The sequence below is a fragment of the Myiozetetes cayanensis genome, unplaced genomic scaffold, assembly GCF_022539395.1.
Source record: "Myiozetetes cayanensis isolate MyiCay16 unplaced genomic scaffold, myiCay2020 scf24, whole genome shotgun sequence".
NCBI lineage: Eukaryota > Metazoa > Chordata > Aves > Passeriformes > Tyrannidae > Myiozetetes > Myiozetetes cayanensis.
In genome coordinates, this window is record NW_026087456.1 from 7,912,933 (window position 1) to 8,201,290 (window position 288,358).

Sequence of the window (288,358 nt, forward strand, 5' to 3'; positions counted from 1 at the left end):
ATCCCATCACACTGCAGAGGTTTGTGTTTCTCTGCAGATTGCAAGATCCTACTTTGCTTTCTTAGAGGAAAACTAGGACCCAGAACTGCTGTTTCTAAATTGCTTTGAAAACATCAAATTTCAAGATGAGCTTTGGTCATGACTTAAAATATAACCCATAAAAGCCAGTGATATCATACAATCACACATTGGGGAATATTATCAACATTTTTTCTGGATTATACCATGACTCCATTGTAGAGATGTCCATAGAAAGACATAGGATACATTATTCCTAAATAAGGAAATAAACCCACTTATAACTATATTCAGCACTGTTGCCAGTGGTAGGTGGATCAGGAATACCTCAAGAGTATGGATGGGGAGAGAGCTGGGACATGGTATATAGACACACTTTTTATTCTATTTTTTTTTAAATTAAGAAATGGTCCCACTGTCTTTAACAGTATTGATTCTGAATTAAGTAGATTTAATAATTATTAGGTAAATTTAGTTCAGAAAATAGTCAGTGCCAGAGGAGAAATAAACCCTCAATAAACCCTCACAAAGATTCTAGTTTTAGAGTAATGAGAGGCTCTAAGATGATTTCCAGGAGTCTAATAGTTTTCCAGAGACAGTGGCATGGATATGACAGATCTGCCATGGTTCCTCTGTTCATCCATCTTAGTGAAAGGTAAAGGTTCCTAAAGTGATAGATGCTAAATTAGGTTGTTCTGCATTTTTCTGAACCTTTTAAGAAGGGATTTGATGCTGTGGTTGAGTAATTTTTAAGACCATATGGAATCACTCAATTTACACCTGCCACAAACCTTGACACCTAAACTGTTTTCCCTAACAAGCAAATATTTGTGAGCCATTGAAATCCCATCATTCTTCTGAAGATAATGAAAATAGAATAGCAGAAAAACCCTTTAAAAAGGTTATGCTCAACTGTTTCTTATGAGCTTGAAAAACTGTAAAACAAAATTATCGCTCGAGTACAAGTTTAGTACAAGAAATAGTAAATAAACTCCATTCCTGTCTTGATGTTGCTCCAGGCTTGTTTAATATCAGGTGGATAACTATAGAAATGGACTGGGTGTACTTCAGTAAGAGGGTTTATAGGTGTCTTACAAGGGCACAAATATTGTCACATCTTCTTCCAAGATAGAATTTTGTGTTTCTTCATAACGTATGTGATATGTATTTTCTCCAGTCTTAACTAAAATCATATGTTGTATTTCCCAGAGTTCATGTGGTAATGCATTTTAGAGGATTTTTGCATATTTAAAATGAATAAAAGATGTGAAGGCAAATTAATGTCATATCTCACCAAAACAACGAAAAAAACAAAACTATAAAGTGAACAGCGGGAACTCTGCTGTAAATGGATAACGATAAATCATATTTTAAAAAAAAAGAAAAAAAAGAAGTGCAAATTGCTGAGAAAACATGTTGAATACTTCCTGGAGATCTTAGCAGGCAAAAACCAGAAGTCAAACACAAAATTAATTTTCCTGGCACCTTCCCCAACATCCTCAGGTCCCTTTAACCCTTGCCCTCCCCTCAGTGCTGCTTTGTGCTGCATCCCCCCCTGCAGTGGTGGTGGCCGGTGATGGATGGGAAAGATCTGAACGAGTCTCACAGGGTGACAGAGCTGACAAAATGACAGAATGCTGGATGCACTGAATCTTTTTTCCAGTTCAGAAGAGAGAGAAGCTCATGGCTGTAGCCTCGGCAGCATCATTAGCCTTTCACGTGTCTCCCTCTTGATGCCGCACGTTCGCTAAGAGTGACTCAAAATGAGCCAAGATGGTGGGCGTGAGAAACATTTTAAAATTATATTTTAATTAATTCTTCAAAAGTTTATTGATTGAAACCCAGATTTGGGGTTAAATAAGTGGTTTCTTCTGGAAAACAACTGGAAAAAATGCTCACTCAGTTTGTATTTTCCAAATGTCTTGGCCTTTATAAAGACAGAAGCCTAAAATTTAAAGCCTCAAATCTGAGATAATTTCCTGAGTAAAAAAACCTCAGGTCAGTAGGAAGTGCTGGGTTCTCATGGCCCTCTCCAAGCTAAAACTGAATGTTTAGGAAATGCTGATACATGGACAGAGAAACAAAATTTTGGAGTTTTAAATCTGGCAATTAAGTCAAACATCTAATTTTGTTTGTTTGTTTGTTTTGATTTTTCTTTATCAGAGTAATGAATCTTTGGGGCATCTGCTGATTTATGAAATAATTAGACGGCTTTATAGATATATATTTATGGTTTTTAAAGCAGTGGGTCCATCTCTGGTTATTTCTGGTCTGCAGAAAGATCATATTACTGATGTGATGATTCCCTCTTTTCCTCTCTGTTACAGACACACAAATGACTGGATTGATCAGAAAGATGCTACACTTTCATGTAAAGTTGGGAAGAGCCTAAGTGTCCCTCTGACAGACAACAGCCCTTATGGAAAACCCAGGCAAACAAACTGGGCCCAAACAGTGCATATGAAATATTTCACCTAGAAACCTGCCACTAGTGAGCAGCAATTTTGTCTGTCTTGGAAGAAAGAAGAATAAAAAAAAATCAGTCTGGATATAATCTGATTTTTTTTCTCTCATGTTAATATTGAAAGTACTTAGAACAATACACTGGACACAGTTATGCTGCTGATACATGTATTCTGTCATCAATGGCAGAGTTTAATGTATGGAAATCTCAATATTATGGCGAGTTTTTTTTTTTGAAAGGCAGTGAAGAAAAGGAAAGGAAAAAAAAATAAGAAGAGGAGGAGATTACTAATTCTTCATAAACATTTGAAAGTGTGTCCTGCCCAGACCATCAATCATTTGAGTTTTGCAGTGTGGTATATTGCTAATGAAATGCTAATAGTTTGCTACTTTGCCCTGTGCACTGGGACTAATCTCGCATTGATCTGAGGAGGCAGCAAAGCAATTGGCTGCACAGATTTCCTCTGAAAGTCATTTCTGGGAAGTCCAACAATTATAAGCAATTCTTGTGCAATTATAGTAATTACTTAGGGGTCCTATTACCTCAAGGACATTTGTAAACATTCCTTACTCCTAATTGTAACAGGAACAGTGCTAATCACTACAGCACATCTATGTACTCCTAATTGAATTACTGGCATGGCCGATACACAGAAGGGTGGAAATAAACCTTCTGGGTTCTGACTTGTCTTCAGACTCAGCTAGAGGAAAGTCATGAGCCATCCTGCTAATCATGGTTTATGATGGTTTATGATTATTTTCATCAAGTACCCAAAAAGGGTTTCTCCACACACCCCACCTCTAACGTGATCAGTCGTACCCATCTCTCCAAGGGTGACAGGTCAGAGTCTCCAGAGCAAACAGCCAGGAACATGGAAATAGGCTCTTTTTAAAACATTGTCTGAAACACCACTGTCACAAATCTGGGATTTGGGAGGGGTGGGGGGGCTGAGAGTAACTTTCATGAAACATGACGGATGTGCCGAGTAGTTGCATCTCCCACCCAAGATCGTACAATTGCTACCGACCTCTTCCCAGGGAATGAGTGCAGATCCAGAGGCACAGCTGCACTTTAGTGGGGTACCTTTTCAGAAGTGCATCTTTGTGGATGCTGTCTCTCAGGCACATGAAGTTCCATGGCTGTGATAAGGCTGGCTTGCTTACAGCAGTGTTAGTGTTATTCAAATGACTCCCCTCTCTGTTCCACGTAAGTGCACAGTAATGAGATCTCCTGCAGCACAGCGCTCTGGAATTGGGAGTTTCCACGGGTCATAAGTCTTGTTTTGCATCTCTGTCAGCTGGCATTTGTCACCTGTTTCCATTCTGCACGTTGATCAGCCTGCTTTCACCACTGAGCCAAGGAAACATGAAACCAGCAGGTTTCAGGAGTAAAATTGCAGTGCTGGGATATTTCTATTCTGTCTTTCAGCCTCAGCTTTGGAGCAATCAGAAATCTTTTGACTCTGAAGCCCAGTTTCAGAAGCAAAATAGAATTTTACACAAGGATATTCTCGTGGAAGATGCCAGTGCTGGGCTGAGATGATTGGTGGTGGTTGGCTCATCTAAACCAAAGCATTCAGCACCAAGTGCCTCTCGTGACTACATCTGACCCCGTGGCTCAACTTGACAGTATCTCACTCTTCCTGTGCATTAGGGGGGAAAGCTACTTAGTAAGGAAATGTGTTTCCTAAATATGATCATAAATAAGATTTAAAACAAAAAAATAAGCTCACTCTTAAAAATAAATTAACATAAACTATTAATGAGCCTAGATGAGGAGTGCTGACAAAAGCAAGATCAGAAGAAGAGCTCTTTGGACTCTACATCTGTGAGCAGGCAACTGAAATACAGAGGTTTTAGGCTGCAACAATCCAATGGCAAAGCCACTGGATCATTTTTGCTGTTGAGGCAGTGGATAACAACTGTCAGGCTACAGCCCCTTAGCAGAATACGTCTGACTTATGACTTTGATACAAAAATAGGCTATGGAATATAGGGAGGACTAAACTAAAACAGAGTTGCTATCAGCCTCAGATACGTCTCCTCAGACAATATCACACCTATCTTATCAGTATTGTTCATTCCAGTTAGGTGAGGTGCTGCAGCATTTCCTGAAGCACTTCTATAGTGCTGCTGAAGCCAACGATACTCCTGTATTTCAAATCAAGCACATGCTGAAGCACCTTGATGATGGGTCTAAAAGACACTCAGAAACATAAAAAGTACCTCGCTAAGAGGAAGAATTTGGCACTTTTAACCGTTTCTAGCAGACCACTCTCCTTTCCAAGAGATTAAATATGCCTGGAGCTGGGGTTTTTTGTAATGATATAAAACTGCAGTTGTCCTTACTTCTCTCTACACTTTGCTTTATAGCAACTACAATATCTACTTGCATTAAAAGGTGACTCTTGCCTTGTTTTTATGTTTGAAGGATACTAAAACTACTACAGCATGATATTTTGTGGCAAGGAGTAGCGTTGTGCATATGAAAAAAGAATATTATCTGCAGATACAGTGCACTAGTTAAGATTAAATTATAAGGTCTGTCAAATCTCATGGCCAAGGGCACTGACTGCTGTTATTATGCATTTATGTAGATCCAAAAATGTTCCCTATGCTTCGAGGCACAAGCAGATATTCATGCCTGGGAAAGGTTACCCTGCTAAAAGAATCAACACCATCAGAGTTAAGATGCATTTCCTGCATGCTGCACAAACTTCCTTCGCCTTCCTGAGGAGCACTGGGCTTGAAATCCTGTTGGGGTAAGGGTGTAACTTCAGATGGCCTGCTGATCTTTACTGGAACTGTAATAATGTAATTTATTCAATGGGAAAAAATGGTAGAGAGGAGGGAATGCAGCGTGTGTGTATGTTTGTTTTATTGGCTGAGTTAGTCTAGGGCTGTTAATCACACCCTGAACCCCTCACATCCAACTGGGACTCCAGCACCACACAGCAGGTCTGAATTTATGGTATTTTCAAGCCTTACAAGTCCAGAGAGTACTGGTACTCCAGCTGCACCAAGATCCAAAATTTTGATTTTCAGCCTTAACCTGAATTTATCTCTTTCTGTCCACCAAGGAGGCTGGAAGTGCTAGGAGAATGTTAACTCATACATTTGGAAACACTAGGACCTAGTGCTTTGCACCCTGATCTCTGAGGCATTAATGATGGCTTGTAATTCAACTGATCTCTGGAACTGGCTTTTTAGATTGGAGGGCATTATGCACTGTTTTGGCCATGTAATGTGTTTTTTTAAATAATTAAAATATTTACAGTTTAAAAAAAAACATGGAAAAAAGGTGTCGTTTAGCCTGGCCAGATCAAACACAAACATCGGTCTTATGTGAAATGCACTTTAAACTCAGGTACTTCAGACTCAGCAGTCCCCATATGGGAGTCCTGCTAAATGTGCCTTTTATATGCCAGATGCCCCAAAGATTTTTTTTTTTCCACCTGACCCTTGCCAAAAGCTTTTTAACCCCAAGAAAATGTAGTGCCTAAACTTTTAGGTTATTCAAAGCCAGTTCTAAGCCTAGACAATAACGAAGAACAAAACCAACACAGAAAAACCACAACCACGCAAAATTCACTGCAACAATAATTTGCACAGGTTCACAAAGCTTATAGTCAGCTGTAAGGATCCTGCTTTAATTGCTTCAGCATCTCAGGGTTTGTAAAACTCGATAGTTGCCTTATCCAACCAGCTGGCACTGGGCAAGTCTTAGAGCTGCATTTTCCTTGCTGTGCCTCTTTCAAGAAGATGACTCAGATTGCCAAGAACAGTTGCTTTGGGCAACCTGTCTCTGCCCTACCCAGGAAGGTGAAAGGATCCAAAACAGTCCAACCCCACCACACAGGCACTTGTAATGAACAACATGTACAGGCAATTACATTCTCTTCTCCCCTGCTCCTGTCAAAGCTGCTTAATTTCTAAGAAGCTTTATGGAGTTTGACCTCCACAATCCTCCCCTCACTTCACAAGACATAAAAGTCACCTTTTTTTTGGTCATATTGTAGATGTTAATTGTAGTTGTGTTATATTCATAACTACTTTCTGCCTTGGGCATCATAGAAAGAGGAAGCACAGCACACAAGATGGTGTTGTTCAGAATGGACTGTCTATGCTAAGAAATTCTCCTGATATGAACTGCTTGTTTCAAGAAGAGGAATTTTTGGAAACCTTTCCATCCCTAGGCAACCTTTTCTCCCTTGTTCCCTCTATTCTACCACATCAGCTCATCTAAACAGAGTTGGTGGAGTTTACAACAGCGTGAAGTTGGCATGGTGTGATGAGGATTCACATCCTCATTATTTTCCAATAAGGGGAAAAGGTTGAAAACCCCTTTCAAAACCTAATTAGTGCAGCCACTTATTGCCAGGCAAATTCTCACTTGCACAAGTGAATGTTTTATGGGATTCTGGCTGCTGGCCACTCTGAAGTTTTAGATCAGTGGAGGCATCTCACATGTATTATTCTTTAATAAACTTGGGTAATTCTTAGAATGAATGCTTATGCAGGATGCTCCACTTGATTTATTCTCCAGCTGCCAACTCAACAGAGGAGAATCAAGTTACTCCTCTTCCTGCTCCTTCATTTCTCACCCAAAAATGTTATGGGATGTAGCTGCCTCACCTGGGAATACCAACACTGCCCAAGACAGTGCTGTGTCACCCACCTATGTCCTGATCCTGAAAACTCTGAGCAAAGTGCAACTTTCCTGGCAACTCTACGCTCACTGACAACTTTCAGCAACTAGAGGAATTTCCATCTCAAATTTCCTCTTTTGTAGGCGTTGCTCCCAGTGTGCTGTTGCAGATGTTTGAAGAGATTCATCAGAATCCTGGGTCAAAAGCCAAACTTCTCTTGAAAAGTTTCCAGTTGGCTCCAAATAGCAAGTTATGGGAGCCCTCCTTCAAAGCTCCTGAGAATCAAAACAGAGCCCAAAACAAGCTTAATTAAACTGTTAAGCTTCTATTCACATGACTGGGTGCAACTGCAGGATAAAGCTCTTGGCTTGCTTATTTTTCACCCCCCTCCATATTCTTGTTTTTATAAACACAGTGCCATGGGGTTGTTTCTTATTTTGTTTAGAGATGCACTGATGTGAAGCAAGGGCTCAGCCTGATCAAAAATTGCTTCTAGTTATCCAGAGCTCAGTGGTACACACTTCACTGCTTGTCTTCTTCCCCTGGCTGATGATTCCCTTATGATAAGCAAAGGAATGGCTGTGGTTATGTCACTGATTTTTTTTCATTTACTTTTGGCTGTCTCTTGTCATTGTTATATAATTTAAGGGGAAAAAAAAAAAGACAATGGCAACAACCAAAAAACCTTGACCTCAAAACCTGAAAACTTGGGAATGTCTAATGTCTGACAAGTAGGAAAAACTTGGTATGGTGTTTTTTTAGATAATACTTAAATGATGAATTCCTCAAATGATTCCTGGTGAGTCCTCAAAACTGGAGATCCTATCATAATAGGAAACCACAGAAACTTCTATTACTAATGTTCAAGGGAAAAATTTCCTTCATGACAAGCATTGCTCCAGAACTTGAGAACATGGGCTGTAAATGCAGCTTATTTTCCTATGGGAGACACAGCAGGAGATCCAGTTGTGAGTTACTTGCCCTCAGGTCACCTGTCATTGAAGTCAGTGATATAAAGTATTTATATAACTACACTTGTCATACACAAGACACTGTAAGAAGGAGTGAAACTCAGCCATGTAATAAATTCATTTGATACCTAAAAAACTCTCCATCCAAGCTTCAGGGCTGTTTAAAACCTTGAGAATGACATTTATTCTTTTAAGACGTGATGGATTATTTCTACTTCTTTCTTGATTTGTCACTCTGCTGTAGCAGCAGGCAGCAACTATGGCATTCTGAATTGGTACAAAACAACCAGCACTGTTGATGTACTATTAAAAGGCCAATAAACAATGAAGTAATTATGGCAAAGATCCTCTGCCTCCAGGAATTAATTCTATCTCCCCTTCAATCTGTGCTGACCTCAGAGCTCAGTGTCAAAAAGCTTTTTCCAAAGAGCCTCCCAAGCACAGAATAATCAGCCTAGCAAAAGTTCAGATCGTATAATTTTGTGGCTCTTTGGAGCCAGAACTAAATTTATTTTCTTCCCAAGTCTCTGCAAACACCTACACAGAATTTCACAGCTTGCAAATGTCTCGATGCAAGAAGTCAACTGACAGAAAGCTTAAACCAGAGTTTCTGGTTTGCACCAGATCCCAGGACTATGCCCCCACCAAAGGCAAGGTCCCAGGTCCCTGCCTGATAGGCAGGAGCTGACCTGAAGGATTAGAAAGCCTTTAAGGAATGCTGCGAGCTCCAGCAGGGAGGCTGAGCTGCCAAGACCTAATTCTAAACTACATCTTTGTTCCTTATGCTCCATGGGTATCCAAATTACCAACTTCATGCTGCTAAGCTCGGGGCTGGGGTGAGAACTGAGAATGCATAATGAAATGATAATGAAAAATAGGAGCAGAGCAGAAACCTACAGGGAAAACCACGTGAGTTTTGATTCCAGGGTTTCCTAGAGCTCCAAGAAGCTGATGTGTTAAGTCACAGCATTCAACAAGAAAGGCAGCATCTATGCATGAAGAAGCCTGAATTTCCTGACAGATTAATGTAGTATTTCCATCTGAATAAGGGTGTATATCCTCAAAAGCCCCAATCCACTTGCCACCAGATTGTAATCACTTACGCCACAATGCAATCTCCCCCTGCTTTTGAACGCAGAGCTCTCACTATATCTTTTTCCTGGCAGAGAAAATCAGAATGTGCTTCTTCATTACTGAGACAAAGAGCAGCCTTAGGTGTTGGTGAAGCAGCACTAGACCTGTAAGTACCAAGCAGTAAAGACAAAATGAGTATTTCACTGGATTTAAAACCCTGCCGAATCCTTCACCCTCATCCTGACACGCAGAGTTTAGTGAAAGCAAGAGTGTTTTAAAATGGCAAACCCCCTGTTTCTACAAACCTGTAGGGATAGTACACAAATGTAATTTCTTTCATGTATTATTAAAAAAGTTTAACTCGAGTAAGAATTTAGGTCTGCGACCTTCAAACTTTCTTTCCTGACACGAAAGTTCAGTAGCACACGGCATGGGGAGATTTGGCATGAAATGAAAATGGCCACAGATTTAATTAAAATGTAAGTTATTGTTAGCAAGAAAGGTCATGCTAAGAAAATGCAATTTCAGGAGTATATTAGCAACAACACTCCAGTGTTATTTGCATGTGAAACATAGATTTTGTACTTGACATTTAAAAAGGAAATTGGAACTGTTTATAATGGATGCTTGAACACTTTTGTGTTCTTGTGCTGCTTTTGTTCACATTTTTGTATAATTGGTTGGATCTCCCATACAACAGTAGTTACATTTTATTCTCTGTGCCTGAGTGCCTAACTGATCTGGGAATTAGCTCACAAAGGCTGATATAAGTTGGAATAGAAAGCAAACTGCAGCATAATCCTTACATGGCTACAGCTTCCAACAAGCACGGATCTCCATAAGAATTCCTCAGTTTGGGATAGTTAATCATCCACCTTATGTAGGAATGGGGTTTTTTTTAACATTCTTCAGGCAGAGTAATTTTAATGGTGGCCAAGCCCCCGGCTCTGTTTTGTTTATAGGGCACTCGAGTGCCTGTGGAAAGGGAGGCACAGCTTTTGCTTGGAGTGAGTGCATGGTTTATGATCTGCTAATAAAAGCAACGGTGTGTCACACAAATCAGTCTGACTTCAGGGGAAGTGGGAGGTGAAGGAAAAATGCATTGACTTAATTGAAAGCATTTGTTTAAAATATATCAATACAGTGGGTTGTAACTCGAAAGAACACTCTAAATATAACGACACTCTGTTGTTGACTACAAAGAGGCGTCTGCTCACTCAGAAGAGGTTTTTACTGATTTCTGTACTCTTAGTCCTGCAAAAGCAACATCACTGTGAATGATTTTACAGAGATGCACCTTCTGCTTTACCCACAGAGGTCACTGCCCTCCAGTGCACTACAGGTGTGACCAGGTGTTGCTGAGAACACAGGGAGAAGAGCTGCTGTCCTCAAGAACTTGTAATCAAAGTGTCCTGCAGCATCCAAAGGAAAGGGCCAGCTGACCAGGAAAAATGGACACACAGATTCCCTGGCATCACCAGGTCAGCTGGTACATTCAAATGCTAAAAGAAGCTTGTCTAAAGCCAGGTAAGTAGTTTTGTAGGAAGAGGAATCTTATGTATTAGTCCATTCTAAGTAGCTATCCAAATTAGGAGTTGAAACTCAGAAAAGAAAGGAGTTCTCAAAAGCCACAGAAACCAAGGTGTCACCCAGTCAGGTGTCTTCCAAGCCAGTCACAAATACAACAAACTCGGGCAGGACACCCTGGATAGGTCTCTTCCAAACTGCAGAAAAATTCCCCACCCCTGACGAAATGACACTGTAATTAGTGATATTACAGGGAGATTAGGGATATTTTTTAAACTTGCTTTTAGACAACTTGGCTTCATCCTACTTCAAAAGAGCTCATGATAATAGAAAGTCAAAGACTGGACAGCCACCTAAACACATTGCCATTGGGTTACCAGCTACATCTGGGATGTCCAAAACATCAAGTTCCTCTGACAAACTGCAAGTCCTACAATGTCAAGTTATTAATTCCCCAGTTATGCTGCCTGTAAAATCTTTAGCAGCTGATTCATGCAATAATTTTTCCACGATCAATCTGCATGAATCCAGCTATCCTGCCAGCACCCATTTTTTTTTCCTAATAGTGAATGAAGTTCCACTCATCACCGTTCACTTAAACTTCTTCTCTCACAGGCACAGAGAGAAGCATGGTGGGGTTTTTCCAAATAAGTTGTTCTGGGCTAACATAAATAATCTCCTTTCCTAAAGACACTTAATCTTGGGCAAAAGGGGTAAAAGAAAAAGCTGGGATGTGCTAATTCCAGCTACAGCCAGGCTTGAATGTCAGATCAAGCCTGCTTTCAAAGCATCTAAGAATATTACACAGATAAGAAGAAAAGAAGATAAATACAGGGTAAAAGTATGTATTTCTGGGGATCATGAGGGGAAAATAGAACCTTCTATATTCAATTTTATAAAGCAGCAAAGTACTCAATATCACAATAACTATTATAAAAATTAAAGTAAGTAACTGTCAGTGGAAAAATCACCATTAATAGAATATTCTTATGTGGTTTTTTGGGGGAAAACAAGCCGTATGCATTAAATACTCATTTTGAGGTGAGTGCTTCCCGCTTACTATAAAAAGCAAATGTCCTGAGGACAAAATAATATTGGCCGTGCACAACGTGGAATTAGGGGAAAACACCACAGCAGTATTTCATTTATTATTAATCACTAAATTAGTAGTGAAATATAAGGTTCTGTACGAAGGGAAAGTCAGACCTTTGGGTGTTGTCAGCAGCCCTAAATGTGTATCGATGCCGGAGTGATTGATGCCAGGCAACACCGGAGCACGTCACAGATTAATCCTCAGCCAAAGGCAGAGGTGTGTGGGAATCGTGCCAACCACTGAACATGGATATTATTCCCTGCTTTGGCATACACAGGCAAATAAAGCATTTCGACTTCCTTTAAAGGAAAGGCAAGGCTCAATACACATGCTGGAGTCTATTTATGCTGCTTGTTAACAGGGTCCATGCTGCAGGTGCATAATTGCCTAAAGCAATCACTTCCAAATGAAACAAGGCAGTTTTACTATTTGCTCCCTTTCTTCCTTTACCTCAGCAGAAACCTCACATTTACTTTTGTCCCAATGGGAGGGGAAACTGCTGCCAGCAACTCCGATGGGACTGAGCTGATTAACTGATTAGCATCCTAAAGTAGAAGGTTAGAAAGTGAATTTTCTATTATGGAGCAATTGCCATTGGAAAGTAATCTTGTTTATTAACTGCCTTTTTATCTTCTCTGGAGGGTTCCTTGACACAAGATAATGGAATTTGCTCACTCTTTAGTGTTTAAAACCATAATCATATACAGAAAAGCAAGCATTTACTGTGTCATTAAACCGAGGTAGGGAGGACTGACTCGAAGAGTTCTTGGTGTCTTACAAACCTTTTTATCATTTCAATTAACATTGCCAAATGTTCTGGTTTATATGGCAGACATAAATGAAGTTTTACAGGCTTTCTAGGTGTGTTTATACCCTAATTAATTTTAGCAACTGAGATTAGTTGCAAGAGCAAGACTGCACGCAGGAAGCTGAGGAAAAGGGCAGGGCCGTGAAAAGCAATTCAGTTGCCATCTACCCAGGGAAAGGTGCTCAGAGGTATTTGCAATATAAGACCTTCAAAACCTGCCTGCATGCTAAGTCTATCATTTCCAAATGACAGTTTAACAGTTTTGCTGCTCCTTCTCGCTGTCCTTTGACAAAGAACCGTTACAAAGCTGTGTGTTTGTCTCCTGATTCTCTGCGAGAAGTGAACGGCGCTGTATCAAAGATGCCTCTTCCTAACACCGCATTCATCCACTTTCCCCACGTGGCAGAATCACTCTGACCAGGATTTAGGGTGCTTGCTTGTTTGTTCATCCTTCTGCCTCTGCACGGGGAGATTTAGCACTGAGGTCCATCAACCAGAGCAGGTTCAGAGCACTTGCAACTTCCTTACGAGGAGAACAATTGCCTCACTCAGATGTTTCCGACCTCTAGTCCAGGTTTCCTCCCTCCTTTTGCCTTCCTACATCCTTAGGAGATCCAGCAAAATGCCATCCTCCCGCCCCTGCCCTCGTGCATCACCTGCAAACAGCACCACGTTCTGCAGCCGGTACATTTACAGATGGGGAGATTTGGATGAGGGCTCCACGTGAGGGGAAGATTGATGGATCTGAACATGTCGGCAAGCCCCACTGCCAGGCTGCGAATCAAAACAATATTCCTCAAGTCGTGCGTTATTACTTTTCGTTTGGGGCTTATCGATTAACTGCCAAGGGTAAGATCTTGCTTTTTAAAACAAGGCAGCCGTGGTGGCCTTTTGAAGAAAAAAAAAAAGAAAAAAAAGTTTATAAGGGAAAATATCCAACAGCAAAGGCCCAGATTTTTAAGATATTCTTCCCTTACAATGTTTAATAGCAGAAAGAAAAAAAAAAAAAAATTTAAAATTTAACTGAAAGTTTAAAATTCCAAATTCTTTTCGGCTAAGACAGTAAAAACCTTTTCATTCCTTACAATCTAAACTTCTATGTTACAATTAGATTTTTAATCACATAAAATCAGGTTTAAAACACCTTTGGATAAATTCTGAGCATTTCAAAAATATTAAAATACCCATTTTCAACTATATTGAGAAGTTAATATTAAATTTTCCTTCACATAAATAACAGTTTGCCGCTCTTGGAATTAACATTTCCTTTTAATGAAGCCTCATTCAGACATTAATAGTTCACACAACCAGCTGAAGATTAAATAGCTTGACCTCAGCAGTTGCTGTTTCAGAGCAGTGAGTGTCTCTCCACACCTTTCACTGAGGGACACCGCAACAAAAGCTACACAAAGCAGATTATGTCAAATGCTCTGCACTCCCTGTTTGCTTTGTTGTAATTAAAATAACTTAGCAAATTCCCAGTACAGAGCAAATATTTTGAGAAGGTCTGAAGTTCCCTGTGTTGTATGTACAGAGGGAATTACAGCACCCTAATTCCCCAGGCTTTTCAGGCAAATACTGTAATTACAAAAGAGCTGTTTTCTCTCCCTGCCTCCCCAAGCTATGAAATGAGTCCCGTGGCTCGAATGTGGGGAGCAATAAGTCATAAATGTTACAGACTGTTCTTTCTTCCTGAAATAAATCTCCCTCCTTTCAACTAAAAACCAGCAGCTTGGATGTTCTGTTTCAAAGAACTGGAACTCGCTTTCCAGAATAGTCAATTTTATATCTCCCCAAATTTGTTGATAATTAAGAGCGTATTTACCAATCGATGCCCCTAAACGTTCATCCAGTAAGAGATCTAGGTCAACCCTGAGCAAGAAGGATATTTTGTTGTACTGAGAAAGGTGTTTTCTCTCCCTCCTTCCAATATGTACAACAGCAATAAATATCAGCATTGATTAACCAGAGGCTATTTGAAATATGAGAATGGAATGTGGCTGTGCAGCTGTGTAATGCAGGAGTTAGTAAAGGTAATAAAAGAGTGATTCTTCTCTATTTCTTGTGGTAACATGAAAGAACATAAAGATCTGTCAAGGAATAATCAGAATAAGCCACTCTGGCTAGGAGAGCCAATTGTTTTTCAGTTACAAGCTTCTGTAAGTTACTGGTTTTATAGGGACATCAGATATAAAATGTCAGAATTAGATTTATGGAGGTAAAATGATAAGTCAGTGTTCATTTCTGCGGAATTTAATCAAGAAATTTGAGTATAAATCAACATGGAAAACATTATCTTAATTACTAAAGCCACCTTGCCTATAAATATTCTGTTTCTGAAATGTTACTTTTCATCTCCTTCAGCTCTGCAAATCAATAAACGGGTTGAGAAGCAGCCGTGGGCTGTGGAAGAGGCTCCCTCTTACACACCTGGAAGGATTTATTTGGGGCAAAGAAAAAGAAGATGCTGGCCCTGGGCCTAACTTATGGATGAACTGTAGCAGGGAAGACACTGATATTTGCTGTCTTAACCTTTTTGTGAGCTTTTCCTTTAAAGATAAATAAAGGTTTCTCTCCCAGGGTTTCTCTGACAGATCCTGTGATGATATTAAGGAAGATGTGGGCAGGTTGATTGGTTTCCTCATTGTTAAAGGCAGTGACCATCACCTACTGGTTTTTTCTCTTAACTCTAAAATAAATGTTGGAAACCCAGCGAGAACTGGGGTTGATTTGAAGAATTATTCCCAGCACAACAAAGCTAGGAGAGGAGAGATTTCTTGGAATTTATTTATACAGCAAATGTGGGTTTGAAGTAACCACAGGCTGCCTCTAATAACTTTGCAGGAACCAGGCAAAACCCTAATCATGTATGTTTAGCTCTGCCATACCATGAAGGGGGGAAAACCATTAGTTTACCCATATTTTTAAACATTAGTATTATACCCAGTGCAAATTACAGTCCAAGAAGAGATTTCCTTCTACTAAGTTGCTTTAGGATCTGGAAGATGATGGAGCACACACTCAGGGAAGGCAGATATCAGCAATACTGTTTTGTTCACAATCAGGTTTGAAAAAATGCTCAGACACCCACAAAAATCTAACAAGGCCAAAAAAAAAAGGTAAATTAAGCTGAAAGGAAATGCGAGAGATTCAGAAATATTAGAATGATAACAATGAACTCAACAGTGTTCCATGCTCCAACTGCCTTGGGAAAAATTTCAGTTGAACGTCTCCTGGTTTTTAATCACTATTTCACTTCTGAAAACGTCCTGACCTCTCCATGGTTCTTGGAATTTTCTTTTCCCTGCTAAGCTACAGGTCCTTCATTTTACTTTGCAAATTCAACCCTGTCTCCCTCTGAGTAAAATAAAAGGCTCTATTCTACTTGCAAAAGACAGTGCTCTTCATACATACAAAACATTTGCAGGTGCTACAGTATGATTTAAGATTTTAATGGACAATGAATGATGGATTCGTAATACTCACTACACCCTTTCTTAGAGATATTTTCCAGGTTTTACTCTTAACTGTGGTGTTTCAAACACATATAAAGGGGATGTTTTCTTTCTCTGCATGTACAAGAATCAACAGTTAAACTACCTGAGGCTTTTTTCCCAGGTTAGAATGTTTTAATGTTCTTTTCTTCAATGTGTACTTAGGGTTTTCTTTTTTTTTTTTTAATAATGGTAATGTGATGGCACTTGATCAAAAACAAACAAAACTGATCAGCCAACAGCTCCTCTGTAATCCCAAATGCAATTCTCGCCAGTTTGCTTTCCTGAGAGCAAGACTGGCTCTTGGTATCTGCCATCTGCTTCCAGAAAAAAAACCTGCCCTGGTAATTTCCCCATACATGGCATTTTTATTGTTCGTGCTTTCCTCATAAGGGAAAGCCAAAATATTTAAAAGTTTCTAAATGAATTAGAAATTTGTTTTTAAGAGTTATGAGGTTTGTTCCTGCCTACCCAGCAACAGCTTTGACAGCTCAGTTTTAAGGTCTGCCAGGGGTTGCAAGGGTGGCCACTCTGCATAACAACACAAATCAACAGCTAGTGTCTAATACTTATTTCTGCCAGTCAAAGAAAGCCAAGCTTTATTGCCATGAACTCAAGAAATTTCCTAAAGGTCAACATTACTCTTTGTGTAATGAGGTCATCTGTTATGTTCGATTGACTCCAGTTGCTCCGGGAATAATTCACTTATCTCCCTTCTCTATCTGAGTAGAGCAGTTAAATTAGAAAGTATGACCTGTTCACTGAAAAAGAACCAGTGAGAAGGATAGTGCTCCTCACCTTCCCACTGAACAGGCTCTTCCCACTTTTACTGGAGTGGAGATGGGTGTTACCCATCCTTTTGTATTTCAGGTCCCCCCAACAGGTGGGATGACACAGTGACCAGCAGTTACAGGTACAGCCTTGTCACTTGGCAAGCGTAGGAAGAGCCTTTACAAATGAACTTCAACACGTTCTGCAGACTGGGGGCAAAAGTTTAGTTCACTTTTCTGACTCTCAGCAGCCAGAGTGAAGAGAAGGGTGCTTTTACAGGCAAGGAAAGAAATCAGAACCAGCAATCACTCACATGAAGCTGCTGCCAGGTGTTCAGTGCTGGGAGGAAGGCGGATCCACACAAGACACACAACTGAACTAACGCTTTGGACCTGCTTCATCTTACAAGCTGAATGTTCATATTCTCCCTCTCCCCACCTCTTGCAAACGAAACTGTTCAATTCACTGCAGAGGGAGGACACAAATTAATTGATCTCTCCCAAGAGTTCATTTCTATCAATAACAAGCTGTTAGCCAAGCCCTTGCCAGCCAGTGAAAGGAGGCACACATTAGTGCTGCACCATTAATGTGTCCCTAAACACAGGGGAAACGTCATCAGGGTCTGGAAAAGCAGCAGCAAAGACAGATGAGTGACGTTTCTGACCAAAGGAAACAAACAAACAAACAAAGTCAAAAACTTTTCAGGTAAACTCAGGTTTAGATATAGAGAGGCAAAGGGCAAAAACCAGAGTGGCAAATGCCAGCTATGCCACTCTTCTACCAGCCTTGATTGAATGTCTCACTCAGGATGATACAGTAAAATTCCTGTTGGAAATTGATTGTTCCAATTACTATTGTAATAACTTAGTCTGCCTAACTGAACAGTAGATGCGTATCCTCTAGGAATAAATATTTAAGCAAAATGTAAATCATACACCAAAATGAACTTCTGAATCAAATATCTAGGACAAAATTCTACTCAGTTGAAATCCATTAGGCATTGACATTTGTCTTGATTAACTGCCTGCAAACACATCGAATCCTGCAGCCAGGATTCTTATTTCTTGTGGAAATGTTTAAGTTCTGTATCTGTACCTGTGACCCAGAGCATAAAACCTGTTCAATTTTCCTCTGATTTGTTGCAGTTCACAGTGTGACAGCTGGATTTCATTATAGGCCTGATTGTCAAAAGACAACCTTATTTCCCTTTCCCCTTGCTCTCGTATGACTGATGAAGCACAATGAGGAAGACAAGATAAAACACCAGCCAACACTTTGAGAAGGAAAATGTTCAGCTCAGATGCCTGGTTTGTCAATCACAGTTACAAGCTTGTCCATTTTTCTTATTCTTTGCAAACATTATATCAAATAAAAGTTTTTAAAGCTTGCCAGTTCCTAGATACTCTTCATGCAGCGACTGCCAGTTTTGCTTCTAAGCATAGACTGGTAAACTGTGAAGGTATATGAAGCCAGACTCAGGAAAACATATTTCTTGGGAAGCACTTTCCTTTAATAATTTATAACTGAATTTTTTTCTTATCCCTTCCAAGCCTTACACTATCTCCCTGTACTGTTGCTTCTGGTGAATTCTGCAGCACTAATCTATGTGCAAGCAGAAAGGTTTGTCTCAAAATTGTTCCGTGGTGGCACCACAGTCTCTACAGAGGGTTTGACACAGAGTCTTGTATACAGCTTCGAGTCTGAGAGACGTGGATTTTGGAATTCTGCTGAGTGAAGAATTTAACTTGAAACAAAGCTCTTTAATTGGCTTTTCTGTTTAGCTGTATTTCTTGGAAAGTGGCTGTTTCTTTGCACCAGAGGATGGGTGCCAGGTAGCTGTTTTCCACAGCTCAGCACTTTGGAATGCTCCCCTGAGCCATTCCCCCAAAGTGCTGGAGCTGAGACTGTACCATCATGGCACTTCATCATTTCTCTCATGCTGCCGCTTTCAGCCACCAGCTTCTTCCTAACCTGTTATCTCAGTTTGGAAAACGCTACTGAATTTATTTGCATTTACACACGCTTATTAATTCATTTGATCTAAAATCAAATATTACCTTGTTTTCTTACCCAAGTACTAAAACCTGAAATATGCCTCTACCATCATAAAGCTGCTTGTGAACAACGAGGAGCTTTCTCCCAACCACCACAATCTGGCATCCCGTCATCTCCGCAAGTTGCACATTTAATTAGTCTGAGAAACTCATTAAGGTATCTGGAATATTAAGATGATAGCACTGTTCTAAGTAGCACTGTGCACAGTCTAATCTGGCAGATGGCACAGGCTGCTGACACCTGCGCTGCTTTGCCATCTTGCTGACAGATACAAACAGTCAGCGGTATAATTGTAAGATACATAATCATAAAAGAGGGCCTGAAAATAAAATACCCATCAAATCTTCTGTCTTCTGGACGCCTGTTTGTTCATAAAGAAGCATTTTGTATTCAGTCACTGGGTTTGAAACAAGAGATGCACAGGTTGAGGTTTTGTTGTTATTTCTATAAACGGCACTTAAGATTTTATGCCCCGCTCTGCTGAGGAGCCAAGCACGTCTCCCTTCTGTGGGAGTGACAACCCAGGGCTGTTGGGGTCAGGAGAAACTTTATTCCTCCTCACCTGAATGCTCAGATGACATATTCACTTTTGCTCCTCATTAGTCCAGACTCAGAGAGTACTTTCAGCGCTCCGGGGGATCTGATTAAAAATGGACGAGCTTTACGACGCCGCAGCTTGCAACTACTTTGCCTCTCCTGATAACACTGATGTGATGGCAACTCTTTTTCCTCTCTAGCAAATTGCAAGGTATTTTTAGGTTTTTAAAGAGAGAGGCATAACCCAGGCCACCCCAAGTTAATTACCAAAGCTTGAGGCACACGGTGTGCCTGAAATCATATTGAGTGTCGAGAAAAAACGTCATTTAAAGTGTAAGGTTTCTTGTATGGTTTTGGGAAAACGGCGTTTTGCTTGCACACCTCAGTAACTGGTAGACAACAGCACAGTATCAATGCACAGAAAAGGAGAGAGTAACGTATTTGTTTTAGAACAAGCTTCTAAAAATAAGCTCTACCAATAAACATTTCTCAAACATCTAATCTTCTGTAAAGTCAAAAAATCCCCAAACAACTTATCAAATCTCCTCAGCATTTCCAAAATACACAACTTCCTTTTGATTTGCTGGTAATAAAGTAATACAAAACTACTAGTTGGCAAAATGCCTTCTGAAAAAGACTCGGTGAGATTCAGGACCGCTTTGGTTGCCAGAACCATGTCAGATCTCACACCCTGATGGGCTCTTTGTCGCAGAACCTGATGAACTGCCATTCCCAAGAGTGAGGCAAAACTTGCCTCTGATTCCTGGGATTTATTTCCTATCATCCAGTTTATTATTGCAGGGATGAAATAGAGCACTGTTCTCGTGGAGAACTACGTGTAGTAAATGTTTCTCCCCTGCACCACTGGTCTTATCTAGTGAAATTACAACCTGCGGTTGACCTTTTAAAACCCACTCACATACTTTTACACAAAGTTGCTCCAGAAGCTTGGATTGCTGCAGGTAGCTTTTGTCAGAAAGTCAACTGCAAGCTTTTAGTGCTGTAATGTTTGGGGCTCCTTTTTCATTACTGAAATAAACCTGGATACCTTCCACCGATCAATGCTGGAAATTAATTTCTTGTATTTCCTGGCATAAATATGCCTCATCAGCTCTGGCTCTTCGCACCATAACCCCGAAATGGCAAAGCATGCCAACCCATGCATGGTGACAGTTATTGGCAGCCAATGTAATGCCATCATGTTTTGGTAAATCCTGCACATTTTCACAGAACCACTGTTGTGTGAGTGTGTGTATATATACACATATTTATCTCTGCCAGCCATTACCTCTCGTGCTGTTAATGCCACCATTTTCCATTTCCTCAGCTGCATCTTTCATCCTCGGGCCAGAGGTTGGGCCTTACCAGACTACACCTTTTCTATTATTAAGTATTCTTCCCTGCCAAGACAGACACCTTCCCTGCCCTGTGTGTCACAGCCACTGCCCTGCAGTGAAGGATGCTCTTGCAGAGCACATGGTGACGTATTTCTCGGAAAACCAACGGTGTGTTTTCCTTCCCTGAGAAGAAATTGGACAGCTCCCGGCGCAGCACAACAGTTCCTAAGCTTAAAAACCCAAAATGCTATAAAAGTATCCCATTACTCTTCTGATACTGGTTTTTAATTTCCTGTTACTGCAACACTTATTTATTAAGAGCCCATAGAGCTTGTCCGCTCAGTTGACTTATATAGGCAATGCTAACCTTGTGTGATATTCTCTTAGTGAAACCTAAGGATCCATACCCTACTGGAAGATGTTTTAAATGCATAAAAATTACGCAGATTTTTTTAACACAGCCATATAAAGAAAATTAGTATACAGCATGGCACGCTTTATCAGTTCCGAGCAGATCCTTACAAATACAATAAAACAATTAAACGACTTTGAGCCTTGGTCTCTTGCAATAAAACCCTTAATTAAGCTAAACAAAAACAACTGGTCAGATGCTTGAAAAATGTCGTGTCTCTTGTATCACACTTCTGAGGCTGGCCCACAATATTTTTTTAGCCCTTCCAGGACAAGTCTTATTACACTTGGACACAACAAGCTTTTCTCATGAACTCCCTCCACCACAAAGCATTATTTATTTTGATCAGATGTACAAAGGGAAGTGGAGAGAGGGCAGTTGCCAAGAAACTAAGTGAAACCAGAAAAACCTAAGCTCTCCCCAGACATAGGTTCATATTAATCTTTGTGCCCGGGGGGGGAAAGGAGAGAGCCTGAAAGACTGCGGAAGAGCAAAGTGTCTGAAGAAAAGAAACAGCCTGTTTCCTCTTCAGAACCAAAATAAAAGAACTCACAATTATCAATGCTCTTTTGCAAACAGTTTCAATACATATGCTCCAGTCAGATTAGGCTGTTTCTTAGCAGGAATTTGTGCTGCTTTATTTGATACAACCGAACACAGATGAGATTTGTTTCCTGCGAGGGTGGATTTGCCAGTTCTAATGCAAAATATGTATCTCCTAAGAAAGCTGTGTCTTTCCAACTTACAGGGTTTCAATTTGTGATAAACATCAAAAGGAAATGAAGCCATGGAAGGACCACAGATTTCACCCTAGTCCTAGCTATGAATTTTCCACCCATAACCTGTGCAGTTATTTTCTTTTACACATATAGATTCCATACTGCATCAGGTTTGTTCTGTAAGGCTTCAGTTTAAAAGCTTCATATCCTTTTATGAGGAATTTCAAGAATGAGAATTTTTAATTTAAAAGTATTTCATTTTGGGGTACCATTTGCTCTGTAAAGGTTTAAGTCATCCAGTTTGTAAAAATAATAAATTAGAAGGGGCTACCATACTAATGTGGATTTTTTTCCTTGTGAGAGCTGCTGTAATTATTAGCTGTCCTTCCAACAGAGCTGACTGCAGAAGATGATGTTAGACACATGCTCGAGGTGAGGGCAAAAACCAGCAGTATGCTATTAGCTCCCTACCCTGTCACATTACTTTTATGTATATATTTCCCTTTAAACCCACATTTTAATTCCAAGCCGGTACAGTGGACAATCAATCCCCAGGCATTTGGAAAGGATCTCAATTTGACAGCAGGATGTACATTCTTATTAGTTTTTGGAATGTGAAAGCTCTCTGGATAGCCAATTCCATTCTCAGCACTTCACCGGGAGATTTAGGAAAAGAAGATTATATTTGAACCTAGCCTAGCAGGAAGCTTCCAGCACTGTATTTTGGGCTTTTCCTCTGGTCTTCCCAATCTCTTGCCACTTGTACAGGTGACACAACTCTGATGAGTATTGGAATCTTCTGGTAACAGTCACGAGTGTCACCAGTTTTATACAAGGCTCTGTGCACCTTAAGGACAGAGAACTCTGACAAACATATTTTCCATTTCCAAGGAATTATGGTTATGTGGGCACACTGTCTTTTAAAGCCCATACTTTTAAAACTACCAGAGCCTGAAGGAGAACTTTTCAGTTCCTGTACTTGCAAGGTTACCTAGAGCAGTGCTCAAGGCATCATCTATGTTCATCACTTGGTGCTTTGATTTTCTGATTAGGAAAGCATTGACATGGGAATAAAATAGCTAAATACCAGGGAAATCATTAATCAAGGATCTCAAGTATTGTCAGATCTGGCTTCTCCCTTAGATCATTGCATTCCTGCCCTATTCCTTTCCCACATCCCCTGTCCCTGAACAGGTATCACCTACCAGTGCTGGAACCACACAACCCATGCAGCTGAGGAGGGTATATCTTTTTTGAGGCAGTACATTTGAGCCAAAGGAAATTACACAGTTCATTTACCATCTATTTACTTGTTAAGTGACTCAGCCCAATCCTTTCCCATTTTAATGTTCATCAGTGATGCAGTGGCTGGCTATTCTCTGCGTTCAGAGAGGTTTTATATTGAGTCATAGAACTAAGTGATGAGCAATGCTGAGCTCCCAGATCTGGTTTTCCTGTATGATTCACACTCATCCTGACACCATTGACACATCTGGATTGTCCCTGGTAAATCAACAAGTGTTTACAAGATGATGTGTTTACTCCCAGGAAAGCAAGGGGGAAGACTGAAAAAATACATAATTCCTTTTCCAGTTTGTTCAGATTTAAGGACTTAGTTATTATATCAACATATTTATTTCTGCTTTATTCTTAGATGCAGAATATTAATAGCTCATTAACAAGCTGTTAACATCCATTGTGACAAAATACAAGTAATTCATATATGGATAGAGCATAAAGTGGGTTGTAACCAGATTTTGGGGAGGTGTGGGGAGGTGGGTGAGAGAAGCTTTACCCAACCTGTAAGGAACAGATGAGTGCACGTTGTATATGATGTCAAATTGCAAATCTTAGTGGGGTTTATTATTAGCAAAAGGACTTGGTTTATTTTCTGACAAAGCGTGGTGGGGAAAAAAAGCAAGAGAACTAAAGGAATCCAGCCTGAGAGTCAGACACTGGTGTGTATTTCATTGAAGAACTCTGTGAATCTGAAAGCCAGACCAGGGCAAGCACTTTAATCTTTCCCTGCCAGTCAAAGATAAACCTGCTAGAGCCTAAAACCAGGATGTCTTCTAGTGGCTACTTCAGCCACTTCAGCTTTTCATCCACCTGCCTTAAAAATCCGGGCCTGTCTCTGATGTACCACAGAAATACACTACAGTTCCCAAAAAAGGATTCAGACTTGCATGACATGGAAGAGAATAGACAAGGAAGTACAGCATCACTGGCTAGAGACAAAATAGAGCCTTCTCTGCAGTCAAAGCCCATTTGTAAGAGGCTGTTGAGGGAACGGGAGACATGAGCAGTGGGGGAAAATTACTCCTATCTCACTATTCCTTTGGAAAAGCAACTTAAAACTCTACCTTGTTTGATTTCTTAATTGTTCAGTGTCACCCTTTCCCTTTCAAAATAAAAAGAAAAGAAAGAAAAAGACAAAACACCTGCTGGTTAAGGGCAAATCCAGCAGAACTCACTTGTAATCAAAGATACAGTGGTGATGTTCGAATCTGTGACCATTCACTGATGTGCTTCACTAGCAAAACACACACCAAAGGAGAAGTTCCTTCATGTAACAAAACCCACCATACACCCTCTATAAGCATTTTATTGCATCCCCCCATCCATCAGGAACATCTGATTTGAAATCAAGACGTCGTACCCACTACGGCCCCTGTACCCTGTAAATACAGTTGGAATAAAAAAATTTTCAATGTATTGCAGTTGTAGTAAATGCAATGCATTAAAAATGAATGATTTCAAGAGGGAACTCATGTAGTTATTCCAGCTAAAGCACAATGGACAATGGGCAGTGGCTTACTGCTATTTACTTGCCATGGTTAAGGATGCCTCCAGAAGTGAAATCAGACCTAAGTAAATGCAGCATCACCAGAAAAAAAAAATCCTTCTACTACTCACATCCTTCATTAGTTCCTGGGAGAAGGAGCTGCCTGAACATCTTAAGCTTATAAAGTTGATGTACACAGAGGGACTCGAAGGGTACAATCCCTCCTGACTGATGTACAAACGCTGAAAAGTTCAGCAGTGCTCGAGGAGCAATCAAATCCCCTCTGCTGAACTTCTCCCAGTCTCTCTGAACACTCAGAATAAAAAAAGGAAATTGTCAAATGCACAGCTTCAGATTTGGAGACTACCCCGTTATCTGGCAGCACATGCACAATTTGCCTGGACTAAGAACTGATGAATGAGCTCCTGCTTCCCTGAAAACAGCACATCTCCACAGGAATATGCCAGTCTCAAGGAAAGTTTAAAAAAAAAAAAAAAAGAAAGAAAAAAAAAAAGGAAAACCTTTTCTTTATGTGTCCAGGGAGCCCTTTCTGTGGAAAAGGAGGCAGTCAAAGCAAGAGATGCCATCACAGAGCAGACAGTCTGATGACTTAAGTAACCCTCTGAGATAAAGGAGAGGTATTTCAGCTGCTCCTTCCTCCTGGATCAAAATGGTGCATCCTGGTGAGGGTCTTAACCACCAGCACCCTTCCCTCTCCCTCTTTCACTTATCTTACAGAAAGTGTTGACAGGAGCTTGAAGAGGTATAGTTTAACCTCAGCAACTGCTGCCTGCTTTTGCAAACCATTATTGCAATAAATTTATCTGGAGCTTCATGCTTATAAACCCTGTTAATTTCTTTTTTAATTTATATTCCCCTCTCTCCTACAAAAAATAGCTCTCAAGAGAAGTAAGGATAGATGTGTGGAAAGACTATTTTGTGTTATGTTTGCAAGTAAATTCTTTCACAACTGTCTATTCTAGTTCAACTAAGAACTCTCTATTGTGGTTTTTTTTTTTTTAATTTTAAAGGATGCTTATTCCTAAGTAAAAATCAATAATTCATGTATGAACCCCTAAAGCAACACCACTAAGTCGATTCACATTAGCTCAACCCCACTACATGCAATTTGAACACTTCAATATTCATATTGGTCATTAAGAACTGACAGTATTTCTACCATTTTACACTGGTGTGCTGGCACAGTAGTCAAGATGCTTTAACACACTGTTTTATCTGGTAATCCCATGACTTCAGAATTAGAGTGAAAATTACATACCCAGTAAAATGTGTAATAAGACACGTTGATGTTTTAGTTTTATTAAAGGCATATTTCCCATGGAGCTGCATAGTCTATTTTTCCATGGGCATAATGCCTCACAGCTATCAAGAAAAATGCCTGTTATGAGCACTATGGGGTGTGAACTGCCATAATATACATGGTTGTTTCCATGTTTAATCCTAAGCCTTTTCCTCTGCTTCTGAGTCACAGCATTATTTGCAGGTTTCAGGATGCTCCGCTTCACAGCACACACCAACCCCTCCAGGTCCCAGCTCCTGACTTTTTCTGGATAAAATTGTTCCCTTGTGCTTTCTCAGAAAGAGGCAGAGGAATGTATTTCTTGCAAACAGCATGAACACGTTCTGATTGAGCTGCAGCAGCCACATGCACACACCGAAAGAAAGTCCTGAGCAGAGAAAGCAACCAAGAGAAAAACTCAGGAAATTACAACTACAGATCCTGCACAGGTGCCGTTCAGTCCCAAAATGTTAGTTCTCTCTCCTGCAATAAAGCCAGCAGGGCTGATGTCTGTTTTTTTCATTCTTTGCTCCTCAGCATCTAGGGACTCCTTGTTTCTGCACAGATCTCAACAGTGCAGAAGGACACCATTTTTATTTGGGATAACTTGTGCATAGTTGCAATATTTTCAGCTTTGTGAGGAGGCTGAAGAGTTTAGTCCTTTCCTGCCTAACAGCACTTGCCACTTTTAAACAACACATAGCAGGAGGTGGAGGAGAAAAAAAACCCTCAAAAACTATAGGAGAGAACCCCCCTTTTTCCTCCTCCTTTCTTTTGAGGAGGGGGTATCACCTGCTCCTGGTGTAAGGAAGATGTTTTGTGCTTCCCAGCTTTGTGGGGACTCCAGCATTGCCCCTCACTCTCTGTCTTAGCTCTTTGATGTCAGCTGTAGGACAGCTACTGCACTCAGGAAGCAGAGAAGCAGAGAGCATTTGAAGTCAGGAGTTATGGGACGACAGCAGCTAAAACCATTTCCCTAAACAGCCAGCAAAACAGATTTCATCAGAGGGAAGAGATCGCAGAGTTTAAGAGATTTAGCGGAATTCAAAAGCCAGTCCGTAGGACAGATAAGGGAGCTGCTGGGAGACATGAAATAAATTTAGATAATTCCCTTTCACCTGCCAGGAGGGACAAAACTATAAAAAGAAAATACTGCGTAGCTTTAAAAGGCATTGTTAGGTTATATAATGGTGGACCATCAGCCGCTTTCACATCTTATCCTCGACAAAACACGCAATCTTTTTTCCCAATTGCTGGCCCTTGAAAACCACACACTTGTGTATTTATTCAGATGTCTGCACCACAGCCCCTCTCCCTTCTGCTGAACTCAGAGCTATTTGCTAACCAAGATCCATGGAGTCCAGAGACCCTTATCCTTCAGCTGGGCTGCTTACCATAAATAATTTCAAATACACTATCTACTTTCAGTTTGTTTTGTTTAGCTGCTCACTGTGAAACCAGGTGGAGTTTTTCTCCGGTCTTGTCAGTCTTACCTAATCCAAGATTTTATCTCTTTCTACAGACTTGCTCTGTTACAGGTTCAGAGGGCAAAATCTACGGCGACACCACTGTTGTATCACTGTTAACTGTGTTAACAATAATCCTTTCCCAGTAACTGTAGCTTCCCAATAAACGAACTACATATAAATCAAATTCAGGTCTTCGATATTCTTCTGCCAAAAATGCAATGTTTTCCTTAGGCCAGGTCCTTGAACATATGAGGTTAACTGCACACCCATCTTGCCAGTCTTTCTCAATTTCTGGACAGTAACAAATAGTGTTTTCTGATCTGGTTATGAAGTGTAGGGTCACAAAACCCATGATTGTATTGCTCTGGAAATGCACCACGGGCCTGAGGCACTAATCCACTCGGTATATTAGATTAGGTTTCCCTTTTGCAATTGCTCATTTATACTTTTAACGCTGCTCACAGAGCAGGGGCCTGAAATCCATTGTTAATTGCTCATGTTCAGGGGTTCTATCTTGGTGTGACATGAATCACTCTTGCTATCACAACGACAGCAAAGAGAAAATGTCCATTACCTTAATTTACAGGGAAACATTATTTTTCTGAGACTAGAAACCACTGACATTTAAGCCCAGTAAATAGCCTTGATTTAGAAAAAAGAAATGAAACAGATGTGCTATATTATACAGCTGACATTAGCTGAAGCTTATTTTGGTAGAAAACTTAAGGAGGAGCAGGCAAGGAATAATGTCCTATTTCCTCTTTCTTATATTAACTGCTTTAATTAGCTGGGTGGAACAACTGGTGTATTTAGCTGGCATTACACAGTTGCTTTTAACTAAATCTCCAAAATGTGGTTAGCTATTACAAAGATGACATATTAATCTTGCCAGAGGTCTGTGGTGACACAAATTACCTGACTGCTTAACTATGGGCCTCAAGGCAAAGCTTGTGTGGAAATCACAGGCCAGGAAGAGAACAAGCGATAGAGCACGTAGATGATGCCTTGAAAAAACACCTACAGCAAAGTCCTATTGGATATCTAAGCCACAGGACAAAGGGGGTTTAAAAAATCCCATGCTGAAAACACAAAGGAATATTCAGAGATTGCCTTGATGTAACCGTGAGGGTGATAGAGAAGGAGCTGCAAAACAAAATTGACATCAACGAGCAACAAACAAAACATCCCAGGAAAGGCAAAATCCTAAAGATTTGTTTGTAGGGAATAAATATGTCCTTGAAGCAGCTCAGGGAAATGAAGAGAATCAGTTCTAGAAAGGATAGATCAGGTACCAATGCAGCATTTGGCAGCCTGCAAGAGTTTGGTCCTTACAGAGAGAAGCCAGGGAGCAGCAAGAGATTTTATACACCAAGTATAAAATGGATGTTGTAAGCATAGCTCCAGTCATCCTACGCTAGCTGGAGATAATTTAATTCCAGGAGCATCCTCGAGGAGCCATATAGTCAAACATTACATGGGAACCCAACCATGCCTGTGTTTAAAGGGAGGTGTTTTAAAAGGAATTTGAAGAAGTGAAAATACAGCCACAGTGCCATATGAGTTGTAAGTGTTGGGGGTATGCAGACAGTCATTATTTTATACCACAGCTACTCATACCTAGATTTCCTCCCCACTTACTCTTCTCAGCATCACAGTTCTAGAAAGATATCAGCTGGCTTGGAATGATTCAAACAAGATAAAACCCAAATACTACTAATAATTGCAGCTAATGACATATGGAGAGGCTTAATAAAGGCAATACAGAGTGAGAATACCAATGCTCTTCAGGTGTATTTGAAGCACTGAGAAACAAGACAAAGTGTCAAGGAAAACAAGGGCTATATAGCACAGCAATGGCATGACAGCAGGTTAAAGAAAGAGGTATGCCAAATATCAGGAAAAACTGTGTACAAGAGTTTTGCAGAGGAAAACGTGAAAGTTTTGTCACTCCAATCCCTTACAAATGGTCTGGAGAAAGTATATGAGCACATAGTGCTGGAAGAACCAGAGTGGCACAGACCAATACTGGGCAGATGAGTCGATGGAGTCCTTCCCATTCAGGGTCCTCACCCAACACAGAAACCAGCCCAGCAGATTAATGGGAACTGCCCAGCCTGGACTTTCTATTTTTGGTCAGGTTTGAGATGCTCCTTAGCAGAAGAATAGGGGAGGAGAAGGGTAAAGCCCAGCTCCCCAGTGATAGAGTTCCTGCAGCTTTAGATAAAATGAAATATAAATATAGAAATCGTCCTTATAAACTTTAAAATGAAATCTCAAATTTGGGATTAAGACATCCCTAAGCTTTTCCCCAATTTTCTCCTAAAGGAGATCTTTTCGAGCTCGGGCATGTCAAAATGGAGATATCTGCTTCTATCACAAACTAATTTGAGCCAGCATTTTCAGCTCTGCCTGGCACAGAGATTAGATAGCCCAGGCAATTTTTTCTGGCAGGTCCCAAGCTGGAGTGGGACGATTGCTCTCGGTGAGACTTATGGAAAGTCATTACTGATTAGTGTTACTGATTGACAACGATTAGTACTCCTGGAAAGATAAGTCTTATCCTACAGGACACGGTTACAAAATATCAATTACACTGCAGGGGAATGGGTGGTTTTACACATTTTCTTGCTCATTTCTGGATGAAGGAGTGAAGCTACATCATTCACCACCAGCATCCTGAAAAGCTGAAAGGAACACGTTGAGAAACTTGACTCTTTCCACTGAATATCTGTATTTCATTTCCCTAATTTTCACTCTTACACATCTTCACAGGCACGTGAAGCTGTTCAGAGGAGTGAAATGCACCAGGTCGTAAGTGCTGTCCTAATTGTAACTGTTCTGTGAATTGAGAAAGGCTGCACAGTTATCAAACGTGAAATTACACATCCTGGTGCCGGAAACAATCCTGGCTGCCTACAGAGACTGGGTGAACTGGTCAGCTCCAATATTTCCCCACTCTTCAACTGATGCTATTACAATTTTAGTGTCATTTCTTCACTGTCCCTTTCCTGCTGGTTCACTGAGCGCACCTCACATGCTCAGGGTGATACCTGTAGGGGAGGGATGTGCCACAGGAAGAGCTCACAGGTCTAGTTTAGGATCTCAGCAAAATTAGCTGAAGAAGTTCCTTAAAATTAAAGTGGTCCTGAGCATCCCCCAGAGGCAAATACTTAGTTTATGGACTTAATTAGCAAAAGACTTATGTATTTAGGAGCATTAAGCAGGTCTGAGATAGCAGAGACAGACTTTCTGATAAGTTCTGAATTTTTAATATGTTCATCACTTATATCCTTTTTCGGAACAAACTGTGTTCTTTAAAACAAACTGAATGAACATTTGCAGATAAATTATTTACTGGTTTGGACAGGCAAACAAGCAAACTAAATGTTGTTCAGTAACAACTCATTCATGTCCTGCTTCCAAAAGGCAGAGCAGCACCTGTGTATGTAAACAGGAAAGGGTGAGCTCTGCTTTTCCTTGGAACAGAGCAAAAATTTACTGCCTCGTCCATGAACTTTTCAAAATGTGGATCTAAACCTGTCTTCTAGACATTGAACTTGCCAAAAGCCTCTTCCAAGCAATAATAAAATAAACACAATCTATTTACATGAGAGGTGGTAAAATGTGACTTTGCGAGATAACATGAATTGCAAATTCTTTGTTTATTCATCCCCTCAGAGCAAAACCATAAGCCTGTAGCTTACACACTGTGCTTCACCTTGCACATCCATTTTAGTTTTAAAAGTGCAATGTTGGCAAAAAAAATCCAATCAGGGCTTGTTTTGCATTGATTTTCTTTTTTGTAAGGTCAGATGCCGCGTTTTGCGAACACAATTCTAATCATGTCACGCAGATACATCATTTTCTTGGTTTCCAAAAGAACTTCAGCGCAAGAACGCCACGAGGACAGCTGTGACTACTTGCTGTCTTCCAGAGAGGAAGTTATTATTCAAGAGAGAAGATTCTTATTCAAACACATCCACATTATCTCCAGTCACATGTTTGCACGTTGCTAATAACTCTTTCTGAACCACATAATTTGCTTTTTCAGCTGAAAGTGCCTTTATGAGCACTTCACACTTCCTCTCCCAGGACTTCTTACACACAATAGAACCAGACAGATGGTCAGATTCCACTGCAAGAAAAATAGCAAGCAGAAGCCACCCCCCAAAAACAAAATCAGACTCTGGTAAAGAACACGTGTTTTACTGCATATAAACCCATGTGTTGAGACAGGCACCTAACACTAACCACAGCTTTTCAGAGGACCTGGTACCATGAGCCAAATCTGCTCATGATGCAGCAGACAGAGAGAAGAAGTCCATTTAGTTCAAGAACAAGCAAGATTAGACAAAGTGAGACTGGTTGATTAAACAGAAAATTGAGCCTGGAAGTGTCCAGATGTTCAAAGATGACGGAATGGATAGAAAATACTATAAAATTATGTATTTAGTTAGTTTAAGGTCTGGTAAGAAAACAATTTCTCAGTTGGGCCCAGAGTACACTTCCCTTAAGACAGAGGGAGCCACTGGATTTCCTGTGTGTTCAGAGGTTAGCTTTAAAAACTTCAGTATCAAAACTGCTGTGAATATGTGTCTTCCACTGATGCCATCAGCTCAGGCTCACATGCCCAATTCTTTTGGATACTGAGTTTTCCCATGGCATTTCAGGCACGCAGAAAGATAAACTAAACTTATTTGCTTGGGCTCCCTTGTTTATAATTTACCCAAAGTCTGTTTATGGTTCAACAGAACGTGGGTCAAAGGAAACACCATCTGTCTTTATTTTCCCACTTCAGCTGGTGCTGGGGGTGACAAGGAATAGCTCTGTAACATGTTTTGATCATGACTCACTTTCTCATCCTTATACCAATATAAATATTTCATTTTGTGATATATTGCTTTAAATCCTTTTGGTTTTGACCTGGTAAACTGGGGTCTAATATTAATCCCAAAACATACCCGTTGCCCAGTGAAGCAGGTCCCTAATGAAAAGTACATACATTCTCTAAACAGAAACCCTCCCAAGAGAAAGGGGAGACGACATGTGGGCAGAAACACTGCTATCCCCTGCACATTCCTGTCCCCAAGGAGTTGGAATATTTCATTCCTGTGTGCCCATGATCATCTGCCATTACCATTTTGTTAGAATCTTTACACTGTTGGGCATTCAACACGGTCACGTTTGAAGGGTCATCTGAAATACCCCAGCTTAGCTTGAGTTCAGTCTGTGCTTCACTAAACTCGTGCAAGAGAGAGAAAATCCTTGACTACTCACTTTCACTTGGTTTGCCATGTGATGAAAACCCTTCCTGCTTATTCTTGCAACCTTCAGCGCTACGTAGGTGCACATTTGCTATAAAGTCCTTGCTGTGATTTAACTGCCTGCCCATCGGCAACCTGAAAAACACTCCATTCCCAGCAAAAATCTTGCTCCCTTTGACAGAAGAAGCCTCTAATGGGCTCCCAGGATGCTCATGGAAGTGAGTTACTATCTGTCTCTCAGCTCCAGCACTGCGTGAGCCACGGTGAGTGGGAGCCAAACTCGGCGGTGCTGTGGGGATGGGGCTGAGTGCCAGAGCCTTCCAGAGGGCCTTGCAGGAGCCCAAATCCCACTCCCCGTGGCCAAGGGCTCTCTGCTTGCAGGAAGCATTGCTCCAGCAGCACTTCATATCCTGGCAGAGTCACATCTTGTACTGGAAAAGGCTTTCTCTTCCCCCGGATCACAAATTACGGGGAAGGAAGGAAAGTTTCAGAAGCGAGCTTGCTTTAGAAAGGATGGTGTTTTTAAAGCCATAGAAAATACTCAAGACTGAGGCAGGATTTCCAAATCCTCTTTTTCATAATTATCTCCATCATGTACTGCCTTAGTGCACTGTGTGTTCATGGTGACACAATAAAACCCTGCAGATTGCCTGCAGCTGATCTATTAGGTCTATTCATCCTCACAATACAGAGCTCCTGAGAGCATTCCCTTACAAAGTCCCACCATAGATCCTGGCTACAATTCCACTGGAATCTCAAGAGATCTAAATAAATTGGTGTGCCTGTGAAAAGACAAGAGCATTTGTGTCAAGGTCTTACCTCTGGGCTTCTAAAGGGTTCTAAAAGCCCAGTAGATTCCTAACCTTTTTTTATGATTTTCCAGAGTGCAGGCAGAACCTTTCCCCCCCTTTCAACTTGTCACAGACACACCTTTTCCCATTTTGTGGGAGAAAGTCGAGGTTACTATCATCATATTGTAGTACTGACTGTTAGAGTAAGAACTCACTTCTCCTACATCCCTTTTCCTAAAGAAGTGAAAACATCAAGAAAGATCCATCAGGGAGGTTCAAAAAACCGAATAATGCCTGCGAAATGCCTTTCAACGTGCACAAAATATCTGCATCTGCTTCATGCTTTTTCCAACAAACATCACAATTTCTGAAGCAAAATTTGACAGATAATTAACGTTGGGACCTGCCTGGCTGTGACACCCAGGTACTTAGCACGCCTGCTTTCTCATCTGTTAAGAGAAATGGTGCTTTGGTTTGATGCAATTCAGCACACAGAAATAAGAAAGCAACCTGTAATAAATTTAGATCACTTCTTGATTATTACTCCCCTCTGATTACATATTTGGGATGAGTCAGTAAAGCTTTTTGCAAACAACTTCCAGACTGCAAGCATATGGGATGTCTTGGAGGAAATGGTGCCAGGTACAGCCATATGCTGTGTTGCAATAGCAGATACATCCCCTACTCAGAGAATCCGTCTTGGAGGACTGCAAGATTTTTTATTTGTTTTTTCATTCCATCAGCAGACCTGGAAGAAGTTCTGGCTCCTGCTTTGTGAGTGGTGGTTTAGAAAACCTAGAACAGATTCATCACTGTGCAGGGCATTCATGCAGCACATGCCCTCATGTTTGGAGAAATCTGTACCTTTAATGACTATCTTCCTTAAGAATAATGATACTTTAGAGCACAAAACAGCTCGTTTCCTAATATCCATTCATTCAATATTTCATTTTCACACAGTCTGCAGACGCATGCATGACATGAAAACACTGATGTAACTTCTCTGGTTTCCACTCTTTTAGATTCAGCAGAGCCAGATTCTCACCCTACACATCTTCAGCTCCAGTACTGATGTCGCCCTAGTCACCAACCCATCCCAAACTGATCAGATGTTTCCATCTTTGTAACATTCTGTGAAGTGGGGAAGGAAAACATCTGCTTCCTGGCTGGATCAGTACATCATACATTCCATTAAGTGATTCACCCTGGCTTATGGCAGACGTGCAACTGAGAAGGGAATAGATCTCCTGTCTCCCCCTGCAGCGTGAGCTTCTATTAGAATCATATTTTGCCTCCTCAGTCAGGCTCAGCTCTATTTTCCTAACCATGAAGGATAACCCCCATACTCAGGCTCTCATCACTTCTTAAGAGAACATCCACAGATCAAAGGCACAGGCTGCTGAGTATCCTAAGTCCTGCCAATTCCATCCTCAATTCCACCAGGTCTTGGGTGCTTTTTATCATTGATTGATCCTTTGCTCCCTCATGTCTACTAGGGATGTTCCTTTCCAGTTCCTTTCCAGGTTGACAGTTAAAAAATGCCTTTGAAGTCTGTGTACAAACACTTTGGAGGCCAGAAATTACATTTTAGGAACCCCAGATTATAAACAAGAGAACCAAAACTTGTACCTGTTTCTGGGTTATTTTTCCTTTAAAACCTGAGTGAGGGATGCCTCAGTATAACAATTAAGTAATTGTTTACTCTTGACATAAATCGCCATTCAAAATGAAAACTGAACTACAAATACATTCCTAGCGGGGACATCAGGCATGAAATAGTAATTCCTCTTGCTTCTTCCTCAAATTTGCAGTCTAGAAACCTGTATCTCAAAGCTAAGTTATATCTAGTTCTCAAAACAACAAGGATCTGAGACAGCTGCCTTCTAGACACTGCGAGCAATCCTTCACTTCACTGGTGTTGCAGTCACACTGCAAGAGGCAAACAAAATTTGGGAACATCCTAAGGAAAACACATCACACCATCTGTAAATAAACTGTTCCAGTCCACAGACTGCTATTCACAGGGTTCTCTGCGAGCAGCACTAATTAGTATCAGATAATTAAATAATTTATAATTGCTTTAGCAACTGCACTAAAATGGACTTGAAGACTCGGTGCAAACATAAGCAGGAAGATACATTTGATGCTGCTTTGCTGCCCTGAGATATTTTAGGAAGGATAAAAGTCAGGAGTCCTTGCCTTTCGAAGCAATAGAGTAAAAAAGAAAAGGCTCACAGCGGAAATTAGAAAGAGCATCTCTCTAAAACCATCAGTTCTTTGTTTAAATTGGAATTTTTTTTTTTTTAACTATCCATTGGTGAAAGTTTCCCTTAAGAGTTGATGAGACAAACCTGGTTCACCCACAACAGAGTCCTTACTTTCTAAAAATACCTTAAACTCTTCTAACACCATTACTGCCTCCATTGCGAAACTGCTTTACATTTCAGAGGATGAAATGCTACCGTTTGTAACAAATTGCACATTTCTATTAAAGAACAAATTTCATTTAGTGAGCAGAATGCTTTCACAAGAATATGCCTACCTGGTTGAAACAAGCCATTAAGTTTGAATACATGGAATTTCCTGCCTGAAGTGCCTCATAATTAGCAGCAATATTAAAACTGGAGATGAAGTGAATCAAGGGAATTTACTTATCTGCTATGGGTTTGTTTGTGTTTGCTTGCACCATATAACAAGACTTTAAGGTGCATTCAAAGGAATGACCAAAAGGATCTTAGGAAAGCAAACACAGCATTCATTGCCACGAAGGGAAGAGCAAAACCCTGGGTCTGAAGCGCTCAGTTACTCCCAGCCTTGGAGGATATTTCCTGAGCAGCTGCACACACAGGGATGGAGCAGTCAGCTGTCCAATAATCCCAGTAATTAATAAGAGCTACTAGAGCGTAACAGACCTCATTTTGTGACATCAATTATGTCTTTGGACACAACAATGAGTAGGTTAAAATAACAGACAGGCACATATGGGCAGGTATGGGTTGCAGCAACTGCCAGTGAACTCGTACACAGGGTAATTCAATTTGGAAGATATTAATGGTCAAACTAATTCACTGTAATTGCAGTCTGGAAATTATTTGCACTTTTAACATTAAGTTACCTCTGTCTTTTTCAACAACAAGCATTAATCATCGAGACAATGCAGGGAAAGATCCTGTTTCATTAGATTCCAATAAACACAGCTGAAATACAAAGATTAATTCCGGGATCATGATGTGGAAACAAGACCAATCTTATTTTTCATATTTGTTACATAACGGGTGATAAAGGACAATGGCAAAGAAAGAATGAGACATGACATCAGAAGATTTGCTTCTTCAGCCAGACAAGATCACTCCAAAGAAATCCAACCCACGCTGCAAGCGCTCTGCAGTATAAAAGCACAGAGAGACCTTCTGACTACTCAAGAGGAAACCACGCTCCTCTGCAAAGCATCACAACCTTAATTTTGGGAAGCAGGAGCCAGGGAAATTTGGAACTCCCTCCCATCTCTCCCTCTCGTTGCAAGGTCCTGAGGAAAAGCACGGAAACCGTTTGCTCCCACGTCAGAAACACGCTTTTGAAATCAAGTTTGACGTGTCACTGCTGAACGTCTCAGGAATGCCAAGCAAAATGTGCCTGTGGCCTGTCAGAAGCGACAGTGTTCCCACATGTAGCCCCAAGCAGAGCCTGGGGAAGGCTCACTTCTACACACCACAGCTACAGCTCTTTCTGTACAGTCAGCAGGACTAATTTAACCACAGCAGTGCTTAAACCAACAGGTGTTAGCCCTGAATTAAACCAGACGCTGGCCCAAAATTCAAAGGTTTTTCCATTGTGTATTCAAAGCTAAAATTACAGAAACCTAATTTATAAGTTTATATATATATTTATATTTATATGGCCTTAACTTCAAAGGATTAAGAAGTTTCTTTAATTATAATGATTTGCTGCAGAACAACACACATATGCTGCTTGGTTGTGTCTCCTTTACACAAATGATTGGGGTTTTTTCAACTCCTGGAGAAAGCTGAATGTGTAAGGTGATTTACTTCTCTGCAATGAAGTAGTGCAATTTATGTAATACTGGGATAAATACATATGCTTTGCATATTGTTTTAATACAATAATCCACCCTGTCCTTTTCCCAGAGCACGTTAAAACCAAAGTGCAGCATCTCCATCTCTTCACAATCCTCCCCTTTCCCATCCAAGAGTGGAGATACAAGGAACAGATGCTACTTATCGTATGCATCAGCCCAGTCTTTGACCCAGCCCTGGATTTATCCCTCATGGCAATATTGTAACATTTCATTTCCATTTTGTAATGAAAAATTCAGACTCAGTTGCTAAACTACCTGACCACCAAAACATACATTTATGCTTTTAAGCTTGAGCCAACCACTGACAAATTAGCAATTCATAAGCTATAAAGGAGTAAGGTAGGATGACAGATTTACATCTTAAATTTATACTACATTTCTTTTTTTTTTCCCAAAAAAGTTTGCTGCAGAGATGTTGGTTTAAGTTCATATTTAAAGCCCTACTGGTAAGAACTGATTCCTTCAGAGACCCCTCCACCCTGATCCTCTGACCTGACACCAGTGAGAATAATGAATACTTTCATCCCATTTCTTGCCTCTGAAGAAGTTCACCCTGATACCAGCAGGAAATCAAAGCCTGCCTCAACATCTGGACTAGCACTAGGCAATATTTTCTGTGGGTATAAATTAATGCAGGGTTCAGTGACAGTTTCTGCAGTTACATCAGCCTCTGATCCCTCCTGCTGTCTCCCTTTGCCTCAAAACGTGTGTTGTACCTTTTTGGAGGGAGTACAAGATCCTCTGTACAACTAAAGTAGGTCCAGAAACTGCAACCTGGTGATTCAGAAAGTGATGGAGAGAGTAAACAAGGCAAGGTGATGCACCATCTGTTCTCTGGGAAGGGACTGGGAATGATGCTCTGCTTTTCCAGCAGAGAGCTTGGAGCACCTGCAGCCTAACCTGGGCAAGCCAAGTTTTCATTCACCATTTGGGATCAAGGACACGGATTATCTCACAGAATATCTGTTGCCTTTGAACAACAAACAATTTAAAAAAAAAAAAGAAGAAGAAGAAATAAATCCACAAAAGACACCCCCCAAAACCACTCCAGAACAACCTGGCTATATTAATAGGTTGAAGCACAGGGCAGGATCGTTATAATGATGGTTTTGAATCAAACCAGACAAACTGCTGAAATAAAAAGGGTTCTTTTATGTTCTACACTCACATGCAAGATATATAAAAGATATAACAAGGCAATGGAAAATCCCAGTCAATAATAATATCTACTATAATTTCATTACGTATCCATTTGTTTTTGGCTGCAGCTCCAAGAGAACTCTTTCCTCTCTATGAGGTAAGAAAGACCTTCGGGTTAATGCAAGTGCACTTTTGGCAGTCATTTGCTGTGACTCACGACTTTATCCCCCCTTTCAAGGCTGACCTGTGTCACTGCCGAAAAGCACGAGCTGCTGAGGACACGGCCACCTGCCCAGCCTGTGACAGAAGGTGCCCTGCAGCCTGTGCCGATCAAGGAGCGAGCACCAGAAGGTGGCAGCAAGACTCAGCTTAAACCCACGGAGCGCTGCTCCGGATCAGCGGGCGCGTCAATTTGTCAGCGCTCGGCAATCAGCGAGCACCCTCACCTCGCACAAGAGTGCACCTACAGGATGCATCCCAGCGCAGATCACACGGCCAAGGCCAGCGAACGCCGCAGATCTGCCCTGCCCTGCTGCAGACAGCCGTGTGGGAATGCTGACTGCTCACAGAGCGACCAAACGGCAAGAGATCCGCCTTTAATGCAAAGCTGTCCAGAAGTCACATCTTCAAAGGCATCCTGATAAAATTCATCTGATGCTCAGGGCTCTACAAATATTTTGGTGGCTGTTTTCAACACGGAAATTCTGCCAGTCTTGACTAGTGCTTCGATGCAATGTCCAAGCAAAGCCTGGGAAGCAGAGAGACAGTCCCATCATCCACCTCCTATTCCTTGCTCTCCCAGGGTGCAGAAGGCCTGGATTTTATTTATTTCTCTGCCAAAATTCTGTGCATGTACCCCAAGAATATACTGCAACCAACAACCTGCTGTAAGAAAGGCAATGATAGTGTTTCATTTTTTCCTTACGTTTCAGTGAACAGAAACAAAGTGTGATCCCCACTTTTTCAGTTTCTAAGGTATTACCCAAAAGGTTGTGTGCCTCTGACCATGGGTATCAAAATCTGTTCATCTAAAATTACATTACCCTAAAGCTGCCTCCTGAATAATGGTTTAAATAAGTTTAAGAAGGTAGGTGAAAAGCAAAGCGTTTAAGGGAAAAAAAAAGTAATTAATTTAAATTACTGGAAAGCAGGAGCTTTGACTCAAACGGAATGTAGAAGATTCGTGGAACTGTTTGATATTGCAGATCTCTGCACAAAAATTTCTAAGTCTCTAAAGAAATAATAGAAGTAAACTAAAGATTGTTAAGGAATGGGAAAGTCCTGAAATATGTTGATCATTTCCAATTCATAGAATCTAGTTCAGTGTCAGCAAATACAGGTTAATAATTTCAAGCTTAGAGAGTGGTTAAGCAGACAGAAGGCAGTAAATAGGAAGACATCTCCATTTTTTTCCCCCAAAACCTGGTAAAAATGAGGTCTGACTAGACCACATTATTTTTTAAATATTACTTAGATAACCACAGAACCTTATTATTTAGGGTATAAACCTAAAATACAACAGTTCTATTAAAGACTCTGGAAAATTATTCCAATCCATAAAGTTTTCTGAAAAAGAGTCAACCAGAGACTTACACAAAAGCAGATGCAGAACCACTAATTCCATTTCAAGCAGCAGCAGAGAATTCCTACAATATTTACTGCTCCTGTTACCTACAGTAACACATGAATATGCTGCTATTAGTTACAAACAGCAACAGCAATAATGTCACCAAAGATGACACACTCCCTGCTGAGGTTTTCCCCAGAGTTTTTAACTTTATCAGTGTTCTGAGTACCCATACATCTAATTTATTCTGATTTATCTTTATTTTCCCCCATTTCTATTGTTTTTTTCTCCAGTATTATACTTTATTTACCTTTCAACTTTTCCCACTTTCCACAGCTATTGGGCTTCCTGTTCATGTAACACATTCCTCTTAAACAAAGTCTAACCTGTACCAGCAATTTTTTTTTAGCTCGGTCTTTTTATTTAAACTTAATTTCACTTGGGATTTCCCTCAAGTTTTCTCCTGTTTGTGGTGAAATAAGTCTTAAATAAATGGAATTTGTTGCTTTCAGTGTTTCTGAATACCAGCCTTGGTGGTAATTCTGCTTCCACTCATCATCTATACTAAATTTTTATGCTGTCCACAACTATCATTGAAAAGACTAATAATATTTATGAGCTATTTTTCTTCCTTTCTGTCATTAAAAAGAATTCCTTTTTAGTCAGTCAAATATTTTAGTAAATGATGTTTGAGTTACAATAGTAGAAAAAAAGATCCTGCCATCAAAAGCAAGTTCAGAAAACCATTAAAGACATATCCAGGAAGAAAACACAAATCTAAATTCAAAGATGCTTCTGGTTTTCCAGATAATTATAGCTGCCAATTTTAATTTCTTCCAGCTCAAATGCGTTCAGAGACAAAAAAGTCCCAAAACAAGTCTGAAAAAAATATTATGCTTCACTAGAATTTGCATATTTCTGTTCAATTAAAAATTAATTCCATTTTAAATTGATATTCCATTTCACCTTTTCATAAAGTGCATTTCTTTGTTCAAATTTGTTCTCTCTTGCAAGAAAAAAAAAAATTTCAAAACCAAACTGACTGATTGACTTATGCTGCAAAATCCATCAATCAAGATGCCCTCTCCTGTCAGGGAACCAAGTTTAGTCTTTTATCACTGTAATATAAATAACTGTCACGCTGAGGAATAAATAACAAAAACTGCATTCACAGAGGTATTCAGATAGCCTCGTGATAAGATTCTCCACAACATGATGTGAAATTTCATATAAAATTGGAGAGGTCACAAGTGAAAACAGGCTTTCAGTCTGCCAGCCGTGCAGAAAGGTTGCATTCTAATGCCATGCCAGAACCCAAATTTGATGTCAACCACACTGAAATGAAAGGCTGTTGAAAGTTGGAGCTGTTCAACCAAGGGTGTTGCAAGAGCATACTCTCTATCTTCACAACACTCCCCCCCCGAGTGCCCCCCAAAATTCCAGCAGCTACAGTAGAACTGTGCTCAGAATGGAATACCAAGTTTTAACAATGCTGGGATCAGATGGGCAATGATAAATTTATGAACTGTGAGGGAGTTTGTCTATCCTGACTAACCGTAATTAACAAGGCACAAAACTGAACTGAAAAGTTGCATTAAAATGATCCCCAAAGGCTTTTTCGTATTGAAATATTATGTAATATGAAACAAATGGGCTCATTGTGCACTATCCGTTACTATCCTCTTTTTCATTTTCTCTGTGTATTTGCACTGGCAACAAAAAGTTGGCCCTTTGGTGTTCTCGTCAGCAAAATCTCTTACAACGCTGCAATGTGCTGTCACTTCCAGCAGCAGCATCTCCCGATCCTTTCTGATGGAGTTAGGAGCAATGTGGCACTGCAGACCTGGTGACTTGTTGCAGTGGATGATCGTGAAGACCTGATGGAGCAGAGTTGTGACATCCGTCAAAACCCGGTTGTCCAAACAACTCACTTGTGCCCGCTTTGGTGATCGTGGAAGGCATTAAGATCTGGCTCCAAAACTGAAAGAACTGGGTCAAACTTGGCTCTGCCACTAACATGTTATGTGAGTCTGTACAAAGCAGTTAATCCCCTCCCTCTTCAGCCCCTGTCTATTTACATCCAAAGTGCTTTGCATCACTGTCCCTCAGCATCGAGACACTCTCGGCTCCTTCGAATTGCATGGAAAATATCCCTGGCCTGCAGCAGGGTCCCATTTTCATGCTGTGTAGATACAGTGCTGAGCACTGAAGAAATCCCCACAGCACCTGGGGCTAACAAAGTCACGCTGCAGTAAAAAAACTACTGTATTCAAGAAGAAATGTCTTACAAAGAGTCTGGAAATTATAACTATGGACAGTCAAGCTTTTAATTACAGCTAAAGCACCACCCTTTCAGTAAAGTTAAGTGACTGCCAGGATTTCGTCAGCCCTAGCAGCATTCTAAGTCTGGAGCTAAAGATGGTGCTGTGGCCAAAAGTGTTTTTCTAGATGTGGAAGTGCAGTTTTAGCAACAAGACTTTTTCTTTGAGGGGGAGATACCAGGGATGCACGGTGGGAATAATGGCAAACAACATCCCCAGAGAGCAAAATCTCTTAGTCGCGTAATTTTTGACCTGGGACATTTGCAAGATCAGCATCTCTAAATCACCTCCATCCTTGGTTGTGACAGTGGAGCTCACAGTTAAGGTCAGTTCCTTTCAGTGCATTAACACCTGAATCCACTGGGACATTTCTATCATATGTCAGCTGTCCCTGATCATAGAGTCAACCCAAAATTTACTATAAAGTAACACTGTAGTAAATGGGATGCACTGGAAGAAAAGGTTTGTTTGCACCCTACTGATGTGTAGCCTCATTTCAAAAGATGTTGAAAAAAGTTAATTCTGAAACTACTCCTAAGCAAAAAAATCCGTAATTCCTTTGAGTTACTGAATTGAAACAGCTGAATAGAAATATTGTCTTCATATATCTTTTTTTTCATTTTGAAGTGGATATTTCAGAGAGAAAATATTTTCATTAAATGTTCCAGTTTTGACAACATTTGCATTTCCCAAAAGAAAATGCCTGTCAAAATTTTCCAATCCCCTCTACTTCGCAGACTTTGGTAAATTCTATGTGTAGATCTGAGCCTTCCCAGCAGTTATTTTCACTGGAAACCTCCTTCCCTGATTAGATAGGCAAAAATCAAAATACAACAGCATTGTTAGAAATTAGTATAATGCAATCAGCTGAAAACCAATCTAATCTCTCCAGCATGTATTCTGTAATGAGATATCTACATACAGAGACAGAGAGTTACAGTCTAATACATAAACAGTGAGGAGGGGCTGTAAACTTTGGCTCTTGCTTTTAAGATGTAAAAGGAAGGGTTTGATGCTGATCTGTGTCAATGTCAGACCTGAAGGCCACGTGCAAAGAGCAAACAATGAAAAGGAAACAGTGGCAACAGTAATAAGGCTTTTTGGAGGTGGGTGTTTCTGACGTGGAGAAATGACTCCTGGAAGTGACAAAATGCTGCATTTATTATTAAAACCTCAATTTTTGTGGTTCTTCGAAAAACACTTGCCGAGACCCAAAACAGATAAATAAATGAATAAATATCTTTGAAAATTAAGGAGGAAAATGGAAAAAAAAACCAACCTTGTTTCTGTATGCATTCCACTCCACAGTTTATAATTCTTTTATATGATACAGATGAAAAATTATAAAGGCAGAGGTTTTTTTAAACTTGAAAATTCTTGTTTTCCAATTTAGAATTTTCAAGTTTAAAAAAACATTCTTCTGTACACGGTCCTCAAGACTTCGAGGTGTTTCTTTTCCTAGCCCTGGAAAACTTCACTAGTCTGGGACCCACAGCATGTGGGTTTGATTGTTTTTTAAGGACTATAGAGAACTAGAGGCACTGTTAAGACAGTAATACAGTCTAATAACCAGAATAGTTTAATCCCATTTGAGCTACAGATTCTGTGCTGGACAAATTATTTCTGCTCTTGCACTTGCACTTGGCTTGCAATTTGCAGCAAATGAAAACTGTAGTCTTGAGTTCATTGTGAAACAAATTAGAAAGGGAAAAAAAAGGCCAGATCAAGCAGAATTTACTCTGAAAGGCCGGCAGAGGTATTGAGTGGGTTCAACATCTGAGCTTAGATTCACAGCCAATTTAATACAAATTCAGAGAGCTGAAGTTGCTGTTTGATCACTCCCATGGTGGGGGGGGGGGGGGTGAAGGAAAGAGCAAAATACATTCATAGACTCGGTAATTGTCTAAGCAGAAGCATCCCTGGCACACACTCACTTCCTGCAGAAAGAGGCATTCTCACTTTGTCACACAGTGAGGGAAAGCCCGTGTGGAGAATTCCTAACTTCATTATCAGCTGCCATTTGTAAAAAGGTGCATACAATATTTAGTGGGATTAATGCTTCTCTGCCCTTACTTTAGCTCGAGGAAGTGTTAGGTGTGCTAAAGAAATTTACGCCACACCTCGAGCCCAGCCATTCGGCACTAATTTAAAGCAGAGTTTAATTAAAGCCTCTCCTGCCCCATTTGCCAATCAATGAGCTACAGCAAACAAGGGAAATGGAGCAAGGATTTCAGGGCTTCTGCAATGCTCATTATCAGCGGGATTCATGGTTAATATCTGAAGTCATAGCTCCTTAATATATTGGCCAAACTAACACCTGGTTAGCACTTTCATCCTCTTTACTTCTGGTCTTTGCCTCCTAAAGACAAAGGGAAGCAGTAGAGGCAGCAGAGGTGACTTCCTACAGCCTGTCTCAGTACTTGTTTTGTGCATAAGAACAATGCAGTGCTCAATGGCTCCATCTGAAAACCAGATTAACAGTACTGAGAAAAACAGAAGATGGACATGGCTTAATTCAGTGTTAGCCACTTGCCTTTGATCCCTACACCATATCAGAAAAGAGCAAAAGGTACAGCATGTTGGTAGATAAAGTGTTGGTGCTTTGAGTCCATTCCCACCTTGTTAAACTCAGAAAGGTTTTGCCACACACTCGGTAGGAGCAGGATCCTAAACTGCACATGCAGTAGCTGAGGTGGTTTAAATGTTTACAGTTCCTTGGCTGCAGATGTCATTAAAATCTTAAGCTCAAGCTTTTTGTGTATATGTTCATTACTAAAGTATGATCACTCTGCTCTTGGTACAATAAATTTCAACTTCAGCTGATTCTCCCCTGTTTACTCTGAATAATCTGTTGCCATAAGAAAAAGTTCTTAGAAGTCCAATCATTTGATATTAGAGTATTAAAACATCACTGGGCCGTAATTTTATGGTTATGTTATATGCACAGTTCCAGGCTTGTCACTAAAAGCTCAGAATTGCAAACCATTATAATTGCAAAGCAAATACAGAATTGCAAATGAGTGAAGAGTTTCAAAATAGAATGGTTGAAATTATAATGATGTTGATCCACTCAGTGTCATTCAAATAACTGCTCATTTTCTGTAGAAAATTCTATCTAATTTTCAAAAGTAAAACTTTTTCCTTCCACATATATTATTTGTCCTTTACATTAAGCTGAACAAACAGGATTTTTTTTTCTTAAGAAAGGCAAAGCATTTCGAAGTTTGTTATGATATTTGTATCATAATAAAAACATCTGTGAATCTGGCATATAACAAGTAAAAAAATAAACACAAATTATTTTCTTTTGGAGCAAAATCATGCCCTGATCCAAGCAAGCAGTAGATACCACACTCAGCTTTCTGACAGAAGAGTATTGCCCTCACATGAAACATTTCTACATCCTTGTGCAGTGCCTGACAAAGAGAATGAGCAAAATAAACAACTCCCATATTCCAACTCCTTTCCACAGGTCTGGGGAAAAAAAAAAAAAAAGGCAAGTACCACAACAGGGAAAGATGGAATTAGTACCTGCTGAACACACTGCAGGTATTTTCTCCCTTTTTCCAACAGATCCAGCAGTGTCCATACCTACAGTACACCTGGAATTAATCAGCAGAGGACAGAGAGTGCAGTAACCACCACAGCTCGCACAGTGTCAGAGCCTTTCAGAGCTGACAGCATTTTTGGGTTATTTGCTGCCTGCTCTCCTATAGATCACAGCATCCTAAACATCACAAATAAATTTCATTAAAACAATACCTTCTATTTAGATAGAATTTATGCTTCAGAAATGAACCCAAGCCCTGGCAAGACAGCAAGAGCAGAATGCTTCTGCTTTCTCAGGTAGCTTTCCTTTCCTAACACCCCACAATTCCACGTGTTAACCACCAGTCTCACAATGTTGTGTTCCTCTACCTGAGACAGGTGTACTCTAATTCCTGAATACTGATCCCTAGGTAAGATCAACTAAAGAGTTTTTTACTGCCTGACATTATTTCTCTTTCACACTCCAAGGAAGTCAACTCTCATTTCCTACTTTTGCAGTGAAAGAGACCAAGCTGCTCAAGCCTTTCTTTCTGTATTGTCCCCAGCTTTTTATAAATCGTGTTTAAAAGTGGCCTCCTGAAAGGCAGGAACGGGGCACTGCTGCAGGAACGTCAGCAGAGCCGTACTCAGAGCCAGTGGTGAAACAATCACCTTTTCCCAGTTACCCATTCCCAGTGCATGTTCCAGAGCTGGTTTGCTCTCCAAGACTCTCTTTTGCTCTGCAGGTGTGGCCTTCACCCCTTTTATGTTCCCAGGGATGACACAACGTGCTGTCAGATGACTGATGGAAATGTGGAGCAGCACCAGGCACAGTCTCTCTCCCCTAAGAACTCAGTAATGTTTTGCCACTGACGTGGACTTTACGAAGTCTGGCAAACAGCTAATTCTTAATTTATTTAAGGTAAGCCTTAATTTGTAGTATTTCATTAGTGAAATGCCATCTGATACTGCCAATAGCTTTATGAAATCTAATTCTATTATTTCACACAGGTAACTTTATTAAGCAGGTACAGAATCATTCCAAAGTTTTCCTGGTATTGATTACACTCCTATCCTTAGGTCTTTCTAAATTCAATTCCTTGTGAGGCTTTTCACTCTTCTGTTTAGAAGAGATGCAACATAACCAGTCTATAAGTAGCTGGTTTCATCCTACTGACTCTCTTATTTCTGGAGTTTCTAAGCTTTTCCTTTGTTACAACTCACATTAAAATTTAATGCCAGCTGATGGAGATTTCGCTCAGCTTTTTAGAAATCTGAGATGAATTCTATTAAAATTAAAAACGTGAAACACAGCTCCTTTGGGGTGGAAAGTTTAGCAGCACACCTTGATGAAATGCAACTACATATTCCTCCTTTTTGAAAGCATTTGCATACAACCCTTTCAAGGCCTCTATCTTTCTTATTTTATTAACCTTTTTTTCTCTCCCAACAGCGTGTTAGGAAAGGCAATCCTTTCTGAAACCACTGGGCTGGCAGCCACTGAAAAATTCTGAATACTCTGGTGTCACAGCAGAATTTTCCATCCTTCTCCCCGAGTCCTCTTCCTGCCATCCTCACTGTCAAACACAGGGGTGGGTGGGGTTGTTCTACCGGACAAGTTTGACTTCCTTGGACTTGGTTAATTTTGGGATGCGGATGAGATTATTTTAATGATGTTTGTTTTTTTTACACTCTCAGTTCCACTGAGTCAAACATTTCAGAGTAAAGAACTTGGCGGGGGGGAAGGGGAAGAAACTTTATTATGTGCCTATCCTTCAAATAATTTTCCTTTGTTAACAAACTAAAAAGAAAAAGCTGACAATATCCAACAGACTATACACTGGGAAAGAGCAGCTAAGCACTGCAGCCATACTTTATAGCATTTTTAATAGCTAACTGTGGATTCAGCACCCCTAAAATATTATCATTCTCGAGCCAAGCAATATGATGCCATTAAAATTCTTTATTCATTTATTTGAAGTTGTTTCACTGACTTATTCCATTGCCATCTAAGCCATTACAATATCAATTGCAGTGTCTCCACGTTATGATGTTATGGTAATTGCTGCCTCATACATTTCAATTTTTTTATGCTAATTCTGGGCGCTTTGCACAGCCCCTCTTCTGATGTTAACTGCACTGCCTCAGACACTTTGACTCACACAGTAACCATCCCAGGGATACATAACTGCAGTTTATTGGCAAGAACCTGGGCTTAGGCCTGCCATTTACATCAAAATTAATTCAAAATCGTGTTAGTTATATGAAAAAAAAATATGCAGCATATTGACAGTAATTCCACTCCAAAGCATTTGAATTACAAGTCTATTGTAAAGGGGGGGTGGGGGAAAAAAAGAAAAAAATCACATTCCAGACCTTCAGCTACCGCACATTAAAATAAATAAACAAATAAATAAATGGGATATATTTTCCAGACTTCTCTAAGTTTTGTGAAACATTTCAATAGAAACACGTCCTTAGGATTGCAAGTATGCAAAAGAAATATTTTCACCCCATTTCCTGCCTTTGTACCGTGTGAAAGAGCTGCATTTTTTGAAATGTTTTAAAGTTAAGTTTAGCCACAGAACACGTTGACAGATCATGGGAGCTTACCTGCACCGAGCAAGAGGCAAAATCCCAGGTATTGTGTCCTCAGCAGGAGATAAATGGAACAGAAATGTCTTGCCCTCAAAGCTCCCCACGGTGTCTGTACAGCAGAGTCCCCCCAGCAGCTCAGATTGAACATACCTGGCCCTGAGATCTTCCACCTCATCTTCTCCTTCTGCACCTCGGCCACCTCGGGGCAGGAACTGCCTTTGGTGCGCTGTGAGAGAGAGAAAAAAGCCCTGCTTTTATTCCCCGACGCTCAAGAATCTTTACATATGAAAAGCTAAATCCTACGCACACAAAACCAACCATTTGGTGTCAATAAGTGGCCATTCACGAGTACAAAAGAGAAAACCATAATTCAGTGGAATGAGGTAAGTACAGAACAAGAACTTTGTGATCCCCCCCTGCCTAGCCTGAGTCAAAGTTTTGGTGCTCTTTTCACATACCAGCCATCAATATTTAGAAAAGGCAGATCGATAAAAATGAGGGTCAAACGTTCGTTTTGACAATAATAATCAATAATCGCATTATTGACCTAGAAATACAATTTAAAGAAACTAAATGGAAGAAACTCTTAGTGCATCACTCTCTAATTTTAATTAAAGTGCTACTGCTGTGCTCCTCCAATGCCATTTGTCTGAATTGTCAGCTATTTTTACAGAACTGCAGAAAAAATATGATCCATTTGGAGGTTTATCTGGAGTTTAAAGGCATAATTTCTTTTGGTAGCAGAGAAATAGCTAAGGTTAAAAAACCCAAAAGCAGCTACGTGAAAGAGCTCTAATGTTCCAATAGATTGTTTTATAGGTTTTCTGAAAGTGTCTGATCAATCTCTTTCTGCCTTGTCCTCTGTAAATGGAAACACATTCTAATAAGAAAATATTAGACATGAAATAAATTAATTTGTAGCTTACTATGATGACTATTTTTACATGAGAGTTACCTTCCTATGGCTTTTTTACCTGTTCTATTTTAACCACATTTGCTAATTTTTTGGCTAAATACAGCAGTTTAGATGTGCTGTATCAAATGTGTCTCCAGACAAGAATAAAACAGATCAGGAATCTACAGTCTATTTAGGAGATAGAGGTGGGGAATATTTACAATTATCTAAATCAGAAATGGTTCTCATAAGTCATTGAGTCCAGAGAGAGCTCCTGAATAACAGCATGACCAGATTATTACTACATGACTTTATATCTAAGTACATTGGCAGTTATTCAAACTAATTTCTTAATAGTTTTTACGCTCCTGTCTTTGAATTCAGACACCAAAGGTCTACTTAAGAAATATGGGGAGAAAAGTCTGTTTCAATAGTGAAAACTCCTAGTTTGTCCTGCAGACAACCACACAATTTTCTTTTTCCTATTACCATGTCCTTTTCCAGCAAGGACAGGAAAATTACATCCTCCAGGTTTTTCTGCTGCAGTACTCTCTGGAGGATACCTGAAAATGGATACCTATTTCCATTACACTCTCTACACAGAGTTTTGCCCACCTGGCTGTTTTTCATGCCCTCATTATTCACTCACCCCAGGAGCAGGACAGGGATCCCAGCATTGCAAACTGCACCAAGCTCCTGGAAACCGAGGAGTTTTGCAGGAGCAGAAAGGTGCTCTGGGCAAGCTACACTCCTGCTTTTGCCTTTACACACCCATGCTTCCTCCTGCTCTCTGTTCCCTTTTAGGGTGGGATGCCTGGCATTCATCAGGTTTCTCAGCTGGGCCCCATAAATTGGCCACCTGTTTTCAGGGGCAACAGTCCCCTCTGTGCATCAGTGTAAAATGAAGGGGTTTTTAATAGCCCTGAGTACTTGCAGTGGCTGAACCAATTTGTCCTTAAGTGAATTTGGCTAATAAAGCAGTTCAGCAAGTTCATTATCTGAATATATTTAAACCAATCTGAACAGGAACACAAGCCCAGACTCCTTCCCCTTTCTCTCTTTGTAATCACAAAGTCATTTATCCCTTTCTGACCAGACAGCTAGGAATTTTTCCTCCCTACTAATACAGCTATTTTCTGGCAGTCCCCTGCAATGGAGGACTTCTAATCAATTTCTCTTAATTTGATAAATATAATCAAATCAATCAAGCACTAAAAAAGAAAAAAAAAATGACAAAAAGCATCACTCTTAAGTGTGGGGCCTTAAAGCTCATTTAGTCTGGGCACTGTGCCCACCGCCAAACTGCTGAAGAGGGAATCAATTCCATGCACCTCAGTGATGCTCTTCTCTCTGGAAAAAGCCTTTCTGTGAGATCATGTGTTGTGAAATAGTCACAACTCTGTTCTGAACGATACAATTAGAACCTTAGTGCTATATCTTTCAAGTGCTCCTCGTTCTGCATTGCCTATGTTTTCAGCTTAATTCTAATTCAAAATGCTCATACAGATTCTGAGTGTTGAATATTATTAACTCAGCAGTCTTCCTGTGCTCCAAGATGCTCAAGCTGGAGTAAGGATGAAAAGATTAAATGATTAATTGGAAACACCAGTGGTAGAAAATGGCATGGGGGTTCGAATTTTCTAATTACATCCATTGCTGGTATCTTTGGGATATAGAAGATGGGAACTAATCATCTCAGACACGCTGTCCACCCAGAGGTTTGGGGTTTGCTTTCATTGTTGTGCCTGATCTTAGAGGCTATTAATAAACTCAGGGTAATTACCCCCTTGGGAGGTACATATCAGACAAGTTTGCAAACATACAAGGTGAACCACTAGGAAGTTCAGCAGAGGAAACCCTGCTACTGGCAGACCCAGACCCATGCTGAGTCAGCTACGGGGGGGGTAATGGGTTTTTCAAGGACAGGAGATGGCATCCAGTCTAATCAAGAGACATCAGCATCTCCAGGGAAGAGGAAAAGGGAGTTTGAGAAAAGGCAGCTGACAGGACTGTCCTGTATGAATACACAAAACAAGTTTGCAAGCAGAACATTAAGCTTGCTCCTACCTACAGGAGGACTTCTAGAAAAAATCTTGCAATGATGTTGGCTGGTTTGGAAGAGGTAAATAGGAAGGTGACAGCACGGGCTCCCTGGCAGAACATTTGAAAGGACAGCAATAAGGAACGTGAGAAAAAGAGAAAATAGGTGATTGTTAGGGATGGAGTGAAAGGTCTTTGCAACAGCTTTCCAATTAGCGATGCAAAAGTTGATCTGAACTTGTGGTTCAGATTCCATATATGTGACTCCTCTGATCTTCTGCAGCTGCAGTGAAAGCCCTGCCTCATTTAGAGCTAGACGTGATTATGAAATGATGCAAATAATGAGTTGATATAGCAAATAAAAAAAATATATCTGATACCTTTATAGTTGTTGGCAGTAGTCATCCACTGCAATTAATTTAGGTGGTTTCTTTTGAAAATATGCCACTTGGGATAACTTTGTAGCTCAGCATTTTAGGCAATCCCTGAGAAAAGAATGTTTTAAACATAAATTGGTAGTTTATAACAAAAAAATTGCATTCTTCAGAGAATGTATGAACATTCACTCTATTGCTATTGACTGTAGATTAAGTTATCCAGGGTAGTGATATTTCATCTAAAAAAAAAGGAAAGTACCACAGGAAAAGCTGTGAGAAACAGAAAACAATAAAATACTTATATATAATTCACTCAGATCCCAAGAACAATGCCTTCTGAAAATACACCTTGTGCTTTACTGTTTGAATTTCAGCATAAAAGAATAACAATTCCTTGCTAAAATTTCAAATGAAAAACAGGAGAGGCACGAAGAACTTTTGCCAGCTGAGATTATTCATCAGGAACAAAGAAACCAATATTCTGTGGGGAAACTTCATTGCAACCTGGAAGAGGTACAAAGCTTTCACACAAGACTTTTTGAGGCAGAAGTGAACAAGAAATAATTTTGTTCTCATTTTCCTGCTAGTATATCAATTCTAAGTGTTAAAAAAATTCAAATAATGCTATATTAGTAATAGATTATTTATATGCATTAATGAATTTGTAGAGGTCCTGTAATTACCTTTACCTGACCTGAAGGATGCTCATTTTTCCGGATGGAATCATATTCTTAAGGATACACCTGAATGATCCAACTACTTGAAATAACATCCAATATTAAGGAAGTATCAGCAGAGAGGGAATCACTGAGCAGTGTAACCTCCCTCCTCAGTTCACTCAAGATTCTGTCCTTTCTCAAGAGGATCAATAGACATTCCAAAAAAAAGCAGCAGATGGGGAAAACCTCCTCTGACCCTGTTAAAGACACTGACTGTTTTGGTCAGTCCCAAGGCAACAGGAGAAAGGAAAGTAACACCAGCATAAATTAAATATAGATAGAAAGTCTTCTCTGTCAGAGGTGTGCTATAAATTCAGTTCAAGGCAGCCTTGGGGAAATCAACTTTTTGTCAGTCAATACCGGACAGTTTGGGAACTCCATTTGATCATGATGCAGTTAGAGAAGCTGAAATCATCATCTACCCTTTAAACTGTCAGGGAAGCACAGTTAATCATCTGCTTAGTGCTACCAGGGGCCCAGGCCTTCAGCAGCAGCTACTCAAGCAGAGAACTTGATAAAAAAAAAAAAAAATAGGAGGTCAGCCCCATGGAAGGCACTGCGGGAAGAACCAGCTCCACGCCTGACTCGGCAGATCCTGCACTGGATGAAAAAACTCTCTTAAGATTGGAAGAGAAGCTTTCAAAGGAAAGCCCTGCTGGTTTTGATTTGCAGAGCTTACTTTGGAGGCTCGTTACGTGACCAGCGTTTCTTTAGCATCGCCGGACAATGACAAACTGAGTTTTCTCGGCTGAGCTTTCCACGGCAACAATGCACTGAACAAGCAGGTTCCAGGAATTCTTTCTTATTTCTCTCGCATTTTCACAGTTCTAGTCACCCACATTGAACCTAAAGATGAGAAATAACTAGCCCTGCTAAGTCAGCTGGATATATTTTGTGTGGAGTAAGCACCACGAGTTAAGAAAACAAGGAAGTGGCAGAGAGAGAAGGTGCTCACGTGCCTTAGCAAAGACCACACGTGGTTCTGTGAAAGAAAGACAGGAATTAAAAGTTAGATACAAGTAAAAAGTTAGGTAGAAAAAGTTTTTATGCATAGATAATACTTCATAGATACCATTGACATAATTATGGTAACACGACAGCCATGCTGGGTAGAGAACATACAAAGTGAAAAATACTTGGTAGCAATTACCAAAATGATCACCTTCTTCTCATTTAAAACAGTTTGGTTTGATACCCTAAGTATTTTTATTCTCCCTACTGGTCTGGCATTTGACAAGCCAGTGCTCAGATGTCCAGGAACCAAGGATTATTTTTTTTAATTTCCTAAATGATCTAAAAAAAACTCTTGTGATTTTTTTTTCTGGTTCAGAAACTATAAGTAACTGTTAAAATTCAAATTTAGCCTTTTTTTCCTTTACATCCATTGCCATCACCCCTTCCAAGATTTAAAACAGCTGAAGTCACTGATCAAACCATATTACAAAGATTGTTTTGCTTCCTTTGCTGAATAAAGTTTACATTAAATTGCTTTGCAGTTCTCCCCCTCTCAGGCTTTCACATCAAGTGTGTTTCAGACCTATTTTGAAAGAGTCAAAATTACCACATTCAAACCTTTTTTTCAGCCTCGCTGTGTGTGATAAACATTTGATAAACATCTTGAGGGCGGTCTGAGCAGTAACACCGATTTTCAACTCAGCTCAAAGCGTAAGAACACGAGACTGAAACGCCAGGACCTTCCGACAATTCTCCACCCTCAATCTCTCTTACGCAGAATAAGGACAGAGGAAAATTCTGAGAGTGCATTTGGGAAGATAATTCTCGGCTACATTAATTCAAAGTTTGCTCAATTTTAATTACAGCATTTGAAATGAGATAACACAGCACCGTAGAGAGGAACTCTAGCAATGTGCCAAATGTTTTTATAATTCACCACAATATCCTTACATCCTGCTGTTCAGCTTACAGTGATTTTTCGTTTGCCAGTCTGTAATACCACTCTAATCACCCACTGTATTTGAATTTTTCCCCTAAGAATTATATATTTGATATTATTAGTGCTCTGGTACAGAACTGTAATAATAGTTCCATTCCTTTAATTTAATTTTCTAGCTCGGAAAAAGGTATTTGAACGTGGAAAACCTTACAATAAATTCAGAGAATTGAAAGTTCAGAATTAAAACCTCTACCATGACAAAATCTGAAAGCCTTCCATGAGAATTATTTGTGGGTCCTGCTCAGCAGAGCCCCAGCAGGTCACCAGCTGACTTTTTGGGAATGTCTTCGAGAGAGGCAGCTCTGAGGAGCCTCCAGCACTCTGACACGTGCTCAGGGTGATCTATATGACCATGAGACAAAGAGCAAGAGAAAAATTTGTTAAAAATGAGAAAAAAACCCGTAAAAATAAAGCAAAGGAAAGGCCTGTTCCCTTTTAGTTTCCAAATTGCTCAGAGGAGAAGTAGGGAAGAGGTCCTTGGAGTGGAGGATGAGCGAAAAGCCCAGTATCATTTATCATTTCAAGCCTGAGAAATGCCTTTCAAATTCATAGAGCCTTGAGGAATGAGGGATCTTATCTTTTCCCAAGTATTGCCATGATGAGGTAGGCACAAAAGTTGTGCTTAATCTGCAAAAAATTTCACATCGGTTTCACTGATTTTGATGGAATTTTAAGTTTGGAAACGTTGCCTTGTTAAATGACTGCACCTACAAGTGAAGCAAAAGAACAGAGATTTGTATAGTTCTGGATGAAAATTAATGTTGACAAATATAATAAGATAAAAATCTAGAAAATAAACATACATGTAAGATATCTGTGCCTTTCTAATGGCTCTGCTATTGCCCAGTTTGCACTACACTCTGCTTTGAAGTCCTGCAGCACAAACTCATGTTTTATTACTTTACTCATTACACTTGAGGCTGCTGAATTCACTCCCATTGAACAGCTCTTTGGGCTGCTTCATCAGTTTGAATCACTGCTTGGCAATATTTTGTGAGATGTGATGCACTGCTCATTGTTTCTGAAAGATGATCTACCTCTTAAGTTCCTTGCAAGATTTTCTCCAGTACCGCAGTTTGCTTTAGATTTCTGAGATTACTGTCTCAGCCCTGCAAACAGAAATTACTGATCTTTATTCCTAAACTGGCAGTCTTTCTCTAAACCTTCTAAAATCAATGCAAAGACTCCATCTAAAAGGATGTTGTATTAATGCCTGACACTCACTAAGCTCATTACACTACTGATACACAAAGCAGCAAAAGGCTTAGACCTTGTTTCTTCTGTGTGTTTCTTTATTAATTATTCTCCTTTATTACACAGGTTTTCATTCTCCCAGAGCTGGGAGAGATACTTTCTTTTCATATCTGGTGAAGTTTTCTTACTATCTTCAGCCTTCAGTCATCACCACTGATGTCACTACAAGAGTCACTTAACTACAAGCACTGGATTTGTTCCCTAATTACCAAAGGCCCTTAGTTTCAGTTGCATCATTTTATTTAAAAGGCTCCATTCACTTAACATGTGCTGCCAAATCCAGCTGGCCCCAGTGCTTTAAAATAAAGGTTATTTGTCTGAAATGCACCTTCTTCATTTGTTATTACTCAAGGTGCTTGAAAACAGGTTAAATATTTACTTTTAACAACAAGAATTGACAGCCATATTAAAATACTCTTGAGAAGTCATTTTGCCTGCAAAGAGATACTGAGAACGTGTTTCTGCAGTAATATAGCAAGGACACATTTTCAAATTAATAGTAGTAAAGGCACATTTAGCTACAGCACCTGAAATTCATTAGGACACACACTGAACCATACGGTGTTTTACACTTGAACAAATAACTTGTTGCATCTGCTCCTATTTTTAAAACACTTGAGCGACCTTTATGTTACATAAATATAGCTCTCAGCTAGTTCTCTTTTTTTCAGGAGAACATGTAAATGTATTTTCTCATTAAACTAATGAAGGCAGTAGTACTGCAGTGTATTTGAAGGATTGCCAAAATGCCAATAGCAGCGTTGAAACAAAATCATTTGTCAATAGCAGGAGACAAGGGCACGGCTGTTATTAGTGATGATAAATTGGTACAAAGTCCTTCAGCTCTACCCAAAATCCTGGTAAAGACTCACTGCAGAAACACCCCGTGGCCTCTCCTTCAAGTCGTACCAGGGGTGGTAGTGTTTGATTAATATCTTGGGTTTTATAAATAGAACCTTTGGGGCAAAGTCAACTGAGCCTGAGAATCACATCACAGCCTACTTTACTTCTATTGAAAAATTTCTTGCGATTATTGGGCAACCTAAAATTCTTTTCGGGAAATATTCCAGGGATTACTCCATGAAAAGGCCAGTGTTTAACAAAAGTGAGGACAGTTTGCTGCTGCTGGATTGGATTGGATTTTCTGGATGCAAACCAGCAAAGAGCTGCCTCCTAAACTCAGAACTGCAGTGGAACATCGTGGCACCCTTTAAATTGTAAATCGCTCTGCGTCATTGGCTTTGTGAAGGGCTCTGTGCAAACTTCCACAAGATCCTGGGACAAACATGGCAATAAAAATAGAAAGAAAAATGAGCACCATTCCCACCTGGCAAATAAAATGCAAAATTCCATTTCATTTCCTGCTAGCACTGGACAACACAGCCCTCATCATCTTCCTATACGCTGGGTGCCATTTCAATCCTGACAAAGTTTTCCATTCACCATTACATAAGAAATATTCCCTATGGCAGATTACCAAGAGGATTGCAGGAAATATATATATGTATTTTTTTTTCCCTTTTCTGCAGCAGCAGATAAACTTCTGGAAGAAAAGGAGGAGGAAGAGAAGAGTTACCAGAATGGGATTTGTCAACAAAAGGAGTTATGAGAGTGCTCAGGTACAGCATTTGAGCCCCTAATAAAGAGTAAAAATTACATTTAGTAGGCAAATGAAAAATAATAGCTAAAATTGTGTGTCTACAGGATATATGTTTATTACTTAATATATGTAACTTGTAATAAATCATAAGATTCAGATATCACTTTAAAAGTTTACTGCAAAAAAACCCAGTTCCTACTTGGTTTGAATTATACCATTTCCTGTTCCCCTTGGATATATTTTGCCCAGACATAAAAGAAATTGAATAGTTTAAAAGGGACCTATTTTGGGAACTAACTTAATAACAAATAGCAGTATCACAGTAAAATTTGTTACTGAAATAATGAGTGGCCTAGCAGCACACAAAATTCTTGCTTTTGTCTAAATGCGTGTTACCACGAAGAGAAACCAAATCCTCAGCTGAAATAATTGAAATGCCAATTAAATTCGTGCTTTAAAATCCAGAGACGGGTAGAGACAGATCAAATGCACTGATTTGCACCTAACATTGCAAGCCCATTCCCCTGCTGGATAGAACACACTCAGGACAAACATTTCTTGTTTGGTAGGAGGCTCTTATTAAACTAGATTGGTATTGGCAGCTCTCTCTATAGGGACTCGTTGCAGGTGAATTATAGTGACAGTTTTGCTTGGGATTGACTGTCATTAGGAACTGTCTTTATTCGGTTGATTAAACGTGCCTGAATCTCTCACTCCACCGCGGTTTTTTCCACATTGTTTTCAACCTCAGCTTAAATATTTTGAAATAATTTAAGCCCCTTATCCCCAACCGGAAAAAAATTATCTTTTCTCATTTTTGAAAGAGTTGGTATGAAAGTGAGGGTTTGAGTGGATTTTGTTTTGAAAACGAGGGACATTGACATCACCTTGTTTGCCAGCATTTTCTGCAACTTAATTCACATTGCAGGAACTTGCAGAGATGCACAGAACTATGTCACACAGCAAATGACAAAGGTGGCAACAAAGTGGAAAATATCCTTGTCAGCCGTATTTACGAGTCCTACCAGTCTTCCTGAACATTTGCATTAACACCTTGTCAGAAACGGAACATTGACAGATCTTTTGAAAAGTCAGTCTTTCCTGCAGAAAACGCCCTGTCTTCTTGCATTATTTACAGATATAAAATGACGTTATCAGGGAAGAACAAATCAAAGAGCGGGAATTATATTCATTTATAAATTCTTTTACTCTCATTTTTCCCCTTCTTTTCCCACACACACACTTGATTCAGTGTAACCCCACAAAAACACGTCTGCAATTACACGTTGTGGAGCTATTCTTGTACAAAACTCTGCACATAGAATTCACTTAAAATATGCAGCCCAAAAGATGTGAATGAAGCAAAAGTATGAGATACTCTTCATGTGATAGAACATTTTCCATGGATACAGCCAGCACTTCTGTGAGCCTCACGTGGGCCAAGCTCAGGCTGTTATCAAGCATGTCTAAAAAGCAGAATTCCCTTACTTTTCCTCCCTCTCCTCCTTGGAGAAATTATCACTAAACTTTTTAACATATAGGAGCCTAGTATCAAGCAATAAAATTAGAAGATTTAAACAGAGTTGTTGCAATATCATTTGCTTGAATAATCTCTTTGAGCAGACACTTACTGTAACCGCCCCGTGGCAGAAGACTGCAGGTGATGGAACTCAGAGCAGCCCTCACCTATTCATCTGGCAGATGACCTGTAGCTTCATCTTCCCTGGCTGTAGTCAGTAAAACATGAAATTTCCAATTAAATCCAGACAGTTTGCATTTGCCTTTTCTCCTTTTCAGCTCTCCCCCAGGAAGGACTTCAGCCTGAACTGCAGAGCTAAGTTTTCACAGGTCTCCCCTGAGCAAAGGGCGTTTTACAATCCCAGCAATGAGAAGTTCAGATTAGTTAGTGGGATTTCAGTTCAAGTCAGAAATCTGTAAACTGCCCCAAAATTGGTTATGGAAAGCCCTGGTTGTTCACACAAGTGGTACTGGTGAAGTACTGGTTTGGCATGACTAAGGGAGCATGATTTAGCCTCTTCAGCCGCATTTTTTTGAAGTGGAAGGGAAGGACCCCACAAACAATTCTCTCCTGCACAGGTCCTCATCAGATCAGAATCCTGATCCTCTGGGAGAGATTTAGACCCTCTGATTAGTGATAAAGGTAGGCTGTAGCACTTCAGGGACAAGGGCTTCAGTCCACAATCATCTACACTAAGGAAGGGAGATCCTGCAATGCACGTTGTTCTGCAGAGTAATGAATAAGAGTTAGGGATCTGGACACTGATGTCCTGAAAATGGGTCATTAAAACACAACAATTTTTTTAAAAAGGCAGAAAAGGCCCACATCAACAAACCCTGTACATTCATGCCTTTAATAAAAGGAAGCATTCAGAGATTAATCACTGAAGAGCAGATACATAACTGGATTGCTGTTAATTTGTTATGACTCTCTTACCCAGTAAAGTAAGTAAAAAAGCCAGTTTTGACACCACAACGCTTAGTAAACTTTTCTCCTTTCATATTCAGCATATAAAGAAGAAACAGTATTGCTTCTTAGGTAAAAATAATTCTGATAGAAACCCTGTACTTGAACATTTGTGGGTATTTCCTCTTGGACGTGGTTCAGGGTCTGAAAGTAGAAGTGTGGGCAGTGAAGAGCTGAGCAGAGGTGCGACCTATAGACCAGAGTTCTGATCTGTAAAAATGTGAATTTTACTGAAAATCAGCAGTGGTTTTACATTGGGATTTTTGGAAACACTACCTGATATTCAGTTTTTTGGCTTCCTCTCCCCCTTCTTTCTTGGGAAAGTGCGAAATCTCTATTTTTCTTGTCAAGCCCCTAAAGCACTCTAGTCATAGGGACCAGATAAAGAGAGGGATGAGAAGAAGCCGTCAGTAATTACTTCCACACCAGCAGAAATTTGTACCTCCTGAAAACTCAGAAATAGAGCCTTGCCCTTAAGTTAACAGCAGTTTCAATAAACCACACACTAAGCATTTACTGAAGACTTCTGATATGCATGAATACTCACAGCAATTCAACTCTCCTGTCTGACAAATTCTACCTGAGGGAGAGGTTATTGGATGTAATATATATATATATATGAATTGTTTATGTTATGTAGAGCCTATTCAGAGCCATGCCCATCTCCATCCAAATGTCTCTACAAACAGCAACTGCATGGGACAAATGAGAGCGAATAGCACATATTGTTATTGTTGTGATGGATGTACACAGGCCTGAGTGAAATGGATTTGTGGTCTCAGGGAATTTCCAGCTGGCCAGAAGCCAAGCTGTAAAAAGCCGTGACCACGACAAGCACTAAGTAGCATTCTCAGCAAGAGGGGAAAGGCTAAGGAGGCTGCAGTCCCTTCAGGCTGTGGCAGATCTTGCTGGCTGCACAGGCTGTCGGCACAGCAGGCCCCTCGCTGCTGAACGCACCGTTTAACTATTTATATAAACTCACGAGGGTTTCTTTTTATGGTGCCAAACTTTATTTCCACCTTTGTTCTCAGTGTTCCCCATTGCAGGTACTTCTGCTAGAGCTCATGTTGGATTTCCAGGATTCCCCACCGAGAGGCAGTTCCGCCAGAGCTGCTGTTCCTAAAACACGTGAGGCTGCCGTGAAGAGCGGTGTGAAACCTCCCGAGGAGCTCAGTGCTCAGGTACAGGGAAATCACGAGAGAGGGAAGTGAGGATGAGAGGGAAGATCTGACCCCGAGTTCAGAATCAGAGATGGGATGGTTTAATACACGGTGTTTCCATGACCAGGAGGCTGATTCAGCTGCAAACACAATGATTTAGAATAGGCAGAAAAAGGCAAATGAAATGACTGACTGCTGTGCTGGAGATGATCTGCTGTCCCTACAGCTGCTGTAGCTACTGCACGAGGGACTTCAGAGACAGAGAACTCAGATGGATATTTTGATAAGTACCACACAAAGGTTTGCAGCTTGATACAGAGCAGGTATTAATTGTAATAATTGCAGGTGCGGAGGGAACACCGCATCTACCTTATCCAAATGGTTAAAGGTTGAGATTTGTTTATTTTAATGCTTGATAATATATTTTTTAATTAAAAACAAATAAGGTTAGTTTTAATAGTCCTGGTCTTTTCCATGATCAAAGGGCAGTTTTGTCCCAAGGACTAGTTGGCTAGTGGTAATTATATTTTTCTCTTTTAATTAGCATTTCACTAGTAAAGTGAGCAAACAATTCTAACTTGCAAACACGACTCTCTTGAACAGCACATAATCCTAAATATAGTTGGAGTGAAAATAAGATGTAATTGATGCATTAGTTTGTCACTAAATAAACTTTGCCAGGCTGGTTCCCAACAGTCTTGTTGAGAGAATTCTCATTGAGAAGTCTCTTCCAGTCCAATGATAGGCTACCCACAGCACAACAACAGAGAGAGAAGAAAATTAAAAAGAAAAAAAACAAAAAAAAGAAGAGAATGATGCTTGATCTTGGTCACTCTGCCCCAAATTGAAAGCTAAAGTAATCACCAGACTGATTATTTGAACAGTTCATATAGGTAAAATATAAACAAACACACACAAACCCCACAGCTTTCAACTGCATATGTTCTTCCCTTAAATTTCTTTGCAACTGGTTTGACATCTGAACCATCCTGCCCAAAACTACTTCTTTTGTTTTGCAATACGAGAAAGAAGATCGGTTTCTTTGCAGCTGATTTTGTACCTTATAAAGTACAAAAACCACCAGCTGCAAATACAGCAGAAGGGGAATGTTACTGTAGAAGAAGTGAGAGAGATCAGTGCAGAAGGATGGGAATGGAAGCTGCTGACATGGAGCTCGGACAGATTTAACAGGGCAACAATCAGAGCCTGGTGTCCTTCCTAAACAATTTATGCAGGTCCCAGAAGTGTCTCATCACTTGGGCACGAGCTCCTCACAGTCAAGGCTTTGTTTCAAAACAACCTGCTTTTCCAGGCAGGGGGACAACAGGGACAAGAGTATCAAGGAAAATCCAAAAGGAGGTGACGGGGTGTCACAGCTAAAGGCTGCAATTGGGAGGCTCTGGAACCTGAAGTACACTGCTGGCTCCAGAGAGGGGCTGTGGGCAATGAAGGTGTGACAGCTCTGCCTGCTGAGGAGCTAATTGGCAAGGAATCCAATTTGTGCAAGTATTCCTTAACCATGACCTCCTTGAAGAAGCCTGAAGGTATTTTCCAGCCCCCACGTTACACCGTGCCTTATTCTCTGCCCTCAAACACAACAGGCTGCATTTGTTTTGTGCTGGCAACTGTCATCGAGACAGAGGCTTGAGAACAGATACATCGGCTTTTCCACCCTGGAAAATTGATGGACTGCTGCTTCAAATGGGTTCAATTTACCTGTCAGAACACGATACATATATTTTAACATTATTTATTAAGTTGTAACCGATTTTATCACCTCCACCCACTGGTGAGGCTGTCAGAGATTCACCCTCTGTGTTGAACCAAAAGAAGAGAAAGATGCTGTGATCCTTGGTATTAATTGTGACCTCAGCAGCCTAATTAATTGTGGTGTATTAAAAGAGAGAAGAGAGTTGGAGTAGCAAACAGTGGAAAACAAGAAATAAAATTAAAACCTCTGTGATGCGAACACTAATGAAAAAACTTGCAACGTACATTTTTGAAAGCAATTGGCATTAAAATTTCCATAAAGACAATGCAATCTGCTGACATAAATCAAAGAGCAATATTCCCCTGTGTGCCTGAAACACATCTCTATATCTGGATTCCTCACACAGAAAGCTGGAAGCAGTTTCAATGCTATTTCTCAAAACATACAATAGCTTTTTCCTTCTCTTTTTTTTTCTTTTTTTTAATTATTTAAATACCTCCAAGTTCTTTGAGTTTATTATGTATTACTATTGCAATTTTTAAAGTGTAGAAATTAGGTTCCTATGCTTAGTCCCCGTGTGATAAGAGCATCCAGGTACATTTTTTAAAAAAGCATTAACTCTCCAGCTCCAGGTTGACTAACCTTGAAGAACTTTGCTTTAGGCAACTCAGTGAATCTCAGACCAGGCACACGAGCCCCAGCTTCCAAGGCATGAATATTTACACTATATTTCAGATTGACTTGTATCAAACCACTTGCAGGTAGTCCTGAACATGACCTGTGATATTTGCTTATATTCAGAAATTAGGTTGTAGCAACAAACCTGTCACAAAGCGTGTTGCCAGAAGAGAGCTCCTTTGTGGTACTATGAAGAAAATTTTATAGTCAAAAGATTTCTCCGTATATCATGACTGGGAGTTTTTTATAGTGGCTGCCTTCTATTATCCTGCACCCCTCCAGAGCTGATTTTTTAGATTAATAGCAACATCCTCCCTTGTGGAAAATGTGGCGTGGCAAAGCCATTAGATAAATGATCAAGGCCTGAAGACAGTTTCTAAATATTTTTATCATAAGATTTGGGCTCTTTTATAAAAAAAAATCAAACTAAACAGGCTTATCCTGTAAGGCAATATTACAGCTAAATAAAGAAAGAAAAAAAAAAACTTACAAGAAGTAGATTTGAAATTGTGTTTTATAATTATGGACTGAAGGAAACCAAAAGAGCAACTGCATCTGAGAATTCCTGTGGATCTTAGTCCTCTCTGATAACAGACACTATGCAGTAGCTGAGGCCCATGTTCTATGAACATCTGACAGGATAATCCCTTGGATTATTTATTTCACCAGCACTAGAGTTCCATGCATCGCCATGAGAACCACACTTCCTAACACTCTGCTATTTTTAAAAACACAGTTATTTTTAATTTAGCTAATGCTAAGATTCCTCTCAGCCATCAAAAGAGAGGTGTTGCTGCCCCTTGCAGCAGAGCACCCTCACTCAGCAAGGGTCAGCAGCGGAGCCCAAGCGCTTCAAGTGGCATTTCTCGAGCTCACAATCAGCGGTGCAGATGTGGACGGGTGCAATTACAGGCACTCTCTGTCGCTGTTCCAGGACATATGTCTCTAAGTGGCCGGTTGCCAATGCCACAGCACAGCTGAGGATCCTCTGTTCCCACTCATGCTATGGAACAATCAGCATTCAATTGTAAGGAGGCGAAGCACGGATTAGCGTACGATACAAAGGAAGGGTTGGGGCTGTGGATGCACCACCATCCACCTGGAAGCCTCAGGGATCATCTTACACATTCTGAGGGTGGGCTCTTCCTACCAGAGAGGACAGAGGCTGTCTTGGATAAAGTGATTTACCCTCAATCACCATCAAGATCTACATTGAAAAGAGGTTGAGGTACGCTGTAGGTGCCTGTGGAAATTGTCAGCAAAAGCTCTGGCACGGGCGGCCTCATCACTTTTTTGTCTCTTTGCTGATCAGCCTGCAAAATGTTGCTGTTAAGGTGAGGTGACTCTGTCAAAGTGATATATTTATTACAAAGGAGCTCATCCATTAGAAGAGTACACAGATGAGGCACTATGATTAGTGGCAGCAAAGAAATAACGATTTCTTTCTATGTTTCTGGATAGCTGTGGTGGCAGGTAGAACTGTTGCTGTACAGCATGGCCCAAACCTCTCACCAGCTTATATATATCTACTTCAAGACAGCACTTTCTTTTAATTAAAAAAGCAGAGAAAGAGAAGGTAAATTAATAGAATATTTAGCAGAAAATGCTGGTGACTCATTTACATTGCAGCAGAGAGGGAAAGGGGAGCTTTGGGGAGGACAATCATAACAAGGATGGAGAGATAAAAGCACAAAGGAGGGAAAGAAAGCACTAGACTATAAACCATCTCATGCACATTGGAGGAGAGGGAGGGGAAAAAAGTCTTCATTTGGTGTTTGGCTGTCAGTGAAATCATAAAAACTCAGAAAGCTATATAATCTATAATAAGATGGTTCATCTTTTTTTTTTTTTTATGGCTTTGCTGACAGGTATAGCAGATTCAAATTTTTCCTTACAACAAACTGGGAATAATTTTACAGCCCAACTCTCCTTTCTTTACCCTGATACCCTCTCTGTAGTTAGTGCTGTTGCTGACACTAAAAATAACTCACTTTTGTAACCAACCATAGAGGAGGAGAGGCCAGCACACCGAGCCCTTGGGTCCTTCAGCCCTCCCACCAGCCTGAACACACGACCCACTGGGAAGTCTCCTCTCTCCCAAGCTTAAACCTTCCATCATCTTTTGTTACTGAGTATCAATATCTGTCATTGAGGCGGAAAACTTTTCCTCTACGCTTTTCTTGGATGTAAAAATAACATAATAACATAATAAAAGAATCATAAATAAAAATAACAGGCTGGTCACCTGTTATTTAATTTAGTACCTCTGTACATATCCTCCCACAACAGTCATTTGGAAACCTGTCAAAAAGTATGGAGCAAGTGTGCACCTGTATCCCAAAATTTTCTGCACATTTATAGCGGGCTGAAGTAGCTTTTTCACCCTCTCTTTCACAAACAAGGCAATCAGTCACAGCTTTGGTGACCACCACAATGCCTTTGCTTTTCAAGAGGGTCAGAAAAGGGGGTTTTGAAAAGGAGAATTAGAAAAAGTCTCTGTTTTGGTGACAGCTAATCTATAAAAGTGTTTGTGACAGGAACAACGTCACCGAAGATGGAAGGGTACATATGGGACAAGAAGGGTGAATAGAAAAAATTGCTGGTGTTGCAAATAACAGGGAACAGTCACTACATGTCACTACGTGTGAAAACTAAGTATTATTATGTGGAAACTTTACAGTAAATACAGTCTTAGAAAACAAAATCTAATTCATAGAGCTGAAGAATTCTCAATAAACTTTACTTTTACTACATCAGTCATCATTCAGTTTGCGATACTGTTTTTGACAAGTACAGCCGTGGCCAATAAATTCTAAAACGATATAAGTATCAGTTTCTTTAAAAAGAAGTATCTGTAGCTACATGTGTACAAACTAACAACTTCAAACATAAGATATTCCAGATGGAGCATGTTTTAAAATGAGATCATTGAGAAAAAACAGAGTAGACCTACACACTTGCAGTAGTTTTTCCATTTGTTAGGTGATATTATGCCCTTCCCATTGGTGTAAACGAGGCTAAACATAATTACTGTGAGTGCTCATTTCTGTTAGAATGTACACTGCGGGGAGCACTACCTGCAGAAAGGATTGTCCCGTCTTCTGAGCCCAGCCTGATGTGAAGGAAAGCCTAATTAGTCTCACCAGCCCTTGGAAAACAAGGGCAAGAGTTACAAAACAGTGATGAAGGCATCAAGAAAATGCTACAGATATGACTGAGAACTCAAAGCGTAATCTCCCCTTACATAAGAGCTTGAAGATAGCAGGCAGCTCCAATGCATCTTTTTCTGCTGGGAGTAAACAGTTTCTCCTTGGATACTCAGATGGTAACACTTGGAAGAAGGAGATAAACACTGTGTCTTCAGGGAAGTCAGTGGGGATGTGGATTAGATTTCTGCAGGACTCTGTTGCTTTGGGTGTTTTATCTGTGATGGTTATTTCTAGGTTAAGGATCAATTACTTCCACACAACTGAAATATTTTATGCGAGTAACAGATTTCTAGGTATGGATATGTTAATAAAGGAAACTACAGGAACACTTCAAGAAACACTGGAGATAATGCTAAGCAAATGCACAAAGTGGCTCAGCACATTCACTGTCAGAGAGACATGTAAATTGAAATCAAAGAGGTCAGTGGAAGTGACTAAACTGAAAATACATAGGAGAGAAGCGACCCAAGGAACTAGAGACTGGGGGCACAACTCCCCAAGGTGTAAAACTGTTGCTGAGTGCAATCTGGGCTCCGTGAGCCACCAAGTGACTTCTGACTTCAGTGGAGGATTCTTCAGCTATGAACACAATTGGCAATTTTAAAAATGTTTTAATACGTTTAAATTAGGCAGAAGCCACAACACGAGCAGTGTAGGTCTGTAGTGCTATGACTAGCACGTGCCAAGTGTGAAACATTTACCAGCACAATAGGTCAAGGCATCCACAGCCTTCTAGGATGTATGTTTGTTATCAGAGAAACCCAGTAACCCAAATATGACTTTAAATACCGTGTAAAATACAAGCAATATTCCTACCTGACAAGACATGTCGAAAGTAAAATATTATCCTCGTTACCAATGGCACACTTAGGAACAAAGGCTTCACTGAAGGAAACGTCAAGAGCTTCACCCAGACAGCTGGAACAACAAACGATGTCCCTTAGGTAGGTTTATGTCATAAAAGGTTGGTTGACCTGCTTTGTGAACCTCCCTGCCTGTAGCACAACCACCTCTGATCGCTTACAGATTGCAGGCAATTAATCCATCCAGCAGACACAGCCAGCAGTAGAGGACAGAGACTTTCACACCACAGCTAGAGAGGACTATTCAGGTTGTTAACTACCCGACCTACTCTCAGAACGGCAGTAAGGGACAAGAACAACCTGCCAACAGCATTCATGAAAACTAAAAGCTTGGCAAATTTGCTTTGAACTATCTACAGCATTAACAAAACCCACTGTGCAATTATTCAGACCTAAACCAGGCTATATCACTATTGTGACATTTGATGACAGCACTTTCCTTCTGCAAAGATTTGATAGTGGTGCAATAGAAGCCAGTTATCCAACCACGAAATTTCTGCTCTGTTATTCAAATGTTGCAATTCTAGTTCACCTAGCAATTATAACTACGTAAAAAAATAAGCAATGCAATGGAATTAAATCCATCACTGAAGGATTGCTTTATTTTTTTATATAGGTTTGAAAGAATATAGGCAAGAAAGAAAAAAACCACAGATGCTAAACAAAAAAACTCAGAGAAAGAAATTATAGAGGCCATTACACAGTGATGTAGACTGTGAATCTGACTCTAAATTGTTAGAAGACTTATTCAATTATCAAACTGCTCAAAGTGAAGCTAAGAATAGCTGTAGAAAGATAATTACATTCTCATGGTTTAGTGCTGCCATTTGATTATTTGAAATGTCCTTTAGACTTTCAAAATTGATGCAATCTAAGAACAAAAACACTTATCTCGTGTTCAAGTCAAAAGTGCTTTTCAAATATTACATGCGGTATAGTTTAGAATTTATGTAACAGTTAAAGATCTTATTGAGCTGGAAAATAGAGAGATTTTTCTTTCCCAATTTGTTCCTCAGTTATTTTCCAGTCGAGTAACGTAATCCTCCTTTAAAACTTACAGTCAGTAAAGTGCAGTTGACTGTTCGCAGGTTTGCAGCGATACAAACTGACAGTCATGTTTGATAAAATATGTGGATCTCTGAAAGGTTGGTTTGACAATTTCTAAATGTAAGTTATGTAACTTCATGCATATGATTGTACTGTTTTCCTAGAGCTGCTTTTTCTGTCACAAGCCAATAAGTTTACATATTTACATGTGTTTGTATACTAGAAAATACTGTATTGGTTTAAGTGGAGAAACAAACAGCTCATACACACACACAAAAAAGGTCCACTTGCTAAAATAATCATACACATAAAGAAAAAGAAAATTTACTACTTAATTTTCATTTACCTAATCGTAAATAACCATAAAACATACACTCGCTCACATGTAGTCAGCATCATATGATAAAACGATTAATATATCACAAGCAGTTTTAAATGTTATTTGTCCTTTGTGTACAATATTGATAAACTGACACAGTAAAATACAACATCTCCAAGCAGTGCGAGATCTACCTCTGCTGAAATGTTTTGTTTCAAAAGCAGAACATTTCAGAAATGCATGGCTCCTGACAGAGCTTCGAACGTGAAGATGTCTCAGGTCCAAGGTGAACACTCCCTGGTTACTCCAGACTAGAGAGCCTCAAATTGAAAACTTGACCTTTCAGGCTAGTAATAGACATTTCAGCAGTTCTATTTCACAAAAATATATAAATTCTTCTGTTTCAGTTTCACGCAGAATGCCTGTGAAAAATGGTTGGTGTTCTCTAAACATCAGCAGCAAGCAATTTTAACAAGGGTCTTGTCACATTCTGTACTTTTAACTTTCAAAAAAACCTATCACATAGTAGAATAATGTTATTTGGGTTTGGGGAAGAGTTTTTCTGGTTTTATTTTTTTGTTTGTTTGTTTTAATAAAACCAGCTGTAAAATTCTATACTGTTATTTTATCAAGCTCATTTTAAATAATTACTGTCCTTTAAATTGTAGACACTTAGTCCTATTACCAGAAAAAAACATCTCTCATCAGATATCCAGGTAATTAAAAGTTGTAAACAGGTAAATAAAATTTAAAATTTAGCTATTGTTCTCATCCAAGGATCAAACCATTGGCACTAAGAGGTTAATGTAATCACAACAGCTTCCAAGAGACCCAAATGAAGGTTGTTAGAACAGGAGAATCCATGACACCCGTGGCACCCTGGCATATCTATGGAGAAGAAGAACAGGGTGCCAGTAGAGACATTTACAAACATTTACACAGAATGGATGGAAGAGTTTGCATTTACTGTAGTGTCAATTTTTTTTTTTTGTCATGTGCTTTCAGTGTCATCTTCTCTTAGGTCAACCAAATTTCAGCAAGTATTTGTTACCATACTTGGACTGGGAGTTCTGAAAGAAGATATTTTATGGCAGATGCAGTATTTCAGGACCCAAGACACAGATCTCCTCCTATCCACGATACAGATATAGAGATATGTGTGTATATTTGTGTAGTGCCTATGCACAAATGCATCCATATGTTTGTATATATGCACACAAATATATATTTACGGTATATTATTACACATACACACACATGCATGTATCTATTATGAGGTTCCAAGGAGAAAAATCTCACTTGATCCACAACTAAAATAAATTATTATCTCAAGATCTGAGAAGAGAGAGCGGGACATGAGAAAACAGCATTAGCCAGCACTCACTGAATAATTACCACAATTCAAGGGACATTCTTTGATAAAGCACCATTTCTCTGAAAGCAAACTCTGAGTGCCCTTCACTGAATCCATTTGGAATGAACACCAACCGTTCCAGACCATCCCAGGGAAAGTTTAAGGTGATGTGTCACACATTGATCAGGAACCCACCTCCAGCTCTGCCGCTATTGCTTAGATGTCAGCGTGTGAATTAGCTCAGACTCACCAACAAGCCTGTTTTCCACCTATATGAAACAATTAAATATGATACTATTAGCAGCATCAATTAAGGTAGATAAAGTAATAGTCTAATTGAACGCTCCAGGAGGATAATGGCTTTGCTTTCACTTTATAATGGATTGCACTCTGTGTTCCTGTGCTAGAAAGCCAGACATGGGATCAATAGTTTCTTCTGCTTAGAAAGCCTCCTTGCCTGGGGCATAATAGATATCTAATTTAAGATTCTTTGCTCAGGCTTTCTTCTCTTAATCAAGGAATAATTCATCATTTTTTAAAAAAATCCCTTTTTTTAGAGGCGTAATTTCCCCATCATTGCGTTTTAAGAAAGTTTTAAGTAACTTCCTCAGCTTTAATTCCAAGGAAGCAAAAGGTCCATTTATCTTAGGACACATTCCAATGCTCACTGGGTAAAGGAGACTCTCCTGACCAGTTCAGCTGCAGAAATGCGTCCGTATTTGGAGCCTTGGTCTCCCAGAAGGGCTCTTTAGAGACTGCAGAATGCACCTCAGTAACAGAGTTTGCCTATTTACAATTAAGTTGAGAGTAAAAAATAATTTGGATAATTTCAAATTGTTTTCCTTGTTCAAGGAAACACGTTTGTGGGGGTTTTTTCTTGAGGAAGATTAACGTGAACAGATTTTGTGGCATTTCAACCCTGAATCAGTGCAAGAGAGAGCTCTCAGACCCAAAATGCATCAGGATACTGAACACTTCAATATCATTTAGAGCTCACATTTTCAAGGACAAATATTTACTATTGATTGCTGGAAAATATTGTGTCAAAAAGGCTCCACCTCAGTGCTATACTAAATCAAGAGATTTAACTAATAGCTTCATCAACAGAAAATGCACATGAGTAACTTTGTACACAGTAAGAAGTAAACTCATCCAAAACCTTCTCTCAGAAATTTTTTTCCATATATAAAAATTCTACTTCTATTTCATGACCTAGGCAAGGCATTCTGAGACAAAGAATGGTTTTAAGTGTTCATACAGAGCAGGTTGGCAAACTCTTTCAAACGTAAACAAGTATTTATATACATTTCTAACTTATAGTAATCCCGGAAAAAAGCATGCTGCTTTTACTGCTGTTTTTTTAGGTATATAAATGTATAAATACATAGTTCTTAGTAACTCAGAGACTGACTTGCATTGAAATGCAATGGTATCCTCTCCAGCCAATAGCAGAGTATAAATTACAACACTACTGCCACTGCATTTATTTAGCTCTCTCTTCAATTAGGTGGCTGGTTTTTTCAATTTCAAATTAATCAAGGCAAACCTTTGGTGCTTCTTGCACCACCTGATATTTGCCCAGACTTAGAACTCCTCTGTGAGATTCAGACTCCCTGAGCTCTGTACAGTCCTTAAGCAGACACATGACTTAGGGATGATCCAAGAACTCATTTCAAAGTCCTTCTCTTAAACTGGAAAACAAGGGGCCTGTTATTGGGAAGGAAAAGGGGACGCTCACAAAAAGACAAAGAAGCCAGATATAAAAACTGGCCTTGTGAGCTCAGCTACTGCATTTCTGGTCTGCACGTTCTGAGAACGGACACTTGCAATGCTGCATTCCATTTCAAAGGACACCAATGCTCTCGTGTCAGTGCAGTGAACTCTCCAGAATCACAATGAGACACAAAGAGGCATAAGCAGAAGTATTTTTCTGCCACTGAGCTCTTACCATAGGTGCCCAAGTTCAAAAATGAGACCTTCAAAGCTAGTCTCTCCCCAGCCACTTTCTTGAAGTTCTTCAGCACATGAGAGGTTTTTCAGGAAGTTCCCAAGGCTTACCAAGACCTCTCTGATTTCTGCAGTCGTGCTCTAAATCCAGGATTATTTTGCTTTCATAGTCCTTCTCTGCCCGTCCATGGCCTCCAGACACATCATATTAATCCATTACAAATCAAAAGTGAAGGAGGTTTCCTTTTCCCTCTGCCATCAGCCCCCATTTGTGTCTGCACCTAGGACACGGACAAAACCATCCATCACATCAAAGTGTACATTTGTACTGCTCCTCTTGGAGGGAATTTCAGCTCCCTCTCACTCTCTGCAGACACAGCATGAAAGGCAGGCTGGGCTTGCTTTTGCACTCGTGCTACCCTTTTAACCTGGAACCAATTTGACACTGGCTGTCAGATAATGGAGTAAGGCATTCGAGACGGCCCAAATGAGAAGGTAGGATGCTCAGTGGGGAGGAAGTAGAGGTGAGTTCCTGGGGTGCCTGAGTGAAGGGTCTAAATGATAAATTGAGGTAAAATGAGAACTAACACTACCATCAAAGCTTACTCCATGAAGGCTTCTTCATAAAAATATATCGTAGAAAGCCTGGCTAAATGTATATTTTGCCTGCTTTGAACTGAGCATTCTTGAGACTTCAGCTGCGTGTCAGCTGTGAAGCACCTTGTAATTCTGAAATTCAATTTGATAATAATTTCTTTCTCCAATATTAGCTGTAATGAAGTAAGCTTGTTAATTTTGCAACAGGTACTACTTATTTTATCAAGCCAATATGTTAAAGGGTAGCAATGTGAGAGTATTCCTTCTCCAGGCTGGCAGAAATTCACTCTGAAAGGCCATGTGTGCACACCAGATTCAGTCTAGAGCCTGAGAACACTGTTAGATTTTGTACCTCAGATCTGTTATCAATAAAACAATAGATACTGCCCAGAAATTACTTTGAAATATCATTTAACCATATAGCCACTTCCATCAAAAGCATGTAACAGTCATGGGTGCAGTGCACAGCTCTGAGAGCCCCATTATACAAATAAATTCATCTTAGCAAGATTTCCCTGGATCACCTGCTGAAGAAAGAGCACCTTCTCCTTTCTTTTGTAGAAGTTGTTATCGCTACTTTCCCCCTGACACTTTCTGTGTGTACTACTACAGCATCTTCTTTGCCAACAGCACTTCTGAAAGGCTGGCTGGGACAGTGATTAACAATCCCTGATGTGCTTCTTAATTGGAGCATCTGCAACGTTTTTGTGTTGCTCATCCCCCGTCTATTTGCAGAGGTAATCAATACCCATTTCCAACAAGAATCGCGGGATCTACTCGTGCAGCACAGGGAGCACATTGATCCCTGGCTGCATGTCAAGCATGAGAGCTGGGACACAGAAGACCCCGTCTTCTGCTGGGTGTGCTTCCCTTCAGCTGGAATCCTGCCACTGATCCTGCAGGTACAGCACCGGGGAGCCAGCAGCAGGAAAACCAAAGGGAAAGGAAGAATTCAGTGCTGCAGAGTGTTGCTACTGCTGGAACTGAAGGTGACAGCATTTCCTCTGATACACGCAGGGGCATGGAGGAGGTGCTGTTATTCCTCTCACCCCAACAGATGCAGGAGTGTTCAACAGAAAAAATTAAGTCACTTAGAATGTCTTTGCACGTGGCACATTTAAATGCTGAGGACAACAGGCCTACCAGCTCTTTATCTCTTAGTTGTCTGGATTGTCTCCTGGTGCTTAAAAACACACACATAAACTCTGTCATTTCATTTCAGTCAAACTGCCATCAATAAATCACCCAAGTCACAGGAATGGGGAACAGTGGCAAAAAGCTGAAGTGCAGCAAAATCACGACTGCCACTGCCAAGAGAGGCTGAGTTTTCAGGGAGGAGCTGACAATGGGCTATGGCTGCGTGCTGAAACAATACAAGAGCGTAAACCTCTGTAAATCAGACGCTGCCAACAGCTTCAGAGGCTTTTAGAGCAAAAAAACACACATTCACTGGAATAGTCTCCATATAAAATGGAGACTGATAGGGCAGCATATTTGAATTGGAAAGGCAAAAAAATCATCATGCCTCCTATAACTAGTTATGATTTCTCATTATACAAATGTGCCTTGAAGAGTCACATTACCGCAGGGTTATTGCACCCAGTAACTACTGACCCCTGGGTCACAAATTAAAATCAACCAGATCTACAGCTCCATTTAAATTATAATACACCTCTCATTTCATGGAGGAATCTCATCATGAAGATCATAATTGCAAATTGCCCACCACACACATTAGGCAGAAGTTGGATTTATTTTAAATTAAAAAGTAGCATTTCTTGTACCCCACCGGCATATGATAAGGGTCATTAAAACATTTTGGAAAGCTCTGGTTTTAGCTTGCCTTCAACTTTTCAGTCGTAGAAAAACAAGTTACTTATTTGAATTAACATTCTTGATACATTCTATAAGATTATGGTAACTTTTTTCTGGCTTGTCTTTTCTCTGGTTATAAGAAAAAGTTAAATTTATCCCTGCTACCATAAAATATCAGAAGGCATTTAAGAGCATATTGTTAAACATGGTATTGAAAAAAAATATTTTGATCAGGTTAGGGGTTATCAAAGTTTGTTCTGCAGGGAAAGCAATATATACATCCAAACAGGTAATTATTAATAAAAAAATGTATCAGTGGCACTGACCAAATGTAAACTGATAATCTGAAGTGATTACAGGACAGGTATGATTTGGCAATGACATAGAATATTTCAGAGAACAGAATATTTCAGTTGGAAGGGACCTACTATAATCACCCATAATTTTTATCCCAGAAGAACTTAAAATGTTCGACTGACTTCACACGTAAGAATCACTTAATCCGCTGAAATACAGTTCACAATAGCTAAATTAATTAGGGCTAGAATTGAAGAATAGGGATAAAAATTTAAGAGAACACTGTCATTGTTTAGAGGCTATAACATTTGTTAAAGGACACAAAATCTAACTATGGAAGAGCATTTTAAAAAAAAGGCAGAAAAATAAGCAGCAAAAATGAGAGATGAAACCGAAGCAATTTCCTCCTGACCCAGCCCCAAGGCACTGCAAGTGAATCACTGCCAAATAACTTCTGGATTACACATTTAATTTTTAGTGATCTTGTGAACAATTTGCTATTGATGCACGTAAACAGAGCAGAGCAAAAAATTACTTTTTTTCTATACATTTAAATTTTGAGGAAATTTTCTCCACCTACATATATTTGGCCAAGACAGAAAAAAAAAATTATGCAACACAGTGGTTTGACCCCTGCTCAGAGTGTGCAGGTTGTGTTCAATTTGTCTAATGTTAAATGTCTAATGGAACAATTGTTCTTTAAAATCAGTGCTAGAAGTGTCAAGGAAGCATTATATCCTCATCTGAGCTCTTATGAGGTAAAATCAGGGTGCAGTACAAACAAATCCAACGTTTTGCATAAATACTGAAACATCAGCCAAGCATTTTAAGTGCAGTTCAACTATCCAGGTGAAATTCTGTTCTCAAACTACTGAAGTCACTGCAGAACAGCCATTATTGAAAAGTAAAACCACACAGGGATCATCACCTGGGACAAACTGGAGTGGTACTGCAAAATGAAGAGGACACAGATCATCATGATGGACAACTGCCACATATCTCAGTCACTGTGAGGATTTGTAGGGCTTAAATAAGGTCTTGGAAAGAATGAACAGACGTTACAGATGTTTCTAGAAATTTTGCCACATATAATGTGGGGTCAAGATGGGGCAAAAGTACACAGGAGTGTAGTCAAAGAAAAGTGGACCTAAGCAGCATTCAACCTAGGGGTAAATGACAATGTGAAAAGTGGAAAGGGAAGCAAGGTTCTCTGAAGGTCAAGTGAAAATGTTAGCTGAGAAAGAAAATTGGGAGTCTGCAGAGGAATAAAAAGCAGAGTTAAAAATGATCAGAACCACCACCAGTACACAATCTTTTGGCAGTATTTTCAAATCATACAGGAATCTGTTACAGAAATTGGGACATTAAGCTTTGAAAGCCTGCTCAGGGAGCAATAGAGCAGAGCAACATCTTAAAGATGCTTTGGAGAAAGAATCTGTAATGGCTAGAGGCACCTGAAAAGACTAAGTTAAAGCAGCATAAGAAAACCTGATAACCAAGGTCAGATATGCTCAAATCACAGAGAAGGAAGCAAGTGACAGTGTCCCTTGCAGAAAAGGGCAGAGGCAGAATAACCTCAGTCACTCTGAGCTTGATTTAGTAGCAAGGGGATGGGTACCAGGACAGACAGATGAAGATGGGAGTTCAGAAAGAAAACAGTTCTGAAGGAGAGCTGCATCTAAGGGGTGTTCACATGAAGGAAATCACGTGAACATGTTCATTGCAATTCTTCAAGGCTTTCCCAGAGCTGTGATTACAAGTCCTTTCATAGGCAGCTACACCTGCCTACAAATCATCATCTTTTGAGAGACTGAAATGATCAGAGTCCTGCATTTCCCTCCCAGACAGCTCCTATGTCTCATGTTCCTCTCTGGCTACGACAACAACAAGGAAGGAAGGACGCAGACATCTAATTTCTAGGCCCTCTGCATGAAACATGCTCCCCAGAGCTCCAGTGCACCACAGCACCAGGTCTTTTTTCTTCTTCTTATTCAGTAAATACCAAACACTCTGCAGCCTGTGGCAGTTTCACCTGAAAGACTACATTTTGCACAAGTTTTGGAAGCTTCCTGTTGACCTCAGAAGTTGTGTTTTCACATGGATGTCAAAACAGCACAGTGACTCTTCACTCAGCAAGTTAAAGATTCTCAAGGGTGTATTTCTGAGAGCTCAAACCCTCCTGATAACCCCAGGGCTCATTATGGTGAGCTCTGTTTTCTTATTTTGTTTCCTGTGCTCTGAAACCACTGCACAAACCTTGCCTGGAAGCCCAAACCTGTTTGGGTTTTAACTTTGAAGACCTGGGAAGATTTAGGTAAGGCTTGCAGCTGACAAAACATTCTGGTAACGTCTATTTACAAATATATACAAAAGACGTTCCTATCACTGCCATACAGAAGCACTAGAAAACCACACACTCTCCTCACACCAAGGCACAGCCCACCACACATGCAGAAACTACCATAAATCACAGGAATAACACTCCCTTCTAGTATTTACCAAGGTCAAAGCTTAAAAAAAAAAAAATCCAAACAAAATCACAGTATTTAGGCCTGTTTTTCCCTCAGAAGACCCATAAATTCTTTCTCAGCAGATTTTGTTCCCATCTCAGCTGGAAGCATCCTTTCCCTGTTTTATTTTCCTGCAGTTTTATCACTGAGTGACAACAGGATTACAGAAGACTCTGATCTCTGCTGAAGTATCAAGCAGACAAATATTCAGTCTACAGCTGAAGCATCATTCTTACAATACTCAGGGCTGAGTTGATGTTTCAGTAAGGCAAATGTTGAACACACAGACGAGATTTCCTAAGTGTGCAAGCAAGCCTCCACAGACTAAGCTGTTTTTTCTGGTAGGCTTTATCCCTGTGGAATGACTGGACTGTGGAGAACTGAGGTGGACTTTCAAGGATACAAGATAATACCCAGAATTATTCTTATTTGGCTGCATATTTGCTTTTCATACTTTCCACTGCCGAACCAGCTGGACTGCTAACCTGCAGAAATAGTTTGTTTGGTTGGATATATTCCATACCCAAACATTTACGTTTCTGTTCTTACGTAGCAATGTTTTCCATTTCACAACCAACATTGCAGGGAGCTGACTAGAAAGGCTGAATTACTACAAATCTTATGGCCAAAGATTATCAGTAAAGCCAGTGCTCCAGAGTTCTGTAGAGTTTTGTTGTTGGCCTCAATATTCACTGTGCAATGCAAAGTTCCCACTAAGGCAACTCGGATATTAGATATTTTGCTGTTTCTAACCTAGTCTAATGATTAAAGTGGGACTTTAACTGTATTCATGATGAAATGCCTTGTCAGTAACAACCAGGCCATCAAATTCGGTTTTATTTTCTCTGGAGAAGTGGCAGCGAGCTGTTTCATTAGAGCAAAATTGTTTTGTCAGCACAGTTTAAAAGAGCAATAGGGCTGTGAGGTACAAAAATACAGATGCTGTTTACTGGAACTTACTAAACAAGAGAAATTGCATAACCTACTCATCTCTTCCTGAGTGTTCAGTACTATAAATAAGGCAAAACTCCTGAAAGCTCCATATTAAAGTATTCGAGGGGGTAGAACGTGAGTATCAGACATCGGCTCAGATCAAATTACTCTGAAGAGCCTTTGCAGCTACTTTTTACAATGTCATTCAATTGAAAAGCTAAGAGAGGTTTTTATCTTTCTGGGATTATTAGATCACTACACATAATAAATGTAACGGTGTTTAACCCTATTGTAAATGAAATGTACTTTTCCAATGGCCAGAGCTATCTTTTGTCTTCAGCCTCCTCTTCAAACCACCACGTGCTTCGGACTGACCACTAAGTTGTGATCTCATCTATCAGTAATTGACAGGAAAAAAATTCTCTCTTCACAGTCAAAACATAAGCAAGATTTTATATTGAAAAAAACCCAACCCTATCCTGTAATGTTACCTAATGTATAAATAATTAGATCTCAAATGCTTTCTAAAGGTCAGTGATATTATCTTTTCCCTCCTGAAAGACAAACCAGGAGCGTAGCAGAGTGATGTGGCCTCTCCAGATCCAACCAGCAGACAAAAACAAAATCAGGCCTCCAGAGGTCCAGTGAACTGCTCTACTTGCAACCTTTTTTCATACACCAGATGTACCTCAAGTGTTTCTGTGGGTTTAGGGAGATTAAAGGAGCCAGCTTTGACTCACGGAGCTTTCAGATTAAATGGAGCGTGTGAATTAAATGGAACACCTAAAACATTTTCAACATGTAATATGAAGCAGTGATTTTAAACTCTATAGATTAAAAAAAAATAAAATTGTCGGTGAATTTTAGTTTTGAATATTCAGAAGCACACACACCTTTCCAGTTCCCTGCACTTACCTTGACCCTCCTTCAAATCTGACAGGAAATGTCACTTAAAGCATAAGCAGGCCGGGTCCTCAGAGCATTTAATTTTCATTCACTGCTTGAATTTAAAACTAACCTTTCTCATTTGCAAATTTTAAATTAGATTAGCCTTTTTTTTTTTTTTTCCTTTGGATGCAGAACTGTTAATGAATTAGCTTGGTTAAACCTCCCTCTGTAAAGTTAACAAGTTTAAAAGAAGTCTCAGAGCAAATATGGGTCATGTAAGGAAAATAAGGTCTGAAAGCAGCTGTCAAACAACATGACAGAATTCCAGCAGGAAATCAAGTATTCCAAGTATTTTATAAAGTTGCAAAAAAAAAATTTCCAGCAGGTCATCCCCAGAAAATACTGTTATATTAGTACTAGAATACAGAACATGATGATTGCAACCAATTCTTTTTTTTTTAAAAAAAAGAAAATTCAAAATGCAGAACTCAGATCGTTTTTACTATCTCACTTTAAGTTTTCCTTGTTCTCATTTTAAATTCCCTTGTTCCATTTATCTTTAATCCTCTTGTATGTATTGATATGAATTATTCAATTGCAGTGAAAAAATACAGTTTTCCAAAGCTCGTTTGATTATTTCAGCCTTTCCTTGAAATATTTTGAGACTTCGATTTTTCAGCAGACTTCAGACTGAAAACCCTTAATTGCTTTAAAACGTCCCTCTTATTTTTCCAGCTCATGAAAGAGGAAAATTATCACTGGGGAAAAATCAAGAACATTTCCTCAACCTGCAACAGTCAAAATAAAGAAAAACAGTGTAGAAAGAAACAATTTCCAAATAGAAGTTGTATAGTTTCCTGGCAAGAGGAAAATACCAGATTAGGAACGTATGGCCATCCCATGAGGTCATGTTACTTGAGGTTATAATGCAAGCCAATAACGTTTTGCACTGATATGTGACCTTGGATATCAAATGGCCCATCCTGTAGTGGTGAATTAGGAGGTTCACACACAGATTGTTGCTTGGTGCAGTGCTGGGAGTAGCTCCACTCTGTAAAAGCAAGGGTTGGACCTCACATAGCTTAAGGGCATATGGCAGCGAAGCACTGGCACCACCTCGGGGGAAAATTCACCTTATTTCCTTTACAAACCAACATCGTTTACAACCTCTTTTTTCTTCTTTTTCCTGTCCTGGAGCTAGGTAGGAATGTGAAGATCTGACCTACTCCAAACCTGCCCGCTGAGGAACAGAGTGCCGGTTTTTTTTCTTCCTGCAACTTTCATCTCAGAGATGAGGAAATGACCACGAGGGATGTCAGTTTGATGGCGTGTCCTGGAACGATTTGAGACAGAAAGCTCCATTTCTGAGATGAAAAGGCAGTTTCTACTTAGTGGCTGAGGCTTGCTACAGGAAAAGGGTTATTGGCACGATAAAAATCAGGAATAGAAACAGCATCTGGATTTATGAGCTACAAATGTTCTTGGAGTCAAAGGAAACCCAGCACCCTTTGACTCTGTCCCCATTACTCTACCTTCTCCTCTGGGAACATATGTAATAGGAAAAAAAAAGAGCATGAAGGGGTATGGAAAGGATGGAGCTGCCCTTTCTCTTCATGTAGGGTTTGCAGGTGGGTATCTGCATCATAGGCTAGTGTCATCCTAAATTATTATCAGCCAATAAAACTGCCACCACAGTCTGGCAGTTTGCCACATCCCAAAGTCAAAAGTTCTTGGAAATAACACCCAGCTTATGCCGAGAAAATTGGCACGTGCAGGCTCACTTCTCTAGAAGTTTAGCTCAAGCTGATTTAGGGCCACCTGGATATCCTGTCAGATCCCTCACTGATGAGAGTTGCCAAATTAAGCTCTTCCCCTCAATTGTCACGAGTGCCTTCTTTCATCTGCAGCCTTGATTGCCCCCTTAAAGCACACCACAGAAATATTTGCTATGCACATCAAGCAGGAAGATGAAAGAGTGTAAATCACAGATCTAGGGTGATTATCCAAAAATCAGACTGCTGAGAAATGAAGCGTAATATCAGTTAAAGTGTCACTAAAACAGAGTTATGAGAATAGTCAGGTAAAATACTTGATAATTGCTTATAATTTTCAGTGTTTGGAAAACAATTTCCTGGCCAGATGTTTTCACATTGTATTAGATGTTTCATTCCCTGTCAAGTGTTGTACATTTTCCCTAGTTTATGATTCAAGGTGTTAATCATATTCAGTCTTTCAAGATGATTACCTGGCAGCATTAACATACAAATGTACAGTGATTATCTCTGCTTTTCAGAATTCTTCGCATTTTGCACAAGGAAAAAAATAATACAAGAAATAAATCAGTCTCCTTCAACTTCCATGATGCCTATTTCGAAATGAAATTACTATGAATTCAGAGTCTATGAAAATTAGGTATTAATCAACTTCAAAGTACAGGAAACTTTCACCTCAGCTTGAAAGTAGCAACACAGAGTTGAGAGCCTTAAAACAGGCCAGAGCTGATAGGCATAACCACCTCATAAAACAAACACATTCCTGACTTGTAGTCTCCAGTGTTTCCATATCCTACTGATAAGACTTACAAAGTGCCGAGTATCTACAGCCATTTCTGAGGAATATCCAGCAATTTGCAGCAGACAATCACAACAAATTAGGACACTATTTCAGAGTGTAGAGGAAGTTACTATCAAATCTCCAGCCTTCTGTCGTGAAACAGTAAAATTTATGTAGTAAAATTGGGTCATGTCCAACACCACCTCAATCTAAAAAAAAGTAGTGGTTATTTACAAAGGAATTTTATAAAGGCAGTATGATGGGAATACATCTCCAGTTTCCACTGATTTCACAGAAGTTCCATGAAGTATCTAACTTTGTTCCTAGTGGCATTAATAGTCCTTTTTTTCATGTCTGAATTTATCACGTCCTGTTGCTCAAAGGAAAGAGGGAACATGACAGCAACGATTCTTTGTAGAGTCACTGCTCTACAAATGCTTGTGCAAGATTTGTGTCAGATGAGTGACTGCCTGAAGTGCCTACATTAACCTCCCCCGGTGTGGGACTGCTCACACACCTCCTGGCTCAGATTTTGGCTAACACAGCCCGTGCCAAGGCCTGACCTAATGGAGCAGCATCCCGAGGTCAAAGCAAGAGCTCCAGAGGCAGCACAGGTGGCCAAAAGAGCTCAAAGGTCATTCTTCAGCCACCACCTTTGTATAGCGAGTGTCTGGAGGCTTCACCAGAACCCACTAGCTCATGGAAATGCCACACACCAGATTTCCTCGAAGGAAGGTATAAACCCCATGAGTTTACCCAAAAAAAAGCTTTTAAAACAGACGTAACAGCAGCTGAACTGCCAAGGATTTCATGCTTCCTGAGAGAGCAACAGAGAAGGAAGGATGCTGAGCACTCTCACCATTGGCTGGGTAACTAATCCTGCTCATCAGTGCACAACTGAAGGGTTACAGGTTACAAGTCATGAAACCTTACAACTTGAGTAGCCAAACAGTGAATTCACCTGATAGAAATACAGTCTGTGCAAGGGCAATTGAACCCTTTTGTTTGTTATATTTGTTAAGGAGCTCATAAAATAAACTTCCATGTGGATAGTGCATTGTCCTGTAAATCTGGGATATCCAGATGGCTCATGGCAGGTATTCAGAGGCAGAAGGCACAACTCTCCTTCACTCTCAGCAGGGATCAGTGGTAAATACTGATAGGCAGGAATACCTGATGTAGATTTACACACATTCCCTCAATAATGTGGTCTACTGAATTGGCTAATTCCTGGTGCTGTGCTCGGCCCATTGCTCCTGCTCCTATTTTTCTGTTGGGCCTTTCATGTTACAGCATCAAGGCTGAACGATTTGAAAAAATAAATCCGATTAATCTTTCAATCACTTCAGCTCATTTTTATTTCTTTATCCTTTGCTCTCATAGTTGATACTCCCCCAGTCCCTCTGACCCCTCCACAGTTCTGGCCCTGAAAGATATTATTTTCAAAGAAAATGGGAGAAAAAGCCAGGGGGAGACATCAATGCATTCACATTTCCCTTTGTTTTTCTGTCACTGAACTCATACATATTTGTACTGCAGACCAACAAACAGCTTCTCTTATCAGGCAGGAGCCAGGATCACCTATTTCAGAGTTTTTAAGTATTACTAGAACACCTGTATTCAAAACCAGAACTGATAAATCATCAAAAGCAGGAAATGAAGGGAAATGTTTCTCTAGGTTCACAAGAAAAAATATAAATGGGAAAGTTTGTATCAAAATCATTATAAATGAGTTGCAGCATTTTGCCAGCATTTTATAAGTCCTTATTTCAGTGTGATGGCAGTGCACATACTCCTCCTCATTTTTACAGGTAATGTACAGTTTGTTTCTACAGTTTGCAATGCCAGTTTGGTTGCTAGGCCAGACTTCAAGCTCCAGAGTCACTGATGACTCCAGCATTTTCAGAGTGAGGTGCCAACAGATTCATCTGCGTGTTTCACCAAACCAAACTGTGCCTAAATCACCACTCTGTTCTCTGGTCCCAGCCTGGCTCTCAGAAATGTTAAGGGTAAATTGTTGGTACTCCTCGACACTTGCTAGCATTTTGTATGAAAACAGGGTTTACATTAAAAGTTTGCACCTCAGAGTCCCGTTAAACATAGAATATGCTACTGAAAGAAGTCCCATAAAGACAGTAAGAACCAAAAAAATGAATCCTGTATTTTATTCAAGCCACAGGCAAAAGTATTACAGACTTCACTGGGGTGATGTCTGCACAGAGTAGGAACGACAATTAAGGCCTGGCTAAGGGATTTACATCTAACAGACCCTGTGATGACTGTCTATGTCTTCAAGTCAATGTTCATAAAGCACTTCTGAATTTAATATTAGTTGTACTTTCATCTATATCAATTCCATGCTTTAATATAGATATTATTTTTTCTTCAATTTTTGAAGTTCAGTTACAAAGAAAGTTTATGTAGAAATAACACCGAGCTTTTGCTCGCCCTGATTCACCAAAATCCCTCAACCATTTAAAAGAAAACCTGTTCATTTATGAAGGCTCATCAACCCCAGCAGGTTCTTTTATGCCCCTACATATGGGCTTACAAACTTCATCTGGTGGCTACCAGTGTGGTCTATCCTTAAGAGGCTGCATTTTCAGACAAAGAGGTTAACTTTGTGCTTGGCTATAACATTTTTAGATTGAGAAGAGTCAAAAACCACAGAGCCCTTTAAAGGCACAAGCCCCCATTACTACCTGTCATAAAACTTGTTCACAGTTCCTGGGTGAGGTACTACAGGTAAACCAGCATCAGAGGAGATTGAAAGATGTTTTTATGAAGATCACTCAAAAGAAGAACCACTGACCCAGAATATATTTCTCATTCCCCACCTCACATCATAAATTGTATTTTTTATTCCACGTGACTTTTCTTTAGTTGTAAGAGTGGTATCATGTAATAAAATTGCATTAACTCCATTTTAAAGGAATAAATATTTCAGCACACATTTTGACTTAGAATGTCAAGCTCATTAATCTATATTTATACATGTTGCTATTTGAGATATTTTTCTGTTAAAACTTGACTGATTATTTAGAAAAAATGAAGCAAAGTGAGTGTTATTTCTAGAAAACTAGACATCTTTCAACATTAGCTGAGGAAAAATCCCAACAAATGTAACTGTTTGAGGAGTAATTAACTCATTTTATGTCTGTTTTTATTGCAGGACTACATGATTAATGAGCTGTCACAGTCTGAAGGCATTCCTTGGCATGTTTCTCTGAGCTTGTTCAGATAATAAGCCTTAAGAGATGAATGAAGTATGTCCTGCCAGATCTACTGGGATGATTTCCTTGTACTATAACCGGTGGACATGAAGTACCTCAGCTATTCCTAAAAAAATATCTGTCTTCTCATTAATCAAATCCTGCCTTACACTGTGTGAGTGCCATTGTGAAGAGAAGCACTTGGTGCTTCCACACACGTGGCATCAAAAAATGGATCCTCCAGTTGTGTTGCTTTCCTCAGGTGAAGGAAAGACGCACCTAGGATGTCATCAGCCCTCAGAGAGCTGGTCCACAGGGCCCAGTGTGCAATAATCATCACACCACTCCGAGAAAGCATGGACAACCTGCCTTAATCTGATTAACTATTCTGCAGGATCTTCGTGAACAGGGTCGCTGTCAGGACACAACACACCCCAAAAATCACTGTCCCTGAAGCAGTTGAAAGCAGTAAGTATGTGTTTGTTTCCTATCTTATCAGTACGAACTCTTCGCAAGAGAACAGCAAAGAGTGAATAAATGAGTGTCTCACTCAACCAAGCAGCCAAAAACAGGAAAACGAAGCAGCCTCTGCTTAGTGAGGGTCTTCCCTCTTAAAAAGTACACTGAACTGTGGCTTCCCTGATCCTGAGATACTGCACCTCAAGCCACAGGGGCAGAAGGCACTGCCCACTAGTCTTTGCTGTCTTAAGCTATTTGACAAACTCCCAAAATGTACCTGCTCATGTTAGGAAATTATTTGGATGGCTTTAAACAAGGGTGGAGCTAAGACTGACTGAGAAGTAAAAACTGTACCCTGCTGGTCCCTCTGTAGCTACTGGATAAAGTAGAAACTAACTCAGTGCAGCAGAGGAGCCATCCCAGCACCTTTAATAATAGTTTTGGATTATTCATCACTAACACCAGCAACAAGTGCAAAATTGCTAATCAGAAGTGAAGCCCTATCACCCTCTGGGTTTTTTTTCTGTGCTGTCACGAGTAGAGCTTTCAACTATTTGGACAAAAAGGATAGCTTGCAAAACAAGCTATAAAATTTCACATCACTGTCACATGGAATGAATTTACAGAGAACCACCTCTGGACTGCAGTATATTGCTAGAAAGTTACCAGGAAAAAAAAATATTTCTCCTTTGTTCTTTTATGTTTCTCTAACCTGATTTTCCTTTCCATGCTCCTATTCATCAGATGCAATGGTTTGTCTATCTTACTTTCTAGTACATTATTTTGACAGACTAAAGGTTTTTGACAGTCAGATGGTAAATAGTTTTGCTAGTTTTCAACTGCAAAATAAAATAAATCCCCAAACAGCCAGTATTTCTTATAACTTGCCTCTTTCTGCTCTATTTCCTTTATTTGCCAAGCATAAAACAAAGACCAAAACTAGATCAGGATAATTTTTACAGTTTGCTCCAGCACAGCAAAAGCAAGTCATGATGCTTTCTCTGAGTTTTCAGATACCTAGACGACAGGATTTGGGTTTTTCTACTAGTTGTTGTTTGGGTTTTGTTTTTGTGGTTTTTTTTTTTGTTTTGGTTTGGGGTTTTTTTTTGTCATTTTTGTTTTGGTTTTTGTTTGGGTTTTTGTTTGTTTGTTTGTTTTAAACCAGTAAATAAAACCTGAAGGATTCATTTGAACAAAGAAGTTTTCCAAACAGAAGCAGTTATTGTAAGGTCATCTGCAGAGAGTCCTGATAAAGACCATAAACAATTGAAGTATTTAGAGAGGAAAGGACCAGGGAAACTGGATGCAATAATTAGAGCTCATCTCTGCATTGAAATCTAGGCCAGAAAGAGAAAAATTGAATCTTCTGATTTGTCTGCTGTTTTGCAACAAAACCACCATATGATGGTGCTTATTAAACAGCCAAGTCTGCCCATACCAACTGAAGGAGATCATTTACAATACCAGAATTAATAAACAGAGGACAGGGGAAACCTCTTGCTATTAATTTTTAAGCTAATTGTGGGGGAAAAGCTTTACTAGAAACATTTTCACAGTAACAGGTATGGCTTAGTCCATAATTTATTATGATGCAAGGAAATGCACATCCAAGTTTACAGCAAGAATTAAGTTCAATATTATCGGATAATTAATGTGACATTGACAAAGCAGCTTGTTGTGTGCACACATTACTTAGCAAAACTGAAATATATTGTCCTCTCCCGATAACCAGCTGTGCAATAAATCACAGCAGCACTTTGGATAATTCTGCAAACTAGAACTTATGGACTGACAGCACTAAATCAGGTAAGCCTAGCCCCCAGTATCCATGTAATTTTTCTCCACTGGCCGTGGCCCCTGTTGCAGTTTAACCATGGTAGGCAGCCAGGCCTAAACACAGCAAAACATAACAGCACACAGGCTGCTATGAAGAAAATTCCCTCTATCCAGCCAAAACCAGTACAATCCCCCGCACATATGGGATGGCAACACCTATCCAGCAAGGTGTTTTCAGTTCTGAAACCTGAACAGCAAAGACCTCCCAGAACAAGAGAGACAGTCTCAAGAAATTCAATCTCTCAAGGATTTTGGCTGAATCCTTCTATACCAGCCCTCTCACACACGGTCACACACGTGCCTATAATGATGGACTTTGGGGTTTCTTTTTGGCAAAGGGGGAAAAGTGCTTTGTAGTCTGAAAAAGAAAACATGAAAACAAATAAACCCATGAAAACCATAAAACAATTGCTTTCTTTTTGTAACTTACGGGTTAGGGTTATCAGTTATCAGTATATCAGTATATCAGTTATCAGTATATCAGTATATCAGTTATCAGTATATCAGTTATCAGTATATCAGTTATCAGTATATCAGTTATCAGTTACTTATCAGTAAGTTGCCTGAGCATCATGCTCTTTGCCAAACTGAAAAAGTAGTGAGACGGTGGACTATTAGGAAGATTTCAAAAAAAACCCCAAACAAACAAACAAACAAATAATTGATGGAGAACAAAACAAGCTGCAGTATTTTAAGAGGGTACAAGAAGGTCAATCTGTCTGGATAGGGCACCACCATCATCCATCCATCATCATCATCATGGCTAGGCTTCGCGAACGAAGATTTGAGAAGGGCTCTACCCATGCTTGGGTCAACCAGGACTGGTCATGAGAATCTTCTCAACCAGTACAGACGTGCTACGTGCAAGGTCAGAATGTTTTACCATTAGGCTGAGAATAAACAAATGCCGCAGGGTATCAGAGTTCCCATGTCAGGCCACCTCTGAGGGTCACGTGTTGTTTTGCTTTGAGCAGGATCATTTCGAGTCTACCCTAAGAAAGCAAGAGTTGGAGAGTGCTCGCGGTTGCTGCGCCTCAGCTCTGCTGTACACAAGCACACGCCAGCCAGAAGGCAAACCTTGCTTTACGGAGCCTGCCTTCACCACACGCTGTACCTCGTTAAACTAGCAGGGCAAAGCCACCGAAACCACGGGCTGTGTGTGTGCCCGAGCACAGGAAGCGCAGGGTTTGGAGCCAAACAGGAAGCGGCGCTTTGCGCGGCTCTCGCGCAGCCCTGCGCTGCGGGTAATTAAGGAGCTGGCAGTAATTGAAAATATCCCCGCTTCTTTCGCAGTAAGTACCTCGTATTGCCGCTTGATGTATTGTAGCCACCGACACATGACAGGATAATTTGTCTTTTATTCAACTCCAACGCTGAGTTATTGGAAGTTGGACTTGTCTGTGGTCTAGAGGGAGACATTGTGCCAGAGTTTCATTTGCTGTTATTGAAGGCAAGAGGTTTATAAAAGTTAATGAAATACAGCCAGCAAAGAGACTGCAGAGGGTCTGAATATCAGAAGCAGCAGCACACGGATGCCTGTTGTTATTACACAGGGCAGCAAAAAGGCACCTGCCTTTCCCATCTACACCATAGAAAATATGTAACGTTTTCATTGGAGCTGCTACTTTCCTATCATTTGACTAACTGCTACAGCTGGTAAATTTCCTCTTGGTTTTGTATTTTAAGTGATGCGTAGCCACCTTACAGAACAGAGATACTGAAATGAAGACAACAGTCCGATGTTATGAAATATTTTCATGCCTTAAGAGACTCTCTCAAGCAGTGCACGACTGCAGTGAGCACATTTCAAAATCTTCAGTTAAAGAGGTGTCCTGCATCACCCGGCTGTTATGGAGATAGTTGCCTATGGACTCTGACCACCAAAAGGGCAAATAATTTCCGAAAAAACTTTTTGACAGTTAAAAATATAATCCTATGTGAGGCACAGAAACTCACATAATCCTAGTGTAAGATTAAAAGTACTTTGACAGAAAAAAAAAAACAACATTACTTTAGAGCTCTGTAACAGTTGAGCCATCACTAAAGGACTTAACACCTGTTTACATGGCTTGGTTGTGGGGCTTTAAAATAAATCTCACTAATACTTTGAGAAAAATCACGATGCTATTTGCTTTCTGGGATATAAAAAGAGATTAAAATGTCAGGAAAAGCATCAAGTTTTCTAAGGTGCACTATTTACTGATAATGGCTAAATAACTTTCTCTCATTATAAAGGAAAATTATTCTGTAGCAAAATATCCATGGATATCAAGTGTGATGAACTTTATCCTTAAAGCAGTATTGTTTTTCCACCGGTATAACTTGAGGGAAGAAACAGCTCACACTTTTTTTTTTTAAATGAAACAAAGGAAAAAAATATTGACCTCGAATGTCACTTTTATTACAGTGGCTCCTTCAGCTTTGTCATAAAGCTCCAAGGTTATGGGTGCTCTGGAACCCAATTATACTGCATACCACAACCAGGGCTATTCTGGCTGCTGAACCGCTTTCCGAGCTGGGCATGGAAAGATCAGGCCACCTCCAAAACAATTTCTCAGTCCTTTCCTATCAAAACCAGAAGCCTGACTCTACAACACCTAAGCTGCTGCCTGCACAACTGAGCAGGGACTCAGGGAAGATCCTTTCCTATAGTGCACAGCACTAAACTACTTTTTTCTCCATCTCCATAAATCTTCCTGCTCTGCCTCTTGTACATGTACCATAGCAGAGCTACTGTTGGAACGCCCCCTTCCCAGCCCCTGCACTCAGGGCAGCTGATTTTCTAGTGCACAGGGAAGTTGCACGTTACAGTAATTCTTCTTCTGCTTTTCTGATCACCTCAGTGAATGAGGCAAATGAATTAATAGGGGGAAAAGTATGAAAAAAAAGGGAATGGGTGTAAGGACAGAAGGCAAGTGTCCCTGATAGGATGCTGGAGGGGACAACAGAAGATTAGCTGTTAAAAAGAACTTACAGAAGGTGAGAGAAGGGGAGAGCATATTGGAGAGAAGGTAAGGAAGTGGCTGAGCAGCACTGCAGGTAAAGCCTCCCTGGTGCTCTTGATGCCTGTTCAGTGAAGAGCAAACCTCTCCAGTTAAAAACCAAGACCTCTCGAACCGCTGCAGAATAAAGCCCTACCCACATAAACCCTTGACCTCCTCATTCATGCCTTTGGTGACTTTTTAATTCTACTGCAGTCAGGTACTAACATGCAGCACACTCCAAGCAAAACCCCTTATTTATATACATATATACATACATATGTACATATACACACACATTTATATACATATATACACACAAACAGTCCAATGCTTTCAAGTGTATTTACAGGTCCCTTTCAATCTTCGGTTTTTCTTCAGCATTAACAGCAGTGAGAATGTAAGCATTATGGGTTTTAACTTGAAGGCAACTCTATGTCACAGTAGGCACAACTCTTGCCTTTAAATAAAATTGGAGGCTGTTCCTCACCTGATAACATTAGGCCTTAAGCCAGGATGAAAATTTTCACTGCAAGGAATCTCCAAGGCAAACGAGGTTTTTATAACTTGAGAGGTTTGCAACAAGTTACCAGTATATTAAGAGCGGGGGCAAGTGAAAATTTTTATGCTGAAAACTGACTTTACTTAGGAACAAATAAAAATTGAAGCATAACTTTACTTATAATTTGATGTTCTATGAACTATTTTCTTTCATAGTTATGCTGTACTGCAGATTCCTTTAGTATATACAAGCTACTCTTTCCTCTATGGAAATGTGATCCTATTCCCTCCAGGTAAAACAGACTTTTTGCCCCCAGAATAAGCAGGTTTGGACCCTTCCAATCATATCACCAAGTTAAAAGTGACTATTAAGCACTCTTGTTAGAAATGGTTTTATTAGTATGTCATTTTATAAGAGACTAAATGCTATATAAATCCATGGAAATTATGGTGTTAAACATTTTAATACTCTATATACTCCAATTTCACTGTGTCAAAGAGTACTGCATGCATATTTGCCATAAGAATAACTGTTCTGCCTGAAGATATTTGCTAGTTTTGCACTAGTGGAGAAACATGCTCAGGTTTCTGGAAAAAAAATGCTTCCCCTTCAAGTTTAAAACATTTTCTTTTTCATTCTTGTTCATTCTTCAGTCCCTTCACATACCATCCATCTTAACTATTTGCTTGTATGCTGCTCTCTAATCTTGTTCAAGCATTTAAATTTGATTTGGGGGGAGAGTTTAGGGTGCTTTGCAGTTTGTTTTTTTGCTCGGTGTGTTGTATTTTTAGGATCTGATTGGTCGGGGGGGAGGTGTTTTCCTTCACTTATTTGGTTTGATTTTCCCTCTAGCATCCCAGATTTGGCTTACTTATTCCAAGTTGCCTAGGTTCCCTTTTCCTCACATTTTCCCCATTTTTTCTATCCATGGAACCAGCCTGTCTTCACATTTTCCAAATGCCACAACAGAAGCACTGAAATCATGGGAGACTCCTGGGGAAGCTTTTGTACAATTGTAGAGAATTTTGTTTGCCCTGAAGAATCCTTTGTTAAAAATTCTGAAGGTTAGAGCGTGCTCAAAGCTGATGTGATGCTCAATTTTTTTTTTCTGCTAAGCCAAGCACAAAAACATTGAAATGCTTTTCAGATTATTGAGAAAATTGATAGTCTTCAACAGGCAAAACTCACCTTTCAGAACCTGACCACTAAAAAAACCTTACAGGATTCACACTCCTTTAACTTTATTTTATAGTTAGGAAAAACAAGTTTCTACGGAGGAAACAGAGAATCACAGCTTATCTGCTCTTCTAGAAATGATATAGAGTAACATGATATACACATAAATTTGAATACATGTCATCCACCAGACACTGCACGCTGAACCAACAGGAGTTTCTCAGCCTTGCACAAGGGATAAGGTTAATCCAATGTTCCTCATCTAATCTCATTCTAAATGCTAGGCTGGTGCGTAACTGCGGACATCGATAGCAAACCCAGAGCAAACCTTACAGGCAAGACAGCAAAATGGGCAATAAAAAAAAAGAATGTTTTTATTTAATGACCCCGGACTTTGGGACTTGCCAGGTAGTTTACCCGTTTCCACCTCTGCCCCGACCCCTGAAGGGAGCTGTTTACCTCTCAGGGCAATGTTTGGTGTGCCATCACTGTACTCAAGGATGGAAGAGAAGTGTTTTAGCTGGAGCACTCACTGCTCCCTGTGGCTAATACTGACTGACACTTCTCACTGCTTGCTGTTGATGATAGTTTTGCAAAAGCTAAACGGGTTGGAGTGTAATAGTCCGTGCTCGACAAGCGCCTCGGGCCAGTATTTCGGCTGGAAGTTCCTGCTGGAACAGCCTGTCATTTTCAAGAAACATTATATTTTTCTCTTCACCTTCTTTCCCTTTCTCCCCACCCTAGCAGACTTTGTTTCATCCATACTGAAACGTAGCTATTTTTTATTCGGCTCTCATGAGATTTCCATACACGTGCTCAAGGCACTGGGGTGGTGTGTGCTAAAGGTCACCCTGCTACACATTACAGTAGTTTTTATGTCTATGAGCATTCACCTATATTCAAAGAAGCCAAGTGATTTTCTTTGCTTGTTTGATTAGAAGTTTTAAGTCTACTGACTCTAATTTCCAGAGCACCAAGCTTTTTTAAAATCTTCTCGTGCATTGGACATACAACAATTTAAGATTAATCAACATCATTTGGAAATCTTTCACCCAGGGAAAAGAGGAGGGTCTTAGAAGTAACAAATTGTTATGATGAGCATAATGAGGCAGAGTTGCATTTAAGTTACACAGGTAGCACATTATTTTGTATTTCCCAGCTACATATCTGCTTTCTCCCATGACTTTACCTCTCCCTTTCCCTGCCCTCACATCTCCACTCATTTCACCCTGCCACACGGTATCTAAGTAGAGGAAAAGCCACACCTGTTAATTCTTCACTAGGAATGTGGTGACTTGAAATACAGCCTCAGTGTTCCCTCCTCCCATTTTTGGAAGACCAGAGGAACTTCAGGGTGTCTGAAGGTAAAGAAGTTGAGATTTAAGTCAGAAATCAAGCAACCAACAACACTTTTGGTTCTTCCACACCTACTGTCTGAAGCAGACACTGGCCTTGTAAAAGTAGCCTTTTCTGTAGTCCACACACACATTATGAGAAAGATTTCTGATTTTTGTTAAGTTTTCTCTGAGCAACTGAGTGAAGAGTGCCCGAAGAATCTCATTAAAATATTAACATAAGGGAAAAAAACAACTGGCATTTAATATTCAATCAAAAAATAAGTGCTAGATTTCTCTTCTGCGGCATACACATGTCAGACAGAATCACAGAATGGTTTGTGTTGTCAAGGACCTAAAGACCACCCAGTTCCAACTCCCCTGCCATGGGCAGGAACAACTTCCACTAGACCAGGCTGTTCAAAGCTCCATCCAGCCTGGCCTTGAGCACTTTCAGGGATGGGGCAGCCACAGTTTCTCTGTAGGGGACACCAATAGAACTGCAAAGTAGCCCACACATATTTGCAGAAATGTCATGAGGAAAACTGTTCTCCTTTAAACGTTTCATTAAGTGCTACACCTACTTAAATTGAAAGCGGGTCTGCTACACTATAAAGGACATTAAATTTTCAGCCACTGTAGCTTTTAGACTGCATGTCACAGGAGAGAACTCTCATGACAGACGTCACGTGCATTTATTTTTTATATTTGACCATTGACAAACACCAGTGCACGAGTTCCTGAAGTATATGTCCCTGCACAATAGAAACAAGTGTCATTTTGGCAATTAAGGAAAGTCTTTAGGTTCAGCCTTGCTTAAGATGGAAAACACTCAAAATTACCTGACGTGCCTTTCTCTGTTATGGGTATTGTTTAGGGAATGTGGTCAAAGAGCTGTCAGCTCCCATCAGTGGAGTGTTTCCCTTCCAGGGAAAAACAGCCTGGTGCAGTCTACTTGCACCTTCTCCTCTCACCAGCAGAAAGAAGGGGGTCGGAGGAAACAGAAGTTTCTTCCAGCAGCTTTCCCATGCAGGGATTTGGAGCAGTTTATCACCACCCATAATTGGTTCAGTTCAGTCAACACTTCATATTCTGGCTCTCAGAACTGTATCCAAAAGGGAGAAATCTGTTCTCTTTAGATAAAGATTCATTTTGCTGTATCAAACCTGAGGCCTCGTCCCCACTGTGCCTAGATCTGAGACTGAACACAGAGAGGGGTTTGCAGCAGGATCTGACCACGGGGAGGTGAAGTTGCTTTCAGTGAGACCTGGTAGATTTGGGAGGCTGTGAGCCCAAGCAGCCCAAATCCTAAAGGGTTCTCCCCAACATCTTTTGAACTGATTTACAAGCCTGACTTGAGAACTCCCCGACATGTATTTACAAAGCAGACAGTTGGCCTTTATGGGATGTGAAATGGCTTTAGAAAACCCAGGGTCCAAACATTTCAAGGCCCCACGATAGAGGTTTGTTGACATAAAAGAAAGTTCCTTGTACTGAAAGCTTTAAAAGTTCTCTGTGAATTTTTGCATCCATTCCTTTCCCACACCTTACACCCTTCAGTGACTCAGGCTGCTGCAGTTACCTTGTACTTTAACTTTTGTGTCAACAACTTGTTTTAGGAAGATAAATTTTTTCACAACCATCAAACAAAACGTCTTCCTGGCTACCAATACCAAAGTCTCCTTTTGTCTATGCTTCTACCTTTCATTTCCTTGTTTCCTCATTGTTTGTAATTTCAGCATTTGACCTAATTCTTACCACTTTCACTTGAGGCAACACAACAATGACAACAACAAAGTATTTTTAAACCAGAAAACACAGACCCCCCCAAATAACTCACAAATATTTGCTTAAATTAAAGATAGATATTTACTTAAGAGGAAGAGACAGGCAAAAAGTACATACAATGTACCTCAGTTGAGACAGATGCAATAGGGTGGGTTTATACTGAAAAAACAAACATGCACTTTATACAGAGTAACTCAGAAATCAGCTGCAGGATTATTTAGAGAGCCAAAAGCTGCTTTAGAATTACCTAAAGGAGTGATAAGAATTTTGAAACAATGTAGCTAAAATATCAATACTTATTTAACATAGCAAGCTTTTATCTTTTCTCGAGAACATTTTGTTAATTAATTTAGGTACAAAAGACTCTCTAAGAAAAGATGTCCATACAACTGTGCAAGTTTACCTGGCAGAAATCAAGATAACACTCGTAAGGAAGCCAGGATAAGGTAATTGTTAAAGTAGCCCAGAGTCCTGTGCCCTTACAGCAGGGAAGGGGAACCTGAGTGAATATATAGGGCTGCTTTTACTTTAGCTTCACCTGAAACATCTGGCTGGCACTTGAAAGCATCTCATCTCTTGCCCTCACAGCAGCCCAAGAGTTTCAGTATGGAAGCTGAAAATGCCAAACCAAAACTTGGGCAAATACATCAGAATATTAGATAGTACTGCAGACTTCAAATAAATCAAGACATAAATAATCCTTTCAGTCACTGCCTTCTAGTGTATTTAACATATATAGTGACACTTAACACATGTACTTCAGGGACCAAAGGTATTTTGCAAAAGAGATGTCAGGTTGCCCCATGACTGGAAGTTAACACTGGAAGTCTCTGTTAACTGGGAACTGGAGGGAGAACAAACCAGGCTGTTCAAACATGTGAATTAATGTCATCCTCTCGATAGATCTCACACCTTAGACACCACATGTCTGACACAGTCATGTGCTACGAAGAGACATGCTGGAGTGAGAAAGTAAGAACCAAAGCTTCAGCACAAATTCAAAAAAACCACTTCAGCCCCCAGGGAAGGTGACACTGCACCAAGCACAGTCTGCCCCAGGAGTCCCTGAGGTGCTGTCCCCACCACTCTGGCAGCTCAGAGAGAGCCCCTACACTGCGGTACCACAGGGCTGTGACCATCAGAGCCCATCGGAGAGGCTCCAGAGCCCGCAGCACTGAGCCATCACGACAACCCCGCAGCAACCCTCCTTACCTGGACACGGACCAAACTCACCTACAGGGCTAATCAAACACACCTACCTTGGACATTACTAAAGATCCCGTCCATCCGCCTCTCTCCACTGATCAATTCTCCTTCCCCGGTCCGGGGGACCAGCCTTGTCCCTCGGCGGTGCCGGCACCGAGGGGCTTCGCCTCAGCTCCCGGTCCCTCAGCCTTCGCACCTCTCGCCCCGCTGCCCCGGGGCGCACCTCACCGAAAGGATACAGAGCTCGCCAAAAACAGGCGAAACCGGTTGGGGTATCTTAACAGCGCATTGCTCCGAGCCGCCTGCTTATCATCTCCTACTTTGGAGGCTCCTAAAAGTATGGAATAAGAACTTATGCCCTTCCCCACCCCTCCCCGGGCGGCGCTCCCCTCCGCACCCTCAGCCGAGCGCGGGGGACCCGCTCCCCCCTCAGGCGCCCCCCGCTCCAGGGCTCCCCCTCGGCCGCTCCATCCCAGTCCCGATCCCCTCAGGAAGGAAGCTACAGGTAGGCAGGTCAGCGAGAGATGCGGTGGAAAGGCGAGCGATTACAGACCGGGGGTAAGAGCGGCGATGGGAGACGGACGCGGGGGAGCCGCGCCCCCGAGCCCTCGCTGTGAGCCGTACGCGGAGCGCACCTGCACAGGTGTGTACCTGGTGCGGAGCTGCACAGCCCCGGCCACCTGCCTCCTGCTTGTCCCGAAAAGCAGCATCCATCAGAGTTTGTATTTCCTGTGCTCCTTGGAGTCACAGAATCACGGAACAGTTTGGGTTGGAAGAGACCTTAAAGCTCGCCACGTCGCTCCAAGCCCTGTCCAACCTGGCCTTGAACGTTTCCAGGGATGAGGCAGCCACAGCATCTCTGGGCAGCCTGTGCCAGGGCCTCACCACGACTTTCATAGTTCCCTAATTCCTTTATGAAACATTCAGATTTGCTCATTTTATCAAGGTCATATATAAAGCACACCTCCTTCTCCAACGGGAAAAATAGATTAAAAAAAAAAAAAAAGTCAATTCATCCAACATTTCCACTGACACCTCTGTTTCTTTTCCACTCCCACCTCTGTCTGAACTTTTGTTCTAGATGCATTATTTTCCATATCTCGCTGATTTTTTTTTTTTTTTTTTTTTAGGTAAGTGTTTCATCTACTCCTAAAACTGTCTCCTAGTTCCTTGCCAGCACCCAGTCCCTGAAGACCAGGCATTTCTGAGTTGCCTTCACTGGCCATTCCAACCTCTGGTCTGGAAGTTCCCAGAGTATGGTATGTATGTGGGTTCCTGACTTTGCTCATTCATCTACGCCTCAGACACCACAAACATCACTGTGGACTTGTGCAAAGAGAGAGCAGGATGCATTTTGGCAAACCCCAAAATGACCTGGCTTTCACAGCTTCACCTTTATGAGACCCCAGTTATAAATTTAAAATCCTATTTTATAGACTGTTGTGTCATAATGTAATTATTAATATTTCCAATCTTACTACTTGTAACCTTACCCATATAACCTGGAAATATCAGTAATCCCTAACTGAAGGACGGTAAGTGGTAACTAATTGCAAAAGAATTAATAATCCACTCAAAAAAAGAGAAAAGTCTTCGTGCAGCAAAAGGTCTCACAGCTCTAACAGAGAAAGTTTGGGGGATTTAATAGTGGTTTGCACCAGTGCTAAACTCAGCATGTTTTGTACTCTGTGTTTTGCAATGCTCTGCACATTAAGGAAAAGCAAAACTATTACCTGTTTCCAAAAGTTCCATCTTGAAAATCAGTAATGGAAAGGTTAAACAGGATTAAATAGACCAGTATCAACTTGAGGGAAGAGGTCCACGTGAAGGTGAGAAAAATTAGTGCCAGTTTTGAAGGAAACATTTACCAAACCTTCAACTGACACTTTTTGTGGCAATTGCTGGCATAGTTTTTATGAAAATCTTGAAAATTAGCTTTCCTCAAAAGGCCCATCCCATTTCTTTGGTGATAAAGTTGATGGGATTAAGAATAAATCCATTACTGTGAATAATGCATCATGTGATGAGTTATACTGGTCGAGTCTGAGTAACCTCCCTGCCAGAGGTAAATTTAGCTCAGGAAATGGTGCCTACCCACTTTGCAGAATCAAGTTCAGTCGCATTAAACTTAAATGTGCTACAGCAGAAGACATCAGGCATGGCTTTTCCAGCAAAACACAGCAAAGGAGATTGCAAGTCATGAATGTTTCACAGAAGTCAAGTTAATTCTAGCATCAAGAATCAGCTTTTTGTCGGTATGATGTACAACACTCAGATTGCAGCCTGCACCACACTGGGTGCTCATACAAGGAAACACTCCATTAGTCAGCTCCCAGAAGGCCCCTGGCTTATTCCTGTCTTAGAGAATTTTTAACAGCATGTTTCTAAGCACAGCCTTCTCTCAGCCTTTGGAACATCACAACTTGCAAGCAAAGCAAAATAGGGGTTAACAATAGTTGGGGAAAAAGGTACACTCGTTGTAGCTGCTAAATGTAGATTTGTTTCACCTTAATCATACACTGGTGTGAAAACATTGTTGGTGTGTCTCTATGTAATTTACTATATACATATTATAATACATAACTCTATAATCTATATATGTATAAAAATATATAAAATATACACATTTATAATTCAAAATACATAATTATATAACCAAGTTTTAGCTTCTGAAGGGAAAAGCTCATTTACATTTTTACCAGGTACCTCAGAAATTGGGAAATGCTACAGATTAGCCTGATCTATTTTGACTCAGATTATTTATGGCCTGACTAAATGGCAGCATGTATCCCCCGGGATGTGAAATATAAGGAAAGATCTAGCACACTTCAAAGTGATTTTGTTTAATTCATGCAAGTCTATAGGTCTCAGGAATGGGTTTAAGGTTTTCTTCATCTAATTTTATGTAGCTTCTTCCCGTTTTACTGTGTTGCTGTGCTCAAGGGGCCGCAGCCCAGGGAAAACTGGTTCTGTTTTGTTCATGGCATTTCAGGCTTAGGGCCGAAATGAAGCTACACAGGTGTAAATAAAGAGCAGACTTGGTTCTCAATGTCCCTTGTGCATGACTTGAAGCTTAACTCATAAGAGTAAGAAAAAAGTGGACTGAGTTCTTGCCTTATTTAATTCCCCCAGTGACTACTCTGTTGTTTAATCACATTTATGTAACTGCGGAATGCAGGAAAAGACTTCAACTTAGTCCATTTGACTGGAGCTTGTGCTTTTAAATTTAGATCACTGACCCTTTAAATACACCTTACATATAGTTCTATGGCCAGGAACTGACTGTTAATCTATTTGACGTTATAATTATTCCTGTCATTTAGCTCACAGCTTCTTCTTTGAACAGAGCACTTCAGAAAGATCCTTGCTCAGAAACCTTTCTGTTAAACAAGGCTATAGTTTAGGAGGTCTGATATATAAACCAAAAACGGACCAAGTACTAAATGTCCATTTATTTTTCCCAAATGAAGAAAAACCACAAAAACAAACACACAAAAAACCAAACAAACAAAACCACAAAAAAGTAAACAAACAAACAAACCCCAAAACCCAAACAAAAACCCCACAATATTAAAAGACACAGATTTTTTAGGTTTTGCCTCACAACTACGCAGGATTTTTCTGTTTCAGAGAATTGCTCCTGTTTTTATTGGAAAAAGCAAGTTTAAAATCCATCTTTCTATGTCTCCACACAATTTATCCTTGTGCCAGCTTCCATCAAAACTGAAGAAGGAAAGCACTTGTAATTCAGAATTTGCTCATTAACCATAATTATGAGATAGACTCTGAACTTGAGCTGTAGAGGAAGCAGGAATGGCTTCAACAACACCCACTGCAACAATTTTGCTCTGTGGGAATTAACGCAGACAACATAAAAAAAAACGTTTAAAAGTTCAGAGATGAGCTTTTCTTGCCCAAAGAAGTAATTTAACTGTGAGAGCAATTCATCACACTCTCAAATAGTGGAAAAACACCATCAATATGTTCTTTAGCCAACAGGATGTAGTTTGCTTTTTTAAATGTAAACTCCACCAATCTCTGTTGAACAGGCACCTGGGCTGCCTGGCCTAAAAGCATATTAACTGGTTGTAATGGAAGACATCTTCATCTTCATGCAAACTGTTAATATTTAATTTAGGCATGCACAGTGAGCAAATATGTAAGTGTATTAATTCCTTTGCAGTCCTCTGATGTATACAGCAGCTCTGTGATTTGATTTGAATTGATTTTGCTGCTAACTCTGGTGACCTCCAATAAAAAATTGTTGCATTCACCACAAAGTGATTTATGATGGCAGAACTCTCTATTATATAAATACTTTCCAATGCATTAGTCAGAAATCCACTATCTTACTTCATTAAACCAACAAATATAATCAATTCTTATCTGATTTACAGTTTTTTATGCAAGGAAAAATGATTTTACCTTTATGCCAAATGGAGTTAAAATGTAGATCATGCAATATGAAACGTCTGTGCCTCAGTGTAAGTGCCACTAATCAAAATCAGCGTCCACATTCGAGATCTGAGCTCTGATCACAGTCTGGCTCGCACATTACAGGAATTAAATGCATATGCATGTTTTGATAAACAGTGCAGAGCATTAGCACTGTGCCTTTCTGCAGTTAGACAGCCACCTAGTTTTAATCACAATGGAAGATGAGAGGCATGGCTTGAATCTGAGCATCGAACAAATGACATTAGGAGACAAAGTGTTTACTACCAATACACAAGTTCTGTGCCTCCTCTTTCAAAACATCCCCAAGTACTTTACTATCTGTCTGCACATGCTTGTGCACCGATATGTGCATCTTGGAAATATTATACACAGGAATCACTTCAACCATATCTGGATTGCAGATACAGGACTTGCTTTCTATATGGATGGAGACAGAGAATAACACATTTTCACAAGTAATGCGTTTTTTAATTTAAAAGGATAGATATGCTACTGAATCTATGGCTCCTCATTACGACACCGAGTCAATAAGAAGAGCTCTCATCCGACTACTGTGGGATCCATCAATAATCCTGCCAGAAACACTTAGCACTTCTTTGCCATAGTGTCCCTCTGGCCCACTTATTCGGATAATAATTTTGAATTAAAACTTGTTGAGGGGAGGTATTTGGTGATTTTCCCAAAACTGATGTTAGCCCCTAGGGCAAGGGGGAACAACAAAGGTTTTAAAAACCTAAAGCAGAAAATAAAAACAATTCCATGTTTTCTGTGCCTGAGCGATTTACTTATTGAGATCCTACAAAGAGGAGAGTAGGAGAGGGAGGGTTCTGTGTGTCCCCTTCCCTTGGCAGCTGTGCTTTCCAAAGACATGAGTGAAATCATCTCCGCCCTCTGGAAATGACCTCCAGGCTCACCAAAGGAAGGGGACACTTCTTGAGGAATATCTTGTGAGTGACAGAACTCACCATCTCCTGGACTGGGCACTGGCCAGTCTGACTTCAGGAGACATCTTTGGGGCGTTGAACAGCTCCAGAATCAGCCATACACCATGGGACTGCAGCCCTTGGCTCACGCTCACACCTCCCGGAGACACAGCCCGGGCACAGCTCTGCCGTAACCTTGCGCTGTCTAGAAAGCCTAGACAACCTGCATGGGCTCGGAATGCTAATGCAGGGGCTGGCTGCCCAAACACGAGGCATTGTGGAGCCTGAGTCCTTGTTAAGATTCCACGCAAAGATGAATGATTAATAGCAAATCCAAGTCATGCTCCAGATTCTGCTGACGCACACCCCCGCCCCCATTTTCCTGCCCTGAGCGTGGCCCCGGTGTGGGAGAGGCTCTTGCTCCGGCTGCTGCAAGGGCTCTGCATTCCTCTAACAGTAATTGTTACCTATGCCAAGAGGACAGCATGTAAAACCTGTCCAGGTGTAGCGCAGGGAGCAGCTGCTGCCTTTACACACACCCGTACCAGGCTCAGCAGGGATCACCTCTGTGACTTTCAGCAACAAAAAACCCATTCACTCAACATCTGAGCTGAAGGAACAGCTCACACAACTACCCATTGCTAGCCCTCCTGTTCTTTGTCTGCACAGGTTAGACATCAGTGGGAGACTATTATCAACGCACTTGGCATTACATAACTTACTAGACAAGTTATTTTTGAGCATTTAGGAGTCTCAACACTTCCAGTTCCGCAGTGGGGTTTTTTTCCTGTAAGAAACAGCAGGACCCTGTTTATAGATACCTGAAATGCCATGGGACAGACACGGGAATGAATCTGTCTCTCACCCCCTCAAGCTCCAGCAGTAACTCTGCTAGCTGTCAGGAAATAACAGCCCCTCTCTCTCTCTCTCTCTACATCTGATCTTGATCAAAAAGTCTGTGTCCCACACCATTAATAGAAAATCCAGGAAATACTTGATAGCTGGGAAGGAACAGAACCACAGCTCTTAGAGGCATTTAAGAAGAGTGCCTTTATTTTCTGTTCCCTCTTTCTGTGATGCAGTAACAAGAGGAAAAGGATAAAAATATTGGTATCAAAGGACTTTTCAGAAAGGATGCATTTTATAGTCCTTACTAAAGGAATTCAAAGTGGTTTTGATCCATCTAGACAGTTCACTGATATCTATAATCTGCCACACCTATGGAGTTTTTCCAGCTGATGTAACTTTATCAGCAGGTAGAATGTTGGTATATCTTCCAGGAGTTCCTAAACACCAGACTGCTGTTTCTGGAACTAGAGATTATTTTATACACACTAGAAGAGGCCCCTTGCTGGATTTCCACTAGTTCCAAGCTACTTACAAAATTCCATTGCAATATACTATGAGACCATCTTCATAAAGATATAGTTAGGAAAGACCTCAGATGAATACAGAGACAAAGCCTGACTTACAGAACCAGAGTCTCTTTAAGGAGATGTTTCTCCTACACAGAGAGATTACTCAGCCTCTTGCATTGTCAGAGCATTTTCCTGTAAGACTGTATTATTTTTACATTAACTTCATACACAACTGAGCACGTAACACACAGGTCAAAATAATTTGTTTCATCTTTTCCTGTGTGAAATAAATGTCCTTTTGAGCCCTTTTAAGCCCTGGCACTAGAGATCCTGCGTTCTGCAATGTCACACGGTATGTGCTGAGGTGGGACAGATCAATGACACACTCTTGATTACAAGGTACTTAAAGACTGGGTCAGGTGTAAGTGCAGCTTTGTAAGGGCTGACATCTGCAGAAGTATCAAGCCAGAACAGGAACTTTCTTTTAATTTGGCATCCCCAGTTTTGCAATTTAGCCCTACTGCTGAATGGTTAAAGCGAAAAGCAATGACATAAATAGCCCCCAAGACTCTCTAAACTGAGGCTGACCAGCTGTTTCAAACAAGGCTGCTCACAGGCAGAGGGTAAAGAAAAAAAAGGGAGTTTTATAACTGCCACAGAACAAGCCTTGATTATTGTTCATCTGGCCTTATTTTTCACTGATGGAAACCTGTACTCAGGAGTAACAAGCAGTGCATGAGCTGAGTCCATGACACTTGGCTGCCTGTGCAGTGGCACTGATGGATGGGAATTGCACACACTGGGCTTACACAAGCCCTGTTTTGACAGAGTTCTTTCCTGGCTATGCCCGTGCTCCAAAACAGAACTTGGAATAAATAAATGTTTGGAAGATCTTCATGGCTGTGGAAAAAATAAGAGTTTGCATATGTTTTCAAGAAGATGGAGGCTTATCTCCAAGCTCTTGCCCATGTCCTGCCTCGTCTTTTCAGGGTAGGTAAAGTGCTTAGCATGTACTTAAAACATCCTAGCAAAATACTGCCATAAAAAGGGTATTAAGTAAGTTTGCCATCAAGTATTCATTGTGTGACACGTGAGCAGCTTACATTAGCAGGTACAGCACTCTTACAGAGAAGGACATGGCTTTTTGAAATTATAACCCACTTGCCCTTCTTCAAAGCAAGCAGCCAAAGAAAACACCTCAATGAACAACAGACTTCCCATCAGTGCAGTGTGCTTTGTGCTTAGATTGAATGGTCATCCCCTTTGGTAGAGTTTTTTATCATAATGCCAAAAAAAACCAGACAGAAGACACTTTTTGGTGGCCTAACAGTAGGCAAGCCCTGGTTAAGTGATATTTTGCTATGTGAAATGCATGTTTCTAGGTATGATCTGCAGACCTTCCTTTCACATATATTTGGTCTAGAAATGATTTTGTCCTCAGAATGATGCAAGACCATTTATCTCTTAGTTTCAGGCTTATCACAAGAAATTAAGCACCAGAATGCTCAGTAATTAGAGACCTCACCCTGGAAAATGGATAATGACAGAGTCCTTGAAATCAATGAAGGTTAAAGCTGCATGTTTATAACAACGTTTCTATAAACCCAGGATAAGATGTTGATTAGGATATTATATCAGCCACATAACAATTAAAATTTATATTTAATCCTGTAGGGAGAGTTTATTTTGAGCATTGCATGACCTCACAGATTTATTCAGCAAACAACCCCCCTACTTTGATTCCAAAGACAACAAATACTTTTACTTTGTTCAAACTTTTCCTATGTACACACTCTTCTCACAGATAATCATTCAGGGACATAAACTACATGTGAGGTGTTCCTGAAAATCCATGCCTGCAAAATATCAACAAGCCCAATGTTTTTTTTTCCAACAGGAATGTATAAATGAGCCAAATCACAGACAAAAGTTCCCAGCAAGATAGCTACAAACTGTATGTTGGTCTCTTTTGGATCTATTTGGTTAATAAAACAAATAGGTCTGGTTTTTCCTCTTCCTAGCAGACCAAGAGGTTGCCTAAGACATGGTAGGTATCCTAACCCTGGAAACATTCAGGGCCAGGGTGGACAGGGCTCTGAGCAACCTGATCTAGCTGAAGATGCCCCTGCTCGTTGTAGGGGGTTGGACTTTACTGGTCCCTTCCAACCCAAACCAGTCTGTGATTCTATTATCTTCCCAAGGGGCTCTACATGGATAAAACAGCAAGTATTCTTCACTCTTTTCTCATGAATTCCAATTATTAAGAAATTACAACTTTTGGAAATATGGTGGTTTAAGTTCTGCTTTTAACAGAAGTTTTATATCTACTCTATGACTTTGCTTTCATATAAGAATTTTTGGATCAGTCCTTCCTTTGTTTTAATCCCACAGGCAATCAGGGTCTCCATGATGATATACACCACCTAATATTTACCACTGAGTAAGAGTGTTCACACAGTACCTAATGCAATGTAAACCTATAGTATGAATTTCGTTGTTTGTGTTCCTTCAATTAAATCTCAAATGTGCCTCTTACATGTTAGGGAATATCAGACTTGCTTAAAAATTGGTGGATGCTATTTGAAATTCAGTTAAAGATTTCAGGGGAGATGCAGTTGTTTTAATACTCTTCAGGACCTACAAGCATTCAGGTGTTTGCAACAAGATGTGTTTTCCTCGTCAAGAAGTGAAAAATAAAATTGTGAGGGGGGAAAAAAAAATCTGACCTTCTCTAAACACTGCAATTTTTGTCACCTGAAATCAGATCTACCCTCCATTACCTGCACGCAGCACTGTCAGCATGCACATGACTAGGAAGACGAGCTCTAAATCCCTCTGAAAAGTTAAAGTCAACAGATTTGCACCAGATCTTCCTTTGCCCTAGTTCTCTTTTGTCTTTAAATTTGCTCTTACAAAGAACCCATGAGCTACAGAATTTGATATATTATTTCTCACTTGTGGCTGCATTCAAGTTTTAAAGTCGATGCCCTGATCTAATTTTAGTGGTTGTGATTCATTTCTGTGACTGAAGAGAAAATCACCAGAGGATTGTATTGTATTGCCTCATCTCTTAATGAACAAAGACAGGGCTGCTCTAAAAAGTTCCAAATTGAAAAGGACCGAGGTTTTTAGTTTAAATAGTCCATATTGGCCAGTCAAGGACTTCTTTCTGGCAATGGGAAGGATTGAGTCAACAACTTTAAGTGCTGCAGATCTATAAATTACAGAACCTGTTAGGTAAGAGAACACTCTAGCCTAATTTTCATGAAAAATACTAGATTATAATTCTTTCCAGCTCAGCACAACTCTGTTATTATGCCTTGTTTATGATTTTTAAGCCAAGGCTCATCTGGGCTTCTAAAGTGAATGAAACTCAACACTTGCAGCCAGACAGGGGGAAACTTTCCACACTATGCCTCTTTCTATGCCAGACATTAAATAACCAAACATTTTCTTCTCAAACATCCTATGTGGAAGGTTATATTGTTTAAATAACAGCTTTAGACCCAGACAGATAAAATAAGACACAGCTGTTGCTTTTTTTCCTCTTAGCCTTAGTATTTGTGTAACAATAAGATCCATTCTCTTAACTGAGTCAAAGCAGGAGCCTTGTTCCTTGGGGTTTTTCTGCTTTTGTTGGATGGTAAGTTGGCAGCATCAATTGTATTAGTGTTTCTGTCAGCACCCACATTAAATATGTTTCTTTAAGGCAGACATCACATTCCAGCCTACTCTGGACATCTAAATTTATATCTTTCGTCACAACCATATTGAAATCCAGCTACCACCTGGATTCATGTAGGGTTTACTTGGTGAAATGCTCAGAATATTTCTGTTCCAAATATCAAACTAAAAATTATCTGAAGTTTATATTTAGGCAGAACAGCCAGTAAACCACAGACACTTTCCCCTTCTGCTTCTCTCTTTCTGCTTTTTTGTAGTGGCAGAGCAGATTTCCATAATCCAAATCAGAATTTGGTACCTGCCGTGCTTGTTTGGTGTTACTTTAGGCTGTGTTTATTTTCCCTTGTTCTACAAGTTTAAAATGCCTTAGTGGCACTGCAGCCTTTTGCACTGTTTTCCATGTCCTGTGAACTTTAGAAATGGATCTGTGAATTTCAACAGGGTCTTCTGGGATTCTCCTCTTGTATTGACCGGAGAGCTTAGGACTAACATTCCAGCTGAGGGTTGAATTCCCTGAAGTCCATGCAGTCTCTGTTCTGGCTTACTGCCTCATTCTAGGGAAAAATAAGCTGTTTTTATGAGCAGAGGACCCAACAGAAGAGGCCCTGGTTCCTGCTTTCTCTCTGCCCCTCACACCTCTGTCAGTGTTCTCTGATACAGACCAGTTCTAGGAAACAGAAACCCAATAGAGTTTAGATGTTTAGATGTAGCCCTGTGGTCTGTGAAGAAAAGTATTCCAACATTTAGGTCTGCACCAGAACATATGCAGGGCTCCCTTTCTACAGACATCTAGACAGCAACCTCCCAAGGAAATTCCTCATCCGTAAATGTTCAGTACTGCCTCGTTCCTGGGAGGGAGGGGACTGAAGGGGGACTCACCTGCAGCCAGGTGCCACATGCTTTCCCTTCTAGATAAAGTTGAAGTCAATAACCACACTCCCAGAAACAAAGTGGGGTTTTTTTTTCTCTCTAAGTTATTCACATGCCTCAGAATCATTCTGGTTTCTAATTTTACTCCTAAGAGCTGTTAGGCTGTATTTTTCTAATCTTTCATCATCACAACTAGAACACAAACTTCACGATGCTAATTCAAACAGCATTTTGGACAGGGTCCTTTCTTTTCTTCTGCCATATAGTCGTGGTTTCTGCTGAAACGGGGTGACACTGAGACAGTCTCATCTAATCACTTGGAAAAATACTCTGTACCTTCCTTGAAGAGAACAACTGTGTTTAAGGATCTACAACCAACAGGAACCATTACAACAAAATTGTATTAACCCCTGTATAACATGGTAATTTGGCACTGAGATCAATAGCTTCAGTGAAGTGCACCTTTGCAACAATAATCAGATTCAGAGGCACTAAGCAATGGGTAAGTTACTTTATCGTCCTGCAAGGGAATAAAAAAAAAAAACCAAATTACGTGGAGGCTTACAAGTATATTTGCATTTGAGTTTTGTGAGCTCAGATTTCAGCTGTAGCTCTTGCTTTGGCTTTGTGTCCCTTATTACAGAATCCCATGGGATCAGATTTCATCTTTTTCCACAGCTAACTGGTTAGGTTCAGTTGTTAGTTGGGCTTTAGGAAGCAAATATATACCATGCACACCCATACAGCCACCTGAGGCCTATTCTATGCATTTCACAATAGGACATGACTAAATTTTACTCTGTTTCATTGCAGATGCCACTTATTCTTCAACCTGAACAAAGTTATCTCATTTACCTGAAATAGCCACAGTTATTAACCACAATTATATAAAGACTCCCAAAGGAAAACATTGCTGTATATGGTTTGTCTGCTGATTTCTTTTAGTTTTTTGTAAGACAAGATACTGTCAAAACTCTTCGATTCAGGCCACAACAGGATTGAGACTTAGGTGTAAATTCTGTTCTTGTGAAACTCTATATAAGCTTATTAAAATTCCAGCTGAACAGCCAAATTCAGCACTTGCTTAGTTTTAAACATTTAAGTTGACTTGTTTGGCTGAACTGAGGTCTCAGGCTCCCTACTTGTAATGGGCAACATAATTTAACTTTAAACTCAGGACCACTGTGAATGAGCTAATGCAGAAATCAATGGTGAAACCTAATGGAAAGTGAGAACATTTGAAGTTTCATTTTTTTCTTTTGTTTCCTTTGAATCTAATTATGCCCTTTTAGTGCTGTTTTTCCCTCAGTCCTCCCCGCCTACTACGGCATAATTATAAACCCATGTTTAAGTACACTAATTAAGAACATATCCACAGCAAGAATAGTAGAGAGGTGGACACAGAGAAAGTGTTCAAGCAGCAGAGAGCAAATTACTACCCATAAAAAAAAAGAAACAAAACCAGGAGAGAGAATGAGGAAAGGAGAGAAAACAAGATAGCTTGCTCTGTGCCAGTAAATAAACTGAAAATTACATCCCCAGATGTACACCTATAGCCTTTTCTGTCAGCACTGCACCAATATTACTGTCACATGATGGAACATCAGATATATTTCTTGAAGTTTAGAACATTTTATGTAAGCATCTAGCGAAATAATTAAGCAACCTCTTGGAGCTTCACCCATAAAAGTGCTGCTTTATCTGGTTTTGCAGAATAATAGGGTATTAAAGTATCCCTGGAAATGCCTGTTTACCTGCTAAATGGATGTGTGCAGCCCTAAGTGTAGATACCAATCCTCCAGGAGCAGCTTCTCAGGTGTCATTTTGGGTGATGCTCAATAACAGCACAGCGTGGCTGGGCAGAAGCACAGCAGCACTGAGGAGGCTGAACAGATGTAGGACACTGACTGCAACTTTCCTTCTGAAAGGTCAAGAACCCAAATCTCCAGTGGGGAAAAAAAGAAAAAAATCATTGTAGATGAATCAGTGTGAACAACACAACAACTGTTCAGAAATTCTGATTTTAAAAAGAGTCGGTCTTTCCATCACCTTGAAGCAACTTGAAGAACAGTTGCTTTCAAGTTTCATTCAGGTACACAGGTATTTATATTCAGGCATGATAATTTGCTAATGGGCCAGAGTGCTGCATCACGTGGTTAATAACTTTTGCTTAATGGAGATATAAAAACGTGATGAAGAGACCTGTTATCCACCTTTCAGAGAAGAAAGCACAACCTCTTCTGATCCTACTTCATTTCAAGTCTTTTCTTAGCCTGTCCAAAAGTATGACATGCCATATTTTAGACACCCATGTAATCCAGGGGATTTCAGCTCAGTCTTTGTTTCACATGAAATTTGGAGGTGGAAAGCAGCCTTTTGTTATAATGTAAGTGCCTGGCACAACACCTATAAGCAAAGAATCCTATATAATACAGAAAGAGTGAATCCTTGCTCATGCCCAACAAAATCAGCCACAGGTGCTGTAAAACCATTATTGTTACTCGAAATACTTTTGTAGCCTCCAAAACAATTTTATAGTGACCACCACAAACTCACCAGCTATAAGAAGATGAAATGGAAGGTAAATAGGTAGTGGATTACGTATGACAGGTTATGAATATGACCAGGGTGATTTTTATCCATTTTTAGGGACCCGTGCAAAAGACAATAATTATGGAAGGCACTGCCAGCAGAAAACACACGAGCAAAGGACAGCATGCTGTAAAAGGTGTTAAAAAGTGCCTGAAAAAGCACTGAAAGTCTGGATTAGCATTTGCCTAATTGCTAGAGCTATCAAGGAACACTTCCACCTGCTTCTTTGTGCCTAGAGTTGCTTTAAAATACTGGTGCAGCCAAAATAACACTGATTGAGCTGTAATGAAAGCTCGAGCTCCTCCTACACAGAAGCAGCTTTACTTTAGCCCCATTTTCTCCTGGAAAAACCAGATGAGCAAATTCTCTTTAGGGCAAGGACACCTGTAGGTTGAGCAGATTAACAGACCTTACAGCATATTATTGGAGTTAGCCAGTCCGGGAATAAACTTCCTAAGGAACATCAAACCAAACAGGAGAGACCTTGGCAAAGAAAATACAACCCTCCTTACTGACACTTGGCATTTTCCCCCTGCTCAGTTCACAAGAACTGAGACTGTCTGCAGCAAGTGATGACTTTGGAGTCCCACAAGTTTTAATGTTGCAGAGGCCTTTCCAAAGTGCCATGTGTCCATTTCTTAAAAACCAGCTACTTTGAAAATCCTTTAAGTTGAGAAGCCAAAACCACAATTGACCTAAAACTTCAGGCTTCTTGTGGGGAATGCCAAAGATAAAGCTTCTCCAACCTTTACAAGTATCTTTTTTTTTCTCCAGTTATCTTATAAGCTAAGCCTGGTTCCAGAGAGCCTGTAGAATATATAAATTAGCAAAACAACCAACCTTGATTTACTCCACGTGTGAGCTGTGCTAAGCACAGTGACAAGTTACACACTCAGAAAACACAGCATGGCTCTGTTAGTATTTCCAGGCTCTGTGTAGGAGACACCAAGGCACTCAACTTGAAGTTAAATATTTGGTATTCAGTCATATTTGTGGGTAAAATGTTTAGTTTCTTGACTTCAGATTATTCTTGAGCAACCAGTGCTCAACGGGAACATTTTGCTGGAACATTTGGCCCTCTCAATATAGGCTGCTTTTTGATTGTATGCAAGTTCTTAGAAAAATCAGAGCCCTGATGCTTGTATTCAAAATTCTAAATTTAATTGCTGTAACTGTTCTGCAAGCGATGCTTCCAAAGGCCTGGTTTAACTGATGCTCATAGCCCAGATCATAATCCCCCAAGATGAACTAAGATGAACCAAGATGAACAGTGGGTTCAAACACAAAAGAACTCAGTGATGGAGAGTGCAGGACACAAAATAGCCTCCATCAATTTTGATGACAGGTTTCTACGATACAAGTAAGAGTCCAAGGGTCATATCCACCAGGGCTGGCACAGGAGATCGCATCCCACAGCTCCCATGACAGATTCATCTCACAGCTGTATTCCCTGCACTTCCTCATTTACTCTGTTCCCCCTTGCGAGCTCGTGCTTTGCTCAGACAGGGAACGAACCCAACCGATGTGTCCTCCAGCAGCTCTCAGGGCCAACTGCCCCTTGTGCCACCTGGGACAGCTGCAGCTTCCCTGCTTAGCGGTTCCTCAGCACTGCTTCTACCTTTCTCACGTCGACTTCCCCTCCATTTGGAGACTTCCAGTCTGAATAGGACTCCCATTCACTAGTGGAAAAGCGAAATAACGTGAAATAATTTTGCCGTGTGGCAATCAACCACGATTCAACTCTTCAAACGTGCAAGTAAAGTAGAATAATTTGGAATCGGGACCCTTTATTTTTCTTTTTTTTTCCACTTCCTCCATTGTGCTTTACTGATAGGTGAAAGGCTAATTTAATCTCAAGAGTGTTCTGCATCCACCTCAACTATTTCACTTCAGTAAATAACCTTGCTGTGAATTCATTTTAATTAGTGATTTCGTACTTGGAATTGTGCAGTTGTAATACAGTAGGCGTGAGGATCTATTGAAATACTCTAAGAAAGTATAATTATTTTCAAAAGCTCTGTTGGAATAATGCAGGCAAGAAATTCTCCTGCTGTCACCTGTTTTCTGTGTCCAAGGTATCATTAGCACTTCACATTCTCTCTGTATTGATGAAAGGGTAGATGCTTGGACTTCAGGTTGTGCAAGATGCTCCCACAGTGCTGGAGATTTTTCATTTTCTATTTGCTGCTCCTTGCTGAGATCGTTATAATGAGGACAAGATTTTTACTTTATTCGACAATTTTGGTCTAATTGACTGAAAGATATTGCAAAGAAAAATAGGAACAAAACCTTGAGATTCAGAAGGATTTTCCTAACTTTATGGGCCTGGACTGGGATTTTTTCATGCAATGTGCAATAAATGAGGTGGAGGGTAAGAATAAAAAAAATCAAAACCTTGTCATACATGCTACTGCTGAAGGCAGGCTGACAGAGAAGAGTTTGGAGAAGCAGCGAAAGAAAAATCTTTAAGAGCCATAAGTTCATTTCAGATACGAATCTGAACTCGCAAACAAGATGCTGGGCTTCAGCCCAGAGGCATAAAGTTAAAGGGGCTGCCAATGTATAAGAGGATGAAATCAGACATTATTTATATTTAGGAAGCTGCAGCTCAGTTCATCTGGCCATTGCTCGCAGGACACACACTGTGGCACAGAACAGAAGGAGTGGTAAAGGCCAGACGGATTCCTAAAGACTACATTGGGCTGCACTTGATGGGCGAGCTCCCTTGAAGGCCCTTTCTGTCTTTCATGCAAAATTATCATGTTTAAGAACACTGCCAGAAATTCACTGGCATGTCAGTGAAAACAAGGAGCTTGTTCTGAAAATGTAGGCAATTTACACCTACTTACAGTGACTATAGTTAAGGAACACATACGTATGAGCTGTCAGATCTGCTCCCTTCAACTCCCTCGTCGTGTGGATGTGGACATTTTGGCAGGTTTCCTGACCTGCACACAGCCTGAAGGAGTGGGTTGCCTTCAGCTGTCGGACGTGCTGGCATCTGATCCAGGATTCTCAGGCCTGGAAAGAGCAGCCTGGATGGGGGGGAAGAGCACGAGGGTCTCAACAGTCCCTCTGCGAAGAAAGGTTGCTCCTCACTGCTGGGAGAATGATCACGGTGGGGACAACCTGCGTGTATTTGCATTCCCATCTCCCTTTGTTTTGGATCTCAAATCTCGGGTGTAAGAGAGCAGGTAGCTGCAAAACTTGGATCTAGTCCATGCCTGAGCTCAGACCCTTCTCTGACACAAACAGCAGCTCTTGAGCGCGCTGGTATTTCCCAGGGGGAATGTTCTGCTCTGCGGAGGGAGCGTGGCAGTCCTCGGGCTCTGCTCTCCGTGGGCTTGGAGTGGCAGCTGCCACTTAATGGAGTGTGGCAGCCTCACGTCTAACACAGCTGACTCCAGTAATGTTTTAGCCGGTGGCAGGGCTGTTTTGTCACACAGATTTTGTGTTGATAGCTCTAGTGAAGCACCTAACAATAGTCAGCGGGGAGAGAAAAGCTGATGGTCTCAAAACAAATTCATAGCAAAAGTAGCGAAATGGGAGTGTTGATATTCCATTTCAAGTTTTACCAGTTCAGAAAAGGAGACTTTTAAAACCTTGTAAAATTACAGATTACAAAAGCAATTTGCTGAAGCTGCCATGCCTCTGAATGTGTTTCTCACTGAAAAGCCTGACAGTGTCTCTGCTTGTGCAGACTCGGTGTCTGCTTTATTCATCCCTCATTTGTATTCCATTATTTCACCATTTCTCCTGACTAGATCTCAAATTTCTCAAATCCTAAACACCTCCAGCATCTCCAAACGAGAGGAGCCTGGCTGCCAGGGAGAAGGAGCTTGTATGTGGCCCCCTCAGCACGGCAGCATCCTTCCCTGTGGCAGCGGAGTGCTGCTAATTAATTACCTGTACATTGCTCCAGGCAGGAAGGTGTTCTCATCAAGAGCACCAAACAAGTAGTAGTTTTGTTTCCAGAGAAACCTCGGGGTAAATTATATACAGAGGGTGGCATGAGATCACCTGTCTGAATTCATCAATATTAAGGGCTTTGGAAGAGGGGAAGGGAGGTTGAAAGATGAGGACTGAGAGTTCAGAAAGCAGACCAGGTCACCTGAAATAGAGCAGCCCTACAACTTAGAGTCAAAAACAGAGGAAAAGGGGAACATTAAAAAGGAGTCCCAAGTATGAATGTTTAGTCAGTGATGGAAGAAATTAAGACCGAGGTGTATTTGCCTGGGCTCTTCTATGGGATGCTTGGGAAGAAATCTGAGAAACTTTCTTAAAGACAATTTGTAACAAAGTAACTAAACAGAAAAGAGTTTAAAGGCCTAGAGAGGGGAGGATGAAGAGATAAGATATAAAGGTCACTATGCAAAGACCTCACAAATTCTGAATTGTATGCATTCTTAACTATCTAAGTTTTCAAAGAGAAGAGAAGCATATCGAAGCTGCAAAGTGGAACAGAGTCTGGTCTGTTTTGTGCAGATAAAGCTTCCCAAATGTTGTGTATCACTGAGGAGAACAAAGCACAAAACCCAAGTCCTTCTGGGAAAAATAAAGACTGAAATCAAGAAATAAGCGGGGAAAAACACCTCACATTTATCCCCACCTGCTGCCTTGCAGTTGCTGGAAGTGGAACATCTTGGCTACATCTGTCTGCACTGGGCAAGCAATTGCTGTTTACCATCCTAGGGATGTTTTCCTGGAATGCCAGGAAAGCACAGGGAGATCATAATCCTCAGAGCATGCCCCTCTTTTTCATAAAGTATACTCCAGGAAGCTATGACCACTTAGAACACCCGATGATACGCCTCCCCCTGGTAATCAAACCTCTGCTTTTCCCAGATACGGCAATCTTTAAAATAAAAGAGCAAGGAAATTGTCCACTCCATTTACACTGCTGAAATCTGAGTGAGAACAGGTGCTCTTATCTCGCAGGAAAATGGTTTCTGTTGATATCCTGGGAAGGGATGCACCCCTGGGAAGTGAGTGCACTCCACAGAGCTGTTTTCAAGGAAAGGCAGAGGGACACACTGCTTGTTTTCCACTGCCACTCTCTTCTGCATTTGGTTCACCACTCATAATAAGAGTAAAAGAGAGGTTTTATTCCCACCTGACTGTTTTGGTGTTCCAGAGACGAGCCAGTACCTCAAACTGCACACTAATCTCAGTTCAAAGCACACTCTGGTCCTAGACCAAAATTAGCCCCTCCTTGTACTTTATGAATGGAAAAAGTAGATGGTTGGACACAGGGGATGCAGGCTGGTCAGACACTACATTAGCACCACTTTTTGGGTCTCCAAATTAGGATGCAGAAGAAGAATGCACTCTCTGCCTTAGCCAAATGTAAAGGGAACATTTTTGCATATTTTTGATATGTGATCTTATCAGCAGACAGCTTTTTCTTTTCAGTAAAATAAATCCTGGTAATTCCACAGCACAGAAATCTGACAGTACAGAAAGTAATCTTTATGATGGCTAAAAGTCTTTGCACAGCATATATTGCAGCTTAGGATAATTATTTATTACTGGTGTTACCATCACTGAGCCTTTAATGCACTTGTGGCCAGTGGGCAGAAAATAAGCAATCCCTGGTGACAACGGCAAGAATGCACTTCTTCACATGGCAAGTGACTTTTTAAAGTTCCTGTCAGGCTGTAATATCTTTCCCCCTCCATGCAAGAGTATTAAAATACAAACTTTGGATGTATAAATCAGAGTAGGGTGAGCTCACTCCTGTGCCAAGAGGGAGCCAAATGAATCCCAGGGATGTTAATGCTGGAAGGGGCCTCCTAGATCATCTTGTTGTGCCTCCCTTCCCCTTGCCATTAACAGCTGCTGGTGCCACAAGAGCAGAATGTTAAACAGCACAAGCATGGAGAAGGAATACTGGGCTCTCCCCTCCGGCTTCTCAGCGGTGCATTAACATTTTCTACAACATGTTTAGTACAGCTTGCTTTTTCTATACCTTCCTATTTCCTCATATACTGTATCAGATATTTGCATCACCTCTACAGTAATGGTGAACTTTCTTTAGCTAAGTTATTCCACTGTGAGACTGACCTTCCCTCAGGAATGCCTTTTTCTCCTAATGCATAAAAAGAATTTCCTTTTTTTTTTTTTTTTTTATTTCAGCCCATTGCCCCTTTTAAATACTCAATAATTCCTTCCCATCCTTACTGTCACTGTGGTTATGATATTTATAGGCAAGTGCAGCCCTTCCTAAACGCTTCAGTAAGGAGGCAGGGAAGTGACAGCCACAGGATAAACAGCCCAACTGAGGAATCACACGGGAGACTTGCAAAGCCACAAGAGGAATTATCCATCCCAAGTGCAAGCACGTGTGTGCACACACAGGGGTGCAAGAGCAGGAGAAAAGAGGGAAAGGATTTCCACCAAGGTTAATATTCCACCACGAGGAATGATTCTTTTAAGATGCTTTGAGAGCAGTGAGGTGGGTCTGTCAGTGAGCATGTATTTCCACTTTGTAGAAACAATCACTCTAGAGATGAAGTAAGTCATAGCAGGGGTGATCCTGTCCACCTCTTTGCCATTAGGCACTGCATAAAAATACTTCATGTCTTCTGCATTTAGGAGGTCTTCCAAAGGGTGCTCTTTGTTCCCCATATTTCTTATCTCAGTAATATGCTTATTAAAGCTTTTGAATATCTTCAGACCATTTGCCTGTATTAGCTTTCTGCTTTCTGAATACCAGAGTACTTCCCCAGCACCCTTGTGATACATCATCTGAATGTAGGCTGGCTTTTCCTATTATGCAAATATTATTTTACTGAGAGTTTGATCTGCTTTCATGTATATTAAAGAGTATAACAGCTATTACTGTTATCACTAGCTGCAACTTGCTTATTCCTGAAACAAATAATGTTAATGCTGGTGGGATAAGCTTGGTAAAAGATATTGTATGTAAAAAGTGATGGAAAAAAACCAAAAAAGGTCCAGTATGTTCCCAGGAAATGGCTCGCTGTTTCTTCTGGCTGAACAATTTAAATATTGCTAAATATCAAGTTTTATCCACTATAAAAACTTGACTGGATGGTCTCGCCTGGGTTTTCAGTTTAGTTCAGGTCTGGTTTCTTCCAAAAGCCTTTTTTTTTAATATAGTTCAAAGCTCCATAAAGTAGGTGCAGAGATGGTACCATGGCAACCACGAGAAAGTAAGTTTAAACACTGAGAAAATGAGCTTTTTGCTTTCTAATAGCAGAGCTTTCATATTCATATCTTCTTGCTGGCTTTGAAACACCTGTTTCTATTTCAGCTGACTTTGCTGAGAGAACAGAAGCTGTATGGTATTACTGAAGTACAATTAAATAAACCTGTTTTCTGTGTATATTCTTTGGTGATGGACAAACAGAAAACTGAGTTTTGAATGGTGAGGAATTCATTTAAAAACTAAATTAAATTACATTTCCTTGAAACGGAAGGTGGGGTTTTTTTGGTATGAAACAGAATTGGTTCCCCCAATGGATACAAGAATAAAGCTACTTTTTCCTGCTGACTCAGGAAAATCGAATAAATCCAAACCATCACTACTGTGATTTTTTTAAATCAGTTTTGAGGCTTTCTGCCCTGTCTGCACAACAACGTGGATGTTGTCAGAACAGCTGAGGGACTGAGAGTTCAGTGTTCTGGCACGTTGTTGACTTTTTCGGTTTACCTGCATTGAGTTTAAGGCCCTGACTCCTCTCGGATTTGCATCTTTGCTTTTAAAGATCTTCATGTCTGGAAAAGTGGATGTGAAACTGACTTAAAGAGCATCTCCTGCTAGTAACATCTCTGCACGCCTGTGTAGCTACAGAACAAGAAAGGCAAGGGGCAATAATCAATGAAGACTTTTTAACTAAAAGACTCAAAGTTTATCTTGAATCCTTTTGCCTTCTCCATTATATTTTTAAGTAGGACAATTTGTCCTGTCAGTATATTAACTGCAACAGACACAGAAGATCTTAGAGTCATAGAAAGTATATCATACCAGGCACACCCTCAAATTTTGATTTATCCCGAAGTGAAATGATTTCCACCCAGCAGGAATCTCACTAACTAACCCCACACTGCAGTTAATGAGAAGTGAACTTTGGGTGAAAATACACATAAATCTGACCGATTCTCCCTTCCAAGCAGTCAGCCTCCCAAGCACACACCAAGATCTCTAAAGCTGTAGCAGAAAAAAATAGTCCCAAATACACCATTTTGCAGCTGTGTGCCCTCCTTACTCGTGTGGGAACGCGTCAGGCAGAGGAGACGTATCCCTGGAACCTGGATCCCTGTCAGACACATCGTGGTGCCTCCGAAAGGCAAAGATGGGGAGGGGTGAAAAGGCAGGAAATGAGTGAGCAGAGCTCCTGGATGTTGGTGTGATGGCTGAGCTTGTGTGGGACCTGGAGAGCTTCCAGCCCCAGCACCGGGGAGGAGAGCTGAAGAGCTGACAGCTGCTGCACTTGACCCCCCGCAATTCTGCAATTCCCCACCACCCACCGGGCCCAGCTGGGGCCAGGGGTGCTCAGGGTCCCCTCATACACCCATGGCCCCTGTGCCAGCACGGACAGAGCTGCAGGACTTGTGCGGGATGAAAATAATTCCCTATCCTTCTGCTGTAAATGCAAATATTACGCTTCCTCTCCCCTTTTTCCATACCCGATTTCCACGGAAGGCAAGTCAAAATGAGAAGTTCTTGAAGAGGTTTTTGCCCTATCGCTGTGAAGCAGCAACCTGCTACCACTTCGAAATGAAAGCCCTAAACTTCTAACTTCAGTTCATCTTTTGCATGACCAAGCCAAACTTTAAGCTTCCCTCCCCAACAATAATTCTCTTGGCAGCACCTTCAGTTATTCTCAAAGTACCACTATAAAATTCCTCACACCAAGCCCAGCAAAGCCTTTGAAATCATGGAGCTTTACAGTGGACCTGAAATTCTTAGGTCCAGGTTACAGCAGGGTTCTCCAAACACCACAGTTATGCAAATGGGCCGCAGTTCTGCAGAGCAGACCTCTGAAGAACACACTCACATCCCTACCCCACACCTCCTTCATACCTGATGGAAGGCAGCTCCACTGCCATCATTAGTGCTCTTATTTATGGCTTACATCATTTCTGAGTACGTGCTATTGACACATCTTGATTTTCCCTGTACATTTTGTACCGCAACGTCATTACTGATGACTTATTAGCAGTAAAATAACAACAGTACAAAGAACAGCTGTGTTGGAGAGGTATTGATTATTGAATAATACATTATTTAAAAATGTGCAGTGTTCATGGGTTTTGACAAGTGTGTTACAGGTAGTAGTTGTTCTATAGTTAGAGCTGGAGTTTCCTCTTACAAGATTAATTTGCTTTTCCAATTAAGTCTTGGAAATATACATGCTTTGATTAGTTGGAATTTACTAAAATCTGCATTCTGTCAAAAAAGGGAATGTGTGAACATAATCTTTCCTCATTGATCATTACATTTTCCAGACTACAATCAGAAGAGGCAGAAAGGAAAGAGGATCAGACAGTGATGACATCCCGGCCTAAAGTAGGAAGGGAAAGGTTGATACAGTCCATTAAAGTAAAATGTGCAACAGGAAAAAATAGACTTCTTCATTCCTGACTCATTTAGCAAATAAGGAGTAAATAAATGAGGAGGGAGGAAGCAGATCTCATACATTAGGAAGTTCTTTGATCTTTTTCTCTCCTGTGACTGAATGCTGGAGGTTCCAGTTGCCCAGTGGCCATGTGTATGTCTGTCAACACCATGCCTGAATCCAGGGCAGTCGGATGCAATTCTGCCAGTGACACAACATTTGAAATGTCAGGCCTGAATTAAGCCCTAAATAGAACAGAAATTATCCTTGCTAAGCAAATATTAAGCTCCCTTCTTTCTCATCCTCCCTTTAAATAGTCTGCGTGACCAGAGAAAACATGTCGCTCTGGAAAGCCTCCAATACATTTATCAGAGTTCATTTTTAATTGTTCTTTTGGATCTAAATGTATGTATTCTATTTAACAATATAGAGCATTGTTCAGAAATATTTATTTTCCCTCCTGCGTTTACAGAAGCTGGAAATGTTTAATTATTTAACCAGTGTTAAACAATGTCTACTGAGAACACAAATATTCAAATCCAAGAAATGGTTATACATAAATACTGCACTGCTATTTTAAATAAGGGTAATATAAATTGATGGATACAAATGCAAAAAAGTGTCATTAACTCACTTTTAAATAAGCACTGAACGTGCAAATTAATGAGATGTGAACTCCCCAGAAGTGCAGAAAAACACTCTCTGCCAAATATCATATTAGCTAAGAGCTGAAAATTGTCATTTACGGAGTAGAGACCCTTCCATTAACTGCACTTTCCTATCATTCTTCTCTTTCATTGGATCTGCCTATTTTTGGAGACTAGCACAGACAGCCACAACCTGCTCTTTCCTGTTCTTTCCAGATTCCTGAAGCAGTGGAGAGCAGAAAGTGAGGCATATGGCTCCAGAGAGGAGGTGCTGGCTGTCAGCACGCACTTCCACAGCAGCAACAGGAGAGCCCCTAGAGCTGCATCTGGACCCCTAGGTGGGGACCAGGCTTCAGGTATGAGAAAATTTAATTCAGATTTAAAAAAAAAAACCAACCCTAAATCATTTACATGCCAAAATATTTGATAGTCCATATTGAAGTTCTGGACAAAGATTTATATTTTTTTTTATTTCACTCCTCACTGTATCCCTGGGCTGTTTCCAAGCCAGATGTTGGGAAGAGGATTAATCTCTCATTATAAAAGAAAGGTATTTTTGGACTTCTGAGTCACCATCTCTGCCTCTTTGCAGTCACTTCTCACACAACAATCTGGATTCATCCTGCACCTCCTGTCCATCCCCAGTGCATTATGGCATCCAGTGACATCATACCACAGACACCTAAAATACCCTTGCTGTCCTCCTTTGTTCTGCTATGATTCTTTGACAGATGGAAAGAGAATTCTCATCCCTACAGGGGCAGTGCAACATATGCAATGGGCAGAACAACTACTTCTGTTTCTGTTCCTCTTGGTTGCTTTCCCTTCCTACTCCATGAAGATTTCCAAGATGAGAAACTACTTTAAGTCTCCCTGGACCACTTCTGTTGGTAAACAGTGAAACAAGTAGTGCCTCACTGACTGAACTCCATGGCTGAGTACAGCATTTGCAGTGGGGCTCGTCATTAGTGTCACTACTGGAACAGAGATTAAGGAAAAATAAATTTAACCATCACTGTACTGACACAACTTAGGTGAGGTAATACAGGGGACATGTCAGTCAAAACCTGGGAATTTATCCCCTGGGACTTAATCACTCACCTCCAATCCAGCTGAATTACTTAAGGATGTTTGTAAATAGTTGCCATTGCCTGAGACACCGGGGACACTAATACTTTTTAATTGTAGACATGTAACTATGAGGCTCCCGCTCCTCCCAAAGGGGAATTGGCCTCTTTCCAATCGCTCCACCTAAATTTAGACCTCCATACCCTCATTCATGTCCAGCACAGGCAACGTGAACAGCTTATTCTGATGCAACTCTGCAACGGTGCTCGTGAGGCAGGTGAATAAATACAGCAGAGACATTTAGTATATGAGGTTATTTTAAAGGAGTATGGACCTTTCCATCCTCCAGCTACCCAGGAGGCTGAGAGAGACTGAAGTCCAGAGGCTTGTGCTGACAACACCTCAAACCCAGAGAAGCACAAAAGTAAATGAAAGCACTCTGATAAGCCCACCTAGGCATTGCACAAGAAAGAAATTCCAGACAGAATGAGAAATGCAGATGATTTCACTGCACCCCAGGCACACCTCACCACGAACCCTGTTCCCAGGACTGACACCACAGACTTGGGCCTTTTTCTTACGGGTTTTTTTGAACCAACGTCATTAAAGGAGAGCCCTTGCTGTGACTCAGTGGCTGAACGGAGCAGCGTAAGCCAAAGTGGGATGTTTTCCCCCCTACAACTTACAACAATCTGCAAAATTAATTTCCTTCACCTTTAACGAGGTGCTGCTCTGTGGCTGGGTGTGCATTATTGCGTGCACTCGTCACAGCCTGACTGAAGGGAAATGTGGCATCAAATTTATTGTAACAGCAATTTGCCTGAAAGTACATCCACACCGATGGATTGGCAGCCCCCTGATACATGGCTTTAAACTATCTTTTATACAATATTGCCCTCTACGGGAGCCCGAGATGTAACAGATTTGAAATATGCACGCTGCTGTTCTTTTGTCCTGTTCATTTTCTTGAGTACAGTAGCTACTTGCCTAAAACACTTTTCTTGTTAACATAAAAGCTTTATGCCACCAGGAAAAAGAAGAAAGAAAAAAAAATCAACCTACTATCCTCTCCTCATTTAATCCATTTCTTTTGAGCCTACATTTCACATTGTAACAAATCTCTATTATTGGTGTTTAGCTTTCATATGATAGTTTCAGTTCACAGACCCCTGCCTGGAGAGTGTATGCCTTTCTGCTATGTTGAAACGACAACAAATAAACAAAAACCAAAATACACCCAACCCAGGAGCCACATCACTGGCATGAAGAGGTAAATAACATTTTGAATATTATTTTCCAGTGCCCAAAAGTCTTCAGAGAGCAAAGAGCCAGTTCCAAAATGTCATTAAAGACAGAAACAGATATTTTCCAATGTAACCTGCTGAGCGTGAGTAGCCATGGGTAAAGAAGGAATGAACATGATAAAGGAGTATAATGGTCAAACACCAAGAGCTTAATTCACTTGGAGTGCTCTCACTCTTGATTATCCCATCCATGTTTTTCTTTGATCATTTTAATTAAGTCACCTTTATTTTCTTCCCATGAGGAGAAATGTATTTTTTAAAGAAATCTCAGTACAAAGGTGATGGTTTGAAGAACAGTGATCAGAGGACATTGCTCACATTGAACTGTACTGCCTAGTCAAAAAAAGCCCCAACCATCCCTTCTGATATTTTCAGAGTAGTGCTGAAAGTCTGTAAGCAATTCCTACCTCAGGAAAAGTGAACCAATAGCAGACATTAAAAATATTTCTTTAGCTTATTAACTCTGTTCTAACAGAAGTTGCAGACAGATTTCACATGTCTAAAGAAAGTAAACATAATTCAGTTCAGTGTAAATATAACATCATGATCTTGGTTTCCTTTGTCAGACTATGACATTTTCAAGTCTTTTGGGCTGGGGGTTTGCTTGTTTGGTTTTTTTTTCATTTTGAGACACAGCATAGTCACATCAGTCTAAAAATAGACCTCAGAGGGCATACTTCCATTTCCCAGTTTACTGTGGTCTGTCACATTCCATGGTTTGGGGTGGCTTTTGGAAAGGGTTGTGGCCCACAAGAGCAATACCACGCCTGGAGTACCAGCCTAGGAAATCAATTTTCCTGAAAGAGGGAAGACCTCTTTTAGCACCACAGACCTGCCTCAGAGCAGTAGCAATTTAGAAAGGAGAGGATCAGAGAAGAGAACAGGAACTGATCTACAAAGGATTGGTTCCACATTAGGATTTCCCCCACCCCAGCTGGAGTAGCAGCACCACATAAAGCAGAAAACAAATGATAATGGGATGATCTAAAATTAAAAAAAAAAATAAAATTGCTCAGAGCTGAAACAAAACACTCTGGGCAAAAGTATCCACTTATTCCAGCAATGTTAGAATACCAGTTTGAGAGTGGTTTAGCAATGGATTTTTCACTTTGAGAGGTTTTTTTTTAAGTTTTAAGTAATGGTATATAAAAAGGTATACCTGTGAGAGCTAACCTAGGGGAAGAAAAGTCATCCTTAGAATGCAATGCAAGTTTGATATCAAGATCGCAAGGACAGAAAAGTACAAAGAGAAAGATAAACGCTCTTTGTAGTTCCTCCTTTGAAACTCGTTCCTGGTTTCACCTTTTATTCAAAGTGGATCAGAGTATTTGAAGAGCCTCTGTAGACATGGCAAAGGGGACTCCCATTGGAGCTCAGGTCTAATTAAGCTCCTCTGTGAATCATTCCACAGTTTGACTAACTCCAAAAATTAAAAATTAAAAAAAAAAAAAATAAGAAAAATCACTTAATACATTAAATCAAGGGTTCATTTTTAGTAATCAAAGAAGAAATGCTTAGTTTTAAGATTTGTGTGCTCTCACTTCATTTTTTGGATGATGTCCTTTGTGATAACTGCTCTGGCAGCAGCTGGTTTCCCTTCCTCTTTGTGAGGGGCCACCTTCCTCTACACAGCTTACCAGCCCTGCTACAGCTTCACTGTTTACACTGCTCTCTTGCATGAGCTGCTAACCACCAAATCCTCATTGGATCCTCAGGGAATGCATCTGCAGTACTGACTTACCCATTAGGAAAACAACGTGCCACAGTGATACAAACCCCACTGTTCTCTCTTGACTTAGAGAGCCACCAGAGCTCAGGTAAGCAGCTGGCACGTCACAAACGGTGCTGGCATTAGACAGAGGGAGTTGTTCCATTTGATGGAAATCACCAAGCAGCACAAATCGATGGTGGGTTGCTCAGAGATCATCAGGAGCTCATAAACAGATCTGCTAAAGTTCATGTGGGGAATGGCAGAGTACTGCCCAGGCTTGAAAGGAGCTCCTCAAGGTGCTGTAAGCACTGCTGTACACACTGTGTGACCATTTAAATGGCACTGATTTAACCCAGCCTGAACTCGGGTTGTGAGCAGGCTCTGTGGACCAGCACCACTGCAGGTGCACAATGAGATGGCAACATCTCCTGTCTGGAATACTGGGAATGAGAGAAACCACCTGATGATCTCTGATGAAGCATAACCTTCATCAGTCACGCAGTGAAGACAAAAGTAAAAGATTCTTTATGCTTCCACAGAAAGGGGAAATGGGAGCATGAGTGCAGTTTCTAGATCTAGATTTGTGACAGTGTACAGTGGGGGTACCAGCAAGCTTTTCTGGGTAAGGCAGTCTGGTGAATTGGACCTGCACCTGGCTTTCAGTTGAGTTCTGGCAAGGATCTACAAATTGAGATTGACTTGCTTATCAGCAAAGAGTCCCAAAGAAGAGCGATCATGAGAACAGACCAAACAGGACACAGCTCCCATACATTATGAGGTGTTAACAGATGCAAACACAAATCACAAAGGGACTGAGCAGAACATAAACCTTCTCTGGTGCTTCAGTCTCTCCTGCTACAATAAAGTGCCCTGGGGAAAACCTCTTCTCTTTCTAATCTACAGTCCCACCCCCATTTACTTCCCAGGAGCTTTCCGCTGACTTTAGGCTGAAGTTGAACCAAGGAAGGATCCCGTAGGGAAAATTGTAGGACCAGCCCCAAGGGCTTTATGGATACACAAAGACATGCTTCTCTCACACACAACATGAACTCTTGGCCTCAGTGCCACTCAGGAAGTGGTGACACAGATCAGGCTGTGGATCAAGCGCAGACTCAGTTTTTGCTTTGATGGTATCTCAATAACAGTTCTTGAAAGACCACAGTTTATATTTCCATAGTTGAGTAAGCACTTAAGACATAAAGCAGTAATGTAATTAGAGAGATGTGGAGCAGCTCTAATGCTGGATGTTAATGAATGTATGTTGGTTTAACAGATATTTCAACATTAGTTTATATCAGCACCCTTTCTCAAACTGATACATCCAAAGCCTTACAGGAACAAAACCACAGCAGGATATCAAAGTTATCTTACAAAGGAATAAAAGAATAAGATAAAAGGTCATTACAGAGCTGGTGTGCACTGATTGGCCTTTATCATCTCCAGAAGTGTGTCCAGCTATAAACAAGGGAGGATAATAGAAGTTGAATTAGAGACTGTGCAGCTGGAGAAAGTCAGCAATCAGGGAATTTAGTTCATTTCTCTCTTTTTTTTTTTTTTTAATTTTATTTTACTTTAGGTCTGTGCACAGCATTTTTGCTGTTGATGGTGTTGCAAATCAGTGCTTCATGCTTAAGTGGACTACCAGCAGCATATTCCCCCCTGTCATCTGGGAAATAAGAATAGCCTGTGACAAGGCAGGCACTCACAGTAGAAGACACAAATGCCTTTACTGAGTTGTGGTGCACGAAACCCAGCTCCAGGTCTATCTATATTTCATCTCTACATTTCTGAGTACGTAAAACCTCTAACAAATTTTGAGTCAGAGCCAAAACATTCAGATTAAAAACTCCAACAACTTATTGAGGCATCAAGAAAACCAAACAGACTTTGCTTAATGAATTATATGAATACTCAAAAAAAAAAACACCAAAAAATAAAACAACAAAACCCAAAACACATTCTGGTATGCCTTTATGTTTTTTGCACTTTTGATGTGAGTATTTAAGTGTTCTGCATATGTCAAGGAGCTGCTGGAGAACTAAGTCTAATCTGTAACTCTTATAAGTTGCCATAGTTCCTCTGAAATCAACGGATGTTTTGACAATTTACACCATCTGAGGCACTGCTCTGTGTGTTTAATAAAAGGCACTGCTGTTTAATTACAGGAAAGTTCTTAAGTAGCTCAAGAAAAAGCTGGTCCTTTCAGGAATAGTCTTTTTTTTTGTTCATTTCAACTCATTAAGAAGTTTGGAGTCAAAAGCCATCCTTTTTCAATAAAGACCAAAAATGTGTCTTTAGCTGAAAGAGATGATTCTGTGCATTGCAGTGAACTTTATTTGAAGTGCTTTGAGGTGCTTTTGCAGAGGAGAAGTAGGGAGGTACCTATTACAGTGTCATCAGAGCACTGAAATGAAGGGTGAGAAGACTGGGGGCAGCCAGAGATCACCAGAGCTCATCATGAGACCAACAGGACATCAGTTCAAACATTTCAAGGTTTTTAGATAGTCTAGAAGAGTGAACCAGGGAGGAACCACATATTACATGTACTAATTTCTGCAAGGATTCGCTTGCTATTGATCATATTTAGGAACATGGTTTAGTGGTGGCCCTGGCAGTGCCGGGTTAATAGTTTGAACTCTATAGCCTAAAGGTCTTTTCCAACCTAAATGCTCCTATGATTCTATGTTTCTAAGCACAGAACTGCAGGAATTGGGTTTTCCACTTCATTATGTGCTGTGAAGATGAACGCACTAAAGCCACGTGTGCAGACACTGTAGGAATAGGTGTGCAAGCTCCAAGAAAATTCGGACATAACATAGAAACATTTAGTTCCACAACCCAAACAAAGTAACAACAGCAAAAAAAAAAAAAAAAAAACCAAAACCAACCAACCAACCAACCCCACAGTTACAAAAGCAGAAAGTCATGTTTCAGAAAGGTAATACTGGTTTGGGCATAGTACTGGTGGGTTCACCTCTAACTTTTGAACTACCAGTATAGGAGGAATAAGCTGTTGTTGATACAGGGGGGGAAATAAACCCCACAATGCCTAACAGGTACAGAATTTCCACCAGCTAATGCAAAATCTGTGCTGCAGGTAAGAGCCAGAAAAACACACATCCTGTGTCAAGGATTTGAGCATAAATGTGACACCTCATTAATACAGTATTTATATTGCTAGAATTTATCTTTTCCTAGTTCTCTCCATCCATACTTAATTTCCCTCTCTTGCTGTTCTGTTTTCTTCTTTGCACATTTTTCCCCTAAAGCAGGGCATGAGAATTCTATCACGATCAGAAGGACATTCTAGGTAACTCAAGTGCATTTGTGACCGAGCAAGAGGAGTTCAATTTTCTCCACTACCCAAAGGGGAGAGAAGTGAAAATTCAAATTGCACTCTTTTTCCCAAGGCTTGGTGCGCTCTTTCTGTTCCACAGAGTTGGAGCAATCCTGCCAACTGATTTCCACACGTTCCTCAGAAGGGCAGACCCTGGCACAGCCATTCCCCTGATCCCGCACTCCAAATGAATCCCTAGCAAAGCAAACAGCCACTGAGGCAGCGCCAATCCACAGCCAGGCTTCTCCGTGTGGAATTCACTCAGCATGGCATGGGCTTAAGCCAAGGATTTCAGTTCAGGGAGCGACTTCAGCATGTGAATTAAAACACTCTCGACAGTGTGTGTTACCACTTGGCCGCTGGCCCGCCTTGGGAACATCTGCAGGAGCAGCTTCCAAGGGGCAGAGCGTTGCTCCCACCACATCTGGAGCGGCACAGCTGGTCTGCAGCCAAACCCTGCTGCTCACAGGGGTCACTGCAGGGCTCCAAGTGCAGCCACGAGCCAAGTTCGTGAGTACAAAGAGCAGCAGAGCAACTGGACTTGCTCCTCTCACACCATCAGATCAGGGCTGGGAAACTCTCACGTTTTGGGACAAACTGCACCAGAAGTTTTCCTTTTTTTTTTGAGGGGAAGAAACTCTGTAACTCAACTTGGCTATTTTAGTTTGCAGCCTGCTTGAAGCTCTGATGTTCACACCGGATGCAAGGAGGCACCTGCTCACTGCCCAGTCGCACCTCACACCCAACATCCACAACAGCCTTTGGAAAACCAATCCCAAAGCCATAGCCAGCCTTAGGCACAAAGCATTTTTAAAAGACCCCCAGCGAGTGCTTTGTAATTAGAAATCGCAGGAAGTGACTCAGACATCCTTTGAATTTTAATTTTCCCTCAGTTTCTAATTTAGCCAGAAGGAATCAATTAGTCCCCAGTTAGGAGTATCTACCATCTTTGAATCTTGGATGTTCACAGAGAGCAAATAGCTCTTCGTGCAGCAGGTCCCAGCTGAAGGATGTAAATGGGGAACTGCACGGAACGCCATTTATTTACACTGTGTTGGAAACACGAAAGGTTGAGCTGACCCTCCTATGATTCAAATCTGAGTTTACAGCGTCATTCATCATCTCAGAATGGGTTTGTTCCAGTCTCCTTGAACAAAACTATTTTCTCCTCACATTTGCTGCACTGAATTGGCTGAATTTCAATTCCAAGGTGTATTGTACAAAGAACAGTTTTGGAGTGAAAGGTGTCAAGCTGGCAAAAATTGAAAATTAGATTGGCATAAAATCTAATTCTTTTAATATAGAAAGTGTTTAGTTTTACCTCTGTAATATAATTTAAAGTCACATAGCAATCATGTTTCTTGGCTATGGAGGCAGGTTTTCATCTCTAGCTGGAGGAGACAAAGGATTTTAGTAAGGAATTATGCAACAAATAGGTGGAACTTCTGTCACAGAGCAGGAAAATACTTTGCAACTCTGAGCACAGAATATCTGCTGCTATCAGGGACATCATTTGTAAACCACTTGCTGGGTGACCTCTGCTGGGTTTCAGCTCATGCACTAAAACCCACCTTTTGTTGTACTAGGTGATCTTATCAATGACCTAAGGAGAGTAGGAACCAAAAAGTCTTCCAGCACTGTGATTTTGTTGAGCCTCCTTCAGCATCTGGGGATGGTGAGGGGCAAAGGGGGGCTCAAGCTTCCTCCTGTCAGGAAAACGACTCTCTCAACTTTTCCCTTCTCCCAGGCTTTCTCTCGCAGGCTCCAGGTGTAAAATCAGAAGCTGGAAGTGGCACTTCCCTCCCGCATTTTGGGCGGGCAGGAGGGGAGGTGGTCCAGCCGCACAATGACAGATTATGCAAATCCCGGCGAAGCATCTAATCAGTCGCGGCGGTGGCAGAGGGACGCAGCTCATCTCCGAATTAGCCTCCACCGCCGCGTCCTCCCGCGAAGCATCCCCCCCTTCGGCTGGAATGACATCAGAGCAGCTCCGAGCCCTTGAAAGTCTGCGGGGCTGATCAAGCGGGAGGAACCGGCCGCTTCTGCCAATCACAGCCCTGCGAGGCCGCCCCGATACTCCTGGAGATACGAGGGAGAGGAGGCTGACTCCAGCGGACGGGAGCTCAGCGGCAGCGCTGACGGGAGCGGCTGCGATTGGGGTGATCGAACACTTCTCACTGCCTCTCCGCTGGAGCCCGGCTGCTCCCCGGCGTAGTCCCCGAGCCAGGAGGAAGCTGCGTTTCCAGTGGTGTGCTGAGCTGAGGTTCGAATCGTTGCAGCCGGCTGCTCGCTTTGAGAAGGACAGTCTGTGTGTAAATGAGATGTGACTGTGCCGGCAGAGTTCAGTCGCTGGGGCCGGAGCAAGAGGAGCCTTCCCGGGATGCCGCTCAGACAGCTGCTATCAGCTGGAAACTCTCCCTAGTTCACCTGGAGCCATGTGAAGAGGTTTGAATAGCAGATGTCTCCCTCCTGCATGCTAGCAAGAGAAATTCTTCTCTAGGTAAGCTACCGTTCAGCTTCTCAACCTGTACTTGTGGGGATATATTCATACAGCTGCACAGGCAGTGCCTGGACTCAGACTAGAAAGCAGTGCCCAGCAGGTACAAATATCTACACAGCATGTCCAACAGTGTGCCTTGAACCTGTGCACAGTGAGTACCTCAGAAAGCTGCCTGGAGCCTGGCATTCCAAGGATTATATGAAAGTTTGGGGTAGTCTTTGCCATGTTTGCATGCAAGGGCCCTCGAGGTAAATAGATGCACTTTATACACAGACCGTCCCCTCTGAGGGGACACTTGTCTGCCTAAATAGACCAAAGATGCCAGAAGGTAGAGCATGGGAAGTTATGTGTGGGGGAAAAGAGGATGCTGTTGCAGTTCTTTAGTCCACTCCATATCCTTTGCTTTACTTTGCTACCATCTAGCAAAGTTAAGCAGAACTACTGTGTTAAAAGGAGAGGGTGAAAGCTTGGGTACATATTAAACATGCACTACTTAAAGTAAGAGTAATTGTACTGTGAAGAAGCCAAGACCTACAGAGCTGCTCTCTTGCAGCACTTTGATACCAAATCACGTCTGTCAGCAACATTTTTTTCTAAAGAGCACGGCCATTCATAGCGTGGAGGCAGGGGTTGTTTCAGGTAGTGAGAGGTAAACTGAAGAAATCAGTGTGTGCTCTTCAGACACTACAGAGCCAGGGTCCAGCAGCAGCCCAGTGTTTTTATCTCCCAGCTGGCACAGCAGCTCCAAGTCTTTGCTGCTGGCAATGAGCAAGTGAATAAGTCTCTTCCTACAAGCACTACAGCACACACACACAGAACCCCACACGCATCGAGTTCTCTTTTCCCCAGGGAATTTACCATGCCATTCTACCAAATTTACCATTACTAACTTCTGCAGTTCTCAATCACGTTGCTTGAACCCTCCCACCCTGGGAATAAATGCTGCAGAGTCTGGCCTACCCCATGGAGCAGGTCGCTCTGCCTTTTCGAGCTCTGAATGTTATCAGAGAAAAAAAAAAAAAGTCATTTTCATCCCATTTCTTCAGTAATTTTAATTAAGATCCTCCTGCTACAAGATGTTCAGCTTGTGAAAAGGTAGCAGTCTCTCCTTGCTCATAAAGTTTCAATAGTTGGCAACATTTCCAGGTGCTTCCCTGTCTTGCCCCACCATGCCTGTATGCTTCCCTCACGCACATTTTTGCATCCCCCCCAGCTGCTCTGTCTGACTTGCTTTCTGAAACGCTGATCTAAAGGAAAGGGAGGGGGTGGCGTGTGAAATGCCAAGCTGCTTTTAACTAAAAAAATTCCTGGCTTCCAGTTTTCTCCTGAATCTTATCAATGCAGATAATATGATCTTCCCAATTAGATTAGATGTTCCTAATGGCATCGCTCTGGGCAGAAGTTGAAGGCTGTGTATTCGGTTTTTGTGCCATTTCCTCAGAATATGGCCATTTTTTGGATTCATAATAGATGCCTAATGTCTGAAAGCCCCAGAAATGAAAGTAGGAGTATCTTAATGCCTTGTTGACACCACTCTCTTCTGTGAGGCTGGAGAACCACTCCTCTAACTTTCATTTTATTGGAGTACATCAGATCCAAAGGGTTAGATTAAAGCAGAATGCTTGAGTGACTGACCACTTCCACACACACACATATATATATATCTATGTCCCCACATACAATTCCATTTCAGTCTGAACACCCTGTTAACTCACACTATCAAGTTCTGGGAGTCCTATTAAAACCTTATGGGTGTTTAGAGGTTGTGATATCTGCTATAGCACTCCTTGCAATGGCAATGAGCAAACTTAGCTGGTGTGGCAGCATGCAGGAATCATGAGCTCCTCTAGAGTTCAACTATCACTCAGCACAAGCGGGAGAAAAATATGCTCATAGTAAAGATGGGGTTTTTTAAGGTTTACAGTACAGGAATTATCCCAGCAGTATGACGAGATACTTGAAGGAAAACGTGGCCATATATTGCAAACCCACGGCAATACTGATCAAAGAAAATGCTGATGAGTTACTGTTAGTTGGGAGTTGGAGTTTTCAGTTAGATAAACAAAAAAAAAAAAAATTGCATTTAGCCATATGCCCCCAGAAAAAGATTTTTCTCGTTTTTCAACAAGCCATAAGGGAAAGAATACCATGATATTTTACAAAAAAACTAACAACAAACAAAAAAAACAACCCCCCCACCAACACCAAACATAATTTCTGTTCCAAATCTTTCTGCTTTAGTCCACAAACAGTTCTGGTTTGATTGCCCCTATGACCACAGGGCTGGCTGAGTTTCAGCTGCACACGTGCCCTGATGTGTGTGTGCTTCCATCGAGTGTTTGCCTTGCCAACTTTCATAATCACACAACCACAGAGTGGTTTGGGTTGGGAGGGACCCTCAAGATCATTTAGTTCCAACCCCCCCTGTCCTGGACAGGGACACCTCTCTTCAGCTTCAGAGGTTTGGAGATAGGCTGAAGAAGGCTCATATCACAGCAACAAGTCCTATTAACATGTGAAAGCCATGCTCCTCAGGAAGGTAAGCCATCCAGAAGAGTGTTGGAGAGAAGTACAGAATTAATTCTCCATCTATGTCAACATTTAAATTAGAAAAATTGAGCTATTAAAAGAATCGGGCGGTGGAAGAAATGAAAATCACTCACATCAATCCAAAACATCTATTACAACTACTGTCAGGAATAATTACAATGGAATCACAGATTCTTCTGAAACGAAGAGTTGCTACAGAAAAATAATAATATTTTAGATTAAACAGTGATGCCACCAGAACCACATGGCAACAGCACACCAGGGTAGAAACCATGTCAGTGTTTGACGAGGAAAACTCCTTGGCACCAGAAGTCATATATGGCCATGAGATGATTTAAATTCAATTCCAAAAGAACAGAGAAGTATTTAAACCTATTTCCTCCCCTCTGGCTACAGTGGGGGGTCACAACTGCCCTCCCCAGGTGAGCAAATGAACCCTCCCTCTGCAGTAAGGATGGGTTTTCAGAGCCAGAGCAAACACAGAAGTAGAAGCCAGGGCAGGGTGGGCTTCTTTCACGAGGAGGGAAGCAAAGAGGAAGGGATTCCCTCTTCCTCCTTGGAGGCTGATGAAATAAGAACTGCCCTTGGCTTCCTTAGCTTGGCCAAGGGAAAGCAGGCCAAGCTACAGACTTTTACCAATGGCTGGGTCTTCATCTCCCAAACATAAACATCATCACCAGACCCACAGCAGAGAGAAGAATGTGAACAGGCTCTTCCCTGAGCAGACCTGCACAAAACCTCCCCTCCTGCAGGGCTATCCACAGCTACTTATTCCACCCCACACTCTGCCAGGCATCCACTGAAAGCATTGCATTTAGCTCTTAGTGTATTAATAAGTGTTCTGATTAATAATTCATTAGGAGCTGCTGGCCATAAAAGAGGCGACTGGTTGGGAAGTTGAAACGGTCTGTCATGAAATATGCACCCACCTCTGTGTTCCACTTTCAGGGGAGGTTTCAGCCAACATCTTTTCCTTTGCATGGGACCATATTTTGCAAGGAGAAGAGCAGAGCTCAAGGTTCCAGAGCCTCAGGCTATTCTTGAATTTATTCTCTCTCACTGGGATATTTATCACCCCCCTAAACCACCAGAGGAGAGGGCAGGTGGTCAGTGCTTCTCAGGGAAATTTTTGGAAATGAGAGGAAAAATTCAATATCCAGGCCTCTGGCTAAAATACAGAAATTAAACTTACTGGTCACAATTGATTTTAAAGCCCTCAGAGATTTTTTTTTTTTTGTTTAATTTAAACCAAAGCAGGGCCATCTGCCTTGATATTTCGCCAGACTACCTGCATTCTACCTACCTAAATAGCTGGTATAACAGACTAGGGCATTTTTATCCATGACTGGTCAGTGGACTGTATTTGGGTTGCAATTTTAAATGGTTTCACTATTCTACCCCCATACTGTTCAGGGTGGAACCATGCATCAGAAGCCTGATGAATGAATCACCTGCAGAACAGTGTGTTACTATAATTTGTACCTGAAAAACCAAAATTAAAGAGAACTCTGTGACATGCACTGTCCACGTGACAAGCAAAGCAAGACATGCACACCATTCACATCTCAAAACTCAGACTCCTATAAGACCCAGTCTCCACCAGCCTTGGAGCAAGCTCCATGTGCCTGCATGAACCAGCAGCCATCATCCTGCATATCCAGATTTTTAGCTGAAGTGCCTCCAAAAAGGCTTTGTCCTCCATGGAGAAATATTTATGCTCAGGCAGAGAATTTAAGTATCAATGTATATATTGCCTAAAACAGAGCTTTATGGATCACAGCATATCATTGTGTCAATTAATGAGACATTCTGTTGGTTTGTAAGACCCTCCCACAAACCAGACAGCCAGGATTTTCCCTTCCATGATACACCCAGGACATGCATACTGGAAAACACAGCTACAGTTGTGCACCCAGAGAGACTTTGACAACCACTTGGATTTTTTTTTTTTTCCATTCCACACCCTCCCCCTTCAAATGTAAGTTAATGCCTCAGTAGTTCAATAAACAGAGATTTTTCATGAAAACAAGAGGTTAATCAAAGCCTCTCTACTCTATCACAGAGCCCTAATGGTATTAGTTCTAGTTCCAGTCTCTGAGCTCAGCGTGACTCAACAAAAAAAATCCCCTGAATTCCCAAGTAGGACCCTTATCCTACTAGTGGCATTTCCAAATTGAACTTTATCTAGGCAAAACAAAGCATACATCTTTTGAAAGGAAACATTTGTTTATATTTGGCACCAAGAGAAAAAAACCAGTGTCTATAGGTCACAGATGACACGCCAGAAATCTCTAAAGAGATCTTTCATTTGACTGACAAAGTGGCTTCTCGCAGAGAAACCCCCTAAAAACAGCGGCAGAAATAAACACAAAGGAATTTAACCAGGGTGCAAGGAATAAGAAAAAGGAAGCAAGCTCTGCAAACACATCTGACTGTACATGAAAATATGGATTTTGCACGGGCTTTCCCAATTGCACCCTCAGCAATATCCACACTATGCACATTGGAACCAAACATGAATCATCTTAGAACATTTTACAGCTAAATGTGCATGGAAAGGTAGAAAAGGGTAATATTCCCACAACACAACCAGAGAAACTGAAGTACTAGAAAAAGCCAGTGGCCTCCAGAGAGCAAAACATGATGGTGGTGGCAGAAAGACAGAAATCAGGGGTTCAGCTCCCTGCCTTATCCTCTCACCATCAGGCATTAGTCCTCTTAACAGGCAAACAATACCCGCCCAATCATTTCCAGATAAGAAACTGAATTTGTATTTAAAATATTCCACAAAACTTCCTCAGACTGTCTTGTCTGCAATACTTAGGCACATTAAAGTGAGATATAGCCTGTTGGGCATTATAGTATTTTCAGTACGTGATCAAGTTGCTCTGTGTAGATTAGTTTTACTGACTACAGTAATATGTGCAGCCAGAACTGGTTCCCACAAAAAGCCCACCTTGCCTGTTTTAAAGAGCTGGTCACTCTGTTTGCTTTACTTTGCTTGAAAGCCACTGCTTGCCCAGACCTGCCAGGCTGTCACCAGCACTGGTGGCTTGGATGATGCTCCAGCCTAAACATCTGCTCTGATCAGAGGTTGCTGGGACCAAACTCTATCTCTCCTCCCCATTTTCCTACCAGATCCTCTCAGTGATAACAAAACCCTTCAGCCAGCGAGGGCAAAGATTGGGAAAGGGAACTCCAGCAGAAATGACTGAAAGAGTAAATAAAGAGATGTTGTTATAATGAAAAGTAATGTATACAGAGCTTGAAAAACGCTTTATGGCTGGTTGGAACCAGGCTTGAGCAAACTCAGAATAAACCCCTGTTCAAATTTCACGTGGTAAACTTGCTGCTCTAAAGATTTAGGTACAAAGTCTTTGTTATCTGGGTTTAAATAGACTTCCTTTGCAGTGGCAATAGATCATTACTATGTGACAGCACTGGTCCCTCTGAAATAAGTTAGTGGCCTCCTTTTAATTCCCAGCACAGATGTGACCACATCTGACTTTCTCACAAATAGCCCCTGTGACAGGATACAGACACCACAAGATATGTTATTTGGGGAAATATATTGTCATCGATATCAGGGTGGACAGATTTTAATTATCTCACATGGTGGCAAAGATTTTTAGGTCCCATAAAGGAAACAGGACAACAGAAAATGTGGGAAACCATTAACTACTTTAAAAAAAAAAATCAAATATAGTTTAGTTTCTAACAGACTATTCCAGAGCCTCTGACTCTATCTTGTAGGCAAAGGGTCTCTTCATTAAAAAGGGAGCTTTCAAACTTTTTTGTCTAAAAAACCTCCAAAAAGTAGTTTCAATAGTCATCCACCAAATCTGCAATCCCTGGTAAATGTCTGAAATTGATACAGCAAATCTGCAGATATTTAGATTCTAATAGAGCTGTAGAAAGGTTTTAAAATAATTTTTTTAATGCCTTAGCTTGTGTATACAATCAAACAAGATGTACAGGGTTTGACTACTGCATTGATTGACTTTAAGGAGTGCTAGTTAGGCAGCCATTATATTGCACAAATGTTGTCTCTCAGCTGAATTCACAACACAAATCATTCTATTGGAACTGGATAACTAATTGACAGCCTTATAAAAGCAGAAAACGGTAGCAGAATAGATGGACTGTAATAAAACTTCTGATACAATATCTCACAAAAGTTTTATTTGAAAAGCCAAATGAATTCAAATTGGCTTCCATTGAAGCATTAAACTATGAATTGAAAAGTGATGAAGAGTCATTAACCAAGTGAGAGCAGAAGATTTGTTGCACCAAGTCAGGAGAAATGTTTTGTGAGCGGCCTTAGGACAACGTGTGGAGCGCCTGCTTTTGTTCACCAGCCTCGTTCAGAAGGACTGGGGCAGCCAAAGCACGTTAATTCCATCTGCACTCCCCACTAATCCCACTGGGAAAGCAAAGCATCAACCCCAAGGACTCAGTCCTGTAGGTCACATACTTCTCTCTGCTGTGACGGCAGGCACAACTTTCTGCCGTGGCATTTTGGCTCTGTCATCATGGCTTTAGCAATCAGCTTCTGACCTTCAGATCATCTCTCAACACCTTCTTTTCATCCTCGGAGGCTCAGTTACTTTCCTACAGATGTCATGAGGGTTGTAAACATCTGTTGAAGGCCATCATGCAAGAGCAAGTGGCTGTTGCTTCCAGCTCAGCCACAGGGCTGCCAAGTGACCTTGGGAAAGTCAGGCCTGTGCCAAATAATGCTCTTGAGCTTTTTGAATTTTTGGTGAGTTACTGGTCAAAATGACGGATCTTATCACCATCACTCAGGCAAGATGATCAAATACATTGAAAACTAAGGCACTTTCAAATTATTATTACATCATTTTAAGCCTGGACACAGAGGTAAGGTGTTTTGCCTGATGCCACCAAAATGCACATATTCTGGTAATTTTGATAAACTAATATATTTTGAAATCACCACACAACCTACAGAGGTGCTCAGTGAATGTGGTGACTTACAGCTACTTGTCATGATGGTGACTAGAGTCACTCTGTCAGTAAACAAGAAATACATATATAGGCTCTCTCCCATCACACATGGTTCTCCTAAGACTGCACCTAAATTACCAGTTTCTAGGAGCTTCCACACCTGCCACTCCAGAGAAATCAGCAGCCAGCTATTTCTGAGGAAATATTACAACTGCTTATTATGTTCAGAAGTACCGAGGCGTCAGAGATCCATAAATTGTGGCACTTGGAGGAAATGTCACTGAAACATCACAGATGGGATATTTATGGGAGGTTCTGGGTGGCCCAAATGACCGTGGGGCTGTTGGGAGTTAATGGGTCAGAAGAAAGAACTGCTGAGGCACATCAGGCAACATTCACCACAAGTGGGGTTTAGTAAAGTCTTATAATACATTTCTGCCACAAGTAAAGTCACACAAAAGTGTTACAGGTGAGCAGGGGAAACAAAGGAGGCGACAATTCTGGGAGGGAGGATTTGCAGAAGGAACAGCCCCATTAGTTCCCACTTGTAAAAGCATCCCACCAGTTCCTGTAGAATGTCTTTATGTGGGGGTCTCATCAGCAGAAGTTAGAGTTGCCTGTCCAAAAGCATCACATGTACACGTGTAAAACCCATCTCCAAAGATACCTCCAGCCACTCTGCTACAGGGAGCCTTTTTCATCAAAGCTCCACTTTCTGAAATCATCTGGAAAAGCTGAAAGCCACAGAGAGATAGAAGGCAGAAGGGTCAAACTGCTCCCTTCCCAGTATTGTTTCATGTTAAGACCACTCCAGCTTTCACGGAGTGCACAAGCTGAGGTATTTCAAACACTTTGCTTTATATTCATTGATTATGGACTTCACCCTCCAGCATCATTTAGCTTTCTGAAATCACACAAGGTTACATGTGCACTATAGACTGACCAAACTGCAGAAAATACTGAAAAACTGGTGGTTTCACTTACAGATAATTATGCATTGAAAACAAACAGAAGAGATCAAAGCGCTGAGCAGCCTCTCCACTCAGAAATTATAAAACAGAAGCCAGAAGACCTGCAACAGCTTTTGCCAGCTGAGAAGCTGCCCTTGTCTAGGTAAAAGACTTTTCTAAATCCTTGTGGTAAGCCAGGAGCAGCTGTCAGCACCACCCCTTATGAGCAAAGCCATGCTTATAAGCGCAGAACACACTATGACCTTAAGCTTGAGAAAGAAAGAAAAACTTACTTTCAAGAAGCATGTAAGTTCTGTGAGCTCACTAAAAATGTCTCTTGGAAACTTTTCTGGGGAAAAAAAAAAAAAAAACATAAAAAGCTGGGGTTTTTTCCCTGCAGTGAACAGTAACCCTGAATTTTTGCTAATGGTCAACAGGAGTCATTTATCACTCAAATCAGTCACTTGTTTCTGTAATGAATGGGGAGTCCCATGCAAGGAGCAGCAAGCAGGTATCATGATTCATTGGGCTGCTGGTAAACGGCAGGAGTCACAGGAGCTTAGAAAGGAGGGACAAGAGGAAAGGGTTTACATTAATTTTTTAGCCTAAAGGGAAGTTTTCTATACGGAAAATAAAGACATTCTGACTTCTGATTGATGCTGGAACAAGATGAGAGGAAACCTCTGGCCTGCCTCCGGGTGAATTACTCCCAGCAACGCATGCCGGTGCAGACAGGACATTAGGAATGACCGTAGTGCTCTGGTACAAGTGTCCTGCTCCTCTCCTCAGGGCTGTCATCAGCAACATGCTCTCAACCTGCCTGTTACACCACCAAGCTCTGGGAGAAGGTCTGTGTGTAGGAACTGGACCAGGAGTGGATCAGCTTTAACTCCTGAGGCAACGTTAACACATGGTGTTAATAAGAGGCTGTTTCTCTGCACTATCATGCTATCGGTTTTAAATAGTCGAGTCCTAATCTCCCAATCAATCATCTTCCAAATCAGTACACTTTAGTCATCAATCAAACGCATTTGCAGGGTGAAAGCAGGAAGTATCATTTAGCAAAGAGGCAGCAATTTTTAAACCTCCGTTTTTCTTCAGGCTGCCTGAATTAAAGAAAAATTACAGTCCCTGCAGATGTCTGACATCCCAACAGAGTTACACTGCAGAGCTCTGCTCTTGCTGGGGAAAGGCCCCGCATCTACAGAGACAGCTGAACTGAAGATCTACCGAGGCACCAGCTCCTTGATTTCTTGACCAAAACGTGCCCAGCTTTGGGCTTTACCCCCCTGAGGAGTCAATGAGTGCTCATCAGTGACCGTAGGAACACAGGACCTCAAATGCCAGTTTCTAAAACTCCATTAGTAACACTAATTATGAAATATGGCCTATTTTCATGTTTTTCAAATTAATATAGCACAGGAACTCTCCAAAGGTCTTTGAATTTCTGAGCGAATATAAAGCTGTTGAACTTTAAGGGAGAGAGTTTCAAAGGCACAAATGGCACTTAACTTCCAATTATGCCTTGGAAAATGTCCCACTAATGGCTAATATAGCTGATTTATTTTCATAAACTTTAATTACTTCACACTATTTTTTTTTTTTTTTTGCTGAACAGTATAATCGATTCAACAGAGCAGTTCAAACAAAATGTGCAAACCAAAAGGAAGCTCTGCTCCAATGCCAGGTTTCCATATGCAAGTTTAAATCCCTTATCAGTTCTAGTATTTAGACATCTAGGTAAGTGAGAATGCCTGCACCTGTTCTAACATCTGCGTACAACAGACAGTACTTTACCTTAAACCCAATCATTAATATTTTAACTGGAAGAGATTTTACCGGTGTTATTATTTGGAGGAAATAATTTGGGATGAAGACGCAGTGTTGTTTTGGCTTCTATAAAGTCAGAGCCTTCTCATTTTAGTAATGCAAGCAATAGTATTTGTGAAGTTTATTTTGACAGCTTGCAGTAGCGGTACCCAGGAGAACCAGCAGGACAGCAGATTGAGGGGGAAAAGTGCCATTTTAGGTCTCCTTGCATGCTGTTCTGAGGGGAAAATGTGCAATTTTGGGTCTCCTTGCATGCTATTCCCTTCTGCTACAGGTGTGGGCTGAAACATTTGCTAAGCACTCAGGGTGATTTAGCAGCACATTTCTTAGAGCAGAAGCCCCGGGTTTTATTTAATTTTAAACATAGGAGCCTTAATTAAGACGTTTTCCCTGCCCTGGGGATTTCCGAGCCCCTTCTGGAGGGAGCCCTGCCCGCGGGCAGGGCTGTGCGCTCCGGAGCCGAGGGGACAGCAGGTGTCGGCTCCAAAAAGCAAGAACATATTGCCCTCTAGTGCCCAAAGCAAGCGGAGGATGCAGAGTCCGACAGGCGGGTTAATTATTTTTGCCAAGATACCTGGCTGTCTCACGCCAACACAACTAAGGCTTGTTGCTATCTGCTGTTCGGGGGGCAGATCACCCACCCCTCGAGGCTGCCCTTCCTGGGGAGAGCTGCTCTCCTGAACTGGTAAACCCCGGGAGCCGGGCTGAGTGACTCATCAACGTCACCACTCCTCAAACACGGGCGCACAGAGGATGCTCCACTTGATCCGGTTTTATCTTCTGAGGAAATCTTAATTGGAGGTTTAATAAGAAGTGAAATCCCAGCAAGCAGACAGAACTGCAGAACAAGGGAAGCACCAAAGCGGGGCAAATACTCTTAAAATTATCAGGATGATTTTCATTTCCTTGTGATCGCTGTGATTTCTTTCATATTTCTTCTCTCACTCATGAGGAATTAGTAAATGAAGGACATTTGTCTCATTTCTGTTCACTTCTGTGAATGGATAAACTCCCCACCCCGCTCATCTTTAGGCCAATTGCTGTGTGACACACAGCAGGGTCGCTGATGGAATAGCCCACAATCCAGGGGGGTGAATCTCCTGGCACACTTCCAACCGAGGAAGGTAAATCAGATAGAAACCTGGACCTGACAAAGTCACAAATGGCCTCAGCAACAACTCCCTCTCTCTAAATGCTTCCTACAAGCATTTTCCACTTTTAGGTGCAAAAATTAAGATAAACGAGTAGTTTTCAGAATAAAATTCAAACACGTAACCTGAGTTATTAGAGAAGGACACATCAACTGCCAAGTATCTGCCTGGAAAAAGCACTTCTTCCCTGCAGTTCCAAAATCATCCATTGTTTACCATCTTGCATTGTTCCAACAGCCAAACAACATAAATAATTCAGAAAGATGTTAATTCCTTTATAAATCCATACAGCAGCACGGGCTATTTGTTTAGTTAGCCTGAACTGCCTCTGAGTCATATGGTTTACTGTTACCAGTGGCAATTTGTCATGATTTTAGGGAGAACTACCAGGAATGGCACAAGAGCTTCAGAGCCAGCCAGGCAGTGGTGCTTGAGCACCTTGTACTTCATCCATACAGGGACACTGAAGGCCCAGTCCTTCAGCTGCAGGTGACATGGAACACAGTCCCACATTTAAACAACTTGTACTTTCTCCTAATTTTGCCCTGCAATCTTCAATCATTCCCATTTGCAAAAGCAACAAACCATTTCAGATAAGAAATGCTGATAGATACACATCCTCAAAAAGTTATCTTTAGACTTGACTTTTATAGCCTGAGAAGATGGCAGAGCTGTTTGATGCAGCTTCTCCTAATGCGTCGAGAAAGCAAGTGACACTGAGTGCTCCCTGAGCTGCTCACAAACCTCCATCTCAATTCAGATTACCAGCATCAATCACCAGCTTTATTAATGTGTGTTTTTAATTGTTTTATGGATTTTATTTTACTTTCTCCTTTCTTGTTGCAGATAATGTTGAGAGTTCTCTTCATTGATTATTGGCAGCTGCTGCATTCTGAGACAATCTCTTTCAATTTAGCTTTCCGGATCCCTTGACTGCCCGCTCTGACAGCTTTACAACCTCCTTGACAGCTTCATAAATGCTCTGCAATGGTCACATGAACGTCTTGGAAGGGGAATCGGCACCTCTGCAGCTCCTCATTCCCATGGCGCTCTAGGAAGAGAGAGAACCGGGAAAGAGGCAGGTCTGACCGCAGCTGGAAGCCCCGCGAAAGATGAATCTAATCGTGAAGCTCCGCAGGAGTTTCCGAACGCTGGTCATCCTCCTGGCAGCCTTCTGCTTGGCCAGCATCCTCATCTCCGCCTACTTCCTCTACACCGGCTACAAGCAGGAAATGACCCTCGTGGAAACCACCGGAGAAGCAGAGTGTGAACCCCTCAAACTTCTACCCTACAGGGCTGCGGAGACGAGAACGGCCAAGCCAATTGATCCGTCCAAAACCGATCCCACTGTCCTCCTGTTTGTGGAGAGCCAGTACTCCCAGCTGGGGCAAGACATCATAGCCATCCTGGAGTCCAGCAGATTCCGGTACCACATGGTCATAGCACCGGCCAAGGGGGATATTCCCCCTCTCACGGACAACGGAAGAGGGAAATACACGATCGTTATATACGAGAATATTTTAAAGTACGTATCCATGGACTCGTGGAACAGAGAGCTCCTGGAAAAATACTGTGTGGAATACAGTGTTAGCATAATTGGTTTTCATAAAGCCAACGAGAACAGCTCCCCGAGCACCAAACTGAAAGGGCTGCCGTTACACCTCTACAACAACGTGGCCCTCAAGGACTGCGTGGTGAACCCTCAGTCGCCCCTGCTGCGCATCACCAAGGCCCCGAGGGCCGAGAAAGGGCCCCTGCCCGGGGAGGACTGGACGGTGTTCCAGTTCAACCATTCCACCTACCAGCCGGTGCTTTTAACGGAGCTGCAGCCCTCCAGGCCCACCCCCCCGGCGCTGCCCAGGGCTGCTCTGTACCCAACCGTCATCCAGGACCTGGGGCTCCACGATGGCATCCAGAGAGTGCTCTTCGGAAACAACCTGACCTTCTGGTTGCACAAACTCATCTTTATCGATGCCATCTCTTTCCTAACTGGCAAGAAGCTGATGCTGTCCTTGGATAGGTACATCCTGGTTGACATAGATGACATCTTCGTCGGGAAGGAGGGCACGAGGATGAACGTCAATGACGTGAAGGTAAGGCAAGGATTATGGGAAATACCCACCCCAGACACACGTACGTGCAAATGGATATTTGAAAACAGACAAAGAGCTCGGAAAAGCTGGAAAGCTTCACTTCCTAATAAAGGCTGAAAGTGCACAACTGCAGCCAGCAGATGCAGAAACCACAGCCTGAGATTACTTTAAAAGCCTGTTTGCCCACACACAGCCAGAGATGCACCTGTGGATGTATGGAGGGGCACACACATGTAGGTCGGGGATATATACATGAAAAATACCATTTATAGGCCTTTCCTGTATCATTTATTTCACTGTTCCTGTAAAGTAGACAGAATAGAAGATGGTTGCCTTTTTAAACCTCACTATCACTGTATTGAGAAAGAAGAAAAAGAGTAAAGGGGGGGAAAAAAAAGGCCTGAAAAAGTTACAGCCCTAATTTGGGATAAGCATTTAAAGGTAGCAGTGGCAGGATGGAAGCACAGCATACACTGGAGCAAGTGACATAACCATCTGACACAGTGAAAAGCCAATGGGCTATTCTTCAGGGGCTCTTCTACACCTATGTGATGATCTAGAGTATCCAGGGATGCCACTAGATTTGTTCACAGTAATTTTCAAAGATGTATGCAACTTGGAAAGAATAGACACAACTCTGTAGCATGACAGTTATTTCCTTTTAATTTTCCACACGTGGGAATCATATTCAGACATTAATTGAAGCCCCTAAGCATGCAATATCACATTCTCAAGCCTTTATTCTAGAGGGTTTTTTTTCTGTAAATACCCAGTGCTTTCAAGGACAATAAGAAAGCCTTTTGTTTTGAAATGCAGGTTTCTATTTAATTTCTAAACTCCTATTTCTGTATTCATCTGCCTCCTCATCCAGACCACTGACGTATCCAAACACCCAGCAAAAGCAATATTCTCATATACAATTAAAACCATTTTGCACATCAGAACAGTTCGGGTAATTCCATTAGCCAAACCAGGCAGATGAATGCTCATCAGGGCTGATTTGGAGTGCCTGGTGTCTTTGAGCTCTGAGGACTGTGCACAAGCTCAGTGATCAAGTGCTCTCTCTCTGGAAATATCTGGGAAAATGCTCCGAGAAAGGGCTTGGATACAAGAGGAAATTAACTGAGAAGGCAATTGTGAAACAAGTTTTCCAGCAATAGCTTTCCACCCGCACATTTTTGAGAGCGTCTCTCTGACGTGGTTTGCTCCACTAAGGAAGTCTATTATTATTCCACACCGGGTAAAGAGCCCCCATTACCAGCAGAGGAGAGTCCACACAGAGACACTTGCAGATTCAGATCATCCTTTTCATTGGAATAATCTCATTATGCTTAAAAAGATAACAAGTCACCTCCTTTTTCACCCAGCAATCAACAACATCAGCAGGCAAAGCCTTCCACCTGTGCTTGGCAGAACAGCCACACTTCCATGCTCAGTTTAGGAGACATCACAAAAAACTCCAGATCCAGAGGCCTGAGTAGGAGCTGGATGCTGTTAAAAGCATTCAGCATTATTTTTATTTATTCATCTGAAAACCCACCAGTCCACACTGCTCAATGCCTAGACAGCACCAAGGATAAGAATTGCCAGGATTCAGACTTTCTGCAAGGAATGCGTGGTGAGTATTCCTTTCTGGAGTATGTTTGAGTCAAGGTACGAAGGGAAGCTTTCATTCTTCCCACATTTCTCCAGTGCCAACATAGCTGCCCACTTTCATCACAAAACCATCAGCAGTGCCACTCGTGAGATAAACTCTCTCCTCACCTCAAACAACAATCGTGCCACAAACACAAACCACGGGGCTCAGAACCAACCTTCCCACCAAGTGCTCTTTTGAGGACAATAAAGAGTTTATCTCCCTCTTTAGAGGAATGTTCACACCTAAATCCATCAGCAACTTCTCTACCTGTAGACAGTCTGTGGCTTGATTTCAAACCAGTTACCTGGTACAGATTTGTTCCTCAGGGTATTTCACAAACACTCGCTGCACACATCAGTCCATTCTTGGAGACCGGACATTCCCAGAATGCATTAACACACAAAACAGAGCACTTGCTAATGAACATAACACCGAAATCAGAGTGCACTTTGGTTAGCTTACAGCAAAGGATAATTACAGCCAGTTAGAGAACAATCTCCCCAGCCACTTGGGGAAGGAGGCAATTAAGAACCAGTGGACCTGCCTTCACCCTGTGAGGCAGAGCAGCCCTGCTCGAGAGGCAGAAATAAATATTTAGGAGGCTGATATTTAGGTGATGCCAAAGCACTGCCACGAAGGAGTGGCTGTGGCCAGCTGTTCAGAGAGGGTTCACTCTGCAGAGCCATAGGGACTCTCTGTTAGGCTCTCCTAAGGTGCCATGCACATCCAAGTCCCTTAGAAATGCTTTAATCCACAGCAGGTGCATGCAAAAAAAAGCAAGTAAACAGCTGCACACCTCCTAACCTGGGTGAGAAATACCACTAAATAACATCACTCTGTTCAACCTCTTCAGCATTTCCTCCCAGTGACCAAACAGAACTGCCAACCCAGAGGGCACAACTAGAAGTGAGCCTTCTGATAACAATATTAGTATGTAGCCATAATAATACAAGTCAACCTGTTCCCGTGTAATTACTTCCTGCAACTCAAACGTTTTTATTCCCTCACAAAGCCTTTTCTCAATTAGGTGCTTCAGGGATAATATATAGTTTGATAAAGGGTGGCATCAGCCAGAGAAACAGAGATTAGAGAACAGAGTTATTATGGGCTGTGTTTACCACAGAAGATCTGCTAGTCCCCTGTGCTGTACAAGTTGTGCAAGGTCATGTCTGGCTGAGTAATTAAACAGGAACTCAGCAGAGCCACAGACAGCTATTTTCCCAAGCTTTGCAGACAGCTATCTGGAGCCTAGCATTAAAGAAGATTTTAAAAAGAAAAAGAAGTCATCTATTACTGAATTTGTGTACTTGCAAAAGGTACTGGTTCCTAACCACACCAAAGTCCAGTATCACTGGCATCAGTGATTTAGCAATAAACTCTTAGAAACATCTGGTTATGCTGTGCCTGGAAGTGCCACACAGGAAAAAAAAAAAAAAACACATCAACAAAACTTTTCACCTTTAAAGTCTCTTTTTAACTGAGCACAAACAAAGCTGCATTAGCCAAACAGGGAGTAAGGACTTGCTCAAGTTCTTTCTAATTTTTTCTGTTGCTGTAGTATGTATGAGATAAAACAATATTTACTCACCCAGGAAGAACTCAATGCAGTGACCAGGGATTTTTCAGCACCTTTCTCAAATACACTTCCTACTGTTAACTCAAAAAACCTTGCAAGAGCACATTGCAAGCTAGGGAATTTATTCTTTAATAAATAAAACAAGGTTTAAAAAAATCCAAACAGACTAAAAAGCATTAGGCTCTCACTTCCTACTTTCCTCTTAGCTCAAGAATTTACAATGCACCACAACTCCCCTTTTAAAAACTTCCTCCAGGTGGACTCTGTCAGGAATCACCTGCTTCCCTCTCTTCCCCCACCTTCCAGGTGGAGCTGGCAGATTATCAAAGAGGAATTGCTCATCCCAGCACCACCATATCACACAGCCCCTTCCCTAAAAGCCATGCTTGCCTTTTCTGCATTCCTCGAATTGCTGCCCCAAGGGCAAGAGCATCCTTGGGCTTTCTGAGACACCGCACAACGCTTTGGAGCTTTGGAATGGCATTTGTGTCACTGCTGACTGCGGTCCTTCCTTCTCCTCGCAGCCCATCTTGTGCTCTCCCCCCTTCTTGCACTCTGAGCTCCATTTACCTCAGAAATAAGGAAATAAGAATTGCATTAGTCTCTGACACCTCCTCACTGCCACAGTCTGCACTTTGTCTTCAACCTTCACTGTCATTAAAATGCCTGGAACACTTAAAGGCTGTGATTTTGGGCTCATTTTCAGTATTTTAAAGGCAAGAATTCATTTCTGAGTTGCATCTTTCAAGGTAATTCCAAATGAAAGAGTACTGGCACAGCAGGAGGCTGAGCTCAACAGCTGAATCTCTCCAGCACACGCTTTTCCCGATCTTTTTTGCAAGGACAACTGCTTCCAGGTGGAATAACTGGACACGGCTGGGCCACACCACGAGGCACGGCAGAGTGACCAGTTGGTACAAAGCTGTGGGTGGGCACAGGGTGAGCAGAGCTCTCTGTGCTGCTGGGTGCAAAGAGGCAGGGCAGATTACAATGGATACTTGGATTTCTAACTCAGGCTTCTGAGATGTTCCTCTGGATGCCCTTGTATCCATCCCATGCTCACAATGAACTGTAGGGAAGGTTATAGCGAAGCTACAGCAGCCCAGCACCTCAATCTGCATTCAGAAGCTTCCAAATGTACTCACTACAATCCCCTAAATCCCCAGTGCTTGGGCAAAACTTCCTGTGCTATAAAGAGACACAGGAAACAAACCTGTTCTTATTGTTCATTCATCTGTGGCTTTTTCCTTCAGCAGAAGCTGCAAGGAGCAGTTGCTTCCTTGCTGATGACGTGAGATAAAATAATCACCCCTATACCCTTTTAATAAGCCCCTGCCAGTAAAGTAACCAGACCAGTGAGCAGTTCAGGGAGGAACTGAAAGCAGGAGATGAATGAGCACAGGGGGCCAGAGGAGACAGCCAAGCATTAGTCATTACAGGCTGTGTGGCACTAATGTCACCTTTTAAAGCACTTGAGAGTGGCAGTGAAGAGCACAGTGAAGTGAAATTCTGGAGTTCCCACTTTTGGATGGTCCCAAAGCATTTTAAAAAATGAATTTAAATAGTAGCTGAGAGGCTTTATAAGAAAATTTTAATAATCGGACAATCTTTTTAAAAATGGGAGTGTCTGCTCCATTCTGCTTCATCAGAGATGACAGTTCATTCAATATTTTCCTTGCCTGGGTCTCCTGAATCACCCAATTCTTTCTGTAATAATTTGAGTGTTGAATACTGCTCAAGTGCCTCGTCAAGATACATCACACCAAATGTTCTATACTTCTTTTGTTTCAATAGACTGTTCTTTCATTCAGAATTTCAGTGCCGCTCTAGTTAAAAACCACAACTCCTTTGCCACCAGCAAAACATTTATTTTCCTCCTTGGCAGCCTGATGGCTTGACTGTGTATCCAAGCACCCTCCCTGAATGATAATAGATTTGGGGTCCTCTCCTCTGCCAGGTTCCCACTTAAGATTTGGTAGGTCTTGACAGAACCCAAATTTTGGTGGCTCTAATTTTCTAGCTCTTTCATTTATTAAACATTCCTTTCATGCGTCTCACACTCTGTCCCACAGTCTAAGCAAGACCTGGTGACACGTGCCTTTGGCTACACTTCCACTGATTTCCTGGATTTGTACTGATTTCTTGAATCCCTTCTCCAAAATAACTCTGCAGCCATAGCTTGTGTCCTACTGGAGTATATTTCCAGGATATCCACCTGTGATACTCCACTTAATTTAGTTTCATTTAGGGAACCCATAGGAGCCAAAAACCACGGCTGCTTTACATCAGCCCCTCAAGAGACCTGCATTAACCTGAGCTTCAAAACAAGGCGTATTAGTTAAAAAAGAGCAGTAACAATTGCTTCCTGCACAACAAAATACCACTGTGGGATGATGAAATGGCCTTGCAGAAAGGCCAGGCAGTGCAGGCTGCAAGAGCAGTCATAATTATTGCCTTAAAAGCACTTGATGCAGCAATAAACACATTACCCTGAATGCCATATATAATGCAGTGCCTTCAGTAGCAGCGTTGCTAAAGCGACTTTAAATATGCCTTTGTCATCCAAATGTGAGCAGAAGGAACACTGAGAGCCAAAGCTCAGCTTGGCATTGTTGGCATTATTCAAATGATGGGAAAGTGGCAACGCTCGGGAAAAGGGTGAAGAGACAGAAGGGTGGACAAACAGATGAGTAAGGGAGAAAGTCTCCAAGGGAAAAGGAGAAACTTGAAACTTCAATTATTTAAATTAAATCATTAATTGGGCATTTTCTGTCCATCTCTGTATCATCATGTAGTATGAAAACAAATATTTGACTATGTCAGGCTTCAAATCCTTAGACATATCTACATACCCATCCGTCCATCCTTGCACCTATAAACACAAATACTCACACAAATCTTATGATCTTTGTCTTTTCCACGACTGTGGCCAAAGACCCCTCCAAGTACTGCTTTTACTTGTGATGTTTTCCATTCCACACATTCTTGTCTTTACTATTGAATAGAACACTGTAAAAACCACCCGCCAGTGCTATGTTACTTAGATAAAAATGATTTTTGATTGCTCTTAATTGGTTTCTTAAAAAAAAAAAAAAGTACAAAAGAATATTTTTGGTCTCACAGGCATTTGTAATATTCTGATAGAAGACTACTTATTAATTTAAATAGGTTGACAAAACTTCTAAATTTTCAATGGAAATACTAAATACTGTCATTTATCATTTCAGCAGTTACACTATTTTATAGATAATACTTCATAATGGTTAGGAATTTCTCTCCAGAAATTTCAGGAAGAATGCAAAACTTTTTTTTTTCAGTTCCAATTAAAATCTCATTTCCAAAATTTACAAGAAAATCAAAGGATGAGCTGTTCACAATTTCCTGCAAACCAGTGCATTAGTCAGAGCACTCCAGAGCTTTCTGGGCAGTGCTTTTGTTGGTTAGGGTTTGATTTACTGCACCTCACTGGATGCATTGGAGTGTCCTGGTGTAAAACTCCAGCATTTATCACTGATGAGTGAGGAAGATGACAAAAAGCTCCTGTATTTGCAGTTAAGGCTGGCACAGAAGGATCACCAGGGCATCGTGGTGTCCTTCCACTGAGGGCTCCTCCACGAGCAACTTGCCCTGCTTAGAGCCCAGAGTTTGTCTTCTCTAGGAAACAGAGGCACGGATTATTACTTTTGTTAAATTATAAACATCATTTACCAAGCCAGCACAATTTCTCTAAATATCTGTAAACCTCACTCTTCTGTCTATGTCTTTGTTCTTCCTTTTAATTCCCAGCACTCATTTAGTGTGCTGGTCACGTCTTCATCCAGACAGCACCCAAACAGCAGTGGGATCTGGGGTGTGATACACACTCAGCTCCTCCAGCACTTGGCATCCCTGCTATTTTTAACACTTCTGATTGGAAAAGGCTGAATCTGTTATCTCAGGGCTTAATTTTCTTAATTGAGTTAGTCACTTCTTCAGCATTTTTGCATTTCTTTTTTAAAAATCACAGATTTAATGTAACAGCACTAATATCGCCTTCCCAACACTTTCTGACCAAGGTATGGAAAAATTCAAAGGGTTTGAGGTCAGGATTTTAGTTTTCCTTCCTTCCAACTTGTGTAGCCATTTATCCTTGGACTAAGAGGGTGAAAAATCCTTCCATAATGGCAAAGTGGCAATGCAGAGGAAAATGAAGTTTATATTCCTGCTACTCCATCAACTTGGACTGCTCCAGTGAAACAGCTTCTCGTGGCAAAATGTTGATTTATTAAATGCAGAATGTTTCACCAGAATACGACTGAAACAAAATTATGTTCTGCCAGCTCATCTGCTCCGGCAGACTAAAGCAAAACCGGGTAGTTTGTAGAATATTAAAAAAAAAAAAAAAATATTCCAAAGATCATAATTAAATGGAGCTTTGGAATTGCTGATCTTCCAGAAATTAAAAAATGAAAATAATTCAAACTCTGCTGAGAGACTTCTTTAATATGAGAATATCCCAGGAAATGGATAGTTCAGGTTTATACTGCCTATTCATTTCATGTAAAAGCCAGAATTATTAATGCAGCTTTTACATTACATATTAAATCCCGAACAGCAACACTGAGGCAATTTCTAAAAATTGCCTTAACATTATACTTGAACCAAATTCAGATTGAATTAAAGCCATGGGCTTCAAGCACCTGGATGTTTTACACCCCAAAACATCAGCCCTTCAAGCGAAGGCAGGAGAAAGGATGCTGGAACTCACATTTTTCACAGCAGACTGGATTTGCTTGCCTTCCCCAAACCTCAGGAAATATTGGCTCTTAAAGCTGTCACTGAGTCTGGAGTGCACAAGTGGTTGCTTTGGTGGAGATCCAATTGTTTTAACAGGGCAGATCACGTGGGCAGCAGGTTGTGCCTGGGGAAAAGCAGGACATGGGAGACAGACACAAGGGATGAGGATCAAAGCTGGATCAGGGCCACAGTCTCTCCCTTTTCCAGTAATATTTAATCCCCAGGGGCTACAAAGACTGAAAACCTCCTTTGTAATAATATTTACTGTAGGTTTTTCAACAAATCAGCACAAATGTTTGGGAATTAATTGAATATACACGGATAAATAAGCATTAGTCTATATGAATCTATAATTAATAGATACTAAATACTCCATAATCGTATTAATTTAGGAAATCTTTGATGGCATTCCAGGCTTAAGTGTGAACTGTTGAGCCCACCCTCTGCATGGTTAATAATAATAATAGTAATAATAATAATAATAATGCATTACATTTTTAAAAAATTCGTTTCAGCTGCAAGAATGTGAATTCTTTAACAAAAAAAGCTCTGCGTGCGTCTTTCTGGTAACACATCCCGAGATTTATGTGCATCATAAACAAACATGTCTGTGGTATTATAAAGTGTAATTCCAGTGTATCTGTTATTAGGAAAGGGAATAGGGTTTCCCATATGCTCTCACTATTATTTCTCCTGTAACTGGGAACGTGCTGCCAGTACATTATCAGGAAATAAAAGCTACCCATCCCTACTGTAAATATTCCAAGGTGGGGGTTGCAGAGGAGCCCCATGTTAAACACCAGAGGGAATTTCAGGTGGCAGGTGCATTTCAAAGCCCAGCAACAATATCCTGGGTTTAGCAATTTCAGAGGCTGGTTCCTGGTTCTGTAACCTTTGGGGGGTCCTAAACCCCAGCAGGGGAGAGAGGGGGCAAAGAACAGGGAATGCAGAGCCCGTGGAAGAGCCTGAGGAACAAGGAACATTTTCCACGATGGAAAAATACCACCTATGTCTTGCTGCAGATTATTTTCAGGATTGGAACGCACACCTTGCCCAACAATCCTGTTTGTCTAGCAGAGCATGAGCCAAGTGAAACCTGTCCCAGCAATTCAGTGTTTATGATTTTTAAACAGCTACTCCCATATAAAATAAAATTATGGCATTACCCTTCAGCTAGGAGAGTAATAGAATCTCTCACTTCAGAAAGGAGTGGAAATTTAGTGTAACAACTAAAATTAAAAGGTGGGTAGTTGGCTGAACATCTTTTTCTCTGTTTAATGATCCTGTGTTACCTGGATTCATACGTCACATGGATTCATACTTTTCTACAGTTTTCAACGGGACTATTTAGAGAAAAAAGTTCTGCCTTTAATGATTAGGATCAAAAGCAATTAGATGTAAAAGGTACCTGACTCAGGTATCTTGCCGCTGAAATGCTTGGGAATGGTTTGAAACAGGGATCTTTTTTAACCAACCTTTCTGGGCCTCTTTTGTTTTCTGAGACAGTGCTACGCAAGCATTTAATGTGCTGGTGAGCTCAGCTCTCCTCCCTGTTCCTAAGTTCTACAGACCTACTCACCATAAAGTTTGACAGCTAGTATTCTCCTGTACGTAAGAACAGAAAAAAACCCAAAATTTCAACTGTTTCAGGACTTATGAAAGGCCCACAAGCAGCAGAAACATTAATTTTTCACTGTATTACTGTTTTCATCGGACATTAATACCCTTGGAAGACATACCCTTCTTCTAGGATCTGGGATGAACCTTAGCCCAAGGACTATTCCCTGTGGAAGGCTCTATCCAGCACAGGAATGTGTTCTCACACAGATCATAAGTTGGGCCAAGGAATGACAAATTGCAGGATTATGCTCCCATTCTCTTCCAAGCAGCCGAGAAAACACGTCATAAAAGACATCAGTAACTGCTCTCTCTAAAAAATGCTGGTTGGGAATGTTCTCTTTCCCTGCCAAACAATTCACCTGCTGTTCTCAGGCACAGCACAGCATCGGTCCTGTGTCATTTTAGGAAATCAGGGACGAGGAGAACACGGGCACAGCTTCCTAACAGGAAATACTGTGGATGGATGCACAGTGCTCCAGGGAAATACAACACATTCCAACACCAAACAAGGTTGTTTGTCAGAAGCAGTTTTGGAAGCCCTGGGGATAAAGTCATCCCTGTCAGGAATGATTTAGCAGCTGTAGAAAGGGACGAGCTCCATCAGACAGCAGGAAATTTAACCAAACCCTCTTTTTCTCTCCGGTGGCTGGAATTCCCTGGTGACCTCCCACTGAGGGGCAGGGATCACCAGAGCTCTGCAGGCTCTGGAACAGACCCTTTCCCTGCTCAGGGAACTCTTGGAGAGGTGTGATGATACTTGTTAACCTGAAACATTTCCTTGGACTGTTAGAGAGATCCCCGTCAATTTTCCCTATAATTCCTTAGTTTCATGAAAAAGTAACCCATGGGAATTTCTGAGGTGGCTGTTTGCAAATCCCAGTTGGTGATCTGGATTGATTTTATTGGAGAACATGCTGGCCTTTGATGTTTCCACTCAGGAGAATTGAGGAGAAACTTAACATGGGCATTCCCACTTTGTTTTGGATCTTCCAGCTTCCTTCTCTGGACAACTCACTGTGCTGTCTTCGAGGTGGGACAGGATAATAAAGCAGGAGGGGTTTTCTGGGATGGATATTGCAATCTCCAGTTTTCAAAATAACTGGTGAAAAGAGTTCTCTGGGCTTCCCTGGTTTCTAATTTTCATGGAGAGGGTGGACAATGCACAGACTTGCATAGGGGGGAAAAAAACCTAACAAAGTACACACACTGCTGGTGTATAAAATTATTTGAGTGAATGATTTGATATTCCTATGACCTACTTTAGAAGAGGTTATAAGGAAAATTAGCAAGTAATGATAAAAAGGACAACAAAATTGGAAATATTGAGCATGTGAGTTTAAAAATATCTGTCCACAGATGAAAAAAAATTCCCAAGGAAAGGCCTGTTTCTGCTCTTGCATTGGATGTTTTGGACATTCCTGTTTTTTACCAACCAGAAAAGAGAAAATAGTACCTGCTGTGAGTTTATTTTCCCCCCCTTCCCCATTTAAAAGCTTCAGAAGCTCTTATTTAAACATATGGAGGTACTCTCTTGCAGCCACTGGACCTATCCATCATTGTGCCAACACGCCCCTTCCAAAAGCTGAAGGACAGACCTGAATTTGGAATATATCACCTCTTCCAATCTCTCCTTATGATTGAAACTGTGCTGGGGAAAACAAAAAAAAAAAGCTTAATTCCCCACCACAAAGCATATACATCAGTTAGTTTGTAAAGCAGTGAATTAAAGCAGAAATTTGAGATTGCTGGTAGGAGTGCAGAAATTTGAGATAAATGTCCATGCTGAGAACTTTAAGGAAGTTTTATTTTTATGACAAGTTATCCCAGTAAATTATTTCCAAGGGCAGTAAAGGCACAGAAAACTACTCTGATTAAATCTTAGTAGATCCAAATCCACAACTGAAAGAAGATAAATAAGGCAGTCTCCATTAGTCCAGTCCTTAAATAATTTACAGCAGCTGAGTGCCCACCTATAACAAGTTGGGGTTTTTTGTTGTCGGGGTTTTTTTTGCCTAAGGAAGCAAATTCTGAACCACCAAGAAACAAGAGAAAGAAAGCACACACAACTAAACCAAACTGCAGTTGTTGATGCTACTTGTCTTTTTATTCTGTGTTTGTGTTGTGCCAAAGATCTTTTTTTGTCATGGCCTAAACATTCCTTGAGTAATGTGCCTTGGTTTTCCTGTTGGTGACACGCAGCACAGCGACTGCCACACTGCAGTTTGCTGCTACAGGATCATCACCACTGAACCTGAATTTTTGATTAACATACTATTTTAAACCTTGATATGGTTGGTCCCTTTAAAGCCTCGAGACGGTTTTCTCGATCAATGCTTATTTTAGGGGTTATTTTGGTGATTGATCAGAGCTGAGATGATGGTTCTGCCTCCGCCTTTCTGGCCTCTTCCTCGCCAGCTCTGCAATGGAACTGCAGACAGACAAACCCCACCTGCCTCCTCCTGCTTCCCCAGCCATTCTGCAAGAGATTTCTTTCACTGAAAATGCTTTTGAGAGATGGGAACTGATAAGAAATAAGCTCTAAAGCCCTTCACTGCTCTGCTGGAAGTGCCCCCAGCTCCTGTCCCTGCTGCAGGAACCTGAGGGAAGGATCCTGGTCAGCCATGGGGAATCACCACCCACTCTCAGCTTGGGCACCTGCTGGTTTTTCCCCTTCCAGAATTTGTCAGCAGATTTGCTTAGTATTCCTAAAAAATCCTTCAGAATCAGCAGTGATTGATACTGGAGCCCCTCAGCAGTTTCCCAAAGAGGCTGTAAATCTTATCAGCGGGAAACTCCGACACAGAGCAGCAATCACCGCTGGCAGGGAACTGCTGCAGCCATTCCCTGCTCCTGTGGGACCAGCAGCAGGTCCTGTGGATGCTCCCAGCCCTGCCTAACGCCTCGGATCTTCCCCAGCCACACACGGCTGGAGAATGGCAAGCACTTGCATTAACTCATCCGTGTGGCCCCGGTTAAAACAAACCCTGCTTTTTATGCAGGCTCTTTAATTTCTACCTTTTGCCCTGTTAGCCTGTCCCCTTGCTCTTCATTCGAGTTTTTTGCTGCCAGGTGTTCTAACAAGGCCATGAATTCCTTTTTCCAGGAAGAGGGAGTGAATAATTGCCATGGATATTTCCATATATCTGTGCACCCACACGTGAGTGGTTGGTCAAGGTGCTCTCACTTGCTGGGGTATCTGTGTCACAGCATCATCTCCCTTCTAATACTTCACCAAAAGGCACCTTCTGAGTTCTCAGGGATGTTATTAACCAGTCAGTCATGAGCAGGTAGTAAACTTGGTGCAATATCACCCCATTCATCCCATCCAGCTGAAACAAGCTGAACCTTTGCTGGGACAGATGCGCTACTCTGTGCTGGATTAAATTCAAGTAGGCTCCCGACACCTTCCTGACTTCAGGACAGAGTTACAAAACAGCAGCAGAAGTAGATTTGGTAAATTGGGTATTCCACTCATAAAGGAAAAATAAATTTCTCTGTTTGCAATAAACATATTACACACGAGTGCAAATCATCACTTTTTTCTTGCTTCAAATAAACCCACACATCCTCTCAGACCTCACACAAAGGCAGCCAGCTCGGGGGAAATGCTGAACAGACTCAAGTAATAGCTCTACAATAAAAAATAGATCTGCAGACAGAGCTGCCTGTGCTCAGCCCCATCCCAGAGCTGCCTATTCATTATTTATATGGCACTATAGATTAGCATAGCACTTCACCGAAATAAATACACAAGCAGTGCAGTCCCACCCCTCAGGAAGGCAGGGCAAGGGCCAAATCCCGGTGTGCTGAGTGCTCTGCAGCCAGCACTGGGAATGACACCGTGTGTGTAAAGCACTGGGGGTGAAGTGTCTCCAGAGGCTAGGCAGCACTTTTTTTTCTTTTCAAATTCAGTTTCCCTACCAGGAAAAAAAAAAAAAGAAAAAAAAGTGGCTAGTTATTACTGTACACCTTCCTAACAATCCTTACTATGATTATAACTATTCTGTGGTACTCCCATCAATTCTGGTTCCACTGGCTTTGAAAATTGCCAAGACCACATCAGGCATAGTCAGATTTATCTTTTTATTTCCCTAGCATAGATTTCAGGGAAGGAGCAAGAGCAGGAAGAAGCAATCAAAAAAAAAATCACATCCTGACAGCAGTTGCAGAGAAACACAGCTGAAAATATTCTTTGCTTTTTTTTCTTCCCTTCAAATTTTCAGTTGGAAATCAAGAGCAAAACTACTACTTTGTATCCTCCAACTTTCCACAGACCACCAGCAAACTGCTGCAAGGAACAGCTTGGGAATGAACCTCAGGGCTCCATAACTGCAAAAGCACTAAGGACAGATGTTGGGGACAAAAATGAATAAATGCATTAAAAGGCTTCTTGGCATTAACAACAGCTATGTGCCAGAGAAGCCTGAGAAAGCTGTCTGGAAGTGAAAACCAATTTGGGTTGGAAGGGATTTCTGGAGGTGATCTAATCTAAGCCCCTGCTCAAAGCAGAGGTAATGTCAGTTAGATATGTGCAAATATTTGCACATATTTTCTATCTCCAGCACATATAAAGGAATAGAAAAGTGTATATAGTGAGCATATATATATATATATATATACACACACACGAGACAGAAAGAACCTGCAGCAGTGGAATCACTTTCCAGCACTAGGATCTGCTCCCAAATGAATAATGACTTTGAGTAATGGCAAGTGAGCCCATCTTTGACAAGATTCTCAGTCACATCCCTCAGCAGGTGATGGGACAGCGTAACCTTGGCCAAGTACCCCTGGGATGCCAGGCACCGGCACATCCTCCCACGCCAGAAGCACTTCCTAGAACGAGTTTGTGCACGTAAAATAATTCAAGATGACAGCAAATCACAGATACACTGGAAAACAGGAATATCTGACTTCCCCTCCTTCCCTTAATCTCCTTCCAAACGGAGGGAAGAGCTGCATCCTTTCTCATCTGCCCTCCACACCGTGCAGCCCTCACGGACAGGCTCTATAGTAACTTAGAATCGTGTTTCCTTGGGCATGGAATGGGATGCCTGGAATGCCCCACAGGCTGGGCACTCTGGGCACCGTGACCACAGGGACAGGAAGCTCCAGGAGCTTGAGGTTTTGCTGCCCCCAAAATTCACGTTCACAGTGTTGCCTCTGGAAGGGCACGTGTTTGACCAGGAGCTCTAATGAAATCTTGGGCTTTCTGCCCTTCCTGCCTCTAACACTTCACCTGCACATGAACCAGTATTCCCAGTCTGCCATTAAGATGGTGACCAGGTATGGAATGAGAGACAGAGGACAATGATCTGTGTAGTATTTCCCATCATTAACCATTTTTCAGTTTAACTAAAGTTTCCATTTGTGTTTCCAACCCCCTGTCCGAGCACTTGCACACCGCACAAACCCAGGGCTTCAATCCCCACCTGTCTCACTACAAACAGCCCCAATATTGACCACCTTTGCCTCACTTTCCCCCCTCCATAAGAAATAATAAGCTTACATTTTGCTGGCTCAAATAATCTGCCTCCGTCCTCTTCACCCTGTAAATCATTGCACATGCAAAGGAGGGCTGACGCTTTAGCAGCACTATTGATCCACCCAGACCTTTGGGTGAGGAGTAAAGCCTCTTTAATTACTTTGGCTGGCTTTCAGCTTTGGTTTTGGTTTTTTTTTTTTAACTAGTACCACGTTTTAGTGTTGCTATCACTTAGCTTACATTCAGAGCTTTGCTCCCCAGAGAAACACCTCCTGCCTCAGCCTGGCCGGCCCATGCTCGGCATCAAAATCACAAACAGCCATTCTTTTCCCTTCTCTGAGGATTTGATAACCTCTACACTTTCCTTAGCCAGAGGTGTTTTGACCTTTAATTAAAAGGAAAATTTGTTGTCTTCCATTCAGAAGGCAGCAAATAATGAACTCATTAAAATGAGGTTAGTGCTCGGGCCTCAGAGCAATAAGAGCCCAAGTCTCATTAGCAGCTAACAATCCAGAACACAGCACATAAATAAACCTAATATGGCAGAGCAAAATGCCTTGGTGCATTAAATTCGAGCAGAATCAAATGTTTACAGTCAATGATGTCTGGGGCATGAAGTTTTAATGTACTTAATGAAGGAAAGCAAATTGCTTCCTATTAGGCATGAAATGTTCCTGCAGAAATCGCCCCAAAAAGTTTATTATGTAAATGAAGGATAGAGTTATAATTAAAAAGGACATAGCAGGAAAATATCACTTCTTCCTAATAGATGCACCAATTATGGAGAATAAAGACATGGCAACTTCAAATCTACAAAAGGTAATTATATGGATTAATGTAAAAGGCTGCTGAATGTAAATGCACTATAAAGAAGAAACTGTATCTTGTGGGTGTCAGAGAGAGGCTTCATTGACAAAGCAAAGAATCAATTAATAGAATGAAAACCGTGAGTTTTGATTGATTCCAGGCAATTAAGGGTTTGTGTTTGAAAGAACAGCTTTGATTACCTTAAAAAAACCCTACTTTTTGCTTAGCCTGGCATGGAAACGTGTTCCATGTGCAGGTGAGTTCCATGGTTCTCTCCTTGGAGAATGATTATTATTAAGTATGATCTATTTAACTGGTTTTTCATATTAAGGATGCAGAAGACATTACTCCTCTTCCCCCAAACAGTCAAGTAGTGACAAAAAAAGTTTGGACTGGTTTAACTGACAAGATCTTAGCAAGAAAAAGAGGAGAGGTCATAAACCCGAAATTTAGCTGCATTATAAATTAATATTATAAATTAATACGCATAAATGGAAATGACAGTGAAGAAAAAAAAAAAAAGCCTTTAGGATCAAGCCAAGTCCAGTTTGAATGGCAGATTTGCCCTTTAGACAGAGAAAAAAGCTTGACACATTGCAGGTTATAGGATTTACATCTTAATCCTCGCTCTGTGTTTTCAGGGAGACCTCACCGGGCTGGAAGGCTCCTGCCCATCCCACAGCTCTGTCATCTTATGGAGATGTGAGGGAAAGGAGAGGGAAAAGCCAGGCTGATACAATGATGTTTGTTTCGTGCACCTCTTTGCACTATATGTTAAGTGATGATAATTTCTCAAGATGTTCTTTCCTCAAAGGAAAATTAAATTGATTTTGCTCAGCCCATCAGTCTTCCTCAACGTATCTAAAATGCTGTACAGAGCTTGGAAAATCATGTTCTAAAATGTAATGACTCAGATTCCGTGCTTCTGACTTCAATGGTGCCAATTTAGTGCCAGGTTTTGCCAGCTGGGGATTCTCCTCAATGTCTCAGCTAACAGTGGTGTTGATCTCCGAGGTTTTACATTTTAGTGAGCGTTTAGTTGTTATATATTATGTAAATATAGTCCCACACGTGAAATCGTCACAGGACTGAAATAATCAACTTACTAAATGTCTGGCAAGACAGGCTGCAAACCGTGCTGCTGCCTTAATATTTAATGCTAAAGCATGAGATTTACTGTCCTTACATTACTTTATTTCCTTCAGCAAGGAGAGGAATTGGCTTGGTGGCTGTTGTAGCTGGTACACACCCTCTTTCTGCTTTCCGCCTTCCTTGCTACCTACTAAATGTTACTAATTAAAAAATGAAGGCAGAGGCACAATGGCTGACAGCCTTTTGTGTCACACACCTCAGCCGCTCAAACCTGGTGTCATCATTTACACCGGACTGGAGATGCCTTTGGTTTAACGGTCCCAGGAAGAGGTGGTGGTTGTTGTTGTTTAAATTAGAGCAGTGGGCTGAGCAAAAAGGCATAACTGTTTTCCTGTAATGTTAAGTGAAATTAGTAATGACCACACAAAATGTAATTTTTTTCAAATGAAGGACAACATTAGCTGGGCTGGCAGCGTGTGTAAAGCACCGCAATCATTTTATCGCTGAACTCGGCGAGAACATGATCGATAGAAATGTTATTAATAGATAATAGGAAAAGTTCTCAAGAGCCACATAATGGAGACACAGAAAATTGATGAAAATAAGAGTTTATAACCCATTCAGCATTGGCAAGACCAACGGGGAGATAAATGCACTGCCCATCTCACATGTAGCTCGCTCACATTCTGGGGGCTGGGGGTTGGAAGTGCACAAGGAGCAGCTTTAGAAGCAGTGCCAAGTTGACAACTACTAGTAAATGTAAATAGCTCACACAGACTGAACCATCCTTTCTCTTGCTCTAGTAACTGGAAATATGTCCAAGAAAAAAAATGGATAGGTGAGCAAGACTACACTTATTTGTCCTGTAAGCAACACCCTTTCCTTCCATTTCACTTAGAGTGGGCCAATCTTTTGCCTGGAGGAGAGAATAAAATCAAACAGGGATTTATTTTCTGACCTGGACATCACTTGTACCACAGATCAAAACTGGGGTTTTTGCTCATTCACACTTTAGCCTGAATTCGGTATTCAGACACAATCCATAATGTTTCTGCAGGTAAGTAAATCCCAGTGCCCCCCTGTCTGGATGGCAAAGAGTATTCCTCATTTTACTTCGAGTTTTAAGCACATTTTTATCAAGCTTCACTAATAACCCAGAGCATGGGTGACTTAGTGAGCCAGTATCTTGCTGTCTCCGAATGGCTGGATCCAAGTCCTGCCATAGATCACTGCCACAGTGGATAATATCTTGGTCCAAGCCACAGAGCCATCCCCTGCTTGGGCACTTAGGTGCTATCACCAGCATTTCTAGACCATCAAACTCTGATGTAACAGTCTCATAAAGAATGAGCCCGAAATAAAACGTGAAGCATTTTAACAGTATCTGCTTTTTTTGTATCTCCTCAGCTGGACACAACTTCTAAAATGAGGCATTCCAAAAATCAATATTAACTTTTCTAAATGCATCTTAATTTCTCTATTTATTTCAGGCTTTACTAGAGACTCAAAATTTACTGCGCACTCAGGTTGCAAATTTTACCTTCAACCTTGGATTTTCAGGAAAATTTTACCACACAGGTAAGAAGGAACCCCCTGCTCTCAGGTAGCTGCAGTTAAATAGGTGACAGAATTTCAAGCCTAGCTTTCAACATGCCCTTTTTAAATGACACAGTGAGCCAGTGGAGCAGTGGGAAATACATTTTCCCCCCCAGTTTAGCATCCACTGTCCAAAGGGGTAAAGGTACACTACGGATGAGCTGCTCAGCTACACGAGGATGCCCTTGGTATTTTCCTGAAAGATGTGTGGTAGTAAATCTCAGGGTGACAAAAGAGGCAAAGTAGCTGCTGAGATATCTTTGATTGCACAGGACAGCACAGGAGACATGCTAAGGTTTTATTCTGGCATGATGAAATACAAAAGATTGGAAAAATCCTGTTTCATAAGCTCTGAAGAGGCAGAGGCATTTGAATGGATGCACAAGATTTTGTTACGCCTGTGAAGGTGATCTGTCTCAGGGATCTGCAAATCAGGAGGGATGATAAAAGGAAACCAACAGGAAAAGAATTCTGTCCTGAAACCCTGCTGTCTCCACACTGGGGGCAGTAACAGGCTGCACACTTGCACTGTTCCTGTGCAATTAGGCACTTCTACTTCTCCTCCTCGCGACCCCTTTCTCATTTTTGCTCCATTTCTCCACAGCACAATAACCCTTTTTAAAAATTTCATGTTTTTTCCTCCTCTTTTGCCTTCTCTGTAACACTTTGCTGCACCTCCACTCAGGCTTCCCCCCTCTGCCACTGAGCCACGAGGATCCCTGGTGGATCTTTTGCCAAGGCAAAAAGAGACTCACTGCAAGAGAGAACCTCCTGTCCTTCCCCTTTCCTAACCCCATACCCTTCCCACTTTGAGGACCAGCTCCAAAATCCTCAGCTGTCGGGACATTCAGTGACACTCAGCACATTCAGGGAAGCTGGGATGCTCATCTGGAGCAGAGGAGCCAGTGAGAGGATGGGAGGGTGAGTTGAAAAGCTGGGAATGATGCACTCCCTGCTTCCATGGACCATGAGGCAGCTGTGGAGGAAAGCAGGTCACCCTGGGAGAAGGGAGATCAGGAAGCCTTTGAGGGTTGAGCAGAGAAAGGGCAACCAAAATGATGTGTTTGTACCCCTGTCACTAAGCCCAGGCTGTTTTCCCCTTGTGCAAGCACACAATGCTGAGAGCAACTGCTGCCCAGGAAACCCGACAGACTAAGGACAGGGGGTGGAGAGCCTGAGAAAAATGAGAGGCAGAGAGAGATGGAATTACTTGCCTGGAGTCATATAACAAGGCAATGGCAGACCTGTGATCAGAGAGCAGCTTTGGAGACAGAACTACAGTGTTCTCACTTCATCTTGACCTGCCCGTGTAGTTGTTCCTTCTGGAGATTAATTGGACACACACTTCATACGAGAAACCAAACAAAAATAGCCCGAGGTGCTGAGCTGCTCTAAAGCAGGAGCCGCTTGGCTGTGGCCATTAGTGTCCACTGTGGAGAAAAGCAGTCCAAGGAAGGGAGGAGATGGAGAAAGGGATGATTTTTTTAAATGAATGTCATGACACACTGGACAGTGGCTGGCAGAAAACATGCAGCCTGTCTGCAAAATCAACCCCCTGACTTGCCAATGTATTTTTCCTTCCTTCATCCCGACGCCCTCCACAGTGCCATCAGCTGATATAACGCTGAAACATAACAGAGAAAATAGAAGGATATGCATGTGTGCCATCCTCCTAAGGCTCTCCAGGCTCCCAGAAACAGCCCAGAAGTACTTCCAAGCTGAAGGATGTCATTGCCTCCGTGAAGGGACCTGGACTCAGTGGTGCAGCTGGGTTTTTAACTGAACACTTCATTTACAGGTTGGAGATGGTGTTTTGTCATATCAGCTCAGTGGAAAGGTTTCAAAGTATTCTCCATGCAATATACACTTTATTGACTCATTATAAATAAAGCATAGAAAGGTGTTCTTTAATTACTGGAAATGTGGCTTGTTTACCCAGAGAGGCTTTTAGTATCAGATATTCAACGTGTTTTATTAGCACACTGCAACTGCTGTGCCTTATTGACTTCCTTAATGTGTGAGATTGTTCTCCTTTCCAAAACTTGGATCATTTTAAAACTGCAGGAGGGAGATGAGTGTGGGGATGTGTTGGCAGATTTAACAGTTACACACTTTCATCAAAAGATGTTGCTGACATCTGTACCACAATAGCTGACACATCAGCAACGCTGCTCATCTCATCACCACCATCCCCTCTGTGGCACTGGGAAACTCTGCACTGCAGATTTAACGCCACTAACAAAGAAGCTTCAAAAGATGGGATTACTTTTGATGCACAAACAAGCTTGGAATTACCACCTGGGTAAAGAGCACTACACATCTCAAAGCAGATATAAGATTTCAGGTTAAAATGAAGAAAGTTACATAAACAATGCTGATTGTTCAGGAAATGAAACCTCAAAATCCCTCCGATACTCTGGGTAAGGGATCGGGCAAAAATATTGAAACAATGTAAGCAGCCCATCAAATGCTCCATTAAAACTTTACACGAGATTATTTTTGAAATACCACTACTTGAGAAACCATAAACTCAAACAACACTCTTTCCCAAGGTTTGCAAGGAAAATTGTCCTCAAAAGCAACGCCACCATCAAATGTCAAACTTCCAACCCCTCTGCTTCAGCTGTGCCGTTACAGGATGGGGCTGTTTCTCTTTACACTGGAAAGGTGTTACGCTTCACCTTGTTTGATTTTTGTTACAGTAAAAAAGTGCAAAGTTTGATTAGTTGTATATCTAAATTTCCAAAGTCATGTGTAGGAAAAAAATAGGATTTTAAAATATAGGTTTTAATAAGGACATTATTTCAAGAACCACACTCTACTTCAAAAGTTAATAAGCCACTAAATTATACTCTGACCTAAATCTTCTGTGAGATGATTGTAGTTCTTTATATATTTCAAATATCCACTTTTTCCCCACTTCATCCCTGCCTTTGGCTTATCAAAGATATCTTCACTCGCTTCACAAGCCCCATTTTCTCTCTCCCCTGTCCTATTTTGAAAGCCTGTGTTAAGTTTCTTCCCTGAGTGACTGCAGGTGAACAACACGTCCCAGAAAACCAGTCACTCAACAAATGCAGGACACAGAGGGACAGCCATCCCTCCTTTCTTTTCAGTAAGAGATTACCAGGTAAACAAGGGTGTTTTCTTTTTCCAGCAACACTTCCATCACTGGCAGCAACTTCCTTAGAACCGGCAGAGTGAGGGGAGCAAAGGGATTCAGGACTGCAGGAGGAAGTTTCAAAGGAATGCTCCCCTTGTGTAGTGGCATTCTTCAAAAGCCACTGCAGAAGGGACTAACAAAAGTGAAGAGCTGAGGTGCAGGCACTGAACAGGCACCTCTGCTTGTTCCTGCCAACTAAACGCTGACACCCGTGCAGCATTTTCCTCCAGTGATTTTTGCAACGCATTAAAAGGCTTGTAAGAAGACAAGATCTCTGTGTTTGCATCACTACCCTGATTCTGGCAATTGTTCCTTCCACTGGAGCCAAATAAAAGCGTTTAAATGGTAAAGGAACACAAAGGAAAGCTGCTAATAAATCAAATATTGCTGAGTTATTTGAGGGAGAAGTTACTGGAATGTCACTGTGCCTTTCCAGTTAAAAAAGCAGGGCACACACATCTGCAGAGGGCGGGAGCAGCATCGTATCCTTCCCCAAATGGAAGGTTTTCCTTGGATATAACCACACACTCACACTTCTGCCTGAAGCAGATACTCCTCACTAGCACAGGAGGTTTGATTGGTTTGACTTCAAGATTAAATCTGGCAAAAATTGGATACTGAGCCCTAGTAAATATTTGGAAGCCCTCTGCTATTACTGCTTCATGCTGTCCACCTAATTATATTTTGAAACTATTGCAAACTTGTTTCACACTTTACCAAACATTATCAGATTTCAATTAACCAAGGCTAAAAAAGAGGCAGTTACAAGGGGGATGGAGAGGTGGCATTGATAAGATTTCATTATCACCCATATGTTGTCTTAATATTAAGAGTATTTTGTATTTAGCAGTGACATTATTATCAGGACAAAATGGAAAATAACAGATACATGCCGAGCCTTTCCTTCTTTAATACTGATTGAACGTCATCTTTTGTCCAGCTTTCAAAAGACCTGGCAACCAGCATTAATATTCCTGGCACTGTTTTGTCCCATTAAATCCAAGTCGTCAGGTTATGGTGATGAAAGGATAGTGTGGCATTAAAATTAAGCCACTAGAGAAAAGGAGGGGGTTTGGGCTTTTAAGACCGCATACACTAAAAAAAAAAAAATATAAAATCCTAATGTTTTTATTTAATATTGGCTTTATTTATAACTATAATAGTAGCTGTTAATATTTTAGCCTTGTGTGATCCACCCCCAGCACAGGGAGGCAGCCAGGCCAAGGGCAGCAGGTTTTATGGCAGCCTCTTTTCTGTTCAAAAACCAATCATGGGCCTTTTTTGCTCTTGCTTTTCTATCGCCTTTTTTTCCCTCTCTTTCTTTCTCTTGCAGGGACTGAGGAGGAGGATGAGGGTGATGACCTGCTGCTGAGATCTGTGGATGAGTTCTGGTGGTTTCCCCACATGTGGAGTCACATGCAGCCCCACCTCTTCCACAACGAGTCCTCACTGGTGGAGCAGATGATCCTCAACAAAGAATTTGCCTTAGTGAGTAAAAGTTCCCCAAAGATTCACCAGGATACCTTTGTCTCTGTGACATCTGTGCACTTACACAGATAAGCAAGGGCAGCAAGGTTAGAAACTCACCCCAAAAAGAGCCTCTTTGTGACTCAAACTTGGGCTGAATTTTGTCTCCACCGCCCCAGGCTTTCTGGAGAGGGAGCAGCCCTTCACCCGAGCACCCCTGTGAGATCACAGGGAACAGAATCACTGGGGACTCTGCAGGTACCAGCTGACCTTTGAAGCTTTAGGAAGGGGTTTGTACGCAGGTTATCAGTTTCCTGAAGTCTGGCACACGTATCCTCACTGGGAGAGGGAGAAAGTTGTGTGGTTTGGGAGAAATCTCGACAAAGCAAATAAGGGAAGCTCCTGGATTTCACTGTGCTTTTTTAAAATGAGCTGCTTGAAAATATGCTTTTTACATAGCTAACCTGTTGCTAATCGTGACAGATAATGCTGTTTCTTCCCCTTTTCCTCATTTGTGCTGCTGTTCCATCCTCCCCACGTTGCCCAGAGCACAGAGCACTTGTACAATTTACAGCCCTTTCAGGATAATTCTACCGGCTTATTGAGCAGGACAAAGAAAACCTGGAATCTGTAAATGGTAAGGACACTGTGTGGTCCTTGACGAGGCTTAGGAATGCCAAGCAACCGGAGCCACTCAGAGGAGCAGAGTGACACCGTGGGGCTTTCCCAGCTGCTCTGGGAACAGAAATCTCAGCCCTTCCCATCTCCCAGGCCCCCTCCTCCCCTCCTCCCACGAGCCAAGGCACATGGGGGAAAAGGCAGAGGCAGATGCCTGAGCAAGCAGTTGGAAGCAATTTATTGCCTTGTTTATGAAAATGTTTTCCTAACAACCTTTAAAGAAAATTAATTAAAAATGGCTTAACTGTTTAGTCCTCTTGCCAGACTTCCCCCTTTCCCATCTCCTGTTAGTACAGAGGCATTTTGGATGACTTCTCTTCCTTCCTACAGTTGTGCTTTGCTGTCAGCCCCACTCCTGGCATGGCCTTTTGTGCAGCCTGGCCCAGAGACCCAAACAGAGTGGAGATTTTAAATGCAAGAGTCATTTTTTAAATAATCCCTATCTCAAAAATACACAGGCCCTTCATCTTTAAACCTATGGGGAAATTCTCCTCGTGCTGTCAGGAAACATGAAGTCCTCTAGGTCAAACCGCCTTCAGGAGTAAAATCTACAGTGTAGCCTGAAAACAGAGCTGGTAATAGAGTCTGTTTGTAACTTCAACTCCAGAAAGATAAAGCCAGTCTCCTGAAGGGTAGGGGCTCCTTAGGGTGCCTATAAATTAGGAGCTGATGTCAGTGAAAGGCTGCTGTTATTACAGTTTTATTTCCTGCTAACATTTGGACAGGGCTCATTCCAACCCCTTGACCTTGAATCTATATGAGCTGTACAATTTACTTACGAGAACATTTCTTTTCAAAAGCCTTCCTGCGAAAGTCTCTCTTGTGGGAGAAATTCATCTTCCCGCTATGACAGCCTTCCTGATGGCTATCAGAGAGGTCCCAGCCATGACTCTGGAGTGGGTTTGATTCCTCCCTGGATTTCACATCCTCAGCATCACGTATTACTTGGGAAAGAAACTCCCTGTTCCTCAGCTGTACTGCTCCAAGTCCTCCAAGTTAAAGCAAACCTCATTATTTTTTGACTTCACAACGTGAAATCCAAATTTAAATTAGAGATCTGGAACAGTACTTATAAAATCTGCTTGATGTTACACGTGTTTTTGTTTGTTGTCTAATATCTTCATTTAGTATTACACTTGGGGGACACAGCTTGATGCTGATGCCATTTTCTCTTGCATTTCTCATTTATTGACCATATTTCCCCACCTCCTGTTTTAGCAGCGGGTAGAGATGACACTTTGTGTGAGTTTCTGCAAGGAAAGCTGCAGCAATTCCTTGGAAGTGTGATCACATTAATTCCTCACCTAGTGCAGTATATCTTTGTCCATTTTGTTTCAAACACGGCTAAGAAGGTAACAGGGTCTTCAGGAAGGGAGAGCACATCGTTACACCCCAGAACAACAGTCAAGGTTGCTTAAGATACCAGATAAGACACAAAAAGTCTCTTTGTTAAGACCTGTTGGCTCCTCCTGACTTGATCATTTTAGAAGAAAACTAAACCAGAACACACCATCAGCAAACCTGCACCCAAATCCCATCACAGCCATCTCTCCGTGCAAGAGAGTGTCAGGCCTGGGTCTGACAAAACACTTGTAGAACACGAGTAGGAATTGGACACCTCAACAGTTTTGTGCACACAGAACTAATTGCTAATTAGGTAACTAATTGCCTTGATTTCAGTGCAGATATGGACACCTCTGTAACAATGTGGAGCTCAGTAAAATCAACAGCCTTCAAAGGATTCCCTTCCACGTGCATTTGTTTCAGAGAATCCCGAAACCCTTTAAAGACACTAAGCCTTGGATTAAATTTTGCAGATTGATAATACCTCAAGTACTGTTGTCTTTGTTTATAAGCAGTGCAATGGATACACAAAGAGGTAAACAAATTCCTCAAGCAGAAGCCTCCGATATGACATATTCCAAAAATAAACCCCACCAAGTTTGCACGGCCATCAATAACCACATATTCTTCCTGCTCCTTTTTGCACATCCTTATCTGACAGAAACAAGTAGAATATATTTAATCCAAAGCCCGTAGCTCTTTATTTCATGCCTGGATTTGTTTGCTCAGTGATTATCTTCTGGGCTCATTTGTGAGTACATGTGCCCAAAGCACAGGAGAGACAGGGTAAAAAAACTCTGACTGTCCAGGGAGCTGATCTGGAGACAGAAACAGGTACAAAACCAATCAATTCAGAAAACCTTTACAGAAACACTCCGTGGCTTCAATCTCCTCTTATAAACCAGCTACAGATGCACATTAGCGCTTCCTCTGCCTCAAACTTCTGAGCTGCTCAAACCACAGGGAAACCATGGGCTTTTAATACACCAATTAAATACCAACAATGTGAAGCCCAGTGGCCACGTATCAAAGGCAAAAAGTATCTACATGTGATGAAAAGTGTCTAATTTGTCTCATTATTAATATCTGTACTCAGTGCTGGGAAGGAGGGACGCCCACAAGGGATTGCCTCTAAAAATGGTCTGTAAATGGTCTGCATATACAGGATAACGTTGTCCTGGGCAGTCAGGACACACAGCATTTCATTTTCCCAAGTAAACTGAAAATAGAACCGACCAAAGCAAATGTGATTATCTGCTAGTTGTTCCTCCTCAAAGCCAGGCAGGGCATCTGAGTGCCTGCCATGTATTTGTGCAACGAACTACAGAGCGAGCAGGTTTTATTCAGAGGCTCATTTCCTTTTCATATCGAGAACGCCTGAAAAGATGCCTTATTTTATTTGTGAATGGCAGATTACCATGTCACCATCCTGTTGCCATGGCAATAGCAGCATCACATAGTAAGCAGATAAACAGGACCTTACGCATATCCAGGCAGATCCCTCCTTTCGGCTCTGCCTCTCAGAGCAGTGTTCATCCTCTCCCTCAGGACACATTCACCTCACCTTTATGTTTCTGTGCACTCCCTGGCACAGGTCTGGTGCAGGTTTGTAGATTCAAGTTAGTCCAGGATATTTAAGTTACCAGTTTCACAGTGTGAGCATCACAGACCCCTCGGGCAGGGTAATAAAGAAACCTTTAGGTACAGATTTTTTTCCTTTATACACGTTCATGGCCAAAAAAAAAAATAGAGAACAGGGTGATTTAACGTTTCTCACTGTAGAGCTGTCCCTCATTTCCCCCCTAAACTGACTCATGCCTCTCGAGTAGGTAACAGCAGGAATAAGCTGAAATTACATTTTGTTCTCAGCAAATTATGAAATGGAGAGTTTGGGTTTCTCTTTTACAAGATCAGCCATTAACTCGAGATCTTTACTAATAAGGAATGGATAATTTTAAGTGGTTGCATTATGTGATGTAGGAACAAGTGTTCCCTACAGATTTAACTTAATTTTTGTCAATGAATCAAACCCTTTTCTTTGTTAAGTACTTGAAGATGCCCAGCATAACCTGCTGTTCCTGGAATTAAAGTAATCAATGGATAATGTGGGCAAAGAGGAAGGACACAAAACCCCAGATAATCTTCTCATATTTTGGCCATTTCCCTCTGCACATCAATTTTATAGGAATGGAAAAGAGCTGATGTATCCTGCAGTACTGGGAATAAAATGAGTTTGTGCCTTCAGAAGACATTTCCAAGAAAACCTATAGATTATATTCATGAAGATGCACATATTTCCACATAGAAATTGAGCTAAATATAAATATTTATGAAATGAAAAAGGAGTCCGGCTTTTTTTTCTTTTTCTTCTACCTTAATACCATATTAAAAAATAAGCAGGTTCAGAAGCTACAAGGAATATTTATTTACTTGTTAAATAGGGAAGGAATCTTGCTCTTATTTGAGAAATAGGAAACAAAAATCCCACGTATGTCACAGCAACAATTTGTTTTCCCTCTGTTTACTGCTCTAATGCTGTTTGATAGCCTAGCACTGGTTTAATGGATTACCTTCAGGCAGAGCCAAACAGGCAGGATGGGTATCCAAACACGTGGCAAATCTATTCTGTGAACCAGTAATGTCACACAATCCAGGAGGATGATTTATTCCTCCGGAGCCACCAAACTGGAATTCCGGTTCCCTCCACTGTCAGCTTGTGTTACATACAACAGCTGCAAGTCAGCCTAGGGACGCTCCAACGGCACCATGTGCAGGAAAAACGAGCTTTGGATAATTCCCTGGGCTTTTTTTGTCCCTAAACCAACACTCCCCCTGTGCTGCCTTGCAGGAGCACGGCATCCCGACCGGCATGGGCTACGCGGTGGCCCCGCACCACTCCGGGGTCTATCCCGTGCACATCCAGCTGTACGAGGCCTGGAAGAAGGTCTGGCACATCCGAGTGACCAGCACGGAAGAGTATCCACACCTGAAGCCTGCACGGTACAGACGGGGCTTCATCCACAATGGCATCATGGTACACTGCATTTCCATGTTCGGACACTTGTACTGCAGGGACTCCCAACCGGGCTGGGAATGCTGTGCTCCAGCTTTCCCAGCGACCATTAAAATTCCCCACCATCCAGGATTTGTAAGGATGCCAAAATGGTGCGTTTGTTACGCAGCCAGTTTAGAAGAGGTGTGTGGGGGGGAAAAACCAGTCACACAAACTCAGGCAACTGCAAATGGAATCCTGGGAAAGCAAACGTGCTGGTGGTGCCATCAACTTTCAACCCCGTGAAATTCATTAAACTGCCTAAGACCTGTGTTTCCAGCTCTGCTTCATCTTTATGCATGAAAGGATTAGAAACCCATCACCTGGGAAGGTGAGCAGGTGTAAGTAATCTCCTCCTGCAAAGATGACACTTCCCCGAGGCCGAGGTGTCAGCTTTGCTTCCGAAATTCCCAGAGCCAGGGATTGGGACAACCTTGTCTGAGTGTTCCAAACCCTGCACATGTGTGGAGAGAGAGAGAAGGCTCCTCACACGCACTTCAGAGAGCACAGAGGGCAGGGAAATGTACAGAATGATTTGGCCTGTCCCCTATTTCAAGGGCAGGTCCCGGGATGGTTTCAAGTCCCAGCTGACCTGAATATTGCCTGTGCACATCAAGCCAAAATTGTGAGCCCCTAAACAAGGCAGAAGGAATGTCCTAACCCTGCACAGAGTCCAGTTACTACCAGAATAGACTCAGAATCATCAGTGTATTTACACATGTATCCAAATGCTCTGCTGAACCTAGGTTTAGTTTGTTGTTTTCACTGAGTGAAAACATCAAAATATTGAATTAAGGCAGACAAAAGCCCTTCCCCGGCTCAGTTACATCTCTGCATGGATTAGGCAATCCCTGTAAGGCGCTCTTCTTTTGTTCTCAGGTGCTCCCTCGACAGACCTGTGGCCTTTTCACTCACACTATTTTTTACAAGGAATATCCTGGGGGTCCTCAGGAGCTGGACAAAAGTATCCGAGGAGGTGAACTGTTCCTCACCATTCTCCTGAATCCCGTAGGTACCTTTCCTTTGCTATTTTTTGGACTAACAGGGAGGAGGGAGGGAGGGAGGGAGGGAGGGAGGAAAGGAAGGACATCAGTTTTCCTGGATCTTGTTTGGGAAATGAAAATCAGGACGACTTGCTGAGAGGTAACAAGCAGTTTTAAAAGAAAGGAGAACAATGCCTTCTGCCTGTTTCTAACTACAACTGTACGCAACAAGTTCCTGGGAAATGCATGACTTTCATCCCCGTAGTGTTTCCCAACCTGAAACTGGGGAGAAACTTGTCTGAGACAGCAAGGGTAGAAAAACCTGTGATCTTATTCCTCCTTTCCTTTCTTCCCCAAGCTTGGCTCCTCGGGCGCTCCTGATACAGCTCAGTGGAAAGCCCAGGGCTCAGGCCTCGAATCATTCCTCCACCACTGGCTCTTAAAAATAGGTTTTGAGCACCTGAAAAGCCTGGTGTCATTTAAGGCAGCAGCCTCAAGGTGCAAGGAGCAAGGACAACAAAACAAAAAGCCATACATCAATTATTTTGTCCTCCCTTGCTCCTGCTCCACCCAAAGAAGCTGCACTAGTCACAAGATAAATGTCTCTTGTCTTGCCAGGTGGCCTCATTTTCAGTGGGTTTAAATTGCAGCACTCAGTGACTCCTCTGCAGAGCTAAAGAAACTTCAGGTGCAGCTGACTCTCAAATCCAGGTCACTTCTATTTAGACACCTAAATATAGATATTTTTTGGTATTATATAATTAGGTGCTTGGGGGTGAAAATTTTTGGCTGGGGAGCTAAGTTGATATCCGAGCCAGATTCAGTGGGCTTAAAGAAATGGGACATTTCTATCAGGAATTTGTCTCTACCATCCACGTGACACCTAATTTGAGAATAAAATAGATCCCTGTTCTTTACCCTCTCTCTCCATTCCTTGCAGTTCTCTCAGGCTGGTTTTTCTCCCCTTAGTTTCCTAAGTGTAACTTGGAATTTAAGCTTAGCTTTAGCACGCTTTGATCAATACCTGTGCCCTTTTCACTGACCTGAAGGTTCCCTCAGATGTAGGCAGAGCATGTTTTTACTCCCCGAGTGCTGCTTGCAACAGCCCAAATTCCTCAGCCAATCTATGTCCCAGTAACTTGGGAGTGCAATATATGTTGTTGTGTGGTATTTGAAAGGAACAACCTTTCTGCACTCTTAATGTTTAAATGTCCCCTCCCACTTTTATGGACCTTTCTTTTATTCAGAGCAAAAGCGTAGTGTTTTGGTGGTTAGCATGACAAAGTTCACAACTTAGTACCCAAAATCCATGGTCTGAAAAGAATCAATACTGTGCCTATTCCACTGGGCAGGTGCAAATTCAGCTGGATTAAAAAGATACGCTTTGAGTGTGACGCGTTCTCCAAACTGGCAGCAGCACACACGGGAACAGCAGCAGGACACTTCCCACCCTGTATCCTGCAAGCTTTTCACACACCTCCACTCATTAATAAGCTTCCTTAGAGTCTGGATATCATCTTGGACAACCAGTACCAAATATATTCACTAGGCAGGGAGAATAAGAGTACACCTGATTATAGATCAGTTCGGGTCCACATTATTTACAGGCAAGGCTTCCACAATTTACACTCCAGTAAATAGAATCATTACATGTTTCCCACACACACTTCAAGACAGACTTTCTCAGACTGTTTCAAACTTCAGGGATAATCACAGTGCCTTGATTAAAGTCAGCACAGCACCCCCTTTGGTCGTGGATTACAGCTGGAGACTAAACATTTTTTCAAGAGGGGTTTACAGGAACCCTGTCCCTTACTCGAGTCGTAATTAGCAATTTCAGCAAATTACAAACAAACGTTAAGCTCGAATACCAAAAACGTTTGCACTTCCAGGCAGCAGTGCCACACAGTTGGCTAAATTAGAAAGTGCCCAAGTGACAGTGCATTGGGATAAAGACTTTGCAGAGAGACTGTCAAAGGGATCTTCCGATGGGAATTTTTTTAAAAATGGCTGCTACTGAGTACTCTGTGGCTCAGAGAGATATTTTCACTTTCTAATTTATGAATCCTAAAGATGAGTCATGTCTGGCAGAGATGATTTAGTAGTAGGCAGAGGAGGGATTAATTCCACCAAGACAGACAGAAATCAAACCAACTTTCCTCTGAGTTTTAATGAGGGTGACAAGAATCCCAGCCAGACCTTTCCAGGCTCCAGCTAATGCTGGGAGTCTGCAGTTTGTGGGGGACTTATTCTTTGCATAAACACTTCAAAGCAAAGCTCATTAAAGGTAGTGGGAAAGTCTCAGTGAACAGACTGGGCTGGAAATGAACCCAAACAGCAAAACTCGTCCAAAAGGTATCAATCCAGCTCCCCTCCGAAGGGTCTCCTTCATTTGGGGGCTTAAAACAATAACAAGGAGCCTCAGTTGTATGGACAAATAAGAAATGCAGGTACAGTTTGGGGTGGAAAATGAGATATTATTGCCTTCTTGGGGTTTTCCTTCCCGAACAATGAAACATTCAGTTGATTTGTTTTTGTCTATCTCCCTTGCCAGACCTAAGCTGGATGTTTAATCAGTGTTAAGTTGTATCATCTCTGATGTTATTTACTATGGGGTCTGACAAACACCAAAACCCAGTTATTTGCTACATCTTAATTAGGACAGACCTCCCAAAAGTCGTAGCATCAGCACTTCCACATCAGCAGTGAAAATAGAGCAGCAAAATCACCACAGTCAGTAGGAAGAAGGGAAGGGGGAAAACAACATCTCAAACTTGGGTCAGTCAAAGTGTAAAAACTGGGTTTGTGCCCAATTTAATCATTATTAAAATTAAATTTTTTATGGCATTACATTCATTTTCAGCATTTTTTTAAAAATTCTGCTTCTCATTGTTTACTTAGCTTAATTGTCCTTTAGAATGACTTTTTCTTCTCAGAGAATATATTCAAAGCCCCTTTCCTGTTTGCTCCCTCCAGCCGTTCTGTGCCACGTTCCTTTGCTCGGCCTCCCCTTCCTCTGTTTAAATACATTCCCATCAACTTTCCATGCACTTCTGGTTTTGACACACCCCACAGAGAAAGACAAGTTAAGCAGCACTAAAATCAGCCCGCTGGTAACACACAATTCCCACACTGAAATACTTCCAGCAGCAAAAAGCAAAAAATCTCCCTCGGAGTTGAAGTTTTAAGGGGGATTTTCCACCTCCAAACGTCAGGCTCAAAACTAAGTGGGTTCAGCCCATGTTCCCTGACTGTTGCCCTTCATTCAGTCTCCTGGGAAAAGCCCTGACATATTTAAAGGGTGCTTTTACAAATTGTTCCATATATCACCTCTCCAGCAGCCACAGGGTCTCCCACTATCTGTCTGCTGGCTCCTCTCCTTTACTCCCCTGCTCCACAGGCCATAAACAACAGCCATAAACATTGAACAGCCAAGATAAGCTAATAAATACAGCCCTAAATATTACTGCCCCTGCAAACAACAGCCAGAGAGTCATTTCTCCTAAAAAAAAAAAACAAAAAACCTCTTTAAACCAGAGAGCTTTTTATTAAGCCAGCAAGTGACAGCACAAAAGGCACCTCTGCCAAACACGGTCTGTTTTCATCCCATCTCCCACTGTCTCCTTTCCATAGTTCCACCATGACAACGTGCATAGGCCATTCCTGCATTTCATTTTCATATATAAATATATATATAAATCTCTCTCCTCGAGATCTACTCGTGCCTCACCACAGAGGATCTAGAGACAGGCACACCCTGCACAACACTCTCTGTCCACAAAGCCAACAAAATAGGACTGTATTTGCCACCGACAGATCAGCCCATTTTTATAAGTTAATAAACACAGAAGAGCAGCAGAGAAAGGGAAAAGTTAAACACTTCTTCAGACTCCTCTTCCCCCTTCAATCAAGCAGCCCTAAGAAGCTTTAGCTGGAGGTGAAGTGTGGCAGATGAATTTCAGGAAGATTAGCTTCTTTTGCTGGAATTTGGCTGTCGAGAGCCAAATCAGGCTCGTGATTGAAAGGTAACTTTGAAGCCCACTCAGCAGAAGCTGCAGGCAGCCCATAATAATGCACATTATCATTACTCCAACTCCCCTGGAAGTGGCACGGGATGCTTTTAATTTTGAAGGCCACTTAAACACATTTACATTTTTAAACTCTCACCGTAACTAAAGGGTTATTGCTCATTCCCAGCCTGTTGGAGCTGGGTTCTCCATGTCCCACATGGGCCATACTTGGAAGATTTTCTACTTGTTTCCTGCTCTCCCTCATCACAGAAACAGATGAGAATCACACGTTATTGCTTCCGCATATTAAAAGTAAGTGCAGAGAGGGGTTAATTTATACCTTCCACGGGAGATTTGGGAGTGTCATTATGAAACATCTTGAGTGTTAATAATATTTTTCTTCTTATTTGCTTTGTTTCTCTGAGCAGAGCTGTAGAAAGAATAAAAAATAACCTTGGGCATTGGAGGAAATGTGCTGCAATCCAAGAGTAATTCATAATGCAGCTCTGCTAAGGGCCCTGTGAATTCAGCATCTCAGCATAATTTGGGGACAGGGGAAAAAAAAAAGGAAGCAACCTTCCCACTAAAAAAAAAGTCAATATTTCTTGAGCTGCAATTAGCAAGGTATTGCCTGTAGGGACAGATGTGTCCCCCTCCAACCTGACAAGAGGGAAATGTTCAATCTACCAAATTAAAAGGGAGTTTTGTTAACAAGTTACGCCAGAATTTATCTTAATGGTCACAAACACACCAAAACAACTCTAACCTTCCTCAGGCTTCTGACTCTTTTTTTTCTCCCCTCACTTTGTAAATCATTATTTTTTCCCCCCTCATCCCACATGGCTACCCCAGCTGCACAGAACTGGCACAGGAAAATATTATCCCGTGGAAACTCGAGCCTCCAGGAGCAGATTTAGAAACTAATTAGCTGGGAACTCGGGGCATGAAGAAAACATCTGAAGGATAACACACCTCCTTTCCTTTCTTTCCTGACATTTCCCTGCTCGGCTCAGGCTGATGCTCCACACCACACGTTTCGGTATTTCAGCAGAATCGCTCCCCAGCACGTGGGGTGATGGCAGAAATAGCAACAAACAACTGCATTCAGCGAGGGGGTTACTGGGGAAAGAGGGAGGGAACCTGTTACCTGCAAGCACGCACCACCCATGAATTTATTACACTGTCAGGAGCGAGCCTTTAAGGTAAAAACCAGCTGACTCAGAGCTCCCTGATTATTGAAAATGAGCCCTTAATAGAAGCAAATGGACAAGAACAAAATCTCCTCGCTGTGCTCGCCATTCCAAATTAATTGGGAAGTGGCTGATTGGAGAGCATTAGATCCTCTAGTGAACTGAAAATGCTGGGGGTTTGGGTTTGTTTTTTTTTTTTTTTTCCTCTGAAACCAAGAGTGGAGAATTAAATTAACTCTGAGGTTTGTTTGCTCAGAGTAGGCCACCGAAATGGATTAATTAATCATCATTTATGAACACTCCATAACACAGAGCCGTCAGCTCTTCAGAAAACTGCTGGAATAGCAACATGACAGGAGAACAGTTATAGAAACAAGTGATAAATTCCCTGCATCTCCAATCTATATCAACCTGCCTGGCATTTCCTTGCAGTTCTAAAGTAAACAGCCTGGTGCAAACTCTTCCTTAGAGTTTATAAGAATGCCCAGTATCAAAAGGATCATCTGAGAGACTTTTTCTTGCTCTGCCTGGCGACTACGAAGTGCCACGTCAAGGATAACAGACATAACCCATCCCATCACCCCAAGCACAGTTAGAACCAGACCTTATTTAACCACATCAACCACTAAGAATAATTTTGATCATTTTTTTCTGCCTGGATGTCCCCTTTTCTCTATAGCCCTGGTTCTTGATAGTAATTTAATCTGGGTCTTTGAGCGTGACTTAAGCCAACAGTACCCAACACCAATTTATTCTGCTCTACTTCTTTAATTTGAACTTGGGTTTATTCTTGAGTCTGAACCGAAAAGATTTGTTTCTTCTGAGGGGGTTTATAGTCTAAGGAAGTCTTTTCAACAAGAAAACAAATTCCTATATCATGAATTTCACTAAAAAATGGAAATACCTGCTTATAACAAGAGGATTGAATTGCTGTAGACTTGCTGGGGCTCACGGATGGGAGTGGCAGCACCACATTTGGGCAGAATTCATTCAGCTTTGGCCACAATGAGCTGTGCTGCTGATCACTTGTACAAGGGTGACAAATGAACAGACATAAAAAATATCCATTTAGGTTTCCCACCCTAACACAGCCACGCACCGACTGCATCAAATCATCCACAGCAGCAGTTGTTCTTTCACACGCCCTCACAGTAAAAAACAAACAAAAACAAACAAAAAAAATTTTATTTAATTGCAGGCTTTTAAAAATATAAATATATAACTAACAGATAGAACTGATGGATTGGAACTTCCTCATCTTGGACCCCACACATCCATGGTGTCAGAAATGTGTACAGCCTGGGGAACAGCTGCTGTGTTGGAATGTGGTCACGATTTGGGCTCGATTTTAGAAGCAGGACTTGGATAAATCTTAGAAAATGAAAAATAAAAAAGCAAACCCAGCAGCTTTATTCTCACAAGGAAAGGGACGAGGCGCAGCATTTTTCTGTCAGTAATAAAGAATTCATTTAAATCACGGCACCTAAATAATGGAAAAGTAGAAAGCGTTCACGGGTAAAAGAGAAACAATTCTGCTCTTTGAATAGGGAATTTTAAAACAACATAGATGCTCTTTTGGACAGCTGTCCCAAGGCCACATCCCACCACTGATGGACAGCAGCTTCCCCTCCCATCCCTGGGAACACTTGGGCTGGAAAACAGACCCGGTAATGAATACGGGCACGGGAAATAAAACATCGTTCAGCTGCTTTGTTTCCCCTTCAGTGAAAGGCAAAAGTGTTTCTTTCCAAACACTGCCTTTTGTTGCTTTCTTTAGAGATATCATGTTCAGAAAATATTTGATTATCCTGTCAAGAACGTTAAAACGTAAAAAGATGTGCAGGGAGGAAATAGAGTAAAAGTAAAAACAAACAAACAATCAAGCAAACAAACAAACAAACAAAAAACCAACCCAGGCGGTGATTTTCAGGCGTATAAACGATTTTGCTTCAGCAGCAGATAAGGGTCGTGAATATGAATGGCGCCGAATTCCAGAGATACGATTTGTCATTATTAAAATTAGTGCTTTGTCAACACAAAACTCCCCCTCCCGGCTTCCCCCGAGCGCTGCCGCACAAACCGCTGCCTTGAGGAGCTGAGCGCCCCGGGATTCAGCAAGTACAAACTCTGTCATCCACGACGGGAGGCTGGGAAATGTTGGAAACGCTCCCCAGAGAAGGAGGCATGTCCATGCCCAGCCTGGCACTGAGCCCTCCCTCCCTTGAAACCCTCGCTGAAGAGGTGCAAGAGCAAGGGGAAGAGTTGTTAAGGACAGGGAGCAACAAGCTGCTCTCAGGGGAGCAGGATTCCCACATGAGCCCCGTCGCTGGCAATGGGTCAGGGCCAAAGGATGAGCAGGAGGAAAGGACCTACAAGAGAACACTGATCCCATATAATGACGGAATGGCTGAGAGAATGAGCTGGAGCACATTTACACAGAAGCTTTGTAGTTGATTTTTTCATGGCAAGGGCTCGATCGATGGATAAGAAGAGTTTCAAGCAGCAACACAAAGAAATCAGCCAGTGTTTTATTCCCCATGTGGGACTGCCATCCTTGAGATGGGGTGGCACTTCAGCTGGAAGCTGCAGCACTAACAGGGGTGGGTCAGTTTGAAAACCCCACTGAGTTCAACACTTCCTGCAAACTCCTCTTTAAAGCTCTGCCCACACTCCAGGACCTACAGCAGTTGGCAGTTCTCCTGGATGAACCTCCCCAAAAAACTAAACATGTTCTCCAATCTTAAAGTAGCCTGACATCCTAGTGCCCTCCAGAGGCAGGTGGGTAATCTTTGTCCAAAACTAAGTGCTTTTAGCCAAGCCTACACTGAGTTTGGCAATTACAGGAGGAAATAAACCTGTACACTCTGCATTAATAGCTGTGCATCAAGTCTGAGCACAGAATGCAGTTTCAGGGCACTTTAAGCAGATCCAGCGTGGTTTATATCCTGATAATTCTGAAACAAGCCCTTTGTTTTTCTCTGCTACCTAATCTACATTTCACTTTATACATAACACAAGCACAAATATGCAAACATTACAAGTAAAGAATACACTACAGATGTATAATTTCTGCACAGAACTGATTTTCAAAAGCCCTGGAAACAAGAACCAGATAGTGGAACAGTGTGGTGCTGCTGCCATTGTTTGTAAATTAATCTCATATCATAGGTGGGACCAGCTCCAGTTTGTCAATCAGTCACTCACCAAATATTATGGTTTAGGAGCAGAAGAGCTGGTAAATAGCCCAGTGCAGAATGTGGTTTCTGTAAAATACATTTCTTTCCCTCTACCCACGCAGCCTAGTGGAAATAATATGATTTAGCAGCCAGAATGGCATATTAACTTCACAGGTGCTCTCGGAAATTTAGGACCTGTGCTCTCCTCTCACCTCTTTCTTGAGAGCACAGCTATTGCAGACCACTGTGGGCACCTCTGAAACATTAGCACAGAGCAGGCAGCAGAAAACAGCAGGCAAAAGCTCATTACAGCAGCAAAAATCCAAATTTCCATGGTCTGAGGGCCACAGGTCTCCATTCAGATCCACGTAACCCCCAGCACCAGCCCCAGACTACTGCATTTTCCATGGATTGATGCATGTGCATGGAAACAGACTCTGGTGCCCATCCATGCTGTAAACATGCACAGTAAAAGCCCCTCTCCTTTGCCTCAAGTGATTTGGAGGTAGATAGCAAAGAATTAGGCATGGTTTTATCCCATGAATAATGCATCAGGTTTGGGGGTTTCTCACTTCAAAAAAAGATCAACAGAGCAAGAGAAGTCAGGAGAGATGTCCAAGATCTTTTGACTCCATAAAAACTGATCAATTGGATCTTTTAAATGGGTTTGCAACCCAGTGAAAGTACCTTTAACATTAAAAGAAAGTCTCCTCCATTTTCAAGGGTAAACAAAGCACAAGATTTACTTGCAGAACTTCATTTGCTGCAATAATATTAAATGTCATTGGCAGACCTGTTAGCAGTCATCAGAAACCACTTCAGAGCCAGGATTATATCCTCCATTAACATTTCCTGCAAGTGTTTTCATCACTTAGTTTGCAGGAAGCACTTGCCACCTTTTGAGGAGCTGAACTCTAAACTAGGCAGGATATCTTTGTGTTGGGTTTTCTGGGGGAGAAGAAGATGATTCATTACCTTCCCTATAAGTTTCTGGGGTACTACACAGAAACATGCACCAAGGTTAGAGTAATTTTAACGTTCACTCTGTGGCAAATACTTTTGGTCATAAAATGCACGGGTTCCTGAATCCACCAAGTCGAGCCAACAGCAAAAAGAACTTGTACAGTTGCCAATCTTGGCTCAAAGCAGAATAAAAGTGAAGGATAAATTACTTTCAGAGGAATAAAGTGTGCACAGTGCAAACCCCCTGCAGAGGGGCCATGAGGGACACTCCTCTCAGCTCCATCTGTCTCCACCTTCTAGAAGTACTAAAAGCCTTGTTAATAATTTAACAAACTAATGGACGTGGTTTAAAACCTTGTGGGCTGTTGTTCAGAGCAGCACCACCTTGGCAGAGCGAGATGGGGAGAGTGGGAAGCTTGTGGCTTTTTATCCCACGGGGATTTTGAGAGTCAGGAGAGCACAGTGTGCTCTGGACAAGCTTGGGACCACAAAAAAAAAAAAACTAAGGGAAAACTTCATCTCCAGGTGGATCAGTGATTACAACCTTCCTGAGACACACATGGGCATTCTGCAGATATTTGAGGCATGAAGGTCCCAAATTTTGAGACTCAGCACTTCCCACCAGTTTAGCTGCTGGGGAACCTGGGTGCCTCCCAGCTGAGACGCGTGTTTCCAGACCTCCGACTCGAGGACCAGGGTGCCAGGACAGCCCACCTGGTTTCCAGCCATAAACTACCCTCAGCAACAACAACACACACCTTGACACCCCAAGGACTCCCCCAAACTACATCCAGCTGCCGCTCAAGACATTAGAGAGGAAAAGAAACCACAACTCACTGACCTGGACGTGTCTCCTGCCGCAGCTTTCCAAGAGGAAGGGGCACACACTCCCCTGCAGTCTCTTCCCTTCTGCCTGCACACCCCTTTATAAGCTCACACTTCCCATTCCTAATCATCCAAACCAGGGCTCACCTGGACACAGATATCTCTCTGCAAGGCAAGCCATTCACCTGTGAATCTGGTGGCCTCAGACCCCAAAATACTCTTGGCTCATTCCCCCACCCCTGCCTGCAGCCGGAATCAGATTCCACTGCCATTCCATCCTATCCCAGGCCGATGTGCCGGGAAAAACAGTGAAGTAAGGAGGAGAAGAAGCGTGACTAGTTGAACTTCTCCACTCTCTTCTTTGGGGTTTGGGTGGGGGGCGAGGGTCTGGGGAGGAGTCCCGTGACTGGAAGCTCCCTCTTGCCTCCCAGATCAGCATCTTCATGACCCACCTGTCCAACTACGGCAACGACCGCCTGGGCCTCTACACCTTTGCCAACCTCGCCAGCTTCGTCAAGAGCTCCACCAACCTCAACCTGCAGACGCTGCCCCCGCTCCAGCTGGCCCACAAGTACTTCCAGCTCTTCCCAGAGCAGACAGACCCCCTCTGGCAGGTAATGCCGCATCCTCTCCCTCCTCCAATCGCAATCTACCTCCTGCAATAAGGATTTCTTCATGTTAAAAGGGGCCTTTCCTTCAGGGTTTTTGTTTTGCCTTCATAGGCAGTAGAAAGAGGAGATGAATAATATCTCACATTTCTATTTCGTCCTTCCTTTTTGCATCCTCATGTAAATCAAAACCATCTTGACACCCTAGAAAATAATGCCTTCAGAGGTTTCCTCTTTAACCTCGAAAGAAAACTTGATTAAATCAAAGTTTTAATCTTTTTTATTTTTCACCTCCTTCTTTTCCTTCTCCTTTCTCCTAATGACCAAAATTAGTCCTCAGTCATGCAAAACCATTATACACACATTGTGGGGTTTTACTCCTCAGTGTAACTAATGCTGTGCATTAGTGCATGACATTTAAATCCTGCAAAGACTGTTCATGCACAAAATTTAGTTAAGCGTGATGGACCCAAACACCTTTCCTCCCTCAGAACCCGTGTGACGACAAACGACACAGGGACATTTGGTCCAGAGACAAGACTTGTGACCACCTGCCCAAATTCCTGGTGATAGGACCCCAGAAAACAGGTAAGAACCCACAGATTTGTAACCCAAAGTTTTGTACCTGTGTGTTTGTGTCCTGCAAACAGAAGACAACTCCCTGCCACTTCCCACCCCTCCGCAGTTCCGCAGTTACTCCTTCACCGCCCGCAGAAAGGGACAAATGATTGTGCAGGGAAATGGCTTCACTCACCACGACAAACCTCATTCCTGGGATTTTAAAGTGCACACAGGATGGAGAGCCCTGAGATAGGCAACTCACTCCCCAGAACAGACCCCCAGGAAAAGCACCCCGAGGACAAAAGTGCAGTTCTGGGAGCCCCAGGAGCGTCATCCCACAATGAGAGCTTTTAGAAACTTTCCTGAGTGAATAAAGTCAAAGGTGCTTCTTTTCTCCTATTTCTAATGGCATCTCTTTTTGTCACCTCAGGAACAACGGCCCTTTATTTATTCCTTCTGATGCATCCTTCCATTATCAGTAATCTCCCCAGCCCAAAAACTTTTGAGGAAGTTCAGTTCTTCAATGGCAACAACTACCACAAGGGAATTGACTGGTAAGGAGAAGAACAAATTCATTATTAATACACGAGAAAATGACAATGGAACAATTCCAGAAGCATGTATGACACCACCATAATTACTGGATGAATTTGTTATGCTTGGCATTATCAGACAGAGGGAGAGTCTAATGGGTTATGATGGGACATTTAATCAAGTCCTTAATTTTGTTTAGATACTGCAGTAACAATTTGCTGAGTTTTCACACCAAGATTTCTCGTACAAGAGCCAGCTCAGGCATGATTTCTGTCTCCACGCTGAAAAGCAGCTCTGTATCTGCACTGAGTTACACCCTTTTCCTTCAAAAGTGGCTTTTCATGAAGTAAGGTTTGATTCATCCCTCCATGAGAATCCACCCAATCAATTTGAAATGGAGAAGACCATTCAAAGCCAAAATTCGAATCTCACATTCCAGAAGCGTCCCAAAGCAAAGATTTGTCAGCTCTAAAATGAAGTACTTCAGCAATGTTAAAATTAAATGGTTGGCATTTTGAAGCTTTTCCCATTTTTTTTTATCCTGCAGCTAAAACTGAACTCACTCCAGACTGTTGAAAGATATCCCTTTGACATCGAACTTATTAGCAAAAATCCCATCCGTCAAAGGAAAAACCTAATTACCTGACTTCGGGGTGGCTTTAGCTATTACCAGCACCACCTAAGAGCCAAGATGCATTCCCCTTCTTCCAGCCTGGAGTGAGCTGAGAAATTCAATTTTGCTCCTGCAGGATTATGTCTGAAAATCCGCCTTTTCACCCACCGTGAAAAGGGAACGCACAGGGATACGGCCTTTTGTGCTGCTGGGAATTCTAACGAGTCTCCTCCCCTCCCAGGTACATGGATTTCTTCCCCACTCCCTCCAACGTCACCACCGACCTCCTCTTCGAGAAAAGTGCCAACTATTTCCATTCTGAGGAGGCTCCCAAGAGAGCTGCTTCCCTCATCCCCAAGGCCAAGATCATCACCATCCTCATCGACCCATCCGACCGGGCGTACTCCTGGTACCAGGTACGGACAGATCGGTGGCGGGGGATGACGGCCAGCATCGGTGGGGATCTGTGTCCTTGAGCAAGGAGTGGGATTTCCTGCAAAGCACCTGCAGCCTGTGGAAGCAGGAGGGTGCTGAGTGCCAGCTCTTGCAGTTGGCACCTGGGACACCGGTGTCACAAACGATGAGAGTTCCCAGCACGGAGCTGCCACCAGCAGTAGACAAACAGCTTCATCTCAATTACTGCCCCAGCGCAGGGAGGGAAAGCTCTGCTCCTCCCCCAGGGAGGTACACGGAGAAGGGGAGCGTGGCCCAGCCAGGAAATCACAGGTCTGGATGCTGAGGAGCTGGCACCTCCCCCTGCCTCCCGTGAGCTCAGCAGTGAGTGGCTGTGCACACGTGTGCGCAGCATCTTCTGAAGTTTCTCAAAAGAGCTGTGCCTGGAGAGGTTGGCTTCTCCTCCCTTTGGAGACAAAAGCAAGCCTGTCGTTCTCCTGTGAGATCTCTAGGATGCTCCTTCTTGCCTTTCACTGAGCCCACACCTCTCCCTAACAAACTCCTTTTAGGCAAATGTTTAGGCCTCCACGTGAAATATGGTGTAGGCCTGCAGATAAAGGGAAGACTAAAAGCAATGCCAGAACAGACACAAATTAATCATGTTGCAATAAGCATGAAATACACCACTTCTGGTGGTTAGAAAGTTCTGCAAGCAATAAAACATGGCCTGGGACTGCAGTCTGCACCCTTTTAATATCTCATTTGCACCCTTCTACTCTCTCATTTGCACCTTTACAACTGCCACTGTGAAGCAGAAAAAAAAATTTGTGCCTGCCTTGGCAGGATTTGACTCCTCAGCTCCCAGGGGAACACCCTGACTGAATGGTGGCCCCATCCTGCTGCCTTGAACCCCCCCCACACTCCTACCTGGCACAAGTGGCACTGAGGGGGAGCCGAGGGCTGCCAGCACAGCTCTGGGAAGATTCAAGGCTTAACCTTCAGCATCCTTGTGACGTGTCCCCAAATATCTCCCGGCAGCACCAGCGCTCCCACGAGGACCCCGCCGCCCTGAAATTCAACTTTTACGAAGTGATCACGTCGGGCCCCTGGGCACCCTCGGAGATCAGGGCTCTGCAGAAGAGGTGCCTGAGCCCGGGATGGTACGCTGTGCACATCGAGAGGTGGCTGTCCCACTACCCTGCCTCACAGGTAACGCCCCTGCCTTCCCCTCCAGGCTTCCCAAGGCTGCTGGCTTCCCCAGAAACAGCAGCTGCAGCCTTGTAGGAAGCTTTGATAAACTCATTTGGAAAATGCCAGGGCTTTTCCTAAGCAGAAATTTCCTCCTGCTTCCCACTCACTCCCTTTCATAGAAAAAAAAATCTTTGGTCCTGGTATGGAATTGGCTTTTCTTGGGGTTAGAGCAGAAATTCCTTCTTTTGCCTCGTCTCCCTTCAGGTATTTTATCTTATTGTCTTTTGTAACCTTTCCCATGGAAAATTTACCCAAACACGGAGACCTAAAGAATGCTCCCGTTGCTAAAATAATAACAGCAATAAAACAACCCAAGGCAAACATTTTAATACTGCAAAATGCATCCATGGGCACTCTTTATCCAGGGACATGATCATATGTCAGTCTGCATGTCTACCTACTACGCCCTCTTATTAAACATTCAGGGGCACAGTGACACGTTTCTTGTCAAACCACTTGTGTTTCACAGTTATGGTGATTAATTTTACAAGACGCACAACAAAATTCCCTGATCAGGTGCACACACAGAGAGCACTCCCAGTACCTGCTAATGGGCACTCAGCAACATGCATTCCCCCCTTCCTGGGCACTCAAAAACTTAATAATTCATAATAAGCCACTGCAATAAATATAAACCGAGCCTGCCCAGAATAGTTATCAGTAATACTGCTTGGTATTCCAGCAGCCTTTGGGTGTATTGTCTTACTGTTTGCTTATGGAGGTCAATGCAGCTTTACATCACAGCAATCTTTAATTAAAAACCAAAAAAACCCAGACCATTGCCAACAATTTTGCAAGCCTTCATGGTTGATAGGCTGGTGGGGAGTTTCAAATAGATTGCCACAATATCACCTTTGAACATTTAATTCTACAGTATATATATGACCCTTTGTTATTTTTTGTATTCCGTGACAGATCTTCCACGGACACATCGTAAACCTCAGCAATATCTTACATTCTTTCCTTACCTCTTTTTCTGAGAATTCTCTGAGACTGGGGCTTGGCTTGGCAGATTTAACCCTTGCATTTGAAAAAGGGGCACACACAGAGTTACAAAGGTTCAACAACTTCTTAAAATTCAACCCAATCAAGTAAAAAGTAAACCTAAAGAGAAGTCCATCCATATTAATGTTATTAGCACTGCCCAAAGTCACGGGCTAACTTAAATCCAGGTTGTCACGGGAGGGAAGCAATGCCAGCAGTTTGTGAAGCTTAGTCCTGTTTCTAAACAACTGCCCCATTTCCCCCTGCAGTTGCTCATTATTGATGGACAGCAGCTGAGGAGTGACCCGGCCACTGTGATGGATGAAGTGCAGAAGTTCCTTGGAGTGTCTCCCCATTATAACTACTCTGAAGCTCTCACGTGAGTCTACTCCCCTTTTTACCTGCCCCAGGGGAGCAGGAGGTACATCCCTTCCCACCCAGATCCCCAGGTCATTGGTTAAAACAAACACATGATGACAATGATAATTTTGCAAAGCTTGGGCTTTTGTTCTGTCTGTCTGCAGGAGCTGAAGCGCAGGCTGTGTCAGCTGGGGCAAGTTCAGCTTACATGTTTTTATCCCATTCAGACAGGAGCCCAATGGCAGAGGCTGGCTTAGCAGCTCTCATTCCCTAATCCCATTTTCACACGTGGCTGAGGCTCCCGCAGGGGTGGGAGCGGGCTGAATTTCCCTCTCCCCTCCTAGTCCAGCAGAAAACCATAGGAGTTTCTGGGCTGAGCAGACCCCGGACTTTCCAGCTGCCCCACACTGCTCCCCTCTGCCCACAAGCACCGTTCAATGCTATTTATATCACAGGCACAGAGTGAGAGTTCAGCCCTTTAAGACGAGATCCTCTGCCAAAACCTTTCTCCAGAGGAAAAAATGTGGATTTCAGAATGTAATTTTTTAAGTCGCTGGCTTCCGAAGCCGATGAAAGAGAGGAGGAGTTTGAGCTCAGAGCTGAGCTACTGATGTTTGAACAACTGCTGCTGCACATCTGCAGTGCCTTCTGCTAGGGTTTTAAAGTACACACCCACAGACATATATCTTCCTTTCTGGAACTAAATTAAAGGCAGTGGAGTCACACAGCAAGAAAAAATTTGGCCTCTCCTACTGGTTTGGACAGGAAAAATGGATTGTAAACAGATCTATAAAATGATGCACTCACTGTTTGGAGGCATCAAGAATGCAAATGTGCTGTGGAAGCACGCACGGGTTGGGGATGGGAGAGAAAAATGCGTTAAACTGCGGAGTTGTTTTATGGCAGGACTTGTCAATGTGAAAAAGATTGCACAGGATTGTTCCTAGTCATTACTGCCTAACAAGTGCACGCCACACATCTTTAAAGTTGTCAGGAAGCAGCCCGAGGACCCAGTTCTGCAACACCAGTGAGCAACAAGTCCATCACCCTGAGTAATGAGGTGAAAGCCTCAGAGGAGGGTGAAACCAAACCAGGCAAAAGGGAAGGTGCCAACCAGAGCTGTGGAAGGAGAGCAGGGGGCACACAGAGGCTGGGTTGGAGGAAAATACAGGATTAGGGGAGTGTGCTTAGGGAAATGTTCTCTCTTGGAGTGCTGCTACATTTAGTCAGACTAAGAGGAAGCTCCTCACGGCGGCACTGCTCACCTCTGCACCCGCCCATCCCCAAATCCTGCCTCTCCCACGGGCTTACTCTGCAGGGAGAGAAGGTAACCAGGCCTGGGAAGGTTTCTGCTGACTGCCTTAAAAAGCTCCCTTGTAACTTTAGCCTCGGGGCTCTCACTATTTTTAAATAAATGCTTCCACTGTGCCCAATTACGTTTACAGAAGACCTGGGAGTTTTGTGAGACCTGAACACGGTGGGTTGAATTCAGCCTGAGCTGTCTTGCCCTCTTTTCCCCTACCCAAATTTGCACATCCTCTTCATAATGTTCAGTATGCCTCTTCTGAGGCAGAAATACTGTTTGGGGCATAGTTTTGCAGTCTTCCTTTCACCCAGCACACTGTATTGCTGCTCCTCTTGGGAAATCAGTGCAAGGCAGCAAAGCACTTCACCAGCAACAAGCAGATGGGAAAGGCCACAGCAGAAACGAATCCATCATCAATACACCCATTTAATCAATGATTTATTTGTTTTTAATTGATACAGCTAGTGAGACAAATTTAGGAAACAAAGGTCAGGCCTGCAGTAATAGGCTAGGAAAGAAAAAACCCTGAAATTAGTTCACTTCTGCATGGCGGAGAATGGCAGGTGCGCCCGTGTCACACAGACAGAGCCAGGGCAAAAAGGTGCTCTGTAACTAATTAACTCTGTGTGCCAGCCAATTATACTCCATGCTTCTCAAACATCTGCTGAAGAGCAGGAATGCACAGCATTTCAGTGCTTTATGCAGTGCTGCAAGTCCCACAGCAGTGAATTCCAAACTTAACACGCCACGTGCTGCTCATTCCTTTGTGGGTGCGTGTTTTAGAGCCCTAATCTAAAATTCCTCTACCTCTGGCTTTCAGACATCACAATCGAGTTGTGTGCTTCAGATAAGGCTGCTGAGACAGTGTTTATGCTTGATGCCATCTTTGGAATGAAAATGGTACTTAGATCTAGTGATAGGGAACAGCAGCTTCTCAGGTGAGGCTGAACACCCAACCTGTAATTCATTCAGGAGACCTGCAGATCAACCCTTCAAACTTGTACCCTGTGTGCTGACAAGTAGGATAAAAACTACTACTCAGCCTAGGTAAATCACAGCGTGAACAAACTCCCTGCCTTGAGCCACTTCCAAGGCAAATTTGCAGGAAAAAAAAATGAATCCCCAGAGTTTTCACAGGAGAGGAAAGCTGTTTCCCACTCTGACCTCAGAATTCCACTCATCTAGAGAGAGGTGTGCAGTGATAATTGTGGGCTAACACTCATGTCTCAGGAGCTGAGAGATTCTTCTCTGGTGAGAAGAATATTCTAAATATATTCTAAAATATTTAATCCTCTATAGGTTTGACCCTCAGAAAGGCTTCTGGTGCCAGTTATTGGAAGGAGGGAAAACAAAGTGCCTGGGAAAAAGCAAAGGTCGGAAATACCCACCAATGGACCAAGAGGTAAGGGCTTCCCAGAGATTTACAACTTTTAATACAGAGCCTGTGTTTGGCTCCCAAACTAGACACACTGCCGTATTTTTATTTTATTTATTTGTTCTATTTCCACCGGCTTGATATTTTAAAACACCAGGAAGAGGCGATGAACTGCCCCCTGTAAGAGCCCCTCTCTGGGAGCAGTGCAGGGATGCAGGAGCAGGAGCTGAAATCTTTCCTCCTTTAACCCTTGCTCTGTTTTGGTTTTTTTTTACCCCCCTCCCACTTCCTCAGTCTCGAGCGTTTCTGTCGAGCTACTACAGAGACCACAACGTGGAGCTGTCCAAGCTGCTGCACAGGCTGGGGCAGCCCCTGCCCTCCTGGCTGCGACAGGAGCTGCAGAAGGTCAGGTAGCACCCAGGGCACCCCGCCCAGGACCCTTCCCTTCACCGCCAAACCCCCGCTTCTCCGACTCACTCGTGATCGTCAGTACCGGACCTCATGGACAACGCTCTTCCTAGCAAAAATAAAACAACAAACCACTGAAGAATGATTTAAAAAAAAAAAAATCCCCCCCCTCCCCAGACCCGACAACTGTTCATACGCACGTGCTGACAGTTCGCAGCATCGACCGCTTCCGTCAGCTTCCAGGAAATAACATGGAGCTACGTGGCATTACCCTTTACCCAGGCCGGGATTCGTGCATAGCCCAGTTCCTCTCTCCACCAGGAAGTACCAGAAACTGTGTGTAGGACAAATTGCAGTCTGTCAGGACACGAGGCAAAGGATGGGAACATCTCTCCTGGACTCCGAGGTTGGTCATCCGCTGGGCTTTTCCCACGTTTTGTTTTCCAATGCTTTTAAACTCCAAGCAGGCCATGCAAGCGGTGCCCTGCCAATAACCTGCTGTCAGCCATTTGGTCTCTGTCTGGGGAGCAATGTTTATGCCCTGAAGCCTTCAGAGATGGGGTGAGTCGTTTAGGGCCCCAATCTGTAAGCTACCACAGAAAAATAACTTGAATGGACCTTTTTAAGGGTTTGAACACAAACCCCAGTCTGTTGAAGCAACACCCTTTCCGTGGGCTGCTAAGGTCAGCAAGTCTGGGCAGAGACTCGCTGGGAAATTTAAGAGGAGGGAGCAAAGACCCTTTAGGCATTTTAGCCTTGTAAAGCTTTTCCTCAGGAAAGCAAAACCTGGCAAAACTTTGCTATATGTTCTTTATGCAGCCCAAAATGCAGCAGGTTTCACTTTCAAACTTCTCTGTCTTTCTTAGGCACAAATAATTTCAGGTGCAGCAGAGGCCTTATGAGTTCCTCTCCCCATGGATTTGATCCTTACCTCCCAACTTAGGAGACAGACCTGCTCTTCTATTTTGACCAGGAGGACCCTTCAAAATGATCTAGGGCAAATTAAAGGCCAAATGAAAGGAACTTTGTGTGGGATTTTTGGGCAGAGGAGTCATTTACACACTTTGTATGTACCACACAAATCCACGCTCCCTTATCTTTTAGCACTGATAACACCGAAGATCACTTGGTGCGATGGGAGCTTTGGGTAAGGAAGGCTTGCTCCCTGAAGAAGATCTAAATCAAACACTTGGTAGAATTTTAGCTGTTAAAATGCATTAGAATTGGCTCATCATTAATTAACAGAGGACTTCCTAACTCCTTGATTAAAAGCTAAGTAAACATGACATTGGTTCCAGGAGCTTTTCAAGGAAATGAGACCAAGACCATAAAATCTAAAAAAAATCAGTTCTCCTTCTTAGCTTTTCATTTGGAAAGGAAAGAATTCTGTCTCTCCCAACCCTCAGCTCTGTGATAGCATCATGTCCTTAAAACACACCAGATATTTTTATGCCCCACTGTTACTGTTTTCAGTTTGAATGGGCATTCACGTTTCCGAGAGATCTCGTGTCCCATTGAAAACTGACATTTGAATTGACCTCATTATGTGTCATAAAGATGAAATAGCAGCATTTCAAAGTTTCATTCCTTCCACTTGCAATGGGACCCATCGACACAGAATGTCTCTGGACTGGCCTATGACAGAGGAGCCTTTGTGAACCACCTGTAAATGATCTCCATTTCTTTCATGCCTTTCACATCCCCCGACCACCTGACTGTCGGGATTCTTAAAGACCGGCAAAACAATCCCCGTAAAAATGAAACATTTATTCATGGCGAGGGGGTTCTAGCTGGGAAAGACAGTGCTGCTCCTTCTTTCCTGTTCCCAAGGCACGGGATTCACGTCCTTCACGTGGTGCAGGCTGCAAACCCGTAAGAGTTTTACACGCTGGAGGGCTGCAGATGCAGTGTGCTCCCATTCCCCTGGAAATACGGACTCCAGGGAGCTTTGCCACACTGAGGATCTGACCCTACAGGCCAGGCACAGACATCAGGGTCCATGGCAGCATATTTGGTGATTAAAGCAGGACTTTGGAGCTTGCAAAACCCAACTCCCATAACTGAGGTCGCCTCTGAGCACGAAGCAATCAGAATGGAATCCAGGCCCTCCTAAATCATGCACTGACCTCTCAAGGTCTAAAATAAAGTCGTGGGATTAACAGCCCATGAATGTTTTCTAATAGAGCAAATTTCCTCTCCGATAGGGGATCAGGCTGCTGAGTGTCCCCCCAGACAAATGAAAACGGTGGAATTATAAACTCTGGGGGGAGGGAATAGTCCTGCAGTGAAAGCACTGATGGGTCCAGGCTCTCTGATGTGATAATGAGGCAGCAGGGCCTGCCCTGAATACAAAAGCAGGAGCTGAATGTTTTCTCCTCTTCCCTCTCCTCCTTTCCCCTCCCATTCCTGTTAAAGTCTGAGCCAGTGAAATGGGGGAACATTCAGCCCCTGAATGGTCAGCCAAGAACAAATTGGGTGCGGGGTGTTCATTTCCCCTCAGCTGGGCCACCCTAGAGTGAGACATCAAGTCCAAACCAGCCACTTTGTTTCCACCAGTAGTGAATTCTGTTTATAATGAGTTAAAATTGACGCTTACAAAAGGTGTGGGAGCACATGACAGCTGTGTAAAACAGGTCCAACACAGGTACATAAATCACCAGTGGCCAAGTGTCCAGTTGTACTGTAGTTAAGTAAGATCCATTTGGCTTTTTCTTTTACCTAAGTGTATGTTCGTGGGGCAGGAATTTCCATCAGACAACATCTCTCACATTGCCTTTGTTGTCTCTTTTTGTCCTTCCAGTTCATCCTTTTAGCGTGACTGCAAAGGTGTGGACCTGCCTATGGATTGATTCGACTCCTCCATCACTCTCCTTTCCAGAAAAGCTACCAAAAAAATAAGGATTTGCAAGCGACACAGATTCTGCAGTGCTCAGTGCTCCAGTGACTGGATAACTTTTATAAGACTTATTATCATTTCTGTAGTATTTCAAAACAAAGAGACATCCTCTTGACAGAGCTGAAGGAAACACTTCACTGTCTTGCCCGAGCTCTTTTTTTTAAAAAATTTTTCTTTCCCCTCCTATGTGACAACAGCAAATCCAGCTGAACAAGTACTTGGTGTTGAAGCAAAAGGCATCAAAATAAATTTTGATCCCTCAAAGTATTTTTTGTTGGGGGGGTGGGAGGGTGTGGTGGGGGAAGTCAAAGGCTGTATTTGCTGGAATAGTTTTAAATAATTGATGTGCACACACCTGATTATCGGTTCTTCTCACTGCCGCAGAATAAACACTTCTGATGGTGTATTAGAGAGCGCTTTTCTTTAAATCTCCTTTCCCCAAATCCCCTTTCCCCTTTTCCTGAGCCAAAATCTGCTCTTCAATAACCCCTGCCACGTATTTCAAGTGCTCTGGTTCAGCTTCTCCTGCCTCAGCATCTCCTCAAGGCAACGCAGCAATGTGGGATTTACACCAGCACGGGCAGTGCCACTGAACTCCTCCATCTCCTCCACCTCCTCCTCCTCCTCCTCCTCCTCCTCCTTCTCGTCCTTCTCCAGGCAGGCAACACAAATTCAAGGCAAGTCTGACACTTCACTCTTTGTTACACTGCACAACGTGCATTTCTGGGCCTGCCTTCCCAAAGTTCTGCCTCCCTGCACGCAGTGGGAGGTGGGGACGCACAGGCAGCTCCATGCAAGCTCTTGCTCTAATTAATAATAATTAATAATAATTTCCCCCTGCTCTGTTTGAGGAACTTTAAAAGGCCCTGATTTCAGCTGATGCAAATCGCTCAAACGCTGCACTTAGACAGATTTTCCTCCCCCCTCCCTCCAAAAATCTCCTAATGCTTCTACTTCTTATTATAAAATATTCATTTGCTTTACAGATCTATGTCAGAGTGAGGTTAAATCATATCAGAGTTGAGGATTCTTAGCACAAACCTTACAGAATAGCAAATTACGCCTCTCTAGATCTTTTATCATCACACAAATTACAAGTGACACTGCAGTTATCTGAACACCAGTTCTGGTTTTTAGTTTTTTTTTTTAATTCCAGATCTGTTTAGTGCTTTGCAGACAAGGGAGACATGGTAAGTAAAACAGTCAAAGTATTTTAGGACTGTAAATCTGTTTGTAAAAAGAAAAAAAAATAAAAACTCCTTGTAGGTCCTTAAGCAACTAAAAATTAATCAGCTTTCTATCATGGCTTTTAAAAGCCTTCACAGACATTCACATCCCTGGTCCTTTGGGCCCCAAGTGCCTTTATAGAGCTAAATTATGTGATTTCTGATAAAAACAATAGAAGAATAAAAAGAAAACAACCAGGTTTGTTTTCCTGTCACTCACAGATCCCTGCCCTTTCTCAGCCACCTCTTGTATTCCCTTCATATTCCCTGGGTGGCAAAGGAAGCCATGTGGAAATTGCAGCTGAACCTGAAAAGTTTTGGCCTAAACCAGAAACCTTTCCAGTCTTATTTAGTAAAATGGCAGCAGAGTTCTTCCAAAAATTTCCTATTTCTATAAAATTCATTGAGGTTTGCATTTCCCCTCCTAGCACCAGATTATTCCCTCCCAGAACCTGGAAACCTGAAAGCTCTAAACAAATTTCTGAGCTGCTCTGTTTGTGAAAAGGGCTTTTTCCATGTGCAGTTTGCGAGAGGAGAGGGGAGAACCACTTTGTCAGGCATGTAAATACCCAAACTCCAGTTAGAAACTGATTTATAGAGTTGCAGAAATGAATTCTGCATATAATTTACACTCTAGTTTCTGCTCATGAAGAATTAAAGACTTCCCAGGGAAAGCAGACTGGTGTTTGCATTTCGGTCAGCTGCAGCTGCCGGGTGGGGAGAAAAACACTCCAAATATCCAAATAAACCCAGATCCGCCACTTGGGGTTGACAGAGCTGTTTGTCCTGCTGCAGCCAGCTCTAACCAAGCACAGGCCAGTTTTACAGCACTCCTGTATCTGTTTGGGAATGGGAATGGGATGTGTTAATGCACAGATCTGCTCCCATCACAGAAGGCCAAGTCGGTTGATGGGCTGGGAGCTCGGAATCACCCTGGGCTTTCTGTCAGAGGTTATTTTCTGCCAGGGCAAGGTCAGCAGCAGGTGGAGTGGGATTCCTCCATCTAAGCTGCAATTCCATAAAGTGCTATGGGGGTGGGTTGAAAAATGTGGTTTATAATTGGGGAGATAATTGCCTGCCATTCAACTGACTTTGTGCTCGCTGCTTCTCTAACTCTGCTGCCTTGCAGAACTTATCTGTAACACACATTCCCCGCTGGGTAATTTAACTTCCCCTCAGAGTAGATCCAAGAAAGAGCTGGGTATACAAGGGGACGAGTTTTCACAGAACTTGCTCTGAGGCAGATATTTATTTACAGAGTTTTTCTTTTAATTTTTGTCCTGTGTGTGTTTCCCCGTGTTTGCCTTTGGCCGGGGAATCATCTCCGTATTAATCTGCATGCCCTCCAAAGGCACACAATTCCCATTAGCATCAGTGACAATTAAATATTCTCGGGAAGGAGGAGAGAATAAACCCACCAACAGAAAATGTTATTTAATGACATTGTAGCTGCAGCACAATCTTCCTGCAGAGCTTTGTGTAATCACGCCGAGTAAGCAAAGAAAAATTGTTCTGCAACGTGGAGCGTTTAAAATTTCATAAGGATTCTGATTTTAAAAGGGAAAAAAAAAAAAAAAAGGTAAAAATCACCTTTCAGGTACCTTTTTATTTTAGGAGAAAGTTTTCTGTCTTAGATATTCTTGTTTTCTCCTTTCCCACAGGGCCATCTTCCTTGCCTGCTTCCCCTCCATTTTTTCCTACTTACCCACCCTCCTTGGGGCTACTTCTATTAATTTACCTGTAAATCTCAATCCCAGCTGAATTTCTTCCTTGACTAACTTCTGCTCCCAGCTTCCAGAGAGGAAAAACGCAAATCTCCCTAGTGAGCATCATCTTTCATTTCCTAGGCCATACAGGCTTTAATTACTTTTAAATGTCCTAGTTAATTAAGACACATTCTAGGAGCGTGTTGAGGATCTCTTTGATGTCACCAGCTTCCCTGCGTTATTCCCACACTTTTTCCCACTGTTCCCACTGCCCAGAACCCAACTGTAAAGCAAGGCAGAGCAGGATGGCACCACGTGTAAATCTGCCCTCATTAAGGTGGGAGTCGCAGTTAAATTATAAATTGTCATCTTAAGCAGGAGGAACATTTTTATGGATTCCCGTTCACCCTCTGCAGGCTTCAGCTATTTCCAGAGGCTGCCACACAGAACACACTCCAATTTGTCAGCTGCCTGGAAGAGGGGAGAGCAGAGCCAGGGGACTTAATTCCCTACAATCTTCTTAAAAGATATGATCCCCTACCTGAGGATAAAAGCTTAGGAATGTACAGGGAGGCAATCCAAAGCAGCCAGGACAATCGGAGAGGACAGGCACCTCAGCACAACACTAAATCCCATTTTTCCAAAGGTCAGACACACAGCTAGGAAGCCCCTTCTTCCCTTTCCCTCCATGTTAGAAAAGGTGGCAGAAGCAGCTGCATTTTAGGGCTTCCCTGGATTCGCCTGCAGGAAGGTTTTGTGTCAGTGCTTCCACACCGACCGTGTTATCGTGGCCTTTCTAAGGCCCATTCCATGACAAGCAATTCGGGTTTTTTTCTCCCCTTCCACGTGGGACAAGCTGAGAGACAAAATTTTGACAGAGGTATTTTACACTGGTGACATCTTGCAGCAGCGTTTTGGCTCCTCTGTGGGAAACATCTGGATGAGGGAGAATGTTTACGGCCACAGGAGCCTGCTCAGCAGCTGAAGGTTTTAGTGCAGGTCCTAAATCACCATTTCTGTAGTGCTGCAGATTTTATTTTTTTTTTCCCCCCCAAATAGCTCTATATTTTCATAAACCCCAAGTGCTCTCACTTAAGGCTTGGCACGTTCATGTAGCAGAGTCAACCACTAATCAGGCAGCGAGCTGAGTTGTGCAGGGGGAGTCTATGAATGAGCTCAGAATAGACATCTGAAGGTGATTTTTGGAACAAGAATGCTTATTTATAGGGAAATCCTCAGAAGAAGGATGCTTTTTCCATGTTTTCCACATAACATTGTTTGGCAAAGTATTGAGTGCTAAAGCAGAGATGTCCTTTGCAGACTTATCTTTCCCATGGACCTGTTTAATACTGGCACATTAAACACGCATTTATTTTACACATTAAAGAAGAATAATTCTGGACACTTAACAGTGACCCAAGGAAGGCATTATAAAATTTGGTAATGTGCAGTAAAACTCCTTTCCTCGGTGCCCAACCTTAAGTACATCCATTTTCTGGCTCCCTTCCAATGTTAAGTTTTGCACTCTTGCACCTTCAATTACAGAGCTTAGCACCCACTTAAAAGGACCCTTTTGCCCACAGATAATTTCATTACATTTTGGCTGCCTTTTCCTTTTGCCACCTGCTGATTAAATGTCTCAGTAATTCATTCCTTCACACCTCCCATCCTTCTATGCATTAAAAGGGCATAGGAAAACACAGCAATAAATAGGGAACAGACTAACACATCCTGAAGGAGAAAGCACTTCTTGAAGACAGGATTTTGTCTGTGGTAAAGGAAGTCTTGATTCCTAGCAAATCACCTGAGGAAAAACAAGCCCCCCTAGATGATCTTTCAGGTCCCTTCCAACCCAAACCAGTCTGTGATCCTATGGAGGAGGGAGCTGCTTTCACACACGAGCCAGACCGCTGGAAGCCAAATCAGCCCAGCAGAGCTTCACCGGGAATTCCCAATGCTCTGGGAGCCCCTGGGCTCCGTGGACACAATCACCCCTGGAGGTCCTGCCCTCTCTGACAGCAGAGGGCTTTCTCTGGTTGCAGACTGCCTGGGAAAGCCAAAGCCCTCCTCCTTCCAGCACGGAGCCCACACCACGTGTGCCTGACTGTAATTAGCTGGAGGAATCGCACTGTCGCCCTCTCTCCAGCTTCCCAAAATAATCAAAAGCCGTGGGAATCCAAACCTGATTTCAAAAACGCCTCTCTGAAGCTAGAATCATTCCGGGTTTAAAAGAGTAATCCTATTATGGTGGCAGAGTTTAAACGCTCCCCCTTATCCGCCGGAGCAGAGATGACAGCCAGCGGAACGACCGGATACCCGCAGCGGTTAGACCGGGATGGAAACGCTTAGGAGGAGCCTCCAGAAAACTTGGGAGGAGCCCCTGGAAAAGCCAGCCATGTGGCTGTAGGTACAGCCAGGGCACAGGAGGGCCATGTCCAGATCTGCACTTCTAGCACCGCGGGAAACAGAAAACAGGGATCAAAGGAGAAAGTAGGAATCAAAGGGAAAAGCCACGCTAATCTCAAAAATCCCAAATCACCGCTTCAGGAATAAGGAGCATAATGCCCTAAAATCCTTTGGCTGATCCCAAGAAGCCAGGATGACTCAAGGGTCTTGAGTCCCAGACCACGCAGGAAAATGCACTCCACTGAATGGAGCTGAATGGAGCAAAGCCGAAATAAGGCGATTAGGGCTGGAAATACCTGCAGGTACTCGCAACATTTGAAGGAGTTTTCTCAACTGCTGCAGCTGGAAGTTCCCAGAACAGTTAAACATGAATAACACAGACCTCAAAATCAGATATTTGGCCTCAAAGCAGTTGCCAACTTAAAATGTAATCACAGATATGGTGCCAAAAGTACATTTTCTTTGCTTTCTCTCCTCGCAGCATCCCATGTTGGTGGGTAAAAGACCAAAATCACTAATGAGAAAATCAGAGAATCATCGAGGTTGGAAAAGATCTCTGAGATCATCAAGTCCAAACGCTACCATTAAAAGAGAAAGGGGAAGTGGGGAAAGCTTTGCCAAGACATGAATGGCAGTTTAGCCAAATTTAGCTAAGAACCAGCCCAGCATTCAACCTTTCCTTTCCTTCCATCTCTAAACACCTTGCAAATGTTTAACAGCAGATTCCCAAAGTAACTTTTCACTTTTTGGGGCTTGTGATGAATATTTCTTTACCCAAGGGAAGAATGGGGAGTGGGACAAATACATGTATAAAGCTGCTGAGTTTGGGAGGTTAAAAATAACATCCCTCAAGATGCAAAGTTGCCCCACGTGTCAGCCTTTGTTTCACTGGCCCAGTAGCAAAGGAGGCACTTTTAATTAAGTGCAAGGCAAGTATGGAAAGCAGAGCCCAAGAAACAAGGAGGGATAGGATTATTATAATCCAATGAGACACAGTGAAATGCAGGAATCAAAGGCTCTCAGTGGCACTGAACTTGTTAGAGCCTTGAAGTGGGTATTTGCACTTTATTCTGACATGCTGCAGCTTCTTCAAACACACAGAGCTTTTTCAGAAGGAATGAAAGGATGACAGAGACATTCGTAAATCACTTGGGAAAAAAAATGGTAAAATAAGCAAAACCAGCACAAAACAATGTTAGGGCAAAAGAGTGTTCCTTTCACCCCCAACAAAACCAAGCCCAGAAAAGCCTGGCAGCACTGATGATGACATTATTTTGAGGTCTTTGCTCCCAGTTGTGTCCCAGTAACAATCTTTCAAAGGATCAGTATGAGATACCAGAAGGAAAGCAGCAAGACTTTGCCTCCCACAAAGATGACTTGAGGGATTGTTTGGGAAACAGGGAAGCTGGGGCGTAAACAGGGAACTTGTAGATACATTTTGTGTCTGAGCTCAAATTTTTAGGTTTGGTGGTTTGTTTTTGTTGGTTTAGGGTTTTTAGAGGGGGGTAGAATGGTCTTAAATCAAGTATTTGTCTCCTTTGGGATTTCCTGTGAAGCCACACCTGAGTATTTCCAGCTGCTGCTCCGAGGGGTCTCACACTGGGTCGGGGGATGATCTAACCCTGGGCTGCCGAGTGTCCTGCCTGTGTCCGTGGGGAGAGAGGAATGTGAGAACAGCAATCAGCAGTAATTCCTCAGGACTCTGCCACTAAATCTGTCCCCAGGCAGAGCTGGCACTGCCCTGCCTGCCCAGCCAGCAGCAGCAGTGAGCCGTGCGCGCCACGGAACGGCCTTTTGATGGACTGCTTTTCCCACCGCCTTCCCGAGATTGGGCGGCATAATTTACACCCCTCTCCCTGTTGTTGGAGCAGCCAGAGCCTTGTCCTGGTGTGATTAGACTGTGATGAATTGGATGTCTGCTCCTGGAGTCCGGGTGTGCCAGTGGGGACGACTGCCAAGTGCCAGGGACGTGGCACGGGGCAGGGGGGGCTGTGCTGACTCATCCTGCCTCACCCGCAGTGGGAGAAAGCAGCCACCCTTTCTTATTTTGTCCTTGGAGCATGAAAAATTTAAAGGGGGAGGGGGGGAAATTAAAATGAACTCATCCCAATCACCCAGGTTCCCAAATCCCTCCTAACCCTTCACTGTTGCCAGCATACGCATGGAAAAGCCAGAATGGGGGCACTTCACCAGGAATTAGCAGAGCATGCAGTGATGGGCAGGTGTGGAAACACAGAGACACCACCACTGGAGGCCCAATTCCCAAGCCTGTGGAAAGCAAGAAACCTTTTTTTTTCTCCAGCAGGCAGTTCTTTTACTGATGCCTCTCTACTCCTGTGGCACCCTCCCAGCAGGAATTCACATCCCTGCAAACACTCCCAGGAAGACGAGTGGTTATGCCATGAATGGGGTGTCCAGGGGGTGCAGTGGCTGGGCCTCATCTCCTCTCTGACCTGACTGACTGCTGGTGATCTGACCCCAACTCCTTTGTGACAGACACAGTCCCATCCCAGAGGGATGGCCTCTTTTCCAAAGGGTACCTGGAACCTGGCCTCTCCATCTGGGGATGCAGGGACCAGCCTGCCTGCACAGCCCGGGCAGCGCAGGGAAGTGAAAGGAATGAAGTCAAGCCTTTTTCACCTCTCCCAAGCAGTTATGTAAAACAAAAACAAACAAACAAAAGCCCGATGTAGCAAAACGCCTCAGGAAACATCAACAAAATAACCAAACTGTGACCTCCCCATGCCTGTGCATCATTTTGATCCTCCACCACGTGCACTGCAAAGGCAGGAAAAGGGGGTGCCATGGACTGCAGCCGGTTCCATAAAACGGTGCCACGGCCACGCTCTGAATCGTTAAAGGGAGTTCAAACCGGTAACTCATCAGCACCACCAACCCCATCCCTACACCTCTCTAAGTTAACTGTAATAACTACATCTGACTCAAGACACCAAACTGGAATATTCCACTTGTGTCATTCGTGTCCTTCACTTCTCTGAGAGCCTCCCCGAAACTCAAGAGGCGCTTGCTGATTGAAACAATTCCAGCTCCTGCAGCGGAATTCAGGAGACAAACCCGGGATGAGCGTCCTTGAGGGGTGGCCTTCCTGCTCTCCTAATTCCCAAATATGCTGAGCACACCCAGAGCCACTGCATTTTGAGTGGGAAAAGTTGTGCCAAAGCCAGGTCTCCAGTGCCTGCAGGAACGAGGTTAGATCCCGGCGCTCCGGAAGCCTGCGGAAAGCGGGCTCCCACTTTCCATACCAATGAAAAGTAATTCAATTCACTTTTTCAATAATTCACTGCTAAGCCAAACGCTGATTAGATTAATAACAGAATGTCAGGAGTTGTCTTTTCGGGACTGGGGGTTGTTTTTTCCCCTCTCCTGGCAGTCCCTCCCTTTTAGCTGTCATCCTTGTTTTCTCTCCTCCCAAGACAGGGAAAGAGGACAAAAGGTCACAAAAGAAACACATTAGATTTGCCCACTCAAAAAAAAAAAAAAAAAAAGACCCAACATCCCCATGTTCTTGCCACCTTTTTTTATTATCTTCTCAGAAGACAGAAATGGAGAAGGAAAATAGGGCATTTCTTTCCTTTTAACAGGCTTGGAGATGGAGGGATAATACACAAAAATTTATCCTCGTCCCTTTCTGGGTAATCAATACACCTGAAGAAGTGTTTCCTATTGATCTCCGAGCCCCTGCATCCTTGTGCTGGCGTCAACACTATATACAAGGATCCTGGGTGGTGTATAAACAGCAAATAAAAGGCAGTGTGTCTGTTGTGATATATTGATTAACTGGCTATAAAACCATTGTGGAAGAGTTATCCGTGGGTGCCTGTCTTTTATTGCTGTCAAAGGCACGGTACTTGGGCTGGAAGCACCTTTGGATAGCTCCAGAGATCAGGTATTTAGGGAAGACAGAGCCCTGGGAATAAATACTACAGCTCGTTTTGGCTGACTGAGTATCGAACAGTTCTCCCTTTGGAAGCTTTGTTCGGAGTGTGAGATACGATCAGGTATTTAGAGCTCCCCTCCCTCCTCTGGGCTGGCCAGAGCCCCTTCCCTTGGAAATGAGAAACCAGCAGGAATTCACCTAAGACTGTCAGTAAAAAAGAGGGCAAAAAACACCCTCAAGAGAGGACTTCTCCTCCCCTCCCTTCCCCTCTCCTGGGCTTCTCTCTCAGTAAGGCCAGTTCAGCTCTCCAGCAAGGTGTTCATCTGCTGGTGCAGAAGGGTTATAACTTTTCTGTCTGCACCTTTCAGAGCTTAAACACTCTCAGCATTTACTGTTCTCTCCTGACTGATATTTAACCAGGTTCAAATGAATTTCCTTCCTTTTTTCTTTTAATTTTTTTTTTTAACAGACTGAGTATTTTATATCTATTTCAAGTAAGATAAGAGAGGTAGCAGGGAGTAAAGTAGAAAAGCAGAGCTAAAAAGCCACATACACCTTCTCCCAGGGTAAGAAGCCCCACAGTGCCACCTTGCTCATTTATTTTGCAGCAGCCAAAGGCAAACAGAGAGCTGGACCAATTCCCTCCAGTCTCTCTCTCTCACACACACACACCACTCCCCATAACGTGTAAACACATTTAAAAAACCTAAACCAACAAACCAAACCCCACCCCACTGCCCCCAAAAAGGCACTTCTCCCTTTTCTCCAGTGTCCAGGGAAAACAGTTGATTTTTGTCCATTTTCTTACACCCTTTTCCATGACATCACCCCTTCCACCTTTCCTCTCTCTCCCTGCCTTTTGCTCCTTCCCTGACAAAAACCCATCGGTTTTCCTCAACCTTTCCCTCGCTGTAATTTTCTAAACTGGAAATTTCCCAGCCAGGCCCACACAGGGGACAAACTCACAGCATCTGTTAATCACTGATATCCTACTTATACATATGTTAATAGCAAGTTCCATCGTGAGGTTAATAGCAGCAATCTGTTCCTGCCTGGAGACCGCGCGGATGCGCTCGGCAAAATCGACTCGGAGGCCACAAAAGATGTGCTGGAGAAGACACAGATCTCTTTAATGCCCTCTGGGAAAAAAAAATCCCACCAGCTGGAAGGCCATAAAGTCTTGAGACTTGCTTAACAAAATGCTATTCCTGGGTGATACGGTATTAAATTGGTGAACTTTAGGATAGTTCAGGAATCTTAAAATACATCCTGAGGACTACAAATGTCTCTATTTACTCCTTGTCTGCCCACGAATAAAAGCAGGAAAGCTTTGGGGGGGAAATAAAAAATGGAAGAATTCTGGAGAATTATTGTGGATATGAGCTGAAATCCAAAGAATCTTGAGTAGTGCCCTGTCCCTGGAAGTGTCCAAGGCCAGGCTGGACGGGGCTTGGAGCAACCTGGGCTAGTGGAAGGTGTTCCTGCCCACAGCAGGGGATGGGATGAGATGGTTTTAGGGTTCCTTCCAACCCAAACTGTTCTCGGATTCTGTGATAATACACAGCATTGTCTCTCCTCTCCCCACACACCTCCCAGTGCCAAGGACAGCGAGGGACAGAAGCACTCCTGGATCCAGGCACGTGGCTCAGATGTGATCAGCTGATACATAAAAGCAGAATTAAGAATAAATTTAGAAGAAAAGAGAAAAAAAAAAAGTCAGTGCCAGATTGTCTGCTCTGAGAACATGAGGAGACGAATAAATGGTCACTGAGTGCTTCAGGCATAAATAAAAGTTAAATCCAAGCTGTTCTGATCTGCTGACTCACAGCAGACTCCGTGTGGGAGCCTTGATCCCCGGCCTGTCACTGCTGGAAGAACAGGAGACTGACAGACCCTGCTCCCCGGCAAAAAAGGGATGCAACAAGGTCACTCCAGGGCTTCTCCTGGGAGCTCCAGCAAAGCAGTTCAGGAAGCCACTGAACTGGGAAATCTGCTGGTGTTCAGATCATTGCTGGGAGCAGAACAGTGAGGAGCCTGACGGCTCCTCCCACTGGCACATCCCACCGTGCCGCACTCGGCTCCTTCCCTGACCCGGCTCCATCAATCTTGCAGGAGCTACTTCGCGCTTCAACAAGTTGAAATCAGAATCGGGCCCCATTTTAGGGCTCAGCATTTCCCCACACAGGTACCAAACCCTTGTTTTGCACACACAGAGGCTGAGACTCGCCTCAGACTCCGCACAAGGCGCGTGGCCCCAGAAAACCTCCCCCTCGGAGTTTATCACCTCTAAAAGCTTAGAATTAAACCCTTGAAGACAGATATTTCTTTTTCAGCCCTTAAGCTCAGAGCTGTCATGAAGCCTCTGACATCCCAATGCCTGGAATACTTACAAGCTGCCAAAGAGAGGACCTGGCTTTATTTTTTATGGATTAATCCTGCGCTGCCAGGTAGGAGGCTCTGCTCTTGCAGGGCCACCTGCTACTCTCATTATAAAATGTCTTGTACCGAGTCAGAACACGTGATAAACTGTCCAGAGACTCCACACAGGTACAGAGAGAGTGTTTATACAGCCGGTGTCAGGATGAGGTGATCCTTGTTCTGCTCTCCTTGCTCGCCCCCTGACAGGCAGTGACTGGCAGTTTATCAGTGTGAGCATTTTAATCCTACACCATCCTCAGCGATCCCCAAATTATCAGATGCCCTCTCCATGCTGCCTGCCTAAGTTTGCTGTATTCCAGCAAGGTGGGAGGAAAACAGAATTCCCGCCCCAGAGCTCCCTGAAATCCTGTTCCCACCCAAGAACATCCATGAAATTGCATTTTTTATTGGGATATTGCTCTGCCTTTAGACATCAGCAGTAAGGTGAGATTGGACAGTGCCGTGACTGCTCCTGCCTCGTCCTGGCAAGAGGTTTTGCTCAAATCCTCATAAATCCCAGGGGCTTTGAGCAGGGCTGGTGGAGCAGACCAAGGCTCTGAGTCATCCCTACGGAGCTGCCGTCATCCCACCGCCCTCCGCACCTCAGCTCCTGGCTCCTGCAGGCTGAGCATCCACAGAATGTGCCACTAAATCACCTCTTCTGTCCTCCAGCAGCGTCAGCCAAAACCAGAATGAGCATTTGCAACACTCCTGCTCTTCCTACGCTGGCCCAGTGAGAACTTCCTGGGGTTTGTTTGCTCTCTGATCCAGCAGAAATTTAAGAGGGGCTCTGGAAACAAAGTCACCTTTGTGGCACCTGTCAGCAGAGTTTTATTACTGTTTGGATCCCGATGGCTGTCGAGATAAAAGGAGGAGTTCTTTCAAATCACACAATGGGTGTAATTCAATAAGTGATCAACAGACTCCACGTGAGCGAAGAACTCGGACTGTTCCTTCTTTTCCTTTCCTCTGTTTGTCTCACATCCCTCACAATTCCCACTATTGATTCCTCCCTGTGCCCACAGAGCGAACAGGAGGAGCTGGGGAGAGCCACGTCCTCCTCATCCCCCACTGTGCCCAGGGCTGATTGTCTTCAGGCCACGAGATTCCATCAGATCTTCCTCTCCTCCACCCTTCACCGGGAGAAAAGTTTTCCACGGGAACATTTTCCCTGGAGGGTTTTCAACCTGAGCACTTTGACTCCGGCCTGGCAGTAGAATATCCCTGACTATAACATTGGGGCAGGTTTAATGCCCACCTGAATCACGAGCCCTTCTGGAAAATAAAGATGATTTTCTGGGGGGAAAAAAAAAAAAAGGGGGTTGCACATTTATTAATTATCTCTCTTCCTTTATATGTGTCTTTGTAAGAATAAAAAACTGCAGTGTCTGGCATCCTCCTCTAAGAAAAATGTCCCAACCTGGTCCTTTAGCATCACCTGAGACCTTCCACCCTCAGAAAGGAAACAATAAACCCCATTTTAGACTCCTTATTAAGAGGAAGCAATGTGCTGACAGCTTAGCTGAATTATAAGAGCAATAGGATGAAGACAAGCACAGGGAGATTTACAGCTAGAACAGAACCGCCCCTGCAGCCCTGGGGCTCCCGTTTTCCACCCTGATCCGAACGCCATCTGCCTTTGCCAGCGCTTGGGAGGACGACTTTGCACGGGCTGTGTTGGTCAGCATCCTGCCCCCTCGGGGAACACGCCTTAAAGAGAGGGGTTTGAACTCCTAACCAAGCTTCCTCAGTTTGGGGGGTTTCATAACACTGATTTGTGTTGTCCAGAGCTCCTTTTGGCCCCAGATTCTCCATCAAGGCAAGCACCACCTACGTTCCACGGTAAGGCTTTGGCAGGGAAAAGCGACGACGATGGTCCAAACATCACTGAGTTATTATCCAGCCCATCAACGCCTAAAACAAAGAGCCAAACTTCCGAGGAGGTGCAGAGGTAACTTGTGGCAGACAGCAGCCGACCACCACCACCTGCAGGTGACAGTGCAGCCCCTCACATCCATGTGACACAAACGGGGCTTTCCGGCGGGACCTGATGCCCGATCACTGATTTCCTGGAATGGCTTGGGTTGGAAGAGACCTTAAAGATAAGCTGGTCTGACCCCCTGCCATGGGCAGGGACACCTCCCACTATCCCAGGTTGCTCCAAGCTCCTCCAGCCTCGCCTTGGACACTCCCAGGGACAGGGCAGCCACAGCTTCTCTGGACAACTTCTCTGCCAGGGCCTCACCTCCCTGCCAGGGAGGAATGAACTGATGCAGCCCGGGATACAGCTGGATCTCTGGCTTTCCTCCTCTTCCTCCCCTGCAGGCCCAGGCACCCTCCAGCCTCCTCTCCCCCTCTCCCAGAGCTCTGCTGACTCGGAGGGATCCTAATTGCCTCCCCTCGGGCCCGCAGATGATCATCACTCAGCGTCGTTTGCAGCGAGGCCAATTTTTAAATTATTTTGGGAGCTATAATACTTTGTTCTGTAAATGTTTACCCTCCAAACATCAGATGTGTCAGCTCCCAGCATATTGCGGGAGCAATCTGCATGCGAATGAAAGGGAAATGGATCCTCTCCCTGTGACACAGATGCACACAGAACTGCCAAAGCCTTGGATCCAGACGCCTGGAAGGCATCGCGTCACTCCCCTGATTTATCTTGTGTTGTTCCAGCCGCAGAAAATAAAACCTTAAATAATTTCATAATTCTCGATGTCCAGCTTTTATGAACTCCAAGGGACGTTTTGTGGGAGCGCTTCCCACTCTGCTCCTAATTTGAGGGAGGTTATTTGAAACACGTTGAGTACTTTTTTTCCTCCCTTTACAAATAAAACAGCCCCTCCAGGAGGATGTGGGAGTGAATAGCAAGCGAGGGAGGCCAACTGGAAAACTTCACTCACAGTGGAAAGATGCGATTTTTGCACACTACAATATTTTTTCCTGTGGAACGACGAGTTCAGCAGCACGAGGAATATTCCTTGTTCGAATCTCTCCATTAACCTCAGTCTTGAATCTCTTTCTGGGGAGAAGCACGCTGTCCTTTGCCTCCTCTGCTTTTGTTTTGCACCCTGTTAGGATGATTCCCAGGAAGGGATGGACTGGAACTAAACTGTGGCTCTCTGCAGGATGTCTGAAGGCCTTGCAGCCACGTGGGAGAGACCCTGGTCGTTGTTTTAAAGGAGAACAATATTTGAAGTGAGGTAATCACAGAACCACAGAACGGTTTGGATGGGAAGGGACTTTAAAGACCATCCAGTTCCACCTCCCTGCCGTAAGGGGGGACACCTTCCACTAGCCCAGGTTGCTCCAAGCCCTGTCCAGCCTGGTCTTGGACACTTCCAGGGATGCCACAGCAAGTGAGCTGCCTGTAAAGGACCATAGGGAATCCTGTGCTTCCTTTCTTTTCACTCCTCACTGCTAAGGCACTGCACCTACACACAGGGTCACTCCCCAGAAAGCCAAAGGAATCTTATCAAAGCATTTTCCACAGAAATACGGTTTCATTCCCTAATTCCCACAAATCCCTCGATGACAAGGGGATTTGTTTCCCTAAGGAGGTCTATTGTCTACTGATGGCAGGGCTGCTGGCCACCACCTCAGCCCCCACCGCTCATCCCTGCCTCTGCCATCTCCCAGACAGAGCTCCAAAGATGGGCAAAGCACAGTAATGGAACCTCGTATTTACAGCGAGGATTCAAATATTGCACAGTGGGATTTATTCTAAAGGTGCTTCAGACAACGAGTAAACAAGGCCTTTATTCTTTTCACCAGTAAAGTTACACAGTCTGGTCAAAATGTGTGGTTTCAGGCACATTTTCTGTAGCACAACCCTAAGGCTACCCAGTATTGCACTTCTTTGGGGTCGAATTCAAATGCAAAGATGGGTTCTGATTTAATCTTCATGGGACACATGAAAAGAGAAAAAAAGAGTAACCTGTGTTAAACCCTTATGAACCACAGATTTGACTAAGTTCTTAATATATTTAGTGAGCAATGGAGGAACACTTTCACAGAAATTTTTCCATCTGCTACACTGGGAACCAGCAGCAATTAATTTGGAAAAATATTTACACATTTTGCTTTGCAATCGCTCTGTCCTTTGGAATTATCTGTAAGCTGATAATTCCTGTAAATATTTATTTGTAGAGAGAGTGATTTGGCCACCCACTAGGGAATAAAATAGATTTCCTTTTCCCTGTTTGGGCAGCCACTGTTAAAATGTTCATGATTTACCTCATTTGCTTTAATATAAAGCCAATAACAAACTAAAGTTCAAAGCCTGTGAAAGTCATATTTTCCTCCTGGGGGGAAGAAAATTTGGATGCCCAGGATGGTTTCTGTCCCCTCACACTCACTCAGGTGTCCCCCCAGCCACACCTATGGCTCCCCCCGGACATTCCCTCCTCATCCTGTGTGCCCTTTGGATAACACCTGCATTTGCCAAAGCCTTTCCTACATCCACACCAGCTCCTGCACTCTCTAACCTCCTTCCTGGAGCTTTTCCATGCTTTTTGTCCATGTCACGGGGGATTTCTTACCTCTTTGGGCATCTTCATTACCCGAGCGTGCCCACAGCGGTGGAACCCCAAGCAGTGCAAGGTCAAACAACAAGGCTGCAAAACCCTGTGCTTAATTTCACAGTCCAGTTCCTCAGTCTGGAAGACAGAGCTGTGTCTCTCCTGCACCCTGCAGCCTCCCAGGCCCATACTGTTCAGCAATTTATTCCCATCAGCCACCTGGCACATGTTTTTACTGATCCAACTTCCAGCCTGGAGCCTGACAAAGCATCGACAGGCAATGCAAAATTTATTAAAAGCTCTAAAAAGCCCCTCTCTCGCTGCAGGCAACAAACATTTGAACCTGTGGTGTCATACACACAAACAGTACCTGCACCTAAAACATGAGTTCAAGTCAGAATGGGGAGGATTTGGGGAATACCTCCACCAAGCATCAGCTGTAGCAGGAGATTTAGGCCCCTGTGTTTTCTCCAGCCTCTCCATCCTCTCCCAAATGCCACAACGGACCTGTGGCTTTGCAGGGCAGCTTTTGTGACAAGCCACATGTTGTTGTGAGTGGAATCCAGTCCCTACAGCTTCAGGCTGTCTCTAGCATGTGTTTTCATCTCCTTTACAATGATTTGTCCTACACATAATCAGTCAAACAGCACAGTCTGGCAGAGGTAAATATCCCACCTTGTGCACTGAAATGCATCCAGAACCTCAGAAGAATCATTCCCAGGGCCTTGGTAAGGAGTGAGGTCCAGGCAAGCAGAATCCCTGTTCAACCTTTCATTGCCAACTCACTCTTTAATTTCTTCTTAAAAACATTGCAGAATTCGCTTGGGTTGAAGATGGATGTCACCAAGAAAAGCAATTCAGAAGTGCCACTGATGCTTTGAATGACCTTCAAAGTTGCCTTGAGGAGTGTTTTAATTTATCAGGAACGACACATTATTTGTGATATTTGGTGAACCACCTGCATCCTTCCCAAGCTAAGACAGAGGAAGGAACACACTGAAGTTTTGAGCTGCCACTTGTCCCTCAGCATGCAGCACCCGACTATGTAATTTATTCCACACAATCCATGTTCATCTTGCAAGGGAACATAGTGGGAAAATGTGCTCGTTCCCCACCCAGGAAGATTTCAATTCCTCAATTGAAAAAACAGGGGTTTAAAAACACGCACACCTAGGTCTTATAAACTTGCATACCTAGCAATCAGCTCTGCCTAAGGCCACCCTTATTTGCCAAGGCTGAGAGGAGAAGAACTGGTAATCTGGGGTTATGTGTGCACAGATAGACATTATTTCCCCATCCATTATGAGTTTCTGCCTGCACACCCTGGCTCTAAGTTCATACCTCGTTCCCTTGCCATCACTGACTCCTCTCCCAGCCGCGTTTACACCCAGATGGCCCGTGGGTCAGATTTGAAGCTGCCACCGCTGCAGCAGCTCAGGGGACCAGGGCCCCGTCCCTGGGCACAATGCGCGGGCTGCAATTTCATCCCCGGGACGGGGCCGCTCCGCTTCAATCGCGCCTTTGTGCCTCTGGCGCATCAACAGCGACGGCCCCTGAATCGCCGCCTTGTCTCCGGTTACAGACGGCGCTCAGTGCCACCTCGGACCTCCCAGCGCATCCCCGGCGCGCTGCGGGGAAAAGCCGGGGGAGAATTCCTGCAGAGCTGGAGCCGGTGTCACTTAGTGCCCAGCCGTCCCCTGGGGCAGCGGTGGCACCGCTCAGTGTCCCCACCCCGCCCCGGGTGCAGGGCAGGACAGCGGTGGCTGTCACAAGGAGGGGGGTTATTTGGGATGAAGCAGACGGGAAACAGGAATGATCCCTTTTTATGCTTCAGCGATTCACCCCTCTGTCCTGGAGGTTCACGCTGAGCGGTGATCGCTCAGGAGCAAGGCTGTGCCCGGGTTACATCCGAGGGGAAAAAGGACCGTTCGCTCCTTGGAGACACAGCACCATCCCGCTAGGATTTGCCAGGGAGATTCTCTCTAAAAAAAAGAGTCATTTTGCGTTGTCCTAAGGAAAAATAAATAGTATCTCTGTCTTCCCCCAGCCTTCAACTCCAAAGCCAGGCATATTAATGGCTGTGGCTTTTGCCTTCTGCTCCCAGAGATGTACATGGCCCAGGACACCTAAACATGGCAAATTAGCAGGAAAACACATCTCCTAAACCACAAGGATCCTGGGGGAGAAAGGTGACACGGGGAGGACTCCACTTGATTCATTATAGAGATCATGAGGGGCAAGGAAAAGGATACTACAGAAGGGTTCAAATCCCAAATGAATTATCTACTAACAATATAAAGATAAGATAACATAGCATCCAATAAAACCTCTTCCCAGAGAGGGAGCTCCAGCTCTCTGGGAGGTACCAACAACGTCTGCTTCCCTTCTTTAGTTGTTTTCTGGTTTGGGGGATTGTTTTTTTGTTGGTGGGGTTTTCTGAAGGTCATACGGTCCCGAGAGGCAGCAGAAAAACACTTTTCCCAGGGAGCGGGATGCTCCTTCCCGGCTCCCACCCGCGATCCGACGCCAGGTGGCAGCGCAGCCCCGGTCATGGACCGCGGCGGCAGCGGGGATTTGGAAAAAAGGAGGAAAACGAAAAGATGGAGAAAAAAACGGCGGGTCTCTGACAGGCTGTCTGCAGGGAAAGCAGCGCTGCGGCGGGAATAGCCCCCGTGTGATGATGCCACTCCCGGACCCTGAAAAAGCAGCCCCAGGGACCGGGCTGGCCCCGAGGACATGGATGCACGGACAGTCACACAGCTGCGGGCACATGGACAGGGATGCACACATTTGGCACTCCTCCTCAACCCCTCAAAATGAATAACCCTCTTATTTCTAATGAGAAACACAAATCAACACTAAGTTCCAAGAATTGCAATAAGCTGCGATTTTGGGATTCCAGGGGAAAACCACCAGCTTACACTGAGAAGAAGGTTTTGTCTATGTTCAGACCTCTTAAAATGCCCTTTAAAAAGGGCAAAAGAGCAAAATAGCACCATTCCTGAGGAAAGCCATCCTTTCAAACAGATAGAGAGAAGCCAAGGTGATGCTGGGAAATACAGAAATATTTCCAAGTCCAGAAACACCCAGAATTGAAGCGGAAAAGGATTTCCAGCCAGCATGTGAGGCAAGAGGGGCTGCCTGCAAGCTTATCCATCTCCAGGGCAAAAACAAGAAGCGTTTTCCTGCTGTAAACCCCTTTTAAACAATTGCTCTGGTCCCCCACGATGAAATGAAAAAATTCCCAACCTAAATCATAGAACGAATCATGGAATTACTGAATCGTTTGGGTGGGAAGATAAAGGCATCTAGTTCCAAGGCCCTGCCATGGGCAGGGACACCTTCCACTAGCCCAGGTTGCTCCAAGCTCCATCCAGTTTGGCCTTGGACACTCCTGACAACTTGTGCCCGTGGGGTTTTATCTCACAGAGTAAATAAACCTTTGGCTAAAACACCTTCCCAAGCCCTTTTCCCCACCCTGTTGCTGTGCAATCTCAGCTCCTCCCAGCCTCTGTCTGCCGACTGCACTGAGCGAGCTGGGAATTGGCCTCTCCTTCCCTGACATGGATCCCTCCAGTGTCAACAAGCCGAGGGGGGTCAGCGATGCCACCAGCAAAGAGCAGCACTCCAAGGGCTGAGTGCTGAACAGGCTGCCCAGAGCAGGGCTGTGGAGTCTCCTTCCCTGGAAACAGCCAAGGCCATCTGGACACAACCCTGAGTAACACGCTGAGGGGAGGTGGAGGGGAACGCCTGCCGAGCACAGGTTTCTCTGGGAAGTGGTTGTGTCTCCGTGTTTCTCATGGAGCAAGGCCAAGCATCAGGAAAAAATGCAAGCAAGAGGCAGCAAGGGCAGAGGTGCTTCAGCAGGTGTAAGAATACCGGTATTTAGCTCAGTGGAACTTCACAAAAAATGGAGATCAGGAATGTACTGGTTGGTTTTGCACGACTGGTACCTGGAAATGGGTAATAATCTCCAAGCACAGCACACGACATACCTTTCCATGGTCCTGCACTTGGCAGGGACTGCACAGGGTGTTCTCACAGACCTCCCAGCCTGAGGACTCATTGTTTCTGTGCTGGGAACTTCCTGAACCGTGCGGACACGGGAGGCCGCAGGAACTATCTCTTGGCTCCCGAACTGCGAATGGACACCGAAGGAGCACCTCCAACCCGGCCTTCGTTTCACAAGGATCGCGGTGATACACAGCGGGGTAACTCAGCCTCTAATATAGTGGAGAAATGGGGAGTTTACAGGCTCAAGGCATGGAAAAATCAATCTTAAGAGAGTGGCTAAAATTACAAGCTACCTAAGTCCCTTCACAGAATGACTGATAACATTTGAGCCTGGCCCGAGCAGCTGGGCACCCTGCAAGCCAGCAATGGGATGTTTCCCAGAGTATTATGGAGTGATCTAAGAAACTAGTGGCAAGTTGGTTACAGGTCCAGGAAGCTTATCCTAGAGAAAGTTGCTTTTGTATGATTTGTTCAGTGACAATTTGTTTGTTACTTCTAGAAGGTTGTTTTACCCCTAACAATACTTGAACCTTCTTCACTAAAAGCTTTTTTTATCCCCACACGCTTAATATTTTACAGCAATCCCACCAGTGTGTCCCAGGCAGAGGCTGGAATGGTTCCCATTGTTGGCCTGAAGTGCTCTTCCCTTGACACCCAATAAATACACGCTAAAAAAACAAACAAACAAAAAATCCAAACAAACAAAAACTAAACAAAAACACATACAAAAACCCCAAAACAAACAAACAAAAACAAAAAACACAAAGGAAAAAAACTACGGAGCTGACAAGTCTTTCAGGTGCCCCACACAGATGTGAACTCCTTTGCCTTTTTGGGGAAAAACGTGAAGTCAGAGTCCCTGTCCCTCATAAAGTGTCATTCCTTACCCATTCCTTTCTCCACTGCTCCATCTGCTTTTGTACGACCGCTCTGAAAGAGACAAACAGGGAATGATGTATGTATGGGGTTTATTTCTAACCTCCATCTTCCCACAGGTTTGGGAAGCAGCAGCACAAGGAAGAGGCAGAAGCTGCAGCCCGTGGCAGAAGGGGTGGTCAGCCTGGCAAGGAGGCCTTAAACAAGAATGGGTAAGACTCCCGCACCTGAGTAATGAGACCCAGGAAAAAAACCCTATCAATCACACTCCAATTTCATATCATTTTATCTACAGAAAACAAACCACAGTATTTTTTCCCAGTAAAAGTAGTGCAGATTTTAATTCGTGCATCTTCTCGTCACGCCTTTTTTTCGGCATCGCTGAGAGACCCAACACTGCACCTTCTCCCAGACCACCAGACACAAGGGGCTGAGCCAAGAACAACAGAAAGGACCAGCCAGATAAACATTTCTTTCATCAGGAAGCTCATGTGGGAGCTCACGGTGTTGACAGGTCTTATCTGCAGTGAAATCAAAGGACCAAACTTGGAATTCAGCTTGGAAACGTTCCCTGGGGCGGGTCAACCTCCACCTGGAAGCCAGGAGAGCCCAGTGGACATCTGGGGTCCACAGGAACAACCCAAACCTTCCACACGAGCACTGGGATGGAGCTACTGGGGGTTATGCCATCCCCCAGGCAAGTTACCCAGCAAAGGAGTATCAGGAGGGTGGGTAAATGCCTGGCATCCTCAAAAACTCCATGTACAAACCCCAGAAAGACACGCTGCTCTGAAGAAGAAAGATACAGAAACATCTAGAAAAGAGAGACATAAAAGATTGGAAAAGCAGGGCACAACAGAGAAGAGCCTCATAAATATGGGCAAATTCCTTACAGAACTCTACTTTTTACATATACATTTGCTGTCTTTCTGACACAGAGTTTTCTCAGCGGGCATCTCCTGGTGCTGAAAAACTCTTATCCTTGCTCTAGATCTCACAGGAGCCAAAGAGGGGAATTTATTTCAAGCCTGTATCTGAGATTGCTTCTTAAAACTAAGCAGCAGAGATGTGATAAGCAGGTTGTTTGTGACTGGAATGAGAACATTTTCTTCCTTTCAAGCCACCCCAGGAATTCAGTGCATCTTTCTGTAGTGAACCTGGAAAACCGAAGCTTTAGCCACCCTGTGAGAAATATGAGTAACACAAAGACATCCAAGAGGATGCAGCTCACCTCCAACAAGCCTCCCAGTCACTGTCTTCTGTCCCTCTCCACCTCTGCCCCTTCTGAACACCTGATGTAATTCTGCATTGTGCTGTAAAACCAGCACAGATAAAACACAACATGTTGTTTGTATCTCTCCTGAGTTAATTATTACACTGCACAGCCCCATCGGTTCAACGCCGTGTCAGGCAAAATGGGACAAGGAACTCTTCCTGATTTCAAAAGGAACAGCTCATTTCCACCTCCAGCCCTCTGTGATTTCCCAGTCTCATTCCAACTGCTTATTTTCCACAAGGCAAAGTGCCTGTACCTTTGTATTTAGCTCCATTATCCTACTAAGTAACCTGCCAGCTTCAGGAGGTCTCTTCTTCAGGATTTTATTTTTTCAGACTAGAAGCATAGGTAATAACTTGAAATGTTGAGTTTCAGCTTGTCCCAGGTGATTCTTAAATGTGTAGGAATGCAGTAAAGTTTAAAATAGTATCTAACTCCAGTAAACCTTTTTGTTATGTACGAATCAATCACAAGCAAAAGATGACCAGCAGACATTCACCACAGCAGGTAGTTGGAACTAGATGATCTTTAAGGTCCCTTCCCTCCCAAACCTTCTAACACCCCAGGACAGGTAACTTTATTTTGAAATCCTCATAGTGTTACAATGAATTGTGACAACATTCTCTGCTTCATAAAAAACCAAAACCAAACAAACAAAAAGGGAAAAGAAAGGCAGTGAGAATCCCATGCCTGAAACCACCACTGCAGCACAGCTGGAACGTTCAAGGTTTGCCTGTAGAAGTAGCCTGGAATTTAAAACTTTCAGTAACATTCATGGAAAACTACAAGAAGCAACATAATAAAGCCAGTTTAAAGTGTGTACCTGCAGGAGAATCCCTGGCATCATAACCTGGGGGTTACAGAGGACAAGGCTCTGAGAACCAGAAAAAACACCACTGTGGGCTTTAGATTATTTGACTGCCAAAAACCTTGGTGTTCACTTGTAACCAACCACAGTCTATTGTTTCTTGCTCAAGTCATCACTCCTCACCAGTCTCAGCTCTTACACCCAGACATGCCATTACTCCATTAAAATAGAATTATACTAACATTACAAAGTCAATTAATGCTCCACGCAGTGTAATTATGCTCTGGTTTTAGGGTGATGGTTGCTTTTTGTTTAGGAGAGAAAACACACTCACACCCCTAAATAAATGAGGTTTAGGCCACTCAAAGGTGTAATTTTCATTAGGATAAATAAACCCCAAGTGTGGTATTTACCAAGGAGTGAATACAGTTTAAGACTGTCTTCTCTGTTCAATGCACAATAACAGGAGAGTTAAAACCTCAGGTTCATTGCTGTGATGGAGCCTGGAGTTACACATGTATTTTTAAACACTTTTTTTTCCCATTCCTTGAGCAATGTGGCTGATTTCAACACTGGCTGGGCACCAACACCAATCACTGCTAAATCCTGTGTCTTAGAGCACAGGAATATGCACTTGCTATAGCAAAGAGAGAAGTGAAATCACAGTATCAGTTCATACCTGAACAAGAAAGTTGAAACACAACTGGTATTTCTTTAGAATGAGGTGGGTCAGACACATCAGAAATTTGGCAATACAGTTAAAGCAGCAACTGCCTCTTCCTGCAACAGAACTGCAGCGTGTTTGTATCTACAGAAACTATCCAAAAAATCCATCACGTCATCCAGCATCACTGGGAGAAACCTTTTAGTTCTGCTTTTGAAGAAATAACATGTACAGGTTAAAAAAACCACTTTGCCAGGGATGCCCAGAAACTTAAAAAAAATTTGAACTGCCTTAGAGGAAACTAGTTAAGCATTTTGCCTTTCAATGGATTCAAAGCTCTACAGGAAACACATCTCCATCCAGAAAAAAATAATGATTTCTGATTTCAAATATCGCCCACCACAGTATATACCTTTTGAGAAAAATCATGTGCATCTTAGTAAGCACCCACATTTATGTCCACACACACACACCAGGTGCTTTGAAACAACCACCACTCAACTGAACAAAAACATACTCCCAGCCACAGAATTTCTCTATTAAATCCATGTTTATTGCTTAAGTTTTATCACAGTGGAGATTAAATTATGCTTAATCATCCGGTCAGTGCTTTTGTACCTTCTTTAATGCCAAAAAAACACCCCTCCCCCACATTTGAACCAAGTCATTCATACACTCGAAGTCTTCTCACCATCCCACCACTCATCGCCTCTGTGTGCTCCTTTAGTTGCCACGAACTGCAAGATTGTAAAAAGGAATAGCTACTAGGCTTATTTATAATACCATTTTCTTCAAGTATTCGGAAAGCAGTACAAGTAGCTGTACTGTGCATTAGAAACGTATCTGCACTGTTATTTTATTGCTCTAGGACCGAGGCTCCTGATGGAATGGCAAGCGAAATATTGCATCACTGTGTATGAAGATGAGCTCAGCATCCCATCATCATTTCCCAACTCCCGCCGTGTTAGTGAGCGACACCGGGTAAAAACGGGCGTTCCTCCCTTTTCTCCTTCAAGGCAATGGGATCTCGAACTACGAATAAATAAAGCGTACACTCACAACGTGTGTAGTGCAAAATTCCAAGTAAACAGAATGACATGGAAATAAAACTCATAGTTGCCAACTTTGGTCGAGCAAGGCGGTGGCGGCGGCGCCACCGCGCCCGGAGCGCATCCCCAACCCTCGGAGCGCAGCCCGGCGCCGGCGTCCCGTGTCGGCCACAGTGATTGGAGGAGATTGTTGCGGGGCCGGGGTGGGGGGACACACGCACCGCCACCTCCTCCCCGGAGCAGCCGCCAGGCTTCATCCCACGCCCGCCCGCGGCGCGCAATTCCCATTGGCAACTATGCGGAACGTGGATTGCGTGGGCCCAGACTAATGGAAGGGAAGATTTCTTGGGTGGGTTTTTTTTTTTTTTTTTCTTTTTTTTTTTTACAGATACAACCATTGAAAGAGAAAACAGCTACAACATTGCGATTCCGAAAGAACTTCATGAGAATTAACATTCAACTCTGGGGGGTTGTGGGATGTTTGCAGTGGGTTGGTTGGTTCCTTTTTAAACAGAGCCCAAGGAGTGGTTCGACTCTGCACAGCTCTGGGCCATTACAAAACCTCCTGCACGAAGCACAGGGATAGATTTTCTTATTTTTTTTCTTTTGTTGTTGTTGTTGTTTAGTTTGTTTTCTTATCTATGCAAATCTACTTCCCACACAGCTGTATTTCAAACTGGAACAGAACTCCCTAATATTTTTGTGGCATAAATTACATTATGCAGAGAAAGGCAACAAATGAAATTTTGTCTAAATTAAAATTAGGACCTACTGTAGCCTTGCTCAAGACCCTTTTCTCCAAAGTACTGGGAGTGAGCAGAAGAGTCATGCAGCTTCATCAGTAAAACAAGTACATATTTTTGCCATTTTTCTTCAGTGCTCAGTAAGAGTATTGCTTTTTTTTGTTTGTTTTTTAAAGGTCTGTGTTCTCTGTCGGCAACTTGCTATTTCCTGCATAAAGACTGGGAAAAACTTTTTGTTTTAAACAGCATTCTTACACAACTTGTTGAACCTTCAACGAAGGAAACACAGAACTAGAACTAGAGTTCTCTCAGCTAAAAGGATGGACATATTAAAATAATAAAAAAATAAAAGGAGAACACCTCTGCAAATAAAAAGAAACCTCTCCTCATTTGGGACACACACATTGAGCTTTTAAAAAACTCAAAATTCATAAATATGGTCATCGTATAGAACTTTTAGAGAATTAAGGCTTCTAAAAACTTCAGTGCCAAAATAACCTCTCTGCATCAGTATTAAGAATAAAACATTTTCCATTTTAGGTTGTGCTTGCTTGCTCCTTTTTTTTTTTTTTTTAAAGACTTCTCTTAGTTCCGCAGAATTTTGTCACATAATATTACATACCGAAGGGGAGTGTTAGAACTGCTTATTGAGGTTTGGTTTTTTTTTGTTTTGTGGGTTTTTTTTTTTTAAGTAGTGGTTAGGCTAAGTTACAGCGATAAAATTCGATTACTGATCTGATTCGTTACTACTTTACACGGGGGGGGCCGTTGGCTCATTTCACCTTCTTTTCATGCTTGATGTGGCCGTTCCTGCGGTACTTGCCGTTGGGGATCCCGTTCTGGTAGTGTCCGTTCACGGCGCTGTGCTTGTCGTTCGACCACAGCTGTTTGCTCTGCTTGCAGACAAACTTGGCCAGCCTGGCCAACACATAGTAAAGTAAGGCAGCACCCACTAGAAGGACAAAGGCAATATCCAGTAAGAAATACTGAAATAGGGAGATGCTGTAAACAGCGGCACGTAGATGTTGGGCTCCGTTGTGGCGGAGGATGTAGTTAATCCAGTACACAGTCCGGTTCACGGGGTGGCCAGGCTGGTCCTTGTGGATCTCAGACAGCCGCTGCGCCCGCTGCCGGTAGCTGGAGGAGAACAAACAAGGAAGGGGGAAGAAGGGAAAGGGAAAAAAAAAAATCACCACGTTATGCTATTGTGCAACTGAAGGGCTGGAGAAATGCAGGAGAGCGAGACACCTGGCTCTGGTTTAGCAACAGACCATTTCTGCTCTCGGCCAGCCCGGAGTTTCACCTAAAACTTTTCATTTTCACCCCAGCCACTCATCGTGTCAAATTCCTCCTCTCCTCCCTGAAGGGTCAGCAGGCTGTGCATGCAGGACTTGCCTTTTCACAAGGGTAATTGCACAAGGGAAAGGTGATGCAACTGATGTTATCGAGGTCTCTCTGTCCACATCACCCCTCACTGCCCCTCTGCTGCTCAATCCCTACAGGATTCTCCTTCCCCAGGGCAAGCACCACTTGAAGACTCTGCTCCCAAGAAAGCAAGAAGCATTAACAGCATCATCCTCCAAAGTCAGGGTTAGCCAATACGATATACTGCCAGCTAACACCTCACTACTTTTCAGCTGGAGGTGGTCTCAACAAAGGTGTTTAAAATTGAACACTCAGAATCAACTCGTGAAGTGACTCTCCTCACACAAGGATTGCTGGAAAAACTTATTTGCTGGAATTAGAAAGGATTCTGAAACTCACCTCACAGGCTTGCACTTACTCCCCTGAGTAACAAAAAAATCAGACTGGAGTCCTCCTTCATAACAACTTGTTAAAGTATTGTCATTGCAAAATGACAAATGGACAAATTTTTGTGAATGCAAAATGACAATCCCAAACTTAAGACAGGTATTACTAGCTAGAATAGGAAAATATTTGATTTTTTTTTTTTAAATCAGATCATGGGACTTAAGAGTCACTCTTGGTGAATACCTCCCTCTTTAAACTACAACCCAAGTCGTGTATGTATCTTGCTGCAGGCCTCTGACAGCCAGACTGGTAATAAGGAATAATCCAGACAGACACAGTGAGATAAAATAATATTGGTCTGCAATATGCAATAAGTCAGGACAGGTTTGCTTCCATAACCTCTCTGCCCTCAACATGGCTAGAGCCCCAAAAAGCAAGTAAGACAGCTGAGTTTTGGTAGTGAGCAATGAGCCCAGCACCTACACAGAAACCTCAACCCTGGGTAACAGGACAAACAGCCAGACCTACTCCAGCTGTACATACAAATAAAACCCAGCATGCAGTTTTTTCCCCCACTGCACAAAGGTTTGGTCTAGTCGTACTTAACCCGCAGAAAATCCCTCGTGCCATACCTGGGATCATTAATAACTTTCACTAGGGCTTCATACAGTGCATTCTCAGTCATAGTCTTCCAGTTGAGCAGTATTCCCATGCCTTTGGCCTGGACACGGGTCATGGTATCGTAATGGTCTCCAAAAAGGGGGATCCCCACCACCGGGACCCCGTGGTACATGGTTTCAAAAATGCTGTTCAAACCCCCATGACTAAGGAAAGCTTTGATGTTGGAGTGACCTGAAAACAGAAGAGGCGTTGAAGGTTAAAGGACATTTATAGCTCCTTATCCTAAAGTTACTGAAGCACCTGGGTACAACATATCTGTCAGTGTTTCTGTGGCTGAAACTCAGGCAGGGCAAACTTGTTCTGAAGTTATCCCTAAGCCCATTCTGCTGAAATTCCTCATCTATTAAATCACTTCCTTATACACTGTGAAAGGGAACAGCCAAAGCAAAGAAAGTTCTCATGTATATGAGTCACGCAAAATGATTAATGGAGTAATTAATAAGCACTTCTCACTCACGAGCAGCTGCAGGTGGTGACCACAGCAGGTTTAGCAGCACAAGCGAGTGAGGGAGAGCACGTTTGAGGATGAAATACAAGATATTAAAATGCAGGACAACTGATGTTATGCTCTCTCTAAGGCCTCCCATGCCTTACTTCAGGCCAGCAAACACTGACAACCGCAGTGACAGCCCCATGGAATGGAAAAATCACACTGCCTCGGAGCACTTCTGTAACCAAAACAATCCACCTGCTTTAGAAGTCATTTGCCTAATCACCACGTTATTATAAATACTCCAGCTGACACACAACACACACACTGATGTTTAATGCATTCATCAGCACCCACTGGAAGTGTTTTGGGAACACACAAACACCCAGGTATCCCAGAGACAGCCGGAAACATTCCGTGGCCTCTCTCTGAGCAAGGGACTCAGCTATCATCCTGAAACCCTAATTCTAGATCCTTGCTCTCTGCCTTGCATGGCAGAAGCAATCCTGCCTTTATAATAACTGCTCATTCAGCAGAACATTTTTAGCAGAGCAAACTGAAGCTGAGTGAGAATAAGCAGTGTCTGATCAAAACGGATACTCACCCAGCAGGTCGTTCTGCGGTAACCACTCAATCAGCTTCGTGTTGTTGCCTAAATTCCTTGGTTTGTTCCCTGAAAACCTAAACCAGTGAAAATCAAATGGAAGCTGGAGTTAGCAAAACCTCCAAAACGACTACTACAGGACAGAGCTGTTCTGTGGCTGCTCCATCGACCCACTCAAATATTCTGTGTATTGGAGAGCATTAGAACAGTTACTTAAAAAATCACCTGCACATTCTCAATTAAGCAAGACTTACTCAGGACTGGCTTGTACATTCTGTATGTATTATTAGAAGGTTATTTACACTACATTATAGAAAAGCAACTAAACTGTTACTGGTTTGGGCTCCATAATCTGAAGGGTATAAAGACCTACAAAGATCTCCCTGATTTATGATGGTGACATAAGACTGCCAAGCTCTACTGCCACCTCTCTCATTCCCAGAAATATCCTGCCTAAATCCACCTGTGTCCAACACAGACGTGGGTCAGTGATCTAAACAACAGAAGTGAACCCAACCCCCTCAAAAACTCCAAGCCATGTTTGACTGGTAATATTTAGATATTTAATTATGGATCTCAAATCCTCACTGGGGTGGACTGACTGCTTCTCCCTCCCAAAGACCATGTCTTGCACCTTGTCCCAGGGACATCTTGCCATTTTATAAATCATGATGGAAAGAAACAGTAGGTGGGTTCCCTCATCCAAAAAGCCATTCAGCAAATCATAGCTTGCAAGTAACCAAAAAAAAAAAATCCACCATAATGGCAAAGCACTAAGGAAACACTAACAAAAAGCCCTATTTAATAGAACACTTCAACTGAAGTTGTTTTTGCATTAAAAAAAAGCTATCCTCAAGAGAAAAAAATCTGTTAAAATTGACTGACTTACTAGAAAAAAATGGATACTTGTACAGAGAAATATTCCAGGGAAAACACAATGAAAGGACAGAAAAGAAAAGCAGCAAGATCAACTGGGACCAATAATTAATTGGAAGCCAAGCAAAGAAAACGTAGTGGCTCTCCCCCAAACCAAAACTGATGCAAATCTTTACTACAACTACCACAGGTTCTGTGCCACAGGCTGAAGAATTCCCATTTTCCTGTTCATTAGTGGGGTTGGCTACTTCAGTTACACACAGCAGTGAGGCCATTCCTTAAGAGATGGCAGGGAACAGGTTGCTAAATAGCCTGTTAATACAACTCCAACAGCAGGGCAGCGAGGTGGGATGTAAGACACTGATTATTTAGAAATAAATGGTTCACATTAACTCCTCCAAATTAATCACTGATGCTCCATGTGAAGCAGAGCTGACTAAACAATTTTGGGGTTTTTCCAGTGAGCTGAGAGCACCACTCAAGATGCCTTCAGAGCTGAGAACGCTTATTACTGATTCTGACTCCTGCAGATTTCTCTTCCTCCAATTCCTCAGGAAAAAAAAAACAACAAACAAGTGAGAAAATCAATAATGAAAGCCTGTGTTCACAGATGAAAGTGGAAAAGGAGCCTAAAAAAGTGAGGGTAAAGGGAAAGAAGAAGAAGAAAACCTAGGATATAATAATCAGGATTCACTCTTGAGCCCCAGGGTGGCTTTTTTATCCAAAATGATGACAGTATGTCACAGATGTTATAACCTTGGATTCTTTTCACTGTCCTCAATCCTTCCAGGATATCAACTCAGCACAGGAACGTAACCCACGCTTTATTCTGCCACAAAAACCACTGCTCCCCCTTACTGCCAGGGAATTGCACTATTTCCACGAGGAGTGTCCTTCAGCAGAGGCGGGTCCTCTGTGCCACGCAGGAGGTGCCAATTCCAGCCTCGGTAACTCCAGGTTCAGATGGCACAGTGGGAATGAAGCCTGGTGCGAAGCACCCCAAGCACCTCCCCCGCTGCACTCACCTCCAAATAACCCTCTGGGGCAGCCTGGCCAGGGCATGTGCCAGCTTGTTAGCGATGTCTTCAGACAGGTACTTCACTCCGGCCCCAAAGGAGACGAGCACAAAGCCGTTCTCATTAGCACCATTCACCCACGCCTGCAGATCCTGGGGAAGGGAAAACGGACACTGAGCACCACACAGGCAAAGCACACAAACAGGGAGTAAACAGGGCTGAGGAAGAACGGTTGTGGGCTCCTCGGTTGCTGCACAAGCCAAGTTTCAGGAGCTGCAAACATTCCAGAAGTCACTGGGAACAATGACTGGATGATTCAGAATCCGTGGCACAGGCCACGAACAGCAAAACCATTCCATGTTTGTTTTAGCTTCCATATTAACCACTAGTGATTTCAGACAATCTATCCCTTCTTCACTGATCAGTTGACACACACTCTAACAAATTAACATATCACATTTTAACTCAGCAAAACGGGAAGAGATCCACATCGTAGTCAACACATCCGTGTCGTAGGATCAGCCTAGAAGCACCGCCCAGGGAATGTGTGAATGAAGCTGGGACTTGGCTGTGGCATTTTCAAGCCTTTAAGAAAGTCAGAGCACTTCAAAAGCCTTGTTTTGCTTTCCTTTGTACGAAAATAATAAACACAATTTGAAAGAAGCCGGAGGTCCAAAACACACTTTCAGTTTGCAGTACGTGAAGAGGGGAAACAAACAAAATGACCCCACAGACACGCAGGCCTATGAGTAGGATGAAGAATATTTTGTCTTTCTCGGGACACGGTTCAATTCTGGTCACACCAAGTTGTAAGCACAAGCCTGCTCAACACCAGTCCAGCAATAGGAAGTGAGCAAAGAGAAAATCAAGAGCCCTGTTCACAATGTGCCTCTTGTCCTGGGAATAAATAGCAGGGCAGGCAGGAACGGAGTAACGCCGTGCTATCGGATCCCAGCACAAAACCTGCCCCCCAGAAAAACCCTCAAAACCCAGCACGTTACACTGCTCTCTGCTCTGCAGCAAAAAAACATTCCCATCTTCTCTACAATCCACACTTCGCCCTTTTCCACTGTACTCTCTCTTCCTATTTTTTATTCATGTGAAGGCAGAGGAAGGAGGGAAAGGAGGGGAAGTGGCTGTGACCTGCCTCAAAGCTGAATCATTTATTAGGGGCTGAACTTCTGACACAAAAAGTTTCCAAGTGGTTTTGTGATTTATTTAAAGCTCGTCCTTGAATCTGTTAAGGACCTAAGGCATGCTGCAAATGTCATTGAATTTCAGCAGCTGGAATAGTTCAATTAGTTACATCTTAAGCCATTTCTTATCAGTTTAAAGCTCAAGAGAAAATAACTTTTTGTGGGCTCTGGGACAAACTATTCTGGAAAGCCCAGCATGTCAGCCTTGACTGGTAAGGCTGGCCTTTGGATGGAGCAAATAATTCCAGAGGATCCCGGCATCAGGATGTCCTACCTGTGATTACTTCTGCTTGGTCAGGCACGTGGCTTTCTGCTGCTAGAGATGAGCCTGTTCTAGCTGAGAAACTGCTCCCAGGGCTACTGCTCCTCTGTGCTTAATTAGAAATTCTGTGAGACTTCACAACTCTGATGTATTCGCAAAGTAAAAATCATACTTCATTATGTATACATAGAGGAGGTATAAAATATTTCCTTGTAATGGAATTTCTAAAATAGCATTCAAAAATCCCCATGTACATTAACAAATAGCTAATAAGTACTTTGAATTTTATGGATGGGGGGAAAAAAAGCAATTTTACTGTGTTCTTTAGGACCAGAGATACCTGCAAACAGGATTTTGCATTTTACTACTGTGTAACAGCAAAGCAACCTGCTTTGTGTTATTAGGGCTGGTTTCAGAGCCAAACCTCTGTAATCCTTCCCTTTGAAGGTAATCCCACGGCTTCGGTGGAATATCACGTGCAAAGGTGAACTTCAAATCTTCAAATTCACAGGCAAGATCCTGCCATCAGGCTCAAAAGATGGGATTTGTTTGTTGCATTAAATAGGATTACATTAATTGCTTACCTGCCTCCTGATCTGCAGCCCCTTTCCAACCTGCTTCCCCAGAGGGGTGCTGGACATCACTACTGTGCACGGGCTGTTCAAAATCAACTACACACTTGTCAGGGTGAGGGCTCTCCTCGCATACTTCTGTGTAACTCCTGGCACAACACAGCCTGGATTAAAGGGGACCACTGAGTGTCACTTGAAACGCAGGAGTTGGGTAAAAATCAGGAAATGGAAAACGGGGAACTTACACTGACTGCCTCCTTGGAGAGCTCCCCGAGTCCATGACCTGGCTGAGTCCATTATTCTCAGGTTCCTTTAACTTCTGATCATTGTTTCTCCTGACAGCTTTTTAGCACAGACTTTCTACACTGAAGATCAAGTGACAGCGAATCCAAGTGAGGGGCGTTCACAGGCCTTTGGTTTTACGACAGATCTGAACGTCCTGGTACAAATCAGCTGGGCCACGGCACAAAGGCTCAGTATTTCCTTGTACCTTCCTTGTTCTTTGTGTGACATACAAGGTGCAGCAGTGATACAGCAGATAAGAAGCACGCTGTGCTCTTGGCACATCGAACAGACTGAATACTTCGACAGCACTTACTACTAGAGCTGTGTATTTCATTTTATTTTGCAAAGTTAGGAACATAAATGCGGGAAATATCAGCTTGCAGTGATGCTCCCAGAACCTTAACATTGGAAGAGCACACGCTGATGGCTCAGGACAACCTTGTTTGCTTAAAGTTTCAGCAGCCTTCAGTCACCTTGCCACTCATTAGGGCCATATTAACCCAAACACCATCCTCGATGAATCCACCTCCCTCTAAAAACCCTCACAGACACCCAAGTCACCCCCTATGAGCTCACCCCTTTCTTCTCCTTAAATCCACTTACACTTTTGACCTCCAGCTCATTCTGCCTTCCCGATCTAATTACGCTCTGGATGAAAAGGCCCTGAGTCAGGCTGATGAGTCATTAGAGCTGCCCTCATTAAAACCAGCCTGCCCTGTCCGGGCAGCACTTCACAGCTCCTGGCGTGCAGCAAAGCGACCTCCTTTTGCCCACTTGAAATGATTTTCAGGTTTACTGTAAACTCACGGGGATTTTTTTTTTTTTTTTTTTAAACACAGCGAAAGGAAATCACAACTTCTGAAGTCTAAATTACAGGAGAAGTCTGGGGAGGGAGGTTATTACATGACGAGTTGCATTGAGCCTTCCTCACACTCTGCTTCAAACTTTAACCGAATAGAATAGAGAAGGAAACACCTTTAACTTCTGCAGTTAATTCAAGACATGCCCTTCTTTAAAAGGTTTTCTTTCAGTGACTGGAACAGTCACTGAAACACTTTTTTTTACCCCCCCAAATATAAGTATTTGCAGATTTTCTTTCGAAAGAGAAGCCCCTGCCTCAGTTTAAGTCACAGTACAGCCAGCAAAGAGCTCTGCTGAGGCTGCACTGCCAACTTGACAAACTTACACCAGTGACTCAAACAGTCATCTGGCTTTCCCCTTCCAAGCCAGGAATCAAACCATAAGGAATTATAACCCCCAAAACCTCGATGAACTTGAAAGCAAAACTTTCAGTAGAAATTCTAACAAAAACTTAGATCAGCCACTCACAGAACTTGTGTACTTCATGTACATTAGAAGTATAATTATTCTCTGTAATTTCACACTGAAAACAAGCTGACACTAATCAAGCATTAAGCTGGATACTCGGGTTTTCCAGAAATTTTAAGACACAAAAATAGCTGAGAAGTCTGGGATTTGAGAGGTACTTGCCAAAATGACCTGAGTGAGGGAGGCTGTTTCGTCCAGACTGTGATGGTCAGTGGAGAGGCTCCTGCAGAGGATAACTCAGCACCTATGGCTGGACACACACCTTCCCTCACTGGGAACTTCCCACTTCAGAGGAGGTGGGCCCATAGGAAGGACAGCAAACCTGGCAAGCCTATTAGAGCACATTCAGGTTCTGTACTGAACTGTGAATGACATTTTCCAACTGAATTTTGGGTTTCGTCCAGTTACAGCTCTATCTACATCGACCATAAAATATCCCCTGACACATACACACACATTAATTACCATTTTCACTCGAAGCAATTCATACTAAGGTGTGAAAACCCAAGAGGGCTCCCAATTGCACCACTGTGCCCAACTCTGCCCGTTTCCATGCAGCTCCTGTGAAGATGCATGTTCTTGGGGGGAAATAGTGGAAGAGCCTGAGCCTCCACAGGGAGAAGAAGCACTTATTGATCTGTGCTGTACTATAGGCACGAGGGAGTGTGTGGGGGGGGAGGAATAAAGAAATAAAATCAATCTTTTGAGCATGCAGGGACAGCAATGCCATTGTGGCAGCCCCACTGTGTGGGCTTTGTTCTGCCTGGTTCTCTAATTAGCCATTCTTTGCAGGACTGGATGCTGGAGGCACAGCTGTGGCTGGAGAGCGAGGGCCCAGCTGGCAGTAACCAGTGGTGCCTAATACTGAGCTTTGTCTCGCATAAACAAAGTACACAAGTACAAACATAACCGGGTTTAATATCCGAGGCTTTGCCCTGTTCAGCTGCTCGATTCAAATGTGGAAGAGCACAAATGCCTGTTCTTCAAATATGGTTGCAAACCACCCTTTCCCCCAAGGGAGAGCACAGGCATCCCATGCAACTTCTCCTATGAAATGCTGCTTAGAGAGCAGACAAAATGAGATCTATTTCAAAATAAGAAGCCACGTTAAGCCATGTTTAGAAAGGGGGTACTGAGAAATAAACAGAAAGGTACACAGACCATTTTTACATTGGTGTCTGAACTTCCCTGGCATCTTCTAAACAGTACTTCTTCTGTGACATATTTCTCCAGGAATACATTTTTATTTCAAATTTTACTAGAACAACTCAGCAGCACAGGTGGTTAAAGGTCATGCAGATGCCATTATACAACCTTTGCTATCACAAAACAAACAAGATCACATCATATAATCTAGAAGTCACAAAACAACCAATCAGTCCACAGCAAACCCAGGGAAACACTATCCCTTGAGGCAAAGTAGGCTTTGTATTTACTTGCCCTGAATTTGTAACTCAGTTTACACCCAAAAACGGGAGTTACCTGCTCTAGGGAGCAAAGGCCATGGAACACTACAGTGAACTCCTGACTGGATGAGGCAGTGGGTGGCTCACACCTCCCTGACTCCACACATCCAGCTGCTTCTGGCAGCTCCCTGTCACGCTCCAGAGGTTATTTTCCACTAAGGAAATTCCTGCCTTTTCAAAATATGGTTGCCAGGCCAAAGTGCTCATCCCATTTTATCAGGGCTTGTTCCTTTTCATATCAGTCTCAGGTCAAGTAGGAGCAGACAAACATGTCCCAGTGGGGACCAGATCCTCCCCACCTCCCATTTCCCTCTGGATTAATAGCAAGTTCATACTTCCCTTCTCTGAGTTTTATTAGTGACTGATTTAATTACTAAGTCACACATAAATCCACGCAGTTAACATTCACACTATTCTCTCATATTTGGGAATTCCTACCAGCATAGAGTACAGCAATTGCAAAAACAATACCCTGAACCCACTAAAAAAGCATCCTTAGATTGTGGCAGCAGACTAAGTCCCTCTCTTCTTGCTGGCTAAAGCCACACTAACACCATCAGCTGGGAAGCAAACTCAGATCCCAGCTGTCTTCTGTCAGGACCCCAAGCATTACCAAGTGCACTGTCACCACATATTAATTTAAAGCTGTTGATCAAGTGCATCCTCAATAATATTAGACCCAGATTCAGCCCTGCTGAGATACAGACTTTCCTTTCATGTATTTCACTAACAATTTGAGATATATATCTAATTTCTTGAGATATATATATACACACACTGTATATTTGGCTTATCAAAATACAGTAGAGAATGAAAAAAGTCTTTAAGCTTTCCAATGCCTAAAATATTGTATTTTTTTATCCCTGACCTTGGTCTTTTCCCATTGAACATCCAACACCAGAATGTTTGAGTCCAGTTAACTTTGAAGAGCAATGAAATTCACTCCCAAAAAAACAGAGTCAGGAAATACAGCCCCACCCCCCCACCTCTGGAGTTGCAGGAGTATCCAGTGAAGCCTCCAGAACACAGTCTACCCAAAACTAGAGGTCAACCAGGAAACTGCAGTGCAAGTACTTCCCTGCTGCAACACTCCCTGTCAAAAATCCATTACTCACCAGACCTCTGGCAAGCTCCCTGGGAAAGCAACCTTGCCTCTCAGTGCAACGGGAAGAGTGGAAAATAAGGAGCTTGTCCTTCAGGAGAGGTTAATAAAACCACTGCATAGAGCAGAGGGATCCTCAAATCCGGGATCCAAATTAAAAACCTTGCTGGTGTTACCCCAGAGGCAACATTCTGTTAAAAAATACCCCAAAAAGCCACTTTCCTAAACATGAACTCGCAAGCACGCACATGAAGGTTGATGATTATCAAATGTCAATGCAAAGCACAGGTCTACCACCCTTTCTATACTTTCAGTAGCTCCATAGGTAGCAAAAAACTCTACAACTGTTCAGAAAAAAACAGCTTTAAGAGACTAGTTTTACTTACTCTGTCTACAGAACATCAAGTCAAATTCAACTGCAGCAGATACAGTAAGGAGAAAATTAAAGAGAAGCTCAATTTTAAAATTTTAAATCCAGACCTCTGCATTACAGATCCTGACATATGCCCCCTTCCATAAATCCATATTATAACCCAATTCAGGTGGGAAATTTTGTGTTCTGGGGATGGCAGGGGATACAACTCCAACCTGCAGCTTTGATTTAATAATGGCAATTTCGTCATATCCTCTTCAGATAAAACAGCTTGTCTTTCTTCCTGGGGCTTTACCTCCTCCCTCGTTTTTTTAAAGACTTATAAATACATATAAAGTTTATATGCACAATACCCATCTGTTTTTATATAATAGTTACATAAACAGGCCACTCACCACCCATTCTTTACCAAGCCTAAGATCAGCTGCCTTCTGATCCTGGGTAAGACTCACATCCTTCACCAAGACCTCCCTGCTGTGCCCTGCAGCTCCTCCACTCGGAATCCCACCTGGAAAGGCTCAGGGAGATGCCTCTCCTGAGGATATTAACCACAAACCAACCATCCACTTCACTTAACCTTTAAGCAACTGGGACATCAAAAAAGCTGCCTTGAGTGAGCATTACTGTTAGGCAATAATATTAGTAATTAGGCTGGCTGCTTTCAAACATCAGCTTTGAGCACATTCCAATTCCTCACATTATAGAAACTTGGGACCCAAATGCAGCGTGCTCCAAATATTACAGAACAAAAAAGCATGCCTTTGGAAATCAATTCCTAACTTGTGTTTTTTTCTGTACGTTATAGAGGGAAAACCCTGGGAAAAGCACAGCTCGTCGATTTGTCCTGCATGAAGGTCATTGCTTCAAAACCTGGGAGTGACACTCAGTTCAACCTCTGCATGCTGAAGTCAGTAAGTGTTGTTGATTTGTGTGCTCCAATATGAGCGTGATGAACACGATAAATCAGAATACTGAAACCCACAAAACGTGTTGAAAGCAGCAGCTTATTAACCCGTGTGCTGTACAGCAGCCCAGTCCTACTGGGGCATCTCAGACTGATGCCTGTGGGTACTTGTGAAGCTCAGGCAACACTTACCTGTGGAGCAAAACATCAAATCCTGGGGTGGATGGAAAAGCTTCACCTAAAATATATTTCAGAGCCAAAATACACGATCACACAGTTCAGTACGGAATTTACAGAGTGCTGCATCATCTCTCTCAGCCTTAAAAGACTTTTAGCCTCCCCAGCTGACAAGCACACGCATTTTAGAACAGCTCTAGAACTGCTTCACATCACCAGAAATTCACTGTCCAAACAGCTCTGTAAGAACTATTCCCTGAACTTGAAAAAAAAAAAAACTAAAATGATGGCACTCTGCCATCTGCAAAAAATGTACTGCTACAGCCTGCAAGAGCTTAGAGACTGTGCCCTTGAATAGGAATGAAGGAGAAAAGTGGGATGTAAGGAATAGAGCATCTCCTTGGTCTTCCATCTCACTTTAAAAATAAATATCAATATTAGCTACACACAACTGTCAGCAAGGCTCAAGGGAAGACAAACAGACAAAAAACCAAGCCTTTTTCAGTGAGAAGATTTCAAAGCCACCAATTTGCTCCATGCTTAGATGTTCTCAATAACAAGCTCAGGTAAGAGATGTACAGGGAGGAGCGAGGAACTTACTGCAATTACTGTCTGTTGACAGCTGTGGCTGAAAGGCCAACTTCTTACTCCGAAACGTGCACACCCTCCTCCAGCATAAGTCTGGTTTGCTCATGGAGTATTTCCCAAGGCGGCTGCTTGTAGCACCCCCCGGTTCCCGCCCTGAGTCAGGGACTCTTATCGGGCTCATTAATGCCTAATACACACCAACCCAGTCACAGGGTAAACGGCAGAGCACAGGTTTCCTCATTGTTTCTTCAAATGGGTGTTCCTTTACAAAGCTTCATTCACATCCCTCTGGAGAAGTGCAGCGAGGGAGAGGCAGAGGAGCCTTTTACTTTCCTAGTGGGCACTGACAGCTATCAGGGAAGTACTGCCAGGGGACACCACGCACTTGATAGTTCAAGTCAGTGATTACCTTAGGGACCTCGTTGTCAGTCTGCCTCTAGCTTTTGATCTTTCAAGGATAATTCTGATCCCACTGTCCTCTGTGCCAATTCAACACACTGGTTTTTGATCCTGGACTGTGTTCCACGTGCACGTAACATTTGATTCCCTTAGGATAAGGGGTACACAGCCACAACCATCTCCTTGCCTTTCATAGAGCAGCACACACCTCACGCAAGAAGCATCTTTAAACCCTGTTTAATTAATTAAAACGTCACGCTGGCTCCCATAGGGGACGACTAACTCTGCCTACCCTGAGCTCGGCAATGGGACCATCGGCCCTCCCACCGCGACGGAGCCGAGCGACGCAAGCTGTGCTCAGCTCCATCTCCCCGCAGCCGGGACGGGAGCGGGGAACGTGCCATCCCCAGGCATTCTGGCCGCTGCCCCGACACCCTGCCCGTCAGTCCCGGCGAGACCGACCCCGCCGTGCCGGAGGGAGCCGCAGGGCGCCGCAGGGAGCCGGGCAGCGCGGTGACCTCCAAAAGCACCCGCTGGCTCCCGCTCCTTGGCACAGCCATCACTGCGACCGCCCCGGGGACACTGCGCCAAGCGCAGCGCGGGACGCTGCCCGGGAGCGAGCCAGGAGGGGGAGCGGAGCCTGGGCAGGGCTTGAACAGGTAGCACACGCTCCCTGCAGCGACTGCAGCTGCCCCGGCGAGCGCTGTGCCAGCACGGCAGAGCCCCTGCGGGCACATTCTGGACGCTCCAGCTGCCGGCATGGGGCTGCATCTCCTGCGCTCCCCCATCCAAGCGTTCCCCCCCAAAAAAAACCGCAGGGACCCGCAGGCGGCAAGTGCGGCTACAAGGATTTACACACGCCATCCACTCACTGCCCGGAACCAAAATGTGAATGCAGACGGGACAGAGCACAGCAGGAGCAATGTCTCCTTGCCCTTCACACACGACATGGATATTCAGCGCCCACTGCTACGTGCTATCTTTAAAGCGGTGCTTTTCTAACTTGCAAGAAGTTAGAAAACAGGTGCAGATTCTGAACATCCACAAAACAGAGCTACCATGTCCCCCAGAATGAAAGAGCGGGCACCTCATAACACTTCAGAACACCCTGACCTTCACCTCCCCTTTGACTACTGAATTACTCCCCTCTGCCTCTTTTTTTTAAGATGCTCCTCATGAGCAGAAAACTAGAGCTTTTCAGTCAAGTGCAGGCATTCTGGTTTGGGAAAACAAACTACGTGATTATTTCGGGTGAGGGGTAAAAAAGGACAAAAAACTGCCGGCAAGGCATTAGTGCCACTACTGAGGTGCCCAGGTATCCTCTGCTGACCAGGTATTTTGGGCTTGGAAAAAACACCCCTAGTTTTTCCCTAATACTTCTCTAGCAGACAAAGCGCACTAGGCTACTCCACAAGCAGTTCTGGAGACTGCAAGAGACCCAATAACTTGAAATAGTAGCTTAAATTTGCCTGCTAGAAGCTGTTGTCTGCAGCCACATAACCCTTCTTTTCTGATCACCTCTGGGCAGGAGTGTAATTTATGAGAGCTCCTGAAGCATCACCAGTCCCAGCCCAGCCCAGAAACGTGAACCAGCTCTGCTTCTGGCTCACCTTAATGCACCAAACTCAAAGCTGCAGAAAATAAATCAGCCAAGGCTCTCACCTCAGAGCTGCAGCAGGAGCAGGGAACAGCCGCAGCACTCGCTATCCAGTTTGAAATCTGCCAGAGCAGAGCCACCGTTCCGAATTTTATCTCGCTGCACAGCAAGCACCGACTGATTGCCCAGTAATTAACCTACAATACATTCCACGGGGGATTATGTGTAACACCTTAGGCACGGACAAATTCCCGGATAAAAGAGGAACATGCTCACTTTGCTATTTCTCTCCTGAACCTTCAAACAAATCTCCTGCTTACGACTCCAAAAGAATGAACTGCCCAATAAAACTGAAGACGAGGTAAATAATGACAAATAATTACATTCCCCCCACCTCGCTTTTTCTGGGAGAAGAAATAAATACCAGTTTGGAAAAGGAAGAAAAAGCTCAATCCAGGCCACCAAGTTTTCCTGGAGGGAATAGGGCTGAACTTGCAGACAGCACAGCAGGTACCTTTAGCCTGCTTCCTCAGGATACCTGTGCAGCCTGACCCTTTCCAAACACAGGAGTGTACACACAGGAAGAACCTGTTAGCAGCAACACTGTTCTGGCCATCTCTGCTAATACCCTGGAGCGCAGACAAGAGCAGTTTTCACGTGAAAAGCGAAGGCAGAACACGGCATTTGAACAAGAAAACTGTCGAGCACTGCAGGTCTATCATCCAGCCATAAGCATCCATTAACATGCACCTCCAACTCAACATCTACCCTTTCATGGACGCAGGAAGTGCAAATGACGTGGTGCTCCACGAGATTCTGTTCTGCCTGCCACTCACCACCGTGCTGCTGAACAGGGGCATTCTCAGCTATCAGGTATCAAAGATCACCTACTATACTGAAGTAATTAAACTTAATAATTAATCTGTGCAGCCAGGATTTCTGGAGCCAGTGCAATCACTGTCACTGTTGCAGTACGTGATGGCCAGCACGTGCACAGGATAGCATTCACATCTGGGTGTAGCAGTGGTGCCATTTAGGTCAACTCACACCTCCATATCTTGGCCTGTACAGTGTTTGTGTTTTTCTTCCCACACTTACATACATCTAAGTTTTAAAGACATTTTTACTTATCGAACCCAAGGGAAGCAAAAAAACACCACAGAGAACACTAATACCATGAAGTTATAATGTCTAACTTATCAGCAGGCATCTTTAGGCGTAAGCAGTACTCATCCATCCTCCCTCCTTCCCATTCTAACCCATGTTTGGGTAGAAGCTACCCATGTGATTTCTGAGACTGTTTTTCACCTCTAATGCACCATTAAGCACTTCACTCAAAAGCAAAATACTTCCTGCAGCCACAGAAGACTCATTTGGGGGAGTTTTTGTCTCACAGTTCCTCTCACCACCACCCCAAGCAACTTCCAGTGACTCCAAGAGTATATTCCACCAAGCAACAGCAGGACGCCAGATCCCATTTGACATTCACCGCTTAAAAACCGTCACTCGTGACATGAGGTGAACCAGAAGCCACAGAAATGACTGTAAAAACTCAGCAAACCTTACTTCTGGCAGAGGGCTGGCCGGTTTGGTGAGGATCCCTCCCACGTAGACGACGTTGGGAAGCGTCGGTCTCGGAAACTCCAGCGCTACATCAGTACAAAGCATCCACAGGCTGGATCCATGAACCAAGTCGTACATGGACCGTTCGGGAAGAACCTTGTGTTTCTGCATTATCCGTTCGTATTTTGGCAGAACCAAAAAACTGACTCCAAACCTCGAAATAAGATAAACAACAGTGTTTTTAATCCTCTCCAAGAGGTTCATGTGATCCGTGAGCAGCGAGTTAAATTCGGGAACGTAGGACAGGGGAGCTGGAGCACCCACTTCTGCTGGATACCAGAGGCCAGTGGAAAACACGGCGTATTTAACCCCTAAAAGATGGGCTATAACAAATCCGCACATCTCATTGGGATCGACCAGGAGCAGGTCAAATTTTTCCTGTTTCAGGGCACGCATGAGGTTTTGGTTGCCGACCATCATGTCGCAGTTCTTGGAGTAGTGGTCCAAGATGTCGAACAGTTCGAGGGCTGTCAGTCTCCCCGAGAAGATACTCCTCATCTTGGACTGCAGGAAATCATCCGAGGTGCTGCTGTTAAAGATCCCTGGGTAGCGCTGAAGTCTATAGTGATTAGATGGAGGAATCTCTCTGCCCTCAGAGAGGAGAAACACTGTCTGGTGACCTTGGTCATGCAAGGCTGAGGCCAGAGTCTTGAAAATATAAAGATGGCTTTCAAACATAATTGGCGGCACGACGACGATTTTGGCAGCCCTCGCTATCCCGACGGCACTCCACAGGAGAATGAAAGCTGGAGCGTACGGCTTCATAGCTGGAACGGGAAAGACAGGCATTACAGCAACACACAACAGATTTGTCATCCAGTGGGGAATTTAAAGCAACTTATTATCTGGCTGTCCCATGAAAACTTATCCTGTCTCCCCGTTTTGAAGGCATCCTTGCAGTGGTCACAGGGAACAAGAGAGACCCAGTTTCAGAGGCAGTTGGCAGCGCCCTGTTTCCAGTGAGATCTGCCTCTTCCCCACCCCTCCCTTTCCATCTGGCATGAAGGGTAAACAAGAGACTTCTTCCAACACAGACAGGGATATGGCACCTGCATGAAACAGCAGGGAAGCCGAGTGAGACAGTGAGGTTGGCACCCTACCACACGCGGCACTTCCGAAGTGTAAACATCACCCGACAGCTCCCACATCTTCACGTCAGCCCTGACAGCTGAATCCAGCTACACTCGTGATTACACTTAAAAGCACAACTGCATAATTGTTAGTAGAATTTATTAAGTGGTTAAGAAAGATGCTAAGTTCAAAGATCCAAAGGCTTAAATGCTGTACTTATTCACCCATGAGTCCCAAAGGAAGCACTGGTGATTTTCAGTGCATAGGATGTAAGATGAATGAGAGCAAATACAACTCAGTTCCTCAACTGGAACTTGTACATCCATTTCGCAGCCTGAGCACACCACACTTCACACTGCTGTTAACATGGTTATGAGCATTCCTGCTACAAGCTCTTGTCTGATCATTTCCCACAGGCTCCAGGCTGCCCTCCTCCAAGTTGCAACTCTGGTCTGATTTAAGGATAACATCTTCTGAGATTTTGTTTTTCATATAAGCCAACAGGAATAGAGAAGATTAAGCTAGTTTGGTTTTTTCCTCCTAAAAGGACATGCAAATCCATGCAATATTGTCCTTTAGTGTCAACACTGATCTAACAGACAGGGATGCAAAGTCACAGTCAGGCAGGAAAAGGCTACCACAGAGTAAGAACCGACTTTCCTTTGAGTTTTCAAAAGTTACACTTTGTATGAGACAAGAGGTAGTAACAGGAATTAGTACCACACACGTGAACATCTCAACTTCCATTCAAACAGTTGGACAAGTACTTGATCCTGAACCTACTTAAACGAGCACTTGAACACCCACTTGAGCACCAGCTCTAACCTACACTCAAACTGCCATCCTGAACACAGCTCCTGACAGCAGCAGGCTGCTGGGGGACAGGGAAACATTTCTTACACACTTGTTTTGGCAATTTAAACCCCTTTATGCACCAGATAAAAGCCAAGTGTGTTAAAAGCACAGAGAGGGCATGTCAGAAACTCCTCAGTCACCATAACCCTCCTAGGACAGAGAAACAAGCACATGCCAAACCAAACAATCTGCTCTTTCCTCGTGCCAAACCAATCCATGCAGAAACCTGAGTCTGTTGCAGTGTCCTTTACAGATAAGAACAACAGATAATGCTGCTGCTCAGTCCTCATCTCCTTACAGTGTAGTCTTATAACTGTTCTACAACACATTGCTCAGGACTCTTTTTAGGTTGGTATTTTTTCATGTTGTGTGCGTTACCAGCTCACAAATAGAGCATCTCATATTTTGTGTAATTAGATATAAAATACTATAATTATACTTACTATATACTATATGGTTACCATATAATAATGTGGTAATTCAGGTTTATTACTACATAACTAAGTTTCTGAAGGAAACCTCACCAGAAGCATGTGAGAAGCTCGCTATGCTGCACCACTGTCACCGACATCAGCAGAGGGCTGTGCAAGTGCAGAAGTGCACAGGCTTGGTGTAGTGCCAGCAAGCCATGGAATCATTTAGGCTGGAAAAGGCCTCTGAGGTCATCTAGTCCAACCTTGGACTGATCAGCACCTGGTCAACTAGACCAGAGCACTGAGTGCCACATCCAGTCATTCCCTGAACACCTCCAGCATTGGTGACTCCACAACCTGCCTGTGAAGTCCATTCCAATACTTGACAACCCTTTCTTTCCATGAAGAAATTCTTCCTGATGTCCTCTTGTGCTGTCACTGTTTGCCTGGGAGAAGAGGCCAACCCCAAGCTTGCCACAGCCTCCTGTCAGGGAGTTGCAGAGAGTGAGAAGGTCACCCCAGGCTGAACAACCCCAGCTCCCTCAGCTGCTCCTCACAGGACTTAACTCTCCAGACCCTTCCCCAGCTCTGTCACCCTTCTCTGGACATCCTCCAGCACCTCAACGTCCTTCCTGAAGTGAGGGGCCCAGAACTGGACACAGCCCTCAAGGTGTGGCCTCAGCAGTGCCCAGTACAGAGGGACAGTCACTTCCCTGGTCCATGTTCAGCCACCTTCAACAGGTCCCTGCTGCAGGATAACACTCCTTAGGTAAAGAGCGGTTTAAAAAACCCAAACCCCTAAATAGTGGTTCAGCAATGAAACATCCAAGAAAAATGATTAATCAGACTTGGAAAAAGCCCGTTATTGATTCCATGTCCCCATGCTAGAAGCATTCCCACGGTATTGAGTTACTGCTCCTGTCAACAATAGCCATATTACAAAACCATGAATGGAGGAGCAGGATTGGGAAACTCAGTGTTTCTATCAGCAGCAGAAATCAAAGGCTGCAGCAGCCTACGGGCTACTCATGATCCAACAGATTGCCAGCTGCCAGCTCTACTCCCATCTCCTGACCCCATACAGGCCCGGAGCACAGCGCAGGAAGATAATCCTTAGCCCTAAGGCCTATTTTCCAAGGCCAGGGTTATGCACATGCCATCAAAAGCCATGGGAATTACAGCTGTACTTCCCTGGAATGCTGACAGTGCCGCCCCACTGCTTCCTATCCCCACACTCACCGAACAAACACATTTTGAATGGGAATGATATTGGATATTTTATTCTTCGTGAAGGCATTTTAAAGCACTGCCTACCTAACATGAAAATCTGACCATGCACCTACAAACAAATTACCTTTTTCTTTTTTTTTTTTTTTTTTGCAGGATATCGGTGCCAAGAGATGACAACACACTTCCCTGGCAGTCTGTACCTCGTGGTATCTTCAGAACTGGTAAAACAATCATCGCTTCTCCAAAACCTATTATGCAACTCCCCTTTTCGACACAAGCACCTTCCACAGCGACAGGAAAATATATGTGCAGGCCCTGCCAAGCCATAGGGATATTTAAACACATGATGCTATTAGAGAAATGCCGATTAAGTGACATTTTTACTGGGAAAAATGGCATTGACCTTCTATCGAACTTCTGGCAGGAACCTGCAGCCTCATCATTTCATGCCCTGGCCTGACAGAAGTGGGAGCTCGGAAGGCTTCAATTTAACAGGACCAAGGGCAATAGCATTTTGTAAACCACCCAGGCAGAGGGGGCTTCCCAGGGGTCAGGAAAACACTGAGGTGGCACTCAGCTGGAAGCCAGCTCGTCACAGCCACGGGGACTCTTCCCACCAACTTCCAGTCACGCTCCAGCAGTAAACTCCCAGAACAAACCACTCGCCAAAACAAATAAAAAAGATCAACAGTCAATGCAACTGCCTTCTGTCCCTGCACACCTGGAGCATGACAAAGAATTGTCAAGTGTCCCGACAGAAAAGAGGAAAAGAAAGCCCAAAGCCAAAGGATGATGAGTTCCTCCAGGATCATTAATATAAAATCGTTTTGTGCCTCTGTCTTAAATCTTCCTTCTTAGGATTTGCCTCCGTTAAATAAGACTGTTTCGGGGTCTGAGTTGGCGTGTAACATCCACTCATCAGAGAGGGAAAAGAAAAATCCCAACTTGCTAAAATTTAAAGAACAACAAAACCTCCAACCAACCAATAATGCCCACAAAACAGCCACTGAATCAAAGCCATTACTTTCAGCCAAAAAGCCCTAAAAGCCATGGTGTGGAGGAAAAAAAAAATAAACATGCAGAGTGGCTTTATAGGAGGGAAAGCACATGCTGACTGCAAAGGGTTCACCTACTGGAGCACACCAAGAAAAAGTTTAATATTAAAGACAGACCAAGTCAAACATTAAACTTACTCCAACAGTTGCTCATTAAGTTAATGACCTACATGTGGGGTTTTTCAAATGAAAGGGAAAGTGTGAGTTTTAAAGTGTTACAGAAAACCAGGCACACTCTACAAGACAGCTGACCAAAACACTTATAAATCCTGATTTTTTAATGTTTTTTTTTAAAGGAAGTATTTTTCCATTCACCCAGGAGGACCAAGCAGGATCTAGAACAAGAAGTGTGACTACACAGAAAATAGTGACTTCTAAGGGGAAAAATAAGAGGGAGGATACTTTCCCCCCCATAGTTCACAAAGCTCTGATATTTGAGAGCTGGGCAATTGTGGAAATAAACTGAATGACATTTAGGTTTATATAAATTACATTAAAAAGTCTTAATGCTTAAATTATTACTATAGGAATTAAGTGGCACTATTTTACATTAATTCCAATTAATTCCTGTAACAGTCAGATACAGTGCTGGAATACATACCCAAAATGAGATTTAGATTTGCTGCCAATCCTTAATAATCTGCTAATCACTGCATCATTAAAACTTACAAGCACGTTTGGGGTTTTTTTTCTGCTTTATACTGCTGGCTGCCTACCTGCTACTTTGGAATGTCTCACAAATAACCACTTTCAAGCCAGCAGTATAATTATTGATGTGTTCCTCCGTTGTAGACAGGTCCAGAAGCAGAAGAGGCTCTCCAGCACCTCCACACACAGCACAGCTTGAATTCAAACTGCTCCAGTGTTTATCACTCTGAAAAGAGGAAACAGTTCCCAGGCACTTACACCTAAGGATGTAAAAAGTCCTTTTTATATTCACTAGTAAGACACAACACTCCCGGCTTTAAAGCAGCAAGGGAGGTTTTACAGAGCTTGGGTTCAGCGATGCCACTCGCTTTTTTAAGTCCTTCCCTTCCTTTCAGCCTCTGTTTAGGTTTGCTAAGGTTTGATGAGTTTACCTGGGCAGCTTGAGCAGAACCTCTGCCGGGGAAGGTGCCCTTCATCCCAGACAGCGGCGGAGGAGCAATCTCGGAGCTGCTGATCACTCTCACCTTCCCCAAAGGGCTCAAATTACTCATTACAGTTTAACAGAGACGGCACACCTTAAAGGAGCAGGTTCACCGAGCGGGGATGCTCATTAGCACCCAAATGACTATGCCCAAGTGGAAAGCTGATGACGTGCACCCCAGGAGTACGGTTATCAAAAAGAGAGAAGGGGAAAGGTGAGATTTGTAGGCTTTTAAGCAAACTGCGAGTACCACAAACTGCCACCCGTGACCACGTCTTGTTACCTGATGAACTGAAGCTGCGATCCTGCCCTGCTACTCGAACCCCCACGGACAGAACTTATTTCATGTGCAAATCTAGTTCCTTTAGCTGTTACTGAACACAGTGTTGCAGAGAAAACACGGTATCCAGCCTTCACGGGCTTGTAAACACCTCAGACAAACACTGAACGGGTTGCATGACCCAAGGCCCTGTAAGCAAAGCCTTTTATCAAGCCCGAGATAGCCAGGAATGACTAACATAAAGCACTTCCAGGTAAGTATAATGCTGAAAGAGGAAGAAAAAAATTCCAGGACAAGCCAGAGGTTCACTAACACTGGTTACAGTTTGATTGGATGATAAACACGCACTCAAAACAAATCTTAGCAGTGTCAGCCACGGGCAAACAGTTGATATTAAGGATGAAAAATACGTACAGAAGCCATGATGTGATGCATTGATTCTATGTGAGGAAATGCACTGACCAAATCATGTCTGACAGCAAATCCCAGCAGATGCTCAAATCGTCAGACCCAGGAAGATTTTTAATTAGTGGCATAACACAGTAAGAAAGACCTCAATCTTCAAGCTCAAAGCGCAACTTGCCTCCTAAACCCTTTAAGCCAATGGTAAAGTAAATTCTTCACCCATAACACTGCCTGCTGTGCTGCACATATTCCATAGGCAATAGGAAATGCTACTGCATCATCCTTTAGGAGCATGAAATAAATCAGGCCCATAAGCTGACTTCAGGCAGTTTAAGGCGAGGAACCAGTTGCTACTAAAGAACACACAAAACAGCACAAGTGTGGGAATGCACAGAGCCTTGGGGCAACCAGCCAGGATATTATCTAGGAAGAGGCTCCCCTAGCAGGTACTGTACAGCCCTCAGATTTACAACCTGAAGTTTTTCCTACCACACACATCTTGTTACTAATTGCTGAGGGAGTGTGTGCTGTGATCGTTACTCTGTGTTGCAATGTTTTAGATGAGTGGTAAGATTTGGCTTTTAACTACAGGCTCCTTTTTCAATTAAACAGATAAATTAAGAAATGAGTAAATCGTAAGTACATGAACAAGAGCAGGTTTTTCAACTTTCTTTGTACAGTCTCCCAAACAATGACATCTTCTATCCAATAACTGAAGCACTTTGATGAATACAAGAACATCTCATCCACAGATAAAAGAGGAAGATTTATAGGCATTACAATGTCACTGCAACCTGTCTGACAAAGGAGCTGTCAAGAGGGAGTCAAAAGGATATGCAATTGCTGAAACTGCTTCTATTAATTTGTGCAACAGGTTTTATCCAACACTGAGGAATTTTACCTGAGCTTTTGTGGGGAACAGCAGTGGAAAAACCATTTTAGAAATCCTCACTCCAAAGGCAGCAAGGTAAAAAAGACACTTCTCCTTCAAAACACAGGTTTTACAGCTCATACACAAATATTTTCAATATGTTGAATATTCAATATATATTGAAATATTGTCAACATGCTAGCAGGCAGATTTTCCAGAACTTACATGGGAATAAAACTTTTGTGCAAGGCATAGTGTCCTGTTGAGTTGATAGCAAGTGGCCAAAGTGCCATGTTCTTGGCAAAACTCTGCCACTGGCTTCCTGAAATAATAAACTTTCAGTCTTCATGGCTATCGAAAGCTGTCCTGAACTTCTGAAAACACCAATCATATCTAAAAAGGTTAAAAATCCACAAAGACTATTTTAATTGTTCCATGAATAGGTTCTCAATCTACCTAAGTTTCTCAAGTCAGACTTGATCTTTCACATCAAGTCCCTGAACCCTTTGAGATTATCACCCTGCAGTGCTGACAGCACTCAAGAACTGATTTACCTGAGAGTAAAGGTTTCAGGTCTAGCTAAATATTTTCATAACCTGAAGTCACAACACACCAAAGGCACCTTTCACTTGACAGGACCTACACTTCTTAACACCCCATGCATTAGGAAACAGTGGGCAAACAGTACACAGGTCAAAATATCAACTTTATTGAATGAAACTACTCGTGTAGTAGCAGCAAAGTGCAGTCCAACTAATTGCTTTAAAGTGAGTTCCATGAAGATTTTATGGCCTGTGAAACATAAACCTTTGCAGACCTCTCAGGTAGGGGAGCCAAAACAAATCAAGATGTATTTTTGAGATATTTTAATATCCCAAATAAAAGCAAAAAGATCAAGAACGGCAAGTTCTTTTCTTCTGTCCCGCTATGCACTGGGCAACTCAAATGGGGCATCTGAAGATCCTTCAAATTCCACTTTACATAGTGGGGATGAGCAGAGCCCACCACTTAACACACTGCTCCAAAACCTGAAGGAACAGGATTCCCTGTGCCAGAGCCTCGGATTTCTCCGCACTGGCGCTCTCCATCCTGCAGCTCTGTTCCCGCTGCCCACGGTTATCCCACCCCCAGCACCTTGGAAAGATAACAGCTGACTACACACAGCGAGAGAGCCATCTGCTTGCAGGCAGGACACGTATTTTCCTCGTGGAGAGATTTGTCAGGAAAGGTTCTCCCGTTGTGCTGGAGGAAGGAGACAAATTGCACACCTCCCTCAGAGCTCCTGTCGACTCACAGAAGATGTGTATTTTGCCACCAACGTACAAGTCCCTTGAGAGAGTCCCCTCAGCTCCTGGAGGCTCCCTCTCCAAGTAGCAATACCTGAAAGCAAAGTTTCCCCTCCTGCTGCAGCCGTTTTGCACCAGGAAGCGCCCAGGAATATTGCTGTGGCAGCCAGGGCTTGGCAGCACTAACAGAGAGAAGCCAACAGGTTGCTCCACATTTCCCAGCGACACCAATGCTGCTTAAGAGGTTATTTACTGGCCCTGCTCCTGCTGTGTGACCACACTGCCCTGCAGAGCCCAGCAACAGAGCAACTCACCACAGGACTAAGTGCAGAAAGTGAGAGGAAGCCTCTTACCTGCAGAGAGCAGGAGGCACAAGTGCCACGGCAGCTGATGGAGACAAAGATGTCTCCACCAAGGGGTCAAAGCTGCCCAGGAGGCCTTTGCTCTCACACTGGCATCAAAAGATAGGCTGAAATAGCGGCTGAACGAAGTATCAAAAAGAAAAAGGAAAAAACGCAGGAAAAAAAAAAAAACCTGACTCTGATTTTCAAGACTTTGATCAGTGACTGGATCTCCTTTGATAAAATGACTCTCTGAGGAAGGGGCTGGAAGAAATCACAGAGCGCTTCACAGTGAGCTTAATTTGCTGGTGCAACAAGCACAGCCTGTAATTACATGCTACCATCACCCAAGCATGAATTTCGCCTCATGAACAAGCCTCAGGATCCGAAACAACATTACTTTCCAACTTGAGCCCGTTTTACTGGGATTTTCTTTTAACTTCAATAATTATTTGGGGGGATGCTTCATTTCTCACTCCAGTTGGCTTCAGCTTGGTACAAGCTCCCCCTGGTCACGCCATCACATGACACCCAGAAGCACTCAATGAATTTCTTTGTTCCATTTCTGACTTCATGCTATAGCAAATAAGCACATTTTAACAAGCCACACAAACAGAGCCACAAAGGAAAACTGTGGCAGGTTTGTTTCTGCAGTGGGAAACAGAACTTGGGAAAAAAGTTAAAATACTTGTTTTAATAATGTTTTGTTCTTATTCAGCTCAAGTAAAATAATTGCAGCAGCACCACACACACTCCAGAAACATTCAGCTTGTTCAGTCTGTTAATCATGAGGCTCTGTTTTGAAATGTACAGGTGGGTTTTCTTTGAAGTCAACTGCTCTCTATCACTTTCAGATTTGTGTTTTGGGGTGTCTGCTTTGAACTACCTCCTAGCAAAATTTGGGCCAAGAGTAAGGATAAAATGGTGTACTTAACAGCTTTGCTATGTAGTTTAATGCTTACATTGATTTTAAGAGTAAGACCACATCACTTACTAGAGCAAGAGGGGAGAGAAATCAACTTGGGCTTTATTTAAAATGTGTAAAACACTCCAGTGAGGGTCAATTTTGGTTTTTTTGTAGTAGTTCTATGGATTCGTAAACACACAGACTTACTGCTGATTTCTAGCATCAGTGGTTGACTAAGACTGGAGTGTAACTTCAGAAAGGAATGGTCCAAAGACAGGAGACTGGTGGGTTTCCAAAGACAATCTGGGACCTCAGTACAATCTGTTCATTCACAAATATTAAGCAAAAGAGAAAACACATCCAAAGGCTACAGTGGGTCAAGATAAAGATGGCTCACAGCTCCAAGACTGTGATTGACAGAATGATCTGGGTGTAAAACCAAAACAAACCAACAATAAACAATCCGGACACACCAAGTGCTTCTACACATGCACACGCCTGTTCCCACCCACCAAAACGGCACTTCTGGGAGATGGGAAAGATCCTCCTCCACTGCTGGAAAGCAGCTACAACTTCCTGAACATTATCACTGTAGGGCAGCAAAGATCTAGTGAGGGTTTAATAACAGAAATAACTTGAGAGCCCATAGCAGGGCTGTATTTAGTTATTTCAGTACTAAGTAGTTTAAGGCAAAATTGACTGTTTAATAAAGTGTGTAGTCTGAGATGAAGTTATTTGGAATACTCCCATCTCCAAGTGTACTTGAATGAAAATAAAGGGACAGCAGATAACACTGTCCTAAGGACCAGCCAGGCTTCATCAAGGTCTAATTCTCCAAAGCTTTGCTGGTGTTTACAGCACTCTGGTGTCCAGGTTTTATTTAGACTACGGTGACTTTGGCCAGTGCAAAACCTCATCTACGAGATCTCCGCAGCCAAGAAGGCTCTTGAGAAAGACACTGCCACCAGGGTTTAACACCTCAGCACACCCATGCTATAAAACACACATACTTTTCAGCAGCTGTTTGCGTTATGATAAATTGGCAGAACTGGCTCCCCAAGCAAACCTACAAAATAAACACTGGGCTGCTTGCACAGCACCCAAGCTCTCTAACAACTGCCCCGCTCTAAAAATCACTAGGACTTCTTAATCTGGAACAGATACATCAACTGCTACCACAGCTCGAGGGGTTGATAATGGCAGTGGGCTCCACACTTCACCTCCCAGGCCAGCTGTGCAGCTCATGTTTACAGCAGCACTGGGGCCAAAATTCCTGTTCCTTACCCAGCTTCCATTCAGAGAGAGATGCCTCTTTCATGTCACGCAACACCTAAAGCTCAGCAATGCCTCACTTTGTTACCAATTAAGGGATTTTTCAGTTTCAACACTGAACTGGGAGGACAACAATGATGTCCTGAAAATAAAGGGCAAGTAACAACACAATTACCTTTTATAAGCTGGTATTTTATTTTGTTGAAAGTTTCTGCAATTGTTTTTTTTTTAATACCTTTGTTTCGTGAATTGGTGTTCTTGGCATTAAAGCACCTTATTCATTTGTCTGAAGTCAAAAAGCTTCCAAATTGGATAGGAGAATGTGGGGGAAAAAAAAAAAAAAACCCACAAATCAAATTCAACACATGTAACTGCTTTTTAATCTAAATCTTCACCAAGGCCCTGAACTTTAAAAATCTCACATTTGAAGGTTGTGCTACAGTTATGCACTCCATCCTTGGGTGTAACCAATGAATTAAATAAATTTTTCCAGACTGGTGTTGATGCACAGGTGAAAACAATTTCCCCAGTGGAATATAGTGTCTTAAATTAAGGAACTCCAAAAGGTTTGATGTTCACACTGTTACGGCCCCTTAGAGAGAGACAACCTTAATTTGTTTCATTTTTAAGTGTTTCAGCAGGGCATCAAGGCTCCTTTCCAGCTCAGTTCACAATCTGAAGCTGACTCAAGACTTGCCATTTACTCTCCCTTCAGTCACTGAGTAGGAAGGGAAAACAGTCTTAAGTTGCTCAGTTTTTTATGAAGCTGACCCATCCATTCATAGGAGGAAAGAAGAGCACAGAGCAGAGAAGAAAGCTAGGCTTGTTTCCCTACACAAATAAAATTATGTGCACGACAAGCGTGCTGCTTAAGAGAAATGGTCACAACAAACCAGCTTAGAACCACGGTTTTGGCTACAAACAATTGAAATACTTCTTTCTTACAAGGAATAACAGGGCCCCACACCCTGAGCATTTTGAAATACAGACATCCAAGTGTCATAAAATATCAGAAATGTTTTGTCAAAGGGCTCAAGAAACCTTAGGTCAGAAGTCTTGGAAATTCCCTCCAAGCACAGTTGTCCCAGGGGAAGGACAGAATATTAAATGGTCCTAGTGTATTTTACTTCCTGGAAAACAGGGAGAAGAGCCCTCTACAATGCCTATTCACAAGCACTTGGAGCTGTATCAGAAAGTCAGTTTTGAGCCCAAAGATACTTTCTGAAACAACAACAAAAGATTTTTTTCTGAAGACTAGAAAGCCCAACAAAAGGAGGTGAATGATTTCAAATCCTTCTAGAGTATCAGTCTTTCTCAAACACAGTCCTGTTCTCTTCTGAAATACCTCTCTGTAATAACGAAACAGAAATAAAAACATTTCTGTTCAAAGTCCTGATCTGGAGAGAAAAGGTATTTCATTTACTAAGCGTCTCATGAATCTGATCTTACCAGGAAGATTCAACAGCTTTTCATACTGCAGTGGGATATTTCTTATAATGAAATGGCAAGGGACTCAAGCAAGATGGATTAAACCAAGATGAATTCCAGGTACTATTCTAAGAGAAGCAAGCTGGTTAAAACAGTAATGAGGGAATAAAGCACTTTAAACAGCCTAAAGTGGAAAACACCAAGGAAAGTAGGGGCAGGCAGTAGGACTTGAACCTGACAGTTCAAGTCAGAAATAATGTAGTTCATACTCAGGAAAATCAATTAGAAAGTAATCAAGGATAGACACTGTTGTTACATCTATAAATCTAATTAGCTGCAGAACATTTCTGAAGTGGTAGGAGTAGTATTCCAGCAAAACACAACCTCTGTGCAAGCCTCAACACCCACCACACAGAAAATGTGGTTTTCATTCCTAGAAATAAAACATACTGCTAGAAACCAACCACGCAAATAACAGACAGCAGAGAATTATGGCAGGTTCCTACTTTTTCTTCATCGTGATCCACAGCACCCCTGCCATTTATTTACTAACCAACCCAATATCTGAAAGAACTACGGAGTTGTCATTCAATCACAGCTGCTACGACTGACCATCAGTGAACTACCAAAGCTATTCACCACGCTTAAGTTACCACCAGCGTGGAAAACCAACCCACTGCTTCGTGTGCGCTTCCTTCGCGAGTCACTTCCCTACAATCCACTCACACGGGCAAGGACAGGACTCTCCCAGAGCTCAGGTGACATCACCAGAGCAAGGATGCAGGGATGATTTCAGATGTCCTCTCCTCCAGCCCGGGTTAGTCCCGTGGGTTTCTGCATCCAAATCCTGCTTCAGAACAACACAACTGCTTAGAGCACTCCAACGAAAACAAACAAAAGGGGTATTTACAAAACACTAAGGTGATTCTCACCTCAGAGGCAAAATATTTGTAACAGACATTACAAAACATAAATATTTTCTTTTCCCACGGCCCGCGAAGAGCCTTTGTTGACAGGAAATTTAAGAAGTGGCAAAAATACAACACAAGCATTTCAGGCCAAGTCCTCGTTTCCTTGTATTTCAACTGTAATATTTTCACAATAGCATGAAAGCCGTCTCAGAGTGCAAGACTCCAGCACAAACTGGTTAGTCTTTGGGAAAGAAAAAAAAGCTACTGTAGTATCCAGTGTTCGGCCTGGATCAATGACCGAAACACAAGAAGAAAACCAAGGAAACGAGAAGCAAAGGTTAATTGCACACTACATTGTGTTGGTGCTTTAAAAACCAGCTCAGCTAAAATATATATGTAAGTGACCTTGTGCCATAATTGCTTGGAAAAGCAGGCAGGCAGGCAGCTTCAGTTCGGAAGCATAACTAAGAATTTTGGGGATAGAAACGTGGAAACAAGTGATGTCACGTGAATTATTCGCAAAACTAAGTCAGCTGGTCATAATATTAAAAAAAAAAAAAACAAAACCAGAAACATACTAATTTCAAGGTGTTTGCTTAGGGGGAGGAGACCTTCAAGGATGTCCACTCCAGGAGTTACTCACTATTCATCCCCAGGGAACTCTGATGAGCGTGCAGAACGGGCTGCGCAATTCCCGACCGTTCCCCATTGTTCCACAGTGAAGCGCCCGAGCGAGCGCGCAAACAAGCCACGAGGGACGCGCTGCCCCTCGGCACCCGCCCGAACACCGCAACTTTTATTCACGCGCGGCCCCAAAAGTTCACGCGTGGCCTTTTTCCTCCCCTTTTGAGCCCAAAGGGGAGGCGCGCGCGGCGGCAATTACGCAACGCTGCTCCTTCGGAGGCGGCCGGCTCGGAAACTCCGGGAATATCCAGGGAGGGCACTGCGTCCCAGGCCCTCGGGGACTCATCGCGGCTCGCCGGTGTCTCTCACACCCGCGTCCCCAAGGCGGAAGCAGGGTGACAACGCAACATGATGGGGAAGGACGGGACTCCGCACCCCCCCCAACCGCGCCGACGAAACCCCTCACGGCGACACCAAGCAGTGCACCGGGGAAGGGGCAGGGCGTCCCGAGGGGCTGAAACGCGCCCAAAAATCGTCTGTCGGGGAGGCAGCGCGCTCCTCCGCGCGCCCCTCAGGGACCGCTCCCGCACCTTCTCGCCCCGCGCGCGCCAGGCACGGCGCGCGCCCCCCGCACTCCCCCCTCCCCGCGCGCCCCGCTGAGGGCTGAGGGGGCGCCGCTGAGGGACCCTGGGGGCGAGCAGCCCCCTCAGCCTTCCTCCCCTCACCTCGCGGAGCCCAAAACTTCCCCGAGGCGCAGCGCCGGCACCTGCCGGGCTTCCCCGCACTCACCGCTGCGGCGCCGGAGGGCGGCCAAGACGGAGCCCGCCTGCCCACCGACCGACCGACCGACCGCCGTGCCACACAGGTGCCCTGCCCACCGCCCCCGGAGCCCTCAGGAAAAGGGCGGGAAGGGACGTGTCCTTCTGATGCCCCTCAGGACGCGGCGCGGCGCGCCCCCCCCGCCCGTCCCTCCTCAGGTCACACCGTCCCCTCGCTCGGGGACACCGCATCGCCGCGGCTTCCTTGCGGCTCTCCCCCTCAGCCCCTCCGAGGGATCCTACCACCGCCCTGCCGTGGCTGTTCCCCTCAGCTCTTACCCCGCCTCGCCATAGCTGTCGCCTTCAGCCCCCCGGCTCTTCCCCTCACATCCACCCATGGATGTTCACCTCATCCCCCGGCTCTCAACCCTCCCGCCCCACCAGCCCCTCCGCCGCGGGGTGATGCAAGGCGCCTAAGGCTTTCCCTTGGGTGATAGGAGGGAAAGAGAAAAACGGGAAAAGGTGGGGTGGGGGAGAAGGGATGCAACAAGGACTAAGATGGTAAACGAGGGCACCCCCCTCAGCAAGCGGCGAGGCGGAACGAGAGCCCCCTCCCCGCCGCCCCGCCCGGGCACGGACTCCCCGCCGGAGCCGGGACGGCCTCACCCCGCTCGGTCCCGCCGAGCACCCTCACCGCTGTCCCTTCAGGGCCGCTCCTCCGCGTCGCTGCCTCTGGTAAGGAGCCGATGGCCGCAGCTCCGCTCGGGGCTCTCGTCCTTCAGCCGGGTCCGCCCGGCCCGGGCTGCGGCGCTGCTGCGGCGCCGGGAGCGCCGGGCCCGCCGGTGCCTCCGCCCGGGCTCTGCTGCACCTGCTGCGGGGCTGGGCTGCCCTGCGAGCAGAGGAGGCTCCCTCGCTCCGTCCTCCCTCAACTTCGCATCACTCCGGGCTGCCCCCGCTCCGCGCCGCCGCATGCACCGGCGCTGCCGTCCGCCCCCGGCTCCGGGGAAAGGCTCGGCTACCCTGCCGCCCCATGCACTGCCCCGCTCCCGGGACAGCGGGCAGCTCCCGGCACAGGGCAGGTCCCCCGTGCCCGCCTCTGGCGGGTGGGACCGCGGCCGCCTCCGCCAATCAGCCCCGGCGCCGATGAGGTCTAGCCCCAACCTATTTAGTGCCAGCCCCCGCCGTGGGCAGAGGTATCTATCTACACCCGGTCCGTCCCACTGACTAAGTATTAGCTAAGCAATTAAGCTATCCCACCCTCCATCGCCTTGGGAAAGTAGCCTTTAAGGCCCTCACCTGACAGCCTTTAAATACTAACGCTAATTCTCCAATTAGTTTTGCACGTGTGTGGTTTGTGTGGGTGTGGATTTGAGGTTTGGGTGGGGTTTTTTCCTCCTGTTCGCTTAAATGATAATAATAAAACAATAAAGTATAATAAAAGTGTGTTTTCACAACGGACAGACAATAAAGGTCTTTGAAACAATAAGGTTTATCCCTCGTCTCACACGCACTCTAAAATCCAAACTTTTCCGCCTGCTTGCTTTACACTTTTAAGTTCAAAAGTGTTTTATGGACCCACCGTTTCATTGCAGCTTTTGTAACAAACTCTAAAGACAGTGTCAGTCTCTCTTTCAGATTGGACAGATCAAGTTACTCCCCTAATAAAAGTGAAGGTTTGAGTTTCATCAGACAAGACAAGAAAGTTAATGAAATTGGAATGGTAAGTTAATGACGTGCACGGTAAGAGAAATGAACATAAGTTTTAGACTGATCTCCATTCTAGTAAAGATGGCTTGCAAAAGAAAATGAAACTTTACTTTCATTCAAATTAATCCAATTTATTTGAGACATATCTCCTGATATTCATTATAGAGCCTTTTAAAAGTTCTTGTGTTTCTCATATATCAAACAAATCATTAAAGTTTCTCAAATCCCACACCCCGTTTGATATCTAGTTGACATTAAATCGTGGGTTAAGCTTTAGTGGGTGACACTGAAATCCTACCAGCTAACAGTGGCCTTTGAGGTAAGTACTGAGCTCTCAAAATGAGGTTCTGAAGTTAAATGTCTCAAAATCAAGCATATTCATGCTCTTGTGTCAAAAGTTGTCGTTCCTTCTGGACAAAATAAATTTCAAACTGTAATGCCAATGGAAGGCAATAGGTAACAGTTGAATAAATTCAGCTTCTCTGCGTATCTAAGTGACCTCCTTATTCCAGTGGCAACTGATTTAGGAAATCCAAACCCACCAGAACCATTCTTGGGGTAACAACGGGCATAAGTCTGGATTTGAACCAAGTGTAGATTTTGTTCAGACCTCCCTGAGCTGTGTTGAGATCTCCTGCAATTTTATCAATATTCTCTTTATTTCTTGAGTAGCAGCTTTAATAAAGGTGCTCTTGCTGTGAAAGTGGCAATTGGTGCAATTACCAGGGGGTTTTTATTACAACTGCTTATCAGATCTGAGTAAAAAATCAATTTAAGGGTTCCTTCATGGAATGTGGTACTGAAAATATCTCACAGTGGTGGCAGTGTTTTGAATTTACTTACTGTGTACTATTTAATTCTAACTCAGGAGAGAATGGTATTTCTAAGAGCTTTTTGTATTATTTCCCACACATTCTATCTTTCCTGTCAGCATGTCATAGTTGCTTGATTTGATCATTGTTCTGCCTTGCCCATTTCCTATCTTATTCAGCAAGCAAGCATGGGTCAGACACAAATTATTGTGTTTCAGATTAATGATTTCCTTAGAACATCATACATTTATTGTAACAGCATGTAGTGATCTTGCCTTGTGCAAACACTTCCAACTCCCAAGAACACGATACTGTCCTGTTATTGGTACATGCTATTGCAAAATTGCTTCTATTTCAAAATCCAGATATGCATATAATTTTGTATTTAACAATTTTGTATTCCTTTCACAGTAAGTATAAGGTGTTCATTATTAACTAAGCTATTATTGTATTTCTGAGGGGTATAAGTTGTACAGGCCAACACTGAAACAGGGTTTTTTTTATTCTCTGGTAAATTCCAGAATGTAACACAGAAAGTTGGTGGAACTGGAATCTTGGAATTCAAAATTGTGATAAGAAAATTGGATTCCAATAAAATAATAAAAACTCACAAAATTCTGCAAATACAAAGCATTCCTAATTTTGGTTCAAGTTTTGCAGAGCTAATCCAAAAGTGTTTTTGAAGAACCTTCTATTGTTGTCCAAAAGACACCTTCATATAATTTTTCAAGAGAGGAATAATTAATGAAAATTTGTTTCCAAGTTGGACAGTGATGTCTCAAAGTTATTTTTACTGGCTGAGGACCAAGAAATGCCACTTGACATGAAATGTTTCTCTGAGGTTGTGGTGTACCTTCACCCAACAGAATCAAGTTCTAACTTGATTCAAGTTCTGACTTGATTCTGTTGGATGAAGGCAACTGTTCCCTGTTGCATTTTCTTCCCTATAGAGTTTTTATCACGCCTGTAAGAATCAAGGAATATTCCAGCTCTGTGATTCTTCAAAGCTGGTTAATTGAACTGTTCAATGTATGTAAGTTAAATTGAAGATTATGTCCCCTGTGCTTTTCTCCTGATTTGCACAGGTCTGTTTGCAAAAGAGAAAGTAATTTCTCCAGTAGATTTCTGGATCATGATGATTCACACACAGTTCTTTAACTGCAGCGTTACCAGACAACCAGCTCTTCTAGATCTGCTTGTCACATCTTGGGAACTTGTTGACAGATCCCCATAAAATCAACAAAAATGTCCAAAAGATCCTGCCTTTGCTGTAGGCAACTGTTGGCCTTATTATCTCACGTAACTGACACTAACACAGAAGGGATGTTGATTCTACCTGTGCAGGTGACTCCCAGAACTGTGTATTACACCTAGAAATGGTGGTGCCCAACAGAAGATAAATCCCATGTGATCACCCTATATTTTGAGGATCTTTTAGGTGTGAAGTGTTAATTCCCAGGTAACTGCTGTGTGTTTGGGCAGCAGCAGAATGTCCAGGGTCTCGATCACTTTTTCTCCCAGCTGAGAAACCTGTGATGCACCTTCAGTTGTTTTCTCAGTGGAACCTGTGTGATCACAAAACATAATGTGCTATTTCCTTGAGCAAAAATTGTAACAGAGAAAGAAGGAATCATTTATGAACTCATAGAGTGAGATCTCATCTCTTATTATTCCTTGTCTGGCATTACTGTAACTTTCCAAGGGAGTTTGTTGACCACGGGATCAGAACACTTTAATGTACAAAAGTGTTAAAACCATTAATCCCACTTCACATTATGTGTTTGGAGGAGGAAGGGAAGAGCACTTAGAGTGTTTAGGAGGATGGAGCAGCTGCCTTAGGAGGAGATTCCAAAGAAGCTGGAACTCTTCTGTATGGAAAGGGAAAAGCTGAGGGAGGATTTGGTCAAAATCTTGGAAACCACAAAGTGGCTAAGGATGGCAACTACACAGCTACTACCCGTTGTAATCCAAGAACAGGTGACAGTAACTGCAGCAAGTATCAAAACAGGTTCAAGAGATGAAAGAAAGTTCTTAATGAAAAGCAGCTGACCTTGGTTTCCTTTATTACCCCAGGAAGTTTAAAAACAGGCTGTTTAAGCAGGGTAGGAAAGCAGGGGGCAGTTCTGGGGGTGATGGCTCCGTAAACCAGCTCTAAGGGGCAGGGTTTGATTCTGGGAGTGTGTTAAGTACAATACCTGAGCATTCTGGGTAAGTAATAAAGGTTTTGATTATGTTAAGTGGCTGTGCTGTTTCTGAAAGGTGTTTTCCCGGTGTTAGAAAGTGAAGAGTGGCTTAGGAGGATTAGGAGGACTTTGGTCACCCCTATGGTATTTGTTGTACTGGGAACTCTTAAAGTAACCAGCAGAGAAGCTCATTAATTAAGTTTTCTTGTTATCTTTGCATTGGTCTAAGCAGAATTTTGTATATGAGGTTGTAATTGGAAAAATAAAATAGTTTTCTTTTAGGTTTTTTTCTTGTTAATGAGGGGAGATTAATTTGTCATTGTGAAACTTGGTTCTGGAAGTCTAAGCTGTGTTTTCTGAGCACTTGTAAGTCTTTGAGAAATATCTGTGTTAGGCTGAAATACAAACAGGCAAGAAGTGATAGGTGTGGTATAGATATTTGTTGATTGAGTAGACTTTTGTTTATGTTACCTGTTGTGATGACTCTTTGTTCCTTTGTGGGTTTTTTTCTATGCTGAACTGTGATTCACTGGACTCAGCTCACAACCTGTGCAACTCTCTGTGGTACTGTGGTGTTCTAATATTGCTGCATCTTTAGTTACTTCTTAAACTGTGGGGTAACATATTCCTCATTACACATTTGAAAAGAAATGTAGAAAGATGGATATTTGTGTTTACATTTTGATAGAAACTGTTTCTTTTACATTCAATTGAAGAAGAACAGCTGTTAAGTCTATCGAAAAAACCTGCACATGAGAAGTCATGCATGAGGATTTAGTTGTGACTATTGTTTCTCTCCTTGAACTTGACTTTTCAGTTAAGATGTTTTTCTTAACTCTTTAGGAGCTGAAAACTGAAAAGCCATTAGTATCATTGATGTGGAGGTTTAAATGCCAGACTGCTACAAACTCACAAACCATTTGTGTGGGTTTAATCTGGTTAAAATATTGTGGGATTAGTTGTGTTTAAAAACGTTTGCAAATGTAATTCGTTACCTTGTAGGTTGTTATATCTCATGCAAATAGTGCCCTGTGTAGTTATCCTTGTTCTTCCTCAAAGAGAAGAGCTACAATTTCATGTCTCTAAGCTTAAGGAAAACCACATAATAGATATTATAAACTCTTTTTCAGTTGATGTATCAGAAGTTATTTGAAGTCTGCTGACTGATAGAGCTTGCTTATTGTAATTAGTTTGTTAGTCAGGAAAAAGCAATTATAAAATGGTACTCATTTTTAGAAATGAGCTTGGAGTTAGTACTAATTTCATACCTGGCCCTTGCTAGTAGCTTTTTCAGAACCCACTGACATTATCAACGTATTGTAACAAGTACTGAGTTCAAAATGTGTCTGCAGAGGGAGTGAACCAATCCAACAGGATTCCTGACTGTACTTTGGTTTTGCGCCTGTAAGTGCCTTCAGGAAGTGCTGCTGAGGTTTGTAGTTATGGTTATAACTGAAATCATGGACGATGGCAAGCTGTGGTCTGTGTATTTTCCCCTGTGGAGTTAGTTGTGTAGGACAATAAATAAGACAATAGTGCTTGGATACTCCACTAGAACATGTTGCTGTTTGAAAGAAAGGGCAACAAAACAAATATGTTGCTCCAGCAGTATTTTATTGTATTTGGCTCTTGCAACATTTCTCATTAATGACAGAGGTCTTACCACACCTACTAAAAAACCACCAAATGTGGGAAGCTCTGTTCATCTTGTTTGTTCTCCTTCCCTCATTTGAGAAGCAGGAGTGAGGAACAGAGCACCTCAGTAGGGCCTCAAGGAAATAGTTAATTGGACTGACATCTAGCTGGTCACTGGATACTGACACAACTGACAAGGGTGTGGTGTGTGGGGGGGGGTGTTCAGTTTTCCAAATGGTGTTTAACAGAGTATTTGTAGCCTTGCATATAGAGTGGCAAAAGCTTAAGAAAACCAATAGTTAAAAATCTTTCCCGGGTGTCTCATGCAGGTGACTACTTCTCTTTTTCTCCTCTTGTCAGAGCTAAGATAATGTGAGTAGGCCATATTGAGCTCACTGTTTTGAAGTCTCTGTAATCAAAGATTACACTTAACCATGGTCTCAAAGCATGCTAAACAGTAGAGTCTGCAGAGAACAACGAACACCCTTCATTTAGATGACTGAACATATCTCCTGTCTCCTCAGATAGTGCTAGGCTGTGATTGGTAAACTACTGACTGGAATCTGTTTTACCTTCTTCCATTTGTCATACAAGTATCATGACTTTAAGGTGAGCTTGGTAAGTCTATCAAAGACATGGTAGGACTGAGCTCCTGCAGTAGTAGGATAAGAGTCCCAACTGAGGAGGTCCCTTTCAATCCTGGATTTCTGATTACACATTTATAAGAAGCAGGAGAATAAAAAACAGAAGAGGGCTCTCTGGCCTTGTTTTTGGGATGCTTGCCAGGGGGTACAGAGCAAAGATCCTGAGTTCAAGCTCCAGTGCCAGGTGATGATTCAGTATCAGTTTATTTCTGTACAAAACTAGGAGGGGTAGGGGACAGTCATTTCCAGCAACTGATACAAAACAAAATAATCCAACAGCATGATTGATCAAAACTGCCAAGGGAATCAAGTATGGCAACTGATGTGAGTCCACAGAGCCTGGAGGGAACGCTAGTGTTTCAAGTGCCACGAGCAGATCTCAACAACTCTTCAGTGCTTTGGGAAGTCAGTAACTTCTAGTACTGAACTTACTGCAACTGCTGTGGGCCTTCAGCAGCAATGCTGGTTCATCTTGTTACAACTCCAGTGCTGGGTGTGATGGGAACTGTGCCCAAATCACTGTGTGTACCTACCCCGTGCCAAGAAGTTGTTCCCAATGTCTGGGTGGCCACCACCACATCCTCATGCCAGGTTTTCCAAACGAGTTCCTCACTTGCATGTCTGTCTGCATTTTGCAAGCATTGATATACTTTTAGAATGTCATGCTGAAATTACTGCCATCCACTGTTTTAAATACCAGGGGAGATGTCTCTGCTTCAGTTGGAGAAGCAGTCTTTTCAGGAAGCTGTTCTGTTTTGTTGTAATAGGCATATTCATGGAATTTCCTTATCCCTGTTTCATCTTCGTTCATTCCTTTATATCTTATGAACTATTTTCCCCTCTTCCTTGATTGCAATCAGCCCTGGTAGTAAAAGCTGTATATCAGGCTCTGTTTGAAATGCTGCAGAAGTTGGGGATTTTTCGCAGTAGGTGTCATTTTTTCCACTCAGATCTATATGCATCCATACTCTGCCATTCCACCATCAAAATCTGTTTAGGAGACCACAGCCTTTTACAACTGAGGCTGTGTCTTACTTTTGTAGCTACTCCTTTTGGGATACCTGCTGTGTCGTTTTACACTGTCCCTTCTGCACAAGTGGCTTTACAATTTCTTACAACATGTAATTACTCAAATATTAATTTTCTACTGGTTTATCTGTTTCCAAGAGCGTATCTGAGACCACTTCCTAAACTGTAAAGTTTTTTCCCTGTCTTTTTGAAGTATTTCATGCTGTGCCTGGGCCAGAAAGCATGGAGGCCTGAATATATAGAGAGAATGATTTAGGGCAGGTGATGTGCGTTGGAAGAGAGAACAAACTGAAAGGCATTTTCTCTCCCAGCTGCTCTTGGTAGTTTTCAGTGTAGCCATCTTCCCTTTTATTTAGAGCATGAGTTACATATCAAGAGAAGGATGGGAAAGAAACTTCCCAGAAGAGCAAGAATCCATTTCCAGTTCTCTCAAAACTAGAGAAAGGAGTGGTCTTAACAAATTAGAGCTCTAACAAACCATAAAGGTAATTGAAATGTATAACTATATACCTAACTTAGATGTACATGTTAGCAGTCTGGTGTTCCATGTCATGTACCCCTGATGGCTTTCATACTTCTTTCAAGTCAAAAGTCTCAAATGAGTACTGATCTATATATTAGTGTGAATTTTTAATTAATTTCTCATATACTAATCTCTCAACTTACATCAAAATTGTTCAGTGTGTGAAGAAATTTTTAACAGCATAATGGTAAGACTGTATTAAATAGAATAAGGAAACTATTTTTAAGCAAGTACAATATATGAACCATGATGCTGATATTCTACAAACTAACTCTCGGAAGTTTTTTGTTTTAAACAATTGCAGAAAATAACACTTTGTAGTACTGGAAATGTGTTATCTCTCCTTTCCATGTAAACATTTTGTCTGCTTTTATTTTCCAAGACTCTTCCCTTTTTCTCCTGGAGATCAAGTTTGCCTTGTATTAATCTTCTGTTTATTTTCCCTGTGTTGTCTCTCATTGACACATTCTCCAATGGAGTCATCTGGCTATGAAACTAATTAACTTGTATCCTATATCTGTGGATATCTATGGAATCCCATCTGTGCTTATGATCTCCTAGGAAAACCAAAATTGGATAGGAATAGCATAATTGCAGACAGATATGTTGGCCCTAACTTGTGATGCAGGGGAGAGCAGACACTGTTTGTCAGCACAGCAATCTTCTATCTCTACAGTTCTGTGTGGATGATACCATATAATGATTCATTTCCTGTGTTTGCCTCCTCATACAAGTGATCTTCTGCAGGACCTTGTCCTTTACCAAACCTTCAGTGAGATACTAAGTGTGTCTCACTGAGTACATTTATATTAAAGCCCTCTGGGGAACCTTGAATAATATATTGAATATTTTGCTTAGGGAAATCAGTTTGTTGTGGTTTCACACCCAGACTGTGTTAAATATATGCAGAAGCACCAAGATGTTTGGAGCAGTGACCTGTTACACTTTGATTGGAAAGCAAAATCTGTTATGTAGTGATTAATCTCTCCTTCTACAAAGTAGTTTTACCAGCAGTTTTGGGAGGTAGGTTCTTTGGTTGGTTGAGAATAGCAAAGCATGGTCAGTTGGAAGTTTAATGGAATTTTTCCGTTTTCTGTGCTGAGAGTTGTGATTGGTCCTTTTCTGTGTTTTTTTTTTTTTAATGTATGATTATGAACTGAGACTTAGTAACTGATTGTTAATTGAGATTTTTGCTTTTCTGTGCTGTGAATGGAGAAGTGTAGCAAAATCATCTCAGAACTGTCATATCTAGATTGGGCTATTTGGGAGCCTTAGTGAGTCTTCCTTCTGCAGAAGAGGGGTCTACTGCTTAATGTTGCCCCTGTAGAAGTTTTGGAACACAGTTATGGAGATTGTGTGTGTATTCTGGAGTAGCTACAGCCAGTAACAGATCTTTGAGTGTGGGAATCTTGAAATAGTTTAGGCTGGAAAATGTCTGGAGATCTAATCCCAGAACCACCTGCACTAGTGTTGGGTGTTTGATCACTTGAGTTTGGAGCATGTCTGAGGGTGTAGACTCCTCAGCCAGTTGGACAACCCTTATGGTAGTGTTTTTGTCCAAGTATGTAGTCAGCTATTCCAGGCTTGCCGTTTGTGTCCAGTGCCTTTCATGCTATCACCAGACATTTCCCAAAAGAGCTTTGCTCTCCCTTTGTGTAATCCCATTGGATATCTGGAGACAGCCATGAGATCTCCCCTCAGCTTTCTCTTGAGATAAGGACGTTAGAGAAGATATTCACCTGTGCTCTTTCTGTCTTGGCTGGAGGGTGGATTTCGGGCGAGTGGGCAAATATCCCTTCACATGTACTCAGGTCTGGGCCTGTTGTGTAAATCTGGGTGCAGTGGGGTTCATGTGAAACAGGAAGTGATTCCCAGAAGTACAGTGTTTGGAGGCTGAATTGAACTTTATGGTCCTGACTTGGATCAGATCTTGAAATCTACAAAGACTGGAGGGAAGACAGAATGATTCTTCCCTCTGATTTCATATCAGTGAAATAGCTGAGATGGGAAAGAACTCATTGCAGAGCAGGCAGCTTTAGGGACAGAGTAAAACAAAACAAGGACAGGACTAGTGAAAACAAAGGCATTGGTAGTAGTGGCATAAGAGTTAGGTGTAGATGATGCAAATGCAAAGAGCAAACTAGAATTCCTGTGTGGTGGGCAAGTGATCACAGAAATCACAGTGTGCATCTTAATAGGTTTAGGCTTTCCCTTTTTAACTCCACAGTAATGTATTTGTGGACAAGATAAGAGTGGAGAAAATGAATAGAAATATTGCAAGATGGGGAGAGTGGAAACCAGAGCTGGGTTTTTCTAGAGTGGAGAGGGGAAGATTATTGGTAGAAGGGGGAGGAGTCGTTTGCTTTTCAGCCGCTGCTTTGAATAATGAAATATTTATTCCCTGCAAGAAGAAAAGCTGAAACAATAGGGCTGTGTTTATAGAAAAATGGTCATTTGTCCAGACTCTGATTTCTGGTTCATCAATACCTCTTTGTGAGAGGTACTTCCCTCAAATATGCCTTTGTTTCCCATGGAATGCAACCAGGGGCGTATAGTGCAAGGAGTCTCAGTTGGGCAGGCTTAAACAAACAATAAAACAGTGCAAAGACTGACATTAAAATGTATATATTTGTTCTGTGCCATGTTCTATTCATTACCTGATTAGAGCATGAGGCAAAACAACACATCTTGAAGCTTCCAGCGCCATGAGTTGTGTCTGTACAGCAGTGTTACGTGTGTCCTAAAACATCCTGCAACATCATTCAAAGGGCAGTTGCCGAGCTTTTCGTGGTGTTTGTTTAACGAGGTTCTAAATGATGGAAATAACCAACATCTAAACTGATGTCTGTTCACAAGGACAAACACTAACTTTTTCTTTTTTTCCCAGACCACTGAGCCCAGTGATCCAATGTTTTTACTTGGAGGGACTATGCCAGGTGGTAACTGAGATGCCTTTAGGTCACTTGCAGTGGAATTCATCTATGTTCTCAAAATGACATCTGCTTGCCCAGAGGCTGCTCTAGTCTATTTTCTTCTCTCCATGCCCCAGTATCGGTTGCTGGAAGCAACTAAGAGCTAGGAATATTTATTAGTACGTCACTGTTTGTCATGTCCCTGTTGCGATGACAGGGTGTGTCAGGGCTCCCTTTCTCTGTCAGGGAATCCAACGTGGCCCAGATTGCAAGTTCAGTAATGTAAGGGCATGATGCTAGTTAGATTGGTTGTGCTTTTTTTACTCTCCATTCTGGCATGATGACCTTGCCTGTTGTTCTGACTCTCACTGTTTGACTCTCTTGGAAGGCACCATCTAGTGGTAAAAGCTCACCAAGAAATGTAGGAATAGGTTCTGTTCCTGCTTCAATGCTGCTTTCTGTGGTAAATGTCTCCTGCTTCTCCTTTGGAAAAATGCTCTTGAGCCTTATTTTTAGCAGATTGCTCTCCAGCCTGGTTGACACTTGGAATTGTGGAGGGTCCATTGAGAAGCCAGGACAGCCATCAAAGAATTTGTGAAGTGAGTTGCACGTGTAGGTGACAAGGTTGGCAGTAGTTGCTTTAATGTATCTGTACGACAGCCTGGATTCAAGAGGATGGACATCGGCCAATAATTGATCTATTCTGGTCACTGAACGAAATATCAATACGTGCAGCACAGTGACATGAGCGATATTGTATTTTGACTCCTTTAAAAACAAAAATTAGTGTTCTTTTAACAAAGCAGAAGTGGTTATGAAAACTAAATTCCATTATCACTGATAACCACAGTGATGAACAGATGGTGTCACACCTTGCTGTCTTGCTTGCATCAAATACTCCCTCTGACTAATGGTCTTTGAAAATATCTCCCTCCCAGAATAGCACTGCCTTCCCTCTTTGTCACCATATTATAGAGCACCAAAGGTGTCTTTCAGTTTCATTAAACCTATCAAGGGAAAAGTGTTCACTGGTGATCAGTAAGTATGCAAATATGTATATTAACAGATAAATCATTATGGGCCTGTCCTATCCCATGGTAGGGTTTTTTTGACCCATTACAATGGCACATAATTACCGAGATGAACATGGTAGCTTTAATGTTGTTGATTCTAGAAATATTTTCAGCCTAACCTGCTTTCAGTTTTGAACCAACTGATACCAGGTTTCTGATAAAGAAATCAAGAATCAAAAGTGAAAGAGAAATGTTGCTGTGTTCTTAGTACTGTGCTGCACACAACACATCTAAAACTTAGGGAGCCAAAGCACTCCTCAGTTTGATCCTTTAGGTATCAGGGCTGCTGGTTACAGAGTCACGTGTGTTAATGTAGAGATGGGATTCGTTGTTAGCATGAAGACTTCATGGAGTTGTGCCATAAAACTGTCCTGGTGTGTATCTCTCAGGCACAGAGGTGGGCAAGTGTGACAGGCAGCTGTAGGTACCGCCTGCTGCTTGAGGAGGGTGCAGTCACTTGTCTTTAAACTGCAGAGCAATAAAAACAGTACCAACAGGGCAGTTTGGCTGGTGTGGAAAAATCTCATACGTGTTAAGTCATGAGAGGGTGTATCCTCACAGCATGAAACTAGGAGCTATCACCAGATCTTAATTCTTGGTTTAGCCATCAGAGAGGATCCCTCCTTTCTTGCCAGAGCAGGTGGGACAGAGGCAAAAGGTGCTTGAATCAGTAAGGTTAAGGTCAAACAAAGCAGGTAATGAAACTCTCTCTTCATTATGTAACAACTAAGGACACAATACTGATAATGACTCAAATTCTTTTGCAACCCCTGGTACACTATTAATTAGAAATAATACTCAAACTTGATTCCAAATGCTGATTAGGTGTGAATTATCACACAGACCTGGAGGCATCTGTGAAATGCTCTGCAAGGGTGATGATTAATGTAGTGATTGTGTTGTGAATTGTAGACAGGAGTTGCTGAGATGTTTTGAAGTTGCATATAAAAATGACATTAAACTTGTTACCTGTGGCTTGTGGTGTATAATATGGGTTCTAGCTTATGCTGGTCCAACTGTTTATGTGGAGCTGAGCAAACAGTAAGAAAGCCTTTTGTTTCTTGAGTGTCAGGAATGAGAACTTGGACAGAATCTCCTGCTTCTACTTAGCTGGAAACGTGTGCAGTTAGTAGCACTCCTGTACCTCGTGTGCCTGGTGAGTGGCTGTGGTGCCTCACATAAGTCAGTATGGTCAGTGTTACTGGGGCTCCAAACAAATCTTGAATAATAACTGGCTCCACTTTAAAACTATATTGCATGTTTTGCTAGGTCACTCAACTTCCAAAGGGCGGGAAAGGGAAATTTAACCAACTCTGGCACATTGATGTTTTTTTGTCTAATGGGGGATTTTAATGAGTATGTATGAAAACAATGACTCTTGGATTAAGATATTCAAGGCTCCTTACCTATGGGTAAAACATATAAACCCTCTGATCCTGCAGTGCAGGCATAAGGGTGAAGGAAAATCTGTGCTCTGTTTACCCTCTGGCAGTCAGATAAATTCCTTTTCACTCCTGGTTTCCAGAGGAATTTAAAAAGTGTTCATACATTATCATAAGATACTTTAAGATGAATTAACATCTGTTGCAGTGAATTGCATATTAGTGTATGTACCAACTGTATGAGATGGGAAGTGACAGGTAATGCTCTGAACCTCATGTTGTAGGCAGGTTATATTTACCTGGTCAAGTGTGAGAACATTTGGGACCTGCAGCAATGCAGGTTAGCCCTGAAAATCAAGGAGCTGTCCTGGCATTGTACTGATGTTCAGCTCTTTGTCCACCAAAACCCCCAAACAACAAATAAAAACAAACATTGGAGACACAAACGAAAATCCCGTGAAACCAATAAACCCAACCCAAACAATACCCTCTTCTCCCTCCCCCAAAAAATTGACCAACCAAACAAACACACCAGGGGAGAACAAAAAAAACAACCTGCTTTGTAAATCAGAATCACTTGTTCTAGCAAACATTTCATAGATTTGCAGGTTCTAACCAGGGTAAAGAGTAAGTAAGAGCAAGTAATTTACTTAAGGCCTTGTGGGTCACCAAGGTGCAGGTGGAGTAATCACTGTTGCTGTCTTGGGTTCTGTATGCTTGCAAGTCAGTCAATTAATTTTGTGCAATTTCTTATTTAGTCTGAGTTGATTTTCATCTCTGTGCTGGTGTTTGCAATACCTGAGTGGGGTTTATGTCATAGCGTGGTGGTTGATGAATAACCATATTTCCCAATCATACTGATGGCTCTTAGAAGAGCAAGATCATTGGCAAAGGTCTTCCCAAATGTGTTTTGGTAGTGCCTTTGTTGAGACTGACATAAAAGGAGCATTACTGATATTTCAAAGAGCAGTTAAGCAATATATCTGCACACTTCCATTCAAAAATGGATGAACCTCCAGAAATACCTTGGCATTATCTGCACTGAAAATGTGTATGTGCCAAACAAGAAAGCAGGACTTATGTTGAAAGAAATTATATGGGAACAGAACTATGATTTTTCTCAATTGTAAGCTCCTGAAGCAGTTTGAGTTTCTGTGCCTGAAAGCCTCATCACATAGACAAGATCTTGCATGTGTATTATTGTATGCAAATTGTTTCACTTTCCATCTTGCAGAACATCTACAAGTAGGAGTCTGTAGATTTATTGTAATGATGATGGGACATTAATGTTCCTCTTTACAGACAGGGCAGAACTCATGTGTGGCCCCATTATAAAGGTTCACATTAGGCAAGAGATTTCTGCGTGCTCAGTCATCTCATTCTTTACAGTCTTTACAAACTTTACAGTCTATGTGAGTTCAGAGGTGACATTTTACTGAGTCTTGTGTGATGGCATGCCCAAAGGCTTGCATAATCTCCTGACTACCTGTCCCTACCAGCCTTGCCTCTCTTAGTAGTTGTGTTGCTGTGATGATTTATCTGAATGTACTGTGAGAGTCTTTGACTGGCACAGCTCCTGGGACATGTGTCTTGCAAAATGTTTAGCATTGTCCATGTTTTTTTCCATTCCTGTACAATTTCTTTGTTATACTCAGGATACCTCTGTGCCATTTGCTTTTTACTTGGTCTGCTTTTTCATTACTTGTCTTCCAGCAAAACCCATCTTGCTATTGGTTCAGTTTTAACTTCTTTTTAAATTCATAATAATACAATTAAAATTATAACTGTTGTATATGTAAGTATGAAGATAAGTATATATTTAAGAAGATAGTCTTAGCTGAGAGATGGGCTGGATCTAAATGTTCACTCTTTCCTTAATTCTGAAACATTTTGACTGAAATTAGGATGAGAATTTAAATATAGAACCATGGACTTAATAGTGACTTTTTTAGTGTGCTACTGCAAAGATTTGAGTGAGGGTTCAGTAGAGGCTTCAGTGGCTCTGCAGAGGGGTGAACTTCCTGCTCCAATCCAGTGTGTTAAATATTACCTCTTGGGCTCTGCAGGGCAAGGAAAGGGTTGATATGTGATCCTGTGTAAGGAATCCCACAGTAACAAGCTCATGTGATGTGAGCCACGCTGAGCATTCAGGTTTCCTGTACAATATTCAGGGACATCAGGCACTGGGTACAACAGAACTAACTTTCTCTGGGTCTTAAATAACTCTCCAAGTCACCTAGTTGGTCATCTTTATAGGGAAACTCCCTTTGAATCCCAAGAAAGAGCCTGAACAAGTATTTCCCTTTTGTTTATTAATGATACAACAAAAAATGTGTGCTAAGCACAACTCTCCATCATGCTTGACGTGCTTCCTCTCAGGTAAAGTGACTGGATTGTGTCATAGTTGGCATTTACCTTGGCAGTCAGTGCCATCCTGATCCCGGTGGCTGGGCTGGACTGTGCCCCAGACAGGTCTGGAGATGTCAGTGCCCTGACAGGTGCCTCTGCCGCATGCATGGCCAGCTCAAGCATCAGCAGGGTGAGGCTCTGGCCTTGGCCTAGGTGTGGACCACTGCCTTCAAAAGTGTGCCTTGGAAACCACTTGGATGTGTGGCAAAGCATTGTGAGAACTCAGAGCATAAGTCAAAGATTAACTATTTATCATTTGCATGAGTAGTAGGAGGAAAAAATAAATATATACATTAGTTTCCTTCCAGCAAACAACAGTTTTCTCAAGTGGTGTTACAGACTATGTATCAAAAAGGAAATGAGTGCTGCCACAGACCATCATGGCTCCATCACAGTAATACAAGGAGTCTAAAGTTATAGCAAACTTTTTTAAAAAAAAGATATATGTATTTCCTAGTACGTTTTTCCTCCTTCTTTGTTGCCTTCCTTGACACAGGAAGTTGGCTGCTCTGTCTTTTGAGACACATCTTGAAAAAGCACAAGCAGTGAACTGGGGACCTCTGGTGAAGCAGAGTATCCCAAAAGCATACTCAGTATATCAGAGAGCACTATCTAAATTTTGGCTCAGAACATGAGTGCAGTGTCCTCTTATTGTCCAACTTTGTGTTGGGTGAATTACTCTTGGACTTGATTTCAATATGTGTATTAGGTCAAACTCTGTGCTGTGCTGCTTGATAGATAAGCCTGGAGCCTTCCTGTGCGTTGGATGTCTGTGAATGGTAAATGAATCTCAGGTGCATGCTGAGGCTTGTCATGGGATGAGTATGAGTGAGCATTAAGTCATATCTTACTGCTAATAAGAGTGTATCACAAAAAGTGTTTTATGTTGAGCATAATTATATAACGAAAGTAACAGAACAAGCTACTGCTGGAAGGGTCACTTTAAGTCACACTGAGAGGTAAGATGTCCCTAACAGAATTTCACATCCAGTAGAATTCCAGAGGTGTAGCTGATGACAGATGTGATAAGATCAGGGCAAATCAGCCCCCTTTCTGTCCATCTGTTGATTCTTGTGAACCGTAAGTGCTAAAGATCCACCTTAATCAGGTAGAGAAGTCAGCTAAAAGGCTGCTTTGCCTCCCCACAAGAGAATGAAACAGTTGAGTCAATGTGGTTCTGTGAATACAAGTAAAACAGCAGGTGAGCACATCATCCAAGTTATTGGGCTACCAGAAAGTTAACAAAGCAAGGTTTTAGTGATTGGGATTGTTGTAGCATTTAGTCTGGAATTTGTTTTGCTGTTACTGACTTGGGAGAAAACTGAAAATGGTGGTTTGTGAGAATCCTATGGAAATTCTGTAAGGCCAAGTGTTTTGATTCATAAGAAATAAGCCTGAGACTAATATGAGTAAGAATCCCTAACATTACATATTCCCAGTGAATATACAGCCGTTGATGCTGTGCTTTGCTAGAAGTGTTTTCTTTTAAAAAAAGCACTGAACTTCAAACTTTAATAATGTATTGAGTTAGTCCTTGCACACTTATTAAAGTCTGCCAAGCTTGAGGCTGCCTGAAGTTTCCACAACAGAAAAGTGATCCTAACAATGAGTAAGTCAAGGTAATTAGAGTAATGTGATAAATCAGACACTGTCTTCCCAACATGATGCCCTTTGCTTAGTCATTGCAATCTTTGGTAAGAGAAGTATATGATCTGAATCAGGACTTGTCAAGTGAAACTGGAGTCTTGTGTCGTAAGTAACTTGTTTACAAAACTGATTTATCCTGCCTGGGTTGATATTGGCTTTTTGGTTCTCCTCCCCGGCACTGTGGCTGTTCAGCTTGGAGGGGATCTCACCCACATGCAAGCACCTGCAGGGCAAGTGCAGAGCAGACAGAGCCAGGCTCTCTCCAGTGCTACCCCGTGCCTGGACTAGGGGCAATGGACACAAACTGAAACATGGCAGGTTCCTTCTCAACAGGAAACTTCTTTAGGGTGAGGGTCATTGAGCCCTGGCAGAGGTTGACCACAGAAACTGTGAAGTCTAAGTTGGAGTCAGATGTGTGAGTGAGCCTAGGACAGCACCAGAGTCCTCTGCTCAAAAAGCATCAGAGTGTAACTTCTAGAGGTTCCTTCCAACCTCAACCATTCTGTGATGATGTTAATGATTCATGAACTGGGACACTGCAGGACCAAATTAGTTACACTTTAAAGGCTTTAGCTCTGACTCTCTGACATAACTCTACTAAATTGATGCATTAGTATAGGCAAGTGTAATTTAGCCATTACCCATGGTTAAAATAGTACTGAGGCTGGGAATGTCTAGTTATCTCACCTTGATGAATCTCTAAGTAAGTTACTTTGTGTATTTTTGCATAAGCACGTTTCATGAAGCTTATCAGATTAAAAGAATTAAATTGCTCTTTTGATGAAGAGGCCTGATGTTAGGGCGATACAAATAACTTCTGTCTGTGGAGCTCTGCAAGCTCTTTTTCATAAACTTATGAGAATCCTGTTTTTCCTGTTAATTTGACTTGTATGCCTTGTCTAGGCCTCTAAAGAAATAAGTTTAACAGTCCAATGTGCAATTAATCTAAAAACCCCACGTTTTATACTATTGTATATTTTTCTACTTAATGGGATTTTTACACTACTTTAAAAGGCTTTTGTTGTATCTGTTCTTTGTCTCTGACTCTACTATGTTGATAAACACTGTGCACTCCTTACTAAATAATAGGAAATAACGCTTCTCAAGGTTTTCCAAACAGCAGTTGTATTCTAATGTCACTCATTAACCAGTCATATTAGCCATTAAAACCCACTTGTCACACAGCACTGCTCCCCCTAAGCAGGACTCTGAGAACCCTTGAATCTACCCAAGCTATGGCTCTGCGGAGCAGTGTGTGGTGTTTGTGCCTGGTCAGTGACAGCTTATTAAGTTGATACTAGAACTCCAAATATATTTTTGAACATAAGAAATAATACATTATTTCACATTAGTACATATTTTTGTTCTGACTACGAAAACCCCAGAAAGCACAATTTAACCAGGCTATTGGTAAATAATAACTATTGTTTCCCTTAGGGCAGTTGTCTCTGAAAGGAGTATTGTGGTACTGCTCCCTCAGGTGCCTGGTTTTGTGACTTCATGCTCACATTGTTTCTTAGGGAGCAGATTTCTGTAACTAACAAATTTTGGCAAGTCTAAGAGCTGATTTTGCTCAGGCTTTCCAGGAAGTGCTTCATACTTGCACAGATCTCAAACTGATGGTGGTTTGGTATATTCTCAGGTTGTGCCATGTATTTTCTCAATCTCATTGCACAATTATGGGGGGGGGGGAAGGCTTTTTCTCTTGTTTTTTTGGTTTTGGTTTTTTTTTTTTTTTTTTTTTTTACATCTTGGGAAATTGTTAATGATTCCAATGGTCTAATAAAGCTTTTCCATGGAACAGCTGTGAACTAGCATCCCTGAAGGCTTCCAAATGAATGTCTATACAGATGAGGTATTAGCAGCTGCCTTAAAATTTGGTCAGTTTGAAAAGTACACTTAATGGGAGGATGAGCAATCAAAACAGTGAGATTAAATACTAGAAATTCTTACAGCTTGATTTTGCTTTTCACCAGAGAAGACTCCAGTGTTAGCTGAGGCAAGTGGTGGGGGTCAAAGTCAAACAACTTAAACCACGGGGTGCTTTGGTAGTGATGGCTTGTTGGCCACCCTATAGAGAATTGTATTTACCAAGAGACTTTATGACAGCAAAACTTGGGTCATAAAGTTCATAGTCCTCTTTTTTTTTTATCTTATTACTGTGAATTCCCGTTCTTTCAGCATACTTAGTAACTGCCTACGTGATTTTACTTTTGTGTTCAGCTCACACAAGAACACAAGTATGTTTGGTCTAGGCACAAATGAAGAGTTGACTTTAATAGCAAAGTATCAGAGGGAGTGGTGTTACATTATCTTGAAAATCTTGATTTCTTTAGGCCTGTGCTATGTGATTTTACAGCTCTGTCTTGCATTAACCATTTTTAACTGTAGTAGGAAGAAGCATCTAAGAATGTTGATTTGCATGTTTTCTCTGTCTATACAAATAAATATATCTGCACACATACTGTAGTTTCAAATACTCTGGATGCACTAAAGAAATACACATTCAGGAAAGATTTGTGAAACAGAATAACTCTTAAAATTGTGAAGTATTTGTCAGATGAGTTGAAAAGAAACAAAATAAGGGACATGTATTTCTCCCCAACAAATGAGTTTCTCATGTGAGGTGTTTATGACCAGGTCCCTTTCTAATTAAAGTATTATGTATGTTCAGAGAAAAATCTGATAACTTGCCTTTAGACCTCTTAAGAGTCTTAAGGGGTAGTAAGTTGGGAGTAAAAGGACCTGTCTGGGAACAGATCTTGATGTGAGTGTCCAAATGGTTAAGAAATCATTGAGAATCCCACCTCCTTCCAAAGCATCTGCAGATCCAGTGTCAGAGCATGGTTTTTAGGAAGTGATTGTTTTTAATACACACCTCTGAATATCTCAGTTAACCTGCAGTTACCCTGCCCTACCTTGAATTTGGAGCTGTTGGAAGCAAGCAAAGCAAACTAGAGTTTCCAAGGTGCAGATAGAATTTGACTATTCCTAAACTGTACTTCCATGGGTGTTGCCTCTACCCAACTGAGGAAGTCCCTGAGGAATATTGGCTTATCTCACACACTTAATTCTTAACAAACTGTGTCCAGCTTTGTGCTGCACAGATTTGTCTTTTCAGGTCTAGTTCTGGGAGCTTTTGAGATACCTCTATCTGAAATCTGCTTTAAAGGTTGAAAAGTAGAAATTGGTAATAAAAGGCTGATGTTACTTCCACATGTTAAGGATTTTATTGTTCCCCTGAAGTCAGGGCTCAGAGCTCTGCTGTGCTCCTGCTTCTCTTGTATTCCTCTCTGCAGAGTAACTGATGGTCTGCCCTGGTGACCTTGTAAATCCTGCTGTGTGTCTTGTTAACTTCCTCACAGAATTATAAAGATATATATGCCTGAAGACTGATGAATCTGTGATCCTTTATCTAACACCTGGTAACTAGGTGTGTCAGAGCAGAAACAATCCCTGTGAGGTTGTGCAGATGCAAATTTCACAGTAGCTGATTCCAATCTGATTTACATCCATATAAGACAAGACCAAAGCTTTATCTTTATGGGATTATTCCTGTTGAAAGGTGTTTATTTTTCAGTAGGACTTAACCTTGTGCAGTGGGGCAGAGGAAACTCTCTGGGCTGTAGATTAAGTGTAGTTGGTTAGAACTGAACTGGTGGAGGGACTGAGATGAGAAGACAGTTGATACAGATGCTGGAATCAGGGACCTCAGTCCCCTCTGGTTTGCTATGAAGTGAATGAATGAACTACAGATCACCTTTCATTTCCATATAGTTAGGCTGGAAAGCTTTGTGTGCTCTCGGCTTGCACTGTTTTGCTGTTACACCTGGAATTGCTGAGGACTTTGTTCTTTGTAATCCTAAAAATATGGTAGAGTGTAATGTGATGAGCAGGACAGGCTCATCTAGTAGAATAAAGCTGTACATAAATGTTCAGGGTTTCTTTCTGAATATTGTACCTTCTCACTTTGACCTGTTCCTGTGCAAACAAAGTACCATTGAAGCTGCAGGAGCAATTTCTTCTGCTAGCAATAGGAGACTGACTCTGTCCCCTCTGCTCAAGTCCCACGGTGGCCAGGGAGGTGCTGGTAGGCTCTGGAGAATGCAAAGATGTTGCAAAATGCCCTTTCTAGGTATTATTTGGTGGGAAAAATATTAAAGAGGACTGTGCAGAATTAAATAAGAAAAAGAAGGCCATCTGAATCAGGTTTTTACCTCCTGTGAATATGCTGAGAATCCGTTTTATAAAAGTGGTGACCCTTCCTGGAACCTTAAACTTCTTTTAAAAGAAGTGCCAGAATATTGTGACATGAAACTTGGCTTATCTGTCACCGAGTGCTGTTTGTTATCTTGCCTTTGTTTATCAGGGACAAACCAGGGCAAGGCTGATTCCAGAAGTACAACACTACAGGGAGGTGCGGCTGGGGAAAAAAAAAAAAAAAAAAAACAAAAACCAAAACCTTTATGCGTGACCAAACGGGATTTGTAATCCACTCTCGTGTGTGTATAGAGCAGGAGGTGTTATCCCAGGGCTCAAGGGCATGGAATCTGCAGCTTAGGGAGTTCGTGCGTTCCCGCGAGCTGCTAGGGCTCACTAAGGGCACGCTGCTCTAGCCCCAGGCAAGCTGCGTGCAGGGCCTGCCTCTCATCTCCCGTGGGAGTTGCAGATCCACAGCACCGTTAGGGATAACGCTCCAGAGGTGTTTGGTGTACTCGTGGAAGTGAGAAACTGCCGCTGCCTCCCTGTTCTTGGCACATCAAAGGCAGCCTCGTCCTAAAGGGAGGGGAGGTTCGCCGGCACTTTGCTTCCACAAGGGAAGCCAGATATGTGGGTTAATTACGGTGAAATTATATGATCTTGGGAAAAGATTAAGTAATAACCAGAGGGCACAAAGGTTTTAGCAATGCAGTGCTTCAGGCAGGTGAGCTGTGGAGCAAGGTATTTTTCTTGTTTATGGTGCCCCGCATACCTTTAAATTGGAAACCTGCTTCTTGCCTTGGGGTTTGTTTGTATTTTTAGGGGCTGAAGTGTGAGGGGAAGAAGGAAGGAAGATAACTCTCGGGGTGACTCATCGTGGCAAAACTAAAATGTTTCTACTTTGTTAATTTTCGATTAGCTTTTTTCCTCTACTGGGTAAATTTAGGATGTTTGCATTTGCACTTGTGTTAGTGCACGGAAATTAATGAGCAGCAGAGATGTTATTCCACCTGAGATGTAAGATCACACTTTAATGAGTAACTTATTGTACACATGATGGTTACTGGCAGAGATCAATCTATCAGTCAAAATTCAAAGTACAACTCCTGATATTGTATATAGCAGCTCTGAGTCTCTGATCTGATACAGAACTTGTAGAGCAGGAGTAAAGAGGCAGGTAATAACTGTCACAAAGAAATTCAGAATATTCAGAGATGATTTGAAGCAGTCAGCCACGCTGATATTTATTAAAATCTGAGATGGCCTAAATTTTAAATGTCCTTCAGGCAGGGTTGGCAAATGACATAAGACCTAAAGAGTTGTATGCTGTTCTACAATGAAGTCTAGAAGTGGAACAGGAACTCCCAACATAGCTTTAGGATGTCTGAGTTATAGCCAGAGTATCCAATGGTTTTGGAGCACTAGGTATCCAAATATTTGGGGGAATTCAATTCCTGTTGTGTCCCATGCTGGTCACAATTAAGTTCTTTCAGAATTTTATTCCAAATCTAGAATGTACTTACAGAGATAACTGGTGGCCCTACAAAACCAAACTGTAGAAAAGTTACCATTTCACGATTTGTTTCCATCGGGAGAAGTTTGGGCCCTATGTGTGGTGGTGTTTTATTACTGATTATTAGGGGAAATAGCGAAAGAGCTTAGGTGGAATACGTGAATTATCATGGGTGAGAAATTGCTGTCTGATCCCAGACAGCAATCTTAAAAGATGCCCTATTTTTTTTGTCCACTCCTGAGCTATTCACATTAATTTAAGGTCCAGATATTTTTCTTACTGTTGTGTAGTTACTCTAAAAAGTACTAGTGAAGTTAATAGGAAATTACAGATGTAGCTGCACTTTTATTCTAAGCACAATTGGTTGTGTGCAGGATAGGGAAAAAAATGGTACACATGGCATTCCTTAAGTTCTACTTGTTTCCAAACGGTCCACATTAAACCAACCAAAACATCCGTTCTGAAAGTTCAGTGATGCATGGCCTGGGAACTGCTGGCACAGCAGGAAGAGCCTCATCCGAGCAGCTTGAGTAGCACGATTGCTCCCAGCACTGCAGCAGCTGGGAGGTCAGTCCTCAAGGTCTCACACCACCAGCTTATTTAGCTGGGGGTTTCTTTTTCCAGGGAATTTGGATGTTTAGGCATGTTCTTGTATTTTGTCTATGTTAATAAGAATTAGAAAAACTGTTTGTATGCAAATGGGATCCTTCCTTTCTTCCTCCCTGGGGGTGTGTACTAGTGCTTCCAGAGCAGGTACAGGCTGGCTGTGGGAATGGGGACAGTGTCTTTAGGATTGCTGGTAGGAATAACAAGGGGTCTAAGGCAGAATATAAAGAATATCAAGTAAAGACCTGGTCACTGCTTTACAATGTGTCAAGGACACTTACAGACAAAATCCAGGCTTTGTACAGGACACATAGGACCAGGAGAAGAGCCAATTCTTGTAAACTGAAAAGAGTTTAGATTGACTATAAGGAAATGAGGAAGTAACTTTTCTACTCTGAAGGTGATGAGGCAGGTTTGACAGAAGCTGTGGATGCATCATCCCTGCAAGTGTTCAAGGCCAGGTTGGACAGGGCTTGGAGCAACCTGGCCTACTGGAAGGTGTCCCTGCCCATGGCAGGAGATTGGAATGAGATGATATTTAAGGTCCCTTCTGACCCAAATGATTCCAAGCGCCTCTTAGGCTGTTCCGTCCAGCCCATGGGCTGCCTGTCTGAAATAGAATTTTCTCTCTTTAATTATGAACTTTGCCATGGTGTCCAATATGAGGTACTTGAGACAGGTCAAGACTGCAGAAATGATTAAATGCAACCATGTCAGTGGTTACTGCTGATAAATATAAATTATGCATTAATCACAATTATGTGGAATTAAGGACATATGAAGTTGCAAGGTAACAATTAAATGGGAGTTGTTTTCCCTGTAATTAAACATATTAACGAGTAAAATTTAAACCCTAAAATAGTCAGAAGCATTTCTTCACCTAACATGACAAACATTTTGTTTATGTATCTTAGCATAGTATTATGTTGTGTGTATTATTTTGCATCTGGAAGATGTCTGAAAATGCAAATGACAGCAAGTTATGAATAAGTAGTCTTAGAGAAGCAGAAGTCTGTATGTCTTCATTTGAGTTTGAAACAAAGTTATTAGAGGAGTAAGTAGGCTTAGTTAATTTATACAGACATTTTATGCTTCAAGACTTGAGGCCTTGAGGCAGTATGATCAAGTTGTCAGTGCGCAGAACATTTTATCAATGTAAAGTTTGTAAAATTTTTAATTTTAATACTTTTAAACACCTTGTGTATTTATGTAGCATATTTCATAGCCTTGCATTTTATTAATGTGCTCCTGATAATAGCAGATGCATCCCTTTGTATCTCTTTGTATCTACTGAAAATATGCTGTCATTGCAGAGCTAATACTGTTGGACTTTCCTGTGGAAATGTTGGCTTCCATACCTCTGAATCCTTAGAGGGAATGTCCAACTACAAGTTATGTGGTCTGTGAAACTGGGAAAAGGTTTTCTTGCTCTTAAACGTGCAATGCCCTGACATGCAGATAAGTGGTGTCCTGTATTATGTGTGCACTAGATTTTCCAGCAGTGGGAGAAGCAGCTAAAGCCCCAAAGAACTCACTGCACTGTCAGGGCTCTACAGAAAACATGCATTAGCTGTATTTCTAAAATCCAATCTGTTCCAACCAAACTTAGCTTGGAATCAGGGTTGCTGGTGAATAGGAGTTAGTGATGTAGTTAAAAATACAGCTTGTCATTTTTACTACTTTTGTTCCTTGGATAGGAAAAGGACTGTCCTTCAGAAGGGGCTATGTTGGCAATATTCTATATAAATGAAATATTATAGATAACAATGCATGGTATAGAATGTGGTATGTAGGTTCTTGAAACTAAGGAGGTAATTAAGATGTAAAGTTTGTATTTCTGTAAGTAAAAACTTAATCCTCTTGGCATGACCCATTTAAAAACAACAAACCATAGATAAAATGATGCAATATTTACTTGTTTAAGGCATATCCTAGGCAACAAAATTTGACTCCCTATATTTCATCTGCCAGGCTAAGCAGATGTAAAGGTGTTGGTCATGAGTTTGGTTTGCAGTAGTTTTTGGTGTTGGCCTTAATTATCTTGAATTGATAAATTACTTGAGCTGTGATGGAAGCCCACTTGTGTTCTTGTGACTCATATTCAATCAGAGCTAATTCGTAGTCTCTTATTAATTGTGTAGAAGCTGTATCAACAATCAAAATTACGGAAGTGTCTTTTGTCAACAATGCCATTATATCATAATTGTGTTCAATCCAGCTCTGGTGAGCTCAGCATCACAGCAGCCCAGAATTCCTACCCATGACCTCTGCTTAGAAATATTCAGCCTGTCACTGATATAGATGCCACTGTGTAATGGCAGTTGAATGGTTATCAGCTGTCAAGATGACTTCACAATGCTGTTTGTAAATGTGGACTTAAAAACAGCCAGTGGCCAAAACTCCTGAATTGTTCTTCAGGTCTCATGGTCAGTAACAGGAGCAAATGAGATCCCAGGAAGAAGCTTGTGTAGTGAATGGCCCTGGAAAAGAGAGCCTCCAGATAAAGTGGGAAAGGAAATCTGTGTGTGTTGCCCCATAGAAGTTGGTATTATTTAAGAGTAACTGAGGTAGGCTTTCTGATGGGTGGCCTCTCTGTAATTCTCATCTTATTTGATTGATTGATTTCTAATCAACTATATCTCAGTAGATTATTTTCTGTTCTCCCTTATCTATGTTGCAACTTGGATTGGCACAGGCCAAAAATAGTTCATCATCTTAAGAACTGTTATATATAGAATGTTGTACTTGGTCCCTGCAACTTGCAGAATCTATTTTTTACAGCACTGGTTGTAAATACATGTCAAATTACTGTGCCAATATAAAATCAGTTGGACTTTTCCCCCCTGTTGTTATTGTCAGCATCATGTGGTTATCCAAGGAACTTCCTGAAGCACCAATAGTGAACTTTGCTAGTAGTAAATGTGTGTCATGCTCTGAATAATGTGAATTAAATAGGAGATGAACCCTGAGAAACTGCTCCATCCTGACACTCCCCAGTGCAGGTCTGTGACTGATGGTTTGAAGGACACTTGCAATTCAAGCACTAAATATAGTTGGAGTTTTGGGTTCTGCTCCTCAGATGATGTAGGTAACACCTTGGCAACAGGAGGTTCTGGTGCAACAGGGTGGGGTGTTTCTTCATTCCTTCCCTCTGCCACTCCTCCAGCAATACCTCCCCCCAGAAAAGTAGAGGAAAGACATCTCTTGTCAAAAACATGTCAAGTGTGGAGGCAGAGGGTGAGGCTGGAGCAACAGGTGTTTACCAACCTTGGACTAGATTCTTGCATATCCTACTGGGTGTCCATGGGGTGGGTCTTGTTGCTTCCTTTAGGAATAAATGCTCCTTGGGAGCCTGAATTTCTCCATAAATCACAGCTGGCATGTTGTCATGGGACCTGGTATGTGAAGAGCTGAGCATTCCTTGTGTTTCCTCTACTTTGGGAAAAGCCTCTCTTCCTGCTAAACTGTTTGTTAGTTCAGAAGAGGTGGCATCTCTCTCTACCACTGCTCTACTTTGAAACTCAAATATTTGCATCAAAAATGTTGTTTGCAAATATCAAACGTTTGTTTCAACAAAAATATTTCTGAAGACTCCAGAGGAAAAAGAATTAATGATGAACTTCACTTAGCTTGGGCAATATCATAAAATCCATTAATAACAGGAGCAACCTCAACACTCTTGTATTTTCCTTCTACTCTGTCTTACTTTGTTCTTATCCGGTGTCCTAAACCATGAATATAACTTGTTTCTGTAGAACTTAGGGTTAATTCTGTCCTGCAGAACTTCAAGACTTAAAAATCAGTGCTAGGTGCAAGTAGCCTAGAACAAAGTGCTTTGGTTCTGCACTGCATTTTCTGTCTGACAACAAAGGAACACATTCATTGTGTAGAATGCATTTCTCTCTCAGTTCTGGAAAAGCTCCTTGTTTATTCATGAAGGAAGGTCAGTAAGGCCTTTTAATGCCTAAAGAAGCAATTTAAATAAGCAATTCCTTATTTCTAATTTCTTTCCTAGAAGGGATTATTCTTGCCTTACAAAATCCTTTGATGATTTTTTTTTTTTGTGCTTCCAGAGGGGAAAACAAATGGGAGATGTGAAGTGGGTATGTATTTAGAGGAATTCTCAACATGAGAACAGGTTGTATTTTTCAGCTGTGTTCTCTTGTTCTTCATGATCACTGACATCCCTTAGATTTTAATTTTCTTAAATGATGATGGGGGAAAAGATGAAAACTAGACACTGGGGCCAATTCATCCACTGTTTTCAATTGGGAAAGCTGGCTCTTAAACCTCTTCTCTAGAAACATGATCCTGAGGTTGCACACACATTACCTGCATCCTTTTAATGACTCAGGCACACTGATTCCTTCCAGGAGGAGGGAAGAGGGGTGTGTAGGAGATGCCATGACCTCCCAGCTGCTTGGCATGCTGTGACTCCATGAGGGATGCACACCCTGCCTTTTGGTTTGTGCCCAATGTCATTTATGTACCAACTGACCTGTCCTTTTTTTAATTTTCCTTACCAAATTGCTTCTTACCTTGTGCATTGCCCTTGAAAAATTAAAAAGCCTATTAGATAGCTTAAATAATTAAATTAGAAGAAAGCAAAGGGCTAGAATTTGCTCGCATGCTGCTGAAATGAGGATAAAGCACCAAACTAAAGCGAATTTTGACTGCCCAGCATTTCATCCTGACAAGGTTCTAGTGCACAGTGATAAAAATTTTCCATTCTCAATTATTAAAATCCACTTAAGCAGCAATTCACAAGCACTGCAGAACACTATTATCTACTTCTAATAATTTATTTCAAAGAGGATGTTATAAGGCTTCGAGGTTAAAGGAAATGTAGCCAATAAATGCTGATTTATTTGATTTTTATTGTTTTAAGGCAGCACTGAAGCAGTTTGCTTATTGACATCGTCAGTGCAGCTGCCTCTGTTTTGATTTGGAGTTATTGTTCAGTGTAGCTGAGTGAACTGAGACACTGACTGTGGGAGTGTGCCTCAGACAGAGATATCAAGTGAGCTATTTGAGCTGGTTATCAATTGTTAATTGTCTACTGATCCTTAAACTAGATACCTAAACTGAAAAGACCACTATCAGCAACAGATGCAAATTATATGGATCCTGTAGGTGTGCAGGCCCTACAACATAAGTGGGGTGCTAAATTTTTCATTGCCTGTTTGGGCTTTCATATCTAGGCAGACCCAGTGGGGGCCTCCAAGTCCACTCTTGCTCTGACTTCACTTGTAAGGAGAAGGTAACACCTGAACTGAAGCTGCTTTAAAAGCAGTTTTCTCCAAGGAGTAGCAATTGCAAACCCAAAAGCTGCAACTATCTTGGCTTTGGAGGTTCTGTGAGTGTAGTTTAGTGTCAAATGCAAAGCATGAGACTTTCTCAGGCTGGCCAGCCTTTTGGGAGATCCTCCAGCCCCCAAATCAGCCCTGCTTGCCTTGTTTTTTTAGTTACAGTTTTTGCTTCAGTTGCTGCTGAGAGAAATAGCTGAAAGTCTTCCAGGGGACTTGAAGCTCAGCCATAAATGTTATTTCTTAGTTATTGCTGCTTGTAGTGATGTGGAGTAGGGACACAGACTAGGCACTTGAAGACTTGTATTGGATGGGGCTTAAAGGTAGAACAAAGTCAATCTGGATGAGGCTTCTCAGCAGTTCTGTGGCTGTCCCTGCAGTGTGTTTGGAGAAGAAAAAAATTTTGAGTTCCTGGCCCCTCTTAAGAGAGCTGAGGCCAACTTCAAATTAATCATCTCCTCACAGGTTTTAATAGCAGAACTGCCCAAGTAGTAGTGATCATTGTTGGAGACCCACTTAACTGAGGAGCTGGAGGTCTTGTAGGTATTTTCCCTGCACTGGGAATTCTGGGTGCTGTTTCAGCTAATTTACTATTCATACTTGAAGACAACACAAAGCAGCTCCTTTTCATGAAGCTTACCAGTCATGTTGTGGTTGAGGTGGTTGCTGTTTGAAGGAGTTATTTGTATTCACCATGATACAGGTACTGTATGTAATGATCAAACTGCTCAGAATGTCACCTGGTGGCTTTCAGTGCTGTGGGATAATGTGCTGGTGTTGGGAGTTGGTAGTGCTAAGTGGGAGCAGTCTTTGATTTATGTCTAGGTGTGCTTCCCATAGCTCGTGGTGTTTGCCAGAGGAGAGAAGCCCTACTGGAAACAAGTTACAAGTCACATGATTATTTTTTTTTCTTATGGCAAGTTATATTGTTACCCCAAAATGAGCCTGAGAGTTTTTTAAAATAAAAAATGTAAGTATTTGGCTATCTGTACATTCATTTTTTTGATGGAACTGCTTTAGTCAGGAGAAGAATGGGACTAAAGAGAACATACTCAGAGGGATGGATCAGGCCATGATCTTATCAAGCCACTGTGTTGAACTGGGGTCAACTTCAGTAGTCAGAGTCAGTCTTGGACATCCAGTGACAGGACCATTTCCCATCCCTGGACATATTCTCTTGGTGCATGGCGGCCATTCTTAAGGACATCATTCCTAAAGACATCACATTGCAGGTCCTATTTATTTTTTCCTTTTCTGTTCTGAAAAAAGTTCCCCTAATCAGTCAAAAAAATTCAGCACTGGCACCTCACATGTCCCACAGGAATCTGCCCTGTGGGAGCCACTGGTTTGGTATTGACACTGCTCTTTGCTTTACACAAATAATCTGAGGACACAGTGCTAAATCTGTGATCCTTCTGTGTGCAGCAGTGCTCTTTGTCAGCTCACAGCACAGGCTGCTCTTTCCTGCAGTGTAGAGACCTGAAAACCTGCCTTTCCTCACAGTACATTAAAAATCTATACAAATAAATAAGGAATTTGTATTTATACAAGTAAATAAGGAATAACAACCTGATGATCAAAATAGCAGTTGGACTGAAATGGGATTCATTTATTTTTGTTGGTTTGGGTCTTTTAGGTGTATATTTTTGTGTTGATAACATTTGCAGTGTTCAGTACTATTCTCTATCTCACATAGTAACATAAATTATATTATCTGCTCTTCTATTTCATAGTCCTGTGTTTAACTTAATTCCAGAACAGTCTTTTGTAATATGTGATGTTTTTCAGTGCCTGAGACTGCAAAGCCTCATCTGTCTTCCCTGTTACCTTTCCCATTCTTGCATAATGGAACTGCCATGATTTCACCTATTTCCTTATTGTTCTTTGATACAGTATATCCACAAGTTCCTTTTTGGAGACAAACCCCAAAAGGAAAATTAGAAAGCTGATTTCTTTGCATCTACTCAGAGATCAGACATTTAGCTGGTAAGGGGTAGTTGTATTTCTGCTTCAGCTTGTTGTCTTGCAGAATCAGCTGTGTTGTAGCATGGCTGAAGACATTGTTGAATCCTTTGAGTATAAACCAAAACTCAGCCAAGTTTTCACCTCCTGGCTGTGTGGTCATTATTTATCTAGTGGTGCTGATAAGAAATTTAAACAAGAACCTAAGCAGTAACTTTGTCCTGCTCCTGGTTAGATGCTATTTCATGCACCCACAGAAAACTCTCCTCATAGGGTACCCAGTAGTGTCCTGCTTTGCTTTACAACAGTGTACCTTGTCAGTTTGGTGCTTGACATCCTGAAACAAGATTTTTTCATTGTCTATTTCTGATTGTACATCAGTTGCTGGTTTATCACTGTAATACCTATATTTAGCCAGTGCATGCCTTGGCAGGTCTTCTCGTTTTCAGTGATGCCAGCTTTTGCTGCTTTACAGAATATGTAAAATCAGGTATGCTCTCCTTTCCTGACTCACCACCATTTGTAGTTTCAGTTAGAAGGGGGACCTTGAATATGTAACTTATTTATCTGTACTGCAAGGGAGATGGACTAGGTATAGGATTCACTGTTTTCTTGGGCCTCAGTGAAAAGTAGCAGTTAATGTCTAAGGTGTCCTTTCTCTAAGTGTCAGCTTTCCAGCCTTTATTCTATGCAGTCTGCACTGTCCTTTCTTTCATGTTTTTAATTTATCTGTTCATTGAATGTTTCTTGCCTCACTGTAATAGGCAAATATTTCTCACAAATTTGTATTTTAAAGTAAGCAGAAATCTTTCAGAAGCCTTACACTGAAGTCCCTGTCATTTGCAGTAGTTTGCTAAGAGGCCCTTAAAATGTGGCTGTAGCTTGTTCTTATCAACAAAAGCTGCAAAACTGTTTCTTTTGAAGAGGGATAAGTGACAATCTGCTAATTGCCTTCCCTTCTCTTTTGATCTTTGTGACCAGTTCTTCTTAACATTGCAGGACTTGTCTGAATGCAGAAATGAAAGGAGATGTCTTATAATCAGTCTTAATGCTCTGCATAATTCTTTTTCCCTAAAGAAGCCAGTTCGTAGCTCAGCTGAGCAAATGTTTAAAAACACAATCTGGGTCACTTAAACAATAAAGCAGCTGCAAGTCAGCTTTTAGTCTGAGGCAAAATTTGGGACATTAAAGCAGGCTAGAGCACGTGTATTTAGGTGGGTATGGGAGTGTTGTAGCTCATTTGTTGGTATGGCCCGTTCTGGTTGTACCTTGGGATGTGGGCCATCGGTGGGTTCTGCAAAGGTGCTGTGACCTCCTTGCTGTGGCAGTACAGCTGCAGTCACAAAGGTGCTGAGCTGCACTTCCTATCATTCACCTGATCTGAGGAGACACTGAATCAACAGAATCAAGACCTCAGGGCTACCTCGCTGCAAAAAGCTGCACCCTCCAGAATGATCCCTTTGTCCTTCAGTGTTCATTCAAGTGCTTGTGGAAAACAATACCCTGAGCATTAAAATAGCACAAAGCATTCAGGCCCTCCAGAGAAGGGGAAAAACACAGATTTAACATAAAATGATACAGCACTGTTTTCTTATCCTTTTGTCTTTCCGTTCAAACTTGCCTTTCTTTTTATTGCTAAGGCAATTCCTTCTCTGGCTGCATTGTTGTTTAATTGCTTATGCTCTGCTTTGTGTATTACACTATGTATGTGCAAGTCCGTTCCTTACAGCAACTGCAGAAATACACAGTCCAGTTCAGATGTCACTCATGACTGCAAATAAAAGCATACCAGCTTACATCTGGAACGTGATCCTGTTAAATCCCTGTCTGCTCCAAGCCCATCCATTGAACTTCAACTTCAGCTGTGTTCCAGCTAAGTGGGATTGAAAGCTTTTTCATTCATAGCCTACTGCAAACCCCAAATTATAGATGTCAAACACAGGAAGAAATAGGCAGAAGCGAAGAAAATCTTTAATGAATGTGCTTTCTTATCAGTAAAAGGTAATTCTAGGGTTCAAGTTTTGCAGTCCAATGAGAGGTAACCCTGCTGCCTGGTGTGTCTTTAGAAACAGGCATTGTGAGTCTGACAGCTAAACATCTGTTTTGGGCAATTCCTGAGCGCTGGGCAATGAACGTTCCATAGGCAGTGGAGTTGGGTGCAACTTCCTTTGTAAATAATGATCACCTGTCTTTTAATAGGCTGTAGGGGAGCAAGGATGGGAGAGTTTCTGCAAGTGGGTATTGCTGAGTGAGGAGTAGCAATGGCATTCTGTGGTTGTGTAATCTGTGTTGTGTATGAAATCAATGCTGTGTGTCATTAAAACACTTCAGCGGTGACACTTCCCAGCTGATTGTTGCAAATAGGATTGCAACAATAGTGACATGGGTTCCATATGGATAAGCCAAGGAGCGCTGCTGAGATGGGAAGTGTGCTGTGGGGGATGCCCTGCTGTGCACTGGGAGATGGGTACTCGATCCTGCAGACTGATGTGCTGCTCCCTCACACCGAGCATTACTGCTAGTGAAGTGTTAATAACAGTGCAACTCCTCTCCAAGAGTTGTCTCCTTAAAGCTCCTTTCTTGGCTATCCTTTAATATGCTAAAAACAGTGGAATGCACAGGATACTGTCATTAAAGCAGACTTGCATATTAACAGTATTTACCTAAACACTTTCCATTCTGTGGGGCGAGCCGGTGAAGATCTAGTGCAGTTACTGCTTCCTCTCTGGTGTGAGCGCTTGGTGCAGCTTTAATGAGCACTGGGGCACCTGAGTAGCTTTCTTTTTCCTGTGTCAGCATATATTTCTTCCTGATACTCTTTTTTCCTTGTGGGATTCAGACTGGAACCAGTGAAAGGGATGCAAGAAGGAGAATTTATTTGCTTTAGGTATCCGTCACAAGTTATGAAGTTACCCAAGTGCATATTGCTTTTATACATGCTTTTTTCTCATTAGTCTATATGAGGCAGAGACCTGAAACAAAATTATCACTTAACACATATACTGTGTAATGTTGCTAATGAGTCCCAAGTTGTGATGGTTGCCTTGACAGAAGTCCTGTTTGTATCCTAAAATGACCCAATGGAACAAATGAGATGCTGGTAGCTATTGTTGCTGTTCTCTCTTATGGTAACACAACTTTTAAATTTCCCAGCCAGTTACTACATTTTACTTAAATATTGGCTAGAGGTTCAAATTAAGATGTATTTGAGGTCAAATTCTAGATAACATAGATTCACTTGAATTCTTGCAGAGCCATGAGATTACATTGAAGAATTGGTTTTTTATGTGGCTCTGTGGTTGGGTTTGGGTTTTTTTCTCTGCAGTGGGACACAGTAAGAGATTGGCTCTAGCAATCAGGCTATCAAACTCCCACAACTCCTTGTCTTGCATTTTGTCTCAGTTACTTTCAAAAAACTTGGCCCAGGTGAAGGTACACAGCTGATGGCTTTTTTCCAGTTTTGAATGCAGACAGAAAATCTTGGAGTTGCAGTAGATAGGGTGCTGCCATGTTATAGAGCTTTTGCTACCTAATACAATGAAGAAGAGTGAAGATGAAGGTAACCTGCTAGTTGTGTTTGCAGAGTAGCTTTGAAGAAAGGCTGTGCTTCTCCTGACTGCTGGAGTGGATGTCAGTGACTTAGAAATGGAGTAACCCCAACAGATGATCTAATTTGGGGGTGAGGATTCAGTCAACTCTTCTGGATGGGTCTTTTCTTACTAGGTTAATTTTTCATTAATATTGTCAATATTTAGTTCAAGATCAAATACACATCAGAGTAAGCTTTCTAGTTCTCTCCTGCACTGAGTAATGCCATAGACACATCTATCATGTAACTTACTGATTCCTACTGTCTTCATAATGCCAATATTGGAGGAAAGGCTGGAAGAGGCAGACAGGGAGAATGAACAAAACTGAGCCTGGAGAATGAAAGTGGCTGGGGATGTTGGTGGTCATCAACATCTAATGGGTTTGATTTGATAGAGTGGGAAAATCAATTCAAAGCAGTGAGTCTCTAGAATCCATTTTGAGTGTCACAATGAGGAGGAAGGAATTGATAAGGATACAGGTTCTCTGATCCATAGGGACTGGTATCAGGCAGACTACTTAAACAGAAGAGGGGTAAAATACTTCGTACTCATTTTTTCCCCATGTAACTGCAGATAGAGCACCCCTTTCTGTAGCAGCATTTCCAATTTGGTTGCTGACCTTTGCTCACAGTTTGTATACCTATTGAAGCTCCTTTTGAAATCTTGTGTTCAGGCACAAAAATCCACAGATGTGGATTTTTGCAGTTGCCTTGACAGCTGTGAGTAACTGAGCTTTGCATCTTGCTTGTGCTCCCTGATGG

At 42.5% G+C, this 288,358-nt stretch overlaps 2 protein-coding genes and 1 long non-coding RNA gene across 5 annotated transcripts; 1 reads left to right on the top strand and 2 right to left on the bottom strand.

Annotated features, from left to right (window-relative positions):
• Positions 1-48,873: 48,873 nt before the first annotated feature.
• Positions 48,874-130,239, bottom strand: LOC126642639 (uncharacterized). The gene is made up of 3 exons (XR_007629493.1): positions 129,594-130,239; positions 52,103-52,207; positions 48,874-49,013 (listed from the first exon to the last, which is right to left on the bottom strand). It is a non-coding gene; the product is annotated as an uncharacterized LOC126642639 (long non-coding RNA).
• Positions 130,192-195,201, top strand: NDST4 (N-deacetylase and N-sulfotransferase 4). Of its 3 annotated transcripts, XM_050320443.1 has the most exons (16): positions 130,192-130,522; positions 139,027-139,153; positions 142,818-144,064; positions 162,550-162,637; positions 167,152-167,306; positions 172,156-172,341; positions 173,239-173,367; positions 183,938-184,120; positions 184,606-184,702; positions 185,106-185,229; positions 186,064-186,238; positions 187,254-187,424; positions 188,720-188,829; positions 191,416-191,518; positions 191,786-192,460; positions 194,700-195,201. In XM_050320443.1, the coding sequence occupies exons 3-15, from the start codon at positions 143,084-143,086 to the stop codon at positions 191,903-191,905; spliced, it is 2,622 nt and encodes an 873-aa protein (XP_050176400.1). In that variant the 5' UTR covers positions 130,192-130,522; positions 139,027-139,153; positions 142,818-143,083; the 3' UTR covers positions 191,906-192,460; positions 194,700-195,201. The 3 variants fall into 3 exon arrangements, with proteins under 3 accessions (XP_050176400.1, XP_050176398.1, XP_050176399.1); XM_050320441.1 differs by lacking the exon at positions 139,027-139,153; XM_050320442.1 differs by lacking the exon at positions 139,027-139,153 and having other exon boundaries at positions 191,786-192,305.
• Positions 195,202-219,135: 23,934 nt separating this feature from the next.
• UGT8 (UDP glycosyltransferase 8) lies at positions 219,136-238,571 on the bottom strand. The gene is made up of 5 exons (XM_050320549.1): positions 237,572-238,571; positions 225,765-225,907; positions 223,864-223,940; positions 222,781-223,000; positions 219,136-221,533 (listed from the first exon to the last, which is right to left on the bottom strand). Exons 1-5 carry the CDS (start codon positions 238,442-238,444, stop codon positions 221,170-221,172), a joined length of 1,677 nt encoding a protein of 558 aa, XP_050176506.1. The 5' UTR covers positions 238,445-238,571; the 3' UTR covers positions 219,136-221,169.
• Between the last annotated feature and the right edge of the window lie 49,787 nt (positions 238,572-288,358).

Excerpts from the sequence above, each read along its gene's own strand:
- UGT8 (XM_050320549.1), bottom strand. The coding sequence starts at position 238,444 with ATGACAAATCTGTTGTGTGTTGCTGTAATGCCTGTCTTTCCCGTTCCA. Across the intron at positions 225,908-237,571 it reads CGGCCAGCCCTCTGCCAGAA|GATCTGCAGGCGTGGGTGAA; the intron begins GTAAGGTTTGCT and ends TCCCTTCCCCAG. Across the intron at positions 223,001-223,863 it reads ACCGCAGAACGACCTGCTGG|GTCACTCCAACATCAAAGCT; the intron begins GTGAGTATCCGT and ends TTCTGTTTTCAG.
- NDST4 (XM_050320443.1), top strand. The coding sequence starts at position 143,084 with ATGAATCTAATCGTGAAGCTCCGCAGGAGTTTCCGAACGCTGGTCATC. Across the intron at positions 173,368-183,937 it reads TCACCATTCTCCTGAATCCC|ATCAGCATCTTCATGACCCA; the intron begins GTAGGTACCTTT and ends CTTGCCTCCCAG. Across the intron at positions 184,121-184,605 it reads AGACAGACCCCCTCTGGCAG|AACCCGTGTGACGACAAACG; the intron begins GTAATGCCGCAT and ends TTCCTCCCTCAG.